The sequence below is a fragment of the Typopeltis vanoorti genome, chromosome 23 (assembly GCF_054136105.1).
Source record: "Typopeltis vanoorti isolate ZY-2024b chromosome 23, IOZ_Tvanoo_1.0, whole genome shotgun sequence".
NCBI lineage: Eukaryota > Metazoa > Arthropoda > Arachnida > Uropygi > Thelyphonidae > Typopeltis > Typopeltis vanoorti.
Window position 1 is genome coordinate 65598937 of NC_143571.1, and position 288358 is coordinate 65887294.

At 35.5% G+C, this 288358-nt stretch overlaps 2 pseudogenes; both read right to left on the reverse strand.

Moving 5' to 3' along the window:
- Positions 1-201765: 201765 nt before the first annotated feature.
- On the reverse strand, positions 201766-201887 carry LOC150093921 (U2 spliceosomal RNA; annotated as a pseudogene).
- A 26458-nt stretch (positions 201888-228345) lies between these two features.
- LOC150093922 (U2 spliceosomal RNA) lies at positions 228346-228501 on the reverse strand (annotated as a pseudogene).
- Between the last annotated feature and the right edge of the window lie 59857 nt (positions 228502-288358).

The window sequence follows — 288358 nt, forward strand, 5'->3', positions numbered from 1 at the left end:
CCAGTAGGTGACGGTTGTTTCGTGGACGACAATACTAATATTCATTGCTCAAGAGTAGTGGTTCAGTGAGCATGCAGAGAATTCCACCATCTTCTCTGGCCACCAAATAGCTTGGACCTGAGCCCCATTGAGAATACGTGGACATATCAGGAAGACATCTCAGGTAAAGAAACCGGAGAAGACCAAAGTCCTCTCCGTTCAAATCTACTGAAGTTAGAACTTAGAACTTCATTAGCTACAGCATTGCCATCCATTTCCCTCCAAGGGTATTGGATCACTGAAGTTAGAACTTGAACTTGAACTTGAACTTAATTGGTTGATGGACTGAGTCCTTGACTCTTTATCCCTTCATCTGGATTTTAGATTGTGGGTGATGAGATTATTGTGGGTAATTTACCCGCTCATTGTGAGCATTGAGGCTGTATCAGCTTTCTCTTGCTATGGAGGATTTAGGTTTTTTATGTTTGAAACGATCTGAGGGCTTGTAGTCCGCTGCCTGTCGAACTAGCTGATTTGGGTGATTATCCGTGATTGTGAAGAATTTCTCTGCAATGCTTGTCATGTAGGTCTTAATATCTGGAAGATTGGCTTCTTGATGTAACTGGATGTTTTTGATGAACCATTTGGCATTAAATGCCATTCTTAGGCATTTATTCTGTATTATCTGAAGTCTGTTGATGTTGCTTTTAGTCGTGTGACCCCAGGTTGGAGAGGTATAAGTTAGTTGCGGTCTGATTACCGATTTGAAAAGTAGGATTTTGTTGCTTATGCTTAGGAAGCTGTTCCTGTTCAAAAGTGGATATAGCTGTGCTATAGTCTGACTTGCCTTAGCGGCAACACTATCCATATGTGACTTGAAGTTTAGACGTCTATCAAGATGAATTCCCAGATATGTGGTAGAATTGCGCCAAGGGATGATTTTACCAAATATTTGTATGTTTGTATTCGGTTCTGCTTTACGTCTGGTGAAAAGTACTGCAGAGCTTTTGTTTGGATTAATTGCGATACGCCACTTGGTGTACCAATCCTCCAATTCATTGACTGCTCTCTGCAGTTTGATTCTGGCCAGGTGTGGACGGAGGGATCTGGCTATAATGATTGTATCGTCGGCATACAGAGCGGCGATAGCTGGAGGCAGTTTGGGGAGATCTGCCATGTATATGGAGAAGAGTAGGGGAGACAGTAGAGAGCCTTGAGGTACTCCGGCCGTGATTCTCCTCTCTGTGGATCTGATACCGTTGAGTTTTATTTTAAAATTTCTGTTGTGTAGATATGATTTGATAAGTAGCACTAGTGGCAATGGAATACCAACTTCATGTAGTTTAAAAATTAGTCCATGATGCCATACTCTATCAAATACCTGAGTGATGTCTAGAAAAACTGCGCCAGTGTATTGGTGCCATTCATACCCTTGGGTTATATGTTCGATAACTCTGTAAATTTGTAGCGTTGTGGAGTGATATTTCCTAAAGCCGAATTGTTCATCTTGAATTATATGGTTGATATCTGTTGCCTCTTGACCGTGTGAGAATAGCACGTTCGGCTATCTTACCTATGCGTGAAAGAAGGCTGATTGGTCTGTAATTTTCAGGAAACTGTGTATTTTTCCCAGGTTTGGGAATTTGGAAAACGTCGGCAATTTTCCATCGTTGTGGGAAATAATTTAGCCGGAGGATGGCATTAATGATGGCTACTAGATGCATAACCCCTTTGCGAGGAAGTAACTTGAGTACCTTATTTGTCATTCCATCTGGACCTGGAGCCTTTTTGTTATTTAGTTTTCTTAAAATCTCATATACTTCTGTTGGTGACACGGATTTATTATTGGATTGGAATGAGGCATTTTGAGTTATTTTACGCACTTGGGTGTGAATTTTACTTATGAAATTTATATCTGTATTGATATAATTGGGGCTGCATTGTTTTTCTAAACTGTCAGCAAATGTTTCAGCTTTTTCCTCGTCGTTGTAGACAACATTAGATTCACCTTGGATTGGAGGAAATGTAAAACGCTTTGAACGGAGTGATTTCATCATTTTCCATATTGATTGATCCTCTGTGTTTAATTGGAGAATTTTGTTATTCCAGAGTTGGTGACTGTGGTCCTTTAGGGCATATCGAACCTGGTTTGTTGCTCTATTGACTGCTTGTTTATCCGCTGGGTCCATTGTTCTCTGATATTGTCTTCTTAATATATTTCTCTCTTGGATAAGACGTTTTATATCCTGTGGAAGTTTATTTGATGGTGTACATTTGGTTATATTTGTTACCTGCGTTATAGCTGTCAGCAGTTGTTTTTCAAGAGTCTTCACTGCTTTTTCTACATCTTCAGCAGATGTTATATGCGGTATTGGACCAAGGTTTTCCTGGAAGGCTGAGGGAAGTTGTTTCCAATTTATAAATGTGGTGGTGTTTTCTGTTATATCTTGTATGGTGCCTAGTTGTAATATGATGGGGTTATGATCAGAACTTAAGCCGTTGATTGCTTGTATCTGATAGCTGTGCGCTATGTTTTTTAATATAGCTATATCTAGTACATCAGGACGACCAGTAGCTCCATAATGTGTGGGTTCAGTGGGTCCTATTACTGTTACATTTCTTGAAGTGGTGTAAGAGTTGAGTATTCTTCCATTAATATTTGAGTTTCTGCTGTTCCAGACTGAGTGTTTGGCATTAAGATCTCCGGCTATAATCACTGCTCTGCCTGTATTTAGTATCACCTCTAAGTCAGATTTAAGGAGTTTTTTATTTGGGGGGTTGTAGGCTGCATATATCGTAATGCTGCTTGTGTTTTCCATATGTATTTCTATTCCTGTAGTTTCCATGTGTTCTGTTTGGGGTTCTGCTATTGAATTATGTTTTATGTTACTTTTCACAGAGATGGCAGTGCCTCCACCTCTAGCAAAGTATCTGTCTGTACGGTAAGTGCTATAACTATTGATTCTGATTTTGTCACTTGGACGAAGATGTGTTTCATTTATGAGGATGATGTCTGCTTGAGTTTCTGCTGCAAACTCCTGCAGCTCCTGTAATTTGATAGATAAACCATTTGCATTCCACGAAACAATTTGTAATGATTTCGGTTTTCTTTTAGATTTATCCATTAAGAATTTCCATAAAGAGTGATTGTGTATGCCTTAAGATGATATCTTTGGCTTCTTGAGTTGGGTTGGTTTGTTGGAGTTCAGCAAGTATTTCACCTAAGTTGCTTGTTATGTTCAGTAGAATAGGTTTGTTGTGATTGCTTTGGTTTTGGGTCTTTTTGGAAGGTTGATCTTGTAACTTCAGCATACGATCTTCCATCCGTTGTGGAGACTATGGTTTGATGGGAAGATGCTTGTTCTTGAAGAGGTTTACTGGTTTTGAGTTGTAATTTTTGGTTTTGAGGAAATGCTATACAGCCCCTATAGTTTGCAGGGTGTGGTCCTCCGCAGTTTGCACACTTTGCTGGAAGTGTACGAGGTTTATGGCATTCATTTGATGCATGTTTGCCACCACATTTCACGCAACGAAATTCAGCCTTGCAGCATCGTTGGGCATGCCCAATCTTCTGGCATCTATGGCACTGGGTTGTAGTTGATTTATGTTTCAATGCCTCAACTTTTATGACTAGATCAGAGATGGTTTGGAGATTGTATATATGTTTTTGGTCTTTGCTTATTTCCACTAGAATTAGGGGATAGGGTGTTTTATCAGTTCTCCGCATTCGGATGACTTTAATTGGGCTAAATCCCTTAAGTTGGAGGTCTGCAGTGAGGTCTTCTATTTGTAATGTTTCAGTTACTCCCCTTAACACTACTTTTAAATTTTTTTCACTGTTGAGTGCAAAAGTGTGATATGGCAAATTGTTGTTGTCTAGAAGTTTGGTCATTTTTCTGTAATCTGATGATGTTTTAGGTTGTATGCGAATCCCTTCTTCTGTGTTTGTGGCTTTAATGAAGGTGATATCTGAAGATTTCAGTGTGGATGCAACGGACGTCCAGTGCTCCTTGCCCCTTAGGACGACTGGGGGTACCCTTTCTTTAATTACATTATCTGGTTCTATCTCCACTGTTTTGGGTGTATCTGCAGTAGAGGAGATTTTCCTTTTCTTTCTGACTGTTTGAAATTCTGTGTTGGTTTCCAAAAACTGCGGAGTATTATCCTGAGATGCAGCATTCTCTGTATTCGTGGAGTGACTTGATTCTGGTTCAGTCAACATACTTCCTTCATTAGAATCATCCATCCTATCTTCTGTGACTGCTGTAGGGGGGGAATGTATCTAACAGCTTTACTTTCGCTGGCCAGTTGTGGCTCAAAAGTTTTCCTAATCTTAGGAATTCTCTGTAAACTTCTTCAAATATGCCTTCATTGAGAGGTTTTGTCATGATTGATAGAAGACAACAACTCTATTAGAATAAAGTTTGAGAAGTGGGACCTAGAGCCCAATGTAAATATCCCGTAGATCAAATCGATCTACCAGCAAAGGTAGTAAATGTTTCACAGAATGAAGAACACTTACCTCTATATATAAATATATAAATATCCCGTAGATCAAATCGATCTACCAGCATCAGTAGCAAATATTTTACAAAATAAATTTTTCTTCAGAAAATCATAACAACTATTTAAATCACTGATCACATATATATATATAAATATAAACACTTGGCAACCGCCGTTTTAAACCGCTCCTGACATGTTCCAAGAATACTTTCACACTGAAGATAGAAAAAATTTGCACCAGAATATCAAGGAATAGTTTTCTTACTTTCTTATGGTGTATGGAAAGATATAATAGAATATTACAAAAATATCTAATTTAATTGACTAAATTTTAGGAAATTGTATTTAAAAATTAATTTCCATGGATTTTTTATACTAGAAATATATTTCATTAATGTTTGTAATACTTGCTAACATATTGGTATATAACTATTTATTTCGTTTGCTCTTAATACCTTTAAGACCTTTTTTATTACATATAATTTCATATTTAATATTTTATACGCCATGTGTTGTTTGGTTGGAAAATCCTGAATTCAAATCTGAACCTGAGGAATCTTTATAAAATTTTTCTAGCGCAAGGGAGTTGGCTGATTTCATACAGCACCGTCAGGTTTTTATTTGTAAAACAGAAAAACTTGCCGGTGAGTACTCAATGAATAGGCGTAATGCAATGGCCTCATGATCTTAGTTATTTATATTTTATTTCAATCGTGTCAAACCAGATTATATCATATTAGATTACATTATATTATATTATATTAAAGTATAATTGCCTTATCTGCATGAGACTTTCGATTAAAGCTAACCCACCTTCAACTGAAAAGTCGTTATAAGATTCTTCGCGTCATAGATGGGACTTGAACTCAGATCTTTTGAAATGAATTGCAAATATCATATTTATATCTTGATTGAGCTATGGAGGATGAAAAGAAAGAAAAATATAGTCACACACACACACACACACGGAGAGAGAGAGAGAGAGAGAGAGAGAGAGAGAGAGAGAGAGAGAGAGAGAGAGAGAGAGCTATTATCAATAATTTTACCCTATCGCTCTTTACAATGGAAGTATCCGTTTTGTATTTAATGGATAGAAAGAATGAACAAATGATAGTTCATAGACAGTTGAAATAATATTGACAGAATGTGTAATCCAGTGGCTTTCATAATTGGAGGGTTACTGCTTAGTTTGTGTGTGTGTGTGTGTGTGTGTGTGTGTGTGTGTGTGTGTGTGTGTGTGTGTGTGTGTGTGTGTGTGTGTGTGTGTGTGTGTGTGTGTGTGTGTGTGTGTGTGAATCTTTGATTTACGGCCGCTGCATGCTATTGTTAATAGAACTACTTAATGGTGTATGGTTTCGCTCTTCAAGAAGCCTAATTAATGGACTGCCGATTCTTCAAAGCGTGGTAATATGTCTTCTAAGTAGAAAATCTGCATTTGCGTCATATTTAATTTACGAATGCAGTTTATTCTCAAGGCTTTCGTAATCTGAGCTCATTTAAATGCGGATTTATAATATCTCATTAATTACATACATCCATTGCTTTTGGAACCAATGGGTGGACAAATTTTCAATGTGGGGGGGGGGGGGGGGGTTGTGTTGTTTGTTTCTATTGCCACTTGCATTTGTTATTCTTAATGTTCAATTATAACTTAATTGTGCTGCTCAAACTATATTTTACTTTAATGCTTCAAATTCTTTACTTTCTTTGTTCAATACCAAAGAACGCATTATTATTTCAAAGTACAGGAGAAACTGAAAATAAAAATATGGCATTTTTACATACTAGATGGCGCCTCTGTTTTGGTCGATATGGTAATATCAGAAATGACAGCTGTACTTAACAAAAGGGCAGTGAACTTTTTAAAAGGAGAATATCGCAGCAAACTAGTAAGACTAGTTTACTGGAATCGTTTTAGAACAACTATTTGGACAGAACCGGTTGCAAGTTTCTGAAAGTTTTAGTGAATATTTTATCCCTTACTAAATTATTCACAATGATGACCGAGGTCATTGATTGAAACAATATATATATATATATATATATATATATATATATATATATATATATATATATATATATATATATATATATATATATATATATATATATATATATATATAGAGAGAGAGAGAGAGAGAGAGAGAGAGAGAGAGAGAGAGAGAGAGAGAGGGAGAGAGAGAGAGAGAGAGAGAGAGAGTTTAATGGTTTATAACACGTGATACCTAACCACATTACACAGAGTTAATGCATGAACATGTTTACTAGAAGATGAACTGAAGTAGTTGGAGTAAAGACTGCCATTTGTTGAGGACCTATGTGTAGCAAAATTTATCCATACATTAACGTTTTTCTAGAATAATGCATAGCAATGAGAAACAGGAAGGTATAAAAATAACGGAAATGTATAGTCGTTGTACACGACTATGGATATTGAATTAACCAACTTACAGTGAGGCTGTTAGAGTTTCTGTAGCGCAGTTGGTATAAACGACTCATTGGTTGGAAAGATCCTGTCTATGACGAGAGTAAGTTTATCAGGTGTTTTGAATGAAATGGTGAGTTAGCCGGTCTCATGCGGATGCGAAGAATTTTTTTCTTCCGGAAACTCAGGTTTTTCGTGCCTTAAAACAGACAAACCCACACCTTGCACACGTATATCTACAGATAGAGGATACTACCTGCGAGATGGAAGAGTTTAGAGTCTCACCAGTGTCACCATCTTATCATTCTACTGCACATTCTGAATCTGAGGTAGAGATCCATAATGTCAACCTCCTGGATGGAGATTACACTTGACAGGACAGTGAGGATGTTGTATTTCGACTGCGATATTAATTACCAATGATTTCAGGTAACTATATCCCAATTATAATATCCGTGAAAAGATTGCTGCATAAAAGCCTTTATCGCCCCTAAACAATGCTCTGGTCGGATTTGTGCACTGCAGAGTTCACTGTGATCGGACACTAGTCTCTTGGAAAGCTGTGGTACGAAATACAAATCATGAAGCATCTTCTTCAAATCAGATGGACGTGTTTGGGCATCGTGACTGCTTGAAGAACGTTATTTATAGGGTATACTCTTACATCAGTTAAGTTGGCTCTGCATTAGGATGCTTCTCTTTGGACTATAACAGTTTAATGAATATCTGTCAATGCTTAAGCAAAAGCACACCATCATTAGAAACAATCAGCAGCAACAACATTAAGTAAGAATATAAAGTTTTGTATTTAATTAGGTTAATCAGCAAATGCAGCAAAGGAACCACAGTACTCGGAGTATACGGAATGTCAACATATCAATCGGCCTGGGTAGCCAAGTGGACAGCTTATCTGATCTTTAATTACCAGAATATCGGTTCGAATTCCATCGTATTATGAATGTTCGTAAATATCTTTAGGCAGTTGTTTTTGTTTAGAAACTGTAGCTAAATGAACTGAAATTATGATGTCAGTGTCCTTACGTATGCTAACTAACGTAGCAAACTTAACGTAGCAAACTAACAAACATGCAAATTAAGCTGAATGAAAATCCCGAGTTTCCGGGAGGAGAAAGAAATGAAAATATCTTTTTTTTTTTTTTTTTTTTCTGTGTGTGGAGTTTTACCGATATTAAAGGTTAGGTTAATTCACTGAGGACCCGAAGGTCAGAGGCATATCGAGGATCGCAGGCTTGAGAAATATTTTTAATATTTCCTTTACTTTGTCAAAGCGTTTTAACTGCCTGTTTCCTCACTTAACGAACGTTTGTTCAGTGTTGTTGTTTCTGATGGACAACAATACGATTTACTAGTTTTACTGGATGGAAGTATCGCCTGGTTGTAGAATGAATCAATCACCAGATGTTTTTTTGATGACTGAAGCATCTTTGGTTTCCTGGAAAGTATAACTAGATTGATATTTGTATTAAACGTGTCTGCTGAAAGTTGTTCATATTTATCTTTAAATATATATAATTTATTATTCATAGCAATACATTATTAAAAAAAAAAAGGAATGTCGAGCATTTCTTTGTTGCAGAGGGAACAGAACACTTTTTCAATATAAAAAATCAAATTTTCCCTTTCTCAAAAATAAAATAAAATAGTTTAGCCTTCTGGTTTTAACTCAACAGTTCGTATCAGATAAAGAGCTTAATTCTGCAATGTCCCTTCATGCTTGAATTTGTCGAGTTCCATGTTCCAACGTATGGTTGTTAGAATATCTTATTAAGTCCAGACAGTACTGATGTGCGATAAGCTTACAACCATTCGTGAGTGGAATTCATGTATATAAAAAACTCATAGACCATTTAATATTCGAGACTTTTCATGGTTTGTTAGCCAGTCTCATATGGAGATATCAAGGTTTTTGTCCTCTTTTCAACCCACAAAACAGGAAAATCGGTCAGAGAACACACGTAATAGACATAATGGCATTGGCCTTACGTTTTATTAATCCTGGCTATGTTGTCTCCAGTTTACAAAATTATTAATATAATTTGAGTAATGAAATATAAAGTCCAACGAACTCTTCCTGGTTGAGGAATATCCACAAGATACGTCCAGAGTTAGCTCCAGTTCCATGAGTCTCGAGAAATATTTTGGCAAACGACATTGCACATTAAAACTATCCATCATTAGTCCCGACTTAAAAATTTTCACCAAAAAAAAAATCTTCGGATATTTAATCCCATTAAAGGCGCCTAAGAATGTGCAAATTAATGGGCAATTCTCCACTCTAGTTTAGTCACGTAATTCATCACTGAAGACATCTTAAAGAAGGGATTTAATCTTATTAATTATATATGGAAATATGTAGATTAACCGAACGCGTAAGAATGTACTGGGGATTGTAGTTAATAATCGATTTATCACCTAAGTAATTAACTTACGTCTAAATGCATGTAGCTAATAGAGGTTTAAGATCTTTGAATGAGCGATACGTACACATCTCTTACTGGAAAGCCAAAAAGGGGAGGAAAAAAAACCTGCACCTCCAAGGACATAAAAGAACCGGCTTCAAAGAGTCTCGCTAATTTCTTACGCCGATGCGGGTTTTTTTTTTTTTTTTTTTTTTGTTTTGTTTGCTTTTCTTTCTTCTCCTCCAGAAAACGAACAACTTCTTATCTGTACCAAAGATCACCAGCCAAAGATAAATTTCATCCTTCAACTAGCTTTGGAAGAGGTGGTTTTGTGTAGTATGTCAAAGAAGAGAATTAATTTAAAAAAAAAAAAAGAATAGATTTTTCGTTCAATCTTGGAACACTACAGAGCAAAGAAAAAAAAATAATTTTGATCTGGTCGTAATTTTCATAATTAAAACATCGCAATCGATAGATTTCATCGTTATCCTACTTCACCGATACTTTTTGGGACTTTAGTTTCGTTGATTACCTTATCTATTACTGCAACTTATATTTGAAAAAAATTATATTCTATAATACATTATTAAATTCAATAAGAAAATATATATTATTTCGGAAATTCAGAGATATTTCGAGACTATATGAATACACCATTTATTTTTTATTTAATTAAAATTATATATTATTTATAAATTTATTATTACAGTATGGGTTGGTGGTCAAGGAATCAATCGACCGTGAGATGCGGTGATTGATTTATTAATGCCCTTGGGGGTGATGGATAGCAACGCAAAGCTGTACCAATGAAGTTTAACTGAGGTTCGGCTGTTGCTCTTACCCCCTTGGGCGATGAGTTTTTGAGTTCGCTCTCTTAAGGTTTTTGCCTTAAGGGAGCACTTTGAGTCTCCGGGGAGGGTGTTCTCCGGCACGGCCCGCTGAGGGGCTTTGTCGGTGAATTATTTTCCTCGGAATTTGAGCGGTTCTGCTCAGTGGTCGGGGAGCCCGTCACTGAGCAGAACTGAGCCAGTGGAACCAACGCTGAGATTAGGACGGTCTTTCGCCCACTATAGAGTGGCCTAGAGATCGTCCGTATTTTTGAGATTTCACCTTTACTTACATAGTCGGTGATTGATTCATTAATCCAATACCCTTGGAGGGTAATGGATGGCAATGCTGTAGCTAATGATGTTCTAACTGAAGCTCAGCTATTGCTGTTACCCTCTTGCCATGATCAGAGCTTTAATTGCTCAATAACACCTTATTCCAACACTGTCCTCTAGAGATAACGGGGAATATGAAAAGCATTCTTGCTTCGCCCCTTTAAGCCAGTCTTTATATTATATAAGGATTACAGTATGGAATGAATCAATCGACCGTGAGATGCGGTGATTGATTGATTCAATCCAATACCCTTGGAGGATATTGGATGGCAATGCTGTAGCCAATGAAGTTCTAACTGAGGCTCGGTTATTGCTGTTACCCTCCTGCCATGATCAGAGCTTTAATTACAGTATGGAAGAGATTAGAACAGAGATGCGGTGATTAATACCCTTGGAGGGTAATGGATGGCAATGCTGTAGCCAATGAAGCTCTAACTGAGGTACGGCTATTGCTGTTACCCTCCTACCATGATCAGAGCTTTATTACAGTATGTTATTACCATAGTGTCAACGATAAAATATACGATTATGCGAATAAAATAATTTATAAATTATAAATTTTTTATTACAGTATGTTATATGCTATATACCACAGTACACTAAGTGATGCTCTATACGATTATGCGAATAAAATAATTTACGAGACTATTCTCATAATTGTGAGAATAAATATGCTATATGCCATAGATTACAGTATGTTATGTTATATGCTATATACCATAGTACATTATACGATTATCCGAATAAAATTATTTACGAGATTATTCTCATAATTGTGAGAATAAATATAGGGGATCATTCAGATAGTACTGAATCATGTGGGTGTGATTTACAAAAATAAAAAATAATAATAGATAAAGGCTTATTAAAATATCTTTAGCATTTTAAAATATTTTTGGCAAGTTTTAAATTAAATAAAGTTTTAACTTTACATATAAGCATTTCCTTGAATATTCTTAAATACCTCAGCATGTACAGAACAATTTGACACATTTTAGCCATAATCTGAGGACTAAGGCCAACTTCTTTGCTGAGTGATTAAAACCAATGGATATGTTTAGCTTGGAAGACAAGTATATTTTCAATGCATGAAATACCTCAGATGTTCGCATGATTATTTTAAATGTTTACAGTGCGTAGTTTTTCATTTTAAATATTTATATATTTTTTATTATTTTAAATTATAAATGTTTTAAAATGATTAATTTACTTTTTAATTTAATTATTAAATTTTAAAATGTTTTAATTTTTTTATCATTCTATATATTAAATGTTTAAGGTATTTAATTTTTACCCAATTAAATTCGTATTAAATGTTAAATATTAAGGTTGAAGAATAACTTTGCATTTTGAATTGAAACTAAATGGGACGTCTTAGAAAATATTTTAGCATATTTTTAATATTTTAAAGGCTAATCGGAGGTCGACATTTTAGTAGAGATTGGAAATATTTCGATAGTCTTCAGCTTTAATATCTAGAAATACTCCAACTTTTTTTTGGCAAGATTTAAATTCAATAAAGTTTTAACTTTACATTTAAGCAGTGTTTTAATATCCTTAAATACTTGAACATATCCTGAACAATTCGAAATATTTTAGCCATAATCTGAGGACTAAGGTCATCAACTTCTTTGCTAAACTATTTCATTCTAAGACTGAAAAACAAGTTGCATTCTATACTACTGTTTTCTGAGCTAGAAAGGAGAAAAGAAAGAACGATTAAGGATTAGGATTATTAATATTCGGACATATATTAGCATCAGATGATCAGAGAGAGAGGAAGAAATGTGAAGACTGAAAAGAAGAGAGTGAGGATGATGTGAATGAAACGATAAAAGTTTGTGAATTTTTTTTTTCTTTCGTGAAGCACATTTGAAAGTGATATTATTCGCAAATCCATCAGCGACATAAATCCCAGCCTCCCGTAACTAGGGATGAAGCGTACAACAACGCATTTCCGAACGAGGAAATCTCTGGATCAACAGACACTGCCTTGAACACGTCGGTGGCTAAATGACTTCTCAGTCCGATTTTGCCGTAGTACACCTCTCCCCGTAACACGACCTACACGTCTCCAATTTATTGCACGTACAGCGACTAAATCCCGTCAGCAGCTTCCCCTTTTGCGCGAGAGTTTAAGTGTACTCACTTGAGCCGGAATCAAGAAGTTGAACTGTTGGACTAAACGCGACGTAGGATTAAAGGGAACGCCGCTCAGGAGAAAACCAATTTGCTGCTCCTTACAGCGCAACATCTTCGTGCACCTGCACAGATAAAGAAGCTGCAAGGCATTTACAAGTAGCCTTAAAGTGTTGCTTATGTTAAAGCAATGCCATCCACCGGTCTTTCTATTCTAACACTTGCTCTGAACAAACGCCAGCCCCGAAATTCATTTCTCTTTCCCCATCCTCTCCCCTGTGTATCTCGGGTAGAAAGCCACTCTCTTAAAACACATACACGCTTTTTTTCTCCCCTTCCCTTTACTTGAGCACGTTCTACGTCTCTGATTGTAATTTAGAACTTTCTTGTCTAGCTTGAAAAGTAGAGTGCATTTTCTATGGACAATTACCAGAGAACGACACGCTATTTGCATGCTTACCTTTCGTTCTCCAGTCTAAAAGCACTTTTATTAGGAATTTTATCTGGCTATGGCGAATCGTTTGCGCCCATGAGAAGCAAAAGAGAACAAGCACAAGCATGAGAGAGAGAGAGAGAGAGAGAGAGAGAGAGAGATGAAATATTTATCAAGTAAAAAGAGAAAACAGTGGATGAGCGAATATGGGAAAGGAATATAGATAGAAAAATAAAAGGAGATAAGAAAGAAAGAAGAGAAAAGAATGAAGCAAAGAAAGAAAAAGTAAGAAAATGCAAACAAGCAAAAGAAATGAGAGCAAGAATACGACAAAGTTGGAAAGAAAATAACAAGGATAAGCAAGTTTTGTTTATTTATTATCACTAAGATAAAGGAATCAGTATGTTCTCCATCAATTTATATTCCTTCGCAGGCTAACAGTAAGACAAATATAAGGATACATTCTTTTAAGTGACCAGAATGACTATTATAAAGCAGAAACATAGAAAAATTACAACGATACCTTTCCATTGAAATGTTGAAAAACATAATCATACGATCTATATACATCATCTCCTTTCATTAAATAAAGGATTGCATAAACACTGGACATGAAATGTTTGATGTTGTATTAATTAAGCATAACAACGATATTGTAAGCTTCTAGTGATCTGCCTTTTCTGCTATACAACACAACGCAAAAGGCATGCTGAGCTGAAATCTACGTGATGCACGTGACCATGTTGTTCAATGCTCGAATGTTCATTGCACCTGAAGCTCGCGCTATTGGCTCATTGAGCAATAACTCATATAACTAGTGCATTACTAACACGTTCGCATATTTCCATTTAATCAGATGCACGAGCCTAGTACACTTCCTATATATTTCTAATTGTACACACATAAACGTTACGTGTTCTATTGCCTAATAACAGTATTTTTTTTTTGGTCTATTTTCCAGTAACTTTGATACCAGAGACGAAAATTATTGGCATTTATCTTCTTGCCGACAACAGGACATTATTCGCTTGCTGACAAAAGAAACCTAATCGTGCTGCTGACTTAGCGTCTTGGTGTGTGCAAGCAGTTTTGCACGCGTAACCTTCGATTCATCACTGCCTCTACAAAGTCGTCGACACACACGTCCTTATTCGTTCGTATTCCATTTCGCGGAGAGCAAGCATGCTAAGGGGGGGGGGGGCAAGTGGGGGAGAAAGAACCGAAGTGGAGCCGGTAATTACATAGCTTAAAGAAACTGCGGAAAGACAGCAGTTTCTCTCTCTCTCTCTCTCTCTCAAATGAAATCTTAGAAATCTCTCAGCTGCCTTTGCGAAATCGTGTTCCTAAATATAACACACTACTCGAAGCTAACAAAAAAAAGTACGCATCAACAAGTCATTAAAAAAGTATAAGAGATACTTCGAGCTATGATTTCTTCGTCGTCTGTCTGATTATGACAAAAAAAAAAAAACTAAATAATAATCAAGGAAAGGCTACCAAACACCACCTATTTCATTTTTATTGTGCTTATAGTATATAAGCTAGCCATCATAACATTTGTAACAATCATTTCAATGGAATAAAAAACGATAGTTTGCACAGCCAATTTTCCTTTTTTCGATATTTTCTATAACACTGGAAATAAGAAAGTTTCATTTGCAGAACAGATTCTTAATATCTATAATCTATGTGTGAACGCCACTTATACGAATTCCACGTTTTGTAATAAGGTCAAAATCTCAAGTGCTAATGCCAGAGAAGTAGCCATGATGATACAACACAATACAATGAATAGCGTGCACCAGATATTTCTGTGACGAAGTTTCACTCACCGATTTTGGTGAGCAATAATACTCGGCATTGGCCATTTAATCCTGTAGAATAGAATGTCCAGGAAGAAGAAGAACCAGCGACTCATAGGCAAAAACATCATCATCCTGATTACCTCGATGTCTATGTCTCAGGGGTGATAACTGTAATCTTGTTTCAATAGGTTTTTCTAGTTTTATGAACATGTTTTAGACCATTGAATTGCTACGATGTACTGTGCTAACAGAAATTCGTCGTTGTTTCCGTATCTTAGATCATGTCTTCATTTTTATCTCTATTTTTCATTGTTGGACTCATTGCTAGTATTTCTATCTTATTGTTTCTTTATTCTTTCTGACTCTTCATCATTATTGAAGTGAACGAATAGGAGAAGAACAAACAGAAACTAATAACCTAGTGATAAAATGTTTCTAAACGAACAGAACAATGCACTATTAGTATTAAACAATTACAGAATAAATTAGACATTATAAACTATAGAAATTCAAAAGTTAAAATACGAAAAAAAAAAGAAATGATTATTTGTAAACAGGAAAAAGCACAACAGATTTAGAAATCAGTAATGAATCAAATAAGATACGCTGTTTAAAGAATTCGCTTATAAGGATTGAATTGAAAAGAATGTTCAACTCCGTATTATGTTGTTTAACATTCTTAAAGATTGAAATAAGTATTGAACACTGAATGAACAAATAAACAAGAAAATAGAGACAATTAAATAAATCTAAAAATAAACCAGAAACTTTAAATTCGAAGACATGGCCCAACAATTAAGTTCCATGTTTTAATGCAACACATTTGTTTTTTTATTCTTTGTTTCATATTTTTTTAAAATAAAACTTGCAACTAAATCGATCGCAATTTAGTTTTACAGTAATTTCATCTTGCGCAACAAATAATTTAAATATGGAAAACTAAACCAAATAACCAATGAATATGAAAATAAACAGCTCACAATATAAGCAATAAAGACGTCATGAAATATCCTGTCGATTTGTAGTTTACTGAAGCAATTTATAGGAAGATACATCTTATAAATTCTTACTTGTTTGTATTAAATATTCTCGCACGTAACAAAAAATCTTGATGACAGGGAGAGAATCCAAACACATATTTTTGTAACCAGTAAATTTAAGAGCATTAATATTTTTTTCTGATGTAAAAAGTAAAACCAATAGATAAGATTCATGCCAACATTTCGGACATGTTGACTGAAGGCTTCACCGCACATAGATTAATATTAGCATTTATTGCTACAACTTGGGAAAGTTTATTGATTTGCATTTCCTGGAGTTACAATTCCCTAATATCCTGGCGCTTTGAGCAAACATCGACCAGTATGTACGTTAGGTGTATACACGAGTTGTGTTGACAAATCTTGACCACTATCGTTAGCTTAGATGGAAACTGTGTGCGTAATGAGTTTTATGATGAATGTGTGTGTAGGAACCGGAGCACGCGGTTGATGGTCACCCTAAAATCGACTGCCCGTAGCGCTTTGAACAACGCCGTGTGTCTATTAAATTCTACCAGATAGTACGTTACACTGACAACACTAAATGGAATACTTCACGTGGTTTCCTACTTTAGGAGTTTTGGAACCACCTTAACTTTTTCTTAGGTAGTGTATACATTTATCTTAAGTATACTCATGTACGTATGGAGTTGTGAATTGAAGACAAATTTAGTTTCTCTACATTTTGCTTGTTGGAAACACGATGCAAGATAATCACCTACGGGATTCTTCCTCCTCCCCCAAACTCACCCCTTGTACAAACACCACAAACAGCTTGTAATCTCCTTCGTCATTCAGTGTGTTGGAGAATGCCGCACACTTCTAAGCTGAGGTAATTTCAACAGGCGAGACCTTACTACCGATGAGACGTCATTAGTGGCTTCGTCATATGACTTAGTTCCGCTAGGCCCGGTCGCCGCTGTGTTGTGTGCTAAAAGAGGAAAAGACTTCGTTGGTTTGTTTTTTTACTCTTCGGAGCATCTGCCCAGAGGAAGTTCATCATTTGATGGCTGATCCAGGTGATAGTAATTTCCCAATTTATTTCTTCACTCTATTTACTCCCTGTCTCTTAAAACATTTACAAAAATGCTATTTATTTGCACATTTTTCCCATTAATTCTCAATCCGTTACTGGAAACTATGGGAATCATGTATTAGGATTTATATCAGAGAAGCAAGAAGCGAGTTTCGTTTCTTATAACAATATTTGAGTCGCATTTAGAATATAAAGAAGAAAGATTTTAAAACAAATGTACTTTCATATAGAGGTAGAAAATATATTTATATATAGTTCAACTTTCTAGTGATAATATGCTACATACATTGTCGATATGCAATGATAAAAACAAATTCACACTGCCCCTGTAAATCCTACTCCCCAGCACGACGCACACAGCTACAAATAAAAGAAATTCGAAAAAGACAACCTGCTTTCTTATATCATATCCTACAAAATACAGCCATAAACTTCCACATTTTTTGTCGTAAAGCTAATTAGCAATATTTACTAGTATGTTCACTGATATTTAATATACGAACAGGAATGTTTATCTGCTATTTTGTATACATTCATTCCTGTCGTGCGCAAGGTAGAGAACTGTGCATGCTGCCCTATTTCAGGAAATAAATAGAGGTAAGATGTTTGGATTAAAACCTATGACGCTTTTCCTTTTCTTCATCCCTTCCGATGTCTGGAAAAATTACTATTCTTCAGCGTTGGAGAGTAGTTGAAATCTTTTTCTTATCGGATGTATTTCATCATTCAGTTTTCAATTTGTTTAACGTATTTATTAATATTTGATATATACTTACATACACACATTATATATCACGATTTTTAACGAAGGTATTTTCATTGGGATATTGATTAACATAACAACAAAATAAACATTTTAATTTATCAGAAGTATTTAAACTAATACTTCACGTATTACAGCTAATTAAGATTAATTCACAGTTGAAATATATAGGTAATATTTCATATTTTGAATTCGAATACTGTCGAGAAAAGTACTCTAAAATGTACTTCAAGTAATTTTAGAGTACTTTTCACGACTCTTTTTTTTATTAAATTTTCTCACAAATAACCCAGAATTCAGGCTTTTCATTTTTTTCTATAGATGACGCTATTCTGTTTGAAACACGAAGAAAGTATTTATATATATTGCATATTATTTATCGATTTCTTCTTTATATCTACCACTGGATGATTTTACATCCGCAAGAAACATATTCGTTCTTCTAAAAATCTGAGAGATTCTCCGAGATTGTTCTTGCTGATAAATTTGTTCCTTGCCGATATATATATATATATATATATATATATATATATATATATATATATATATATATATAATTTTTTGCAATAACCAAATCTTTAAGATTAGTTCCCATTCTTACGTTTAGGTGGCGCTGATGTCATCGACAAGGACTCGTTGTTTATTATTCCACATTTTTTATCTCCATTAAGATGATGGTGATTATCAAAAATGCCCAAAAGATTCAAAGGTCTTCCGAAAACCATGCACCAGACCATCTGCTCATACGCATTGTGTTGTTTACGTTTTCGGCTGGAACTCGTCTCTTCCCCCCCCCCTCCCACTCCGTACTCTTTCCCAGGCATGCGTGCTCGCATACACAGACAGATAATATAAATCACATTGACTACTACATCCTAGTTTCTTATCTATACCGTATAACACGCGAAAAAGAAAGTTTGTGAGAAATTTCGGCTGTTCCCATATTTCTTCCACACCTGGGAAGAGAGGCTTCAAAAGTTTCGGGAAGTTTACAGATAGATTTTCTTTTTATGCTTCTGGTAATGAACACTACGTTTTTGTTACTCTCTTCAATATATATTACAGTCGTTGTTAGGCTTGATTGGTTGCTCCTAGCAACGGTTAAAAAAAACAAACAAGTAAAGCATTTCGATGCGCTTGCAGAACATCAACCGATGCTACGCTTATGGCAATCACATTGGAAGAGATCTCGCAAAATTTAAATAATTTTTATTCTTTGAGAATTCTTGAGAGGGATGCAGAATAGGTTTTGCGATGATGAATTTGGGAAACGAATTCTGTTTTAAGTTACTAACATGTGATGCTTAGAAATAAAGGATGGATATTTACAAATGTATGAAACGGTAAATTTGTTTCTAGAGTATTGGATTGGATCTCCTATATGAAAGACACCATTGAGATGAAACAGGTTTTCAAATAATATTTGACTAAAACAAAACTATAATTTTATGTTTGGTATGTGTGGTAGATCGAAGAATTTCAAGTTCTCTAGTTTCACTTGCACTACCCTGCTAAAAGTTATTGAATGTACACATTACTGATAGAAACTAACCAGATTGTTTCGCCTATGAGTGTATACATGTTTCAGCACCCGACTTGTACTTCACTTCTTTCAAACATGAATAACTTACAGTTCTAAACAAGGCCATCGTTCAATGATCTTATTGTCTACGCAGTTAACCTAGTGGCTGTGCGCTTCGCAGGCATATGACTAGGAAGGGAGTGTCCTAGGTTCGAATCCCGTCGACGACGTGAGGAGCTTAAGGATATTCTTCAGCCATAGCCAAGTTAGCCGGTCTTGGGAGTGGATAGTAGGGTTTTTCCGCAGGTTTATCTGGCGTTTTTCATCCCGCAAGCAGGCAAACCGTGAACACACACACACACGGATCTACAGCCATAGGTACTAAACCCCCTCATGAGGGGGCTCAACTCGCCCCAATAGGGACGGGGGAGAAAAAGGGAGGAAACTCCATACGAATAAATAAATAAATGCTCTTATTTGTGTTCTAGTCCATACCATGGATGTCCTACTGCATTCAGGTCGAGTCTCTACGAAGGTCAGTGTAACATTCCGATGTTATTCTCAAGAAGCGTCGTCAATCCTTGTGAGAGTCAGTATTATAAGCCTAGCTGATCGTATCTTGGTTTTATTGTCATTTGTGGTCTTCCATTCTCAGAACGTTTGTCAAATATGGACGTGATCAAAATCACTTTCGAGGACGGACCATAAATTTGCCCAGCCTGTATGCAGAAGTCTATCTGATGCAGAAATCCATTTCCTGCAGTCGAAACGAGATTGTTCCCGACTGCTTGACGAAAGTTGTGGACATTAATTTACTCTCTCTCTCTCTCTCTCTCTCTCTCTCTCTCTCTCTCTCTCTATATATATATATATATATATATATATATATATATATATATATATATATATATATATATATATATATATATATATCCTTACCCACCTTTACAACTCATTGTACTCTGATCACTATTCTTAGTATTTCCCATAATGTAAAGCACATCTCACTAAAAGATGTATACTGCAATACATTATGGGTGGGGTCACTACCCAGACCAGTTTCAACCGTTTTTGAGGTCTCCTCAGTGAGTAGCTAGACCCTAAATACCAAGGTTATAGTAATACAGAGCCTTATCAACTTTACCTATACAAGTTGCAACAAGGTGTTTTTATTTCTAATAAAAATCTTGGGTTTAGGAGTTAAATAACCAAGCTTATAAAATTACTTGGTAACCCTAATATACAGTATCCCCAAGCTAAAAATTAAACACACACACACACACACACACACACACACACACACACACACACACACACACACACACACACACACACACACACACACACACACACACACACACACACACACACACACACACACACACACACATATATATGTTACGGTTAAAGTGATAAATCCCGTTATTATGAATAATTACCGGATAAAGTGAATAATTCCTAGGGGAGTCTGGTAAATATAATAAAAACATGTTTATAGGCTTTCATTCTCAATAGAAATTATAACAGCTTAGGTTTGGTTAGGTTAGGTTAGTTTATAATGAAAAAAGTAAGGAAAGTACTTCTTTTGCACTCAATGAAATCAGAAATCAGAAATCATTATAACCTAATCTAACCTAAACTAACCTGGATGTCGCATGCCGAACCAGAGTGTAGCCGGAGTTTGTCGTGGACAGATTAATGTGGATAAAAGATAAACATTGTTGCGGGCCGAACTTAATGATTGCGGGCAGATAAATGGGGATAATAAATAAACGTTTTTAGGCAGATGAATGGGGATTATAGATAAACGTCGTTGCTGTACCTCTTTCTTCATCAATGGAGAAAAACATTGATCAGTTCTTTCTCTGATTTATCTAATATCCCCATTCATTTACCCACAACAACCTTTAATTGTTATCCCCATTTATCTGCCCTCAATTATTAAGCTCGGCCCACAACAACGTTTATCTTTCATCCACATTAATCTGCCAACGACAAACTACGACTACACTCTGGTTCGACATCCAGGTTAGCTTAGGTTAGGTTAGTTTATAATGATTTATGATTTTTATTTCATTGAGTGCAAAAGAAGTACTTTCCTTACTCTTTTCATTATAAACTAACCTAACCTAACCTAAGCTGTTATCATTTCTGTTGAGAATGAAAACCTATAAACATGTTTTTATTACATTTACCAGACTCCTCCAGGAATTATTCACTTTAATCGGTAATTATTAATAATAACCGGATTTATCACTTTAACCGTTACATATATATCTACTCTATAATATAAAATGATAAGCCTTTTTTTTGCAACGTTTTTGCGTCATGTTTTCGTGTCACGTTTTTTGTCAAGTTATTTGAAACTCAGGGGCTACCCAGAGTGTCGAGTCATCAGAATTGAAGGAGAACTGGCCTTCCAGTCCGCAACTCGGGGGGGGGGGGTTGGGCGCCATAGGCGCCAGGGGGGGAGGAGCCCCCTTTCGAGTTTTCGAAATCATCAGAATTCAAGGAGAACCGGCCTACCAGTCCGGAACTCAGGGAGGATGGGCGCCGTAGGCGTCAGGGGGGGGGGGAGGATCCCCCTAGTATATATATATATATATATAATTTGAAACGTTTCACGTCCAACAATGTGTTTGCCTTCATGAGACAACAGTTTGTTGGACGTTTCAAAACAATGGAGAACCGGCTTACCAGCTCAGAACTCGCGGGTTTGGCCGCCGTAGGCGCCAGAGGAAATGTATGCTGTTATTATATTCTAGTGGGAGGTCACTACCCAGATCGGTTTCAGCCTTATGTATAGGTGAAGCGGGCGCTAAAAATAAGACGATCCACAAAGATCGCCAAACTCAGCGTTGTTCCACTCAATGACAGGCTCACCCCGTCATCGAGAAGAACTTCTCAGTATTGGCTCCACCGAGTGGCAGGCCCACCCCACCACCAAGCAGAGCTATAATCTCAGCGGTGGCCCTACTTAGAGACAGGCAAAAACCTATCCCGAAGCAGAGCCACACGGAGCCCCCACCGGTTTCAGCCTTATGAATAAGTAAAGCCATCTCTAAAAATTCGGACGATCCCTAGGCCACTCAATTGTGGGCGAAAGACCGTCCATCTCAGCGTTGGCTCCACTCAGTGATGGCCTGCCACCAACCACCATCACCGAGCAGAACCGCTCATATTCCGAAGAAAAGCATTCACCGACAAAGCCCCTCACCGGGCCGGGCCGGAAAACACTTTCTCCGGAGACTCAAATTGCTCCCTTAAGGCAAAAACTTAAGAAAGCGAACTCATAATATAGCACCCCACCGGTTTCAGCCTTTATTGAGGCTTCATCAGTGAGTAGCTAGACCAAAATAATACCAAAGGGTATAGCAAAAAGAACTTATATACTCTGTTATACGAGTTATCAAAAAAAAAAAAAAAAAAAGGTGCACCTATTAAGTTACTTAAATATAAAGAGCCTATCACTGATGAAGCCTCAATAAAGGTTGAAACCGGTCTGGGTAGTGACCTCCCACCATAATGTAATAACAGCATACAATTCCTAGGAATGTTTTATATTATAGAAAATACCAAGAATAGCGATCAGAACTTTATCACCTTTGCTGCGAGTTTCAGAGTTTGTACTACGTACTTGGACTAGTTGCATTAGCTCACGCTAGTAGTCGCCGATACTTTTATAGTTTATTATACTATATTCGGCACGAAACTCTCTGATTCCAATCTTTGAGTTTCTTATTCGATTTTAAAACAATGTGGGATTTAATATCCCCTTAATTTAAATAATGTTTATATCGTCGAAATGAAGCCTAATTGGTCTTTATATTTAAGTATATATATGACATTTATGAACCTCATGCGGATCGTGCCCGATATATGTTTCATGCCCCGAGGTCGCCCAAATTTTTGGTCTAATTGTTTTGCCTTTGGGCTGGATATCGCACAGTATTTTTAGCAGGTAAGACCCGAGTTTGAATCCTGTCTAGGACACGAAGAATCTTTTTACGGTGATAACAGGGATTTTCATTCCAAAAAACAGCCAAATACACCAGAAGAGTAGGCGTATTTTACACGCATAATATGCTGCTCTACAGATTTAGTTGCTTCGGTCGTAATTCCAAAACGACAACAATCTCTTCGAAAAGCATTCATTACCCACGTGACTTGTTTCGTATGACAATGCTTCTAGAAACACTGCTACCTAAATCTTCATTCACGTTCTGGTTTTGTAAGTGTCTTAGACTATTAAAGAGTCACTTATGTAAAGGTTGGTGTACCATCACGTAATTGATGCACGCCGCGCCATTGCTACCATCTACTCGCCACACACGCATTTTCACCCTGGGAAAATTGGTGATTTGCGATGATTTTAAAAGAGACGCATGTTCAAAAATGCTCTTACCTTTGCCAGGAGAAGACGCAAACTCGAAATGTTAAATGGTTGATCATCTCACATGCAGAGAGTGCAATTTACACTGATTTATTCTACTCTTCGCAGTGCTACATGACTCTTATGTAGCTCTTTAATCCTAAATGGGGCGTCCTAATTTATTTTGTGACATATAATATGGCTAGTTGTCTCTTTAGGCCGTTATGCGTCTTCACACCCCACTCGATAGTCTTCCATTGTTATCGGAGTTCATCTTAATTGGCCCACAGAACTCCCTTCATAAAGTATAACATTCGCACGGAGTACACTTGCAACACACAGCGCTTAGGTTCACGTTGTTTTGGGATAGCAAATCACAAAAGGACAATTTCTAAACACGAAGGTAGCACTTTGGTGGATTAAATTTCGTTGGCTGGAGGATGCTAGTTGATCTCCTATTCTTAGCCTTGCCTCGGATGTTAGGAGAGTGCAACTAATTGTTATCTCCCTTGACAAAACGAACGTTCAGAGTAATGCAAATGTGTTGGACATTGGAATTGCTATGTAGTCAATCGTCAAATGCTTGTGTTATTAAAATTCCGAATATAGCTGCAACAAAATTCCTATCTTTCAACATCCCTAAAATGAGGAGGAAAATAATTAATTTGAAAGAATATTTATAGACTAGTTTGGTTACCTAATTACTGTTTTCTAGCATATGCTGATAGAAAACAGTAATTAACCCGAGTGGGAAGTTTATGACTCTACGCCAGTAGAAGAAAGGATTTGATTCTAGTTGCTCCAAGAGAAACTTTTTATTTTTTTTTTTCAGCGAATTTTCAAGCTAGTTGAGCTTTGTTGTAGGTAAATATAATTGCTGATAGCTCCAAAAAATCGACTTCCAAATCCACACCATTTCGGACAATGATACCAGTTGGGATTAGGAACAGGAGATGGTGGCTATTGTGTGCCATACTTTCAAGTCTACAATTTGTCTTTGGAGAATGAAAACACAGTAGAATATTTATTTATTGTTATCTTCAGATGAAGAGATGAACAATATTTGAAACTGATCCTTTATATCATAGGTGGCCAACAGCAGGGCCGCATGCGGCCCGTAACGTGATTTTGTGCGGCCCGCGACAGGATAAAAACTATATTAAATTATATGTATTATCAACTTAGCTATTAGTTTCGACCGCAGATTTTCTGATTGATATACTAGTTATATTCATTATTTCTGATGACGGAAACAATTTCTATTCTCAACACGGAATCAAAATTGCTTTCAAAAGATTACTCAATTTATAAAATCTACTACTTCTCTGTGCGAGTTGTAGTAGTGAGAGTGGTAGATTTCTATGCGCTCCATTGTAACGCATCATTGAAAGTCACTTGCTTTTCTCTGGTTACACTGATCAGTTTCAGAGACTCAGTTTCACAGTTAACAGTATTATTGTTGCAGTTCGTGTCCCCTGGTCAGTTACTTCAGCTTTTGTTTACTATGAGTAAGAAACGTAAGATCTGTGAAGAAAACAGGTCATTTGAGGAGAAATGGGAAAATGAATTTCTGTTTATAAACAATAACGACAACAAACCACAGTGCCTTGTGTGTTTGCAAGTATTGTCTGTGCACAAGGAATATAACCTCAAACGCCACTACATACAGCACCATGCATCTAAATACCAAGAATACGTTGGACAAGTACGTACTAAAATTGTACGTAAGTTCTGTCTAAAAGTGTGCAGCCCGTGATGCTACCACTCATCATATATTGGTCCTCTTATGAAGTTGGTCACGCCTACTTTATATTATTACAGAATCATTCATTCTTGGGATGATAATAAAGATAGAAAGGTTACAATGAATAAGAGCATATACATTGAATATAAAACGAAAAATAAAACAAATAAATCGATGTCTTAAAATATAAAAACTTGTTTCGAAAATTAACTTAATTGTTTTAATTATAAAAAAAAAACATATGTTTCAGTACAATTCTCATTGGAGCTCCTAGAAACCTTGTCATATTTTGAATACCACATTTGCGGTATAAAAGTTGCGTTTAGCTATACACAAGAGCTAATTATTACACGCAACATGATTGAACATAGCCCTTAGATTATGTGATCATTTTAATTTGCACGTGTGACCAAACCTGAATGACTACTCTAATAGATGCCAGTTGGTATCGAGTGAACGTTAGCCTTTAAATTTGTGAAGCAGCTCTATTAGCAACCTTATTAACTACCACAGCGACATCACGAATAAAACGTGATACAATACTCCTTATAAGGATAAGGACTGGCTTAAAGGGGCGAAGCAAGAATGCTTTTCATCTTCCCCGTTACCTGTAGGGATCAGGTGTTATTGAGCTATTAAAGCTCTGACCATGGCAGGAGAGTAACAGCAATAGCCGAGCCTCAGTTAGAACTTCATTGGCTACAGCATTGCCATAATTACCCACCAAGGGTATTAATCACCACATTTCACCCCAATAATCCTTATAGTTCTTAAAAGAACTGGGCGATGGACTGAGTCCTTGACTCTTTATCCCGTCATCTAAATGAAGAAAATCTGTGTGGATGGAGTGTTATTGAGCTAAAAAGCTCTAGTTCATGGCTGGGTAACGGCAATAGCCGAGCCTCAGTTAAAACTTCATTACCATTTGTTACCCTGGAAGTCCTAAAAAGGACTTATTCGGTCGAAATTCAATAATCCTTATAAGGACTGGCTTGAAGGGGCGAAGCAAGGATGCTTTTCATATTCCCCGTAATCTGTAGAGGACAGTGTAGGGATAAGGTGTTATTGAGCTATTAAAGCTCTGATCATGGTAGGAGGGTAACAGCAATAGCCGAGCCTCAGTTAGAACTTCATTAGCTACAACATTGCCATCCATTACCCTTCGAGGGTATTGGATTGGATGAATCAATCACCGCATCTCACGGTCGATTGATTCCATAATCTTTATATCCTTATAGTCCTTATAAGGACTGGCTTAAAGGGGCGAGCATGAAAGCTTTTCATATTCCCCGTTATCTGTAGAGGACTGTGTAGGGATAAGGTGTTATTGAGCAATTAAAGCTCTGATCATGGCAGGAGGGTAACAGCAATAGCCGAGCCTCAGTTAGAACTTCATTGGCTACAGCATTGCGACCCATTACCCTCCAACGGTATTGGATTGAATGAATCAATCACCGTGATCATAATCTTTATAGTCCTTATATCCTTATAAGGACTGGCTTAAAGGGGCGAAGCAAGAATGCTTTTCATCTTCCCCGTTATCTGTAGAGGACAGTGTATGGATAAGGTGTTATTAAGCAATTAAAGCTCTGATCATGGAAGGAGAGTAACAGCAATAGCCGAGCCTCAGTTAGAACTTCATTAGCTACAGCATTGCCATCCATTACCCTCCAAGGATATTGGATTCAATGAATCAATCCCTTCTTCAAGCCATTCGTTTTGTAGAACGACATATATTACTATTCCTTATGTAAAAATCTAATTGGTGTATAATTACATTCTAACAAAACTTTCATTTTAGAAATTTAATTAAATAATTTTTTAATAATATCGTAGACTTTTTTTAGTATGCAAAAACTTTTCTTTCTTATTTTTATCAACCTTTACGTTATTTGGTCTAGATGTGATATTTCACTTTGCTTTTTTTGAGATGTCGTTCATCAGGTTGGTTTAAAGACAGACAGAATCACGAAAAAAATTGAACTACATTTTAAACAGTACGCCTTTAGGATTTATTCCACAACAGAAATAGCATATAAAAGATCTTTTAGAGGAGAAAGTAGAACACATCAGTTGGAGAGAGAGAGAAAGAGAGAGAGAGAGAGAGAGAGAGAGAGAGAGAGAGAGAGAGAGAGAGAGAGAGAGAGAGAGAGAGAGAGAGTATCATAAGGGAAAGAAAGCATAAGCGAATGACATGACGAGAGAAAACATCAAAGATTGATGGGAAATTAATGAACATACAGAGAAAAAAAAAGTTTGTTAAATAACACAAAAACACATGTAGGGTAACCACGGACTGATGTTCGTACAACATCGGGCGTGTGAACATTCTGGCATTTAACAGAGTTGGTATAAACACAGAGCCATTTTACAGCAGAAAGACAAGAAAATTGCTAACTATGTACAGTAGTTGTATAATTATTATTTTTTGCATTCTTTCTTCGGTTGGTTAGTTTGTTAGTTGTAAAAATCGAAGGAAATTCTAGTATAATGATGTAGTAAGTTGCATAAGATTAGCACGGGAAAAAACAGATTGTATGCTGAAGGTAGCTGAAGTGTAAGATGTATTATTGACTTGCTGGTGGTGGAGTGTTTACGTTTCGCTACAAGGAAAGATAAGTGGGGTCATTTGTTTGCATCGTATATGTAAATTGAACACACACACACACACACACACACACACACACACACACACACACACACACACACACACACACACACACACACACACACACACACACACACACACACACACACACACACACACACACACACACACACACACACACACACACACAGAGAGAGAGATAGAGAGAGAGAGCAAAGTTAATAAAATTGTAAATTATATTTGCAGTTTTATTAACTATTTAATCCGGGCCAAAATGCACTCATTAACCAAAACATTATGATCACCATTTTCTTAGCGTGTTGCGTGTCACATGATCTCACAAATGTTCGATGGTATTCAAACCAGGAGGCTAGGAAAGCATTCGAATGATTGGATATGCTCTTCGAATCATGCTTACACAATGCGAGCCTTGTAACACCAAGCATTGTCTTGCTGGAAGAGTTCAGATCATCGGGCCACATTATCACCATGTAGGACAATATCTGGTTCGAAACAATTTTCAGCTAAGAAAATTGTACCCACTGATGTCCTGAGAGCAATCCTCATATTACGATATCGCTACTACCAGTCCGGCCACCCGTACAGTCTAGTTGACATGAAACAGGCTGGGCGGTCGTAATGTTTTGGCTCACGAGTGCATGTATATTGTACAGTAGTGGCGTTAAAAAGTTACCAACATTTAAAATAAAATCCTCACTCCTTTCCTAAACAGGAAAATGCATTCCAAATTCACCAACTGACTCAAAGGCGATTCTAGATTCTTATCCACTATGAGTACTTCACTTCTTTGTTAATATAGAAAATCGAAGCAATTCTCATGTTTCTTCTTCTTCTTCTTTTTCTCTTAGCTTTCTGAACCTCTAATATTCTTCTTTGCTACAGGAACTATTCTCTTCTACTCTTTTCAGTCTTTAGTTCTTCCAGTTCACTTCAGCATTCCCATTTAAGTTATCTTCCTAAAGTCACCGTAGTCTTCTTCTTGGTCACTTTTCATTAGGCTCATCCTAGAAGCTTGTTTATTCACTCTATCTTTATCCAGTCGTTACACATGTTCAATTCATCTCATTCTTCAAGCTCTGATATCATCTGCTCTTAATGAGGATTTATAGAATTCGTATAGCTGTTGATTATGTCTTTTTCTTCTTTTCATTCACTTGTGTTTTCTCTTATAAGATCCAAACACTTTTATAAGGATTTTATTTTCAAAGATCCGCAAGAGTTTTGCATCTCGATCTGCTATGCTCCAGATTTCTTTTCCATATAAAACAACTGATCTGATTATTGTTTACATTTCCATTTTAACTCTGCTTGACAGAGTTTTGGAAGATTATAAATTATGTAGCAAATTATGAGATCTATTGGAGGCATGTATTCTAGTTTGTATATCATGAAACTAATTTTATTATCTAGAGTAATTAATGTCCCAAGAAGGAAGTAACATCAACATTTATGATCTATCGAGTCGAAAACGACTCGATAGATCATAACAACTTGTGTTACCCATTTAAAAGGAAACGATTTAGATCTACCGCATTGATTAATACTTGTGACATTTTGACTTTAAAATCACAGATCTTTTTCGGTTTGTAAGGCACCTTAAAGTCCTTAAAAGGGCGAAGGGCGAAGAAAGGGCGAAGCAAAAATGCTTTTCATCTTCCCCGTTATCTGTAGAGGACAGTGTAAGGATAAGGTGTTATTGAGCTATAAAGCTCTGATCATGGCAGGAGGATAACAGCAATACCCGAGTCTCAGAATTTCATTGGTTACAACATTGCCATCCATTATCTTCCCTGGATACCCATTTTAGTCGCCTTGTACGACATGCATGTGCTACATTGGTGCTTATATTTAAGTAAAGCCGTCTCTAAAAATTAAGACGACCTCTAGACCACTCAATAGTGGCCGAAAGACCGTCTAATTCAACGTTGGCTCAGCGTTGTATCCTCCGGTGTGGCCCGTGAGGATCCACGCCGGAGGATACCGTCCCCAGAGACTCAAAATGCTCTCCCAGGGCAAGCCCCCCCTCACCTTGAGCAAAATTCCGGAAGAAACCTGAGAAAGCGAACTCTCGAAACTCAGCGTCCATTTAAGTCGCCTTTTACGACACGCATAGATTACGTCAGCGTATTCTTATCCCGGCCACCACACGGGGATTTGTAAGGCACGCAGAACGCAGAACGTTACTGTCTATAAGGGTGAAAATGCTTTTAATCCCTGCTATCTGATAGGTTACTGTGTAGGGAAAAATTTATGAGCTACGTGCTCAGCCCGAGTCGGGCAAGTTATAGATCTTGAAAGGGAACTAGGATGGCCTGAGGTCGTCTATATTTGCATAATTCCGATTCATCATAATTTGCTGCTTGTTGGACTAATTCATTTGGATGTGAGGACGATTTTGAGAAGTACTTTACTGCGAGAGATTGCAGGAAAGAATAGATATCAGGGACATTTGTGTCTCGATGAAGTTGAACATTTCTAATGTACCATGGTGCATTTAAGATCATGCGAAAGCATTTGTTTTGCGGTCTTTGCAGTTTAAGGATATTTGAGCTTGAAATATGGCTCCAGGCGGGGGACGCACAAGTGATAATGGGAAGAATCATCAACTGGTAGAGGAGCAATTTGATTTTAATATCTAGTTTGCTGTTCCTATTGATAAGAGGATAGAGCTGAGTGATAACTTTTGATGCCTTTTCACATAAGGATTTTGTATGAGGGCTGAAGATTGGTTTTCTATCTAGCAGTATGCCTAGATATTTGGCTTCCGTTTTCCAGGGAATCCTGATGTTAAATAGAAAGATGTCTTCTTTGGGAGATGTTGAATTTTTTGTGAACAGAAGAGCACTGCTTTTTTGAGGGTTTATTTGCAGTCTCCAAATTGAGAACCAGTGTTCCAGTTTCAGCAGGTTATCTTGTAGTTTCTTTGTAACAAGATGCGGTTTAAGAGATCTGGCCAGTATTGCTGTATCGTCGGCATAGAGAGCAATGATAGATGACATCGGGTTATGCGGGATGTCCGCCATGTAAATCGAGAAAAGTATCGGCGCCAGGAGGGATATCTGACGTGGCGGTGGATTTTATAAACGTGATTGAAGTTCAGGTTATCATAAGATGGACTGCACTGCTTTTCTAAGTTTTTGACAATAGTTTCGGCTTTTTCAGCATCTGAGTGAACTATGCCTAAATCCGATTTGAGACGAGGAAGAGTTTTATTTTTATTTTTGATATTTCTTAACAGTTTCCAAACGGTTTGATCACCCGGTGAAATGGAAGCTAATTTATCTTCCCATAGTTTCTTTCTGTGGGCCTTCAGTGTATTTCTCACTGCACTATTCAACCGGTTGAGTAACTTTTTGTCCTGGGGAGCCCTGGTATTAAGTAGGCGTATTTGAGGTGATAGATGATAAGACTGCATTGATTTGTTGAGTAAATTTATTGACTGCAGAATCAATTTCTTCTTCAGAGTTAATATGAGGAACAGGACCAAAGTAGTTTGGGAGCACACTAGATAATTTTTCCCAAGGTATGAAGGTGTGAGGCGGGGCGAACAGTCCCTTCTGATTGCCTAATTGGAGAGAATAGTGTTGTGGTCAAAGGTTGTAGATGGTTGAAGGACCAGCCACAGCTATGCAATTGGAACTTGAGTAATTAAACAGGATGCGGCCATTTTTGTTGGTAGATTTACTGTTCCAGGCAGGATGTTTTGCATTGAAGTCTCCAGCGATGATGACCGGTCCTTTTACTCCAAAGATGGCATCCAGATCTGAGGTCAACAATGTTTTTGATGGAGGGTTGTAAGCAGAAAACACTTTTAGGTTCCCAATTGAGTTTGTGAGGACATTAATACCTGTGATTTAGAGGTTGGTGGTTGTAGGGTTGGTTATTGAATGATTTTGATATAGTTTTTGATAAGGAGAGCTCCACCTCCACCTCTATACCCAAGTCTGCCGTTTTTGTAAATCTGATACCCTTTGATTTTTAGGTGAGTTTCATTGATTAGAAATATATCTGGGTTATATCTATTATTGAATTCCTGGATTTCCAACACTTTATTTTTTTTTTTTGATACCGTTGGCGTTCCAGGCGATAATCCTAAGCGAATCTGGGGTGATTTTTTTCGTATGCATCAGAGAGTGCAGATAATATGGATTGGGTTTGCTGTAAGAATCTTTTTGTAACACTTAATGATGGATTTGAGTTGATGAAATCCTGCGGCATATTTACAAGAGAAGAGGTGATAATACCTGATAGATTTGAATGTGGATTAGCCAGATTCTGGGTTTGTACTATCTGTTTGGGGCGGGCCACACCAGCATGTTTTCTCGCTTGATGGTGAAGATTCATTTTCTTAAGGAGCTCAGTTAATGGTGGGCGAGCACCTGTTGTCATGTTCTCACTCTTGGAGGACTGAGGAGCTTGAATTTCAGGAACTCTCGCACTAGATGACGAGGTAGGTTGATTATTTGAATCGTTCCATCTGTTTTTGGGATGGTGTATACACTCTCTATAATTAGCGGGGGTGAGGACCGCCACAATTAGCGCACTTTGCCGGGGTGGATTTTGGCTTGGTGCAGGTGTTTGTGGGGTGATTCTAGCCACATTTTAAGCATCTGTACTGGGTTTTGCATAGCTTCTAGGCATGGCCAAAGTTTTGGCATCTGTGGCACTACCCAGAAGATGGTCTCTTCCTCAAGTTCTGGGGTGATTTTAAGTCCACAAATTGATTTTAGATTGTATATATCTTTGTAAAATATTATGAATCTCTACTACGACTAGAGGCATAGGTGTCTTATTTGATCTGAACATTCTATTGACCTTTATGGGAGGTAGATCCTGTAAGTTGAGGTCAGTGACTATTCCAACCGTGTCAATATCCTCGGAGACGCCTCGTAGGACCACTTTCAGATTTTTTTCGGAAGCAAGTGAAAATGTGTGATATTGTGTTCCTCTTGTGTCCAGCTCCTTTGTAAGATTTCTATAATCAGCCACCGTGGCGGGCTGAATTTTTATGCCCTCATCAACATTTTTAGCCGATCTATAACCTATTTGTAAGTTAGCCATGGTGGTTCTTAGTGTTGTCCATCTCTGCTTTTCCCTTAGGATAATCGGTGGCACCTTTTCATCGGGGGAGGCAGAGGGGTCTGAAATGGGAGCGTCTTCGTCCATACCAACATCATTTGTTGGCACAGCAGCGAGAATTTTTCGCTTCTTACGAACGTGGATCTCTCCTTGATCAGAAGGATTAGAGGCAGAGACAACTAGATTGAGTTTTTCCTCCATTTGTGGAGAGTCTTCATTTTCCTCATCATCAACCTCGGGTGAAGAATATAAGTTTAAGTAGCCGGACCATTCTCGTTCAAATTTTTTGAGAAGCTTTTTAACAAAAGTTAGTACTAGCCCTTTGTCGAGTGACTCGATAATGATGTCGGGGTCGATCATGCTAGTAGGCCATTTCAGCTTGAACTTCTTTTGAAGTTTATTAATGAGTATAAGAGCCGGCTCTTCATCGAGCAAATCAGTGACGGCGTCTAGGTTAGGCACGCTCATATCGATTTAATTGCGTGTGAGCGCAAATAGAAATCCCACAGGTCTAGAGACCTGCTAGCAGAAATTCTGTAGAAAATCCAGCAGTCGCAGAGGACTGTCAGCAATACCAAACGTTGACTAAATACGCGAAGCAATAGCAATTAAATTGTCAAAAATCAAGGTCGTACCTTGTGCTCCACTGTCAGTGATCAGATGAGTCTTTTCATCTTCAATCAATCACTAATTTACAACACCAGTCACTCTGATAATCCTGAAGAAAACATCGTAATCCACTCAAAATTGAAGTTCGCGCCTTTTTTTCCAATCGTAATCCAGTCATTTCCAATCACTGGATTTATAAGGCACAATTCATAAAAGAACTGGGAGATGGAGTGAGTCCTTGACTCTTTATCTCGTCATCTTAATGAAGAAAATCTGTGTGGATGGGGTGTTATTGAGCCGAAAGCTCTAGTTATGGCTTGGTAACGGCAATAGCCGAGCCTCAGTTAAAGCTTTATTGGCTACAGCATTGCCATTCATTACCCTGGAGGTCCTAAAAAGGGCTTTTTTCTCCTTGTCTGAATCTTTTTGCCCCGTTCGCATCCTGTATTTATCAGGCACAAATTCAGTTGTACTATAAACTACGAATTACATATTAATAGATAAATGGTGTATTATTAATAAATCTTATGAAATATTTAATAATTTTTAAATTACTTATATATTAAAAAAATAAATTTATTATATAATTTATTTAAAGATTTTTTATATAAATATTTAATCTTAAATTAAAAGCTGAAACATCTTTGCAAGTTATTTCCTGTGTGCCCACTTCAGAACATGAAAAGTCAGTAAAATATCTGTTTTCAGTAGAATCCGTTACATATTAATAAATAAATAGCTATTACATATTAATAGATAAATGGTGTATTAATAAATCTTATGAAATATTTAATAATTTTTAAATAATTTAAATATTAAAAAATTATTATACAATTTATTTAAAGATTTTTTTATATAAATATTTATTCTTAAATTAAAAGCAGAAATATCTTTGCAAGTTATTTCCTGTGTGCCCTACTTCAGAAAGATACATAAAAGTCAATAAAATGTCTGTTTTCAGTAGAATCCGTTATGCATAGATCGATATCTGTGCAAAAAAGGCTCGTAAACACAAAATCGATTATTTTAATTATTAGAAGACAAGAATATGAGCAATCCCTAAGTATATTTCGGTTCTCGTATACATAAAATTTTTGATTTTATTTTGCTTTATTCCTATATAGAAGACAAATCTGCTATTACCGAGCAAGGGAAGTGTTTGTCGCAATGTAAGGTCATTATGTGGCTTCAGAAGAAAAAAAAAGGAAATCATACAGGAACGAAAAAAGAAAGCAGTGATAAATGACAAGAAAGTCTTCAAGAAATAAATAGTATTAAAAAAAAAAAAAAAAAAAAAAACGGAACCTCAGTGGACGTTTATAGCAATGGCGGACAAAGTGCCGCATGCATTCCACTTGTGGCACTGTTTCTGATTTTTATTTTCGCATTTCATATCTATAATTTATCTATTTATATTTTTTATTACTCTGTTTTCTTAGATATGAAAAGAGGGTTTCACAAATATAACACTTTTTCTATGACTATTTATTTATAATGCACGCGTGAATATTTAAGTACTATGAAATAGGATGTTATCGTTAAGAAATGTTATTTTTTAATTTGTGTCACATTCAATTAAACATTCGTTTTATATTTCGCAGTTAATTATGTTGTAGTGTTGATTGTTAACAAAATATTTCGTCCAAATATCAGCAGCAAAACCAAGACATCAAACTAAATATTGCATCAAAAAAGAAATTGATTTGAAAATAAAAATAATCGCAAATGTTAAGCAGCAACCTCATTTTGTGAATAAAAATAGGACCAACTTCAAGTCATTTGAAGTTCTGTTTTTCATCCCTAGCATCAGTTCTGAATAAGCTATTGGTTTCTAACTAATTTTCTACTAGATCCGCCTGAATGAGTGTAGAATGTGGTCGTATCTTATGAAGAAGAAAAACGAAATGGTGCTCCTATACCATCTCAACTCGTCTTTCATTAACATATCAGGGACCATGGTCAGTCACCGTCGAGTTATTTGGCTTCATATAAACCTAATTAATTCTATGATGGGGCGGTTAATATTGTCATCATTGTCTGCTATGTTATTCAGGAATGTCAATTGCGTTTGTTTTTTGAAAAAGTCTACCTGAGTTTTTCACCTCGTAAAGGCCAGAAGAACACAATTAATACACAAATTTAGCTGTTTTGACAACAATTCCCAAACAACAACAATCATCCCTTTTTCTAGTAATTTTTTGAAATCTTCAATATTTATTATTGCAACTTTTCAACGTTCTCTAGTAAAATAGAGCTAATGGTGTTTACAGTTTTAAATATCAGTATGCTTTTTTTAATATATAACTAATGTATATATTTAGCTTGTGGCAAGCACTTGCCTTTGTCACGTCTACTTCGGTATGTCTACAGTTATCATTTGTATTTGATGCTTTGATAATTAATTGGTAGGGAAAACTCACTGTGTTCACTTTATTTCGTTAGTAATATTCTATTTTCCATTCAGTCAATCCTATAAATACGTTATCCATCATCTGCACTCTGTATTGCAACACAGACATAAGGATTTACCATGGATTTTCTCCTCTTCATCCTCTAACACCTCTTTATTCCCCAAATACTGAACTGCTTTAGTTCTAACTAACGTTCAGAAATATGATAGAATCAATCGAATGTGAGATGCGGTGATTGATTCATTCAATCCAATGCCCTTGGAGGGTAATGAATGGGAATGCTGTAGTCAATGAAGTTCTAACTGAGGCTCGGCTATTGCTGTTACCCTCCTGCCATGATCAGAGCTTTAATTGCTCAATAATACCTTATCCCTACACTGTCCTCCAGATAACGGGGAAGATGAAAAGCATTCTTGCTTCGTCCCTTTAAGCCAGTCCTTATAAGGACTTAAGAAATATGATAAGCTTCCTATCTACATCCGCAATCATCACTAGCAGCTTCCTATCTACATCCGCAATCATCACTAGCACTTTCAATTCACGAGCACTAGCGATTTTAGAAGACTTTTTATTATCTTAAATAGTTTCCCGAAGGATAAAGAATGTATTTCATGGTTTTCTGTTATTTCGCTTAAAAATCGCCAATTTTGAAAAATTATTTGTGGATATGTAATTTTTGATTGTGAAAGCTCAAAATATGTTCAAGAAAAGCTATTTTATTATGTAGAGAGAGAGAATTGAAAGTATTGCGGATGTAATGTACTAGCTTGGTAGATGGAAATGAAAAACAATAGATGTTTGTCATCAACCATTTTTCTTACTACTCAGCTCATAATTTTATAAATAAAAAAAAATGATGAAACTGAAATCAAAAAGTTAAATCATCAGTTTCTAACTTTTAAACAGGAAATGAAAACTGCAACCCATTGTTTATCCCTGCAATTAACTTCTTTGTAAATGTATCTTAAAGACAAAGAGTAACAAAGAAAATTAATTCAACTAAACCCCATCCATAGCTTCCATAATTTGACTGCTATAGTTTTTCATTGTCATCACACAATGTGCTAATGTCAGCATTTTGTAACGAAGCCGTACATTATTTCTTCAGATGTATAAACCACGGAAGATTGCAGAGAAATTAATGCATCCAATTCAGATTTCCCCTACAGGAGATGAGTAGAGTTTAAATCACTTTCAAGACAGTGACAAGTGAAAATTATCATCGCCGAAATAACTGTAGATATTTAGACAAAATAATTGAAAATAAAATGAGAAAATTCAATTTGTATAATGGGTGGAGTTGATAATAAAAATTTTCTTTTAAATTAGCATCTTAATCATTTGGAGAAAATTGTACGCGTCCGTAATGAAGCCCAAAGTACATTTATGGAGTTGAATAAGTGCATCGTTTGGAGTAGAGCCAGAGAATTATCTCTTGGCTCGCCCACTAACACTACGTGTAAATGTAAATGCTGGAAATAAATGGACTGTTGTAGGTGATAGATGAAGAGACGGTGAAAAATGGTGTTGGAGTAAAAGGGGAAGATATTACAATAGGGCAAGCTATGATAATGAGAAGAAGGAATAGGACTCAAGCAATACACCGCATCTTTCCATGAATCATCTGTCGTTTGGGCCTGATGAAACTAAGGGGATGGGGATAATGTCTGTGTGTATGGGGGGGGATACAAACATCATCAACATTTTGAAAACGAGAGAGAGAGAGAGAGAGAGAGAGAGAGAGAGATGGGAGGAAAAATAAGAAAAGTAAGAAGAACGCACAGAGATAGAGAGAGATTAGCAAGGATTGCAAAGAGAAGGAATGGGAAGAAAGAGAGAGATTTACTCACGCACACACACACATACACGCCCAAGGTTCTCGTATTTATAATGACAAGTTTTTATGTCGATCTTATTTAGGATAGCGAGTCGTTATAGCACAGTTACGCTCACTACGCCCTTTTGGCATGCACTCTTTCTCTTCCTACCTCTAGCATCCACGATAATTATCACTGGTAACACAATTTAATAGGAGATTGGTGTTAAGTCAGAATTATTCATCTGCTTAGTCGAACTTGAACTTGTAATATATTGGGTGGCAGTAAATAATGCATATTTGATGTAATGTACAGCAAGTGAAAATGAACGTATTATATTGACATTAGATGTAAGTAGCAGAGGTATTCTGTGATTAATCCGACAATTGTGTTTTGGATTAGCTGTCGTCTTGGGACAATTTGTCAGAATGACACTGGAGCATCAAGCTTCTTAAGGTATGATAATAGATCACCTTCCCTGAGCAGAGATTGTCAAGGTAGAGAGAGAAGGAAAAGGAAACGAATACATAGAAATTAGAAAGGAAGAAATAGAAAAAAACGATTGAATTATAAAAAGTAAATAATATAGAACGAGAAAAATAAACAATGACTAAAGCAAATGATCAATAGAAGAAATGTTGCAGAGACGAACATGCAATTGAATCGATAAATAAGGATGAAGGGATAGAAAAAGAACAGTGAGCAGATAATATGGAGATAATAATAGTTTGATGATGATTATTATAAGGGGGATAAATATATAAGAAAGGGCAACAGACAGATAGATAGACAGAATAAGAGAAAAGGGTATAATTAGATTAAAAGATGAGGGAAGAACAGACAGAAGAATAGAAAAAGAATAGTTCGAAGGAATAACAGACAGAAGAATAGAAAAAGAATAGTTCGAAGGAATAACAGAAAAACCAAAATAATACATTGGATAAACACAGAGAGAGAGAGAGAGAGAGAGAGAGAGAATCGGAAGGGGACATAATTTGAGAAGAACGGCTGCAAAAGTAATGGGCATCATGTGAGAGGGCGAGGAGTAGTCTGGCAACAGACCTTCCACCAAGAGAGCTTCTGCGAAAAACTATTATGGGTAAACGCTACTTATCTGTGGGTTGATAACTGGCACGAGCCTCCTCATAAAGTACTATCCGTAGGAAATATCGCACACTTTCCGTCCGCCATTCACTTAATGCGATTTCGGCACCTTATAGCCCACTGTAGGTTCGGTCATTTGTAGACGTTCAGTGTAGCTACCAATTTCTATCTTCCGATGCCATCTGTGAGTGTGATGGAGCGAAGAAATTTGAAATGACCGTGCATAGGGACCGACAAATATCAGCAACCACACAGCGATAATGGAGGAATAAAAAAAAAAAAGCATTTCGATCAACTATCACTATACATTTGGTGTAATTTAACTTAAACCGGCAGCAAAAAAAAAAAAAAAAAAAGACAAGTTAAGAAAACACAGGCTCTTATATTCCGATCAATATATAAGGACCATATCTCGTATTGATATTTATAGATAAGCATTTAGTCCTTATACGGAGATCTTTATCTGGGTATAAAGATTAGCTCTTATACCTAGATCGAAAAAATTTTAAACTTATGCAGCAGTGAGGGAGGCTCATTCCTAAGATGATATCTTATAAAACGCTTCATAGATATCCATATTTGCTTTTAGTTATTTCTAGAGAAAACGTTTCTATCAAAGTAAAGAAAATGCGCTTACCAAGCTTCAACATCATTACGTGGTTTCTTAAATCGTGCAATTAAACCCATTTTTTTCCTGAGAATGAACCCTAAATCTTCTTATTCTCTTAAACGAATAAAAAGTATCATTGGATCAACTAAATGTCTGATTTTAGTGTCCAGAATCTGGGATCTTTTAGACTTTCTGCCTAAGTAATTTATTCATTCTTTCTATTTTCTTAAATGACTGTTTTAAAAGCTTTTCAGTTCCTTTTGATGGCGGACGAATTTTTGCTTGGAGCTAATTAAATGGCTAGTAATCGCTTAAGTTTGATGTAGTCGACTAAATGGGACAAATTAAAAGTGGCAGATTTGAAAATAAGTAATGCAATTAAAGTACAATTAGCTTCGTTTTAAAACTGGAATAGTATAATGGATGTCGGCTAAACAATTTCGTTTTTATCATAATCGACATCTCGAAGAAATGGGATGTCATTAGGAGCTGATTTAATTAAGGGGAGATTTAGCCAAGAAATTTAGTACAAAATTCTGATACTCTCACGAAAATTATTTTGGCAGATGTTTAGGGGATATGAAGGGGAAGAAAAGAAAATCGTAATTGACTCTACAAGGACAAATAATTTCACCACTAGAACAAAATTTTGATTGGAATTTCGTTTTCTAATTACTCTATTAACTCGATATCTCTTTAATATCTTAAAATCTGCACATTGTATTATAATTCCCAGACTACGTTTCGCTATCCCTTATTTATTATAACAAACTCGAGGCGATTCCTTTGAGCCCGACGTTCATTTCAAAAGACAGCAATCAGAATTAAAATAAATTTTGTTTGCCGTTTGCGTTTTCAATTGTGGGTTGATTTCGGTTAGTTTTCAATAACGCGAAATTTGTTGCCTAGCAACAATAATTCAGACTTCATAGCAAACGTTCGGGTAAAAATAATGAAATACACAAAAATATTTAGGAATGTAAAGCAAAGTTAAGTTCGGGTAAAAACTATGAAATACACAAGATTATTCTGGAATGTACAGCAAAGTTAAGTTCAGGTAAGAATAAGTGAAATATACAAGATTATTGTGGAATGTACAGCAAAGTTAAAGTCGGATAAAAATGTTGAAATGCACAAGAATATTCAGGAATGTAAAGCAAAATTTAATAGATCAAAATCACCTGCTTCGGACTAGGTGGATTGCATTTCCGCTCCCCAACCAAATAGTCTGTACATCCGAATCTACTGTGTGCATGGGTGTCCTTATCCTTCCTTATAAGGACTGGCTTAAAGGGGCGAAGCAAAAATGCTTTTTATCTTCCCCGTTATCTGTAGAGGACAGTGTGGGGATAAGATGTTATTGAGCTATTAAAGCTCTGATCATGGCAGGAGGGTAACAGCAATAGCCAAGCCTCAGTTAGAACTTCATTGGCTACAGCATTGCCATCCATTACCCTCCAAGGGTATTGGATTGAATGAATCAATCACCGCATCTCACGATCGATTGATTCCAACCACCCGGGCATGGGTGTGTGTGTGTTTGTGTGAATATTCTTTGGTTATAGATGAATTTCACCACTTGATGTGAGACAATCCGGCTTAATGAAAGACTGAACGTTGAAGGTAAAATATATATTAAAAATGGCACATTTTTAGCCTATTAAGTTTTTAGTTATTTACATAGTAAATAAGAATAAAAATCAAACTATTGACCGCATTATTATTTTTTCTTGAATTTTTCCGAATGCTCCTGACGTCATACTTCGCGTACGTTAAAAGCTACCTCTACAGACAGTACGATTTACAAATGACTCGCTATATTATATATTATTAACTCCGAACGATGCTATAAATAAATTAATTCCGTATGCAAAACGTAATTATTACCTAGCTAAGAAGGTTAACAACTATCTAAAATGGTATTTGAATGTTATAAGGTACTGGTAACGAGATTAAACAATTTGCTTTGCCTGGAAGTTTTGGCAAGCATTAACTTTCTCGGACCGGGTGAATAATTTATCTGCCAGTGCCACCTTCCAGAGAAAACCTTTTCGTTCTGATAGCTTTTCCTCCATTGTAGCTTATACTAAAATGAAAGAATTAAATTTGCATATTATATGCATCTACGTCAGCATATTTCGTACAATTCTCTATGGAAATTGCATCCATGCAGATTGTTTATTTCTACTACTTCCTTTTCCTCCCCCCTTTTCCTTCTTACTTTTATCCCCCCCATTCTCTACGACCTTTATCCGGCACATCGTCAACATCAGAAATAAATAATTCACCCCCTTTAAAAATATCTTTTGGGATTCATCTTTAACTGGAGAATTTCTCAAGATGTTCGTTCGAATAGTAAAAAGAATTCTGTTTGTATTTGCTTAATGTATGTTAACTGCATTAAACTAGCAGGTGTTAGAGTATAGCTAGAGATGACTTGAATAGTTGCACTTCAATGGAAAGCCATGCTAAGTGAAACTTTTGCTTGTCCTACTAGGACAGTTACATGCGCGTTGCAAGAGAGGCATTTATTGTTTACAAAGTCACAATTTTTTTTCTTTCTTTCTATCCTCGAACTGTTTAGTGATTTGAGATAAGAGACAGAGAGAGAGAGAGAGAGAGAGAGAGCGAGACGAATGCATATATTTATTCAAATATAATCAGCTAACCGTATGCTACTAAAATGAAATTAGCTCGTACATAGTTCAAAATGCGTCTATTGTATGGTTTTTGGTTTGTGTAATCAAAAGATGGGCGTTAATGTTAAAACAAACAAAGGAAGAAATGAAGTGCGCCGTAAAAGATAAACAGAAACACGAATTAAAACCACATATCGCGCAATTTTAAAAGAAATTGAATACAAATTGATTAGGGATATTAAAGAATAAATGGAAAGGTGAAAAATTCAAATCTCCTGTGGTTTGATCAAAGTCCTGAACTGGAGTTTGCCGATAACAAGTTGAATGCAATGAAACTGAAATAGTGCTAAATATAACAGCACAGTTGGTCATTTTATCTCTCTGATTTTAATTATATATATATAATATATATATATATATATATATATAATGCTATATGTGTGATGCGAGTATAGCATTAATATATATATATATATTAATGCTATACTCGCATCACACTAATGCTAAAAACTATGAGATCTGAGCATATTTTTGTATTTAAGATATTCTTATCGTACAAGAAGGTGATTAAATAGCTCGTGGTAACGTCCTTGATGCTAGTATTCAGAAAAAGACCTTCTACATCTTCTGAATTAACAACTAAAGGATTTTTTTTTAAATTCCTTTTCGCTAATAGTCTAGAATTAGTCAATCTTTGGTAATGAGTGTTTTTTACTAGCAAATGTTGAGATTAAAGCCTACTCCTTAACAAAGTCAGCACTACCTTTGGTTAAGAAAGATAGCCTTTCTTCTAACAGTTCAAAGAAATGCACTCAATTGCAGTGATGATGAAAAGTGGAGATCGGTTACCTACTAGTACCATCTGCTCGATTGGGAAATAAAAAGGAATTAAAAGATTTGTTTTTAATTAATAAGGATCTTCTGGACCGACTGGAAAATCGAGTCTACGTTACTTGGATTTTATGGCCGCTGATTCTGTATCGCAAAGAGATCAATAAAATTTTGAATTGTATAAATATATATAGCTCTTCATTCAACTGTTGCTATGGTTTCCTTTGTTCTTTCATCTTCTCCATTTCTTGTACTCTAGCCTTCGTTATGTATTGGGACACAATAATTCTCAATTTTGTAGCCAACCCCTAGTGTGAAACTTGATAGAAAATTACTTATTTATCAAATTCAAAAGACTATTTATGGGATAAGCTAAACTATAAACGAACGTTTTGAATCCAAAATATAAGCATGCATATTATCACGGAGTTGCTTATCCATCTTGTTACCATGGAAGCAATACGTCATATTTGTTTGTTACAAATATGACAAACTAGAGTTTGGCAAATGCATATTGCAAAAAAAATCACTCAAAATATTGAGTGATTTTGACGACTTAACATGCCCTCCGGCTACTGCGAGCAGAAATATGCACTAATCATCTTCGTGCCACTTGGTATCCGATACGCCAAGTAAAATCTAGTTACCATGGAAACGTAACGTCACTTCCATCTTAGTACTACTGAAATAAGGAAACTATTTCATTATATATAAACCAGTGTGTAACCACCAGTACTGGATGTGGTGGTGGTTTTTACGGGCTATAAAAACCACCTAAGACATTCACTGACGTCCATGCTCTCAGTAGAATTCAAACCAATCCTCCTTAAATAATGTTTTTTTTTTTTTTGTTTTTTTTTATGAGTGAGGAAGAGGCTTGATAGAAAATTTGTCACTTATAATAATAATTTAATTATTATTATTAATAAATAATTTAATAGTTACTAACTTAATAACAATTATAATAATCATCGATGTTAGGACAATAGAAATAAACGTATGGATAAAATCTTTATAATACTGTATTTTAAAAAATAATTTTAAGCTAGAACTACACACTAAAAGGCGACAGGTGATTCTGTAAATAACAAACTACTAAATTAAAAAAAAAAAAAATTATAATGATATTTTTTGGAAGCCAGCGTAAAGATGCATTGATTACCGTGCGCAAGCAGAATCCATTGTCGCCATGGGAACATGGTTGAATGACGTCACATCTGTCTTAGTCGACAAGTAAACGAATCCTTTTGTTGTTGTTATGTAAAGAAATCTGTAATATTATATAATAGAAGGAGGGATGGAGCCCTGATGCTTTGTGACCGAAGTACAGGGATGCAAAAAGTTATGAAAAAAAAAAAAAGAGTGACTTTATTTAGGAATGTCTGTGACTTAGTTTAAATAAAAACACTGGTATTCACTAGTGATAACAGGCATCTAGCGAACTCTCATGTAGTGATTTTCTTCTCTTAAGTTATTTTGATGTTAATCTTCATAAAAATAAGAGTTATATAAATAACTTATGTTAACGGGGGAGGGATGCTTCTATGGATGCACTAGTAGGTAGTAGCATCAGATGGTATCAAATTAATCCTTAAAAACTAAACTATTACGTAAAACAAGGCTTAGTTTGATTAAAGTCATCCATTCTTTGCATGTGCAACTGTCTTTTAGTGTTTAATAATGCAGAAGGTAACATAGTACTTGAGGGTATTCTGGAGCACCTCGAGATATTCGTCATGGCCTTATTATGTTTTCCAACCACTGAACGCAGGTTTATATTTAAATTAATGACAAAACGAATAACCGATGCCAATGCCATTCAGCGTTGTGGTTGAAGTTTGACTAAATAGCCTATAGATTCATCTTTTGCAAATAACATTAAAAAACTTTTTTTTTTTTCTACTAGTAAATTGCGTGCCATCTGTTTGCATTGCCCTTCAAATGACCTTTGCTAGCTTGGCACATAAACCAATCTCATTTTACTCTCGAAAACTATCATTTCGGCCACCTGTTAGGTAGTCATGGCAACACACAATTAGAAAACTCTATTAATGGCTTGCTGGCTAGCGTTGGGAGAGTATCAGGTACCATGTAGCAAAGGGTTTTCCGTGACACTTTTGCGTTCATGTCTCAAACACCGTAAGGATTATAAATTGCGATCTCGCTGATTATATATTAAGACATTTCCAGCTCAGTGATCCTCTTGATTAAAGATCCAGGACTCCATGAAGTATGAAAGCTGTAGTGACTAAAACTCATCGTATAAAAGGCACCTCCACTAACTACTGTACACTACGCCATCTGTCACAAACAGTTGGAACTACTCTAACATATCAGTATAATCATTTTGTTAAAAAACCCCACTGCTTAAAATTTCCCAATATTTTGAATTCATTTTCTGCAGTTATTTTAATTCTATTTGTCTTCTCTGTTTGGACATTTTCTCCCGGACTTATTTACAGATGACAATTAGCTAACTGTTTTGATTCTTTTATCACACAGGGCCAGCATGTGTCTTTTTTAAAAAATGTTATTCAATTAGAAGTTCTCCCAAACGCATCCCATTATGTTCATTTAATTAGGAGAGCTCCGATCTTCGTCCGGTGGCAATGAGGAAAATCAATGAAGCTCGTGTCTGAAAGGATCCCAGGATTTCTTTTTACTGCCATCGGAGAATAAGATTAACCTTAAATACTAAGTGATTCACTTGCTTAAGAAAGTTGCTGTGTTTAACAATTAACGGCCTGAAATTAAGAGCTGTCTTCTGATTTTCAAGAAAATGCATTTAGTGACCAAGAAAGAAATTGGGCACACTAAAGTGAAAAATTGACGCTTACTGCTTTCTGGACCAATCAACACTCAGGTCGTTTTCACATCAACAAAACAGGTTATCGAACACAATATAACGTTATTTAAACGACTCTCACGCCCCCTAGCGATATAGAAATTATAACCTGTAAATTTCCTTTTTTTTTTCTTTTTTTTTTTTTGTAATTGTACATTCTGAGTAGCAGATAGCATAGCATGATTAATTCGGTGTTTAAACGCCTCGATTGAAAAAGTAGTAAGTTTTAAAATAAAAAAAAAAACGTGAGCTATATTTAGATTACAAATATATTTAATGGATTCGTCACATATGATTAATATTACTACATGAAAAAATTACCAAATTTCGAAAAATCGATACCAAATTTCAGCAGAATTCGTCAAAAGCGAACGGACAGACAGACAGACAAAGAGATCCAAATGTATTGCCAAACCTCGTTAGAAACGAATGAATGAAGCAAGTGGATAACATAAATAGTTATACTAAGGTATAAGTTTATTTTTAACGTATTCTAACAACTATTACCTGCTTTTTTAAAAGTTTAAAAAACTTTTAATTATTCTTTTAAAATTTTGACAAAGTTAAAAGATATATACTGTTTGATATATTACAAAGAATAAATATACGTAATATTTTACTATATTCAATGTTGAATATATACAAAGATAATGAAATAAAAATAAAAATAAATGAAAAATGTCTGAAAAACAATCTATTAACCAAGGAGTAAGACAGGGATGTCCTCTGTTTCCAACACTTTTCAATATTTATATTAATGAAATATTAATACAGTGGAGCACCTTAAACAATCATGGTATAGAAATTTCTCGGAATAATAAAATAAATACGCTATTATTTGCAGATGATCAGCTAATAATATTGGATAAGGAAGACAATTTACAAAGAGCAATATATAGTTTTAACATTATAATAGAACAGTTTGGAATGAAACTTTCCATGGATAAAACTAAAACAATGGCATTTTGTGGACAACTCCAGTTAGAAGTAAAATAGTTATTAATAATAAAATAATAGAACAGATAAATACTTTCAGTTATCTTGAATGTGAACTATACTATCAAATGAAGGAGAAAAAGACAAAAATTAAACACTTCAAAATGTTTACAGATTATAGGCCTGATAAATTGAACACACTTGAAAATATACAATACTTTAGCATTGCCTACGTTATTATATGGCAGCGAAATTTGGGCGATAAACAAACAAAGTAAACAAAGAATAAAAACAAGTGAAATGAGATTCGTGAGATGAACTGCAAAATGTACGTTGTTAGACCAAAAAATGAACGAATATATTTTAAAAGAACTAAAAATAAAATCAAGAGAAGAAAAAGTAAACAAATGCGAACAAAATTGGATAGAGCATGTAAACCGAATGGACAACACTCGATATCCCAAACAATTAATAAAATATAAACCACTTGGAAAGAGAAGGTTGGGTAGACCACGAAAGAGGATATTAGATGGATAATGAGACCGGAATAGACCAGTATGGTCTACATCCATATTTATGATGATGATTTAAAATTTTAATAATATTTCAATTAAAGAGTAAAACATCACTTGCCTATGTATTATATACGATGTAAATTACGAGTCTCAGAACAAAGAAATCAATGTAAAAAGGAGAAAAAAACTGCTTCATTTGGAAATATTTCAGCCAGCATAAGATAATATTGACTACAGTACATCCTTGTATCCAAGAGATAAATCTTAAATAATCATAATTCTTTAGAATCGTTATAGGATAATGGTTATTTCGAAATATAACAAAGACAGGTAGAGGATCTCCAAAGAAATTTATTATTATTATTGGCCTTCCGCCAGGAGACTTAAATTCGATCTAGAGTGGCAATAAACTCACGAATTAGCCATATTCATACTTTATACCTTTAGAGTGCATGCAACTCTGCTAGATGCGTTTGAAGTTGGCTTTAAGTTTTGGAAAAAAAAGTGGGAGGAAGCCAATTCACAGTCAAAGTCTGAGGCAGTTCTTAAAAAAAAAAAAAAAAAAGAAAGCGAATTACCATATTACTAAATGATTAATGCAGTTTGTTTCTCCCCCCCCTCTTCATTTCCTCGCATTCTGTTTTTATACTTTTATTAATTTTTACATCCATCTTTATGCTATTATACTAACACGTAATAACAATATATTCCATAGTGATGAATTAAAAGCGATTTTTTTTTAAAAAAAGAAACAATTTAAACTTATTAAGAATGGATGAGAGCAAAAATATAATTCTTACTTAAAGTTACAGAAATTTACTGCTCCATAACTGACTGCTAAGATTATTCCATTTATTCTTGTATTCTTTTATGCCATCCAATAAATCCTGGTGCAACAAATTACCGCAAACGATTTTATATATGTGGCCTTGTTCAGTTGAATGCAGCAAACTCCTGCATCTGTTTTATATATTCCTTGAACCAATTTATAAACTTTATTTGATGTCTTTTGTAAGATGATTTCAGTTCAGATTACAACTGACCAGCCGATTCTCACTATTATGTGACAATCTTTCCACTTGCCTAAGGAGCCTCCTTAGCACATTCGGTATCAACGATTGGGATGCTAAGATCTTTAGTAAGGTTTTTTTACCTTCAACTGAGTCAGCGGTCTAATATTGAGGATGAAAGGTCGAATTTTTTATCCCGAATACACTCAGTTAATGAACATAAATACACTGGCTTCATAGCCTTAGTTGTTTCAGCCCTAATTTCAAAGACCATTCAAGTAAATCTTCTTTAAATATTTTCAATCTGTTTTAACATGAGTAGAAGGGGAACTAATATTGGCAGACCAATAACTTGTACAACTCAGAAACTTTGTGCATGAGCTCATCAAATTAATTAAATATCTATTAATATGTTTTCCGAACTTAAATTTCTTATCAACCAAAAACGTCCAAATCCTTAAATTTAACTTATAACCTATCAATACTACCTTCTTATCATAAAGTATATACTTGCATTTATTCACATTAAATTTTAAATTCGATTTTTCTGTCCACTATTCTAAATATTTAAAGATCATCGGAACAATTGACGACTCTATCCAGTTTCACGTCATCAGAAAATATATTTCAATTGAGTAAGAATTACGGTTAAAGCAAGTAAGGCTGTGCACGAAGCCAGCATACAATGTTTGTTAATGGCGTATATTCTACGGGAAACTTATCGGTTTTACGGGATAAAATATCTGGGTTTCTTTGAGGATAAAGCTGTGCGATTTTTGTATGAGATGAATTTAGTACTCTTCAATTAAAATACTGCTATAAAAAGTTCTTGCCTAGACAGGAATTTAACCGAACTGAGGTGAGTTTTCAGTCAACAGAGAAAGAGAGAGAGAGAGAGAGAGTGAGAGAGAGAGAGAGAGAGGAGGTATATTAAAAAAGAGGCCCAAACATCAAATTCTTCTCCCAGCCATCTGGATCATCACAGAAGACTCCTCCACGAATACCAATTTCTATCATCTCTCTTTCAATGAATTTTCAATTCATCTAACCATTAATACCTATTTGGCACATGTTAATCATTCCTTCAGTGGAATGCTATCAAAGGTTTCGTTGAAATGCAAATTGACCATACCATAGCCGTTATGGTGGTCCTTTCCCTTTTAACTTATAAAAGGTAAGCAATTTGTTAGAATGGATCTCCTTTTAATGAAAACAAGCTTCGATCACTATTGATAATATCTTTGAGACGATTCCTAATTCATTTTTTCTTTACTTTGTTCTATAATACTAATAAGATGACAGGTCTTTAGTTCTCCTCTCGATACGATGAACCAATCTTATTATCTTCAGCAACGGTTGCAAATCTTCAATCAGAATACGCCATTCTCCAATTTCAAGATGATTAAAAGTGGACTGATTGATCCTGGCATTCTTCTGCTTACCTAGAAAGAAGAAATATGTTTGCCTCCAACCTTATCGATTGGCAATCGATATGAAATGCGATACTTTCTTTCTCCTATTAAGTTGTTAAATAATCCTTGCCTTTCAAGCAGTATTTCGTCTTCTAATTACCAATTTTCACATATCCACATTCCAACTGCTTATTAAATTCTTCCGCAACTGCAATTGGGTCATTCAAAATTATCCTCGAGGAGGTCGTTTTGCTTAATTCGTTTATTTTATCTTCATTCCTTTTTACATCTCTATAAAAGCGCTTATGATTAATCTTAGCATTCGTGGCTGGCTTTAACTGAAAGTTTGCTTTGCTTTGCGATGTTTAATTAACAATTTAATTAATGTTAAGTTGTTGCTTATATTTATCACGCTTAATAATCGATTTTTCGGATCTATATTCTTTCCATATTACCGCGTATTTCTTTACGAACTTAATTACACATCTAGTCGACTTCGGATTTGTTTATTAAGAAATGTTCTCCTCAGAAAAAAACTTCGACATTATATTATGTAAGATATCCTTTGCTTGTAAGATTGCTTTAACGTCACTTCCGTTAAATATTGCCACACATTAACTAGGAAATGTTACTTTTTTTACTATACGTGACATGGTATTAGTTTTTTTAATAGACATTATATACTTCAAAAAATCTCTAATACATGCTGTTTATTTTCTTCAATTAACAATTCAAATCGTATCGATATGTAAGCATTTAATACGATTCACAAATTGTACTTTAGTTTCAATTTTCCACTTCCGTTAATGTGAACACTCTTCTACATATGGTCTACATGTAGGACCAGAAGAGGTCTAAGCCCCAACAATATTCTGCGCTATCCAACTCCAGACCTGGGAATCGAAAACTCATTCTCCAGTAACTTATCCACACCACCAGAGTGTTCTGCAAGGCAAGCAAAGTGAGTATACATGCAAAGGTATCTATAACCCTCACTCTTGCTTCTCCATGAGTGCGATAACAACATTAAGTAACATGAGCCACCAAACTTTCTATACCTTGAGAGACTGCTGTATGGTTCCTATCATCATTTCTTCCCAGAGTTGTAGAAGCTCGAATCACAAATTGACTACTGTCTTAATTAATTCTATATATTCAAATCCGGGCAGGAAGCGAGTCTTATCTCTGATTCATTGTTGTTGCGAGGGAACATGTTTAGCACGTTAGTATCAGTACCATTAGTAGTTGAAGGGTTAAATAATCCAGAAATCTTGTTCTGGAGAGACCAAGCATGGAACTTTTTAAAGCCACTCCAAACCTTTAAAAAAAAGGAGGTGTGATCTCACAGTGGGAGAAAAAGTTATCTAACACCTAAAGATATTTGAAACATCCATGCCTGCGATGGTATTCTTAAAAGATCATTCTTTTAAGAATGATCACGGTTCATGAATGTTTTAACATATGTCAGTAAGCAACCATTACCCGGCTTCCATTAAGTTCGACGGTTTTGTTTTGAAAGATTAAGATTCTGGAACCATCTTCAGGAGTTTCTTGACCACTTGATCATTGCACTACGAAAGTTCTGAAAATAGCATGATATGATATCTTGATAGTCACAGAATAATAGATTTTTCTTATAGTCAGTCCATAAATTACGCATTGTTCTTAGGTAATTTATGGACAGGCTATTGGAGTGACTTGGATTGGAATTGCAAACTAAAGGAACTGTGAGGCAGTGTATGATATCTGCTAATTGCGTGCGTTCTTCTAGCAGGAAAAGTATGAGACAGGCTCGCTTTCAGTTGAAAAACCTCACGTGACTAAGGGAAAATATCGTAATATCCTTGCGGCAGTGATACTAATTTCTAAATGCTGAGGTTATGGCTTGCGACAGTCTGACAGTGGTGGTGGGGGGACATAAAAAATCGATTTTTGACACTTAACAACACTGCCTTGATTGGCGCTTCTATTCTGGTGCTTATGCACAGACAGGGTATCCTACCATGAGGACTTTCCAGACTCCATCTGGTAGATGGGTTTCGAAAGTCAGCACAGTATGGTGCGAGCGGTTCGTCCATAGGAGGGGTGTTAATCCATATACCCGTGGAATATCATGTCTGTATGTTATTCTGGACGGTTTACCTGTTTGCAGGATGGGGAGGGGAAAACTCTGCCACCTCTTTATGAGACTGACTAACTCACTTTCAGTTGAAAAGTCCTGCTAAATGGTCTTTGAGTTCCTAAATTGGATTCGAAACCAGCTTTCGATCCAAAGGACATTGTCGAAACCGACTGAGCTACGGTCGCTCCGATTCCAGTTTAATTAATCGTAAATTTTCAATTTTAGGTTTTCAGATCCTTATCCGATTGCTGGTTTAAAGATTTTAGCAACGATGATATCAGTCTTAAAAGGCGTACTCGAATTTCAAATAAAATTGGAACAGAAGCTTGCTAAACATGCAAAAGATACTTCCAACAACAAAACTACGTAACTACTTGCATCCAATTAACAACGTCTAAGATTCAATAAACACGGGAAACATACTTCGTTCCCTACTTAAACACGGCCCCATATATTTTTTCTAAAATCCAAAATGAAACGGAGCAGTATTCTTACGAAGAGAGTAGCAGATTGACTACGTAAAATTTCGGAATGGGGATGGGGAGATGTTTGTTTTGTATAACACTTTGCGACAAAGTCGAAGTAATTAAAAGTAGCGTTATAATTTGTAGAAGAGCCCTTACCAAAAAAAAAAAAAAATAAGAGTAATTTATTAGTCTAAGGCTTACTTGAAAGGGGAAAAAAAACCTGTTTTAGAGAGTCCTTTGCACAGTTAAGAGAATTTCAGCTTTTTTTCCCACCTTTTTCCCCGGATCTTATAAGTTTACTTAAGATTATATCTGCAAAGAAAAGTATTCATGGCTCAAAAATTCACTTGCTATCTCAAGACTGTCGATTTTTTTTTACCTAATATCTTGAATAAGTAGATAGTTTACCTGATAAATTTTAGAAAAGTACATTCATTTTTCTCATTGATTTTAATTTGCGAGAACTCGTTCATCTTAAATCGCTCTATGTACCCATTAGCCGGTTAATTAGAAATTCCAAGAAAAATATTAGCTATTCAAACTCTGCATTAGCTATCTCAAGGTAGCGTGTACCCAAAATTACTAACGTCGCTTTGTATCAAAAGCAGAATTTATTCAGAATGGATCAATTATCGAATCTACAAGTTTCTTACATCGAATATGGCAGCCAAGTTTAAAACCACGTACAAAGTTCTGCAGTAAATGAAGTGGATAACACTTTGAATGGACGGGACTGACACATTCATTAGTTTGTCTAATTAGTAATCGAATTCATTATTCTTTCATTAATTCATCTTAGACTCAGCGTTTATTTTAAAAAGACTCATAGAAAAACATAGAGAATAAAATATTGAAACACACATAGCTTTTATTGATTATATAAAAGCATTTGACAAAATTCTGAGAAATAAACTATGGGAAATTCTAAAGGAATATCACATTCCAAACCAACTATATAATGCTCCATTGAACATATACAATAATAATGAAATAGCAATAAAGCAAAATGATACCATACCTACTTGGAAACCAATAAATAGAGGAGTCCGCCAAGGCTGTCCTTTATCACCCATTGTATTTAACATACATTATATATATATATATATATATATATATATGGATATTATCAAAAATGTGGCTTTCAAATTAATCGACATACAAAAATAGACACGCTACTCTTTGCTGATGATCAGATCATCTTTGGAAAGACTGAAGACGAATTGCAGAAAGCAATCTATAATTAAATAATATTATACAACAATATGGTCTGGAAATATCAACGGAGAAAATTAAAATCATGACTTTTCATGGAGATAACCCTGTCAGAAGTAAAATAGTAATAAATAATAAAATAATTGAGCAAGTTAATAATTTCAAATACCTAGGCTGTAAATTAGACTGCAACTTACATAAATGAAATAGATATTGATTTTAAGATGACAAACTTTATAAAAATCGTTGGAGTAATTAACAGAACCTTTAAACTTAATTATGTACAGAAACACACACGACTTAAAGTTTGCAAAACAATAGCCAAACCTACGTTATTACATGGAAGTGAGATCTGAACCTTAGGAGAAAGGGGCATACAGAGAATTCAGGCAGCAGAAATGAAATTCATCAGGAAAACAGAAAAACTAACCCTATTAGATAAAAAAAAAAAGAAACAGCAAACAAATTAAAAATCGTAAAATCAATTCCATAACAGATTCAATGATTAAATATAGGAAAAACTGGCTAGACCATATAGCAAGAATGCAGAGAGAAAGATTACCAAAAAAAAAGATTTTAACATATAACTCTAGAGGAACAAGGAAATAGGGGACTCCTAAGAAGAAGATGGACTGAGCCCGGAACAGGCCACTTTGCCTAAAACCTGTATAGGAAGACGACGACGATATTAGAACAATTTTAAAAAAATCTAATGATAATGAAAATGGAATGATTTCTATAAACACAAAGAATAAGAAGAATTGTCAAAAAAGACGAAATAGATGAAAGGAATGAAAATTAAGAAAATAAAAATAAGTATGGAACTGATGCGAGCACATCATAATAAAGGTTCGTTTCGCAATGACAGGCTACAGCGACAGCATTCATTCTAACAATAATTGAACATAAACTGTTTTTGGTTTATGTACTATAGATAGTTTATTGTTAGCTATTTGTAACGCTCATTTACAAGCCAAAGCATTATGACTGCCCACATCGAACATTTGTGGGATCACGTGGAACGCAGCATTAGCGGTGGACACTGTTTGAAGTGACCTAACACATCAAATATTTGCAAGAATTCCAAACACAAAAGTTGAATATAATTCCGCCTCGAGTCTTTGTATTAGCTATGCATTAAAACACGTACTTAATGAGAATTACAGGTTTAAAAAAAAAACAATAAAGGACCATAGCAGCAAATTGGTTTTGTTATCATTTGAAAATAACCAAATACGATGGACAGAAATAAAGAGCATAAATGAATTATAAGAAAGGAAGAAAGGGATAGAACTACAAGAAACATCTTGTTTATTAGAAATCCGATATCCTTGTTATGATGATGGCTAAAATAGGAAACATTGAAAACAGGAAAGAAAAAGAATTGTAACTTAGTAATTAGATCTAACGAAGTCGTTTAGAAGTCAAGTATAAGCAGTTAATTCTGAGTTTCCAAATTGGAGACAAAACTTGTCTCCTCTGTCTCTCGAGGCATGCAGAGACAGAAGCAAACCCACGTTATTTGAAAGTAAATTAATGTGCAATATTAATAGCAGAGCTAATTAATTTCCCACAAGTCGAGATGGTGCAGCGGAAATTTAGGAAGAAGATAATTTCACAATACATATTAAATTTTGTTTTCATTTGCTGTTTCCTGTGTTTGTTCTCTTAGAACAGGATTATTGTACTTTAGTAAATAATTAATGAAAACAGAAGTCTTTTAGAGGATTTGTTGTGCAATTAATCACTTGCTCCGAAATTTCACCTAGAAAGTTTAGATTAATTAAATAAAAATCATTCCTTACATTCTTCACAGTCAGAAAATTGACCTTTAACCTTGCTTTCGTGTAAACAGGACATTATATTAAGTTTCCTAATTTATAGCTTCGAATTTTCAATTTTCCGTACACGTTAAACTATTGCTTACGAGAGTATTCGTTATAGCGCCCTCTTGTGTCCACACCAGAAATTAAGTTTCATGTTTGTAATACGCGGTGAAAAATTGTCGCCTGTTTAATAGTTAATGGCAGAACTTCAGTCATTTACAATAAAGAATGTTTTAAAATGCCTACTCAGCAAATTACAGTTATGCTTATCAAGCTTAATGATTAATAATAAATAATCAGCAGCATGACGATAGATATAAACCAAAGGTAAACAAAAGTAAACTACGAAAATACAATACGGAACTGCCGAAAAAAAAGTTGATTAATTTGCATGGAGTTTGAGATTCATTAAAATTTTAATAGATTGCAGGATAGTGCTAATAATGAGATTAAGGGGATTACTGTTTTTTTCAGGTATTTCTCGATTAAAGAAAACAGGAAATGAGTGCATTCCTGGGTAGAGACATTTTTAATTCATCGTATTTCATTTGTAGATTCCAATGCCTGCAATACCATTTAATAGGCTCTAGCTATCGTTATTTTGTGCCGTTCAAGGAAGTTACTATCTTTCAAACAAGATCTCTTTTTTTTTTCAACTTTTAATATAAATAAAATAATAAATTAATCTTATTTGTTTAAAAATTTAGTAGTACAATATAAATGAAATAAAATTAAAAAACTTTACAATTTTCTTTAGATTATAATAATACACCATTTTATTTTTAACATAATTTTATTGAAGTAAAGGATTTCATGGGAAAATTTAAACAATTCATTGTAAGAACTTCCTTGCTAGGATTTTTAGATTTTTTTTCGATTGTGAATCGGATGAGAGGAGAATGATTAACCCGCCAAAATTTGTATTGGATCGTGATGGAGAATGAATTGTCTGCTTTCAGAATGGTAGTCATTGTGTTGTGAATTGAATCGAGTTTTTGATGATTTTGTAAGTGATACTTGTTGAAGGTGAGTTCTGAAGATCTCGCCATTTTATATCAGTGCTCTTACCCAAAAAATTACGAGTTTTGCAGAAGTGCCGGTCAGGCTATACCTGCACGGTAAGCGTTTCTTTTTCTTTTCTTTTTTTTTTCAGCTTCAGACATTTCACATTGAAAATTCATGGAAAAACAGTTAAACGACACAATATTTGAGGAAGTATATCGTGAATTCATCAGACTAGGCGAGCTACTTAATAACAATTGGCCGGGAAAGGTGAAACTTTATTATACGTTTCCCCCGCAAGTGTCAAAGACGTTGGCCCCGAGAAAATGGAGGATCGGTTAGAATCAGTGATCTCTACTCCCTCAGATTTTGAAGAGGTCCGCGCACGCAAGAAGCGCAGAATAACAGTAGACCACTCAAAGAGAGTGAAACGGAACAAGACGGTCAAGTTTCGGACTCCACTGCTTCCCCCAAAGAAAAGGTACCTCCAATCATACTAAGAGAAAAGGCAGCTCTAAGATCTACAATGTCCAGTTCACACATTGGCTATATAAAGGCCAAAAATGTGGATGAGGGTATAAAAATACAACCTGCAACGGTGATAGATTACAGAAGGTTGACTAAAGAAATGGACGACAGAGGTTGTTGTTGTTGTTGTCTTGTCCTTTGAAGAGTCTTAGATGTTTCCGTGCGCTCTTTGTACTGCTTTGGCTATGTCTGTGATTTTGTTTGTATAGAGCTGTTGTTCAGGATTAGGATCTATTTCTTGCAAGGCTGCTGTAATTGCTGGACAGGTAAAGATGTGAGTGGGTGTCAGTTCCGTATTGGGGCAGTTGTTGCAGTTTCTATATGTTCTCGTATCATCTGTATTGATCTTCATTCCTCTATAATGTCCTGTTCGTAGTCTTGCTATCGTAGTGGAGGTCCTTCTGTCAGCATTGATCTCGGGAATTTGATGTTGTATCACTGATTTCAATGGAATTAGTTTAGCTTTTGCTAGTGCATTGGCATCAGCAAGAGTTATCATATGAGTTTCTTGGTTGAGTTCTCTGGCCTCTTTTGCTAATTTATCAGCTGCTTCGTTGTGATCAATGCCTACATGAGCAGGAATCCATTGTAGAATGCAACTTTTACCTAAACACTTTAGATGATTTAAGAGTTTATGGATGTCTTGTGTGAGCTTGGTATTGCCATTTTTGATTGCCTCCATAGCTATCTTGAGTCACTGTAAATTATAATTCCTTCAGATTGTTGAGATGATGATAGATTTAAGTAGGCTTCTAGTGCTTTAATTATTGCGTAGAGTTCGCTGGTAAAATTGGAAGCGATTCTCCCAGATCCAACTTTTATTGAAAGTTTTTCACCTTTCGGGAGTAGAAGGAGAACACCAGCGCCTCCATTAATCATATTGGTGTCTGATGATCCATCGGTATAACAAATAACCTGTTTGGAGGATGAAAGAAGGTTGATGGTATTTAGGCCTTTTTCTTTAAGCATTTCTTTTGGTTCTTTTTTTGTACAGAGTTTGGTAAGGTTTAGATTTATGAAGGTATTTGAAGGTAAAGGACTGGAAAATAGAGGTTCTTTGTTTATGTGGACATTTAGCTGATCAAGACCTATTTCTTTCCTGATAGTGTCATCATATTGTAAAGTCGATGATCTGTGAAGTCTGCAAATTTGGTTCCAATGTTCATAGGTTTTTAGGGAGACATGATCACTTTGGTAGCTTCTGATATTATTTATGAATTTTATGGTGGCAAATTTTCGTCTGTCCTCCAGCAGGTCAAGCCCACATTCCTGTTGGGCTCTGATGTTGTTAGTGGATGAGACTGCACCAATGATAATCTTGGATGCTTTTGCTTGTATTTTGTCTAGGTTTTTCTTTACCGATGAAGCCGAAGGTGACCAGATAGGTGCTGCATATTCCATTATTGGCCTTATTAGTGTAGTGTAAGTAGTTTTGAGGATTTTTGGCTTTGCACCCCAATTTGTTCCACAAAGCCTTTTCAGTATATTTAATTTTTTTAGAGCTCTGTTGGAAGTGTTAGAGATGTGTTGTGCAAAACGTAATTCCTGATCAAGCGTAATACCAAGGTATTTTGGATTTGTGACTTTTTCAATTAGCTTGTTATTGATCATGACTTTGGGATTGTAGGAATGTCTATTTTTCCTGTCTGTACTAAATGTACTTAGTTTTGTTTTGTCTGGGTTGATTTTAAGTTTGAGTTCGTTTGACCATTTTTCTAATCCTCTCATGGATTTGTTTAGAATTTCCTCTGATTCTTTGATTTTAGCACTAGTGTGCCAGATGGCTATATCATCTGCATAGCAAGTTACTTTTGTGTCTTCTGTAAGGTAGGGATGAATATTATTGACATATAGAAGGAATAGTAAGGGACTGAGTACTGAGCCCTGGGGAACACCAGCCCAGGTTCTCCGCTCTTTTGATATTGCTGTATTGATTCTGACTTTGATCTTTCTTCCTCTGATGAAATCAGCAATCCAGATTAAAGCGTTTCCTCTAATTCCAATATCATGTATTGTTTGTATTAATTTTTTGATCCAAACACGATCAAAAGCAGCAGTCATATCAAGGAATATGGCAGTTGTCTTTTTTGTTGGTTTTTCCTGAAATGAGTCTATTATTGTTTGGCAGAAATGGAATAATTGATCTGTTGTCGAATGACGAGTTCTATAAGCAGTTTGGTAGTAGTTGATTTTCTTATTTTTTGTCAGCCAGTGCATAAGCCTGGAGTGTATGATTCTTTCAGTAATTTTACAAAGTATGCTAGTTAATGCGATAGGTCTGTAACTTTGACATTCTGCAGCATTTTTGTCAGGTTTCAGGATGGGTACAATAACTGATTTTTTCCATTCTTTTGGAAGTTTGCCCGTTCGCCAAGAGGTATTGAGAATGTCCAGAAGTTGTTCTTTGGCATTTTTGCCAAGGTGTTTGACCATATGACCAAAGATAAGATCATTACCAGGGGATTTATTAGGTGCAGTTTTCTCGATTGATGAATTTAGTTCACTTAGTGTAAATTCTTAGTATCATACCTTCTCGCTCAGCTCGAAAAAAAAAAAATTAAAATTGGTCCTCCGTGGCGTCTGCGAAGACATTGATACAGAAGAAATAGCTGCTGATCTTAACTTGTAGGATCTGCCTACTGTTAAGGTCAGCAGAATGTACAGATCCGACAAGTCTCGCATGCTGTTAGTCCTTGTAGAGATCCATAACATTTACAAAAATATCTACAACTTAAAAACAATCTGCGGGCTCATCGTCACACCACAACCACTCCGGAAAAGGGCATCTTCTGGGCAAACGTTTGGCACCATAGGTGCCAAAAGTTTGGCCATGCCCAGAAACTATGTAAAGCTGAGTTTAAATGTCTGAAATGTGGGGATAACCACCCAACCAATATCTGCACAAAGCAAAAACCACCTCGGCTAAATGTGCCAACTGCGATGGCTCTCATCCTGACAACTATAAGGGATGTATTCAGCATCCGAAGAGCAGATGGATGGAGACAGCTAAACAGTCCTCCTCCTCTAGTACAAGAACACCAGAGGCCCCTGCACCACAGTCGGAGGCTCGGCGGCCTTCAAAGATAGGGGGAGCCAAAAATTAAGAAGAAGTTATGCTGATGTGGCCCGCACAAACAAGTCAACACCAAAAAAGAATCAGCCAATAGCACCTACAAACCTGACAGCTGTTATTACGGCCTCTCTAGCAAACATGCTACAAGGCTTCAGTCTGTCAAATCCTTCAGCAACCACCAATAAAATATTCCTACGCGAAACACAGGCCATCCTCACAGCACTTATAAATGAATAGACACAAACTTATTCCAGCTTCTCTTCAGATCGTTGCATGGAATGCAAATGGCTTCAAAAACAAAATTCTGGAGCTCCAAGATTTCACCTATAGATATCAACCAGATGTTATACTAATTAGCAAGACCCTCAGACAACCCCAAAATAAGGGGTTATCTCCTATATAGAAACGACAGATTAAACTACAGAGGCGGCGGCACTGCCATCTTCATTAAAAATTATATCAAACACCATTCTGTAAACAACTCTCCAACCACTAATCTTGAGATCACAGGCGTGGAAATATTCACTAGCTCGGCTTGGCAGACTGAAAATCTACTCAGCTTACAATCTACCCTTAAAAACTCTGCTGCACTCTGATCTAAATGCCGTCTTAGGCGTCAGAGAGTCCATCATTATTGCCGTGGATTTAAACTCCAAGCACCCTGCCTGGAATTGCAGAACCACCAAAAAGAATGACTGCATCCTTTCCAACTACATAGGATCAAACTATGTTGTTGTGGCAGGTCCCACCGAACCAACTCATCTTAGTACGTTTGGCACTGCTGACATCCTGGATATAGCTATCCTGCAAGATATTAAACTTCAGTACAGCCTAAAATCATTGGACGAGTTGTCATCTGATCACAACCCAATTCTACTACAGCTGGGAAAACAAGAATACCTGTCTGCTCCCTCTCACCACTCATGCATGTCGTGGGAAAGATTGTCAAAAGTACTCAGGGAATACATTGGACCTGTTCCTCACCTGTATACAAAAGAAGAAGTAGAATCTGCAGTTACAAACCTCACCCAACAAATTAACTCCACTATAACGGTAGCCACCTCCTACAAATCTGTCCCCAAGCCTGGTCGTTTGCCCGAAGACATTATGAACTTGATCAGAGAAAAAAAACAGAGCTAGGAAAAGATTTCGTAACACTCGTCCGCCACAAGACAAACACAGTTCTTAATAGACTAAATGGGGTTGTGAGAGATGCACTCAAAGCTCACAAAGACCAAGTATGGGAAGAAAAGAGTCTCTATCTCACCTACTGATCACTCTATCTGGGGACTACTGAGAAATATCAGAAACAAAGGCAGATCCCTTTGTCCTATGTTTTCTGACCAGGGCTGTGTTCACACAGACGTAGACAAGACAGAAGCCATAGTAAAAAATTTAGAAGAGCAGTGCAAACCTTCATATGAAAACCTAGACTTCGATCACTTGTATAAAATCCACAGACAGGTCAGACACTCATTAAAACTTCCTGGTACCAGTGCTGACTATATTGCACCCACATCACCTGCTGTGATATGGGTGCAATATGATGATAAAATGATATGATATATATAAGCAATGATATATACAATCATTACTTATATATTATTGTAATTATTAATTATGCATGATGATTATTACATGTAATTATTAAAATGACAAAAACAGAAATATTATTTATGAAATTCTAAATGCCAAATTCATGTATTTCCGTTTATTAATTAATTAATTTTTTTCATTTATCATGTGACATAGAACAAAGAATTTAAAACTGAAAAGATAAAATTATACACATCCATAAACTTGTGGCATTAGTTAAAGCTCATCCTTTATACAGGCAGTCAATATTTAAGTGATTTTTTTTTAAAATATTAGCTAATATTTGGAACAACTTGGAAGAAACAGCTCCGGCAATTTCATTGGCCAGAACGTATTGCACAATAGGATCTGATCATCGGAAAACAACTAATTTCTATGTTCTGCATGCGAAAGGAACATGGTGAGTCATATTGATTCGGGTTTACTGTAATGTATTATTTTTTTTCACCGCTGCCACTATTAGATGTCTGTCAGCATCTTTTACTGCCTGTATCTCTCTCTCTCTCTCTCTCTACCTTAGAATTTTCTTTGCCTCCCCCCCCATATTTTTTTCTTATCTTCTTTCAATCCAGCACTTTTCTGGGAGAAGGTAATCGTATCCTGATGTGTTCAGAAGGCTGTGTTATCCGCCCCCCCTGTTTCGATTATCCCTTTTCCCCATCTGACAGGGATGTTACACCTCTGGCTACGGCCGACAACATGAATCATGTATGACTGAGATGCAGTAAGCAGACGATAGTAAAAGACATGAGCGTCAAAATGAAACCAGACAGCATTCGGCAGTGTGTCTGTGGATTTTGTTTTGTTCACTCCGATAAACCTTGGGTGAACGTTTGGTGATGAGAAAAAAAAATTGTTGAGATGCAGCGGACCTACCGTTTGACGGGCATGCCTTGGTCTGCCATTTGATGTTTAATTCATGGCTTTGTAAACTGGGATAAGTTCGGTTCAGTAAACTGTGGGAGATAGAGAGGGTGGGGAGTAGGGGGGGGGTTTGATTCCACATATTGCGTTTTCGAATTCTTCTAAAGAACTGAATGAAACTAGGATAGGTTTTGTTCTCTTTGTTTGTTCCAATAAAATCATTAATGTGAACCGGAATTTAATTTTGTGCCGAGCCAGTGGAATGAGAAAGACAGACGTTTCAAATAATCAGCCAGAATACAACAAAAAATAGAAATGCTCCTTTCATTTATGCTGCATGCATGGATATCTTTTCGTTGAGATGGCCTATTACTGCTTTGAAAAGTAGAGCATAGATTAGGATTAAAATAAATACATATATTTCTTGATGAACGTTTTCTAGGCTGCGAGGCATAAACTAGCTAAATAGAATATTCTATTTTTGTGACCTCATTTGGCTTAAATGTCAAATATATATCCTTATTATAAAAATATACATATAATTATAAAAACATCTGAGTACAAAATGAATACAATTTACGATCTAATCCTTGTCATATTAGAACAAATTCAACTACCACGTAATAAGATGCAAATTTATTTCTTCCGAAAAACATTATGGTAATTACACGGATCATACCAATAACTCAACATTTATAGTCCTTATAAGGACTGGCTTATAGGGGCGAAGCAAGAATGCTTTTCATCTTCCCCCTTATCTGTATCTGTAGAGGACATTGGAGGGATAAGGTGTTATTGAGCTATTAAAGCTCTGATCATGGGAGGGTAACAGCAATACCCGAGCCTCAGTTAGGAATTCATTGACTACAGCATTGCCATTCATTACCTCCAAGGGTATTAATCACCGCATCTCACGGTCGATCCGTAATCGTAATCCATATTTTCACTCATATTCTGTATCCTTATATAAGGACTGGCTTAAAGGGGCGAAACAAGAATGCTTTTCTTCTTCCCCGTTATCTATGGAGGACAGTGTAAGGATAAGGTGTTATTGAGCTAATAAATTAAAGCTCTGATCATGGCATGAGGGTAACAGCAATAGCCGAGTCTCAGTTAGAACTTCATTGGCTACAGCATTGCTGTATATATTATCTCATCCTCAAACATCTCCAAATGCTATAGTTCTTATAAGATAAGAACTGGGCGATGGACTGAGTCCTTGACTCTTTATCCCGTCATCTGAATGAAAAAAATCTGTGTGGATGGGGTGTCATTGAGCTAAAAAGCTCCAGTCATGACTGGGTAACGGCAATAGCTGAGCCTCAGTTAAAGCTTCATTGACTACAGCATTGCCATTTGTTACCCTGGAAATCCTAAAAAGGGCTTTTTGCTGTACTGCCCATTTGATTTCTTATAAACTAAAGAATAGCATATATATTATGGTGTCTGAAGAGTTTATCTCTTCTAGAAAAAAATTTGACACTTTTTTTTTCAGAAATTCACTACTTTCTAAAAACAAATAAAGAATTCAAGTGTTCTAGATAATATATAATCAAAATTTTTCAATTAATACTGATTGAACTTCGAAGGCGTCTTGGCTTACTATATTTATATATTTCTTATTTCAAAGAATTTAAATAAGTCGTTTTAGGAAAAAACTTTGCATTTCGATTTCAATCTGTTGTAACATCTTACCTATTTCTCATTACAATTATTCTAATTTTTATAGTAGAAAGAAAATTTATTTTTATATAGCATTTTATAACGTACAAATTAACTATTAAATTCTATTAGTATTTCATATAATAATAATATGCTATAAAAATTTTGTTAATCTATTAGCACCAAAATCTGTCCTACTTGAAAATAGCACTGTTATTCTCGGTTGTCATTTGCTGCGGTTATATTAAATAAAAATATTACACAAAATTAAATTTAAAAAAATAATCAATTAAATTATATTAATTTAAAAATAAAAATAAATAAATAATTTTAGAAATATTAAATTAAATATTCAAGTTAATATTTAAAAATAATTTATGTAAAAAATGAATACTGAACTATAAACCTTAATAATAATTTAATGATTAGATTACATATAAGAAACGTTTGTACATGGATATGGGTGTTTTAATATTTTAAAATATCTAATTCAATATCTCATCTTTCATCTGATGTAATATTTCGGTTAAATTAATAAATTGTTATCTAAATTTCGGTTAAATTAATAAATTGTTATCTAAAGTGGTTTGTAGGTATTGGAGATTAGCTTCGCCTTACAAATGTGCGATCTTAGCAGAATGAAGCAGTTTTGAACTAGCTAAACAACCCGTTTATATTTTTCAAGAACATATTATTACTCCTGGAATCAACAGAAATGTTAATAAACAATTTAAATATTTTGAAACAGCAACAAAAATTAAAATGTACAAATGCAATTTAAGCATTTTCAGTTCAAAATGCAATTCAAGCATTTTGTACAATTTACAAAGGTATACAAAACGGATGAATTAAATAATAAGTCTAATTATGAAGTTTATGGAAAAATAGTCCTTTAGGATTTTCTAGAAATCAATGAAATAAAAATCATTAATACAAGATAATAAGAAAATGCATTAACTTAAAAAATAGCATTTGGCACCTTAATTTGAAAAAAAAAAATCATTTTAGAAATAACTGAAGAACATTAATTAACTGAACAGTATAAATAACTTCAACATTCCAATTATAATCAATACATTAATTAATAGTTTTAAATTTTTTATCCCCCTGCGAAAGATCGTAAACCTTTAGTGTATTAATAAATGGGTGAGTTAATATTTTAACATTATTTTTATTTTAATTTTTATTTATCCGCCTTTTCCTCATACAAAATAATTTTAATGTTTTCTCTCCTACTTGGCTATGTTTGATAAAAGCCGCTCGTTTCCATTAATCCCATAAATTCTCGAATTCAGGTAGTACTGTATCTGTATTCCATAAAAAACAAGAAAATAAATAATATTAACGATTCAAAATAAAAAATAACAAAAATTTAAAATAAAAAAATAATAAAAAATACAAAATAATAAACATTTAAAATAATAAATTTTAAAATAAAAAATAACAAACATTTAAAATAAAAAATAATAAACATGTAAAATAAATAATAATAATAATTTAAAATAATAAATTTTGATTTATTATAATATATTATAATAAAACATAATAAATTATATACACAGCCATGTTAAATTTGAACTAAAAATTCCGATTTAAATTTATCTTTGAATTTTTTTTTTTTCATGAACCCATTATTATTCCTTGCTGATGTTGGTATAATTCACTTCTGACCACTCTCTTAGCTCTTCCTATCTTAGAAATGCAACTTATTTACATCTGATGATAAATATTTTTAGGAGTAAAATCAAAAATTAATAGGTTCGTTGCATATCATCATCAGCGGACATTATGAGTGCCTGTTCGGTGAATATTTTCAATGAGAAACATGACAGGTACCAAGGCATTTTACGACTTTTAAGGGCCCTTCCTCGATGTGCCCTTGACTCATTGGAAATGCCTGCATAATAGCAATAATAAAACTGTCAAACATAAAATAGTTTGCTTAGAACAATTCCATTTATTCTTAAGCTGGAAATGATCTTCATTTCCTAGTTGAAATCGCCACATTGAAATTTTTTTAAATACATCAGAGCAATTAACTGTGAGAACCACTACCACCATTACGTTGTATATTGGAGGCTTAAAATATTTGTCCTGTAGAACAGAGCTCCCGGATTTTATTACTGATTCCTCCATATCGAGGATTAGAATAGTAATTTTCATAAAATTCATTTTTGAAGTTTGTATGAACAACGGAAACATCGTTATTAATCAAAATGCGGCATTTTTAAATAAATATTTTAGATAAATCACGATAGAATTCCATGAGCAATAGAATCTTTAATTCAACAAAAGTACCACACTGAAATAAATTTTAAATACAACTGATCAATTAATTCTGAGTTTTGCGAAAAAACAAAAAAGTATCGTTTTTATTGTTTACTCCCCTCCCCCAAAAAAACCTCCAAATAGAACCAATCACTATTATTACTTGAAGTACATTGAATTATTTCCCATTTCTTACCCACTGAATAAGATTGTCAACTTTCAAACTACGCTGACCTTCAAATCATTCTGTCCTAAAATATCGGAGGTTAAAAAAATCAAGGCCATCCTTCACTTCAACGGTTCAACTAATAAATGTTGACCTGAATGATGTATAGATATCGGAAATACATCTAGGTTTAGAATCTCTAGAAGCATCCCGAAAAGCTCATGAAAGAAAATAAACAAATAAAATAAAAACACCATTTACAGGTAATGTTTATCTTCAAAGCCTGGAGGTTTCTGATACGTTCATTTATCGTTTGTTCCAGTTTCCAGAAAATTGCTTAAACTTTTGAAAAGAAATCGTGTCGTAGTTTTATCTCCCCCCCCCACTTTTTTTCTTCAATTTCCAAGGTCTTGTTGGGTAGCAGACATGATGTAAAATGCAACATAGATGAGAAAATGATTGGGTTAAGCTCCTATATTTTGTACTCTGATATTTTTCATTCTTGTTGCTTTAGAAAGATGAATAAATTTTTTTTGTTTGGGGGGGGGATATTTAAACGACTTTAACACTATCTATGCCAAAGATGAGAATGAAAAAACATGTACAAAATCCAAAAGAAATTGAAGAATTAAAAAAAGAGAGAGAGAGAGAGAGAGAGAGAGAGAAAAGCTGATATCAAAATAATAAATTTCCAATAGAAGTTTAAAATCAGGACTTGAAATCAAAGCCGTACATTAAAAAGGCTTAGCGCAAAACACTTTGTGTGATTGATTACAACAAAATCTGCTCAGAAGAAACCAGCACGTGTTGTTTAGGAAACTGACATGTGTTACAGCCGGGGATTTATGCCACGATGTTAGACGGATAACGACTAGTGGCAGGTTTCAGAACTAGAGATAATACTAATAGGAAGGATTTCAGAAGAAAATTGCTTTTTTTTTTAATTTTTATTTATTTTTTGTTTGTTTTGTTTTATTTAAGCGGCTGACAACAGTTAACAAAAAATGCAACTTTCAAGCTATTCACTATGCATATTTAATAAAAAAAAGATCAAGAAAAGAATAAATATTGTAAAAATATTTATTTATGATTGGTGTGAATTTGCAATGAGTTAAAAAGATTTTAAACTTGCAAATATGTAATTCAGAAATTTTTTCTAATATTTCCCTAGTTTTAAAACTTAGCTTTGATGGAATTTTTTCTTAAAATAAAAGGACTCCACAAAGATTGTTATGAAGATTTATTTTTTAATTTTTGGTTTATTTTCTTGTTTGGATATCTTTGTTCATTATAATTTATTTCATTGTTTTATAATAATCTTTGAATTATTTTATTATTATTTATAAAAATAATTATATTTTGAAAAATCTCACATTTTTGAATTCAATTTCATTCTTTTAATATTAATAAAGGGAGAATTGAATAAGTCAATCCAATGAAAAGCTCAAATTCCCCGAGAATATTTGTCATGGAATTAGGTCCATTCTAATTAGATATAAATTCACTTGAGGTTTGTTCAGTATTTTCTTTCAGATCGAAATTTCGTAGACTCTTTTTGGCAAATATTTGTGTTGTTCTCTGTAAAGACATGCATGGATGCTTAAGGCTTATTTCGTGTCCGCTAGGGAATGATATTTTAACTTCCACTTTATTTTCCAATTTCAATAGATTCGTTCCACCATTTACACCATGACAACAATGGAATGGTGATCTTGTTACGTGGATCTCGTGCTAAAGCTGGTGCACATAAAATGAACAGGTATTTTGTGAATGGTATTTCATTCACAAAATAGGACTTCAATTTCATTGTATATGTTAAAAAAAAAACCCTCAGCCAAAGTATTAGATCCCATTCAGACAAGCGTACACATGTTTGCTATTCTTATTCTCTTGAAGCATGTAGTTTTATATTCTGGCAAATCGTACAATAGGAAACAATGTATATGTTAATCATGTCATGCTACACGTCTGTTAATCATATTTCCTTTTGTTCTATTTTTTAATCATCACTTGCATTTATTTTCCCATTCGTTTGCTTTCATATATTCTCTCTCTCTCTCTCTCTCTCTCTCTCTCTCTCTCTCTCTCTCTCTTACTCTCTTCCCATAAATCCAGCAGAAACTGAAGAAGTAACATTTTGTTTAGCATCAAGACCTGGGTTCGATTCCCGTCAGCGTGAGGAACCTTTATCTGGTCTTTTTCGACTAAAGGTGAGTTAACCGGTCTCATATGGAGGTGGAGAGTTTTTACTCCCGGTAATTCGGGTTTTTCATCCCTCAAAACAGGCAAACCAGTCCCGTGAACATACACGGCTACAGTCATAAGATAGTACGGCAAGGAAGCAACGGGAAACCACCTTGCTCATAATCATCTCCCTAGTATGGTAGCATACAGCTACCCCCACCAGCCGTATGGCTGTGGGTTTAGGGTAATAAGGTTCTAGTAAAAATAACTTTAACAAGAGAGTTATAAATAATAATAATAAATAATTAAAATAAAACTAAAATTAATTCTGGAACTTGTGATGAAGAGCTATTTCCCATGAGAAGGAATAACTGTGGTCCTTCACTTCTATTTAGATTCGTTCGATGCAGCAAGATTTCACAACTTTCTTTGTATTTCCAATCGCATTTTTATTATTGAATCCACCAGTTTCTGTTTTTGTTGTTTAATTTGAAATTCATACTGAAGATGCCTGTGATACTAGGGCGAAATGGCAATAAAATATTTACGTAAGTTAAATCCATGTTATGTTTTACTGATTATCATGTCTTGCGTGCCTGCCTGTTCGTCAAGTTAGACGGCTGCTTCAAAGCTATTTGGACTTTGTTAGGTACATACGAAGTAAACAATGGTTAAGAAAACGTTAACAGGAGATGCCAGTCTTTCAGTGCAACAATGATGCACGTACATAGCTATCACTTTACCGAAACTTTGGCTTTATAATTTGAAACCATATTTGATTACTTGACATTTCTAAAGACGGTTTTACATTCATAATGAATGAATCAAATAGAAGACAATATTTTATTGAATTCATGCATTATTCTTCTATTTTTTCTCCTTTTCTTATTCACTCACTCACTCCTTATCTATCAATCGATCCATACGTCTTCTAATTGTCTATCGTGGTTCGTGTTTGTAGCTTTGCGTTAGCTGTAATTGCAATCACTCGCGCGGAAGTGGTCCCAGTGAGCCGCAATCAATTCTTTTGTTCTGAAAGCGTGTGGTGTTTGTTTTAAATGCACGAATCTTCCTAAGTACTGCGAAAATGATGTTCAGAACTCCATTCTTTATCATCTTATAAAAGATATTTATTAGAAAATAAATGCGACAAGCAAAGGAACACACTCCTCTACCAATTGGGTGTAGCGTAGCAATTATCTTCAAGGTATATAGGCTTTTCTGGGTCACAAATGAGACATTTGAAATTGTACACACATAATTACGATTGATAGAACAATTATAGTGTACGGTGACACTAACTAAAGAGCATTGAAATCAAGGGATTATCTAAGAATAGAAAGGAAGATCTTTTATGTTAGTTGCGTGTAATGAGAACTGAGAAAGGATATGCTAACTGAGGACAAATGATAAGAGAATCGGTCAGGATAATAGGAATAATCGGGACAGATTTAATGGGGGGGGGAATGAACAGGGTGCTCAGTATCTGAATAATGAGTGAATAAAATACATACTTTTCATGGTTCTTTGCTATATTTATCAATCTAACTGACTATATACCTTTCCCTCCACACAAAATCATACTTGGATAGCGAAATGCAATAGAGACCCCCCCCCCCTCTCTCTCTCTCTCTTGTATACTGAAGAATTCTCCAGTATACTAAGTCCATGAGGTTAGTATATAACGTTTGGCTGCGTTGTTAGTTTATAAAAATACGAGTTTCTTGCAAGGAAACCCTTTTTATGACATTAGCTAACTTACTTGTAGTTATAAAGTCATTATAACTGTTCCATACGTCGAACAAATAGATTCGAACTAAGGTTTTGCTGATTTGCATTGTAGTAGAAGTTTCTTCCTCACCCCCACAAATTCGTTCCCTCAAATTATACTTCACCAGAAATCATATTCCTGTTTAATCCTTTAGCCGAACATGAGCAAACAGAAGTTGTGCGTGAAGAATCTACGACTAAGGTATTTTTATAGAGATTATTGATCTCGTATAAAATTGTCTCGGTATCCTACAATCCATAGCATATTCCATTTTGGATGTATATATTGCCATGCATTATAAGACGGGCCGCTATCAGACCAGTTTCGAACCCTATTGAGGTAATAAGTTTGTTCAAACATAACTTCGGATATAAAAATTGTTAAAGTTCAACAGAAGCCTTTTTGTATAATCTACAAGATATTCTTTTTCATGACTCGACCGCCAGGTAGCACGAAGAACAAAGCTAAGAACTAAGTGGTAGGCAGAACAACACCACTGCTCGAAACATCAGCTGTAGTAAGTGGCTGGAAAAAAATTACCACCTTTTGAAAACTACCATTTCGTAACCCATCACCATTCCACACCTCAGTCGTGCTAAGTAACGAGCAAGAACGAACTGCCGTTCGATACGTCAGCTGTACTAAGTGGTAGATAAAAACAAACTCTGCATCATTTCCAACGTTGGGGTCGCACAGTGAGGAGTCGGGGGTTTCTTCTATTCCCCACCTCTTAAATGAGTGTTATTGATATTTCATCAACTAAACCCCTTGTAGATACTGAGAGCACAACGCACAACGCTACTGTTATGATGGGTGAAGCATGTGCTTTTCATATTTCCCTTTGTCTATGAGGAGAGTTGGTTGATTATGAATAGTTTGTGAGCTTTAAGTTCGCCCTTTGCGGGCTGTAAGATCAGTGGATAGTAAAATAACATTAGATCTGTTATGCTTGTAGTGAACACTTTTGTTATAATCTGTAGCTTGTTTGATAAGTTGATTTGAGTGAGTGGCAGCATTTGAGAAGTACTTTACTGGTAGTGAATGTGTTCGTTTCTGATGAACCATGGAGCCTCTAATATCATACACAAACATTTGTTTTGTGCTCTCTAATCTTTGGATGTTGGATTTTGATGTATGGCTCCAAGCCGGCGAGGCGTAAATAATTATAAATCTTATTACCATCTGGTAGAGAAATAGTTTATTTCTTACATTTAGTTTGCTACGTCGGTTAATCAAAAGGTATAGTTGAGCGGTAACTTTGGACTTTATAATACGTTTATAAAGTGGACAGTGGCACACTCAGGATTTAATCTTGGGGGTGCCCGAGTTGAGTAGACGATTTGAGAATACACACTACGCATCGCATACGACCTATGACTGAGCATCGGCAATGATCGTTAGTTCATAAGTAGTATAGAAATAGAAGACACAACACAACATAAATAATAATAAGAAAAGAGTTTTGAAAAAATGTCTAGTGTTTTTTTTTCTTTTTCTTTGGGGGAAGGGCCCTTGGTCCCCCGCCCCTCTGGGAGCGCCACTGGCTTTGGATACTTTCGTACAGAAAGTTTGACGTGGCTCGTAGCCCTTTGTCCAATTGTATACCTATAGGTATTTTGTTTCTGTTTGCAATGAGATTTTAGTGTTGAAAAACTGAAAATCTCCTTTGGGGATGCTAGCTTTCTGGTGAAGAGTATGGCTGAACTTTGTTGTAGGTTCACTTGAAATCTTCATTCGGAGAACTATTTTTTTCAAAGTGGAGATGCTATCTAGGAGTGTGTTACCAGTCAAAGATGAAGAGATCTTGTGAGTATAGCTGTGTCATCTGCGCATAAATCTGAGATGGTCGTCGTAGGATTTTGAGCAGTGGCGGCCGGTGAAAATTTTAAGTTGGGGTGCTGCATATTAAGAAAAAAAAAATCTAATTAGTAACGAATTTATTAATAAATAAATTTACATATTAAAAAATTGCTTTATTAAAAATATTTCATCCTCACCACGAACAAACACCAATAATAAAAGTTTCGTATCAATAGCAATGACAAGCGCAAACGAATATCGGCGTTAGATCGCAGTGCATTTGTTTCGCGTAACGATAATTGAAAAAATATAATTCTTTTCATATTTTCAACAGTGACACTCGTCATAATTCAGCATTGAATCTATAATAAATAAATAATTATATGTTATTTTAACAAAATAAAATAATATTGACAAAAAATAGTTCACCACGCACACGCACCAATAATAAACGTTTTATATCTCACAGAAATAACGTGAGTAAGGATACTAAAAATACACTGCCGTTTGGGCAGTGTCTGAATGACGTAACGTGCAATGACAAGCGCAAACGAATATCGGCGTTAGATCGCAGTGCATCTGTTTCTTAATCTAAAGCGTTAATCGAACAATTCCAATTATTAACTATTCAATCAATGTCAAAACATAAGCTGTAACCTTTAACATGGTGTATTGCATTTATATAATGTTGTGATTATTTATAAACACAAACAAAATTTAAATTTTTCATTTTTTCCTTGGGGGTGCTGCAGGTGTCGCAGTGCTTATGTATGAACCGCCACTGATTTTGAGGGATAGCCTCCATATAAATAGAGAATAAAAGCGGCTCCAATAGGGTGTCCTGTGGAACTCCAGATGTAATTTTGTGCTGGGTGATTTAATTTATAGCGTTAATGTTAATCTACATTTTCCTATCACTGGATATGATTTGAAAATAATCGTATCATGTTAATTGGGATATTTGCTTTAATAAGCTTATAAAGAAGTCCTTGATGCCAAATTTTGTCAAAAGCCTTTACAAAGTCCAGGAATACAGCACCTGTGTGTTGTTTCCATTTGTATATGTAGCAATAGGATAGACTATTCATATTCAACAAGATTATGAATTTGCTGAATTCTGCTGTGATTGCGTCGGAAACCAAATTGTTTATTTGTTGTGATATTTAATTTATCTGTTGTTTCTTGCAATCTGGATAGGATAATCCTTTCTGCAATTTTCCCTAAATTGGATAGTAAAGTGAACGAACCGGTAGTTTTAAGGGAACTGTGGATCTTTTCTTGGCTCATGTATCGGAATAATATCTGTAATCTTCCAAGGTGGGGGAAACTGTTGTAATCTTAGCATTGCATTTATGATGTTGACAAGGTGCATTACAGCTTTGCGCGGAAGAAGTTTGATGATTTTCTTAGTGACTCCATCTTGACCTGGTACTGTTATTAAGACGTTTAGTGATAAGTTATTTCCGTTGGAGAAGTAGAACTAGTCGCTTCCAGATTGATTGTGAACTGACCTAAGTTGCGTCTGATACATTAGTGAATGTTGTAAACAAGGTTGATATTTATGTTTTCATATATTGAACTACACGGCTTGTCAAGATTGCTGACAAGAACTTCAGCTTTATCTGCATCTGTAAATACGATGTCCTGTTTAGACTGCATTGAGGGGAGACTTTGTGCTTGATACGAAGAATTTTAAGGAATTTTCACATTGAGTGGTCTTCAGGACTGAGAGAGGTGAGCTTGGTGTATATACACACACACGCGCACAAGCATAATTTTTCTGGATGAGCGACATTAATTTAGACCGATAGTAATTTACGAAAAAAACAGCATCAAATAATAAAAAAAATGCACATCACTAAGATATGGCGATAGAATTACTGTTATCATATAACCCTATGATAGAAAATATAATTATTTTGTCCGCACCCCTTCTCTTAACTATTATTTAAATGAGGAATTCATCCAACAGCTATTCCACCATTGTTGGACACACCGGAATACAACGTAAATGCAGCGAACAAAATTACCATAAACACACTTTCATATCAGGACAGTCAAAATGATGCAGAAAAATCTTTTAAGTTCTATTCATTTTCGATAACTTTTCATTCTCGACACCTCTCGCATGATAAAGCTGCCGGCGTGCATCCTTTTGACCAAACTTGCGGAAATAGGGAACGGGGATGCGGTAATTGTGCGGTTTTGATAACTACACCATAATGCTTCTCAAATACCAGAGATAGTGGTAATGATCTCGAACATATCTGCACTATTGGAGAATTGGATTTCACAAATGACCCTTTAATGTCTAAGTATATATGGTCGATAAGACAAGCCAAGATTTGGTAAGAGGTAAAAAAAAAAAAAGCTCTTTGAAATAGACAGTAATGACCTTTAAAGTCTTTTAGCAGACATCACTACCAGCCAGACTTGTAATTACGTTTCCATCATAACAATTATTCTTTAAACCATTCTCATTGGCTGCCCATTGTTACCTCACGAATTTTTTTTTTTTTTTTTTAGTTTTAGCGTACTAAAAAGTACCTGAAAGGTTAGAAATGTTTTCACAAAAGCAGAGGTAACTTGAAAATGTATTTTTAATGATGACCGGAGGGAGATTATATCGCCGGATCAATATTAATGGCGCAACAATATATATTTCGGTATTCTGTTCTCGACGTAGGAAGTCAAATTATGTTGTTTTGTATGGCATTTTGCAAAAATAATAATACCTGTATTAGGCAGGGTGGTAATAACAGGAAATTGAATACATCTAGGCAGAAAATGTGCTTATCAGAAACAAAATGCAGTTTAGTAATGCACTTGGTTGCGTTGCTATAGCAACAATAAGTGGTAACGGTAAGATGGAAATAGTTTCATACCTGGCGCGATTTATGGATTACGTTACGAAGCTGATCCCTGTTGTAACTCCACACGACACCGTAGATATGTTTAGTAGCAGCCGTATGAAGGTATTCCTCCCTATATCGCATGTTGCTAAAAATGTCAATATACATACATATAATTTTTATGTAAATTTCATCAACAAAACTGTGTGTGTACAGTACTTTTTTTTTTTTTTTACTGTAAAAACTTACCTTCCGCTGAAGGTACATGCAAGAACTTCGCCATGTCTCCAAAATACTGTTGGATTAATTTAATTAAGTAAGCACTATACATTATAGACCTGTAGATATATTGGATTATCAAACATCGATTGACAATTGTCATTTATGTCTTTAAGGGGCGAAGCAAAATGCTTTTCATATTCTCCGCTATCTGTTGTGGTTACAGTGAGGGTAAAATTTACGAGCAGTTTTAATATATCTTTTGGTCTTCTATATTTGAATATGTCTGTTGGCTCCTATGCTGCAGCTTGTTGAACCAAATCGTTGGGATGTGTGGACGTCTTTATAAAAAAAATTGGATTCTACGGATTGTAGAAAAGAGAGAATATAGGGAATATTTGTGTCTCTGTGGAGTTGGTTGTTTCTAACATACCACTGGGCGTTCAGAATCATTCTCAAGCACTTGTTCTGCACTCGCTGTATTTTGATAATGTTAGTATTTGAGGTATAGGACGAATCATCATCTGGTATAGTTGTAATTTGATTCTGTCGCTGAGCTTGCTATTTCTATTAATTAGAGGATAGATCTGAGCTATGGCTTTAGATGCTTTTGCGCACGCAGACTGGATGTGTTGGTTGAAAGATAGCTTTTTGTCGAGAATCACACCCAGGTAATTTGTTTCTGTCTGCCAGGGGATTCTAGTATTGAATAGTAACACATCTCCTGCAGGAGACATTGGCCTTTTTGAGAAAAGAACGGCTGAGCTTTTCAGGGGGTTGACTTCCAATCTCCACTTGGAGAACCAACCCTCCAACTTTAGAAGGTTTTCTTGAAAAAACATCGAGTTCTTAAAAGAACTGGGAGATGGACTGAGTCCTTGACTCCTTATCCCGTCATCTGAATGAAGAAAATCTATGTGGATTGGGTGTTATTGAGGTAAAAAGTTTTTGTCATGGCTGGGTAACGGCAATAGCCGAGCCTTAGTTAAAACTTCATTGGCTATAGCATTGCCATTTGTTACCCTGGAAGCCCGGATTAGTAAGTAAATAAAGGGTAAAATCTCAAAAAATCGGACGATCTCTAGGCCACTCCATAGTGGGCGAAAGACCGTCCATATCTCAGCGTTGGTTCCACTCAGTGACGGGCTCCCCGACCACTGAGCAGAACCGCTCAAATTCCGAGGAAAATAATTCACCGGCAAGAACCCCTCAGCGGGCCGTGCCGGAGAACACCTTCCCCGGAGACTCAAAGTGCTACCTTAAGGCAAAAACCCTAAGGGAGCGAACTCAAAAACTCAGACCCAGGATAACAGCAACAGCCGAACCTCAGTTTACTTCCTCGGTTCAGCATTGCTAATTGTTACCCTGGAAGCCCTAGAAAGGACTTTTCCGGAATCAGGTGTTCATTCCCACTTATTTTTCTCCCATAGTTAATTATAATAGCATTATTTATAAAAATGGAAGGTGGATTTATAAGTATCTTACTATATTACTTTTTTTTATTGTAAATTCATAAAATAAAATAGTATATTAAACTAAAATAAACTAACTTTAATATTCTATATGCATATAAAACAAAATTATAAATAAAATTATATATACATATAATTTAATTTAGATAATGCATTGTTCTAATAGTTTTCTTTTTAAAAATCGATCATGACATTCTTAGCAACATGAAGTGTTGCATTATTAGTGGGAAAGCCTAAACATATTTTCTTAATGGGTCGTCCGCGACCTCTGCAGGCAAACAAGGTGGCCGACAATTCTGAAAAAAAAACAAAAAAAAAAGGTTGAAATCATGCTTGCGTTTATTCATTCACGCTTGTTAGGTTACACACAGATGACCAAACGATATCTATGTGTAGATGAGCTCTTGTCCAATTATCCTAATATGCGACCAACAATCGTTTCCTTTTCAAAGTCCAGAATGAAGCTTACCGTTGATTTTTCAAAATAACAAACGAAACGAAACTCACTAACTATTTTATGCAAATTCACACGCCACGTGATAAATGAATTCATGCTAACGTAAGCAAATGAACAACTTAGGTCTACCAGTTACCAAACAGCTGTAACGAATCTCTTATTCTGTAAATGAAGGCCAATTTGGACAAAATTAGCATTCCGCTAGAGTACACGTGATGATGTCAACATTAAGAGCTATATCGTGCACCGATTGTACTGTAAACAGGAATTTAATTGTGGGTGATGAGCAATTTGAACTGTCGTAGTCTGGTAATACGCACAAGGTTCAAGTAATGTGTACAACTATGTTAAAGCCAACTATCTGCTGTCTAAAATGTCACAACATAGCAACACATACATCGATTCCTTCAGGTTATTAATGATATAAGTTTGTACTTAGAGAAACAGCCTTAAACTCCCCCCCACTAATAGTAATGCTTGCCGTACTGTTTATTGAATGCTAGGAGCATTTTATTGTAAATAAAATTAATCATGCTTATCCTAATACGATGATTGCTTAGTTTCGGTCAATCATGATGCAACTCTGAGTTGATTAAATCTATACTTCAAGGAATTGATTTAATTATTTTAAAGTTTAACTACAATTCGTATTGTAATTCATCACGAACCACAATAAAATGCACATCATTCATTTTTTTTTTTTTTTTTGTAAATTAAAGAATTGTTTTTATCCGATTTGTAGGTTAAAGAATTGTAGGTTAAGATAAAAACTCCTAAAAATCCCATAACAATTATCTTGTATAATAATTGTTTTCTGGATATTATCAACTATTCCACAACTTATTATTATTATTCGTCATATTTTCTTTTATAAATGATAATTAAATATGTAAATATTTTTATTCATAATATATGTATATTATAAAAAAAACTTAAAATACTTGGAAATATTTTTATTTCTCAAAATTTTAATAACAGCTTTAAAAGTAATTTATATACCTAATTTTTTAAATAATAAATTAGGTACAAAAAATGGAACTTCAGGCTTGTTATTTTTACATGGTTCCATTTACCTCAGGTTCTTTTGTTCGGATATTATTGTTTTACATCTCACTAATGAAGACAGAATCTACCATCGAATTAGAAACTGCTTCTCCGCCTATTTTCCTCGATTCCTGGAACATCCAGCATGAAAGATTATCCAGCAGGAAAGATTATCTTTTGTGCGAAGAACGGTTCCTAAGGAGATGGTGTTGACCAGGGCTGTCCAAAACACAGCCCTCTGTGCGATTTTGTGCGGCCTGCGTATGGGTTTGATTTTCACGAGCAAAAAATAAATAAAATAACAATTTGAACCGAATGCATATTAGATCACTAATCGATTATCTCCATTTGGTTATTTTACATCATTATTAGCCAAAGCCTCATTGAGGGAGGGGACCTACTCTACAACTCTCCGTCTCCACCAACAGCAACTATCTTCATCATCGACACGAAGGCCATCTACCGCCGACCATACTAGGGATGGTCGGCGGTAGTGGTATTTGTTTGTTCAGCTATCGAGGGTGTGTCACTGCTGCTCACTAAATTACTAGATACGCATTGGATGCGGCTCTCGGATAAATCTTTTTTTTTTTTTTTTTTTTTTTTAATGCGGCCCTCGAATTACCTAAGTTTGGACAGCCTTGGTGTAGACCACCAATCATATGTAAAATTACTCAGGGGAGAATTAAAGTGTGCATATATTTGTAACGTCGTTGTTTTTATGACCTTTTAAACTAAGATTTTATTAGTTTTGTCATTTTAGTCTAATTTCATTTTTATTCCAATGTTTTTCAGATATTAGATGTGTCAAAGAAGCGTACTTACACTGTTTTGTTCTAACGCGCATGCTCCGGGAGCTCACGGGGAACGTGGATTGGGCCTGAACAAACCCGGGCTGTGAAGGCCAACATCGAGGCGGGCATGTGTTCATTTAGGATGGAATCTCCCGGACCAGGTCTCCACAATTTGTTTACTAGTTTTTATTGTTAGCGGTTTATTAGGTTCTACAGGCTTTTATACTTCGTATACTGGTTTTTATAGTATATAGTAATATTTTTAATATTATATTATCTGATTTTAAGGGGAACCTGTGACATAAAAACTTTCTTTGGCTGGCGTTTACCAAATACCTTGCGAATGCGATGTCGCTTATTTTGGACAAACTGGCCGTTCTTTGGAAAAAAGAATAAAAGAACATCAATATTATATTGAATATAACAAACCTCAGAAGTCTGGTATGGCGCAGCACAGTATTGACTCTACTCATAGTGTCCAGTGGGATAAAGCAGTTCTCCTCCATAGATGCAGATTCAAATATGAACGCTTATTTAAAGAAAGTTGTGAAACTATCTTACACCGACCGAATTTAAATAGAAATGACTGTCTTTCTCTCTCAAAGATCTGGAAGACTTTTATCTTATGTAAAAAACCATTTATCTTAATAGATTAATTTGTTATTTTCTATTATTTCCTAGCACGCGGTAACAATTGTATTTTAATAGGTGATCCATCGAACGTTTTGCTTATATTCCATTCCTATTACTGTAACTGACACTGAAGATGTACTATTAATTTTACTACGAAATATTTGTCCTTTTACTAATTAAAGCTATCACTGTGGTTTTTACGTGTTTCTTTATTAATTAATTATTTTATCTGTTTACTTTTATTAGGGTTTTTGTTTATTTTTTCCCTTTTTTGGGATTTTTCCTTTAATGAGTGAAAAGTTAAACGTCTGAGAAGTACTCGGTGTGCCAAAAGCTAAAACTGGTCAACTGAGGCCTCTTTCTCTCTCTATCACTATTTAACTCTACCTAATTCTTCACTACATTTTGAATGCACGTTAGCAGATGATATCGGTATGATTCTTTTACGATTAATGACACCGATAGCGTCTTTTGTTATCAAACTTAAGCCCAGGAATCAAGACGTAATTGCAAATGGAGTATGACGATTTGCATAACGTGCTCTGTGACACAAGAAGAGAAAGATAAAAATCAGCTTTAATGTTTAAATTATGAAATTTCCTATCCTCATTATACATTAGGAGGCTATATGACGACTAATTAAATCAGGTAAGACATTCACAAAAGTTTATTCTTGCAATAAGTATCAAGAAATGGCTAATAAGATCACCATACATTTACCACGTGGGAATTTTTTTGATTCTTCCAAAATGTCCAAATCAATTCACTCAATTATTCATTACCATCAAACAGTGCTTCGGTAAAAACTGGTTATGCGAAGGATTTTTACATTCAATGTTGCACAAATCAAATACTGTTTATTAAATAATCATATATATAAATTGAAAATGTCCACTAAAAACAAAAAAAAAAGTGTGAAACGGAATCAGACTGTTTTTTAAAAAAATGTTCTCGTTTATCTTTTATGTTCTCGTTTTTTATGTGATAGAGGCAAGTACTGGATATTACAGTTTATGAAGACTACCATTTTTATATTCATGAAAAGTGTTATACTAATATAAATGATCTTTTTTAAGAGGGTGGGGGATATACGGTGTTTGATATGTTAAAGAAAATTTCCTTTATCATAAATTCGCTTTTTAACAATAATCAAGCTATTCCAACGCCACGTACAATTAAACGTCAGCTTATGTAGCACATTATGTATCGCTACAGGTATAATAATAAAATAATTTGTGAGTTCAACAAATCTTCATCATCGGCCTGTAGAGTAAGATAGGCTGAGTCAGCAGATAGTAGGAGAGGAAATAAAGATATAAAGATAGAGTGCATAGTGGTAGGGTAGGTTAAAAAGGCCTCAGTTGACCTGTTTGCTCCCCAGGAGCGTTTCTAAAACGGTCGTTGATTTTTCACTTTACAAAAAAGGAAAAATCCTAAAAAGGAAACATGTAACAAAACAAAAACGTACACAGAAAAGCAAAAATTGAAAGTTAAACTTAGAGGTGGAGGAAGGATCTGGCCCACAACAAAAGAAAGACACAGTAACCACAAGGTTACTGTGTCTTTCTTTTGTTGTGGGCAGTTATTATTCTTTTGGCCACCTCACTTCCCTTGGCCATGGCCATGTCTAGTTTGCAGAGAGCTATGGAGAGCTATGAAGAACGCCGAAGCTGCCTCCTCATCTAAATCTTGGGTTACCTCTACTTATCAAGGTCGTTTCCCCTTTCCCCGTCCGACAGGTATGCACATTCCAAAAATAATTTAATATTAAAAAAGGCTACAAAATATGAGATGGTGTTCTATTAATATTTTATTAATAATTTCAAATAATTTAACATTTTCATATTTAAATTTTAATTATTCTAGATTATTTTATTTTATATATTATTTAAATAAATTTTATAAATTCAAACATAGGCTAATTTTAAGTTTTAATAATATATATATTTAAAATTTTATTTAACCTATTTATTGAAAACTAACTTTGTGGCAGCAAGAAAAAAAGCATAAACTTAAGGACTGTACCTTTATTTAAAAAGCTTTTGCATGAAATATATGTATAAGTATTTAGTTTAAAGCTAATTCTAAATAAGAAAATATTTCGGATGGATTTTCAGTCAATTTTACTTTGTGTGAAGTATAGAAGCTAACAGTTCTTTCTGACATTTTGTGTGCAGTGTTATTATTCGCTTAGAAGTTCATAATTGGTGGGTTAATGTACCATTCCGCGTATGGTTGTTGGTTGTGGTGTTCCATGGGTAGTAAATAGTTCCATCTAGTAAGAAAGGTTCGATTAGGAATTAACGGATCGTAGCAATATCTGATAAGTATGTTTGTGTTATTGGGTCAGTTTGTCTGTTTGCTAAAGGAAATAATAGAGATTTCAGGAAGGGAAACATTTCCATTTAAGACTAACTCAGAGTCAGATAAAAAGTCCTTGGAAATGTTCCTCTCTCGTCCTGAATGGGTATTCTAACCCAGATCTTTATAACTAAAGGGACAGTCGTTGTTTGGAATGTTATGCAGAGGCGATTTAATTGCATTACATGTTCTACTTCGTAACTATGACAACGTACGTACACAGGTAGTATAACAAGAAATTATCACAATTATTATCACATATTAAGAACCGCTGTACAACTTTTGATAAGTGATCAATAATTATCCCCTTTTCTTGACTAATTATATTCAACAAGTTATATTCAATGAATCATCAATCACCGCATCTCACGGTCGATTGTTCCAATCCCCGTTTAATTTTTGAATGTGTTCATTTAATTTATATATAGTTTCGTAAGATAAGAATAGGGGGTGGGAATCTATATTTTCTTAAAAGAAGCAATAATTGTTTAATTAATATATTTTCTGCTATTATCTAATAATACATTATTAGTCCGTGACAAAACTATAAGGGGATTGTGCGAATGAAAATTATGTCACATTCGAGACGGAATCGAACTCAGGTCTTTCCAGGCGATGAATAAATTCTCGTACTCTGAAGACAACCGTAGAGTTCCTAACGAAATATAAATCCTATGTGTATTTCTATCGTATATTGCTGCACAGACCACCATTTACCATACCCTAAAAATTTTTATGCACTTTATTGGTTAAATATTAAAAATGTAGCTCTCGATGAACAGAAGTAAAAGTACACAGGTAGTATAACAAGAAATTATCACAATTATTATCACATATTAAGAACCGCTGTACAACTTTTGATAAGTGATCAATAATTATCCCCTTTTCTTGACTAATTATATTCAACAACATTTTATAATTATCGTAGAACAAGCTAGTTTATATCAGTTAAAATATGCAAATATATACTTTTACTTCTGTTCATCGAGAGCTACATTTTTAATATTTAACCAATAAAGTGCATAAAAATTTTTAGGGTATGGTAAATGGTGGTCTGTGCAGCAATATACGATAGAAATACACATAGGATTTATATTTCGTTAGGAACTCTACGGTTGTCTTCAGAGTACGAGAATTTATTCATCGCCTGGAAAGACCTGAGTTCGATTCCGTCTCGAATGTGACATAATTTTCATTCGCACAATCCCCTTATAGTTTTGTCACGGACTAATAATGTATTATTAGATAATAGCAGAAAATATATTAATTAAACAATTATTGCTTCTTTTAAGAAAATATAGATTCCCACCCCCTATTCTTATCTTACGAAACTATATATAAATTAAATGAACACATTCAAAAATTAAACGGGGATTGGAACAATCGACCGTGAGATGCGGTGATTGATGATTCATTCAATCCAATACCCTTGGAGGGTAATGGATGGCAATGCTGTAACCAATGAAGTTTAACTGAGGTTCGGCTGTTGCTGTTACCCTCCTGCCATGATCAGAGCTTTAATTTAATAGCTCAATAACACCTTATCCCTACACTGTCCGCTACAGATAACGGGGAAGATGGAAAGCATTCTTGCTTCGCCCCTTTAAGCCAGTCCTTATAAGGATAAGGAAAAAATTAAATGGTAAGATGCAGTGATTGATTCATTCAATCCAATACCCTTGGAGGGTAATGGATGGCAATGCTGTAGCCAATGAAGTTCTAACTGAGGCTCGGCTATTGCTCTCCTGCCATGATCAGAGTTTTAATTGCTCAATAATACCTTATTCCTACACTGTCCTCTACAGATAACGGTGAAGATGAAAAGCATTCTTGCTTCTCCCCTTTAAGCCCGTCCTTATAAGGATAAGGAGTATCTGAACAGGGCGGATATGAATTAATACCCTTGGAGGGTAATGGATGGCAATGCTGTAGCCAATGAAGTTCTAACTGAGGCTCTGCTATTGCTGTTACCTTCCTGCCATGATCAGAGTTTTAATTTAATAGCTCAATAACACCTTATCCCTACACTGTCCTCTACAGATAACGGGGAAGATGAAAAGCATTCTTGTTTCGCCCCTTTAAGCCAGTCTTTATAATAAGGACTATAATTTCTGAACACGGAGGAGACCATATCTTTGGAGAGCAATGCTGTACCAATGAAGTTTAACTGAGGCTCTGCTGTTGCTTTATCCCCTGGGGCGCAGAGATTCGAGAGTTTGAGTTCGCTCTCTTAAGGTTTTTGCTTTAAGGGAGCAATTTGAGTCTCCGGAGAAAGTGTTCTTCGGCACGGCCCGCTGAGGGGCTTTGTCGGTGAATGGTTTTCTTCGGAATATGAGCGGTTCTGCTCGGTGGTGGTGTGTGGGTGGAAGGCCATCGTTGAGTGGAGTCAACGCTGAGATGGAAGGTCTTTTGCCCACGATTGAGTGGCCTAGGGATCGTCCGAATTTTTAGAGATGGCTTTACCTTTAAATATGGCAATGCTGTAACCAATGAAGTTTTAACTGAGGTTCGGCTATTGCTGTTACCCTCCTGCCATGATCAGAGCTTTAACAGCTCAATAACACCTTATCCCTACACTGTCCTTTACAGATAACGGGGAAGATGAAAGCATTCTTGCCTCGCCCCTTTAAGTCAGTCCTTATAAGGACTATAAGAATTTCTGAACAATTTAAAGGATTATTTAAATTGGTCATTCATGAGCTGACAGATACATGCAAAATGTTGAATTTAATATAAATATAAATATTCTTGCATGCAATATTTTTAATTTAATATAAATACAGGTAACCCTCGTATAACGCGAATGTTAGGTTCCGCAGAAATGCCGAGTTATATATAAATCGCGTTATGGGAGCCTCAGATCACATAGAAAAAGTAGGGTTATGTTCCGAAATCATTTTATTATTATTATTATACAAACAACAAAGACATATCCAACAAAAAAATATTTTTATTTAATTCATGTAAGTTAAGAAAACAAACTATGAAACAAATACATAGTATGAAAATTACAAATTGTACTTAAACTTCATTGCACATAATGCATAAATGTTTTAGGCAAAATAAAATAGTGCATATTTTAAGCTTTCATAGCACGAGGATTTGAGGATTGGTTAATAAACACAAGTTTTGTCATGTAATCACCCGATGCATTACTACAAAACTTTGAATCCAGGAGTTGATCTTTCATATTTCGAAATATAGGTGCTTTTTTGCATTTTTTCCAATATAACCCGGATTCATCCTCATTGAACACTTGGTCTGCACTATAAATGTTTATAAACTTTGAGAGCTTTTTGTTTAATAAGATTCCCATCCATAGGAATTTGCTTTTGAGGTGCAATCTTCTATCGAAATCATTGGAGATTTCTCCATTTTTCCATTGGAATATCGCGTACACGAGCAACGCGCTTTGCACTTATCGTTGATCCAGCAATAAACACTTTCTCGGATTTTATGTTCATTTTGTTTGATTTCGAATAGTTGATTCATTTAAATTCAAAAATCCTAGTTTTTCTCCATTTTTCAACCGAGCCAAGATTTTGAATTTTTTTCTTCGAGAGAAATTAATTTTGTTTTCAATGTTGGTTTTTCCCTTTCGTTGCAGTTTGTGGTCATTACTATAAAAATATTTTTTTACACAAAAAAGCAAGAATTACATATTGTATGTAACTCACCAGAAAATAAAGTGCTCAGCTTGAGATTAACACATTTATGATTTTTAATGCACTTTTATGGCAGATACGAGGACAATTTTCAACGATAAACGTTTTATACGGTTAACAATTGAGGTACATGCATACTAAAGGGTATTTCCCCTAATATAAATTCGCTACTTATAATTACATGCGGGATACAGGCAGACACAAATTTAACGAAGATCGCGCGGTGAAAAACATAATAAAAGATAAAGAGCTACTACAATTTGTAGACCGCGTTATATCGAAACCACGTTGTATAAGTACCGCGTTCAACAAGGGTTACTACAATTTTGGACCGCGTTATATCGAAACCGCGTTGTATAAGTACCGCGTTATACGAGGGTTACCTGTATTCATGTCATGAGTAGCTGACTGTGCATTCACATGTTACGAGTGATATTCCGCACTGTTTTTTGCTCAGTTTGGTTTAACACGTCATGTAAAGTTTGTGATATTTGACAGTAAATTGTATCTGAGAGATACCGCGACCTCCAATGTCAGTATATAGTATGGTTTAGTTTTTTTTTTTTTTTTTATTCTTTGTTCAATGTTTTCTAGATTGTAACTGAAAATAAATAAACCATCATGTATTACTGAAATAGAGAGTCAAAGGCTTATTTATCATACATGTCCTCTAGGTGTTTTACATTATGGAAAATACTAAGGAAAGTGATCTGGAGCTTACTCCACCTTTACTACGAGTTGCTCATAAGGTTGCTTATGCTTGCATCCGCCGAAACTTTTAGTTTCTATATATTCGGCACGAAACTCTTGTAGTTTCAAGATTCGGCTATGAAATAATGTTAGATTTAACATCCATTTAATTTTTACAATCATGTATTATATTATATTTGCAGTGTTTTTTCTGTATGTTTTTTTTTTTTTTTTTTTGCATTTTAGCAGATACTAGTAATGAATGTATCTCTCAGATATACGGCGACCTACGCTGCAAAATTACCGCTGCGAGCTCCCGAGGGTTAAATGAATTGATCAAGATTATCAAAATGACTTTTGCTTTTTTTTTTTCTCGGAGCACAAAGTAAAGCACCTAACCTTCGTGATTTACCGGCACACACGAACATAAATCGTTCTAAACGCCAGATGCCGTTCAAAGCGACGGCAGAAATCTTTGCCTGCACTTTCTTTCTAGGTACATTTTCCATCAACTTTTTTTTTTAGGTATTTTTCCTTTTTTTTTTTTCTCTTCTCTCTCTCCTTTTTTTGACGCATTACCTAGCAAACGTTTCATAGCAAAACGTCAAAGAGATTTTCTACGAGAGCTGATAAGGGTCTCGTGGTAGCTGAAATCTCAAACGACGTTTCTGCCCAAATTAAGGCATTCACTGGGGCGACTTATCTGTAAACGTTTCTACAGCTATTTGCCTGTCGGACGCGTTATCGTGTGGGAAATAGATAGATCCGCGGACTCGTTGTGGTAATATCTACAATTCACTCAGCAACAGAGCGGGGAATGGCGTTTATCTAATGGCATTCTTGCTTGGCTCGATTCAATAAGCATTCTTTGCTGACGAATACAAGCGATAGTGTCAACGGGCTCCCCCCCTGTTTGCGTAGGAAACATATTCATGCTAATAATTTACACACTCTTCATTCGCCTTTTTGGTTCTTCGCCTCGTTCTTTGCTAAATCGAAAAGTTGAACGAACACCCTCGGCTAACGCTTTTAATCATAATGGGTGGGCCTTAGAATATTGAATTTCGAGAAGTAATGCGAAGAAACAAGAAGGAAAGCTGTCAAGCTCGTGCACAAATTATAGCAGAGAGAGAGAGAGGGGGAATGTTTATTATAATGCCATGAGTAATTCAGATTATTAAGAGTTTATTATGTCTTTTAGCGGTGGGTTTGTTTATTTTGTGGAGAAGAGGAATCCCCTTTGTATGAGTGGGAACATTCTCGAAGTTTCGTGCAACAGGGTTCGGTTCACTTTCAGTTCATGGACGTCCTTAGAATTATTGTTCCTCCTCTCCTAAACCGAATTCTAATCAAAGTCTCGTCAAATAAAAGGGCCCATAACTGGTTTATAAGGCTGATGAAAAAAGAAAAGGAAAGAGAGAGAGAGAGAGAGAGATCCACCTGTTCGCTTTGCTGACTGAATGGCTAATCCCTGTTTTCTATTGATAGAGCTAGGATTTCAATAATATTGCGGTACAGACTGAAAAATAAGGCCTTTCCGAATTTTAATTTTACTTCAGTTATAAATGTGTAGGTGATTCACACGAGTGATTTTGTTTAATTCAAGTCAGAGTATTAACTTTTTTCGGTGTCCTGAATGCGGTTATCGTATTCTTGATCCACTCTTGAAGTTATTTGCACGAAAAGTGAGAGTTTGAATGAGAAAATAAAGTGTGGTTCATACTAAGAGATTGACTTTATACTTTTCTTTTTTCGAGTCCTAATTTTGAGAGACTTATTTGACACCCCGCGCGATTAGCCTAGTGGTTATGCGCTTCGCAACCATATGCCTGGGGAAGGAGTATCCTAGGTTCGATTCCCGTCGGAGACGTGAGGAGCTCAAGGATCTTTCTCAGCCATAGCCAAGTTAGCCGGTCTTCGGTGCGGGCAGCTGGGTTTTCCCCCCAGTTTAGCTGGTTTTTTTTCATCCCGCAAGCAGGCAAATCAGCCCCGTGAACACACACGGACTACAGTCATGAATACCTCCAATACAGACGCAGCAGAGGAGTGGCGTGCCGGTTGCATTATTTCGCCGTGACTCCTTATTAGGAGGAGACCCAGTCCGTCTGAATCAGATGGAAGGGAGAGATACATAGATATTTGACACCCGTAAATCCAATCGTAAATGTCAAATCCAATATTGCTACTTTTGTTAAGTTAACAGAACTCGCAATTAGGTACACGTACCTAATTAATGTACTTCGTTTTAGTATCTAAACCAGTTTCAGCTCCTCTCGGAGGCTTGAACTCCACCAGATGTCGAAGGCATTCCATTGGGATGCTAGCCCATGAAGATTAAGGTAACTGGAATTTGGGGTACAATCTTCATGGGCTAGCGAACTGGATTGTAGCGGATTACTGTGACGAACCACTGAAATGCGGTGAGTAAGCACACCAAGGAAGTATGGAAAAATTACCTTCGTATTTGGAACCATTCCTATTCGGTTTCCGCTTATTGACATGGCGCATATTGCCCTGACGGCAAGTAGCAATTTAATTCCCAGACGGTTACCTTCGACAGTAAGCATAAAGGAGATGCGCCTAATCGAGAATGATGTCCAAGTAAGCTGCAGCATTATAGCCCTCACTCTATCCCTATCGGGGAAAGGGAATCCAACATGTGCGAAAAAAATACTTCCTACACAGTCGCACACCACAATTACCATATCAGCACGAACATGTTTAATAGTAATCAATCAATACCACCGGAAGAGATATTTTTCGACTCCACAGTTGTCTATTGTAGGTGTACTTATCACGTGCTATTTTGATTAACAGGAGTGTCAACTAAAACGGATGATGAGGTCGCTAAGGTTGACTTCTATACTATATACGTCAAAGGTCGGTCACATCGTAAGTGTGCGATCCTATATTCTCTATTGAAAATCACTATTGTATTGCGCTGCCATCTGTCAGATGACGTTGATGTGACGGAGGTTGCACGAATCGTCCAGTTACGCGAATCACGTTGTTGGGAGGCAGTGAATTTCATGGCTAATGAGAACGTAGCGATTAATTTGCTTTATCGGCATATCTTTAAGTTATTTTTAACATACCATAAGAATTGTAGATTCTTTATTGACCCACTAGGGGGATTCAGAGGGGAAAAGCATTTTGAGCACAAGAATGAATACATCAGGTCAGAAAGTGCTTTCAAGGTCATCCATGCGTATCACGTAGCGCAGTGTTTCTCAAAGTTCAGATATCTGCGGACCCCTTCTTAAATTTTCATTATTACCAAGTACTCTCTAATTAATTAATTAAAAATTAAACCAATTAATTAAAAATAAATTTATTTAATTAAAACGAATAAATTAATTAAAATTAATAAATTAATTTAAAGTATTAAACAATTAAATATCTATTTTATTTGAATTTATATGTTTATGTAAACAAAAAATATGATTTATTTTTAATAGAACAAACGTTATAAAGATACTATAAAGTTTTACTTACTTGAAATAATTTATCATCAGTGAGAGGAGTGAAATTGCTTATGGTGAGATAAAATTTCAGCAAAATGTGGCTCTATAGTTGTTAATTTCAATCTCAGCTGCGGTTCGACATCTATAATGCGATTCCTCTTCTTCGTCTTAATATCTACAAGGGCCGAAAATCCGACTTTGCACAGATATGAACTTGGAAATAGAAAAATGAACCTTAGAGCTTTATTTGTTAATTCAGGAAATTCATTCTGTATTTGTAGCAAAAATGATAATAACGTATTCTCGCTGTATTTATTTTTTAGGAAACCATCAGAAGCTAGTTCTAAAAGTTGTTCTTCTTCTATTGACGATAGACCCTTTGGCATAAATTTGTTTTTATTGAAAGGGTATCTTATCCACTCAATATTAATGTCCAATTCAGGGAAATACTTTTCTAGATTCATTTGTAAGCTTTTTAAATGCTGCATGATAGTAATTTTCACATCATCATCAATTTGTTCATTTGAACTTGCGAGCAATTCATGAAGCGATGGAAACGCGTCAAATTCTCCATTACCAACTCGCTTTTGCCATAACTTCATTTTTGCCAACGTGGCGTTCACTTTATCTTGGACATGAAATATAGAAATTTCCTTGCCTTGTAAAGATAAATTAAGACTATTTAATACAGGAAATATATCTGCCAGGTATGCTAATTGATTGAGCCATTTCCAATTATCTAAATGCTTTTTCAATTCAAACTTTTCATCAAGAAAAACTTGTAGTTCATTCCGAAGTTCAAATAAACTAGTAAGGACTTTTCCACGAGAAAGCCAACGAACATCAGTATGGAAACGAAGTTGTGTATACTTGCTTCCCATTTCTTTACAAAGTTGAGAGAAAAGTCTGGCGTTTAGAGGACGGCCTTTAATATAATTTATGATTTTTACAGCTTCATCAAGAACTTTTCTTAGGTCTGTAGATATCATATGTGTAGCCAAAGCCTCCCTGTGTATTCAGCAGTGTGTGTGTCGACTTTGCATTTGATGCAACAGCTAGGATCTTGAAACAAGCCCTTTTTTAGATCCGACCATGGATTTCGCTACGTCCGTGCTTATTCCAACACAACTATTCCAATCAAGCTTGTTTTGATGCATAAAGGTATTTATACTGTTGAATATTTCTTCTCCTGTTGTATGCTCTGGCAAGGGTTGGCAATATAAAAGGTCGTCATGAATTTGTTGATTTTTTTCGTACCTAACGAACACTAGAAGATTTGCAAAATTTGTAATGTCGGTGGATTCATCTACCTGCAACGCATAATAACGACTCTTACGTATATCGGATAACAATGTTTTTTTATATTTTCAGCCATTTCAGTGATTCTTCGATGAACGGTACTATTTGAAAGGCAAATCCGATCAAAAGATCTTTTTGCATTATCTCCGATCATAATTTCCGCTATTATTTTTGCTGCAGGCTTGACCAAAGTTTCACCAATTGTTTCCGCTGCACCGCTTTTTGCTATTAATAGCGACACACGATATGAAGCTTCTAAAGACTTCATGTTTTCACCTCCTGACACGATCGACATCACGTTTTGAGATTCTTTTAAATTTTTTAGTTTATTTTGAAAAAATTCGACAGGATTGTCCTTGCATTCATTATGTTTCGATTCAAATTGACGATTTAAATCGTCAATTTGAATCGAAAATCCACATTTCAAGTAATTTATATCGTACTTACGAAGTTTTCTCGTCTTCTTCCTAGTTGGTTCTTTAGAGATGTCAGACGACACACACTGTCAATTTCACTTGATCCAGATACAATATCAACATTTTCTTGTTGCTGACAGCTACTTGTATCTACTATGTTCCTCTCTTTTGCGCATTTTAAAAATCCAGTCTTTAACCAGTGATCCATACTTAAGAATTTGAAAGCTAAAAAAAAAATTATCGTATTTAACGAACAGTCCTTCAACAAATGACTAGTGAAAGTAGAACTCGAAACAGACAGCAATGGTAGGCCAGTAGAAATAAAGCAGCTATGAAGACGTTCATATGATTGGTGCGGTATTAACAAAAGATCGCGCTACTAATTGACAAAGGCAAGCCGACAGTTCAGTTGAAATGCTAATTCTATTCAACCAAATTCCTTATATAATATCTGAAACACATTCACTATATATTTCACCGGCAACATATAAAACCATATGTTGCCGGTGCACCATATGGTTTTGATTGTCTACTATACAGCATTTTATGTGGGAGGGGTCATGCGATTCATTAGTGTCGTTTTTATCCCAGTTGTCTCTAATTGCACTGTTTGTTGAGAAACATATTACGCAGCCTGCAGAAGTCTCTGTACCTTATTCAGTGATACATTAGGAACGTTTTACGATCTCAAACTTAAATTTTATTCCATGCGTTAATGATGCATAGCCGAAAATTGCCACGGACCCGCCGAAGACCTTTCGCGGACCCCTGGGGGTCTGCGTAACACACTTTGAGAAACACTGACGTGGCGGAACAAGTTGAAATTGCGATTCGTACAGTCAAGGGGTAAACACCGCTGTACTTTCCGTCAGAGAACAACGTACTCTCATTTGATTCTTGTGATGTGAGAAGAGGTCAGACCCTCCAGATTTAACACTCGGGAGGTCGCGGTGGTAATTTTGTAGCGTAGGACGCGGTATATCTGAGAGATAATATTCATTACAGGTATGTCTAAAATGCCAAAAAAAAAATAATAAATAAAAACACTGCAAATATAATACATGATGGTAGAAATTAAGTTAATATTAAATCCAACATTATTTCATAGCCGAATATAGAAACTACAAGAGTTTCGTGCCGAATATAGAAACTACAAGTTTCGTGCCGAATATAGAAACTAAAAGTTTCGGTGGTAACAAGCATAAGTAGTGCAACTTTGGGCAACTCGTAGTAAAGGTGGAGCAAGCTCCAGACCACGTTCCTAGTATTTTCCATACATGTAAAGACATCTCCTAGAGGATATGTATGATCGAAATATGTATGATAAATATTGAATCCAACATTATTATAATATATTATTTCAAGAGTTTCGCCCCGAAAATATAGAAACTAAAAGCTTCGGCGGACGCAAGCATAAGTAGTGTTATACTGGGCAACTCGGAGTAAAGGTGAGGCAAGCTCCAGAGGACTGTCCTCAGTATTTCCCATAAATGTAAAGCACATCTCCTAGAGGATATGTATGATAAAAAATCTTTGGCTCTCTATTTCAGTAATACATGACAGTTTATTTATTTTCAGTTACAATCTAGAAATTATTGAACAAAGAATAAAAAAAACCAACTAAACTATTATATTCACATCGGAGGTCGCGGTATCTCTCAGATACCATTTACTGTCAAACATCATAAACCTTTACATGAGATGTGTTAAACCAAACTGACTTCGATTGATTCATTCAATCCTTGGAGGATAATGCATGGCAATGCTGTAGCCAATGAAGTTCTAGGCTCGGCTATTGCTGTTACCCTCCTGCCATGATCAGAGTTTTAATCGCTCAATAAATATATAAATAAAAAAAAAATGGAGGAAATCCATACCCTTGGAGGGTAATGTATAGCAATCTGTAGCCAATGAAGTTCTAACTGAGGCTCGGCTATTGCTGTTACCCTCCTGCCATGATCAGAGCTTTAATAGCTCATAACACCGTATCCCTACACCGTCCTCTACAGATAACGGGGAAGATGAAAAGCATTCTTGCTTCGCCCCTTTAAGCCAGTCCTTATATTATATATAAGGACTATAAGAAACTGACAGCAAAAAAAAAGTGCGGAATATCACTCGTAACATATGAATGCACAGGTGCTCATGACCTCCAACCTATACAATAGATAGGTTAAAGAATATTCGTGTTAACAAGTAGCATTTATCTGTCAGATCAGATGCGACCTCCCTAGTGTTAAGAGAAGAATGCCACAGTACGGCGAAAAATATATATAATATTCGCAAGAAAGGAGAGGGTTACCCCATTCGACTTGAGGATTCATCAAATAAGAAAAAACGAAAAGAAAAGAAAAAGTAATAGAATCCTTCTCAGACAAAAATCTGAAATTTCTATTTTAGAAAAAAAAAATAATAATAAAAATACTTTTGTAATATTTTATTCTTTTCGAAGTGTTCATAAAACTGAATAATTTTATTTTATTTTTAGGAAAGAACAAAGCGGAGATAAAAAATAAATAAATGAATTTGGCTAATAGTAATCGCAGATGGCACCTGAGCTCTATTTAATGAAATGAGATTTTCTACTAGTTATCAATAACAAGCTGCTTCCTTTCCAGTGTCTCCATACATCATTGCGATGTATAGAATTCAGAAATATTGTCTGGTTCTCATTTAAACTAGAAAAATCATTCATACTAGTCCCATTACTTTAGCTGCTTCAACCAAACAAGCACCATTTGTATTGTTTCCATTATCGACGATATGTTGCAATATTTGTCTCGTTTTTATACTTACTATCAACGATAGAATTAATTTTATTAAAGAACTTATAAAAATTAGTTATTTTTTATATAATAATTATTAGTAATAGTTTTAAGCATTTATTTTCTTTTTAAAATAGTAATAATCGTTTAAATTTATGTTATTATTTCTACTAAGTTTTTAAGACACCCTTCAAATATTTGTATGAAAATGGTTGGTAAGAAATCCTATTTTGTTAACAATTTTTTTTTTTTTTGAGATTCTTACATGAATATGGATCATCAGATAAACAGAATATTGTATTTAAAATGGATTACGATTGTTAGATTGCCATTTAATGTAAACGGTAATGTTCCAGTTTATTCCTTCCAGTGTCGTGGAGAAGGGTTGAGTTTAGGCTAGCTTGCCATTTCTCCGTTGCATCCCTATAAGTATTTATGTGTGTAAATATTTATGTAAATAAACATGTCCGGAACCATTGAAATTGGTACTCACTTTTGGAAGAGGATACCATAGAAGAATTAAAGTGTTATATTCCAGTAATAACAAGAATCTAAGAAAACCAGCTATAATGGTATATCGTCACGTGTACAGAATGTCTACAAGAAAGTTAAAATTCTTTAAAAAAAGAGGAGTAAAAGAAAATATACCACCAGAAAGCCCGAGAAGGAAACAGAAACATCAATAGTATACTGCGCAAAGCAATTAGGGGATATTTTGGTTTTCTTATAAATTATAAAGTTATAAAAATAATTTACAAATGTAACACATTTATTTAAAAATATTCTTAATATACAACTGTGTAGAACATGCAACTGCGTACAAAATCATGTTAAGACTTGTCGAAAACGTGTCTTAGCCGTATTAGCATGTGGAGAGTATAAACGTGTGGCTTGTTGCACTCACTTCCACAGAGCTATACCCCTAATTAACAGAAACAGTAAATTACACACCAGAATCAAACTGCTCCTCTACAAACTGATGATTCGTCCTATAATCACATATGCTTCGCCAGCCTGGAGTCATACCCGGATACTAATATCCTCAAATTGCGGCGAGTGCAAAACACGTGCCTATGTATGATTCTGAACTTTCCATGGCTTGTCAGAAATGTTCAACATCATTGGGACCAGTAGCGGCCGGTAAAAATTTTAAGTGGGGGTACTGCATATATACAAAAAAAAAAAAAAAAAAAAAAAAAATTCTAATTAGTGAGGAATTTATTAATAAATAAATTTACATATTAAAAATTGCTTTATTAAAAATATTTCATCCTCACCACGAACAAACACCAATAATAAAAGTTTCGTATCAATAGCAATGACAAGCGCAAATGAATATCGGCGTTAGATCGCAGTGCATTTGTTTCGTGTAACGATAATTGAAAAAATATAATTCTTTTCATATTTTCGAAAGTGATTCTCGTCATAATTCAGCCTTGTATCTATAATAAATAAAATAATTATATGTTATTTTAACAAAATAAAATGATATTGACAAAAAATAGTTCACCACGCACACGCACCAATAATAAACGTTTTATATCTCACAGAAATAACGTGAGTAAGGATACTAAAAATACACTGCCGTTTGGGCAGTGTCTGAATGACGTAACGTGCAATGACAAGCTCCAGCGAATATCGGCGTTAGATCGCAGTTTATCTGTTTCGTAATCTAAAGCGTTAATCGAGCAATTCCAATTATTAACTATTCAATCAATGTCAAAACATAAGCTGTAACCTTTAACATGTTGTATTGCATTTATATAATGTTGTTATTATTTATAAACACAAACAAAATTTACATTTTTCATTTTTTCTTTCGGGGTGCTGCAGTGTCGCAGTGCTTATGTATGGGCCGCCACTGATCGAGACACCGACTTCCCTTATATCTACTCTTTTCTTCAGTCTCTTGCAGCAAAGTATTTCCTAAAAACATGTACATATTCCAATTTACTGGTGCAACAAGCTGCTGACTATGATGAAACGGATCTCTACAAACACAAAAGACCTAAAGCCATCCCGATTTCAAGAAATGATCTATAATCCCCTTGCCCTCTCAGGGCGAGCATATTGCTCATAAACGTTTTCCTTCACTGTGTCCATTTCAGACAACGGGGAATATGAAAAGCATCTTGCTTCACCATTGGAGTCAATAAAGTTATAATTGAAGTCGCTTCCACAGTGCATAATTATCACTTCAATTGTAAACTTGTTCACCTACCACCCATTTCTTTGTTAAAAATGGCAGAGCAACATGATATCCCGGAATCCATGGCTTGGAGAGCCATTGGTCGATTAGAAGCTGGACAAACGCAACAAGTTGTCGCTCAAGCGTGTCGTGTATCTCAAAGCGTAATTTCACGACTTTGGAATCGCTTTCTGGTGACGCGAAATGTTTGAAATCGTCTTCATGCGATAGGTTTATATGCTGGAAGATCAATGGTTTGCATTCCACTTACTGCAAATCACAAAAAAAACCCGAAAAATTTGGGCACTGGAACATTGCAATTGGACAAATGAGAATTCGAATTGTATACTTTTTAGTGACGAGTCCAGGTTCAGTCTGCAACCAGATAACCGACGTATCTTGATATGACGTGAAAGTGGAAAAAGAAATAATCCACAGTTTGTTCGTGAAAGACCCCAACATCAAGGTGGGAGTTTGATGGTATCGGCTGGAATAAGTAGAGTTGTCCATACTGATCTCTATTTTATTAGAAACGGTTCCTTAACAGCCCAAAGGTATCGCAATGAGATTTCGGAAGTTCGTCCTTATGTTGCTGCAATTGGCCAAGAATTATTTTTTTATAGATGACAATGCTCGTCCACACTGTGCAAATGTGGTACAAGAGTGGGTTGAGGAAGAAGATGTTGAACGAATGGATTGGCCTGCCTGTTCACCGGATTGTAATCCAATCGAACATGCCTGGGATGCTTTAGGTAGGCATGTTTCTGCTCGACTGGTGCCGCCACGATCGCTTCAAGAGCTCGAAAGTGCTCTTGAAGAACTGTTTGATCATCTTATCAGGTCCATGCAATCAAGATGTATTGCTGTTTTGAGTGTTAATGGAGACCATACGCCCTACTAAAAATTAACAAAAGTTTTTGGCTATTCTCGTTAATATTATTTCACGATAAAATGTATAATTTGTTAAATTTGTAATAAATATTGATTATTTAAACAATATCTCATCAATTACACCCTATACATAAGTAAGAAATATTAATTCATGTATAAAGTACCCAATAGTTATAATTATTTGCAGAAATTTATAATTATCCGACAGAAACTAAAATATCTTCTAATTGTTTTGAGCAGTGTATTAGTGAACACCTACAATCCACATAACTTGGCTGAAGATGTTTGTTGATAGAGTGTATCCGGGAATGATCTAAAGCATAGGTGGCCAACAGCAGACCCGCGGGCCGCATGCGGCCGCTGCAGGATAAAAACTATATTAAATTATATGTATTATCAACTTAGCTATTAGTTTCGACTGCAGATTTTCTAATTGCTATACTAGTTATATTCATTATTTCTGATGACGGAAACAATTCATATTCTCAACACGGAATGACCAGCTTTAGGATTTGTTACCAATATCGTCATCATCGTTGAAAATCGACTTTGATGAACTTGTTGCCGCACATGAACGCCCACAGTGTTCTCATTAAGTTGTGTTACATTTAAAAAAAAAAACAGAAATTTTTTTCTAATGTTTGTGTAAGTGATTTTTTCCACTATTTCTAACTGAATTTCTTTGTTTTCTGCAATAATTTCAAAGACAAGAAATTATGTTTATAATTTGCCTCTTACAAGAAACCAAACTCACTTTCGTAATGATTTTGAAGTACGTTACCAAAGCAAGGTTCGTGTTACGTATTACCTCGAAATTGTTGCTGTTATATATATATATATGTGTGTGTGTGTGTGTGTGTGTGTGTGTGTGCGTGCGTGTGCGCGTGTGTTTTCGCGGCAGTTTGTAATTGTTTACACAGTAATTTAGCAAAAGGATTCGTTTTGTTCCGGAGAATTAATTTCTCCACACAATGCCAAACAAAGACGTTCAACTAAACGCAATTTTACGAGCATTAAATATTATATCAGCGAACCTTCATTTTCATTTTTATAACAAAAATCTGTAACACTCGGCTTATGATTTATTACCACAGTCCTTTTTCATAATAGTTTTCTCTGCTTACCGTCAGCAGATACTGAAGTGGAGTTCATTTTTAGTGACAATAAACAAGTGGAAGTCCCGGAACTTTACGACAGAGTACTTTAGATTATGGCAATACACTCCCTAGCGATGTTCAAAATAGCTCAAAATATTGCAGGGTTATTTTCTAAAATAGTTTTACTCCTCAGACAGGTATTTGCAATCTGATTAACTACTCGGGCGAAAGAAGATGTGCATGCAAACTTCATTAAAAAAAATGGAAATACTCTATTTGAAATATCGTCTACGCTATTTAAAAACTAATCATGTAGATTTTCGCCATTGTGTGAGATCTTATTTTAAAATCGATGAAAACAATGGCCTGTGTAGCTCAGTGGAAGTGGCGCTTGCGTCCTATGAGCTTGGTCGCTTGAAGTCAGACTTCAGTTCAAGTCTAGTCGCCGACTGGAAAAACTTTTTCTAAGCCTTTCTTCGACCGATTCCCGAGTTAGTCGATCTCTGGCACAGACAAGCGGGTTTTTCCTCCCGGAAATTCGAGTTTTTTATCCCGTAAATTCAAGAAAACGACCGTAGTACCCACATTATTTCAGACAGTAACCTATCATGTTAGGGTTAGGTACCAAGAAATGGCAGCACTTGTTTGCCAGCCTCTTCATCGGTGGCTGCTATAATTAGTGATAGACATAGGCCAGCTATCTCTGATTGGCTACCGGTGGAGATTGAATTGCCCACTCAGTCTCCAAAAGCTAGATAGGGTATAAAGGCCTCGCCTACTTCCTATTAGGGAATAAAAGGCGTTAGCTGATTTTTTTTTGTTTTGAAAATAAAGAAATTTGCAGTTAGAAGTAGAGGGGGGGAAAAGAAATCACTTACCAATATACAAAGATTAGAAAAAAGTAAATGACCCAAGTATGTATATTTATTAAAATGGAAAAGCTATGGTAGGAATAATATTACCTATATTACAATTAAAAACAGTTATTATACAAAAAGTTGCAACTCACAATTATTTCCCACTTATTATTGGAAATATTCTTCTCAACTTTTTAGTCAATATTTGATTCTTTAGATCATTCCCGGAAATATCCTATCAACAATCATCTTCAGCCAAGTTATGTGGATTGTTGGTGTTCAGTTCACTAATGCTATTCATGTTTTCTATTTCCTTCTCAGTCTTTCTCGTGGTATATTTTCTTTTATTCCTTTATTTTTTTTTTTTTAAAGAATTTCGACTTTCTTATAGACATTCTGTACACGTGACGATACCATCGTAGCTGGTTTTCTTATATTCCTGGAATATAATACTTCAATTCTTTTCTGACATCTTTCTCCAAAAGTGAGTACAAATTTTAATGGTTACGGACATGTTTACACGCATAAATACTTATGCTTAAAGCTATGTAACAGAGAAATAGCAAGCTGGCTGCATTCAATTGCTTAAATTTCCTAATTGTGTCATCAACTCTTCTCCATGACATTGGAAGGAACAAACTGTAACGTTACCGTTTTTTTTTTTAAATGACGATCTAACAATCGTAATACCATTCCTGTATACATAGCATAGTATTGGTAAATATAGATCTGTGTTAATTTAAGATCAGAATAATTTTCTAATAGGATTTCTTACCAACCATTTTCATACAAATATTTGAAGGGTGTTTTAAAAATTTAGTAGAAATAATAATATAAATTTAAACTATTATTATTACTTTAAAAATAATATAAATGCATAAAACTATTACTAATAATTATTATAGAAAAAATAACTAATTTTTTAAATTATTTAATAAAATTAATTTTATCGGTGATAGTAAGTATAAAAACGAGACAATTATTGCAACATATAGAAACAATACAAATGGTGCTTGTTTGGTTGAAGCAACTAAAACTACGGGACTAGTGTATTATGTACTATTAACTTCTTGTATTATCTGACTGTTTTTCTAGTTTAAATGAAAACTAGTAGAAAACCTCATTTCATTAAATAAGCTCAGGTGCTATCTACGATTACTATTAGCCAACTTCATTTTTTTTTATCTCCTCTTTGTTCTTTCCTAAAAATAAAATTATTCATTTTTATGAACACTTCGAAAAGAATAAAATATTGCAGAAGTATTTTTATTCCATTCTCTCTCTCTCTCTCTCTCTCTCTCTCTCTCTTTTTTTTTTTTTTTTGTAAAATAGAAATTTCAGATGTTCCAAATGAAATTTCAGACTTTTATCTAAGAAGAATTCTATCACTTTTTTCTTTTTCTTATTCGATCAGTCGTGAAGTCGAATGGGGGGACGACCTAAGACAGAGTTTTGAATGTACTTCCACAAGGATCTCCGTTATCCTTTTCTTTTGTTGCAGAAGAATAGAAAGAAAAAGATACGGGAGGACTCTGTAAAGATTCATTGCTGTTACAAGAAATCTGCCGATCTCTTACAGACGGGAAAGATCTCGAGCTGTGAAATACTTACCTAGAGATAGTGGCGTGGAAAGAACAGGAAGAGCTGAATGGATCAGAGAGGCAGGGAAACAGAGAAGCAGATTCGTTACTGGTGTTAGGTAGGGCTACGACATGCGATGAGAATGATATCGGTAGAGAGAGAGTTGTTTATCTAGAAAGGATAAGATGGTTCACTTTGATACTTTCTTAAGATAAATAGACGTGTTGGAAGATATTTATTTTTCATTTCTTGCTCCTTAAATTTAATGTAGTTTTACACTTTTTTTCCCAGACTACCACATGTGCAATTAACAGATGGTGCTGAAATCGCAATTTTAGATCATTAATATTAGTCAGAATTCCGTTATTAAATTTAGGTCAGGGATGAATGCTTATTTTAAATTAGGAATCAACAATCACCAGCTTAACTACATGTTTTTATCTATGTAAATGTTTAATAATGTATAAGTGTTTTAGTGTCATCTGGTGGTACTACGGATAAAATATATTACCATGTCCCAAACCTAGAACTCATTTAAATATAGATTTATTTATTTAAATATAAATTATATTCATTTATTTAAATATAAATGTTTAATAATGTATAAGTGTTTTAGTGTCATCTGGTGGTACTACGGATAAAATATATTACCAAGTCCCAAACCTAGAACTCATTTAAATATAGAGTTCTACACTTTAGAATTCCATATTTAATTTTTAATTATTAATCTGTATTTCCCTACATTGAGAAAGGTATTTTTAAGCTTTTCTGTAGCTGCTATTGTAATTTATGTGAGCACGGGCTAAGAAAACAGAACATAAACAGTTAAGTCACATGCCTCGAACTATTATTGTCTATATGTCATATATGAAAAATAAAATGGTATATAAATAAATTTTGAATGATTTTTAATTTTTTTTAAAATAAAATTAATTATTTAATAATGTAATACACTATAATTTAGAAAATAATTTGTATATTATTTTGTATATAAATAACAATCAAATAAATTTATGTATAAATAACTCCCATTCTTTTCATGCATAAATAAGTGAAAAGGATAGGATGCTGTGGTAGTAAGAAATATTAAAATATTTAAAGGAACAAAAAATGCACTATATAATGCGTAAATTGTGAGGACTGAATAATTTCGCTTACTTGATATTATTATTACGTGACACCTCCAGGGAGGGCAAAGACTGATCGAGGGAGGGTACCTACTCTTCAACTCTGTTTCCACCACTCAATCCACCGACGCCAACCACTAGTATTTCCACAGAGACAATCACAAACATCCATACCCAAGGGGGATTCGAACCTGTAGTCTTTTGGCTGAAGAGCGAATACGCTAACCACTCAGCTAACCGGGCCAGCAATATCTTACAAGCTGTTATTTATTTATTTATTTTATTTTTTATGTTGCTGCTGTCCACGAAAGCTAAATTTTTATTAATTAGTTTGTGGGTGGACTATTTTTTATAAATACAAACACACAAACACACACAAAAAAAATCCGCTAACGCCTTTTATTTCCGAGAGTAGCCAATGCTATTTATTTATTTACATAACCTGGAAATGCGCCCTCTAGGACCCAAATATCTTCCATCTAAAGATAATAGCAAACATAAATGCTTGTGGTCACTAGATTCGCTCCAGCATTTTTTCTCACTCCTGATTTGCGTTGATCAAGCTTATCAAGCTTATGGCTAACTAATCTTCTTCTTCTTGAGCTTCACGAACCCTTAAGGTTCTTAGCTGCAAACACCACAGTTCTCCATTTTTTCCTATCTTTAGCCAACTCCTAGTTTTGCAGCTTCAGCTCTTTCATGCCCATTTCAATGTTATCCATCCATCTTCCGCGGGGTCTTCCTCTAGGGCGACTTCCATTTGGGTGACATAGAAAGTTCTCCTCACTAGCCTGTTATCCTCCATTCTTGCCAGGTGACCTAACCATCTCATGCGACTAACTCTGATTTCATTTATTATTAGTGGCTTCTTAAAAAATTCACAGATTTCTTTATTCGTTGCCTTCTCCATTCATCTGTCACAGGATCTTTCACCGGACCAAATATTTTTCTTAAGATTTTGTTTTCGAAGCGTTGTAATTGATCTTCATCAGCTTTTGTTATATTCCATGTCTCTGCATATAATACGACTGGTCTAATTAGCATTCTGTAGGTATTTATTTTAAATTCATATGACAGATTTTTAGATGAGAGGAGGTGCTGAAGTGAAAAATATGATTTATTACCCGCTTGGATTCTCATCTTTATTTCTGTTTGGATCTTATTATCGTTAGTTATTATAGAGCCTAGATATTTAAATTGTATTGAGTTTTTCAATATCATGTCCGCAAATTGAATAGTTGATGGCTTATTGAGATCATTATGTCTAGATACTTTTAAATATTCTGTTTTATTTTGGTTAATATTAAGACCTATTTTTTCGGAAGAGGTTTTAAGGTTTATAAAAGTTTCAGTTATTGATATATAATATCAATATCGTCTGCATACCCCAGGAATGATGCAGAGCATGACACAGTACTTTTCGTTGTTTCTCGAATTACTTTTTCTAAGGCTATGTTGAATAGTATGGGTGATATTTCATCTCCTTGTTATAAGCCTGTGGAGACATTAAATGGCTCTGACAATATGTTGATGGCTAACTAATCAGATTATGAAAATATTTAATTTGATTATTCTAATGTATTTTATTTATTTAATTAAATAAATAGATTCATTTACGTATGATCTCGAGTTATAGAAGTCAAAGCTCTTCCTCAGATTTTTTAAAAATTTTTTAAAAAAAGTTTTGTATGCTATAGAGGTAGCAGGTGAACAGACACATTTTAAAAATCTAAAATTTCTTTAATAAAATAGGAATAAACATAATCCAATTATAGTAATGTATAGATAATATTGTAATTTATTGAAGATACAAAACAGAAATGAATTTATCTAAACCTTTTACTTTTAAATGCAAAATTTCCTTTATTTACATACGTTCCCTTCGTTTTTATTTTTAATATGAAACCTGTAATAAAGGAAAGAGTGAAAAAAAAACTCTTTGACACTTTGTGAAGAAAAAAGAGGAGGGAACAGTTCGAAAAAAAGTTCCCCCAAAGTATGGCTTCATTTAAGGATGATCCCTTAGTCAGTGAGAAAATAACATTTTCAACGGACGCATAATTTTCGCCAATCATTTCGTTAAAAGAAAACGGACCCTTAAGTCACTTTCTGTCAGCCAATTTCTGTAGGTGGTTGCGATACTTATGTCACACTGGAAGACTTTTAGTGCCATCTTGTAACCACTTAACCCACTTAACGAACGCCATTAGAGGTGATAATTTCCCTCTATCGATCCCGAGTGACGTCATGGAAGGTTAGTTTTTCTTAACTGTTTCTGTACTTGATGATTCATTCATGTTCTTATTTTTATCGCCGTTCACTTTGGGTAGAAGCGTCCAAGATACGCCAGTTTATCAATTGACGAAGCATGTTCGTGGCGTAAGATAAGAAATTGGCGATATGGATTCTAGATTAACATAAAATGAAACTGCTGAGATAATAGGGAACGAATAAACAATCCCATTTGCAAAGGTGTCATTTCTTTTTTTTTTTTTATCAACATACAAAACTCACTGAAAATTTTAAGAACTAATAAAATTTAATATTTTTTAACATTTTTTCTTAAAAGTTCTGTTTTTATTAGGAAAAACAAGAGTTTGTTTCATATAAAATGAATTAAGAGAATGGATTTGAGCCAACGTTGAAACTAATTTTTTTTCGAAAAAAAAAATAAGACAGATAAATAAATTTTATTATTGTTATTAAAAATAGCAACGTTATGTAAAAAATGTACGCCCCCCCTCAGAAATAAAAATCCAAGAAATAGTCCATCCTTTCATATAGACTTAATCTTTAAGAAAGAATTAAAATTTCTTGGAGCCGTAAATGATACATTGCTCACTTTTACCTAGACAATAATGCACTTGAACGTAATTTTCCACCAGTATTCAATATATAATATTTATTTATAATGTATAGTAATTTTTTTCTAACATACAACACTTATAACAGTCTAGAACACGTCACTGTGTAAGTCGGTTTTCATAGCTACAATATTATGCGTGTATAAATACATACAGTACTGAGTTTTGTATTAAAATATCTCACTGCTTGTATTTTATATACACATGTAATGTTACTGAATGATAATAAACTATTCAAAAGTGTTGATTCTTGACCACAAGGATTAATGAGAATAAACTATTATTTAGTGTAGGTAAATAACTATTTTAATTACCAACTAGTTTCGTCGGCTTCATCAGGGTACAATCCTTTCGACAGACATGCAGGAGTTTATAACATCCCTTGTTCCTGTGGTCTAAGTTACATTAGTCGGACGTTATTGAATGGAATAAAAGTCTTATGTCATATATGGAAGAAAACTACCATTCCAGAATCTTCAAAAATAAAGCTGCTACAGTTGCCTGTTCCACAAATAACCTCAACAGGAACCAAGGTTTAATCCTACCAGACATATGGAAGACTTTAATTAGAACAATAAACACACAAGAAATGAACTTCAGTGCAAACTACAAAATGCATCTCAACAAGTAACTCATCATTACTTTGAATCTGCACTCTGATTTTTAATTTTATGGATAGTCAGACGACCACAACTGTTTAGTATGAACTATTCCTAATAATTTCTCTTTTCTTTGTGTTTTAACTTTAAATTATCTCTTTCCCCGGAAGGTGTAAGTCAAAGGACTTACGAAACTTGTCGGGTCTTTTATCAATTCATTGCGTTTTATATAGCTTATTATATATAAAAAAAATCCAATTACCGGCAATCCAAACACTATTTTGTTATTGAAATAGATTGCCAGTTAACGTTTAATTTGTAATTTTCGTTTTCTTTGCTTTCCTGATTGTACCCTGAGGAAGCCACCGAAACTAGTTGGTAATTAAAATAGTTATTCACCTACACTTGACCAATATCTAAATAATAGTTTATTCTCATTGATAATAAACTATTGTTGGTTGGGGAAAAAATTAAAGGGGATTAATAGGGATTTCGTTGCATGGCGGAGAGTTTAGAGGTCTAGTGATTGCTTGCTATAACAGGTGCTAAAAGAATTAACGGGGGATTGGAAGAGAAAAAAAATGAGAGGAAAAAACTAAAAAGAGGGAAAGAACTAGAAGAAATTTAGACAAGGTTAATGAACGAGGAGAAAAATGTGAAAGAAGAGAAAGAGAGAAGAACACGATAAAGTTAATGAAAGCAATATTAGACTAAGTGGGAGTTGTGAAACTGGCTACAATCAGAAGGGAAAAAAAGTTATTTATTTATATATTTTTTTAAAAAAGAATGTATAAGGCAGGAGGAGCCAAGATCAATAAAATACATGTAAATATTTATAATTCCTAATATTTCTAATAATTTTTATTCTCACTTATATTAGAGAGACATAACAGAGAGAAAATTACTTATTTGAAAAAATATTAATTAGTAGTAAACTTTCTTTTATTCCATCAGTTTCTAAACTATTGCTCAATTTGGCTCGCTCTTCAACTGCCACACATCACAGAGAACCAACCATTCGGTGGACTACAGCAAGAGAAAGAGGAGGCCACATACATATTTATTTGATTCAATAGAGCAGGGATATTTACTAGATAGATTACACGGATTCTACAATTTATGACCAGTATAAAATCCTTTTAAAAAGATTATGGTTTTCAATGTAATCATTTGTTAACATAAAAAAATTACCATACTTTTGTTTCGCCGGTCGGATACACAAGTAATAGAATTTATGTACACAGCTGACCATATTTCTGTATCATTAAGTCGTTAGGGCTATAAATCAGGGGCCCTTACTGGAATAATAGGAAAGAAATGTGAAGAATTTATATATAATGCGCTTAGTTTCCGATTGGGACATTATCTATTTGCATAATAGAAAACTTCTGAGGATTGAAATTTATTGCTAGCACAAATCTCGACTATACACACATACACACACACACACACGTACTATTGTTCTGTGGTCATAAGGGTATGTTTTGAAAAATCCCTTATTTCATCAGACGGAAGAATAGGTTCATTTTTCCAGTGAAACATGGCCGACTATTGCCTGAAATGAAACAGCAGAATTTTCTACCTAAATAAGGATGTGTCGCAATTCACCCGTAATATTTATGTCGAGGAAGTGGTTACACACACACACACACACACACACACACACACACACACACACACACACACACACACACACACACACACACACACACACACACACACACACACACACGTTAAATTTAAATTTAATTAATTTTAAATCATTATATTCTCATTTAGCGTCAGACTAATTTAAGTTGAATCCATACGTACCTATCCCGATGAAATAGAATTGAATTGCCCTTCCGAAACTCGACAGGTCACTCGCAAAAATACGACAAACCTAAAATAATAATAAGTGTTTGCTGTTGAACGGAAAAGATTATATAAAAAAAAAAAAGGGCAAAGAGGGATGGGAAAAAAAAAAGAAAGCAAAGTGTGAACACGATGGCTGATTAAAAGGTGCAACGTAAAATTTCCACTTGGTTGCCAGCAATTAAGGGAACGCAGTGAGACAGTTAAAAGCCGTGAAATCGCATTAAATCACCCTTCACACACCCACTCCCTCCGCTACTGGAAAAAGTCTATAAACGATGGCATTAGAAGAAATGTTAACGGATCTTGGCAGCAAGAGAGAGAGAAGAGTGAAAGAAAAAATCCCCTCAACACAAATCAGCAGCTACTTTCATGAATCTCCTGGAAAAAAGAAAGAAAGAGAGAGAGAAGTACAAAAAAAAAGCAAGCAGTACTTTAAATATTCCTTCTTCTTTTTATTATTTTGCAATATTTCAACTTTTCCACGTTGTGTTTTGCGTTAGCATGTCTTTCCTTTCTACTGAGTGTATGACATTTTCATTTGCTTATTTTCTGTATATTATTGTATACATTCATATATTCTGTACATCTTTCCACTACTATCTATATGGTTTTTATTCTTCTTTATATATACACTCACGACCCAAAATATTATGACCACTCAGTCTGTTTCCGAACAACCAGAGACTGCAAAAAACACCAAACAGTTATTTGGTGTTCTATTACTGCCTTGCAAGACAACGATGTTGTCCAATGGATCTGGACTTTTCAACAAGAACAACATCCAATGTCCCAAGGCTCGCATTGTGTAAACATGGTTCGAAGAGCATATCCAACCGTTCCATGTGCTCCTCTGGCTGTTTCATACTCCTGATTTGAATCCCATTAAACGAGTGTAGGATCGGTCGATGGTATTCCGATCGCTGACCTTCATAAGTTGTTTTGTCTAGTTGGTCCAGAATACTTTCAGGACACTTTCCGTGGTCTTGTGGAGTCAATACCAAGACGGGTGTAAGTGGTTATCTCGGACAAAAGAAACTTAACTCCAATAGGTTAGTGGTCATAATGTTTTGGCTCATGAGTATAAGTATTGCTTCCATTCTTTTGTTTATGCAAGAATAGTGTACATTGTTTATGCTGTGCATTGTATACGAGGTGACCAAAAATGAATTCACACACGAAAAAACTTAATTCACATAATAGAAAGTGAACATAAATATATGCAATAATTTTGTGGGTATTATTAGTTTTTGTTTTAGAAGTAATTTCTCTTTTTACGTTAAACTGAGAAGACCTCCTCAAGAGGTCTTCTACAAGTGAGCGTGCGGATGGTCTGAAAAATTGTAGATGAAAGTTTGTGCTGAATAAATAAAGGCCAAGTGAAATACACGCTTTAGAAAAGATGATGCAACCAGAGCGAATGTTTTTCAAGAATTGGAATAAAAAATAAGTTATTTTTAAGCGTTAATTCCCCACACGAAAGAATGCAGAAACTATAGAGCATAATAGGAAATTAATATCTCATTACCATGGGCAGGTTATAGGTTGAAGATATAGAAGGAACTTATTGACGTTCTTGTTGAACAGGTCTACATTAATTCATTAGAACTAAATGAGGAAGGCTGTTGCAGAGAACAAAAAGGAAAGAGAAAACTGCTGAGATTTAGATTTGTAGATATGGATACTGACTAGTTGCGGTTTGCAGTTTTCTAGTCTTAAAAGAAATGAGAGGAATGTGAATTTTATAACGAGCGGTTATAAAAAGACACAAAGCAGAAATAGATCATCGGTGTTATAGAAGTTACAGTGAACACATGAGAGAGAGAGAGAGAGAGAGGAAGGTCGTTATCCAAATATTATTCCCATTTGGTTAACGGATATGAATGTTTTGGTGCGCTCTTCCAAATGTGTAATCACTGTTCTAAAGTTGGATGGATTTCGGATTTGTATAGAGTTAGCAGCTACACAAATAACAAGAATGTTTTCAGCAGAAAAAAGACATCAAGTTTTTATTTATTTATTTATGAGACTATGAAGATGGTCTGTTTGCGCCGAGGGAATGCTCCAAGTATAAGTCAACTCGTGAAGAAAAATATGATATTGTATGGAGAGTTGGGAATTATCAAAGATAAGATGGATTGAGTTTTGGTAATATTGAAAATCGTTTTCACTTCGCAGGAAAACATTAAAGCGATCAGTCATTAAAACGTAAGATAGTAAACGAGGTTTACTATCTTACGTTTTTCGTACGAGGTTGAAATTAGTAAACGAAGATCAAGGAGGAAGAATGGATAAATGTACAAAGTAATGGAGATACGTCAGCGCCGTCCTGAAAATCAGAAAGAAGAAGCACTCCTCCCTCACAGGCATAGAGTGAACGATTAGCAAAGGGGGGGGGAGAGAAACTGGTGATTTAGTTGCAAAGGGCTTAAATCACCGATAAGATGATATTTTGTTGTTAATTAGACCTCTGCACAGAATTAAATGTCATAATTGGTAGCAAACTCACTTAAACACAAGACGAAAAATACGAGGTGTAAGCTATGCACAAAATTTCGAATTAAATTGCCAAAAAGAAGTAGAAGTGGACATTGGGATGCAGGATGACCTGAAAATCATCCCTTGATAGTATAATTATCTTAGGTTTTCAAAAGTTATTAAGCAAGTTTGTTTTCATGAAACGTCTTGGCTAGTAACTTATTGCCAGCCTCTGGTACAGGCGCTATTTTGTGTTCATAAGAGTGAAACAGGACCTTTATGGAAAACATGCAGTTTAAAAATCATTTATTTGTCAAATTTTACTATACGATAGGATACAATGTTGAAAATAGGTTAGATTTATCATACCGTCTCTCTTTATTGCACACATTCAGTTCATTTTGTTTGTTGAAGGGAAAAAAGAATATAATAAGATTGTTTAACATAGACTCGAATGAAAAAAAAAAAAGCTTAGAAAAGTCATGGACTTTAAACCCAGGTATCGTTGCAAATCAGAGTGTTCTCATTCTATGAGAAAAAAAACTGGATAAAAAATGCAATGCAAAAGATAAAGCCATCCAAAAGAAGAAGAAATGGAATAAGAAATCGCACTTTTAACTTCGCTTTACAACTTTAGCCTGCATTCTTCTCAAATCTTTACTAATAAAAAAAAACGTAACATTATACCTTAGTTTACAGTTGCCAAATTAATCCACCCTGGTTGTCATCATCCAGATCAAGACTTTTTTAAAGCATAACGCCTATTTGAACATGATTGTAACAAGGAATGAGAGATAAGAACGGGAAAAATTACACTTAAAAAATCGTCCCCACTCTACTAACTGCATCAGATATTCTTTGAATAGTGAAAAAAGAAAAGAAAAAAAAAGTATCGATACTCATTTCGCTGCTACAAAATCACCCATTATCGGTGGTAGCACGGCTGGACGACAGAGGCAGTTTAGAGGGGCCTCTTTCCCTAACGGGGCACTCCGTGTTATTACAAAAGTAAATGCGTTCTCCAGTGACAACAAATTTATGACGAGATCAATTTCGTGCAGTTCGTTTTGTATAAGCACCCCTTTGTTTCCCTATTTGCAGCACAGTTCATTGTTAAGATCGTCATTTTATGGCGAAACATTCCTGTCGTAAAGGGAACGAGCCCTTAAAGCTGACCATTAAGATTTAGTACTTTGTTCATCATACATTACCGAAATAAGGAAAATATCGTCTTATGATGGCCGTTAAATGAACAATTCAACGAGGTAGGACGTTCTTTCTCACCCCCTCCTTTCCTTCAAGAGCAAAAATTCTGGAAAAAAAATCTTTTAAAGTGTAGCATTTCAGTCTGTTTCTCCCTCTTTAAGCACTAAATTTATGAGAATTTTATGTTCTCCAGTGCTACTCCATTCTGTTAAAAGCAACGGAATTGTAGTCATTATAACACTTCTAAAACGTATTTGAAGAGTATTCGTGTTCGGTAATTGGTTTTATGGAAATAAAAAAGGATATTTAAACACCATTTGAGAATTATTTCTTTTAGGCAGCGCTTCCCAAACACAGAGAACAAGATGAAAAGAAAAGTAGAAAACACACAATTCTTTTAATTGTGACATGATCTCTTTCACATGACGCAACAATGAATTAAACGCTTCAGACAACAATTATTGAATTAATGCTCAAAACAGTTAATAAAATATAAAATATAAATTGTAATAAACTGAAATGTGCAGAAAAATATACAATAATATGTCACATGATTGCGAAGCTAATGAAATGTGCAGAAAAATATACAATAATATGTCACATGATTGCGAAGCTAATGAAATGTGCTCAATAAAATACACGTGCAAACTGTAACGTACACGTAAACAAATAAACGAAATATACAACTCACATATGTAACAATGAATGTATTTTTGCATAATCCAGTTATTCAGCAATGTTAAGCACCGGCTATGAAAATATAAAGTCTTAACCTTTTACTTCTATGTGTAAACACTAAACGCAGCTTCGTCATGTTTGCAATTTAAACTATTCATACATGAAGGTCTCCTAACTTTTGAATGCTGCCAGCAGGAGGCAATGATCTCGTATTTTGAAGTTCCTTTATTAAAATGGTGACCGGTAGCTGGGAGCGACAGGATTGATGGTTAAGATATGGCTTGATAAGCAGGGAGACATGATTGATGATTCTCCTGCGCCTATTGCCCTGCACTATCATAATATATAATCGCCATATTGGGCGCATTTCTACCAGTGGCATACTTAATGGTTCACTGAGAATTAAGCCAATTCATTAGCCGTAGTAAAATTTCGGTGATCTTGATGTCTGGAAGAATTCTTTAAGTGCCACTTCCATTAATTATAGAGATTTTCTCTTCTGATGTGTACCATTTAGACCACGAAAGAGATTTCCTATTAGAGGAGTGTAGATATTAATGATTGGATGGATTTTTGGAAGCCGGTGAAAGATGGATGTAGGCTCAGGTGGAAGGACAATCATTCCGGTTTCATAAAAAAAAATCAGCAAAATAACCGCTCTGATAATAAGCATTTCAATAAGTATTCTCTCTCTTGTTTATCTGTGATTTCATCCGTCTGTTCTATTAATTTTTTTCTTTTGTTTTTTCTAGTTGATATTTTGTGGTATTCATGCTTTCATGAAGAGATTCATATATACATTTTTGAATGTTTTTTTTTAAATTAAAATATTTTTCATATAACCGTTCATTGTTATAATTTCCTTTCCGATAATTTTATGAAAATTTTAATAATTTCATAACGGATAAAGAGAAATAGTTTCCTATTCATAATTCCCAGCCTCAAAAATGTTTTAAGAAACTGCTATAAATATTGCATTGTTTCAATATTTCTAATTGTGTAATAGTTATTTCTAATTATTATAAAATTTTTCTTAGAAATAATAATGTAAGTTATATTTTATTTAAAATATAAATTTTTTATTGATTAATTTTTAAAATTATTTTGTTAAATTTCTAAAATATTAAAAATCCTCTAAATATTTTATATCATAATTTTATATATATTTCAAAACGAAGAAGCAAATAACGAAATGCGTTATGATGGTTAAATCGTGGCACTGCTGCTTTGTGAACTGAGATAGAAACAGTTGTACAAAAATTATGGAACCATAATTTGAAATATGTCTCACGGAACAAACTGAAATGTTTTTGAAGAAGATGAATTTAATGTCAGATACATAAAGTGTTGTCACACATTGACAAACCAGTGTGTATACGATGAACATCTTCAGACCACAGCCTCCTGCTGATACCCTTCAAAAATCTGACATGGTACTAGCACGAGGTATACTTCATTTGAAAAAAAAAAAAGTTTTGCAGGTCCATAAGCAGCTATTTCATCTCCTTTTTTTACAAATACATTTTGAGCATTATAAGTGCATTTTTTAAATGATTTGCGTATTTTTAAAGCATCTAATTTTACATCATTTTATAAGAAATATAAGCGATGCAAGTATTTCAGCAAAAGAGAAAAACAGAGTTGGAAAAATGCTTATGTATAAGAGATATATTCATGTGCATATGTGGGGAAAAAGGATACTTAATTGGTCATAGAACATCTGGGGGAGGGGGAAAGATAACAATCTTTGGGTATCTTATTATAATAAATTACAAAAAAGAAGTAAAAACTTCAAAGGAGAGAAACCAAGGATTGAATGGATCAGTAAGCAGTATATATATTGTCTTTTCTTTTAAGGGCACACGTAGACTGACTTAGAATAGAGATGGTTAGTGACCATTTCTTTGTTAAGATATAAATATAAAAACTACCTGCTTTACTATTTGTTAGAATCTCGTATGAAGCATGGATGCTTGATGCGGACGATCTTGTAAAGTTTCTTGAAATCATAAGATTTGTCTTTAGAAATATGAAGTATTCTTAAGATCTCAAGTTATCTTTGAGTTCTTTCAAAGATTATTGAAAGGATTATTTGTATTTCACACAAATGGTGAAGCTCTTGCATGGATTCCGGAGAATGCAAACATTGCTAGCGATGCGAACAACGTAGCGACAGAGGTATAAGAATAACTGCCGATAGAAAACAACTACAGCGTCCACGAAGCTTTTACCGAGTTTGTACTTACACTAACAAATTAATTATTTAGTTCATTTTGGATATAATCTTATTAGTAAAATATGAATATTTGGAAAAGGTGGAGGTACTTAGTATCACACACTTGTTTCAGAATAATAGGATCTGATATTTAAAGATTTCGTTCCCAAGAGGAGATCTTAAGTCTCTTAGCAGAACTAACGACAAGCCAAACGTAAAAACAGCGAAACAAAAAATATAAACATGTTGGTACTTATTCGATCGTTTTTTTTTTATTCATTACAAACAGTCATTATTTCAAATAAAGAAATACATTTTGCCATTTTATACAGAAATAAGAGCACGCGTGAAAACACACACACACACACACACATTGGTATACGTGCTGCTACTATCAAAACATCTATTATATTGCTGTAACAAATTGCTATCGGTGCAAATCCCTTGCCAAGTATTGGTCTAACGCAAAGGTGAACTAGTTCCTAGCAATTTCCTTGCCTTATTTCCACAGATTAAACTAAATTCCCGCTATTGTAAATGTCTTCGAAGCATGCATGGGAACGACGTATGATACAAGCGATTGTAATATTTCTCGAATTGTTCGCAGTTTTGCGAATACGCTTAAGATTATTCGATCTTCAGGAATTTTCATTCCTTGAGGCTCGGAGCGTGGCCGATAAGCTTATAAGATAACCGAATAATCTGACGAGCGCGTAAATCAGCCGCATTCAGGTGGACATCAAATGGGTGCACAATCCAAACAGCTCGTTAGCATCTCCACTGATTTCTGTTTCCAGTCTGATGCAATTATACGCCTCTCTCTCTCTCCATCGCAGAAGTATTGATGTGGGGATACATAAATTGGATAGTAAGAAAGAGAAGTAGAGAAGATGAAGCGACAGAGTGAGAAAGAGAGAGAGAAGGAATTTGAGATAAAAGGTAAAAGAAAGAATAAATGAGTGATTAAAGCGTGTGGGAAGAGAAGAGAGAAAAGAAAGATGAGATAAAAAGGACAACGTGAAAGAAAACCAGAATAAATTAGTCAATAAAGTCCGCAGGGTATATATATATATATATATATATATATATTATACAAGAAATTTTATAAATTTCTAAGGTTTTAATCTTTTTTCCCAAGTAATCAAACAGGCAAGTACGCTAAGTTTGCTCCTGAAGTATTTTCAGGTCTGAGGCAACTCGTGGTAAAGGTGGCATAAGCTTTGATCACTTGCCTAAGTATCCCCTAATACAAAGCACATCTCCTTACGGACATGTATAATGCTATGTATTATGGGAAGGGTCACTACCCAGACCGGTTTTGACCTTTATTGAGGTGCTGTTTTAAGTAAAGACCTCTCTAAAAATTAGGCGGTCCCCCAGACCACTCCCTACGAGTGACCGAAGGATCCTCCAACTCAGCGGTGGCTCCACTCAGTGAGAGGCTCACTCCACCAAGCAAAACCATAATCTCAGCGGTGGCCCCACTCAAGGACTGGCAAAAATCTAACCCCAACGGAGCCTCTCACATCTCAGGGAACGCAACCATTTCTGCGCATGTTTTATGTGCGGGGTTACCTCTCCTGAGATCACCCAACAATGAGCGACCCGCAGGATCAAAAACTTAGCGTTGTTCCCCTCAGTAACAGGCTCACCCTGTCACCGAGAAAAACTCTCAGCATTGGCTCTACCCCACCACCGAGCAGAGCCCCTCATATTTCATCTGAGGGGTAACAGCAACAGCTGTGCCTCAGTTGGCTTCATGGGCTACCAGCATTGCCATCCACCACCCAGGCGTCAAGGAAAGCAACCACTTCAACACTAAACGTGCTGTTTAAGTAAAGATCACTCTAAAAATTAGGCAGTACCTCAAACCACTCATTGCGATTGACCAAAGGATCGTCCAAATCAGCGTTGTTCCACTCAGTGACAGGCTCACCCCGTCACCGAGAAGAAATCCTCAGCGTTGGCTCTACCCAGTGGTAGGCTCACCCCTACCACCAGACAGAGCCATAATCTCAACGGTGGCTCCACTCAGAGACAAGCAAAAACCTACCCCAAGCAGAGCCTCTCATACCTCAAGGAAAGACACATCATTGGCAAATGTAAAGGTTGAAGTAATGCAGAACTTATATTTACCTATACGAGTTGCCACAAGGTGCTTAAACTTTATTAAATAAAAATCTCCGGATGAGAGAAAGATATAGACAGTTTTTTTACTTTGGGTGTACTATCCGTTAAAGATACCAAGAAATTTTATAAACTTGGTTTTAATCCCTTTTTCCCAATTAAGGTAGAAACCGGTCTGGGTAGTGACCCTTCCCATAATACATAGCATTATACATGTCCGTAAGGATATGTGCTTTGTATTATGGGATACTCAGGCAAGTGACGAGAGCTTAATACCACCTTTACCACGAGTTGCCTCAGTCCTGAAAATATTTCAGGCGCAAACTTAGCTTACTTGGGAAAAATATTAAATTAAGACCAAGTTTATAAAATTTCTTGGCATCTTTAACATATATTATACCCATCGTAAAAAAAAAAAAAACTGATATGTATATGTAGAACGTTTTTTAACTTGGGTATATTTATGTAGTCAAAGATACCAAGTAATTTTATATAAACTTGCTTTTAATCCTTTTTCCCAAGTAAGCAAACAGGCAAGAAATCAAGTTTGCGCCTGCAAATAGTGCAAGTCCAAGGCACCTCATGGTAAAGGTGGATAAAGAACTGATCACTTTTCTTAGTATTTTCCCCTTAATGTAAAGCATTTCCCCTTGGGGAGATGTATGATGCAACATTAAAGGCAATGGTCACTACCCATACCGGTTTCGACCTTTATTGTGCTTTAATTAAGGGAATACTAAGAAAAGTGATCAGAGCTTTACCCGCCTTTACCACGAGTTGCCTTGGACTTGCACTATTTGCAGGCGCAAACTTGACTTTCTTAATTGTTTGCTTACTTGGGAAATAGGATTAAAACCAAGTTTAATATAAATTTACTTGGTATCTTGAATATATATATATATATATATATATATATATATATATATATATATATATATATATATATATATATATATATAGAGAGAGAGAGAGAGAGAGAGAGAGAGAGAGAGAGAGAGAGAATGCGAATAAGAAAAAGACGTGTGTTGTGATGTGTGATAGAGGAAGAGAGAGAGTGAGTGAGTGAATGAGAAACAGGAAATAGGTATGTGTGTGTGTGTGTGTGCGTGTGTGTGTGTGCGTGTGTGTGTGTGTGTGAGAGAGAGAGAGAGAGAGAGAGAGAGAGAGAGAGAAAGAGAGAGAGAGAAAGTAGGAATGAAAATATGCAATGCGATATGAGAAAAAAAAACAACTAACCAGCAAAATAAAAGAGAGAAAAAATGATATTGGAAGATGAAATGAACGAAAGAGAGAGAGAGAGAGAGAGAGAGAGAGAGAGAACAACACAGGCTTTTATGGAAATGAATAGACCTGAGAAATTGCATACTTATGAACTCTCACTCGTAGAGATATTCCACACGCAGTTTGCAGATTCGGTGAATTTTGTTTGCGACCAGTCTTGAAATTGCTTACAGAAATATCCATCTTCAAATATATGCACGACGTGGAATCAGACAGATGTTGTTACCGAAGAAAATCCCACGAACGGTAAGAAAGAGAGAAAGAAAAATATAGAGAAATGATAAACATAAAAAAACCTAGAAAAATGTAGTGAATGATGAAAGTGATGAATCTCACTTCTCTGTGTGAGACTATCGCCTTACTTATTGAACTTCTGCGCGACTTTTTACAACCTTTCTTGGGGTAAGGGGGGGGGGAGGATCACAAAAAATATTCATCGAGTAGACCAGTTGAAATTAAAAACCTCTACATCATTAAATCATATTGGAATCTCCTCCTTCGTTCTCCTATGAAAGTATCGACAGGTATTCTAAGCTTTGAGAGTAAATACTGGCTATTGGCCGGCGTTCGTAGACGATTTTTTAAAAAAATTTAATTGTATAAAATAAAATATAAATAAATCCTATAGACAAAGACATTGATAAATTTTAATCTCAATGAAATAACGGCGTATAAAATATGCGTCCATGAGGAAATCTGGAAGGGAAAAAAAAACTTACATTTAATACAGACTATATTAAGCCAAAATAGGAAAAGAATCTTCAAAAAACTAGAAAAATAATTGATGTCTAACGGGATCAGGCCATAATCCCCATTCCTTGGATTAATCAATATGCTTTCTGTGTATTTGACTGAAGAATTTAAAACAAGCAACTTCAAATTGAACTCGTAAAGATAAAGCCCTCTGTTTTTCTTCCTAGAGATTTATGTAGCACACTGAATTTATAAATATTATAGTTTCTGATTTCCAGTATTGGTAAACGTGTTGTATTACAGCACCTCCTGGTAGTAGTAATCATTTAAGTTTAGTTCAGAACTAAACTTAAATTTCGAGTAACATTAAAATTTATATCTGTTACGTTTCATGCGCGAAGATGGTTCGGGTGATATAAAAACAATCCTCCACATCTACATGTAATAGTCATTACTGAAAAATATTCACATTGATTTATAACCAGCAGGCTACTTGAGTAACAACAGAACACACAAAAAAGCCATAATAATGAGAATAATGTTGAGAAACAAGATTTTATATTGCGAAATCACAAAAAAAATACTAAATTGATTTCAAGACGTTACAATTTTATCTTTTTTCTATCTGTATGTGTGCCAATATTGCACTTTTGAAGTGATTTTCAATTTCGTATTTTGCAATTCAGTTTAGTAATCTGAAACAACCTAATATCTTTTCGTTCTTATTGATAAAATCGCTACAAACAAATTGCATACACGCAAGCGCACAAAAATGATTAAATATTAAATGCATTGTTGATTTCCTCCACTACTAGTTACCATGGTAACGAAACACATTGTTTACTTGAAATAGATTAGCACTTTCGACACGCCATTGTTAAGAAATTGATTTCAATTGTTATTAGGAATAAATAATTCATAGAATTATAAGAGTTAATAAATTATATTTTTTTTACGTATGCTAACCGTTAATTTATAATAATGCCTATTACACATGTTTCTGTTAAACATCTGGTTTCTATCAATTCTATTATTGCATTTCAGAACTATTTTTATTAAATGCTTGAAGGCAAACATAAAATTCTATTGTTGTGCTTAAATAAATGCTGTTTATTTTAATTAAACAGCTGAATATGACATAGAAAGCTGCATTGTGCTTCACATCTTTTATTAAATAACATATTGATGTATTCACGCTGTATCTACAAAGCTCTTTGTTCACTCCAATATATTATTCGGAGTAAAAATAAGATTTTTTTAAAAACTCCATAATGGTACAAACGTAAGGCAAAAGGATCGGAATATCATTCTATTTATACCTTTCTTTGGTAGTTTTTTTTTTTTTTTTTTTTTTTTCGTGTATAACATGCGTTCATTTTTAGCGCTTCTAACGCCAAAAACCGAACACATTACAATTTGTAAACTGAAAAAGATAAGACACTGGTACGTGAGCCGAATATGGAAGTTAAAAATGCGATGGAAAACCCGGCAGATGTACACAGAAATGAAGAAAAGGTATATGATCGGATCTGTACTTCTTAGACTTGCTTCTGACGGGGGGAAAAAATAAAAGAAAACAGACAAGAACAATGGACTGCTCCAGATATGAAAAAAAGAAAAAAAAAACCTTGAATTTCCTACCATTACTTAAGACTGGTGGTAGAGGGGAAATACACACACACACAAACACACGAGAGAGAGAGAGAGAGAGAGAGAGAGAGAGAGAGAGAGAGGTCGTAAGAAAGATATGACGTTGATGTTTGAGAGTCAAATAAATGCAATTACTAGCCGTGTAGCTGCAGGCAGTATGGTAGAGAATGAATAAAAGAACGTTTTTATCGGTGGCATAGCCGGCAAGGAATGTATTGCACTCGAGACCAGAATACCCAACAAGACAAGGTAATGGGAAATGGTTGTTCCCTAATATTCGTTACCTATGGAAATTAAGCCAGTAACCAGTGTCCACAGTGAGACCGACTGTCTGCCATACGCATTAGGGAACTCTGTTTGTTTTGCACATTACAAACTAACTTTGTGAAACTTTAGTACGCTCTGTTGTTTTTTCCAACTCTACTTGCATCTTGTACTCTGCTGTCATGTATACACTACTTTATCAGAAATATTAGAATACTTCAATATGTTAGTGGGATTTTTCTTGAGTTTCATATTCAATGTTTTGCCAAAGTCTATCAAAAGCTTCACAGCTTTTTTTTTTTTTTTTTTTTTAATGTTTTTGAATTTAATTTCTAGTACTCAGTGGCACACCCCTGGAATGCTTTTCTTCGCAGTATTCTCTCTCTCTCTCTCTCTCTCTCTCTCTCTCGAACAAAAAAGTATTAGACACTCAGATTTGTGACAAATAGGGATAACAGAGAGATGGATAAAAACTGAAAGGATTTTTCAATTCTAGTTGGATCTAAGCAGCAGTAATTTGCTAATAATACAGAATAAGCAATTGCTATATCATGAAATTCTGCTGAGTCATGCGTTATAGTTTCCTGGATTCGTTTACTTGAATTTTTAATCATTGATCGTCATTGAATGTCTTTTCACCGTCTGTTGCTTAGTTGAGTGGAAAATAATTTGAAAATATATAACATATTTACGTAAGTGTTATCCGTATTTATTAACTATTATTATTATTATATCTGTTGCTTATTGACCAACAATAAAGGAAATAATGAAGTGCCACTGTTATTTAGTTATAGTCATGAAGGATAGCAGAACACAAGATAGATCAAAATGTTTTTAGACCGATTTCGTATCATCCATTAGTGATTTCCTAAATTTAACAGAAATTTATTTTTTCACTTAATTTGACATCTTTCTTTGTGAGCAGACGATTCAAGACTATGATGATTTCGTGATTTTAAGAGTTGCAAACAAACAGAAAAAAAGTTAGAAGTTTAACGTTTACCGAAACAAACAAACAAACAAACAAACAAACAAACAAACAAACAAACAAACAAACACACAGCGCTTCCGTACCTTAACTGGTATAGACGAACCCTTTTGGCTGGAAAGACCCGAGTTCGGATCCCATCTACAATTTGAGAAATCTGGCCTTTTTCAAATGGTGAGTTAGCCGGTCTCATTTGGAAGTAGAGGGGTTTTCGAATCTCAGAACAGGCAAACCGATCCCGCGAACACACACACACACACACACACACACACACAAATCTTTCTAGGTAATGTACTACTGCTGAAAGTTCATTTATTGTCATTTGTAACATTTTTTTGTTTAAATTCGAACCGTTTTGTGAAATTTTCCCAATGAAAAGCTCCAATTTAAACTAAAATAGATGGGATCCTCACTAAAAATTTATAAAGTAAGTTTCAGTAATAGATGAGTTTCACGTTTGATGTGAGTCCACTACCATACTTAATGGAAACCGAAATGGCTTGAAAAAGATCCGTGTCTTTCCTTTAGAGTAATTTTTTCCCTTCAGAATTATCTAACCTTTAGACTACCCATAATACTGATGTACAGCCTTTTACGACCCTTACCTGGATGAGATTCACATAAGCATGCTAAATTTCATCAAAATTCATCTAACAGATTTTTTTTCTTTGAAAACACGTAAAAATCGCATTAAAAAAAAAATAGGTTCTCGAGGAGAACAGATTTCCTCATGTGAGGGGGAGAATCACTTAACAAAATATCATTACGTGACATCCGTACAGTCCTTTTAGAGACAAACTTCAGTTAAAATATCATACTCGTTCCATTTGTACCAATTTATTGCATATTAACTGCTAGGCTTAATATATCCCAAGTGCATTTAGTTCTTTACATACTAAATAAATACAGTAGGAATCATATTAATTCAGTTTATTATTTGATGCTAACAAAATTAATTGTTTCATCTCCATTGTTGTGTTCTTATTAAAAATACCGCAATTTGTATCTGCAGGTTTTTATTACTTTTGGATTAATTTCTTTTCTGTGTTTGTGTTCTACTCTCCCCCCCCCCCCCAGTTCATTCTCTCGTTAAACTCTCAGAAATTATCTGTATTCTCAAAACACTATAAACTGAGATGTTTTTTTTGTATTGTTAGTAGAAAATCTGCATTTTAATGAAATTTTCTTCGCAAATTAGATGATTTAATAGAATTATTTTTCATCAAGTCTTTCGTTCTTTTGGAATAATAATAATAAAAAAAAAAAACCTAAGACAGGGTTGTTAATATTGATTTTTTTAAATTTTTTTATTATTAACCCAATTAATTACAGCGACCTACATTCCAAAGTATGAAAAACAAGAAAATGTTTATTTTCTTCAAGAAGTTATAAAAAAATCTGCCGGAAGACTGAGGTTAATTACTTAAACTATTAAGAGGACTGAATTGGACCAAGTTTTTGGAACTCTAATTGTTCCTTGATACTTGCCTACCCAGACACACGTGCGGCGAGTAAGGAAAAATGTTTAAGTAACAAAAAAAGCAAATAATAAAAAAATGGTGGTTAAAAAATTGCAAATAATAAAAAAAAATGGTGTTCACAAATATTCTACATCGCCTGCAGGGTTAATTTCCATATTACCGAACACTGAGCAATTATCCACTAGAGGGCGATGCAACACCAAAAATGAAGGTTCGATAAAATTTTGTTTGCATTTTTATCTAAATGACCTTATGCGTTTGTCCTTTTAAATGTCTTCCTTAAAGCATCGTAATCATTTGATTCCTCACAGTTGTTCTAATTATTATGGTACATTTCATTTGCAGAAACAAAGGACGTGATTCGGAGCAATTAAAGAGTGCAGATAATATTTATATCGATCATTATGTTCATACTAAGAGGAACAACATTCTCCTATTTGCTAGCAGTCGCCAACATCTCAGTTGAGTTGTTGGTTCGTTCCCTCTTTCAGGTTAGCAGAGAAATAGAGTACACGGTATTCGAAAGTTGAAATGGAATACATTCCACAAATAATTTTAGAATACAAAACAATTCATTTGAAAGAAGCAAAACTACGTAGTGATGAGATTGCGAACAACATGCAGAACATCCTTAAAAAATAATATGTCAACAAACAAATTACAGCATTATATTATTATGCATTATATGAATGCACATATTCACCTTCCTTTATAAATTTATTGTACTTTCTTGATATTAAATATATAAAGGAGTATAATATATTTTTAAAATTTTTAACAAACATTTTAATAAATTTTAAATATTTACCAAATATTAATAGTAAAATATTAATTAATGACTATTTCTAAGAAAAAATGAATTTATTCTATGATTAAATAGTATTAATGTAGTAAATATGATCAGACTGGTCAAAACACAGAATTATCAAGAGATAGCATTATTTATAAGCTATAATATATTGATTAGAAATAAATGCTGAAAAATCATTCGTGATTATAATTGAATATGATATTTTTCTCTGAGAATATTTCATTGTTATCGAAAAACACAATTATATTTAAGATTCGGAATAAACCAGGTGTATAAAATTACGATAAACGAAAGTTATTTTCGGATAGATTTTTTTTTAAATTTTTTTTTTATCATTATTACAAAAGGAGGTTCGACAAGTGTCTGTACCCCAAGTTAAGAAACTAAGAAATTGGCCCACATAAAATATGTTAGGGAAGGCGCCAGTGGTTGCGAACACCCATACAATTCTACCACGTACTTGCCTCGGGAAATTTTCAATAGGGTCGAAGCGGAGACTTGGAAAGTTTATACATTTTGCCTTTCCGACTCTCTTTCAGTACCGGATATTTTCGAAGATGGATCGTCGTCTCGTAAAACATGAATTTAGCGATTCAGAGCGAAAATGCACAGAAAACGTCACTTGACGGAACTTTTTCCGCTTTAGAAGCGAGCGAACGGAGATCTGTAGACTCCAGATAGGGAGATGAGGGCCAACCCTTCAAGTGGAGGTCTGTATTTTAAACACTTCCTTCCCGTGAAGAGCTCACCAGGTCCCAGTAAATGTAAATAGGATTGGCACGACTAAAAGAACAGTCTTGCTCTAAGACTAAAGATATTTGTCAAGGTTTTAAGTCTGCTCTTTCCTTTCGATATCTAGCTCAGTTTTTTAGTGTTCATTTCCTCCTCTCGAGCTGAGGTATCTATTATACACAGAAAAAATATCGATTGATATATAGTACCCTGGCAAATGTTTAGGGACAACGGTATTCATGACCAGTATAACTAATCAGTCGAACCACAAGGCACATTTAACTTTAATGGCGGACATTTCCTTACTGACAGGACTTACTGATAAGTTATTTAGATATAGCAATGTTCAACAAAAATGATTATTTCGGCCTTCTTATATATATCAATTTTAAAAATATACTTTTATAAATTTGAAATAATTTTTAAAAAAACTATCCTTATTAAAATTAATATTAAATTAAAGTAAATTAAAAGTGCCAAGAAACTATAATCTTGTTTACTCCTTTATCCGAGTGTACGCAAATTTTCTCGTAAAGTATCTTCACAACTAGGCTAGACCCTCCATAGCTCAGTCGGTATAGTCGAAGCACTTTGCTCGGAGAACTGGGTTCCATTCCCGTCCAGAACGTGAGGAACCATTATCTGGTCTCTTTCGATAAAGGTGAGTTAGCCGGTCTCATACGGTGGTGAAGGTTTTTTCTCCCGGAAACTCGGGTTTTTTGTGCTCAGAAAAGGCAAACTGGACCGTGAACACACACGGATGTAATTACAGTCATAAAATAAATATTTAATCATCCTTCACTAGGAAGGCTCAGCCAGTCTTAAGGGACGATCGAGGAACGGGGTGGAAACTCCACATGAATAAAATAAATAGAACAACTAGTCTAATTGTATAGAGTGGTTGGTGACTTCATATTAATTGCCTTATCATCCCATAATGCAATGCACACATCTTTTCGAGTGTGTACAATGGTATTCATTATGAGAGAGGCCAATACCTAGACTGGTTTCTACACAGACCCAGAAAAGATGGCGAAGTCCTTATTGTCCTTATAAGGACTGGCTTAAAGGGCGAAGCAAGAATGCTTTTCGTCTTCCCCGTTATCTGTAGAGGACAGTATAGGGATAAGGTGCTATTGAGCTATTAAAGCTCTGATCATGGCAGGAGGATAACAACAATAGCCGAACCTCAGTTAAAACTTCATTGGCTACAGCATTGCCATCCATTACCCTCCAAGGGTATTAATCCCCGCATCTCACGGTCGATTGCTCAGAAGTATATTTCATCTTTATAGTCCTTATACGGACTGGCTTAAAGGGGCGAAGCAAGAATGCTTTTCATCTTCCTCGTTATCTGTAGAGGACAGTGTAGCGATAAGGTTATTGAGCTATTATAGCTCTGATCATGGCAGGAGGGTAACAGCAATAGCCGAGCCTCAGTTAGAACTTCATTGGCTACAGCATTGCCATCCATTACCCTTCAAGGGTATTATTAATCACCGCATCTCACGGTCGATTGATGACCAACAAATGGTGTGTTTAATAAAATCTAAATTATTTTCAAATATTTAAAAATTATTTATAACTTTTAATTAATTTATATAGCCAGAAGTAGTTCTGTATTTCATGAATAATTAAATATTTATTTTATCTAAAAATAAAATTACTCAAATAAGTTATTTAACTGAAATATCCAAATAGCTGTTGTTTAAATAAGCATGGGATGTTATTTGATATTCATGTTCTTTTCGACTTTCTTTCTCTCGCTGATGTCTGTCAGTGGAGTAAATGCATTTACTTTTGTCTGTTCAGCTGTGTAGAATGGTTTGTTGATCTTCGAGTTCTCTTTAATAAATCGTAAAGAACTCGCATTTCTTTCATTATATTGTCACGGGTTATTTCCTTGTCATAAAAAGTACCATTAAAAAGAGCGACTTATTTCAAAACACAAATTTATATTTTCATTTCGTAATTGCGCCCTTTATTCAATGTAGTTTTTATTTATCCAGTTAAGCCGAAGTCTGTTTTGGGCCCACGGAGTTACAGAGAATGTTTTTATAACCATTAATGGGATTTATTTTTGTTTCCAATTTTTATATGCTTCCATTCTCTATAAACAAAATCACATAAGAAAATTTGAGGACTTCATTGCTAATCGGTTGCAGGTTTTTTTTCTTAAGGTGTGTTCATTCAGGGATATACAAATACGAAGATGTTTTTTTTTTCTTTTTTTCCCTATATTTTATAAAGTTTGGGGAACAGCGCACAAACTAATTAAATGTTCAATTTTGGGCGAAGGAAAAACATCAAAATAACTAAAGCTGGAAAAACTAGTGAACAGAAATTGTATGAAATTTCTGTTTTCTACTCCTTAACGTGTTTTATTTCTTTCCTATCAACGCTGAATAAATAAACGCTACTTTTCCGAAAGTATCTCAAGTACTTTAATGCCATTTTCCCCCCTAATAGAATGGATCGGCTTTCAGAAGGTGGTGGAAAGTTGGTCTGAAAAGGTTTTTTTTTTTTTTTTTTGTTTCTCAAAACAGGCAAACCGGTCCCATTTATATACATGTACAGATAGAATCTATTGCACAAGAAAGGTAACGAGAAATCACTTTTTTTTTTTTTTTGAACCAAAAGTGATTTATTAGGAAATGCCAATATTTTCCCCTTCCCTCCTAAAACATTTAAAACAGAAGAAGAAGAAGACTGTCAATCATTACAGAAACTATAGAGAATACAAAGATGTTGATTATTTCAAAGGACTAAGTAAATGCAGACTTTGTAGTTGGGGGGGGGGAACAAAACAGAACAACAGTTCCTTCTCATTCCATCAAAATATATCACAGACAATTAACATAGACTACACTGTGGAGTCTTCTAGTCAAATTCATCTATATACATTCTTATTAACAACAAAGATCACTAAAACAATGCCAATATGTTAACTCTAATCACGCCATTAAACACAATCCAAACAAAGGTTCCATCATATATTCTGATTTATGGGTCTGCTAGACGTTAGTATATAGCATTAACCTAGGAAAGACTAAATAAACCATTCTCAGACTACCTAAGTTTCCACGTCGTTTATAACCTGATCAAAAATCGTTTCAAAATGTGTTTTTATATTTGTTTCTCCAATAAAGTGTACTGTTCTGTATGTTAGTGTACTTATACGCATGGGCATAGAATTGAAATCAGCGGATTTTATTTCTAGGTCCAAGAAAACTTCAGGTCCTGGGATGGAAACCACAAATCCAACCCAGTACTGCAATTGTTGGCCAGCACAGCATTCCGATGTAAACACATTATATACTCACCGGATATGATTCTGACTCCCTCCCCTCCCCTCCCCTTAAGAGGTAAAAGGGAAAATTATCAATGCCGAAATTGGGTTTTACATGGAGTATTTTCAGTATCCTATCCTATTCTATCCTAATACGCTCACGAGTCGACCTACACTTTTTACCATGTAGGTATTCGCAACCGAAATCCTACGGAAGAGGTTGGTTACTCCTTATTCCTGAAGGTGTCCTATGTCTGTAGAAGCGTGTGTTCACGGGGCGGGTTTGTCTGTTCTGGGGGACGAAAATCCCGAGTTTCCTCCGGTGAAAAAACCCCCTACCCCTTCGTATGAGACCAGCTAACTCACCTTTAGTCGAAAGAGACTAGATAAAGGTTTCTCACGTCACTAACACGAATCGAGGAATCGAACCCAGGTCTTTCCGACCAAAGGGCTTCGTCTATACTGACTGAGTTACAGAGGCTATTTGCAGTATACGGCAGGAATAAAACAAGTACACACACACACACGCACGCACGCACGCACGCACGCACACACACACGTCTGCTCTGAAGAACTTTTGCCACCAAATCCTGTAATAAGTTTTAATTTTCTTCGCTTCAGTCTTAATATGTTTGATCTCGTATAAGAATCTTCAGATTCTTTGGGCAGCAGTTATATTAATTTAATATAACATTATTTCCTGTATTATTTATAATGAACTTTGTTGAATACGACTTCGTTTAACCCCTTTAATTGTATTACATTCTTCCCTGTCTGTCTGTCTTAGTACATATACATAAGAAGCAAGCAAACTGTATTTAAAAAAAAAATAAGAAAGAATGCAAAGAATTTGCTGAGTGGATAATATGCAAACAATTTGAAAATTGAATTTTTAAGTTATCTAACCGCATTGTTTATTTTACTTACAAAAATAACGAAACACGATCATTTACTATTCATATTTCCTTTCAGAATTGAACAGCATTTTGATGGCAAAGTAAACACTTGAAAAAGTTTACTCGTTCTTTCTTTTAACTGCAGCTTTTGTAGTTTTTCATTACCGACGTTATAGTGAACATCGGGTGAAAGATACCAAGAAGAATTACATGCTCGGCTTAATTGTTTTCATTGCTCTAATAGCTGGCATTTATTTCTCTAAACTGAATTATTAGAAAGGTATGAATCCTTCCTTTGCATCTCTGAGGCTCAGCTAATTACAAATTTAATTACACTGTCACGGTGGATCAGTGTAGCCTTATGAGTTTTACAGAACTGCCTACCTCTGCCTACAACGATATCCTGCTTTAATTAAGCACAACAGTACGCAACGAATTATGATTTTGTAAAGTGTTTCTTTTATACGTCAGTTTTTTTTTTTTTTTTTTAATCTTTATTAAATCATGATGTAAAATTTCTACTCTACCAATATGCTACATGAAAGAAACTTTTAATTAACTGGAAAACTAGAAGTCACTGTTAATAGCGGAAACAATAATTACCTCCCTTTATTTTTCTTATTTTTTCCCCTAACATAATTAATAAAAAAAAAACCTTTGAAATTTTATATTGATGTAATTTACTGTTTCAAAAAACTCCATATTGCACGCTTTTTTAAACATTTCACGTTCAGATAACAGCGCACTTTCTAAAATGTTTGTTAAAACAATAGAGAAACTCCTGGTTAATGACGTCATATCTGAAATTGACACAAAATACGTATGCAGAAATGAACTATTAATTTGCTAGTCACGTGACCAACAGTCGATTGCAGTAATTTTCAGATTAATCGCATGTGGTGCTACTGTACTTTATTGTCAGAAAACTGAGATAAATTGCCATTTGTTAAAGTTAAACCTCCGATTATTCGTGATGTGGATGTTCATCACCAAAATGCAAATACTAAAAAATAATTAGATCAACTTTCCATCAAAGTACGTTATGCAACAATGTCTAGTAGTCATGATAGTAAAATAGTCGATATATCTAGTAAATCATATGTTTTTATTCCATTTTTAATTATGATTCAATTTGTAACAAGTTAAGTGATACGAGCATATTACTCTGAAGTAAATAACTTGCTTTCTACGTGCATTTTGTAACAATGCATAAGTCAATCCTTTCATCTGTATACGTAAATATAAATACACAAACAAAATAGATTTGACACAGATTTCGATGAAATTTGGAATTTATTAGGAATCAATGGTTCCCTGTAAGCAATAAAATTGAATTGTATGAAGTGTGGCCCCATTTTTTGAAAAGGCAACATATATCTGTATCCTTGTATAATTATGCTGAAATTTTGTATTGTTTTATCCTTTTTTTTTTTTAAATTCATTGTGAAGGCTTATTCTAAATCTTTCCTCGATATACAAAATGAAATGATTCACCTTATGTTGATTTCTGATTACACCAGAATACCAATGTCACATCTTTATAGTCCTTATAAGGACTGGCTTGAAGGGGCAAAGCAAGAATGCTTTTCATCTTTCCCGTTATCTGTAGAGGACAGTGTAGGGATAAGGTGTTATTGAGCTATTAAAGCTCTCATCATGGCAGGAGGGTAACAGCAATAGCCGAGCCTCAGTTAGAACTTCATTGGCTACAACATTGCCATCCATTACCCTCCAAGGGTATTTTGGATTGAATGAATCAATCACCGACTATGTAAGTAAAGGTGAAATCTCAAAAAATCGGACGACCTCTAGGCCACTCCATAGTGGGCGAAAGACCGTCCTTATCTCAGCGTTGGTTCCACTCAGTGACGGGCTCCCCGACCACCGAGCAGAACCGCTCAAATTCCGAAGAAAATAATTCACCGACAAAGTCAGCGGGCCATGCCGGAGAACACCTTTCCCGGAGACTCAAAGTGCTCCCTTAAGGCAAAAACCTTAAGAGAGCGAACTCAAAAAATCTCGAAACTAATCACCAAAGGGGGTAACAGCAACAGCCGAACCTCAGTTAAACTTCACCGGTACAGCATTATACCGTTACCATGATAAATCATTTTAATATAATAAATAAAAGGTGTTCTTCAAAAGTTTAACTTATTATTCAAATTTTGAAAATTTATTGAATTTTTAATTAATATCTTAAAGTATATATAGAATTCATTTGAATTGTATATAAATATTTAATTATATTTCAGGAATTAAATTTTATTTTGCCTTATTTACATTATTTTATCGACGAGTTAGTGCGATTGGGTCATATGAACGGAAAAGTTGGTCAATGTTCTACGCCTAGTCTGAAAAATCAAACTCAAGGAAATAGAACAATGATAATGAGGAGTTTACGGATGTGTAATGCCTTTGAATATATTGGATACTGATTTATTTCACAGATAAAAATGGTGGATCTTCAGGTGAGACTACAACCCTGGGAGTCATCTATTCTAAGTTTAAGCACCAAATTTTAAACTGATACGTAATTTAATATTTGTCATCAATGATATAATAACAAAACTGCATGTAGGAAGGTTCAATAAAAATATAAAACGATATTCGATGACAACGAAGGAAATGAGCAAAGTTACAAAAAGATCTTCGTATGAACTTTTCAATAGTATTATTTACAATTGTTTGTAGTATAGACAAGAATACCATTATTTTAATGTGTTGGTGATTTCATATTTTTTATGATTTAACCCTCATGTTCATGAAAACAAAACAAGCCAGTTTTCAAATATTTTTAATATACGTATTTCTATTTAGCCTGTATTTTTCAAACATTTTGTTTCATATTTATATAAATACTAGGGGGGGTCCAGTCTCCCTGGCCCCCGAGTTCTTCCGGGCTGGCAAGACAAAAAATGTTTCAAATTCGGCTTATCTTTTTATATATATAGAGTAGATAAATAAATAAATATTCACCAACTATAATCTCCGAAAAACCAACTGCAAACGTCAAATGCCAATAATTGTAATAATATAATATGAAAGATTAAAAAAGGTGTATTTTCTTTTTTTACAAATTCAGAAAACTACTAAAAGATTTTCAAAATTACTTAAATATTTAAAGTATATTATAATTATATCCAAGAGATAAAATAAATTAAAATATAAAATGAATAAAAATAGTACGCATAACCTTACTTCTATCTTTAACGATGAAACAACTTTATTTCTTTTAAATAGATAGACCTTCCCACTTTATTTGTACATACTGTGGACTATATTGGGAAGCTAACGTGCATTCGAGTTTGTTGGTTCCGTCGCAATTCTGCGTTCTCTCTCTCTCTCTCTCTCTCTCTCTCTCTCGAGCGCGTTGGAGTATTAATTATGCACAATGATGTGCTGATAATTAGTCTAATTCTATTTGAATAATTAACACTCACGTTCGGGTTTAGTCAGGTAGTCTACAATAGTGGACTAGTGTGTGTGTGTGTGTGTGTGTGTTCAAACTTCCTGTTGATTGACCTCAATGCAGAAAATCTATTTCCACCTGAACTGCGATGGTATATATATATATATATATATATATATATATCTGCGCCAACTATGTATGTATATGTATATGCATGTGTGTGTGTGTGTGTGTGTGTGTGTGTGTGTGTGCGTGTGCAGAGAGCTTTGTTTTGGGGCGATGTCAAGGTTCTTAACAGCCCTCAACGACTAATGACTGTCAGAATATAGCGATTAATATATGCATAATGACTCTCTATCGGTATATGTCGCACTGATATATCTGCTTTACTTTCTTTATTTTATCACCTTCTGTTCCTCTTTTTGTTCAATTCAGTTGTTTATTTTGGCCATCATGATAATCTCTTATGATCACACTTACTTTATCAGTCTGTCACGTCTTTCATCTCTTGAGCAACTGAAATTGAAGTTCGCTTAATTCAGATAATGAAATTCCCCCCCCCCACACACATTAGCAACCAAATACAGAAACTACGTTTGAAGTGAAATGCGTTTAAAATTAAAAAAAAATGCCAAAACCTTATCCTAGTTTCATAACAATTTGTATATTTTATATTCCTTAGACCATAACGCTTGATATCCGGCGACAGTAATGTACTATTTGTTGAGATCTTTGAAATTGCAGTATTGTAATTTTGAAAGTTTTGCTTCACTGACTTGTAAAGAATTACGGTGACCATACGTCCTTTATTTTACTGCTCTGTCCTTTATATATATATTTTTTTTTTTTTTATAAAATGGCTATTTTGTTTTTTATTTTGTGAATTGAAATAGTAAATTGAATATTGGCGCCCAGCACACATTCCATAGAAACATGAAACTGTCATTTCACCAGTACTCGCTAGTGGCGCGGCATATATGGCTGTGTGGTTGATGTGCCTGTGTACATATTGTACTTGACTATGTGTGTAGTGTAGAAGCTGTGGTAGGAGTGAGTGGGATGTCTTGAAGTTGCGATGTTGCGTTGAACTGGTGTACTTTCATCATCATCACGAACCATTAGCTCACTGCTCGCTGGTGTCCAATGCCTCCTTCGTTATCTTCTTCCACCTTTCTTTATCCAGTGCACATGGTCGCAGTTTCTGTACACCCATTCAACACCAGTAATTTATGTCGTCTATCCATTCTCTGTATGGTCTACCTCTTCTGTTTACACTATCCATAATACCAAACATGAATGTCTTCATCTTCCGGTCCTCACTCATTCTGCAAAGGTGTTCAAATAATTGCTGCTTCCGTTTTATAATCTTCTACATTAGATTCTTCTTTGGTTGTATCTTCCGATGGAGCTCTTCATTTGTGATTTTCAGTACCCATCATATTCTCAGAATCTTCCTGTAACAAGTTCTTTCAAATGCCAAAATTCTTTTTCTTGATTCATTATTTATTACCCACATTTCAGATCCATACACTGCTAAAGATGCATATTTCCAATATTCTTAGTTTTGTTTGCAGGATGATCACTTTACTTTTCTAGATGTTATCCATGGCCTTCAGATTTGTTCTTCCCTTTGTAATCCTGATCTTTATTTCTTTTTTACAGTCCAAATCATATGTCGTTTTACTTCCCAAATATGTGAATTGTTCTACATTTTCTATATCAGTTCCATCCACTTGTATCTTTTGTTTCATGTTCTCACAAAATACTTGTCTTTGTTTTTTCCAAGTTCATAACAAGTCCAAATCTCTTCCCTTCCTCATTTAACAGTTTCAGTTTTTTTTTTGTAGTTCTCTTTCGTCTTCTTCAATAATAACAATGTCATCTGCAAATCTCAGATTGTTAATTCTCATCTCATGTACTGACATTCCTTTTACTTCTTCCTTCATTTTATCCATTACTCTTTCTAAAGGTGCGATGAAAATGTTTGGTGATATTGGGTTTCCCTGTCTAGTACCTCTGCTTGTTCTAAACCATTTCCCCAAAGCATCACCTATTTTAACAACTGCAACTGTTGCAGTTGTTAGAATAGGTGATGCTTTGGGATGATGCATCTTTTAATATGGCTATTAGTTTTCTATCAATTCCATAGGATTCTAGCACTGCTAATGTCACTTTCTGGTCGATACTGTCAGATGCCTTCTGAAAATCAACAAAGCAGATATATATGTTTTTGTTTTTTCTACTAGCTTTCTCTGCTATTAACTGCAATGTCAAAATCTGTTGAACTGTACTTCTGTCTTTCGTAAATCCTGCTTGCTCGTCTCCAAGGTATGCTTCCAATTGTGTTCTCAATCCTTCTGTCAGTATCTTCATCATCGCCTTACCAAGATGACTTGTCAAAGCAATTGTTCTATAATTTTTACATTCCAGCTTATTTCCTTTCTTATATAATGTCATTAATATCGGTTTCACCCACTCCTTTGGCATTTTCCCTTCTTTCCATACCATATTACATAGTTGGTGCATTTCTGTAACTTGGTGTACTTTGGCTCAACATTAATTCTTTACATAGGAAGTTCGTTCAAAAGTTCGAAGAATGGCGACAAAATGACGAGTCCTGCCAACGTAGATGGGTTCAAATTTTTAAATATTTCCCAGATAAACACGTATCTTTTAAAAACATTTTAAAAATCGTTGAATTTTGCTTATGTCTCCCTGGATCTAATGCCCCCACTGAACGAGTATTTTCATTTGTGAACAATATGTGGACCAGCGAAAAAAAAATTAAAAATCGAAATATTGAAAGCAATGCATTTATACCAAATGCAACTTTGACACGAATTGTATACAGTTTTATGAATTTTTAAAACCTTGATTATCTTGATTACCTTGATGGACCCGTGTTTCACTCAAGATTTCTCCATGCCTTCAATGATCTCTATCTTGAGTCTCTCTCTCTTCCATGTTATACCCATAGATTTCATTAGTGGATCTTCCCATCTTGTAGGTGGTCTTCATGGTTTTCGCTTTATTCTTGGTTGTCAGTTGATTATTCTATATGTCCATCTGTTATCCTTGAGTCTGGCTATGTGACTGCCCATCTCATCTTGCTTTCATATACTGCAGTTACCACATCTTTTATGCCTGATCTCTTTCTTAGTTCCGTGTTTTTAACATGTTCCTTTCTGCCGATGTTAGAAATCCTGCGTTCTATTACACGCTGAGTTAGTCTGAGAGTCTCTTCTTCTTTTCTTGTCGTGTTCCATGTTTCTGATCCATATGTGAGTGATGGTAAAATATCCCTATTAAATAGTTTTGCCTTCGGAGAGATGTCAAGATTTGGATCAGTAAGTGTTTCTTTTAGTCTGTTGAATGATAGCCATGCAGCTTTCTTTCTTTTTGCTAGTTCTTCAGATAAATCGTTATTGATTTTTATTGTTTGTGCTAAGTACTTGTATGAGTCAACTTGTTCTATAGGGATGTTATCGATACATACGTGACTGTCACTTGTGTAGATGTTTTTGATCCATTTTGTTTTTTCTAGATTCATTTCTAAGCCTATCTTACTGCTGTTTGTGTATACTTTTTCACCCATTTCTTCTAGGTCTTTTGGGTTGTGGGATATGAGTACCAGATCATCGGCAAACATAAGAATTTGTAGCTTTTCATCATCTATGCTTATTCCTCCGTTTAGATCTATTTTTTTTCAGAATGTATTCTAAAGTGCTGGTAAATAGATTTCGGGAGATCACATCGCCATGACGGACCCCTCTCTTTATATCTCTATTTATAGGTTGATCAAATAGGATTATTTGTGTGGTCTGACTTTTGTTAATTTCTTTTATCATGTGGATATAAGTAGGGTCCACATTTATTTCCAGTAAGGCACTGATGACTGCATTGTGTGTTCTATGGTATCAAATGCTTTTTTTTAAATCAATAAACAGGAAACATAGAGGGATTCAGTATTCTCTGCATTTTTCTGTTAGTTGTGAAATGACCCGGATATGATCTATTGTGGAGAAGCCTCTTCTGAATCCTGCCTGCTCTTTGCTGGAGTTGTCTTCTAGAGTGTTTTGGATTCTGTTCAGTATTACTCTGTTCATGATCTTATATATGTGAGAGAGTAGACAGATTGGACGGTAGTTTTTTTTTATTTTTCCTTGTTCCCTTTTTTGAATAGAAGTATAGTTTTTGAGGTTTTCCGTTTCCTCTGGAATCTTTCTTTGAAGTACTACATGAATCTGGCAGCCAAGGCTTTGAAAATAGTTGGTCCATCCACCTTGTTGGATTTCTTCAGCCTTAACATGATCAAGTCCTGAGTCTTTACCTTTACTCATTTTCTTAAGGGCATGTTCTATTTCTTCTGGAAGTACATCTGGTATATTGCTTGGTTTTGGAATGATAGGTTCTGAAACTTGGCACTTAGTTGCATAGAGATCATTATAAAAATTCTGCACAATTTCTTCTATCCTTTTTCTATTAGTATGTTTTTCTCCATTTTGATCCAGTAAATCAGATGGAATTGACTGTTTAAAATTTAAGTCTTTCTCTATTTTTTCAGGCTGGTTTTTGCCTGCACTGCTTATCTTAATTTTTGTATCCTGAAAACTTTGTAGTCTTCTGGAATTCTTTTCCTTAGTAACTTACAGATAATTTTGTATTCTAGAAAATTTTCTTCAGATTTCTTCAGTTCTTTTCTCTTTTTCAGTAGTTCTATAGTTTCAGGTGAGAGTCGTTCTCTTTTCTTTTGTTTCACAGGAATTTCTGATTTTTCTTGCACTCGTTGAATTTATTAATAAAGTCAATAAAGTCATCATTTATGTACAGTTTTTAATAGTCCATTCGGTCTTTTCTATGGACTTCCTGAACTTGTGGTAGTCTATTTGTTTAGGTTTTCTTTTATGGTTTGATGTTGTCCTGATATGTTGTTCTTTTTTGTGGTCTATTCTAATAATGGCTCTGAGAAGTCTGTGGTCAGAATCTATGTTGAAGTATGTTTCGTCTATTGTACCAACATTTTGTACCAGTCTTTTACAGTCTGTTAAAATGTAGTCAATTTCGTTTTTTGTGTCTCCATTCGGTGATTGCCAAGTCCATCTTCTTCCCAGGCGTTTGTTGAAAAAAGTGTTCATGATAAAGAGTTGTTCAGCTGCAGCAAATTCAGCTAATCTCTCTCCTCTTCTGTTTCTTTCTCCTAGGCCATGTGGTCCTATAGACTTTTCATCTTCTCTTCCACGTCCTATTTTGGCATTAAAGTCACCACCAACGAATGTGTATGTTGACTTGTACTTTAATGCCTGTTCAAGATTCGTGTAAAAATTTTCTATTTCTTGATTATCAGCTACAGATGTTGGAGCATAACAGGATATTAATTTTATTGTTATATTGTTCTCTATTCCAATTACGAGTACACCTATTCTTTCAGATATGATGTTACAAGAAAGTATCGACTTGGTGAGCTTAGATTTAATAATGAAGCCCACTCCGCCTTTTTGCCATTGTTTGAGGATGCTCCGAGGAGTATCTGTGAGCCATTGTACCATCTTGCTGTCAGTTCTTTCAATCTTTTTGTTTCATTCACTAGCAGGATATCCAAGTTGATATTGGTTGGTTCTTTGATTAATAAATCTATTCTGTAGTCTCTTGCCAAAGTTCGAGTATTGAGGGTACCGATTGCCATTTTCATAGATTTAAGAGACGGCCTGTTTTCATCTGCGAGATTCTTAGCATCCCTGGCCACACTCGGTGCCTTACCGCCGCTGTAGAAAGGTGAGTATGGGCCGCGCAGGACTCGGGGCCGTTTCTGTTGTTGTAGTGGCATCTTTGCTGTGGTCGCATATACACTTCTCCTGACCAGGGTTCTGAAGTGTTTGCCAGAGCTCTGTTAGTGATGTTGGGTCCAGGTCCAACAGTGGTTAGGATTTCCAACACCCCAGGGTGCACCACGGGGAGGTAGAGTTGGACTTTGCACCCCATTTTTAAAACACGGACCTGAATTATTTAAAAAAGTTCATTCTTGTGAAAAGTATCAAAATAAAATTTTTTAAGTAATAATATGATTGTTTAAAACTCTATGTATATGCTTATATTTTATAATAAACGTTATATAGCTTTTTAGTTTTAGTGAAACAAATAAACGCAACCTGTTTTTTTTATTTATTATGAAACAATTTCTGATTTGTCCTTTATTTTCTCCAAAAATATATATGGTCATGTAGTCACCGCATTTATTTTCTCGAAAAAAAAAATTTTTTTTATTATGAAACAATTGCTCATTTGTGTTTTATTTTCTCCAAAAAAAAAAAAAAAATATATATATATATATATATATATATATATTTAACTTATGGATCTGAGAGCTGGGTCAGAAGTAAAACACTTGACCAAAGACTAGAGACCGCAGATATGAGAGTCCTGAGAAAGATTAGGGGTGGGAACAGATGGTATCAATGGCAATATCATATTAAAAACGAGGATATTAGGAAAGAACTTGACATTGTCTGCATCCAGGAATGCGTTAGCAGAGCTAATTTAAGGTAGTATGGTCACTTAAACAGAATGGAAGAGGAAAGATTAGCAAAACAAGTGTTCTCTGCCAGGTTGGCAGCAAAACGACCCAGAGGAAGACCAAGATATAGGTGGATTGATACGGTACAAAGTGCCTTAGACGATAGAAATATAAGATCTGATAATGTTGGAGTCTTGACAAGTAACAGACTGATTTGGAGGAAAATTGTAAATAGGAAGTTAGTAATGATGTAAATTTTTCATGTAGTACTGTCATATCCTGTACACCCCTTGAGGGTACATAGCAGGAATTTGATGATGATGATGATGATGATATATATATATATATGGTCACCGCATTTTATTTTCTCCAAAAATATATATATTTTTTATTATGAAACAATTTCTGATTTGTGTTTTATTTCCTCCAAAAATATTCTCAAAAAAAAAAAAGAAATATATATATATATATATATATATGGATGTATATTCTCCAAAAATATATATCCAAAAATGATCATATATATATATATATATGACCATTTCTAATAATAATATTAGAAAGTATTTAATCTTTACCCAAGATTAAATACTTTCTACATATATCTCTCCTCCTGAGATTTTTATTTAATAAGATAAAAACACCTTATGGTAACTTGCTCTGGTAAAATACTTATAAGCTCTGTATTACTAAAATACCAAGATTTTAGTATTTCTATTTCTAGCCTGGCTCCCACTGATGAGACCTCAATAAAGGTCGAAACCGGTCTGGGTAGTGGTCCCCTTGCCTTTAATACAAAGCATCGTACACCTCCTCCAGGAGATGTGCTTTGCATTAAGGGTAAATATTAAGATTAGCGATCAGAGCTTATTCTACTTTTACCATGAATCGCCTTGGTCTTGCACTACGTGCGGGGTCAGCTAGACTTGCAATACTTGCAGGCGCAAACTTGACTTGTTTGTCTGTTTGCTTACTTGGGAAATGGAGTAAAACCAGGTTTAACATGTCCATTGCCAAACACGCGATATCGCGGGATGAGAGTTCTCACCAAACGGCCGATCACGCGTTATCGCGTGGACGTCGCTAACTACATAAAAAAATAAAAAAAATTTGGCTACCACACGAAATTCCAATTTTCAGCTTGGCAATGAAAGTGTTAAAATAGCTTGGTATCTTTAACATATATATATATATATATGGTTATGGTCATGTACAACTTTAATAATAATAATAATAATAATAATAATAATAATAATAATAATAATAATAATAATAATAATAATAATAATAATAATAATAATAATAATATTATTATTATTATTATTATTATTATTATTATTGTTATTATTATTATTATTATTATTATTACTCAAATATTTGTAAATGATGAATTTGCTTTGTACTGTATGATTGTACGAAATAGTAGGAAATATAACATTTTAATTATAAATGTAAATACAGTATATAATCACACTTTCTCAAATTTTGAAGAAAAAAAGCCAACTGCAACGTATATTATTAATAAACTTATGTAACTGTCAATCATATATGGTAAATTGTCACTAGGATTATTATTAATAATATCAATAAATGGTTATACCAATTGGATGACGTTATGCAAATTATAATGAAATTATTTAAATTTTGTACTGAACCACAAGTAGTAAAATGTAGTATTGTTGTTGTCTAAAAAAAGTATTAATTCTACCTACTGTAACAGGAAAGTACTCAGAAATGAAACTTCTTTTTATCAACGTATTTACAAAAGTGTAACTACTCTGGAAGACCAATAAGATTATTATTGATATTTTTATTAAAAATTATTATTATTTTACATATATGAATTATGCGTATTGTAAAAAAATTGTATTATTGCGTTAATTTTGTTTATATACGTGTGTACATGTAATTTCCTTGAAGGAGAATAAAATATTTATTTTTTAAAAAAATATATTATTTGATAATCTGTGATACCCGCGAAAAATTGACAACATATTGACTCCTATTGACAACAAGACATAAACACAGAATTCTTTTTTTAAGCGAATTTTCTCGAAAATGCAATACATACAAGAAAGCTCGTAATTATTCGCATAATTTTATTAATCTTTAGTTACTTGCGGTATGAGGACAAGTTTCTGAAACTGCATCAGGTGCGATGGGAAAGAAAAGTAAAAAAATAACATTTCTAATTTGATTATATTTTAAGAATTATTATACTTGTTTGATTCACAATATCCTTAAGTGTCTCAGTAATTTTTTCATGCATCCCTAGGCTTAAAGAAATGCTTAACAATTCCGTTTATTAAATACTTAAGTTTAAACTACTTATTAAGCGTTGTCTCTTGTAACATCAGTAGCTCAGTCGGTATAGACGAAGGCCTTTGGTCGGAAAGACCTGGATTCGATTCCCATCCATGAGGAAAACCTTTATCTGGTCTTGAAAGTTTATTTTTCACTTGGTTAGACTATAATAAATTTAGTTTAATCCTTTATCCAAGTGTGAGCAAACAAAGTTTACGCTTGAAAATATCTTGAGGACTGGGGTAAGGTGGTACAACACAGGGCAACTCGTTGCAAAGGTGGAGCAAGCTAACATCACTCCTATCTCAGTATCTCCCATAATGCAAAACACATCTCCTTACGGATATGTATGATGTTTAATGTATAATTAAGAGAAGGGCTACTACCCAGACTAGTTTCGACCTTTATTGAGGTCTCTTCAGTGGGAGCCAGGCTCAAGTGGAGATATCAGTCCTTATAAGGACTGGCTTAAAGGGGCGAAGCAAGAATGCTTTTCATCTTCCCCGTTATCTGTAGAGGACAGTGTAGGAATAAGGTGTTATTGAGCTATTAAAGCTCTGATCATGGCAGGAGGGTAACAGCAATAGCCAAGCCTCAGTTAGAACTTCATTGGCTACAGCATTGCCATATTTAAAGGTAAAGCCGTCTCTAAAAATTTGGACGATCCCTAGGCCACTCAGTCGTGGACGAAAGACCGTCCATCTCAGCGTTGGCTCCCCTCAGTGATGGCCTTCCACCCACACGCCACCACCGAGTAGAATCGCTCAAGTTCCGAAGAAAATCATTCACCGACAAAGCCCCTCAGCGGGCCGTGCCGGAGAACACTTTCCCGGAGACTCAAATTGCTCCCTTAAGGCAAAAACCTTAAGAGAGCGAACTCAAAAACTCTCGAATCTCATCGCCGAAGGGGGTAACAGCAACAGCCGAACCTCAGTTAAACTTCATTGGTACAGCATTACCCTCCAAGAGTATTAATCCAGCGCTCTACCAGGCAAAAGAATTAGCAGGGTCATCATATCTACCTATAGGAGTTGCCAAACGGTGTGCCACCTTTTTATTAAATTGCTCTGGATTTACAGAAAGATGTTGAAAGTTTAGTTTTCACTTGGTTAGAGTATAATAAATTTAGTTTAATCCTTTATCCGAGTGTAAGCAAACAAAGTTTGCGCCTGAAAGTATCTTCAGGACTGGGGTAAAGTGGTACAACACTGGGCAACTCGTTGCAAATGAGTCACATCATGATAGTCAACCTCCTAGATAGGAGACGACACACGAATGAATGGATGGACGGTGCCGTTTGTGAAAAAATAATACATAATAATAATAGTTCGCTGTAGCGCCACGGGTACACACTTTGAGAATCACTGATTTAAACCATTAATTGCATTCGTGACTAACCAAAATCAATTACAGTTTACTAATGTTCTTTTGAATGTTATAATATTCTTTTGATTTTTATCTTTGTATTTGTTCATCCTGCACTACCACAGTGAACGTAATTCAGAGAATGTATATGTGGATGGGTGGGTTGGTGCGCTGAATAATCTACGAAAATTCAACCGGGAAGTTTTTTAAAAAAAAAAAAAAACTGTACGAAAAAGAATTACAGAACTTAATTTATATACAACATTTATTTCTACCTTTTCGGTTTATTAAATTTTTCTCTCCTTCATATTATTTTCTTTCATCTTTCTTTCTTTTTTCTCCCATTCTCTCTCTCTCTCTCTCTCTCTCTCTGTCCGTAATAAGCCATCGCAAGTTTCCTTACAAGAAGCCAGCAATTAACTCCTCTGGTGAACGGATTGGGAAATGTTGTGTTAAATAGCCGGGTTGGTTAAAGAACGCTGCACGAAATTATCTACCGGAACCTTCTGATACGTACATGGGTATGAGTTGGTCACGTGACGTTTTGTCATCACCGTAGCACGCTGCTAATTTCGATGTCATTTGACCCACAGCCATTACTCTCGTAAAAGGCGGAGTGAGAGAAGATAAAGTCCAAACTAAGTTTGCCTCGTGGGAGGCAGATTAGTAGCCGTGGACGGAAGGACATTGGACACTAAAGTAACACGTCCAGATGTGGTCCTCACGTTTCTTTTATGGCCGAAGCGAGGCAATAAGTCGAAAGAAAGCGTTTAAAATAACACGAAAAGTTCGCCAATCCCAACGAAGGTACGAAGGTAAAATCCATTCTCCTTGCTTGTAACTCACACACGGGCTCGACTTTAAAACATCGCTCAATAAAACTACTACACATCGTCGCTTTTAGAACTAACGTGTGCAGCATCCCATTCCCTTTATTGGGTGATTCTATTTTCAGATGCATTTAGCAGTTAACTGATTGGTTGATTATCATACAATTTTTTGCACTGTTTATGTATTATAATTCCTTCAAATAAAGTCCTTCAAAATGACTACTGATGTCATTTGCGTATGTTCTTTAGGCCGGTTTGTCTGTTTTGCTGGCTGAAAAACTTCAGGAGTGAAAAGGTATCCGGGAGTAAAATTCATGCTACCGCTATATGAGACGGGCCAAGTCACCTTCAATAGAAATTTCCTGATAAAGATTTATCGCGTCCTAGATGAGATTCGAACCCAGGTCTTTCCAACCAAGGCTCTCGAAAATGGTCGAACTACTCGAACGCTTAGTAGCTCTACCAGAATCGAATTTTCATGAAAGTCATACGTTTCTGTCATGACAGTGATCTTGATTAGCAAACAACGACGAATACTCCCAGTTGATGAGAACACACACCTCTCTAAGGACGATTGAAGCAACAGAATAATCTTGTCTACACAAGCAGTAACTTGTGCAGACAAGTCGATGCACACAACCCTTCCCAGAACTGCAAGGTTTACTGGATAATAAAGTTAGTTTGGTACATCATATCTTAAGTAATACTTTACGAGGTACGAAAAAAAAAACTGTAATCTAAAGAAGATATGGAAATCAGATTTTTAATCATCTGCTGATTTCAGGGAATCAATGTGTGCATTGACATGTCTGTCATGCGTAGAGTAGATTATTCTATTAATCCAGCAGACAGAGTTTAAATTGATAGGCCATTCACTGTTTATATACTTTATTTCTTTATGTCTCCCACCCATGAAACGTTTTGATCAACCTATAGTATATTACTACTATGGGTGGGCAAAAGATTTTGTCGATTATTTTAGTAATTTTATATAATTTTTTTAAATTAATTAATTCATTTTTTTAATTGTTCGGAAACTCTGATTTTTAGAGAGAAAACGTGGAACTTTTTCAAGTCATTTTAGGCCTTTAATAAGCGGTCTAGTCATCTCACACTGGGCAATGAAGTTCGTCTCGGGATTCGAACCCGCGACTACTCGATTAGAGAGCGGATACGCTAAACCATTTGGTCAACCGGGTCGACAAATTCAATGTTCACTTGCGTTATTGAGAAGTAGTATCTTTGTAAAGTACGAAATACTTTGCGATTTCCCATCAAAAGAGGAGACTTTTGAAGACTTTTTTTTTTAATTGAGAAAGAACTGCCACAAAAATACCTTTCAACTGTTAAACGTTTTTTCTTTAGAAGAGGGAAGTCATCTCTAAAGAATGCAAGAGATTCATTCCATCCTGAGTTTTATTTTTTTATTATTGGGTTTCATAAAATTTTCATTACAAATTTATTTTTGAGGGTCAGGTCATGAATTAGTATTTCTGTTTCGATGCTCTGCGATATGCAAGGGAAGATATACTAAGGAAACTACCGAAGGCTTGATGCAATACCACGACAATGCTACCGCTCATTGTAAGTTGTCTTTGTCGTTGCAGAAATATCTTGTCAAAAACGTATTGTACCTCATCCGCCTTATTGCTCAAATTTACCTTAATATTTTTTTTTTGAATGCTCTCTCTCTCTCTCTCCCCTGTACCAAGACTATAGGGATTACGTCACTCACACTCTTTCATTACTCTTGCCTGTGCATAAAAAGTACTCTTTCTTAACAAGTCCAGTTTCATCTCGAAATGTGGAATCCAGCTTCATTAAAGAGAGAAAAAAATATTTAAATATTTCTAAATTATTCTGTATACAAGAAAGATTTTCTTCTCTAACTGTTCAGGCTTTTCAGCACCGAATCCAAGATATTTTATCACACTTGCAGGCCAGAAAAGTAACAAGCATTGTTAAAAATGAAAAAGTATGATGGTCAGCTGGGGTCTTATCATTAAATACGAAAGCAACTGCACTTCATATAAATGTAACATTTAGTGATGATGAAGTCAAAGAAAAAAAAAGCGAAATGTAGATATCTGATTTGTTTTATTATTCGTAAAAAATCCCACCTGAAAACTATAGCCTTACTCTTAAAGTAAATAGAATATAAGCATATAAGCATACGGAGATTTTTATTATTATTTTTATTTTTTTATTTTTTAATTACTATCACGAAGGATATACGCAAGTGGCATTCTCAGTACACCACGTGACTAACTAACAGCCAAAATTGTTAAAACAGGTACAAAACATAGAGATCGAAATTCCTTTAAAAAGTGTTCACGACGGTGAAAAGATTGCGGAATACTCTTCTAGAATGAAGAATTTAGAATAAGAATGGCCAATTTAAATGCTTTAAGTGGCGATCCTTAATCTTCCTTTTGCTATTGAAAAGTAAATATAATTTAAAAAAGTAAATCGTTGATGTCAAAATTATTCGGTAGCCCAACATTAATAAAAAATGAAATTAATAAATAAAAATGGGACAGTTTGATGTATTTCTTTATTAATAAAAAACTGGCACTTCTTGTGGGCAATATTTATTTTAAATTTAGTATTACCCCTCCCCTTTCTCTGAGGTTGACTTCTTTTTCATAAAATCTTTTTGCGAAAGTGTAAATTCATATTACTAAGTGCAATTTCTTTTTCTTAATTTTGATGTGAGTACCGGCACGTTCTTTCCGCGATCCGAATTTTTCCTGATGACTTGAAACGCACGTTCGCTCATTGACATACTCAAGACGTGTTATCGAACTTCAAATGTCATCTGCTAATTCCGATACAACCACGTGCGATAGAATTCCGAAACCTTCAAAATTCATAATGAAACGAATTGCCTATCTATCACCTATTAAACATGTCTAGCAGATTTTAAACTCGTGTTCATTGCCAGATTCCCACTCCATAATACTACTTATTAGCTAAAAACAGGAATCATTCTAATTATTAATGCAGTACAGTGTTGAGTTATTCTTTATTCAAAGAATAAGTTTTGTACAGGAAGCACAACGTTAATGAATTCGTTAATGAAGTAATATTCTCATAACTTGGGGAGGGTACCTCAATTAATCATTCGTAACAGGCTTATAGGCCATAAGATGAAATTAGTCTTTTAATGATGGCGGCAATTGTCTGCTGTACGCTCACTCTCGTAAAAGTTTTGATTCATTGATAGCTTAAGTTCATTATAAGTGAAGCTTAAGGATCGAGATTGTCTGCCCAACCATCTTCAAAAGTTGGAGCTAAACGAGTTCTGCCTTTGGAGAAAAAGTCGCTAGAGGATTTTTTAAAGTATATATCCTGTAGTTAGTAGCATATGATTATTTATTGAATCAATTGTTATATTATAAAATGTACCCTTCATTGTTTATAACTGATTATCTGTAACGCCGATGTATATATTTTCACTACGAAGTGTCAACTCCAGTGATCTGCACTTAGCGAATAGTTTCAGTGACATTCACCGCCTTTAAGGTTAAAAAGGATCCAAAAATGATGTAAATAAATCTGTTCTTATTAAAAAAATATATATGTCGGTTTCAAAGTCCGCGGTACTCTAAATCTAACATTGATCAAATGCCCAAATAGGAGGATGTGCAAAAATGTAACTACATGTCTAAATTGTTGAGCTAAGCCTACAATCAATTGCGGTCCCTGGAGACTCAGATATGGCAGATTCGTTTTTGGTGACCCCTTCTGAATCGTTGAACAATCACTACGTTTATGTAACCATGCCAGTGCTGCCATCTATATGCCACACAAAAGCAATATGTACTATTTTCCTCTGACCACTTACAAATACCTACACATGATTAAAAAATAGAGAGACATTCAATATGAATTTTCAATATTTAACTAAACTAGTGATGCAGCACCTATTTAATTGACATTTTATTATGATGGTTAGTCAAAGGGAGAAAATCGATTTTGTAAATATTTAAATGTCTGCAGTGTTCAGATGCAGCCAAGTTACTTGTACAATTCCAATTAGATCACGGATGAAATATTATATTATATATTGGATTGTAAGCTCTACTGCTCGCCTCGCACTGTTCTTAATTAGTTCTGTCTGTCAGCTTATCTTAGGCGAAAGATACTAATTGGAATATATACAATACGACAATATCACTAGAAATGAATGCAGATTATTATAAAGTGACTGCAGACTAAATGTGTTCAATGAAGGAAGGAAGGCGGAAAAAAAAAGAAAATTATACAAAAAATTTAATTATACATTTATGAGTAGTTGAAATTTTTATTTAAATCGAAATTGAAATGCAGTCTGGAAAGCAAAACTAACCTCAGGTGATATGCTTTACGAAAAAACTGTCCCATTGTTCGTAGATTGTATTTTTGGCAATAAAATTAAGCTTCATTGGATCACACGCCGTGGAATAGCTCTGGAATCCTTTTTATTGCATTCTACACAATAAAAGTGGGAAGGAAATTTGATGAGTATGTGATTAGTTTTTAACGATTGCAAAATATCCAGTTATCAACAAATCAACAAATTTGGACGATGAATTTTGTCGCGAGACCCTTGGCAGGATCTAAAAATAAGTGGCATTCCGTATACTCATATGTCTAGCAAACAAAGTAAAATAAATAATGCAAACTCAGAAATTGGATGGGTCACATACGGTCCATGAATTAGAAATTCCCTCTATAGGCTATACGGTTGGATTTGTGAAACTCTGCCGCAATGTATAATAGGAAAAAAAGGACTGACTTCGTAATTTATATGTATATACAGCAATCCCTCGATTAATGTGCATGCGTTTTCGATTAATGCGCTTGTTTTAAAGAATGCATTAATCGAAAACGCACTAATTGAATATAATAACTTAAAGGAAAAAGGTATAATTCGTTCCTCAAATTTGTTTTTTGACCCGTGATTTTTTTTTTTTTTTTATAAAAGAATTAGGGTATGTCTCAAAGCCTAGTTAGAGGAAAACAATGAAGCTGAAAACAATAAAACATATTCAGAATATAAATTTATTATTCTGCTTCTTAACAAAGAATTGAGCTAACGTAGTTTGGCGGGCATTCTGTTTCTTTTTTTCCATACAACTAACGGTAGGGCCCTATTGCCTCTTCTGCAAATTTTACTGCTTCTCTCTTCATCACGGTCAGCCTCTAAGCATGTCTTGAAAACTTCGGTTGCACGAAAAATATTTTCAAATTGTTTCTGTGAAATCTCTTTGGGCTTGTCAGCAATTAAATTTTCTTCATATTCTATTCTTCAGGATCTCCGCGCTATGCATCTAAATTTAGCAGGTCGGAATAATCACTGAATTTCTCAGAATGAGGTTAATCAACTTAGATTCATTCGAAAAGCCTCTAAAATCATTTGCACAATGTGGAAGAATATGTTTCCAGTTGGCTCGCATATTGCTAGCAGTAATTTCATTCGACTTTGTGACTTTATAACCAGGCTGAGATTTCTCTGATCTGGCCAGAAAAAGTCTTGGAAGATATTCGGTTCAAAAAAAAAATTTGTTGGTCATAACAGCCTCCTTCTTACACAATTTTCTTCAAAATCACTGGATAATTTGCGACCATCTCTTTATCTGCACTCGCAGCTTCGCCTGTGATTAGAACATTATGTAGGCTATTTCTCAAACCACCCAGCACTAATGTGGAATTCTTTTCCATCATTGATAGCCCTTTCAAAATTACAGAGATATAGTTGACCATTAAGAATGTATAGATAGAAAAATTTTAAAAATCTCTAACATTTATTTTAAAGATTTATGTAAGCGCACTAATCGAATTTGGGTATTGAAAACGCACTAATCCGGGGCGCATTAATTGAGGGATTGCTATATTTTATTATTCCGAAATTCTTTAGTTGAATTTTTTTTATTGATATTCCTTACTTATAGATCAGTTATCAGTTTTCTCATTACTGTCAATACTATTTTAAGGTTTCCTTGTGATTCTCTAAAAGCATGCATATATATATATATTTCTTAAAGTTCTTAAAAGAACTGGGCGATGGACTGAGTCCTTGACTCTTTATCCCGTCATCGGAATGAAGAAAATCTGTGTGGATGGAGTATTATTGAGCTAAAAAGCTCTAGTCATGGCTGGATAACGGCAATAGCCGAGCCTCAGTTAAAACTTCATTGGCTACAGCATTGCCATTTGTTACCCTGGAAGTCCTGAAAAGGACTTTTTTTTCAGTATCCCATATATATATATATATATATATCCCGTCATCGGAATGAAGAAAATCTGTGTGGATGGAGTATTATTGAGCTAAAAAGCTCTAGTCATGGCTGGATAACGGCAATAGCCGAGCCTCAGTTAAAACTTCATTGGCTACAGCATTGCCATTTGTTACCCTGGAAGTCCTGAAAAGGACTTTTTTTTCAGTATCCCATATATATATATATATATATATATATATATATATATATATATATATATATATACATATATATATACATATACATATATACATATACATACAAAGTTTTCAATTCAGTTTTAATCAAATCTAAATTTTGAATAAGGAAGAAAGAGATTATTTCTATTAATGATGGGCACATATCTCAATACCAACGTGTGCATCTTTCACCTAGGTGAATAGATAGTTCAAAGATAGATTTTATGAACAGGTGTGAAACCGCTACTCAGTTTGTTGGAGTCTTAAAATAAAATATAAAAGTTTCATTTTTGATTTCCAAAGCAATATTATATATAATTAATAAAAATATAAAAAATATTGAATAATAAAAATATGACCCAGCCCATCTACAATTTTTATATACAGTCTGTTTACAACTTTTCGTGGCGGAGTCACAAAAATTTGAGAGTTGATTCATTTTATTCATTCCTTATTATAAGCATTTCTTTCTCTTCCTAAGGAAAAGAAAGGAAAAAAAAAAACTAAAGGAGTTCTAAACATCGCAATTCAGAGATGAAATCTAGATGTTACACTAAGCCGGTTTTATCCACTTGTAAACAACCCTGTTCCCTGGTGGGAACTTCATGATAAGCCGTACCATTATTGCCAGTCCATTCTTTGACATTGTTTGTCCCTATCAGCTGTGCAACTAGATCAAGAGTAGTTATTGTCAATCGACAAATAAAGTTAATAGATTTTCATCTTATTATTCCGTAATTATTATTGCTAATTAGTAATAAAATAATACTTATACTGCTAATTACTATCACACCTCTAGGCTTCTTGATACATTCCGGGAATGAATAGGGGGGAATAAAGGCAATATCACCGATGTAATTAAGATAAAAGCATTGAGTCTCGCTTGTAGCGAACGCTAATTAGCTACTACATTCATTTCAGCAATTTATTTCTTAATTCTTTTTTTTAAAACGAATCTCACAAAAATTGAATAAAATTTGTTTTTATACTGTTTGAAGCTATGATTTTAAATATTGATTTCGAAAGCATTCTTCATTGGAGATCTGATAATCGCAAACGCAATTGGTAGCAAAAATTTAAGCGCGTTATTTTTCGTCAAATAATATTAAGAATAATATTTCTTTCTTTTCGTTCTTTCCTTCAAAATTATATTCAAGCCTTTCGGCAAAGCGAGGTTTTTATTCTTGGCATGGTTTTAACACTAATCAACTTCTTACACTATTAAAATATTCAGATAGTTAAATAATATCAGATTATGAATTATAGGTTTCACGAATGGATGGATTAATAATACCCTTGGAGGGTAATGGATGGCAATGCTGTAGCCAATGAAGTTCTAACTGAGGCTTGGCTATTGCTGTTACCCTCTTGCCATGATCAGAGCTTTAATAGCTCAATAACACCTTATCCCTACACTGTCCTCTACAGAGATAACGGGGAAGATGAAAAGCATTCTTGCTTCGCCCCTTTAAGCCAGTCCTTATAAAGACTATAAGGTTTCATGGAGAGGAAAAAAGATGGCGGCTCGTGTGTTAGTGTTTCGTTTCATGTATTATTGATGATGAATTGTGAATTTGATTGATATGTTTTTAGCAATTTATTTATGCTTATTTATTAGTAATAGTAGTTAATTGCTTGCTACCATAAGCAGGCACTTTACTTTCCATAGTGCTTTATCGAGGTAAGTCATTTGTAATTACAAGGCCGATACGCTAGGCCTACTGCCGCTAGTATCGTCTTTGTTTTCTTATAGTGACATTTTATTGCTGGTAGACACCTAAGAGTGTCTACGGGATTTGCTAGTGGACCCTCAAACGTCCACAGGATTATCTTTACCTGCTCGAGACACCTGAGAAATCTCTACTCTTTCTCCATCTGTGTCTTAACACATTTTAAATTATTGAAATGGCAAAACTTCTGAATGAGACCAAATTCGAGGAAGTATACATGGAATTCCTCAGACTAGGAAAGATGCTGAGTGATAATTGGCCGGGAAAAGTGAAATTGTATGACACGTTTCCCCCCGAATGTGTCTCAGACGTTGTCGCTGAAGATCGTTTAGAATCGGTGCCTTCTACACCTTCAGACTTTGTAGAAGTGTGCGCACGCAAAAAGCGAAGAACAACAGATGAACCGCACAACGACAATACTGAAATGGAACAGGATTCTCAGGGTTCGGACGCCGCTATTTCTCCCAAAGAAAAGTTGCCTCCGATCATCCTTAGAGAAAAGCATAAGTGGGCAGCTTTAAGTTCCACAATGTCCAATCTGCATATTGGCTTCATTAAGGCCAAAAACATCGATGAAGGAATAAAGATCCAGCCAGCAACAGTGACAGACTATAGACGGCTGACTAAAGAACTGGACGACAGAGGCATCCAGTATCATACATTTGCGCTCGGCTCTGAAAAAAACTTAAAAGTGGTCTTTCGTGGTGTCTGTGAAGACACTGACACAGCAGAAATAGCTGCTGACCTAAATTCTCAGGATATGCCTCCAGTCAAGGTCAGCAGAATGTACAAAGCAGAAAAGACTCCCATGCCATTGGTCCTTGTTGAGATTCATAAAATATACAAGGATATCTACAACTTAAAAACAGTGTGTGGTCTCATCGTCACACCGGACCCACTCCGTAAAAGATCATCTTCTGGGCAGTATCACAGGTGCCAGAAGTTTGGCCATGCCCAGAATCTATGCAGAGCGGAATATAGATGTTTAAAATGTGGAGACAGCCACCCAACCAATACCTGCACAAAGCCGAGGACTAGCTCGGCCAAATGTGCCATCTGCAGTGACCCTCATCCTGCGAACTACAAAGGATGTACTCAGCACTCAAACAACAGACGGATGGAGGCAGTCAATCAGCCCTCCTCCTACAGTACAACAACACCAGAGGCCCAGGCATCAAAACTGGAGACTCAGCGGCCGCAGTCGGAGACCTCCAATAATACAGACACCCAAAAGCAAACAAGAAGTTATGCCGATGCGACCCGTACAACTAGACCAAATCCAGAACAAAATCAACCAACAGCACCTAAAAACCTAACAGCTATTATTACGGCCTCACTAGCAAACATGCTACAAAATTTCAGCCTATCAAACCCTACTGAAACCTCCACTAAAAGATTTCTTTGTGAAACGCAGGTCATCCTCACAGCTCTCATAAATGAATAGTAACAAACTCATTCCAGCATCTCTTCAGATAGTTACGTGGAACGCAAATGGCCTTAAAAACAAAATTCTGGAACTCCGACACTTCATATCTAGGTATCAACCAGATGTTATTTTAATCAGTGAAACTCATTTAAGACCCTTAGACAATCCTACAATAAAGGGCTATCACCTATACAGAAATGACAGACTATTCTACAGAGGCGGTGGCACTGCGAGCTTCATTAAAAACTACATTAAGCACCACTCTGTGAGCAATCCTTCAACCACTAACCTTGAGATCACAGGAATAGAAGTAGTCACCAGCTGCGCTAGCAAACTGAAAATCTATTCAGCTTACAACCCTCCCCAAAAATCTCTACTTCACTCTGATCTAAATGCCATCTTATGCATCAGAGAGCCCACCATTATTGCCGGAGATCTGAATTCCAAGCATCCTGCGTGGAATTGTACAACCACAAACAAGAATGTTTGCATCCTTTCCAATTATGTAGGATCAAGCAACGCTGTTGTGGCAGGCCCCACCGAACCAACTCATCTCAGTACGTTCGACACTGCTGATATCCTCGATATAGCTATCCTGCAGGATATTAAACTTCAATACAGCATCATATCTATCATCCGATCACAATCCAATTCTACTACAGCTGGGAAATCAAGAATACCTGTGTCCGCCTTCTCACTCCTACATTGCATGGGAAAGACTGTCAGCAGCACTCAGGGATTATATTGGACCTGTTCCTCACATACGCACAAAAGAAGAAGTAGAAACTGCAGTTACAAATCTCACACAATAAATTAATTATGCTATAAAGGTAGCTACCTGCTACAAATCTGCCCGCAAACCAGATCGTTTGCCTGAAGACATCATGAACTAGATCAGAGACAAAAACAGAGCTAGGAAAAGATACCATAACACGTGTGCACCACAAGATAAAATACATCTAAACAGATTAAATGGGGCAGTAAGAGATGCACTCAAAGCTCATAGAGACCAAGTATGGGATGAAAAGTTATCCTCCATTTCACCTACTGATCACTCCATCTGGGGACTACTGAAACATATCAAAAACAAAGACAGATCCCTTCCCCCAATATTCTCTGACCAGGGCCTTGCTGACACAGATGTAGACAAAGCAGAAGTTATAGCATACAACTTAGAGGAGCAATGCAGGCCTTCGTATGGAAACCTTGACTTTGACCACATATATAAGATTCAAACTTCCTATTACCAGCACTGACCATATTGCACCAACATCATCTGCTGAGATATATGACATTATTAAAAAAAATTAAAGAACAAAAAAGCTCCTGGGCCAGACGGCATTACTAATCGGGTGATTAAACTTCTGCCCCGAAAAGCAGTAGTGCACCTGACCAGTATAATAAATGCAATTTTAAGATTTTACTATTTTCCTTCCACCTGGAAACTGGCTGATGTAATTCCTATACATAAGCCAGGCAAAGGCCCACACCTACCGCAAAATTATCGTCCAATCAGTCTCATCTGAAATCTGGGTAATGTTGCAGAGAAGCTCATCCTCTCATTACTCCAAACCTCAGTAAATGACCTAAACATCCTCCCTAAAGAACAGTTTGATTTTAGGCAACGCCATAGTACTACCCAGCAAATCTACAGAATTGTCGAATACATCACCACCAGCTACAATTGGCACCAGTGCACAAGCGCTGTTTTCCTAGACTTATCTAGACAAAGCATTTGACAAAATCTGGCATTTTGGACTCCTGCACAAACTTATCTCAGCCGGTACCTCATTAAAAATGGTCCATTTAATCCATTCCTATCTTCAGAATAGATCAGTGCAAGTAAAAATCAACGGTTCTACATCCTCCCAGCGCCACATCTTTGCTGGAATGCTGCAGGGATCTCTACTGGCTCCATTGCTGTTCTCTATATACATGTCAGACATCCCGCACAATCCGATGACTTCCATTTTGGCCCTGTATGCGGACGATACGGCAATACTAATCAGATTTCTCAGACCCCATTTCATTACCAGAAAGCTTCAAGAAAACATTCTAAAGCTGGAGGGTTGGTTCTCTAAGTGGAGATTTGAAGTCAACTCCCAGAAAAGCTCAGCCGTTCTTTTCTCAAAAAGGCCAATGTCTCCCGCAGGAGATGTGTTTCTATTCAATACTAAAATTCCCTGGCAGACAGAAATAAAATACCTGGGTGTAATTATCGACAGAAAGCTATCTTTCAACCAACACATGAAGTATACATGCGCAAAGGCATCTAAAGCTATAGCTCAGCTCTATCCTCTAATTAATAGAAATAGCGAGCTCAGCAACAGAATCAAATTGCAGCTATACCAGATGACGATTCGTCCCATAATCGCCTATGCCTCTCCAGCCTGGAGCCACGCCTCTAATACTAACATTATTAAGATACAACGAGTGCAAAACAAGTGCTTGAGAATGATTCTGGACGCCCCGTGGTATGTTAGAAACAATCAACTCCACAGAGACACAAATATTCCCTATATTCTCTCTTTTCTACAATCCTTAGCATCCAAGTTTTTCCTAAAGACGTCCACACATCCCAACGATTTGGTTCAGCAAGCTGCAGCATACGATCCAACGGACATATTCAAATATAGAAGACCAAAAGCTATATTAGCATCCCACAGCGATGCATAATCTCTATGCCCAATCAGGGCGAGCAAACTGCTCATAAATTTTACCCTCACTGTAACCACAACAGATAGCGGGGAATATGAAAAGCATCTTGCTTCACCCCTAAAGACATAAATGTCAATTGTCAATTGTCAATTTCATACGAATAGAGTGTATACGTTCACGCAGTGATGATAGATTACCACATGATAAGTTGGTATACAAGCTGTAGAGGATGGGAATAGATAGTATACTGGTTAGCTGGATCAGAGATTGGCTTTCTGAATGATACCAGCAGGTTGTGTATGATGAAGCAGTGTCTCAAGTACCAAAACTAAAAAGAGAAATCACCACGTTTTTTTTTTTTTTTTTTCTCCCCTTCATTTATTTTACAAAAATGTCGTTCTGGATTCTAGGCAGTTGGATTATATTGCACAATCTCTTTATCCTAATATTTTGTTATGCTTCGTCAGTTATTATATTGTACTGCATTTTTTTATAGGTTTCACTTGTAATTAAATATTGTGTTTTGTTTTATTCTGTTATACTTTAATTTTACGTCCTGTTTTTCCTATCGTTTCGTTTTATCATGGAGTTGTTATCAATGTTTAATCCAATTAAGTACAAAAACGTTTAAAACATTTACTGATTGTAATGAAGTGTAATACCAGCCATATTTCACATATAATTTCTTTGAAATATATTATTAGTATATAATGATAATTGTTTTTAATTTCTAAATGAAATTTAATTTTGCGAAGGATTTTCACTGTGCAGTTCTAGAAAAATTGAACTGTAATAGTATTATTTATTTATTAAATTTTGTTGAATAACATTTCCGTGGCTTTTTTTTTAATGTGAATCCTATATGTAGTACCATGAGTGAACTAAATGTTAGAATAACTTGCGAATTCTATTCTGTCTAGACTAAAGAAGGAAATTTTTTTCCCAAGCCACTTCAGACCTGCAGTCAGTGTCTTCTTTCATTTGAACTAAAAATGCTAATTTTAGACCAGAAATATAAAATCATATGTAGGAATTCTCAAGATGGCGTAAGTTCAGAAGCCAAACAAGAACGTCTGTTTATTTTTTATTTATTTTTTAATAACATTGGGAAGGCTGTATTCTGTTATTACAATGGGTTCTCTTCAGAAACAGACAATAAAGTTGCAGCATCATTATTATTCTATTGTTACGACAACAATGACAATTTTTGTTCCTTATAGCCCACTGCTGTGCTTATAATAATTATTAAATAATTTATTCTAATTAAAAACAAATGTACTTTAAAAATGATGTAGGACTGAATGGTGTTACGCTGTCTGCACTCAGTATCCCGTATATTTACACCCTCGTAGCTACTTTATTTTAGCTGAGAGGAGTGAAATTCGATGAGATCCATGATAAGATCAGCGGCAGTGTGTGTGTGTGTGTGTGTGTTTAGAAATTCTGCTTTGCAGACCACTGTTACACTTTGATCGATTGCGACTCTCCTGTTAGACTTGCTCGATCCTCGTAACCTTCTGTCGGCCACTCACATCGCACAAGCTATCTTCAGCCACAGGACTGCTGTTGGCTGGATGTTTTCTGGTTGGGCTATTTTCGGTACACTAGTACGTTGTGCGTGAACACCCCGGCGGACGACGCTATCCTGATAGTTCCTCGTTCACGTTTACTATCGACTATCGTTCCTTCAAAGTCATTCACGGTATGTTGTAATAGGTCCATGTTGAATTCCCCCCCCCCCTCCCCACATAAGTAGAGATTTTCCCTTCATTAAAAAAAAACCGGGTTATGATGATTCTGAAAATGGTGAAACCAAAATATATGCTTTGACTATTACTTTTTAAGGTTGTGTGTGTGTGTGTCCTGGCTTGAAGATTACCATCCAAGATAGCCGCATGAATATGTTTATGTTATTTATGCCCTACCAATATGAAACATTCTAGACAACAAATTAATCATGAATCATAGGAACCGTTCCCTATAGCTTTGTGAGGGCAGTCTTTATTCGCTACGTAAGTATGATTTATGTCATTTGAAGGGGTTGGTAATGACATTACACAAGAGTAACTGTACAATGGGCTGTTGAAATGCATGTACAGCAACGCAAGAATAACGGTGAGAAGTTTTTGACATTGGTAAGCTCGACTTGCCCCAAAATTATAGACATCAGCGAGACTCATTTGACTGAAACTTATATAGTTACAGGGATAGAATGCAAAGGGTATTGTGTTTTTAGAGAGGGTAGAAGGAACAGGACAGGAGGTGGAGATGATAATATCTTGATGATAGCTGCAGAATTACAGCCAACAAAATTTGAAGTTAAAGAGAGAATTTTAGGTCTGAGGAAGATGGTTCATTTGAGACTATCTGGTGTGAGATAGAGGCAAATTGGACAAAGTACGTTGTCAAGTGTTGCTATAGACCAGGGAGTACACAGGAAGATGCCATGTATCGGCAGATCAGCACAATGAGTGTTCGCCGAACAATTATTATGGGAGACTTCAACTATGGGGACATAGATTGGAAGGAGGAAAGGGGGCATGGTTGGTAACTACAGTTGTTGATTAAGAGATAATTACACGAAACAATATGTTACAGAGGCGACAAGGGGTTTGAGAATGTTGGATCTGATAATAGCATCAGAAAATGTATCTATAACCAAGGTAGACACTCTTCCTCTAATTGGGGACAGTGACCATGCAGTCTTGTTCTGCGGAGTTGCCGTACATGTGGAGTTCTCTGTCGAGAGAGTTTACGTTCAGCTATAAGGCTGGTGATTATGAGAGACGCACGAGTAATCTTGGAACAGTGCAATGACTTGAGAAGCTATATAGAAAGGATGTCAGCAGTGCATGGCAAGTGGTCAGAGATTGCTCTAGAAACCGAAATTTCAGGAAATTTCAACTGAAAGCGAGTTATCTTGCTTCTTACGGAAGTGGAAGGTTTTTTCTCCCTTAACCTCAGGTTTTTCATCTTCTAAAACTGGAAAGACCCCAAAACACACTTAGGTTATATGCGCAGCAGATAGGATTAACTGTCTTATCATAAGTAGGACCTGCCTGCTGGTAACCGCACTTCAGCCTATATATATATATATATCACGGGCATGTATTCAGGATGGGCGGTGCACATCCATGGAATAGCAATATCACTGATATTATATTTTTGCATTTATTCCTATTAAAGATTCCCCTAATTGTGTTCTTCCTCCACGTAATTCCTAAAATTAAACACAATATACTAATGTTCGTGAAGAGGACACTTTTCGACGTGTAAATATTGCATCACGTTCGCGTTAATAGCCCGGGTGTGTGCTGTCACAAATACGGTCACCTTTGAGCCCTTTGGACAGACGTACAGATGGTGCAGCAGGTCAAATTCTTAGCATCCCAGTGGGTTTAAACCACCCAGAAGTCGAGGTAGGGTGTGCGCTGAGACAACAGCACCCAGAAATCAGTGGCTGTTATTGGTTATTGTGTCAACCAATCCAAATGAACGTTGTCATTTGTCATGAGTTCCTGTTTTTGTTTTATGAGTTTCGCCTGCTTGAAGTGTGAACTGACGTGTTTTGGACAATGATATAGATAAGTTTTAATATATATATATTTTTTTCTATAAATAATTTATAACTCTTTTGCCCATATTTACTTGGGTGGTCTGAAAAGTTCTCGGCCTAAGAATGAAAAATCGAATTTATAATTTCAAAATTTTTATTTTTCAACATAATCTCCCTTAACACTAATACATTTATTCCAGCGCCATCATCCTGTCCCTGTAGTGGTTCGCAGTAAGATCTGCAAAATACTCCTCTACGGCTGCAATCACATCTTGATTCGAAGAAAAATGCTGCTGATTACCACCAGGAAGAGTTTTAGTTTTGGGAAGAGACAGAAGTCAGAGCGAGCCAAATATGGGGAATAGGGTGGATGTTTCAACAATTCATAGTGCAGATCCCTTAATTTTCCCATTGCCAAAACACCTTTGTGGGCAGGTGCATTGTCCGGATGAAAGAAGATTTTTTTCTTCTGCAAACAGGGTATTTTCTCACGAATTTTATTGTCTAGTCTGGTTAAAGGATCGGAATAATATTACCCCGTTATTGCTTTACCCTTTTCAAGATAATTAATAAACAAAATGCCTTTAGCATCCCAAAACACCGATGCCACGACTTTCCTGCTGATGGAACCGACTTTGTCTTCTTCTGTCCACTGTTATGACTGCTGTTCGGATTCTGGTGTGTAATGGTGAATCCAAGTCTCATCCACAGTAATAAATGGACGCACAAAATCAGTTTTATTCTTATGTATATTATTTCTGGGAAAACTCCCATGTTACTCCTCTTAATAAACTATTATAATTACGGCTATTTTGCCTGCTTCAGTTTAGGAGTGCCCCTGTTTAAATTTCATTGGCTATTTACTCACGGATTCTTAGGGCATTGTAGATGTAAGTTTACCAAAAAGTATATGTAGCATAAGGAAGAGAAATTTACACATACCCTTTTCTGGGTTGCGGCTTTTCTTCTTTATGCGATGTCCGAAAACTACTGAGTGTGTGGAGGGGGGGGGGTAGGCAATTTGGGAGAATTAAGTTAGAAAAACCCGGGTTTTTTTCGTAATATATATATAAACATATATATTATATTACTATATTATATAGGATGGGGTAAAGGTGAAAGGGTTGATTATTTATATAGGGGGGAAGGGGAAAGGGGGTTGACAGGGTGCGGTCCGTTTCGACTATTCTCGGTCGTCATCTGAACACATTGGGAAAGTGGATGCTATGTCAGGTCGGGTAGGTGCGTCAGTTTTTGAAGTGTTTGTGTTATCGCCTATTAGTCGAGGTTGTGACCTCAATTTTATGTTGTGAAGCTTCCAAACCTCGGAGATTATGTAGGGCCTGTGTGCGTTGATAGAGTTCGCGTCACATTTTATGGCTATTGTTTCCGATATTCTTAGCATTGTTTCATTGTCTTGTCTGTCTACTATGATGGCCTTGTCGATCTGCGGGGTATGTTTTTGTTCAAGGGCGTGAACAGCTATTTCCGTTTTTCCTATGCTTTGTATTCGATTTTTCTTTTTGATGTTACGTTTTTTAGTGTTTAGATGTTCTGGAATAGGGATGTTACAATCACGGTAGTGTTCTTGTAGTCTTGCCCATAAAGACCTGATGGTGGAACCTGTCTACGTAATATCACAGTCTTTTTGCCAGGGAAATTTATAGACTACATTGTGATGTTCAAATATTTCTTTCTGTGTGTGAGGTTTGGTGGATTTTAGGAGATTTGCCAGTTTTTGGTTTGTGGTGAATACCAATTTGTAGTCAGTATGTTTGAAGATGTATTTATAAGCTTTGTATGTGTTTTGGGTGTATGGTAGTTTGATAATTTTTTGCGTTGGAAAGTTCGTTTTGGTACTTGGGTTGGTTTGGCGGTTTTTTGCCGTCTTGTTTGTAGTTAATCAGTTGTGTAGGATAGTTGCGATTTATGAAGATCTGTGTTAGTTTTTTTATTTCTGCGTTTAGATTATTCTGATTGGTTGAAAATTTGTAGGCATTTATGAATTGTGATGACAACCGAGAATAGTCGAAACGGACCGCACCCCTGTCAACCCCCTTTCCCCTTCTCCCTATATAAATAATCAACCCTTTCACCTTTCCCCCCACCCTTTATAATATAGTAATATAATATATATGTTTATATATATATATTACGAAAAAAACCCGGGTTTTTCTAACTTAATTCTCCCAAATTGCCTACCCCCCCCCCCCCTCCACACACACTCAGTAGTTTTAGGACATCGCATAAAGAAGAAAAGCCGCAACACCCGGAAAAGGGTATGTGTAAATTTCTCTTCCTTATGCTACATATACTTTTTGGTAAACTTACATCTACAATGCCCTAAGAATCCGTGAGCCAATGACATTTAAACAGGGGCATTCCTAAACTGAAGCAGGCAAAATAGCCGTAATTATACGGAACATGTTTTAACAAGAATAGTTTTATTCTTGTTAAAACGGCCCAAGCACTGTTCAGAGATTTTCATGCGAGTGCGTTTTTGAACTGCGCGGCACCCATCTTACGCAAAACGTTTTCATTTGCAATTCTTCATGCAAAATGTATTCAACATGTTCTTTTGAAATGCCTATAGTCTCAGCAATTTCACGCACTTTATCAGTGGTTTCTGGTGTTGTTACACTTTTTGGATGTCCTTAGAGAGAAAAGATCCGGTTTGCAGAAGAAAAAAATCATCTTTCACCAGGACAATGCACCTGCCCACAAAGGTGTTTTGGCAATAGGAAAATTAAGGAATCTGCACTATGAATTGTTGGAACATCCACCCTATTCCCCGGATTTGCCTCTCCAAACACCGATGCCGTGACCTTTCCTGCCGATGGAACCGATGGCGCTGAACAACCGGATTCTGTCCACTGTTTTGACTGCTGTTTGGATTCTGGTGTGTAATGGTGAATCCAATTCTCATCCACAGTAATGAATCGACGCACAAAATCAGTTTGATTCTTGTTAAAACGCTCCGAGCACTGTTCAGAGATTTTCATGCGAGTGCGTTTTTGATCTGCGCGGCACTCATCTTAAGCAAAACTTTTCCATTTGCAATTCTTCGTGCAAAATGTACCCAACACGTTCTTTTGAAATGCCTATAGTCTCAGCAATTTCACGCACTTTGACTGACCGGTCATCCAATAGCATATCATGCACTTGATCAATAGTTTCTGGTGTTACACTTTTTGGATGTCCTTCACGTGGATCATCTTCGAGGCTGGTACGGCCACGTTTAAACTCAACAGCCCGTTTCTTAATTGTCGAAAACGAAGGAGAAGAGTACCCATAAACTTTGATGATTTTCAAATGAATTTCTTTTGGGGTTAAACTTTCTTTTACAAAGAATTTTATAACCTCGTGATACTCAATTTTATCCATTTCAAGGGATGCAGACAACACTTTGGCTTCCGAAAGCTGTATAAAAAACCCACTTGATAGAATGACTTGCAATTTCACATCGATGCTTACGACAGATGTACCAACTTAGAAAAAAAAAATCTGGCCGATAGTGTTGCCATCTATGGTTGAGGCTGAGAACATTTCCGACCACACAAGTACAATGGGAAACAATGTTGACGATCTATTGATGTCCCGTTTTCTTCTAGAGCTTTAGCGGATCATATGTTATAATCGAAGGAGGTTGGAACTTGTGTATAAATAAGTAAAACAAGTTATTTCAGCCTTTCTTTAGTTCAATCCGTAAAATAATAATTTCTCAAATGATTACTTTTTCCGATTTCTGTGCGTATTATTTGGCTACATTTGAAAGTCGTATCAAAATTCAAATTATTCTTGTATCATAGTAGTATTTGCCAACAATAATCTAATCTCACAACGAAGCGTAAACTCTTTGTGCTTCTCACTTAAACGGCGCGCGTGAAGTATAGCTATTGTTCATTTGACCTTGCCATATTTAAAACTATATTAATTGACAACTTAAAGTATTCAAAGTTATCCTACAGTTAATTGCATTGGATCAATTAAGATGAGCGCTGATGCACTCTTAAAACTTTCATACATCGATAAAAATGCAATCATACAGTCAAGCTGACGTGAATTTTTTTGGGCGGGCTGCATAAGCCACACGACAGCACACCCATCCTAATTATATCAAAGCAAAGAACTGTATTTGAAATTGCCAATATTACACAGATGCAAAATAACCTCCCTCCAACTCCACACAACGTTTACACCTGTCGTACAGGTGTTCGAAGGCACGATGGAAGTCCGGAAAGGGAACCTCCTCCAGTCTCTGGATCACACCGCGTTGGATATCCTCAATGTCGCCCAAGCGCATCCCTTTCAACGCACACTTCATCTTTGGGAAGAGTAGAATCTCACTTCAACGGTTGCCACATGAGAACTGCTGCATCACCCCACTGGAAAGTTGCACCTGCGATTACAATACACCAATATATATATAACTTGGAAAATTACTTGGAAAATGGAGTAAAACACCAGGTTTATGTTTAAAATAGCTTGGTATCTTTAACATATATTATACCCAAGGTAAAACACGTTCTACACACACACACACACACACACACACACACACACACACACACACACATACATATATATATATATATATATATACTCTTTCTCAGTATGGAATGGGTCGCTGCCATGAAAGATATAAAGCTTCATTCATTTGAATGAAGTTTTATTTGAATGAATACAATTAAAATCACGCCCACTAAATGCAGGACCCCAAAACTTCATTCCGCTCTATTTACACAGGAGATGAATGTAGTTTTTATTGAGATTGTATATATATATATATCTACTCTATACTATAAAATGATGAGCTAAACGGATGTGACGTCGGCTTGAAACGGAAATAGGCTGTAACGTTTTTGTGAAGTTATTTGAAACATTTTGAAACTCAGGGGCTACCCTGAGTGTCGAGTCTTCAAAATTCGAGTCATCGGAATTCAAGGAGAATCTGCCTACTAGTCCGGAACACGGGGGTTTGGGCGCCGTAGGTGCCAGGGGGGGGCGGAGCTCCCTTTTGAAGACTCGACACTCAGGGTAGCCCCTGAGTGTCAAGTCTTCAAGGAGAATTCAAGGAGAACCGGCCTACCAGTCCGGAACACGGGGGATTGGGCGCCATAGGCGTCAGGGGGAGGAACCTCCTAGTATATACATATATATATATATATATATATATATATCTCCTAGTATATACATATATATATATATATATATATATATATATATATCTACTCTATACTATAAAATCATAAGCTAAAATTGGCAGCGGATGTGACGTTGGCTTGAAACGGATATAGGCTTAACGTTTTTGTGTAACTTTTTTGTAACGTTTTTTGTAACTTTTTTTGTAACGTTTTTATGTAACGTTTTTGTGTAATGTTTTTTATCAAGTTATTTGAAACGTTTTGAAACGCAGGGGCTACCCTGAGTGTCGAGTCTTCAAAATTCCAGTCGTCGGAATTCAAGGAGAACCGGCCTACCAGTCCGGAACACGGGGGGTGGGAGCCGTAGGCATCAGGGGAGGATTCCCCCCCCTAGTATGTATATATAAAAGCATGAAATTTCCTGATTATTTTCGTAACATGCCAAGGTGTCCGTTGACAGATTATAGTGTCAAAAATAAAGGAAAGTTGAGGTGACGAATGACCTAAGTGATGAACGCAGAAGAATAATGTTTTGGTACAGAGCTTTTGATGATCTTTTAATGTTAATGAAGTTAGAGAAACGAGGAGTTGACTTGTTTTCTTTAGGAAAAATGTCTAAGAAGATTTATTCACATCACTATTCTATTATATGTGCTAAAAATAGAGTACTAAACTGATGAACGAAAATTTAGTTTCTTCATTTGCATAATGAAAGAAAACTTTACCAGTCCTCAACTGCTAGATTTGAGTGACCTCGGTTACAAACTAATATATACATATATATCATTCTCTCACGCTTTCACATACTAAAACGGGTTAAATATTTTAAACTTTTTACGAATCAGTAACAGGTTTACAGTATGGCGTACAAATATGCATGCACACCACAACAATCAATAGGACTGTACACAAACTCACTCAAATCTTCGAATTCAAAAGAAATTGAAGAGTTTTAAGTCTAATTGATTTACACGATATGATATTTATTTTCATGACTAATATAATATAATACTACATACCGCATAATCAGCTACATAATCACCTTATTATCATAGATGAACGCAATGTAAAACCGCTCAATTAAGACATGTGCAACGATATAAAAAAAAGTCAAAACTCACCTCACTGTAGTCATCTATGAGTCCAAGAGCTGCAGTTATCAATCATCATAACAGAAGTCCCAATTGTAACTCTAGCTCTTAACATTTTTGTTGCAATTGTAACTCTTAATTTTTGTCGCATTTCAGTGTTTAAAATAATGTAACATTAAATTTTCAGTTATTTAATATGCTATTTACATATATAAGGGTTTTTTTCACTCACAAGAAAAACACTGGAAGTATTTATTCATTATTTTTAACAGATTTTGCTAAATTAATTAACTCTTCAGAAATAGTAAAATCTGTAATAACTGATGAATGTTTCAATTTATTTTTTGTCAAAAGGAGTCCATTCATCAAGGGAGTTTGTAGTTGATTTTGTATTTTATTCTTATTTATTTTTTCTGTTGAAAATATTCTTTCAGTTGCTGCTGATGAATGAGGGAGGCACAGTACAGCTTTAACTAATGTTGTTAAATTAGGAAACATTTGTCCTCCTGCAGAATTTTTCATTTCAAAAACATTATTCCAAAAAACCATGAATTCTTGACCTTTTTTCAATGCTTTTACAGTCTTCATAGTTGCCATTCTTTATATACATTTTCTTTGTCTAAAAACTGACCATTCTCGGCTGGATTTCCCTTTTGAATGCGGTTCCAAATTAAGCTCTGCATCAATAAAAAGTGGTTATTCATATTAAAATATTTAATTTTTTCACTTGTTTTCATTGCTGTAATGATCTCATAACGCCGAGAAGTATTCGAATAACAAAGAATATATTTTCATCGGCTAATACCCGGATTGCGTGAGTTAGCGAACAGTGAGAAAAAAAAGAAAAAGAGAAATCATGCTTGTGTTACTGAATGTGCCATGTGGGAGAAGAGAAAAATATTAAACTCACATGTCTAACTCTCATTGTTATTTTAATTATTATTATTCGGAAGGAAGAAAGTACTAGATCGGTTGGTGAACGTACTAGAACGCTCAATATTTATAAAAAGTACTAGTGGTGGTCATCCTGATCTGTTACTTTAAAAGGACTGGCTTTAAAGGGCGAAGCAAGAATGCTTCGCCCTTTATAGCCAGTATCCGATAATTAAAATTATCGGATACATTTTACTTATTATTTATTTACTTGTAAAATAAATTTATGCTTAATAAACGGCACTTTATATACTTAATTTGTTCTTCTTATTCCAAAAAACATTATCATACTATGAATACAAATATTAATTTTTTTTAGTTTTATTTTCATAGCCTTAATTTTCAATTTTTCCTGCTATCGTTTTATAAAAGTAAAATAAAAACCACCGTTTATTTGTAATAGTTGAATGTATATTTTTTTAATAATTTTTTTATATCTATTATAAAATTATTTATGCAGAGGGAAACGAATGTATGTATCAAAGTATACCACAATTAATTTTAAATATTCACTGTTGAAATATCAGTGCTATTTCAAGAAAATACTGAATATTGCTTAAAGGTGGTGAGAATCACTAATCTCATTCCCCAATTAGTTTATTGAGAATTTATGTAATTAAAGGGATACTTAATGCGTATTCTTAACTTACTATTCTTTATCAGAAATTAAGGAAAGTTGATAAAAATTAAATTCTTTATCAGAAATTAAGGAAAGTTGATAATGATTAAAGGGATAATTGATGAGATTAATTTACTATTCTTTATCGGCAATTAAGGAAAGTTGATAATTAGATGACTGATTACAGATAATATTGTCTATCAGACTGCTTTTTCCCTCTACCGATTAGTGTTCCATCACGACGATTTTAGTGACGCCATATTTTTCCTTGTACGTAGAGGACCTTGAATGCCATCCATTGCAATCACCTTCACTTATTTTACTAATTATTATTATTAAAAAAGACCTCCAGGGAATCAAGGACTCATCTAGGGAGGCCACATGCTATCCAAGAACAAGTATAGCATCCAAGAACAAGCATATGACTGCTTGCATTCACAACATCCAATGGCAATCCATTCCAATCAAACACCACTCTATGACAGAAAAATCTAATCCACATCCCTTCTTAACAGCATTCATTCTCAGCTTCCAAGTATGCCCTCTTTTCCTTTCCCCACCCTCCATAAATTGAAAAAGTCCATCAATTGAAATCCTGTAATGACCCTATCGGAAGTTTATAAGTCTCAATCATATCGTCCCTCTTTTTCCTGTTTGCTGGTGTCTGCAGTCTACAAATTCTCAATCTGCATTCATAATCAGTATTCCACAATCCTGATTTAATTTTTAACACTCTTCTTTGTACTCTCTCTCTCTCGCTCTCTCTTTCTTTCTCCAATATATCAGAATCACAACGAAAACCAGGAGACCAAACCTGCGCACAACAGTCCAAGTGAGATCTTATCAAGACTTTGTAAAGTGCCAACATGACATCCTTATCTTTATATGTGAACGTTCATTTCAGCATTGCAATTCAATAATTCTGTTGCAATTCAACGGTTGCTTGCAGATTATAGACGAATCCAAAACTGATATTGAAAAAAAAAAAAAAAGAATTTCATCCTTAAATATGTTGTTTTGTTCTTTCTACAATAAAAAGTTATTGTAGGTGTTTTTTAAACAGATCTAAGCTCATTTTAGCTACGAAAGAGTTCCTCTATTCTGCAAACAGACCCAAGAACACACTTGCGTTTTCAGATATAATCCCTCAATGACCGTTAGCTGGAGGACAGAATCGCAACATTAATAGTCTGCAAGTCCCATAGCTCGTTGCAAAAGTGGAAAAAAAACGACAGATCTTCTACCAGTCCACCGTCTGATTCATCCTATAGGCTGAATAACCTCTCTTGTATGGGATTACCATAAAAAATTCTTCAGTGGGAAAACAGCCAAGTTCAAGAGCAGTCACAGTAGTTGTGTTACATCGACTTTCTAGCTGTCTTATCTGAGCTAAGAAATCAACAAGTGGTGAATATATCAAGGAAACGTTTTCAAGTTCCTGGAGGTTATCAATGTCTTATCAACTGTGTTTCCTTCCTACCTTATTATTATTATTTTGTTTTTTATTATTATGGTATTTGTTACTTGGAAACATTATTTTGAAGATGTTTCGAACTTTCTGCCGATTGTGATACTCAGAATTCGGGGACACCAATAATAAAGCGGTCATATACCACTATTTGGTCATTCAGCGTATAATTTGAAATCAGTACACTAAGAAAAACCCATTGCAGGCTGTTGGTCGAATGATTAGTGCTTCTCGTCTTCAACCAGTTGGTTGTGGACTCGAAATTTCGAGAAAACGGAGATTCTTTCAGTTATATACGAAGGTAATTTTACTAGTTCTGCACACCGCGCATGCTAGAGGATTGATGTATTAGTTTACTGTTTTACATCATTCGTAAACCAGACTCTGACTAAAAACACGTGGTGCTAGTTTTTTTTTTGTGTGTGTGTGTGTGCTCTAGTTTCGCGAAATCAGAGTTCAAAATGGAGGAGGAATTTGACTCAATCTGAATCAATGTTAGTACATCAAAATGGAAATCTTCGTGAAAAAGCAACAACAATGCTTTATGTGAAGTTTGTGGATATAGTGCAGTAGATCGCAGCACAGCGTCGGTGGCCATCTTGCATCGTATGGGTCGGACAAGCATTAAATATGATCCGGGGCTTGACATACCTTTGGCAGGTACGGATGAAATATCGATGGTTATTATCAACCGGTGGCGAAATGACATTTGACTTTGACATCTCAACCACATCTGTTTTCGGAATTCTTACTGAAAGATCCAACCAGAAGATGGACAATCAGTTTGCAAGAGGATTGCAGAAGAACTTCTGCATCGCTATGAGAATGACGGCGAACAGTTATCGAATAGAATTATTGCCATAGATGAAACATGGATACGAGATTTTGAACCAGAACTGAAAAGTCCATCTCACAGGAGGGATTGAATGTCAATCCTCACACGGACATTCGAAGGTTAAGTTTACAATCGATAGTGGCTGAGGATAAGAATAAACTGATAACAACAGGACACCTACAGGATTAACTGTGACAGCAGCATACTACAGGAAGTTTCTGCAAAAAAAAAATTGTCTGAAGATTCGCAGCACGAGTCGTTACGAGTTTGCCACAGGATCTCCATTTTGGTTGGTTGACTACTCACCAGTGAGTTAACTGGTGAGTCAACCGCTGCTTGGGAAATTGTACTACCATTGACAAGGTTCCTACCGAAAGGACTTCGCTTATCAAACACATCAACAAAAAATGGTTTGTTCACAGAAATGCAATAGATATTCAAAGGTTGAACAGCAGTGACAAGGAAGAATGTTGATTATGTTGAAAGTTATAAATGTATTTTGATAAATTAATATTAGTTTCAATAACATGATTACAGTGCGCAGAAATGAACCTCACAATACAATGATTAAAATGCATGCATTGACAATAATTCTTTATAGAAATGGGCGAGAGTTAGATCGAACTTGCTGGCAGGTACTTGAGCTATTTAAATGAGCTCTTTCCTTCGGTTTATGTATACAAATTTGAACGTACGAGGTGTGGCTATTAAATAACGAGACTGGTTGCGAAAATGGGGTTTATTATTACAATTGTACAACTTAATTGTTATCCCCTTCAACATACTTCCCTCCTCTATCTATTCACGGTTGCATATGAATTTTCCATTGTTGGAAGCAGTGCTGCAAGTCATCAGGTGTTACTGCTTCAGTAGCTCTGCCGTTTTCTCCTTTACGGCAGCGGTCTTGCAGGAGAAGATCATGATATGTGATAAGACGTGGATTTTCCAGTACGATCCAGAAACAAAGAGACAATCGATGCACTGGAAAACTCCCACGTCACCCAGAATGAAAAAAGCAAGAATGAGCAAGTCAAAACTGAAGGCTATGCTGGTAGTTTTTTGTTTTTTTAAATAAATAAATAAATATATATATATATATATATATATATATATATATATATATTTTTTTTTTTTTAATTATTTTTTTATTGTAAACATAACAATCTTATATACAAGATTAACCGGTTTTTGGTTCTCTGCAGTCAGACAGAGAGGTTACATGCTCATACTCTTGTTGAGGTATGTTACATCGAAGTCACTTATAAGGCTAATTACATTTTTTTTAAAAATAAATTAAAGCCATTAAGAGTTATTATAGATAGATAGACAGATAGATTTTTTTTTTTCAAGGAATGTGAAATCGAAAAAAAAAAATCACACAGTTAACTAACATTATTGGCTTGAGGTTCTGGCCAAGCTGAGAGAATGAGTGAGGAAGAAGAGACCCGATCTGTGGAAGAACATCGCTTGGATCCTCCATCAGGACAATGCTCCAGTCCACAATGCACTGTCTGTAAAGCAGTATCCGGCTAATAAGAAGATCCTGGTGCTGGACCATCCACTTCACTCGTCGGACTTAGCTCCATGCGACTTTTACCTTTTTCCAAAGTTGGAATACGCATTAAAGGACACCCATTTTCAGTTAGTGGATGAGGTAAAGGAGAAAACGGCAGCGCTAGTGAAGCAGATAAGTAGCATGGGTGGCACATGTGACCAGATCAAGATAAGATAAGGAATCGTGGCTTGGATGTGTATTATTATGAGTTGTAGATAAGTAAATGATTTGCGTTATAGTTCACACATTATGGGTGATGGATAGTGATTAGGTAAATTTTGGAATGTTTGGCATTTTGGTTGGGACCCCCCCTTCTGTTAGGTACATCACGTGGTGTGTGTTGGGTTCGCATATAGCTTGTGGGTGTTTTTAGAGATAACCAATCGTGACGTTATGTGTTTGGAAATTTCTGGGGAACATATGTCTCTCTGTGATATCACATGGTGTTTTGGTTTGCCTATGGAATTGTGAGCGATATTTTTGAGATAAGATATCTTGGAATTTTCCCAGGGTGACACACATCCGTCATTGTCATCATGTTTTGTCTTTGGTTGTCTATAGATGGCTGTACTAATTTTCCATATAGAAATACATTTTGGGGTATTTCTTTCCTGTTAAAGGGTGGCAGTGATTAGGCTTTTCTGAATAATTTAATTATATGCTAGTGTCACACACACACACACACACACACACACACACACACACACACACACACACACACACACACACACACACACACACACACACACACACATTAGACATGAAAAGTCGCTAATGTATCCATGTTGATACTCTAATATGTACCCTATGATTATTCTTATGAAAAAAAAACTGTTCAGTATTAGAATTATGTTTACCAAAACATATGAGCAGTGATTATTGAAATTACAATTATCAATTCTTATGTTTAAGTTAAAAAAAATTAAATTACATTTCTTTCCAGAATGGGAACATCTTGGTACTATCTAGGTTTTCTGAATATTCCAAATTGTTGATTTTTGACATATATTCACAGCACAGAACACAAGCAGTTGACTGTTTCATTTTGGGTTACTGGGGCTAACATATATCCACAGCACAAAAACACACAAAACACAGGAGTTGAAAGATATTTCTGTACATAACCAGAAACTATAGTTGACACATCGTTTGGATTACCACCAGTTTGGTTCTGTTCGTTTTCTTGGAGATGACTCATTAATTTCTGGTCTTAGTTTTCGGTTCTCCTTTCAGACTATGGAACTATAGTTACTCATTTTGTATACAACTAATCACATCCTGTATTAGATGACTTTCAAAAAGTATAATCTGCCACGTTTTTTTCTGCACGCTTCTGACACCGCGCTTCTGACATCATGGAAGAAAAGTATACTCAGTGCTTGCCTTTGTGTTAATCTCATTTAATTCCAGTATTAGTCTGTAGTTTAGTCTGTTTGTATTAATCACATCCTGTAATATATGAGTTGTGGTATTGTTCAAAAGGTAACATTTTCCCACGGTTGGATGTTTCTCAAACACTTACATATGACTAAGTGATTACATTCACATGATTGTGATGACACATATCCTAAAATTATCCATTCCTGATTAAGGATTTTATACATTTATTGTTTTCAAGTAGATGGCTTGTTTGTTTGTTTACATTTTGTGTAGTTAGGAAACTGGAATTTATTTCAAATGAATATATTAGCTCTGTAATATATATACTTTGTTAATTTCTATGTTACCTTTTATTTGACTGTAATATTATTAACAAATTATGTTTACTGAATCTAACATACAGAAATTAAATAAAGTGAAAAACACAGTATTTTTTGCTTATTATTCTTCTGATTTAACATTTGCGCTGATGTTCATAGTGTATGATTTCCCACTGGTGCCTACGTATAATTCAAGTGATTTTTCTACATGTGACATTTCAAAACAAGTTGAACTAATGTTTTTACATAGTTCAAATATGTAAAACTCATATCTGTTAGTTCCTATTGACTGTTGTCCTCTCAGCCCGACATTTATATCACAGTAGGGATATTTATATATATATATATTTTAACACAATTATTATATTAAATATTCTTTCCAATACAAATAAATATTATTTATTCTTATTTCAAATGAAAATTATCTCAGAAAGAAAGAAAGAAAGAAAGAAAATGTTTACCCTCAAATAAATATTTATGATCACAGCAAACAAGAAATTCATCATGTTTTTCAAAGTTTTGAAATTCATGCAAATATTGTTTTCATCATTTGGTATCATTTAAATGAAGAACGGGTCTGGCTATTAAGTTCGTTATATGTTTTTTTCTCTTCCAATGATGTGTATTATTTGATATATGCATGTTGATTCACTTGATTTTATCTGCACACTACGATACCATTTTTTATCTAGCAATCTTTTAAAGAGATTTACTAACGTGTTGGTTTAAAATATCTAATGTCTCTCTGTAAAATAACCAAATTCTAACAGTATTGTGACTTTTCAGGTAAACTCTTCTCCACTAAAATTCTGGCTATTAATTTAATACCCAATTCCTTTTGCTTCCAAGAGTTGACAGTTTTTAAAAATATTTCTTAAAGACTTTTAATTAACTGATTAAAAAAATTATCTGGTTAGTTTGTGGCATTAAATTTCACAATGAAAAAAAAATGTTATGGTCTTACTTAAATTTGTATAACACAACAACGACACCCAAATTGTTCATTTAAATTTACACATTTTATTTGAGTGAATATGGTTCTTCCTCATTTGTGCACAACATAGAATTGTAAAATACTATTGCAGATCAAACTTACTCTGGTAGAATTTGCGTGTGGAATAATTTTAAAAATGCAGAATCAGGTAGAATGATCATTTAGAAAACTATGTTCGATAAATTGATTTTATAACATTTCGAAATATCTCCAAATTAATATTTGTTTTGTTTTTAGTTAATTAACTTAGATATTGTCCTTGTTTGATTCAGGATTATTCTGAATTTCTCCAGGTACCATTAATTACTCAGTTCTAAATTCGGGATTGGTATTATTCAGCAAACAGGTGCAATGTGATTCGGTGCTGTCCACCAAGCATCGTTCCTATTAGCGACTACAGAGTACTTGTAATTACAAGCATTTCATTTCACTGAAGCCGCTAGTGGTTCAGGTCAGACTTGAAATTATGGGTTTGTATATGAGGACCTAGTGGTCGTATAAAATCAATGGCATAGGACAGATTGTTCCAACTAAGGCCTAATGAACACTACTCAAAATTATTAACGTTATTAATTATGATAGTAACTACTAAAAATAATTAACATTAGTTAAAACAAACACCATACATATTAATTTTCATTATTAATTTTATTTACTGTTTTATTACTATTATTGAATTAAAGTAGTTTTTTAAATACTTATCTAATTCTATTTTTTATTAATTAATAATCTTACACAGATACATAGAGTTATACGTATTATAAGTATTATGATTCCTATCCTATCCTCATCCATCTAGGACGGGTTGAGTTCCATCCTAATGAGGGATTACTGGCGTATTAATGCAGCCGGTTCGGAACTCCTCTGCTGCGTCCCCTAAAGGCGATATTAATGACTGAATCCGTTGTGTGTGTGTTCACGGGGCCGGTTTGCCTGCTTGCGGAAAAACACCACATAAACTGAGGAAAAACCCTGCTGTCCACTCCCAAGACCGGCTAACTTGGCTATGGCTGAGGAAAATAATTAAGCTCCTCACGTCGTCGACGGGAATTGAACCTAGGACATTTCTTCCAAAGGCATATGGTTGTGAAGTGCATAGCTACTAGGCTAACCGCGCGGACATTATGATTCACTGCACAAAAATGAATAATCACAATATTTTAAATATTAATTACGTTGATAAGCAATATGATGTTAATGTACAAAAACAACGAATTAAAACGATGATAATAATCATTAAATAATGATTATTATCACATATGATAATAATCATTTCAAATAAAACAATATTATGAGTGATTTTTATTTATTTTATTTTTTGGCTAGATGGGAGAAACAAGAATGCTCTTCTTATTCTCCGTCCTTAGTCCTTATAAGGACTGGCTTAAAGGGCGAAGCAATAATGCTTTTCATCTTCCCCGTTATCTGTAGAGGACAGTGTAGGGATAAAGTGTTATTGAGCTCTGATCATGGCAGGAGCGTAACAGCAATAGCCGAACCTCAGTTAGAACTTCATTGGCTACAGCATTGCCATCCATTACCCTCCATGGGTATTGGATTGAATGAATCAATCACTCGATCCAAGTCTTGTGAGTGTTCTTATAGTTCTTATAAGAACTGGGCGATGGACTGAGTCCTTGACTCTTTATCCCGTCATCTGAATGAAGAAAATCTGTGTGGATGGAGTGTTATTGAACTAAAAAGCTCTAATCTTGGCTGGATAATGGCAATAACCGAGCCTCAGTTAAAACTTCATTGGCTACAGCATTGCCATTTATTACCCTGGAAGTCCTAAAAAGGACTTTTCAACCCCTGTGAGTGTTTTTTAGCTATTAAAGCTCTGATCATGGCAGGAGGGTAACAGCAATAGCCGAGCCTCAGTTAGAACTTCATTGGCTACAGCACTGCCATCCATTACCCTCCAAGGGTATTGGATTGAATGAATCAATCACCGCATCCCCTGTGAGTGTTAATGCTATATCTTCTCTAATGATTATCTATTATCTAAAACTCTAATTGGTGTATAATTTTATTTTAATTAATATTTAAAAATAAAAATATTTGGAAATGTTTTAAACTTTTTAAAATAGTATATGAAGATCTATAATAAATTATATTTTAATTTTTAAAATTACTTAGTTTTAGAATACGATACGAATAATGTTCGAAGCGTATAACTTTTTTTAGTTACATGTCTCTAAAAAAAAGCTGATAATTCCCAAAATTGATGTAATATTAGTCAGGACGGCTTTTGTTCGCTAATATTTTACAATCTTGTGTGTGGTTGGCAAGTTATACGCATGAGTGATGTAACAATATGGTGATAAAAGCAAATGGTTGTGTTTCATGGCTGCTATTTATGATTGTCATAGATGCCATGGCCACTAACAATGTCCCAACCGAGAGAAGATCAGCATTCAACTTCTAGGATTCCTTTATGCCTGCAGTTTATTCGCCTCATACAGAGTTATACTGCAAGTTAAACCTGATACAGAAAACGGCCCTGAATGTCTCAGCGGATAAAGGATGGTGCTAAATTACCTGGAATGGGACTACAGGGACAGTAATTGCATCCGGAGAGGTCACGGACCTTGGCAAGATCATTTTTCACGCGACATTTTAAAATGTATTCATTTTCGTGTTTGCCCCCTCGGTGCACAACAGCGATTGGGTTGTCAAGGCCGACATTAAGACACAAATACTGCAACGCAGCGTAACAAACTGCTCTACGAAACTCATCAGGCCGCTTTATTCGGATCGTCTCTGGGGAGGGTGTAGAGGAAAAAGGAGTCATAAATTCGACACACACACAAAAAAAGTCGCATATTTGAAGAAAAGCAGATGATAATTGAATAATGTTCGCCGTGGATGCCGTAAATGGGCCTCCAACGAAACGAAATTCTTCGAACTGTCTGATGTTCTGCACACCTAATCAAGATCTATTTCTGGCTCCAGTAATGGCTCGCTCAATTTTTAGTGGTATAAAGTGCACTAGGTCTTTTTATTTTCTTTGTTTCTCGAGTCGATTCCATTCTGAGAACTATATTTTTTGTTATGATCATTATATCCTCCCCCCCTCTCTCTCTTTCTCTCTTCTGCTTTTGTTACTATTTCATCGACTTCTAATTTTTCCAAATGGTACTTTTTGTTATAATCTGAGTTTTTATAAACTGAAGTTTAAAAAAAAAACACTACAGACAGTCATTATCATGATGGGCAGATAAGGCCAAGAGCAATGTAAATGATGCATGTTTAATGCATTTGTTCTAAGGCCGATTTGTCTCTCTGTCTCTTTCCTGTAATGATGCTCCGACTCCACGGAAGCAAGAACTCTGTCATGGATTCGATCCCAAAACAGTGAAGAACAATGAAAGATTGAGACAATTCTGTATTTTCATCTTATTTTTCTCGTAGTTCTGTTTTCACTTTCTTTTTCGCATTCATCTATCTATTTTTTTTTTTTGATTATACGAGGGTGGTCTGAAAAGTTCTCGACCTCGACCATAGATGACAGCACTATCCGCACAATTTTTTTTTTCTGAGTTGGTTCATCTGTCATTTAAGCATCCATGTGAAATTGCAAGTCATTCTATCAAGTAGATTGTTTTAAACAACTGTCTAAAGCAAAAGTGTTGCTATATCCCTTGAAATGGATAAAATTGAGTATCGTGCGTTTATAAAATTCTTTGTAAAAGAAGGTTTAACGCCAAACGAAATTCATTCGAAGTTCATAAAAGTTTATGGGCACTCTTCTCCTTCGTTTTCGACAATTAAAAAATGGGCTGCCGAGTTTAAACGTGGCCGTATCTTCGCAATGCAAATATCTCGGAGAGAACACAGCTGCAGTTTCGAAAACAATACTGTATAGTTTGGCAGTCGTTGATGATTCTACAATAATTAGCTATTTTTGTGTTATTTGTAATGGAAAAGAAAATATATTCTTTTCCCTGTTTATTCCTCTCAAACTTTCTTTCCTTTTTCCTAGAAATGTTCTCTCTCTCTCTCTCTCTCTCTATCTATCTATCTGTCTATCTCTCCACTCCCTTTAATCCCTTCCTTACTCTCTTTCTCCTTATTCCTTTGCGCGCGCGCGCCTACATACAATTTTATTTTTGTCTTCTTTTTCTTTACGCCTTCTTCTTTAGATGTTTGGAAAAAGGTTAAGCCAAGACGCAGCTGCTACCAGGTCGAATGTCGAAATTGGCTGCAAAAATTAGCAGAAATAAAAGAGACACTTACTTCGTTGTGAGACTACACTTTTGATGATGTCATTTTGCTCGGAGTTTTATTTATTTATTTATTATTTATTGCAATCGTATAGTGGCGAAGAAAAGGTATCCTGAAATTGCGTGTTCCGAACGTTTTCTTTAAAATAAAAAAAATAAATAAATAAAAAAAGAAAAGAAAAGCAAACAGGAATCGAAAAAAAAAAAAAATCATATATTTTAGCCAAAATTGCTTTCAAATGGAAATCGGGTTTCCCCTCTATCGGAAATCAACGTTTTCTTGAACAATCCTTTTCGCGCGTGACACCCGAAGTAAACAATAAACACGAATTCATACACGTTCGTGTTCCGCTAGCAAATGAACTGCTAGACGGCTCACTGCCCATGGGAAGGTAAGCGCTCACAAAACGACATCACAGAGTGGAGAAAGATTGCTTTAGAAGAATAAAGTTAGACTTACAATGTAGCAAAACTCACGTTATTTAGAAACATCCCCCCAAGAGTCTACGTTGTATATACGTGAAAGCTAAAACGACAATTTTAGTACTTTGAATTCCCGCTAGATGGCGCTGACAACTTTAATTATCGTTAATTTTTTTCGCTCCATTACGTTTATTATAACCATTAACATAAATGGGAAATTTACATACATCTAAAAACCGTAATAAAGTAATTATCTTAGTTCCAGCGATTATCGTGCTTGCTTCTAGCTAACAAGGGAGATTTCATCGAATCGTGTTCTGCGAAAATGCGCAATTGGAACTGTGTGATTTTTTATTTTATTATTTTTTTTAAAAATTTTACCTCATGAGCAGTTTGATGGTTATTACTAGTCCCAAGAACTCTTGTGTGTTACCAAAGTTTGCTCAAGTGCTATTACTCATAGATTTGTGAATTTAATTAATCACCTTTAATTTGTTTCCTTCTCAAATTATTATTTGTTTAATATACTCGTTGCTTTGCTGTTATCTAATTACGTTATTTAAATTAACTGGTCAATGCTTCAATTTTCTGTTTTTTTAAAAGTAGTACTAATGTTTACCGAGAGGGGAGCCACCTGTCACTTTTTATTTCCGAGATGATGATTTGCTTGTACAAAGTTTTGATTTGATTAGTTCTTAAAATTACAACTTGTTAATTCTTACTGACGGAAAAGTTAGCGTCTTCCGTCCTAAGATCCGTATTTTTCCACTTGTAATCGGATAATTATTATCCTCCAACTTCTCATAATTTTTGGAGAACTTCAATAAAGTGTTCATTTTATTAGCGACACTCACCCCGAACGTGGTAGATTTGCATCCCTACTTGATTACACCAATATAAAAGGCTGTAGACTAACACCGAGCTTAGATCTGTTCCTAAGTTGAAAGAACCGCTCTTTGGGACAGGCTTCATTACACTGACGAAGTTTCTGTTGAAGTGATTCGACGTATGAAGCAAATCAACAAAAATGGTATTGCTGTCAGCAAACGTTACGCCTCTTAGACCAGCAATTGGGTTATTTTTCTACTGATTAAACAGGATATCTCGTCTTTTGAGAAACTAGTGAGCTCTGCTGATTTCAAAATCGTCGCTTCCACTAACGGGTATCCACAATGAGCCCCTTATCGAACTTGGTCACGTGATGATGCACGTGATCAAGTATTCTGCATACACGCGGCGTAAGTGACGTTTACGTACATCTGCATAAAGGTTTCTAATTCAGTGGCCGGCATGTGTGCATGACTTTATTCTCGACCCAGAACCGAAAGTGCCGTTTCAACCAAGTTGATTTATTGATTCTGTATGTTTAGGTTGTTGAGAAGACCCACTTTTCACTGATTCCTGATGAGATGTTCATCCTGTGGATTTACAAGCAATTCTCTGCAGACAGTGCAACACGAGAAGCTTGTTCCGGTATCATATTGTACCAAATGCTTTGATGGCTTCTGTTCACCTGGCAAGATGGTGAAGAGTTCGGCAAACAATATACGAGAGCATGTGGTCACATCAGGTATCATCGCTTGACGCGTTGTTACTGGATCGATTGAACGTAGCCATTAGGAACTGCGTTGGTTTTCGAGAGTAATATCGTCGTCCTTGACCTTTTATAACCTTTCAAATGCAGTGCTCTTCTTTGAAGCACTTTGGTCTTCGGCTTTGAAGGTGTTTCGCACCAATTCTGATGCAGTATACCCAAGTTCGGTTAACCTATTTTGGTCACTTATTCTAGACAAACAAATAAACAACAATAATAAACACTGAAGCTTTAAAGCAGTGGTCGCCAAAGTGGTCGATATAACATTGTTAGGGGTCGATAGAAAAATATAAGACATCATTGTACGGGTAATATTTAATTCGGTTAACTTGGATTACCTCCATCCTGAACGAGAACGCAATTAAGAATGAATCGTGGGAACAGCGACATGAATAGGACCTGTAAGTGGAGCAAGGTCATGAAAATAGTTACGGAGGCCAATCAAATAGGCCAAAATGACGTATTTACAAATAAAGGGATGTTGATGGTTTTATATAAATATATTTTATATATTATTTATCCCTCCTATCAAATAGGTAATGTTAAGAAGGACGTCAAAAACAAAAACGTATCCCTGTGACGTTAAGCCAATATAATAATATATACTATATTATGCATACAATAAACACTGTAACTATAAAATAAACAATCTAAAAACTCACATAAGCGTCTTTTTTGCTTCCTATTATAATTACGTAATAGTAAAATAGAGGGGGTCGATAAAAAGTCAAGAAACTCCCGAAGGGGTCGACGGTCAAAGAAGTTTGGCGACCCCTGCTTTAAAGGTAAGTCACTCATATATTGATTTGCTTGCGAGTATATATTTGATATGCAGAATAGATCACTGTTTGTTATAAACACATTAAAATTTAAAATACCATATAAATAAAAAAAAAGTTGTTCTAAATAAAAAAAAGATGTTTGGTTACAGTATTATATAAATACGGTCTATAAAACATTAATGAAAATTATATATACATATTTTAAAAAAATCTTTCTTAAAATATAAATATTATTAAAGTTTCTAATAATTTTTTTCGGATGTTTGAATATACCTTTTATATATTCCATGAATCTTCTATTATAAAATACAAAGAAAATAGGTGTTTTATTTATTAATGTTAATATTCAATAAATTCATCTTGTCTATTAGTGTGGAGTTTTGTGTGAGATTTAGAGTGATGTTGTGGATCATCGAGAGTTTTTGAAGTGGTAATCCAACCCTTAACCTCGATCAGGAGGTCAAAAATATGGAATATACCATTTAATTAAAGTATCAGTATGTACTCTCAAGGGATTTGCAAGCTACTAAGAAGCATTACATGATTATATCCACAGGGTGGCCATAAAATAACTTTCCCTCTTTGGAGGCATCTGTAGTTAAAACCAATAAACGGAATGAGACCAAATTTTATATTGAGAGTTTTGAAGGCATGGGGAGATGATTTCCGCAAAAAAAGATTTAGTACCAAAAGTCACCGATAGGGGGAATTTTGGGGCTGGTGGAGCCGAAAGCAGTCAAATATTTGCAGTAAACGCAGGTAAAAAGGATTATGCAAATTTTACTGTGCGTACGTGACAGCAGCGCCACCTGAATAACTCAGGTGGCGCTTCTGTCATGTAACAAAGTCATTCGAATAACTGTCTGAACGTTCCCAATCCCCTTAAAAAGGGATTGGGAACGTTCAGACAGTTATTCGAATGACTGACGAATTGTGCTCAATATGCATTCTACGTTGCCTCAGCGTGCTTTACTTGTTAAGTTGTTTTACCTTAAACAGTGCAATACCGTAGCGGCCCTTCGGGAATTTAGAAGGCTTCATTACCTGCGTACAGGTCCTATGTCAGCTGTAGCACTGAGAGCTATGATTAAGAAGGTTGAAGAAACTGAATCACTAGGAGTTAGACCTGGAAGAGGACGGAAAGCAGTGCAAGAAGAGACAGTAGAGCAGACGTTGCTACTGCGGTGTTCGATGACACAGGGACCAGTACTGGTCCAAGCGCTTGTGCCATGGCTCGCAAACGTGATATGGCTTATGGTGCAGTCTGGAAAATCTTACGGAAAATTCTTCACTTCTATCCGTATAAGTTCAGTCGTATGCAAGCACTAACTACCGCAGATTATGATAAGATTATGATATGGAATAAGTGATGCGGCTGTCGCTTACACCGTCGAAATGTTATTATTCCATTTTATCTGCCTTTAATGTAATTATCCGCTTGTTTTCGGCTCCGCCAGCGCAAAAATTTCACCTATCGGCGACTTTTGGTACTAAATCTTTTTTTCATGGAAATCATCTTCCCGTACCTTCAAAAGTCTCAATATAAAATTTGGTCTCATTCCGTTTATCGGTTTTAGCTACAGATGCCTCCAAAGAGGGAAAGTTATTTTATGGCCACCCTGAACATTATTATTAATCTCCTATCAACAATTTTCCTACAAATTAGCCTGTTACTTGTGGGCGTTCCAATCCAACACGGTCGTATCTAATATTTCGTAAGGCACTTCTAACTGAATCAATCCACCTAGACCTTGGTCTTGGTCTTCCTCTGGATATCTTTCCTGCCATCTTAGCATCAAACACCAGTTTTGCTAACCTTTCTTCACCCATTCTATTTAAGTGGCCATACCACCTTAGATTAGCTCTGCTGACACATTCTTGAATGCAAATAATGTCAAGTTCCTTTCTAATATCTTCATTTTTAATAAGATTCTGCCACTCCCCTAATTTTTCTTATAAGCCTCAAATCTGTGGTCTCTAGTCTTTGATCAAGTCCTTTACTTCTAACCCAACTCTCAGATTCATAACTAAAAAAAACACTATCTTGTACACTGTTAATTTAGTGTTTTGACTAATTTCTCTCTTATTCCATATAAATTTATTCAGCTGACTTCCTACTATATCAGCTTTAAAAATTATGTTGTCTATTTTTATATTTAATTTGCCATCTTGCCTAAATAATTGAAATATTTTACTCGTTCTGTAGGTTCTCCACTGAAAATACAGCTGAAGTTTTCTATGCTCCTGCCTATTTTCAGAGTTTTGGTCTTTTTATTGCTAATTTTCATGCCTAATTTATTACAACAGTTATTAAATTCAGTCAGAGAATCTTGCAGACTTGTACGGGATTTATTTAAAAGTATAACATCATCCGCAGTAAAGAGCTGAAATTAACATAACCAATTTTGATATAGGTTTAATACCACTTTCCTTCATAATGTGATCCATTAAGATGATGTATAAAAGTGGAGATAATGTGCACCCTTGTTGCACACCTGATTTTATATTGAACCATCCTGTATTTCATTCAATTCGAACTGCTGAATGACAACTTAAATATAGACTAGTGTTGCTCTGTATAATGTTCCATTCACTCCATATAATTATAACATTTTGAAAAGCTTTTCTCTGGGCACCTTGTCGTAAGTCTTTTCCAGATCTACAAAACTTAAGTACGATCTTTGTCATATTTCCACGATTTCTCAACTATTTGTCTTAAAGTGAAAATCTGATCCTGACAACCTCTAATTGTCCTGAACCCAACTTATTTTTCTTCAAATTTCAGTTCCACTATCTTTTTCGACCTCTTTTCAAGTATGCTTGCATAAATCTTAGGTGGAACACTTAGGAGAGAAATTCCTATGTAATTCTTACATTCAGCTTTATTCCCTTTTTTTATAGAAGGGTTCTATAAGAGCCCTTCTCCAATCATCTTGATTTCGACCATTCAATCAATGTTTTCTTCAGAGTTTGCCACTGAGACTCCAGAGTTTTCCTAACTGTTTAATTTTTTTTACTGAATATTTTTTGTATATTTGAGTCTACAGTTTACGTGTAAAAGCTTCTCGACTTTGTTTTTAAAACTTTCTTAATATTGGTCTTTTCAATGTAAGATTAATTTTTATCCTACTTGAAACTAAATGATCACTTCCAATTTCAAATTCTCTGTATGCTCTTGTATCCCGAACCAGCCTGAATATCATTGTTAACAATAACACAGTCAATCAGCCTTTTCTTATTTCTTGTGTCTTCTCTCTACTTGAAACTTGTACACATCTTTATGTTGGAACATGGTGTTAGATGACTCGTCCGAATCATGAGCAGAAATCCAGCAGGTATTTACCTTTATTAGCCTTGTCTTTCTCTCAATTTTTCCAAAACATTTCTACTGTATATGCCTGGTGGGATTCATCGCTACTCTTCTGTTTAGATATTCAACAAGGGCCTCCTTTTCCATTTTTTTTGTCAGCAGCCTGTTCTAATGACTCAAAAAATTCCTCCACTTCTTCCTTAGGAGAACATTGCGGATGATGGGCACAAATGAAATGGGCAGAAGTATATTTGTATTTGTATAACCATTTGTGTTTTTAACATTAACATTAACATTTCTGGCTAGATGGGTGAAGCAAAATTGCTTTTCATATTCCCTTTATCTTGTAATGGAAGAACTTTGAATGGAGTGTTTGTGAGCTATATGCTCGCCCATTGAGGGCAGTGAAATTAGTTGTGTTCAGCTGAACTTAAAATAGATTTTGGTCTTTTATATTTGTTGATTTCTTCTTCATTATATTCCAAGGCTTCCTTTATTAACGGGTTTGGATGGTTACTTGTCTTGGTAAAGAACTTCTCAGCTAGATTTATGAGAAAGGAAGAGATATAAGGGATATTAACTTCTCTATGGATCTGGGTGTTTCTTATGAACCAAGGGGCATCCAGAATCATCCTCAGGCACTTATTTTGTAATCTCTGAAGTTTTAGAATGTTTAAATTCGCGGTGTGGCTCCAAGCTGGGGATGCGTAAGTGATAACCGGTCGAATTACCATCTTGTAAATTGTTAATTTTGTTTGCGTGTCCAGTTTACTTTGTCTGTTGATCATAGGGTAGAGCTGTGCTAAGACGTTGGATATCTTTGAAGTAATGTAAATAATATCTTTGCTGAATAGGAGTTTACTATCAAGAATCACTCCAAGATATTTAACTTCAGTCTGCCATGGAATCTTTACTCCCAATAAATAAATATCCTCCATGGCATGGATTTTATTTCTAGTAAACAATATAGCTGAGCTTTTCTGGGGGTTAACTTGGATCCTCCAGTCTGCCATCCACTTTTCTAAAGTGTGTATGCTAGTTTGTAGTCTTTTAGTTGCCAGTTGGGCTCAGTGATCTTGCCATCAGTGCAGTATCATCTGCATATAATGCAGTGAATGTTGTTCTTGGGTTCAGAGGGATGTCTGCTACATAGATTGAAAACAGGAGAGGTGCCAGAAGAGATCCTTGAGGTACGCCTGGCGAGATCCTACGTCTGGTCGAAACCGTTTCTCCTACCCTGACCTGCATATATCTGTCTTTCAGGTAAGAATGTATTACTCTTATTAACCTGACTGGAAAATTAAATTTTATCAATTTGTAGAGAAGACCTTGATGCCATACTTTATCAAACGTCTTCTCTGCGTCGATGAAGATGGCAGCTGTATTGAGTTTCCAGTTGAAACCTTTAGTAATGATTTCTACCAACCGGCGCACTTGTTGAGCTGTACTATGGGCCCTACGGAAGCCGAACTGTTCATTAGGCAAAATTCCTAACTTATCTGTTTCTGCTTGGAATCTTGAGAGGATCACTTTCTCTGTCATCTTTCCGAGGCTGGATAATAGGCTTATGGGTCTGTAGCTTTCGGGAAGGTGAGCATTTTTTCCTGGCTTCTTCAGTGGTATGATTGTGGCTGTTTTCCATGCAGTAGGGAAATGCTGGAATCTAAAGATGGCATTTGTAATGTTGACGAGATGGACTATTGCCTTTCTTGGAAGTAGTTTTACTATTCTGTTAGTTATGCCATCCGGTCCTGGAGCTTTTTTATTGTTTAGGTGGGAGATGATATTTATCATTTCTGTTGGATTTGTAGGAGTGATATGTTCAGAGTTAACTATGTTCTGTCTTAAGGTTGTCCTAACATGACGATGAATCTTGTACATAAGGTTGATATTTAAATTTGTATACGATAGGTTGCACTGAGATTCTAGGTTATCTACTAGTGCTTCGGCTTTCTCTTCATCTTTGTGAATTGTCCCTTTCTTGGTTTGTATAGGGGGTATGAGTTGCTTTTTGGTGCAGATTGCTCTTAAGAATTTCCATACAGAATCATCTTCAATATTGATGTTAGCCAATTTGGTTTCCCATTGATGGTTTCTGTGCTTTTGAAGAGTTTCTCGGACCTGTCTGTTTAGATTGTTCAATACTTTTTTTATCTTGTGGGGCTCTTGTATTGTGGTATCTCTCTTCCTGGCTCTATTTTTTGCTCTGATTAGATCCATGATTTCTTCAGGGATACGGTTGGTTGGGTTGAAGACAATGGATTGTCTGACTGATTCAATTGCTTTCTGAATTTGTATAGTTAAGTTATTTATTGCTGTGTCAATCTCTTCCTTTTTACTGATATTGGGCACCTGACCAATATGATCGGGAAGAACCTTAACTAACTTGTTCCATCGTATGAATGTGTGCAGAGGAGAGAATTGATCTGATGAACCTAGATTAAGCACTATGGGACTGTGGTCAGAAGATAATTCGTTGACTGATTCCAATTTGAATTGGTATCTTAAATTTTTAAAGATGATAATGTCCAGCACATCCGAGCCACCCGAAGGGCTGAAATGGGTGGGATCGGTAGGGCCGGCCAATACAACAGAGTTGAGCATTGCATAGTTGAAAAGTATGTGGCCTTTGGTGTTAGTTGATGAGCTGTACCAAGATGTGTGTTTTGAGTTGAAATCTCCTGCTATTATTATGGAGTCATTTGGACCAAGTATGGAGTCCAGATCTGTTGTCAGCAGAGGAATGCTTGGAGGGTTATAAGCAGCATAGATCTTGAGACTCCCAGCATTGAAGGTATGTACCTCCACACCGGTCACCTCCAGGTTTACTGTTTTGGGCTTGTCTATTGTATTATGATTCAAATAACTCTTTATATATATGGCTCTGCCTCCACCTCTTGTGCCAATTCTGTCGTTTCTGTGCATAGTGTATCCACGGATTTTTGGGTTATTAGCTGGTCTTAGGTGTGTTTCACCAATCAAGATGATATCAGCACTGAGACGAGTTGAAAATTCTTGAAGTTCCAAAATCTTGTTCATCAATCCATTTGCATTCCATGCTATTATCTTAAGAGCTTTTGGTTTGAATTTATTATTCATGACAGATGGCTGTTATAATGTTTTGAGTGCTTTGCAGAATCTCTTTCTGGAAGATATTGAGGGGCATGTCTTGCTGAATTCTTGCAGCATATGGCAAGTGAGGCTGTTAAAACGGATGTTATGTTGGAGCTTTCTAGCTCGAGAGATGTAGGAGGCTTAGTTCTTGCAGCCTCAGCATATGCTTTGGTCATGGTTGTTCCTTTTTGTGAGGTAGAAGGTAAGGTAAGGTGTTTCGGACTGGAAGACGATTTGTTTGGTTGCTTAAAATTGTTACGTGGCGGAGCAAGATTGACTTTTGTTGGTCCTCGGTTTTTTGGATTGGAAAGGCATCCCTTGTAGTTGGCGGGGTGAGGTCCTCTGCAGTTTGCACAGCATGCTGGAGTTGTGCGAGGTTTGGTGAAAGAGATGGTCTGGTGTCCCTCGCCTCACTTCAAGCACCTGAAGGCTGCCTTACATAATTTTTGGGCATTTCCAAACCTTTGGCATCTATGACACTGACCTGCAGATGCTCTTTTCCTAAGAGGCTCAGATGAAATTCTGAGACCTCATACTACAGTCAGTTCATAGATCTGCTTTTGTGTGTTGTTTATTTCCATCAGCACCAAAGGCATTGGTCTTTTATCTTATCTGAGCATTCTGCTCACTTTAACTGGGGACAGGCCCTGTCTGGAGAGATCAGTGGACACATCTTCAGGAGTGATACCTTCAGCTATCCTACGTAGAACAACCTTCAGGTTCTTTTCGCTGGGTATGGGACGTTAGCATTGTCCATAAATCTGGTCATCTCTCTGTAATCGGAAACAGTAGTGGGTTGTATTTTAACTCCCTCATTTGAGTTTTTAGCCCATGAAAATGAGATGTTTTGCTTTCTTAGGGCTGATGAGACAGGGATCCATTTTTCCTTATCCCTTAATATTACTGGTGGTATCTTTTCTTTATGACTATTCCCCATTGTTTTGGGTTCTTCTTCTTTATGGCTATTCCCTGTTGTTTTGGGTTCTTCCACATTGGTGGAGATTTTCCTCTTCTTTTTCACCAATTGGAAATTCTGTATCTGTTTCCAAGGTATGATACCTGCTGTCTTGTGATGTAGCAACTTCCATACTTGGGGAGTGTGCTAAATCTGATTGCGTCAGAGTTATGGGCTCTTCATTCATGTCAACCATATTATCCTCTGTGACTGCTGTGGGTGCGGGGGATGTGTCAAAGAGCTTGACTTTTCTTGGCCAATTATCACTCAGCAGCTTTCCTAGTCTGAGGAATTCAAAGTATACTTCCTCGAATTTGGCCTCATTCAGAAGTTTTTCCATAACAATATGGAAATGTGTTAAGACACGGATGGAGAAAGAGTAGAGATTGCTCAGGTGTTCCGAGCAGGTAAAGATAATCCTGTGGACTTTTGAGGGTCCACTAGCAAATCCCGTAGACACACTAAGGTGTCTACCAGCAATAAGATGTCACGATCTAAAATACAACAATGGCGATAGTAGCGGCAGTAGGCCTAGCGTATCGTCCTTGTAAATTCAATTGACTTACCTGGATGAACCAGTATGTAAAATAAAGTGCCTGTTTATGGCAGCAAGCAATTAACTGATATTACAAATGAATAAGCATAATTCTCTAAAAACATATCAGTCAAATTCACAATGCACCATCAATAATACATACACGACACGAAACACTAACACGCGAGCCGCCATCTTCCCTCAGAAAAAAAACTGCTCGTTGTCTATCTAAAGTGAAACGGTGAACAGTCACCATTTGTTTTCAGCATGCTAATTAATCAAATAATTAATTTATATAATAAAAGATTAGGTGTAAGGATGATTCCATTTTTACTTCATAGTAAACCTTATATGCTTATGCAAATAACAAATATATTAATATGTACTATGGTTAGAAATATTGGAAATAAATTTAAGCTTGAAATTGTTTGATTTTTCATTAAATAATATTTATTTATTTACTTATTTTAGTCAGCTATTTTTACTGAATACTGAAAACCACTCCTAGGCGGCGACACCTGTCTTTCTCTATTTTTAATGTTTTCTTATTTATATTGTAAAGATTGATTGTGTGTTTGTAGGCAATGAACATGTGGTCTGTAGAGAGAGACAAAGTTTCTCGGAGCATGTTTCGCATAATAAATATTAAAATTCCAAGGAAATGTTAATCAAAACTTTCATGCAGAAAAAAAAAAAAAGATTTTTGCGAATTCATTTAGTAAACAAACCCCAAACAAATGAATGTAGAAATGGAGAAAATTGATTGAAATATCGAATTTCATAAGGTTGGTACTTTGCCAACTTTGAGCACCATCCGTTTACTATTTCTTTTCGTTCAAATACAAGAAACGTCTTATTGGATAAGGATGGACGTCTGCCGAAATGATTTTTCAGAAATCGAAAGCAAATCTAACAACAAAAGAATCTATCGCATTGGGACTACATGCAAAACAAGGCCGGTTCAAGCTGTTTCTATGACAATCTGTTAAAGGTTTTTATTTATTTATTTTAATGATCGATTAAACCAAATATAAACTACGCATGCGCAGCAATTAATGTTTTATAGTAAAATAATAGCTCGTAATATGTGTATTAAGACGTCTTAATAATTTAAAAGGAGAATATCACTAGTCCAAATTTTCTCTGGGTTGACCCTTCAGTAAACCTCAGTAAAAGATACCTTAACCAGAGATTCGAATTTCCCAACTTTTTCTTTAAGACTTCTCATAGGAAATCGCGTCTTTAGAATCAGTCTTAATTGCTTCGGCGTGTGGGGAAGTAAAAGAAAGTTTTGTTCCTTCAAATTAAGAGAACGTTGAAAGAAACAAGGATTTGATGATCACAAGCTAACAAAACACGCTGGTGGAGTTTTTTAATGAGTCCAAAAACTGCAGCTGAAAAGTGAATGCTTTTAGCAGTCGCATTAAGTAGAACCAACGAGTGCATACAGAGGGAAGGGACCCTACTGAGAGGAAGATTAACGGTCAGACTTTTGAGTTCAACATTTTAGTTTTAATAGCTTCATTCTCTATCTTTTTTTTTTTTTTTTTTTTTGAGAATTCTTACTTTAGAAAATATCAAGGTGTTTTTTTTAGGCAAGAGAAAAAACAAATGAAAAGAAATAAATGAGTATAGACTCAGCCAGTTCGTTCAATACAACTTACACAGAGAACTCTGTGTGATGGGTTTGATTGCAGAGAGTTTACACTGAGACATATTTTGCGCTCACCATGAAGTGGACATATCCCTAAGGGAAAAATCGTTCCAATTTTGTTGAAAACGCCTAAATTATGACTATAATTATAACCCCAGTTGTTAACTAAAGGTAACCGAGTAGGCTAGGCCAGTGTCAGACAAAAGTCCTAAATTTATTCACTCGAAAAAAAAAAATCAGACAAAGTAGCCTATGAACACACGAGAATTGAATGCTCATCATAGTCGTCGCTACATTGGCGCATTTCCCTCTATAAAGTTGAATGTTCGTTTCTGTTGAAATTTGTCGGATGTCTTCAGTACTCTTTTGCTCTTTTGTATAGAAGAGATGACCCTTTCTAGATATTTTCAAAGTTTTATCGTACTGCTTAAAATCTTAGACTTTGAATGCATTGGCCATCGCGGGAGTGTGACATCTTCGTGCATTTCGCAAAATGGGTAGACATCTCTTGGAGTAGTTTGTCGGTCAGTACATATATGAGTTCCACTGGAAGAATTTTAATGAAACAATGCTATTGGGAATCACTGTACTCTCTTCAGAATTCAGCCACATCTGAGCAGAGTAATCCAGATGTAGTCAACTGAGACTTTGTAAAAATGTAAAAATACATAATGGCTTCTTTATTCTTACAAGTCAGTACTCCCTCTCAGTATTGCTATTATTCTCTGTATCATTTTAACTCTTATTGCAACGTGGTCCCTGATTGCTTTTTGATACCTAGCCTGATTTGTTTTTGGAGAAAAATCCCATTAATAAAATATCTTTCAAAATATGTCTTCAACATAAAATATACAACTTTACCATTAGCATCATTGACTAGGCCTTTATCATCATTTGCCTATACTACAGGTTATTCATATCCTCTTGCAGGACCACCATATTGGAATCTATCCTCATGCTAAAGTTATCATACGCAGCAAACAACTAGATATCCTCCCCCCAAACTTCAAAACTCTTCCATTGTCATTAATATACTAGTTGAAAGAGCACTTGTCTGAGGACAAGTCTCCTGTGGTATACTGCTAATGATCTAAAATTTGGTTGTTGAATCATCTTTATTGACAGTCTTAATAAAGTATTCGAAATGGTAGAAAATTATGTCACGAGGTCTTGGTTAATTTTTTTTTTTTTTTTGCTAATCTCACCCCCAAAAAAGGATAAGTGTCGCAGTAGGGAATGAGCTAGAAATAAGTGTGAGATCACCACCCTTCAATAAGCAGGGTGGGGACTCACACATGGGTTGATGAAATTCGTTATTTTTTTAAAGTGATTTTTTTCATGTGATATTTTACTAAGCATTGTCGAAAGACCAGTTATCAAAACAAAATAAACAACAAAGAAACCTTTAAGTAGCGTATGTTTACTAAAAAAAACAAAAAAAAAACGGGTCTACGAACTTTTTGATCGATGTCGTATAGTACGATAAAATGTTAATATTTGTGTATGCTGAAGAGAATTGAAAGCGGTTGTAAACAGCGAAATCCCCAAGAGAGCTTGTCAGATTGTGGAAGGTGTGTAGAGCAATGCAACAGAAATGTATTTGCACGAGGCGAAGGTGGGATATTTTTAGTTCTTAAAGAAAACTTTGTAAACATCTGCAAGACTGTCGGAGGGCTCCAACTAGAATTTTAATGAAGCAATAAGGAAACAAATATTTTTTGCGTTTTCTTTTTTTCCCCCCAGTCTCCTTTTCTATTTTTCATAGCTTAAACTATCGTACGTTTTTCAGTTATCTCTAGAGGATGCTACTGTAAAATATTTATCGAATATCTGGGGTTTGGTTGCCTGATTTGAATGTGACAAGAATTTCGATATCTGTCCGCCCATCACCTTAGCAGAAAGATTTGCGTGTCGCACCTTCGGAAATTTTCTTTCAACAAAAAAATCGATATTTCTTTTTTCATTTTTTTTTTCTTCAGTTTTATTTCGATATTTGCAAGACGGTCGATAATGTTTCTCTAATGTTATGTACCAGCGGGTGTTGCACGATCGCTTCGCATATAAAATATGCATAGCAGCCTGTATGTTGGTGGGGCGGGGGGGGGTGCAAATGGGTTATCTTCATAATTTACATCAAACTGCTTCTTGGGTTCCATTTGGGGAAAAGAGCGAAAACTATCTTTGCCTTAACTTCAGATGCCTCTTAGATAATTCTTAGACTTGAGAACATTACGACAAGACTTCCCCTTATTTCAACAGTAGCAATGAACTCTAGCCGATTCCAAGGAAACATTCGCATCATTGAATCGTTTTTCTTCCAAAAATACGAAGGAATTTCCTTGTTCTCGTGTAGTCCTTTTAGACTACTTTTCAATAAGTTCACACAGTGTTTCTATTATTATACAGGAAGAAAAACATTAATAGCTAAAATTTAAATAAAAAAATGAAATACATAATAATAAATTAATTAAATATTTAAATTAATATTTTGTTAATTCAAATTATGATTATATACATATTTAAAAACAAACACACCTTTAAATAAATCCGATATAATCTAATAAATAAGTTTTAAGTGTAGTATAGCATTTAAAAAAAGTCCTTTTTAGGACTTCCAGGGTAACAAATGGCAATGCTGTAGCCAATGAAGCTTTAACTGAGGCTCGGCTATTGCCGTTACCCAGCCATGACTAGAGCTTTTAGCTCAATATCACCCCATCCATACAGATTGTCTTCGTTCAGATGACGGGATAAAGAGTCAAGGACTCAGTCCATCGCCCAGTTCTTATTAGAACTATAGTATTTAATTGAGAGCCACGACGGGCGTGACTCTCAATTAAACATTAAACATACTAGTTGTGGCAGAATGATTGGATCGACAGTGAGATGTGGTGATTAATACCCTTGGAGGATAAGATAATGGATGGCAATGCTGTACCAGTGAAGTTTAACTGAGGTTCGGCTGTTGCTGTTACTCTCTTGGGCGCAAAGATTCGAGAGTTTGAGTTCGCTCACTTAAGGTTTTTTTTGCCTTAAGGGAGCAATTTGAGTCTCCGGAGAAAGTGTTTTCCGGCACGGCCCGGTGAGGGGCTTTGTCGGTGAATGCTGTTCTTCGGAATAAGAGCGGTTCTGCTCTGTGGTGGGGGAGCCCGTCACTGAGTGGAACCAACGCTGAGATATGGACGGTCTTTCGCCCACTATGGAGTGGCATAGAGATCGTCCGAATTTTTTGAGTTCACCTTTACTTAAACATCGGCAGAGTGTTTCAAGGTTGCAACTTTTTCTTCAAATTTAGCCAGAAGACAGCAAATGTCCATCCGTATTTTGATTCTTTCCATACATAAATTGTACTACATATAAATGTTGATTCAATGCTATATTTAGTTAATTATAAGTAATTTCAGTTAAGATTTAACTTCCTTTAATTTAGAAGTTCAGGTATTATTAAGCATATGCAATCTTACATTGATAAAAAACGTGTGCTGCTGATATAAAAAGCAAGAGAGAGAGATAGAGAATAGAAAAGGGAAAATAAAAACTGAATAAAATATACAGGAAATAAAGAAGGAAGAGGTAAGAGGACAATAAATTAGCATATCTTATTTTAGAAATACATTAATTCATCAGATTGAATCATCGTGAAAACCATTCTTGAAAGCCGCTCAAACCATGCTGCGATTTTAAAGGTTTGAGGGGCTTCCAAGAGTGGTTTTTAGAATGATTCAATCTGATGATTAATGTATTTCTAAAATAAGATATGCTAATTTACTGTCCTCTTATCTTATCTCTTCCTTCTTTATTTCCTGTTTTTCTGTATATTTTTATTCAGTTTTTATTTTCCCTTTTCTATTCTGTCTCTCTCTCTCTTCCTCTCCCTCTCTCTCTCTCTCTCTCTCTCTCTCTCTCTCTTGCTTTTTATATCAGCAGCACGCGTTTTTTTTTTTTTAATCAATCTAAGATTGCATATCTTTAATAATACCTGAACTTCTAAATGTTGCATTCAAAATTAAAGGAAGTTAAATCTTAACTGAAATTACTTATAATTAACTAAATACAGCATTGAATCAACATTTATGTAGTACAATTTACGTATGGAAAGAATCAAAATACGGATGGACATTTGCTGTGTTCTGGCTAAATTTGAAGAAAAACGATAAAAAATAAAGTCCTTCTGGCACGGGCAAGTAGGAGTTTTTTGCCGTTTTGTTCTGAACATATTATATTTCAGACAATAATATAAAGTGTTAGAGTCAGGGATTAGAAGATGGTGGTTTGCCGTACTCTCTTCCCTAGATACCTATTAAAATCATTGATAGCCATGGATCAGCTGTTAGTGATTGGCTAACAATGGAAATTAGCTTTAGTCAGGGCTAAATGGCCTCGCGTATTCCGTCTAGGGAATAAAAGCTGTTAGTTGATTTATTTCATTTATTTATTTTAGTCTTTCTTTTTCTTTAAAAATCCAAATTAAAGTTGCAAATTATCAAGTTTCCTAAATTATTAGAACTGCATTGTCAAAACTCGGGGCACTCGAAGAGTCAGATAGTTCGTCTTTTCACCTGTTTAGATAAAAGATATTCTTCTTCTTCTTCTCCTCCTCCTTCTGCTAGAAATAATTGAGCACTTTGCCAAATTTCTTTTTCCTTCTTTTCTTTTTAAATGTTCAGTAATATTTACTATTTCGGAATACCGTCTGAATCAGTGACCATTTACTTTTTTTTAAGTAGTGTATACGTACCCTTAATGAGCAATAGTGCAATAATGACAACTGGACAAACAATATTGACACAGCTGCAACAAGATGTTTATATTTGGCCAGGTTTGTCTTTCTGTTATTCCTTAAGGAGTGTACTCGAGAAAGAGAGTTGACGAGATGTCTTGAAGAGTTACCGAACGGTTGATTGCAAGCATCAGCGTTCCTAGCACGTTAGTTAGATCTAATGAAAGCATATCTATAAATTTATCATTATGGGAAGGCGACTACGTTAATTTAATTTTGGAACGAAAAGAGAATAAAATTAACTACGTCGGTGCCATCATCAGTATTCTTTATGATGTAATTTCTCTCTAAGAGCCCGAATAAATGCAATTAATGAAGGCTTTCCCAAGTTAATAGTGGAGGGAACCACACGTTGCTAACCTGTTAAGCAGAGCGTTGTAATTTTAATGCAATTACATCCACCTAGAAAAGAGGCTACCTTTATCGAAACCTATTAATTCGTCAAAATCCAGCTAAGAGTGACTAATGCGAATGTGCTAGAAGTTAGAGGGGATCTTGCAGGCAATGAAAAGTCAACAGATAATCATTCATAGTAAAGGACTTATCAGCTACATCTGAAGCCATCTATCTTCGTGGGGGATTACGGATGTCCAGTCACCGGCCAAGCGCTACTCTATTAATAAAGACAGACAAGATGAGACTCCCTCCTGGCCGGAAGTGCACATAAGCAGTAATGGCTAAATAGCACGAGATGGGAAGCTCTTCTGTTATAATTGTGACTATGATTTCTCGATAAATCACATCTCTCTAATGCTCACCCAGAGGACCTAAGAGTTGGGGGGGGAGGGGGGGGAGAAGAAATGATTCTGTGGAACTCGTCGAAAACTGTAGTATATTTCCAGTCTTTAGAGAGTTAGGAAAAACAATGCATCATCAAATATCGAATACTGTCAGTGATTATTAGGTATAATTAATATAAGCATGAACCGAAAGGTGCCGATTTTAAATGGTTCATTAAATAAATGAATTTTTTTGGTGTAGAAATGTACCAAAGGAGTCAGTTTACAATTAAAACTAAAAATAATTTTTTAATTATTTTTAATTTAAATTTTCGAACGCATTTTATTCCAAAAAGGACAGGAAGAATTCTTTTATTTCTAACTAAATTTTGGAAATTGGTAATATTGTTTGAAACAATATCAGTTTCAAACAATATTATTTTTCTTTATTTTCGATTTTTCTGAGTTTCAAAGTTAATAATGCTACTCATCTGTGTCAAAATAATAATGTGAAATTCTAATCCAAACATAATGAATACGTGAGAGAGAACATGAAGGGGAAATAATCGATCATTCGACAAATGTTTCAACAAATAAGGAAAAAGTTTCTTCTTCTTCTTCTTCTCCCTTCTACGTGTTATTCTACGTGTTAGGTCTACTGACCTGTTACAGAGCTATGTTAAGCCTTTCTAAGTCGTACCCGTTCCTAGGATAAGGTGACTAACCCTATGCCTCCCGGCATGTCCTATGGCTGTAGCTGCGTGTGTTCACGGGGCCGATTTGCCTGCTTGTGGGAGGAAAAATCCCAGATAAACTACGGAGAAAAACCTTGCTGTCCACACCCAAGAATGGGTAACTTGGCTATGGCTGAGAAAGATCCTTAAGCTCTTCAGGTTGGCGACGGGAATCGAACCCAGGACAATCCTTTCCGAGATATATGGTTGCGAAGCGTATGGACACTCGGCTAACCGCGCGGGCTGGAAAAAAAGCACATTGTAAAAAAACAAAAAAGTTATTGTTTGCAAGGTCGGATTTTCAATGAGCGAACAGAGAGTATGTATTGTATGTTGCCTCTTATAACCACTAGATAGCATCATATATACTTTGTATATCAGACATAAAGGTATCAATAATTCGATTTCTGTATGTTAAACAGAACCACACTAGCACAAACTTGTCAATTAGTAGAAGGGCAAGGAGCAAATGATATTTCCCTAAAACAGGTTTTGGGGTTTGTAATTCTTTTGCTAATTGATAGGATAGATGGGCTTGTGGTATATCCACTAGGGATGACAATGTTTATTGCGTGTATGCCTTGAACATACCGCTTATTTGGGCTGTTTAGAATCACGTCCAAAGCAACGAAGACTTCAAATTCAATGTATTATGTCTTTCAATTGTATGTGGTATTCCGGCTGGCTTGTATGTTTTGGAGGATGAAGCATCTGCGTTTCCAGGAGGAAAAACTTAGCCACTTCCGTATGACACCAGCTAATATTTCTTCAAATAAAAAGCCATTAAAATTCTTTGCATCCTATAAGGTATGACTCAAATATCAAGGTCTTGCCAAACAAACAAACTGAACTACGGAGACGCCCTTAATCAGGGTTTGTGAAAGAGCACAACATCTTTCTGCTTGGTGCTTTAGCATCGTTCATGACCATCCAGTCTAGATTCGGCGCGCAAATATGCTTTGATAAGAGAAGTGGAGTCCTACGTTCACATTATTACAGGGATGAAACTTTTGGGTAATCGTTATTTTGGGATTATAGGAGTGTGCTTTTCTTTGGGTTTCTTAACCGCGATGACAGCATGAATGCCGAAATGTAACATGCTGGATTTTTACGGCCTGAGTTGCTACATAAGGAGGATAATCACGCTAAAAAGACAACGCTATATTGTATATGTATGGCATTTATATAATAAATGTCTGAGAATAATACACTATTGTAGCAAGCAACCTGAGATTAATTACATAATTTCGATAATTAAAAGTTGTCTAACTGAAATAACCTGACAAAGTATAATAAATACCCCTAAATTTCATAAAAATTTGTCTTTCTAGCGAAGTGCTCTATTATGTAAACACAGATCGACTTAAGGAAGGACAAAAAAAAATTAAAGTTATTCTAATTGATTCCTATGCATTGTCATATGCACCTAAAACGATTTATTCGTTTGCGGTTTTTATGACCGTAACGAAATTTATGCCAGGATATTATTTCTACATACAAAATATGTAAAATGAAAAGAATTAGTTCCTTTCTTAGAATACATGAAAATGCTGAAGGGAGTGGTGTTTTGGATGATGAAACGACTTCCTGTTTTGTTCTGCTATTCACTAAAGCAGGCAAAGATTTTCTTGTTGCTTTGTGGATTTCGGGTGGGATTCAGGTTTTTAGCTTCGTGCTCAAAGACCACACGAGGCTTTGTTTTCAATTCATGATGGATGGAGGATTCTCCTTTTCATGATTTTCCAGTTTATCCGCAATAAATTTTAGATATTATAGTTTTCAGAGGCTGGGAGAGGGGAAAGACAGTCACAGATGTCTTCTCACAGATAAACGAACAAAAACTTCACTTTTGTTCAGCTCATAATTGTGTTTGTACATATGTACAAACATATGTACAAACAGTTATGTTTGTACATATATTCAACAAAAATATATTCTTCAGGAGTAGCATACTTTTATAAATAATAGATGTAGCCGTCTATCTGAATGAATTCTTGCAAACTTGCAGAAATTGTTTATATGAAATTTTCGTTCATACCAAGTTCAGCACGCATAACCATGCTAAATATCGTATGTTTTTTTCTTGACTAAGTGCGATCATTTATTTACAATATCTGCTGAAAACGGAAACATAGTTTTCTAATACATGCAAGCAGAACCCATTGTTGCAATGGAAACATTGAAAAGAATGCTACATCGTCTCAATTAAACAAAATCATTTTATTATAGAGTGCGATAAGTCGATATTAATATTAATAGAAAAATCTTTATCAATTAATCGCACTTAGTTTCACTCGAGAATTCAGACGTTACATCTTTCTGTGTGATGGTACAATGGCCGTGAATCCCCTTTTACGGGAAAGCACGGCACCATCTAGTCTCCCCAAATTTTATCCGGGCTCCGGAACCGGATAAAATTTGATACCGGATAAAATAGCTGACGAATCACGCCTATGGCTGGGTCAGTATTCCTGATTGTATCCGTGTGTGTTCACGGGATCGGTTTGCCTGTTTGTGGGATGAAAAACCCAGATAAACTAGCTGAAAAACCCTGCTGTCCACGCCCAAGACCGGTTAACTTGGCTATGGCTGAGAAAGACCCTTAAGCTCCTCGCGTCGTCGACGGGAATCGAACCTAGGACACTCCTTCCCCAGGCCTATGGTTGCGAAGCGCAAAGCCACTAAGTTAACCACGGGGGCAGACGTTACATGAACTCCATTTAATTTTTCAAAAATGCTTGAAAACGTCCTTAAAAGAATTGGCTAGATGGGCGAAGCAAGAATGTTTTTCATATTCCCCGTTATATGAAGAGGACAGTGTAAGGATAGGGTGTTATTGAGCTATATAAATAAATAAAGCTCTGATCATGGCAGGAGGGCAACAGCAATAGCTGAGCCTCAGAACTTCATTGGCTACAGCATTGCCATCCGTTACTCTCCCTGGATACCCATTTTAGTCGCCTCGTATGACATGCATGAGCTATATTGGGACTTATATGCAAGTAAAGCCGTCTCTAAACATTAGAACGATCCCTAGACCACTCCATAGTGGCCGAAAGACCGTCCAACTAAGCATTGGCACTACTCAGTGAGGCCCCCGCACCCAGCAGAACAGCTCATATTCTAGGGAAAAGCGTCCATGGACGAGGCCCCTCACGGGCCACGCTGGAGAACACTCTCCCAGGGCAAACTCCCGAAATCAATTCCCCCCCCCCCTCACCGGGAGCAAAATTCCGGAAGAAACCTGAGATAGCGAAACTCTCGAAACTCAGCGAGTTTCGCTATCTCAGGTTTCTTCCGGAATTTTGCTATTTCAGTCGCCTCATACAGCATTGCCATCCATTACCCTCCAAGGATATTAATTACCCTCTCCTTCCGCCGCTTAAAAACGTTATTCTTATCTTATAAGAACTGGGCGATGGACTGAGTCCTTGACTCTCTATCCCGTCATCTGAATGAAGTAAATCTGTGTGGATGGAGTGTTATTGAGCTAAGAAGCTCTAGTCATGGCTGGGTAACGGCAATAGCCGAGCATAGTTCAATGCTATCTATCAAACTGCGCTAATAAGAACTTAATCGGGTGATATGCAAATTTTTAAAAAATTCAACATTAGTTCGATAACAGCGTCCTCTAACGACATAATGTTGGAACAAGGTATAATGCACTATACTCTGTATTGCTGGTTTCTTTAACAACCTCTGCGTTAAATTATGTGCCATATAACGAAATATACTTAAATACACTCCAGTAGCTTTATTTGATGGCGTTTGTGTGTGTAAAAGACGAAAATAACGTTTCCGTGAAATTTTGCAAAAAGTGAATTTTTTCGTGTTTTTAGCCTGAGTTAAAACTTCATTGACTACAGCATTGCCATTTGTTACCCTGGAAGTCCTAAAAAGGACTATTTGTTCCCCTTCAATCTCATTATTGCTTAAAAACGTCCTTATAAGGACTGGCTTAAAGGGTCGAAGCAAGATTGCTTTTCATATTCCCCGTTATCTGTAGAGGACGGTGTAGGGATAAGGTGTTATTGAGTTATTAAAGCTCTGATCATGGCAGGAGGGTAACAGCAATAGCCGAGCCTCAGTTAGAACTTCATTGGCTACAGCATTGCCATCTGTTACCCTCCAAGGGTATTGAATTGAATGAATCAATCACCGCATCTCACGGTCGATTGATAATAATAATTTGTGAGTTCAACAAATCTTCATCATCGGCCTGTAGAGTAAGATAGGCTGAGAGTCATCAGATAGTAGGAGAGGAAATAAAGATAGAGTGCATAGTGGTAGAGTAGGTTAAAGAGGCCTCAGTTGACCTGTTTTAGCTGTTTGCCCCCCAGGGGCGTTTCTAAAACGGTCGTTGATTTTTCACTTTACAAAAAGGAAAAATCCTAAAAAGGAAACATGTAACAAAACAAACAAAAAAAAGTACAGAGAAAAGCAAAAATTGAAAGGTAAACTTAGAGGTGGAGGAAGGATCTGGCCCGAGTGATGCAGCTCACAAGGAACTGCACCGCCTCGCTGTAAGCCTTCGCCGCTCGGGTTCTCAGGTCCTCCCCCACCTGTGGGAGCTAAAAACCAGTGAAACTGAGTACAGAAATCCACAAGGTGATTACGGTTCCTTTCTTTTGTTGTGGGCTGTTATGATTCTTTTGGCCACCTCACTTCCCTTGGCCATGTCTAGTTTGCAGAGAGCAATGTAGAACGCCGAAGCTGCCTCCTCGTCTATATCCAGGGCTACCTCTACTTGCTCAGGAGTAATTTTGCTGATGTCATCAACGAAGAGGTCACCCCATTTTGCACTGACGATGTCGGGTCCATATTTCCCTGTGAGGAGGAGTTCAGGTTCTCCTACTTTATCTATTGCCTCTTTAAACTTTTCTGCCACCCCGGGCATACCTCTAAGGAGATGTTTTAGAGTCTCTCCTGCTTTTGCATGAGGGACTTCTGGGTGTTCGGTTTCAGATACTTTTGCTGTTTTGAGATTTGTCAGCTCTTCTTCCTGCGGACTTAATGGCAGTTTGGAAGTTTTGGTGTTCGTCTCCATCTCTCCTACAGCTTCTTCTACTGTATCTGAATTGGCGATGTCTATATTGGCAGTGGTAGCTTCGCTTTCGTCCATGGGAGTTACCATGATGGTTTCTGCATTGTCAGTCTCTTCTGTTGGGATCGCATTGCTCGTCTCTGCAATTCTGGTTGGTTTCCCTCCCTTACGGGACCTTCTCGTTGTCTTAGACATGGCGGCATGATCAGGAGTGGCCTCAAGAGGCGGAAACTCTTCCTGTATTGTGACCTTTTCATTAGTTGGTTTTGTTGCTGATGTGACTGCACCACCCATCCTCTCTGCGAGGGTTCTGGATGGGCAGGTGTCGACTTTGTGGTCAGTGACCCCACATTTCAAACAAGCTGCCTCACATTTTTCTTGGTTGTGGCCAATTTTTAGGCAGTTCTTGCATTTTATGCGAGGGCAGTCTGCCCCAAGATGATTGAAGGCACTACATCTAAAGCACTGTTTTTTGACGCCTGGGTAATTTACCATTACCCGGGCAGATCCTATGAGGACAAAGTTAGGAACTTCGGTCCTCATTTCAAGAGAGATAGTTACCTCCCCTGACTTCAACTCAGGATTGTCTGAGTCATTGTGAACCTGGATTTCCCGTACAACTCCCCACTTAGAGAATACGCTGTGAATTATATCGTTGTTCTCTGCGTATTCTAGGGGAAATCGTGGTATCTTAAGGGTTCTCAGGATGCTCCCAACCATGAAGGGAGATACTTTTACTTTGCCACAGTCAAACCCTTTGAGAAGCTTTTCTCTGGTCTCGATATTTTTGGTCACTACCCGGTATCTTCCCCCCCCCCCCATAAGGGGTAAATCCAAAAATGTTCTCTGCGCCGACGCAGTCTATGATAGCTTTCGCCATCGCCCTCCGGTATTGTGGCGTCAACCTCAATTCCGAGAGTACGCACACGCGGCAGAATGGAGGGCATGATCAGATCGGGGAGCCTAACTATTCCCACCACCAAGTGTTTGATATTTCCCCAGTCTGGGGTTTAGGAAGTTCTGCAAATTTCCCGTTAAATATCGTGAAACCCGATGGGACTCGTATCGATATTAACGGTTAAGAACAGAAACTATACTACACACTTGATCTAAGCCAAAAGGCCGAAAAGCGACATACTTTCGAAATATCTCGACTAAAACAAATTATTAGATTATTAGACCGTCGATTGATTCATCGAATCTGTTGAATTCTTCACCGAATCCGCTTAAAAACGTCCTTATAAGGACTGGCTTAAAGGGGCGAAGCAAGAATGCTTTTCATATTCCCCGTTATCTGTAGAGGACAGTGTAGGGATAAGGTGTTATTGAACTATTAAAGCTCTGATCATGGCAGGAGGGTAACAGCAATAGCCGAGCCTCAGTTAGAACTTCATTGGCTACAGCATTGCTATCCATTACCCTCCAAGGGTATATATTGGATTGAAAATCCAATTTTGAGATCTCGTTCTCGCTTAAAAACGTATCTAGACTGTTTGAACTTTCAGTTTCGAAGATATTCGTTTATAAAAGGTGTTGAAGAAAGTTTCAGAAATAATTTAAAATATTTCAACAAATTCATACTTTTTAGTTAAAACTTATTTATTTATAACATTTACATATTTTTTATTTACCAAAGATTTTTAACTTTTATATAATTAACATCAATTAGAGTTTGTTTCTAATTTACTTATTTCTACTGACTTAAAATGACCCTAAAATGTTTTTGAATATTCTTAAAACATTTTCGGTGTTTATCATTTTTTTCCAGATTCTGTTGTCCATTGACGGCGAGCTCTGAACCAGGTAAGTTTAATCCGATGCTGTCTGGAGTGAGCAAATATCCTTGGAAAATTATGCTTTTCAGTTTAATAAACAATATTCCGGCAAAGGACTCTGAACGTGTGTGTGCTTCAAAGAATCCACTGAAGCAATACAGAAGGAATGTGCAATCCTTGTCATCGCTCTACTTATTCCTCTATTCGGTCTGTCAATTTTCTGAGTTCTTTTAACCATGGCATTTCCATATTATAATGACGTTATCCGCAGCTAATTTTGAATACTTTAATTGAGTTGAGAAGGCACTAACTAGCTGATCACTAACATGAAAGCCTATGATAACATGAGTAGGCCTATAACTCTAGATCACCTTACATTTCTAGTATTGTATGCAACTACAATTGTTCAGCGTGCATTTCTATTTTGCGATGCCATTGGCTAGCTATATGTACGTAGTATTTTATACATGTATATATTTCATATACTGAAATTAAGGGTCACGAGTTCCCCCCCCCCCCGTCCCGGAGTATTTGGTAGGAAAAACGTAACATCTTTGGATCCGGACTCCTTAATATATTATTGCTTAATATAATTCGGATTCCTTAATATAATAATTAATAAAATCGCTTAGTATAAGATTTAAGCAAATATTTGATTACCATTTATTAACTATTAAGGAATAATTACAGACAATATTTAAATTGTATTTTAAATATAAACATTAATTAATGAGAAAATACTTTTTTGCGGTAACTTTCAAAATATAAAAGCCAAATTTCTACTTTATATGTGTATTTAAGATTTTTTTTTTTAATTGCACTTAAATGTTGATTTTTACTGTGTACAACCATATAATTTTATTACTGTTATTATTATTTAAAAAAAGCGCTTCACCTGATTGGTTTAATTAAATCTGACTAGGCTTTTAAAGATCATATTAAAAATAGAGACATTGGAAAAAATGTAAATCTCAGTAATTTGTATGTACAGTAAAGTGTTAATTTTAACTTTACATTTTTAATAAATATAAACGGGAAAATATTTTAAAATAAAATATATAATATAATATCAATAAATATTTTCACGTATATGCACTTATGTAATATAATAATGTTAGAAATTATATATAAATTAATTAGATAAAAATATATACAAAAATACAATTTTCCAATTATTAAATTACTAAATTATAAAAGGTGTCAAATTAATTTTTGTATAAATTAAATAAAATATAAATAGTACAAAAAAATAAATAAAAGTGGTACATTTTTTCAATTATTAACTTACTAGAATTTAAAAGGCGTCATATATATATATATATATTCATCTTCTCATTTTTCTTTCTCCGTTAAAATTTTTTCGACTGCCCTCTGCAACAAGAAATTTTTGCTCAGTCCATTCGAAACGTTATTAGATTTAGAAAAATTCGTCTTTTTTTCCCTTTCGTTTTTTCATACAGAAACAAAAAGTAGAAGCCGAAAGGCCTGGTATGTTATCTGCGACCATATCTGCCCGTTCCAAACGACTAGCACATAATCTCGTTGCCAGTGATGTCAGCAGATAGCCATTAAGGTCATCTAGAAATTTTAATGGACATCAAAACCGTTAACGAATTTTTATTTTATTTTTTTATATCCCTTAACGGCATTCCAGGTTTGGATATATTTTATATTTCGTTCGATGCGTCAAGAAATCAATGCAAGATCACAGCAATAGGTTTTCACAAACCAACTGTGAGTTTCACAAAAGAAATTGACGGAATCTTTAGACGCTATTTACTCCATAGTCAGACAACACAATTTGTTATATTGTCTATTCACCGTCAGTTATTTTATAAGATTATTTTCACTTCATTTATCCAGGCGACGTCGCGGGACGGAAGTGATAATGATGCTGAGCAAAGCAATCCGTAACAGTTTAATTTCTCTCTCTGAATAACACAATAGTCAGTTAGATGGAGAACAGAATGCGATAATCCTTCTGGGATATGGTATTAGGTGACAATGATTGCAAATTTAGCAAATAAAGGAGACTACAATATTGTTATAATAAGCAACAATCGGTCTATTACACAAAGACCGCACGCGGTGATGTCATTGTTAGGAGTTAAAGCTATTGCGTAACCTTGGCAACAGCACTTCTCAATATGCGATAACTGCTTATCAGTACGCTGGACTGATTCGAATTACTGCAATTGTATGAGCGAAAGGGGGGGGGGGGAGATAGGGGATGTTAGATGACACACTTGATTTGAATGCGCGAAACCTGACTTGTGCTGTGAAGGAAACTGTTATTTAACACGATGTTATCTTTCTGAAATTCAGTGGGTAGTTTTCTTTACGTTTACACTCATTAGTAATTGCTTACTACTGGAACAATTCATTCCTTCTTCCGGTGATCATTAAATAAATTAATTAGATAAAATAAATATAATTCATTTATATTAACTGGTCTTAGACTACGTACCATTTGTCAGGAATAACTACCTGGCATCAAAACGAAAATTTTAAATGTTCTAGACTACATGTTCAGTAGTGTAGAACATGTTCACAAAACTAGAACAACACTCGTGGATGAAAACTTTCAGGCGACTGCTGAAATGACTGTGTAGAAATACTAACACATCTATCCTTCCTCTCTGCCATATTCAGAAACATTTAATTACCGATATATTTTCTAGGACGATTGTTCATTTATGCTCTAATGAATACTAATAGGAGCCGATTGCATGAAAATTCAAAACGTTGTGATTATGTTCCTCTCTGTGTTCGTGTTAGCAAATACCATAGCAACTTTTGCATTAAAAAGTGCTTCTTTTCTCCAATCTCCACTTTACGTTTTGCTACCTCTAGCAAATGCTAAAGAAATGTTCTCTTGGAGTAGTTTTAGATGTTTTTTTTTTTTTTTTTTTCAAAATAACAAGGACTCATCAGATCGTTTTGTTTATCCGTACGCAAGTTTACCAGCTGCTATAACAGTGTAAATTTTCGTTATATTTGGAGTTTATTTTCTATTAAAATATTTCATTTCAGTTTTGGTTTCAACTGTACTCGTCCATTTTATTGGCAAAATTAGGCAAAAAAAAAAAAAAAAAGTTTCCAAGTCCGCTTTTGTCGGCGATTAGTCATGCAGGCATTAAAAAGTCTAGAAAAAACTTCTAAATATCCTTAAAGGTATATGAACTCAAATCTTTCCAGCTTGGAAAAAATCTCTCTCTCTCTCTCTCTCTCTCTGTGTGTGTGTGTGTGGTGTGTGTGTGTGTGTCGTACTGATCTCTCTCTCTCTCTACGGAGAGGGTTAATAAGAGCATGCGCATCTTGATAACCTGTTTGTAAATAATAAATTCCTTCTTTTCAAAATCATAACAAAGCGTTGTCGATTTGATCGAAGCGACTGCATTCATAATTTTCCCGAGAAATCCTTCCTCACTAAAAAAAGAGATCTCACTTCAGCGTTTATTTTGATAGATTTACGTATGCAAAAGAAATTGTTTGCCGAGAAACTCATCATGTTTTAACATCATAAAATATTCATGAAAAGCCTCTTTTCTGCAAAAAAAGAGAAAAAAATATTATTGCGTGATCTTTTAGTTATTGCGAACAACACGGTTTTTTTTTTTTAAATATTGCCAAGTTAAAAAAAAAATCACATCGTCTTAATAAACAATATTGCTACGAAAAGAAGGCAGCAGTTTTTATTCTGCATAATTTGATTAATTCATGCAAATGTGGTAAAAAGTTTATTTAGTTAGACTCTGAGCGGATTTAGCAGATGCGAGATCTCAAAGTATAGCGAATACATTGAGTTCCCAAAGAGATTCTAAGAGAACTTCACGTGTAGGGAATACTTCACTTCGAATCCTTCAAGCTGCTCCAATGCATAATTCAATTCCAAGGGGGTGATTACCCGCAAATCAAAAATACCATAGACAATGTAGTTACTTTACCGCTACGAGTACAACAAACACACGGTAGTGCTTAATACTTAACGTGAAGCTATTGATGTAATTATAACTCATATAGCAAAGGAAAGCATCGGGAATTTTACTGTTTTGTTCAACCGTATTAGCTTTATAAATCTACATGGGTTTGTACAGTAATAATATCTGAAAAAAATTAAATCTATGACGCCCGGTTTGAGGATGAAGCCTTCCGTATAGGACCCACTAACTTACACCAATCTGTCGAAAGCCGTTATAAAGGTTCCTCGCGTCGCTATAAGTTAGGAAAATCTTTGTTGTTTCTGTACGACTTCTTCTTCAGCGCACTCCACAGAATTAAACAAAATCAGCAGTGACAAACTGGCAACTGTGAGAACCAAAACTCTGTTAGTAAGTCATAATTGTGCGGACAGGTGGCGCGCACTCAGTCCTATTGGACTGCTGCCATTCGTCTTCGTCAAAAGGGAACTACTGAATAATACTTTGATATACTGCTGGCTGAGTTTCTTAGTGGAAGAAAATCATTCTTACTATACGGTGATATGAAAGTATTCATTATACGCCTGCACACCTTTCTTAAATATTTCATTTGATACTTCTGTTAATAAAATTTGCTAAGTAGAATAATGCATGGACTGAAGAAAACGGGTTTATGACTTCGGTTCCATGAACCTAGTATACAGGGTGGTTCAAAATTCCACATACAAACTTTGAGGGAAGGTAGAGAACATCAAAATCAACCATATTCACATAGGAGCATGACCGGAAACTCCACCGGAAGGTGCTAACAGGGATACAAAGATACAGAAAATAACACAAGGCAGTAATGCGGTACACGTCTGTTTGGGTACCTTTCGCGAAACATTCGTACAGTAGCTCGTCCATTTCCGTCAGCTAACTCGTAAACGAGGTGCATGTCTGCCATCTCAGCGTTCGTAAAACGACTCATGTTCTTCGTACGACGTCGAAAGCTTGAATGAGGAAGCCCCAATTGCTCACCTGGAGCGCTGGCAAACAGCGCCACCTATCACTTTCGGGTAGTTTTTTCGGTCATGCTTTCCTATGTGAATATGGTTGATTTTGATGTTCTCTACCTCCCCTCAAAGTTTGAACGTGGAATTTTGAACCACCCTGTAGATAAAGTTTTCACTGCGTGCATGTGTGTACATCATTCTTCGTTACCGTTAGTATAGCTATGCTTGCGACCCTTTATTGTTGCTACTCATCTATGTTACTTAAGTGTATTTCGTCAATAACACGAGTTTGATCGAACTGGCGACATATTGATAATTATTATATATATGTAACCGACGATGTACTTCAGCTAGGTTGCTATACAAAGTTTCTATACAAAGCTCATATTCTCAGAAGGACAATTCTGGATAGAGAATTTGAAACTCAAGAAAGCAGGAAAAGCCTGGCACTTAATACATCATTTGGCACACTTAATCATACTTCTTTCCGGGTAATCTTAATCATCTTTCTCCATTAAAGATCTGTCTTTCAGTAATCAATTTCTCAAAGTAAATTTCGACAGTTTACATTGCCCTGAAAGAGTGAAGGGTCGGGGGTGGGGGAGGGAGAAATGACTTAGAACTGAGTGAAATAACTACATTAATAAAGCTGTTAAAAGATGGTAAAAGCACATAGCAGAATGCCAATAATTGCACCAATTACTAATAAAACCACGTTAGGAGGAGATTATCTGTTATCTGTGTAAGAGTGGCCGAAACATGCCACCTCGTTCTACACATGCGATCAGGCGAGCGGACGAAATCTGTTAGATAGCGAAAGGCAACAGGCCATCAATCACGAGTGACTGCTTATCAGCACCGATCTCCTCCATCACTCTTCCCGCTGCATCCCTTATGTATAACTTGAAGGGTGGGTGGTCGGGATATTAATAACGGCCAATCAGATAAGGAATTCAGTCCGTCACAGAGCAGCCACCCATTACTAGCATGCTACACGGCAAAATAGCCACAAGTGAGGGAAGTTCCTGTCATAAAATACCTCTCTTTTAATTTCGTTCGTCCCCCTGCCCCCAACTATTAAGGAGAAATGAAGAGAGAATGCGTTCGTATGACAGTCAACCGCTAATAGGATATTGTTTAAATTAATAACGCAATAAGAGCTTTTACAATAGTTTATCCAACAGATATCCAACATAATCTCTTTTCTCTCTTTTTCATGAGATTCATGGTCGGTTTCTTTCAGATTTATCTGTCTTAATCCACCGATTCAGCTTTTCCCTAGCTCTACCTTTTCTGTCATTCTTTTCCAAGTTAATTTAGGCCTTCCCCTATTCCTTTTTCCTTCTGGGATCCATATCAAAGCAAGTATTGAAATCCACTGCTGTCTATTCTTAATATGTGTTCAATCCATTTCTATCTGCATTCATTTTTTTAAAACATTTCATCGGTGATACTTTTTTTGTTAAGTCAGCTTATATAAATTCGTTTGTTATACGTTGGGACCAAAATATGTTTAATATACGCATACATTTTGTTTGTAACCAATTAATTTATCGCTAGTTTCGATATCCCTGATCCATAATACAATAATACGGCCTTAACATTACAATTGAAGAATTTTATTTTAGTTTTATTAATATTTTGATGATATTTCCATACTTTATGCAATTTTCTGAAAGAAACATTTGCTTTTTTTTCACTCTTTGCATTATATCCCTGTCAATACCACTTTCAGTATCCACATTTGCTCTCAACTTTTCTCTCTGTAGCAAGTTGAAAATCTTTTCGTATGTCATTCACAATCAAGAAGGGAGTTAACTGGAAAGAAGCAAAAGAACAAGCCTTGGATAGGACGGCATGGAAATCTCATTGGCAAAATCTTGATGCTTAAAAACATAAGAGACGAAGAAGAAGAATAAGTACCCAAACCAAGCATTAACAGCTATTTACATTATACATTTTACCGAACGATAACAATATTCATATCGCCATGCATGAATTATTAATAGCAGTATTTGCTTATATAATTAACAATTGTAAAGGGATTTCTTGAATCTTAAAAGATTTCTTGAATTTTTTGATTATGAGTTTTTTTATATTCTTATATCAGAAATATTTCTGCTATTAAATAAATAATGACACAAAAAAGGATGAAATATCCATATTTCTTACAAACTAATTTTTTGCATTTTCATTTTTGTACAATATTTTCCAATATCGTAACACAAAGGCAACTCGTTTCGAAGATGATACTTTTATTTTTCTTCCTTAAATATTTAGCAATATTCTCAATTTTACCGAACATTTAGGGAAGGGACATTTGTTCCCTCGAAATGAAATAGTATAATGAATACCAAATGTAATAAAAAATCAATTATAGTGAATTTTTTATAGTTTTAAACTTCTAAAATCGATGTAAATTTCCATGTGATACTATCATATCCTATACACCCCTTGAGGGAACATGGCAGGAATTTGATCCTAATGATGATCAACTTCTAAAATCTCTTACCTAATGTATTTTAGAAAATGCATTTTTTGAATCCAGAATTCTTTATAAAATAAGAACTGTATTTTTTTTCTAATTGGATTTTGTTTTGTAAATCGTGTATTCTTTGATTCCAGGAAGGTCAAAACTACTAACCCAATATGAAACCATGAAGTCTTTTAGCTCATTTTGACTGAGAATCGCTAGGTAGCTTCGTCTCTACCCTCCGTCCTCATTCATAATTGACAGTCGAATTCATTTTTATTAATAATGTGGGAATCTACGAATAATGAGATAGCTATATCCAACTACCGCCACATCGTGTTCCTAACCCTAAATGGTATCACTGTTTAAAATACTGAGTCTACAGTTGATTTTTCTGAGATGAAGATTAACAACCTGGGTTTCCCTGAGTAAAAATCTTACTTCCTTCCGACAAAAATCGACTAACTATGTGGACACTTGGTGGAAAAAAAAATCTATAGGGAAAAAGTTCTTTTATTCAGCCAATAGAACCGAACTTATAATGATCTTACATTTAGTATTATGATTATTATTATGAGACTACATAGGCATTCCGTGCAGCGTTTTTTATTTTAAATATTTATATTGAAATATAATGCTTATATTTAGTACAGATGCATCTGTGACTCGCTAAAATTATTTTAAATAAAAACTTGAACTTGTTCTTAAACTTTTTGTGGGATAGTCTAGATACGTATATGCATGAACAAATAACGAAACAAATAGATGAAGAATACTCTCTCTCTCTCTCTCTGTGTGTGTGTGTGTGTGTGTGTGTGTGTGTGTGTGTGTGTGTGTGTGTGTGTGTGTGTGTGTGTGTGTGTGTGTGTGTGTGTGTGTGTGTGTGTGGAGAAGCCAGCACTTAAAAGGAAACCTGAGAATTGTGAAAAACTGATCGATCCGGCTGCTCTGTTTGAAGAGAAGTAACACAAATGAAGAAGTAGAGTTACCCCCATTCAACAAACAGCGCTGTCAGCGCACGTCACATGAGCTGATAGATTGCTTCTAGCAACCCACCGAGTCGCACACGAAAGAAACCTCTCAGTTCCACTAATGTCTCGGAAATGCTAAATGCAGGTTGGATGAAGTGAACGACAAACTGCGTTTGAGATGGGAGACTTCGCCAAACTACTTCCTTCGTGTTCAACGACACGAGAAATGTTTAGAGGAATTCGAAGACAATTTCCCCGAATTTTTAGCGAAACAGGTCTTCGTTAAACTTTATTGTTTAAGTTCGTACGTTAATCATTCCCTTCTTCAAAGGATTTCTGAACTATAAAGATAGGAATATATTTTTTAAACTAGGAAAATATTGTAATATAACAAAGAGCGAGAATATGTCCTTATCGTTTAATGTGTCAGTAGTAACAATGTTGATGTTACTATGGTTACCTGCAAATGTTGAAATGGACAAGAATGAACTATTGGCAACAGATCAAGCGCTACTGTTCGGGAATGAAATTGTTGTTAATTTTCAGTAAAAAATTAACAAATGAATAAGATAATCGTTATTATATGTTGCTATGGTTACCTTCAAATGTTGAAATGGACAAGAATGAACTATACTATTGGCAACAGATCAAGCGCTACTGTTCAGGAATGAAATTGTTGTTAATTTTCAGTAAAAAATTAACAAGGGTTGAAATTGACAAGAATGAACTACTGGCAGTTTCGAGTGCTATTCTTCAGGAATGAAATTGTGGTTAATTTTATTGAACTTTCATGGTTAATTTTCAGTAAAAAAATTAACAAATCAATAAGATAATTGTTATTATGTGCTGCTATGGTTACCTTCAAAGGTTGAAATGGACAAGAATGAACTATTGGCAGCATTTCAAGCGCTACTCTTTAGGAAATCAATTATTGTTGATTTTAATGAACTTTTATGATTAATTTTAGCAAAAAAATTATTAACAACTGAATAAGATAATTGTTATCATATTTTAAGCTTGACCATTGTTATCATTGTTACTGCTTAGCTGTTTTTAGCAATGGGATTACATTTAATTTTCCAAAGGGTTATTGTCAGGAAAGGGGAATCAATATTATTAATTGACAGTTGTTAGTAATGATCAAAGACGTCAACCGATAATTCACTGTTGATAAAGCAATGAAATTATTGTTTGCCATCCATTATCAAACAATTAGGAATTCCATCAACTATTTCTATTCTGAAATGAATTCTTCAATAACTCGTAAAGGAAAGAAACTGTGCAAATTAAAACACGTTTAATTGTGCAAACAAGTTTCGATCACGGTTGCACGCTCGAGAAAGAAAAGTTTTGATGCGTTCCCAAGTAACTCTTAATTAATTGAAAGTTTAAAACTATGACTAAAAATATTTACTTAACCTTCAACTCCCTTCTTGATTACCCATAACGAAAGGCGCCATCAAAATTAAAACCGGTTGATACGCATGTTAATTTAGAACTTCTTCCATACATTCTGAAGGGATGCGATCGAATGTGTGTTTGTGTGTGTGTGGGAAGGCGAGGAAGTGACACTAAGTTATTAAATCTCGGGGCTTCCTTGAGATAGCACATGGCTTGAAACTCAGGACGTAGAACATTAATAAAGCTGCTCTTTGTATAAATCGTTAGCTTCTTAGCTGCGGTACAATAAATGTATCGCATTTATTGAATTATTCATACGGCCCGGCCACCACTTTTAAAGTAAATATAGCTTGGCTTAATGGAAAAAAGCTCCGGCAACTAATTCTCTCAATAGGAATGTTGAGACATTAATGGTGCTAGCTTTTATGGGTGACTGCTTGTCAATTTTGTCTTCTGATCCAGTCATTTCTATACTTAAGCTACTTACAAAACCAGCCAGTCAAACACGTGGCTTCCATTAAGCTAATGTATTTAACGATTCTATTTTGCTAGTAAGGACAGTCCGTTTCCAGTTACCTATTGACACACAAATCGAAATGAAATTGACTTCGACACTAACCGTCAGGGAAATTCAATTTTCATTACTGCAAGTAATCGGAGAATGATGGCATTTAGGGAATTTGCTTTCCAATATATGGATTGTAACTAAAAAGAAAGGAAGAATTTGATCTGATTAAGTTTACTGTTATGGTAAGTCAATTTATTACTGTCACTTAATGCATTTCGGGTCGAAATGTGAATCTGTTGTTGAATATAAATAATTATTCAAAAGACCAGAACTACCCCTACGTGTGCTAACGATTGATAGGACCAAGATGAATTGAGCCTTCGTATTTGAGAGATAACAGCATAGGAAATATATTGAGCAGCTGTAAGCAAATAAAAATAGAAAAAAAAACCTATAATTACTCTATTCTAATGAAAATTACAGTAATACAACAAAATTTGGTTAATATAAAATTTTATAAGCGTTAATCTCCTTTTATTTCATCTATCATCATTTTATTTTTTTTGGCTACATGGATGAAGCAAGAATGCCTTTCATATTACCCGTTTTATCTCTAGAAGAAAATATGAATGAGATAATATAGAGCTATAATCTCTGGTTATGGCAGGGTAGCGGCAATAGCAGCCTCAGTTAAAGCTTCATTAAAATTTTGTTTTGGGGGGGTAAATGGGTGAAGCAAGAATGCCTTTCATATTTCTCTTTATCTGTAGAAGAAAGTGTATGTATGAGGTGTTATTGAGCTATAGGCTCTGGTCATTGAGGGGTGGTGGCAATAGCCGAGCTTCAGTTAAAACTTCGTTGGCTACAGCATTGCCATCTGTTACCCACTGGAATTCAAATTCTCGGTCATCTTTTTTTTTGGGGGGGGGAGGGAGAGATGGACCGAGTCCTTGACTCTTCATCGCTTCATCTGATTGAAGAAAATGTGTGGATGGGGTATTGTTTAGCTATAGACTATGATCATGGCTGGGTAGTGGAAATAGCCGAGCCTCGGTTAAAGCTTCATTGGCTACAGCATTGCCATCCGTTATCCTGGGTTTCTAGTTCCACTTTAACCCCTCGATCATCATATATTTTTTTTTTTTTTTGGCTAGATGGGCGAAGCAAGAATGCTTTTGCTATTCCCCGTTATCTGTAGAGGACAATGTAAGGATATGGTGTAACCGAGCCTCAGTTAAAATTTCACTGGCTACAACATTGCCATCCATTACCCTCCCGGGGTACCCATTTTAGTCGCCTCGTACGACATGCATGGGCTGATATGTAAGTAAAGCCCTCTCTAAAAATTAAGACGATCCCCCGACCACTCCCTACGAGCTGCCGAAAGATCGTCCAACTCAGTTGGACGATCTTTCTTGTTCGAAAGTTGCTGAGTGACAACTGGCTGGGAAAAGTTGAGCAGTTTAACTTTTCGAGACCAGTTGTCACTCAGCAGCTTTCCCAATCTGAGAGATTCCTTATAAAGACTTGTTTAAAGGTGCGAAGCAAGAATGCTTTTCATCTTCCGCGTTATCTGTAGAGGAGAGTGTAGGGATAAGGTGTTATTGAGCTATTAAAACTCTGATCATGGTAAGAGGGTGACAGCAATAAGCCGAGCCTCGATTAGAACTTCTTTGACTACAGCATTGGCATCCATTACCATTCCAAGGTTTCTATGTTTTCTGTATTTCTGTATTGGGATTCCTTATATATGTATCCTTATAAGGACTGGCTTAAAGGGGCGAAGCAAGAATGCTTTTCATCTTCCCCGTTATCTGTAGAGGACAGCGTAGGGATAAGGTGTTATTGAGCAATTAGAGCTCTGATCATGGCAGGAGGGTAACAGCAATAGCCGAGCCTCAGTTAAAACTTCATTGGCTACAGCATTGCCATCCATTACCCTCCAAGGGTATTGGATTCAAGTTCTTAAGCAGAATCGTTGTTTTCCACCCTTATATATGTATATGTACTAATGTGAAAATCATGCTTTCTATATAGAAATAAAAAAAGGTGTACTTATCTATTATTAAATATTTCAGAAATATAGAAGTATGTAATTTTTTTATTCATTTAGTTACAAGGTATGTTATACTTCAAAAAAAATTATATATTTAATTTAATTCAGTCCTAAGAATAATCGTGAAGTAACTATACGAATATTCTCTTTATATAGAGGCTATTCATATTCAGTTAGTATTATCAATAATACAATGCAGTATAAAAATACAGTAAAAAGCAAAGTGAATTATACAAACAATACCATATACAATACAACAAACAAAATACACTAATATTGCAAAGCAAGCAAGCAAATGACAAATTCAGTATCAGATACAATATAAAAAATGCATTGCAGTGCTTCAAAACAAATTTCCATTGCAACGTTATATACAATACAGTTAGCCTTTAAAGTCATTTGAACTTTTATTGCAAATCAACGGGTATGGGTATCGCCCAGGGGTTTCAAGATAGTATGTCAATTTATTATTCAGTGGTAGTATTTTTATATAAGATCTTTTATTATCTTGAGCTGTTGTGTTTGTTTATATATATATATATATATAAATGACACCCCATCCACGCATTTTCTTCTACAGATAACGAGGAATATGAAAAGCATTCTTGATTCACTCATCTAGTCAATTAAAAAAAAAGGCTTCGGTCGCTGCCCTAAATACTGTCAATCCATCTGAGATTTTCACTGTCGCCCCCTCCCAGTGATTTCTCCTATATTAATCCATTTTCGCCGTGGTATGTTTATTATTATTTTTTTTTCGCACCAGGAAATTCTAGTTTCTAATTACACAACTTTGGAAAATCGCCTGTAGAACTCAAACAATATTACTACTTATCATTAAGAACACGAGATGGTATCAGTTTTTCGCTGTCTCCTATTTCTCTTTTGTCTGTCTATGCACTTCAGATAGACATGAATCCGACTCTCGTCCAGCGTTGAAGAAAGAAAATGAACAAAAACAAAGCAAGGGCTACAGAATACTACAAGAGGAGTAAGCATCTTTTGTGGAATTAAATGGCATACGAGATTTATTTCTTGATCTTAATTCTCTTAATTTTTGCCCGTATTTTGAAAAATGGAGGCACGTGGAATGAGGCGTCAGTAACCTTTGGGCCACCAGTTGACTTGTTCATCGGACATTTGGATTACAAATTTAACTTAAAATATGCAATATTTATATTACATATTTTACATATGTTTTTCAATGAAAATAAATTAATATCTCTGTAAGAATTACATAATGCGTGTAGACATGCATATAGAGGCAACCACTATGAAAAATATACAGGTTTTTAATTTTTATTTAACATAAATAATAAATCAAAAAGACGTAAGTGAATCATGAAAATTCATTTCACTATAGACTTTTTGATTTATTCGATTTCTAAACGTCTCACCTGATTTGTTTTCCTGAATAGGTGCTCTTCACAGATATCAAAAACAGCTGGAGGCAGCACCGGAATTTGGCTTGTAGGATCACTTACGGCTGACTCCCTGTGAAACTGATGAAATCACGATATCGCCTCCGACCTTGTGATTCATTTTGTGAGGTGTTTGTAAGGCATCTATTCTACCAGTTCATCTATGCAGCGCATTTGCTGGAGATTGACTGAAGTATTTAGGATCATTTTTATTCTAATAAATGTCTTAAAATACTACATTTGGAAGCCCTCGATTCTTAGAACAGGAAAGATACCAAGAAGGTGAAGAATGATTCCTAAGAAGATGACGTAGTCCACCAAAAATTTGTCAAGTAACACAAGGGAAAATTCAAGTTGGCATTAATCTCTAGTGGTTTTATGACTTTTAAATTCAGATTTGAACCCAGACTGGAAAGGTCAACATCGTGGTGGTCCTCAGTCTTTTTTAGGACTGGATTTCCCGGACCAGGTGTCCAATAATTTACTATTATTATTATACACTATCAGATCGTTGCCAGCAGTAGTTCTATGTGTACTGTAATAAATAAATCATTGCACATAGTAGCATACGTACTCGTAGATGACCTTCCCCCCCCCCTCAGCCTACATCTTCCCCACTGTTGGGTAAAAGCGAACGGGTTGAGTCTACTTCTCTCATGGTGACTCACCATCTTGGGAGAGTGTTTAAACACTTGTATAAATGAATGTATGAAGGTGAAAGACAATCACAATCATCCATGCCCACAGCGGGATTCGAACCCGCAGTCTCTTGGCTGGAGAGCGGATACGCTAACCAGGCCGGCGTGGATGACCTTAGCATCGTGTAAAGAACTAAACGGGAGGAAGCATATTTCGAATCGAATTAAATTACGTAACAAACGTGATTGGGCTAAAATCCAGAATTATGTTAACTGATCAAAGTGTGAATCTAATAAAAAAAAGTTAATGTCTTTTTGTAAATCCTGTCTTTCTCTCTCACACACACCTATGTTCAGAAAAAAAAATGTATTGCTTGGTAAACTAAAATACAAACCAGTAATTCGTCCAATTGTTACCTACGGATATCAATGTTGAATATTTCCAGCGACGGTAAAACATTTGATTTCTGCTTTTAACAGGAGGCCTTAGACAACCATTTGTTCCAGTGAATTATAACGGACTTCGGAGGACGAAATGTAACCCTGAGTTATACGAATACATATAGGCTTTACAACCTTTTGTGGGTAGGATTTTTGTAATCTTTGTATATTGGAAATACAGGCAACAAGTGAGTCACGAGAATTCTCAATATCTAGAAAACATACATTTCTCAAAAAACATAATAGTATTTTTAGAAAGGGGATGGTAACATTTTTCGCGGAGACTTCAAACCACTTGAAGTCTCCAATGTGGGGGGGCAGTGGTTTCCAACTGAGTGAAAATTTATCTCTTACCCAAAGGCATTCAGAGATCAACTGATCAGATCATTAGACACTGAACAAGGCCATTAAAAAGATATCTTCGTATATCTTCATTTTTAATATGCTTCTACCAATGAAATTTGTAGAAAAGGGCAAAGCTAATAATATCGTTAAGTATCTGCTGGATTTCTGCTTAGGATATGGACTGGTCATTACTAACACTGTCTTCCAACATAAAGAAGTGTTCATATAGAGAGAAGATGCAACAAATAAGAAACGCATCACTGACTCTGTCATTATTGATAGTGATATCTTCCAGTTTCAAGATACAAAATCATTTGGAGAATTTCAAATTGGAAGTAACCATCATTTAGTTCTAAATAGGTTAAAAATGAATATCACATTGAAAACAGACGTATGTAAGAACGTTTTAAAAAGAGTGAAACAATTTGAAAACAAGACCCAAGTCTTGTAGTCCCAGTGGCAAATTCTGAAGAAATCATTGACAGACTCAGCTAGGGAGGTATGTGGTGAAATTGTCTGCAAAGATGGAAAAATGAGAACACCACAGTGGATGTAAATTGTTAAAGAAGCAGTCCTGCAACCAAACGTTCCTAGCAAATAAGTCAGCAGTTCCTAAAAGAACACAGAAAAATATAAGAGAGGTGAACTATGTAGATCTGGAGATCAGAGTACTGGGAAATGAATCAAAGATGACAAAGAGGATGTGAAAACTGAAGATAAAGCTATCCTAGAAGTCAGAAGTAATTACTTTGAAAGACTGTTAAACGAAAAGTAGCAGAAAATGTTCAAGAAAAATGCAAACAGGAGTACATATCAATACTAGGTAGAAAAAGCTATCAAAAACTTGAAATGTGGAAAGGCAGCTGGAGTAGATGATATTCGACCAAAAATGCTCAAATATGGAGACAAAGGTTTTGTAGTGGCTACACTGCATAACTTTTGTCTCCATATTTGAGTATTTGAGCATCAAAAGGACGAATTTCAGATGATTGGAGTAGAGTTCTCATACTACCTACGAGTATATATAAAAAAGAGAATAAAGTTGCATGTGATAATTACAGAGGAATTTCTCTAAGTGTTCTAGGTAAAATTTATGCGAGCATACTTGAATAGAGGCTGAGAAAAATTGTGGAAGAGGAACTGGGAGAAGAACAAGCTGAATTCAGGCCAGAGGTTGTCAGGATCAGATTTTCACTTTACAAAACAAAATAGTTGAGAAATCATCTAGGGAAAGGCATAAGACAAAGTGCTTAGAGAAAAGCTTTTAAAACACTGCAATTATGAATACAACTCCATAAAATAACCTGAGTGTAATCATGTTCAAAAATGCAGTGGATAGGACATGTTTTTCGAATAGGAACTATCTCTTGTCTTAAGAAGACTATACATAGTGAACTTTTGGTAAAAGACCGAAAGCAAAACAAAAAATAAGATACAATTAACGTTAGACGTCGCAATGTCCAAACTTGTGATGGAATGTTTTGGTAGGTAGGTAGGGATGGAGTAGACGAATCCAGGGCATAGGGTTTCTGAGCAGTAATGTAATGACATAGGAGAAAGAAGAAGATTTCTATAAAAAAACAATAATTGTGAAATATTCACGTTAAATCCGTTAATAATGCCAATCATATATTAAAATGAGGATATTTAAAGTACATGTAAACGTTGAGAATATAGCAAAGGACACATTTAGATATAAACAAGGTTTCCTTTTCATACCGTAGCTACAAGTTTAAAGTGAACAATAATCCATTATGTCCGGCTCAAATCTGACGTCTAGCGGAAGAACTTGGTACTAACTTGGTACCAACTCAGTAGAATGATGTGAGGTCACAGCCTCTATATACAATGAGCCTAATCATAATAACACTTCATATATATTTTTATATTTTATATTTTTACATTTTTTATTATTTATATTTCAATAACGAATTATGAATTTTCTATACTTTTAAAAATTTATAAATCTAGAAAATGTTATGATTTTTATAGCTTTAATAATACACCTTTAATTTTTTTCAATAAAATATATCTAATAATTCCTTACCTAATATATAATGTATATAGATATATAGATATAGAGGGAAAGGCCAGGACACCATACTCTTGGAGGGTAATGGATGGCAATGCTTTAGCCAATGAAGTTCTAACTGAGACTGGGCTATTGCTGTTACCCTCCTGCCATGATCAGAGCTTTAATAGCTCAATAACACCTTATCCCTACACTGTCCTCTACAGATAACGGGGAAGATGAAAAGCATTCTTGCTTCGCCCCTTTAAGCCAGTCCTTATAAGGATAAGGATAATGTATATATGTACATATATATATAAAGATGGTGAAGTAGGAGGGTGGAGTGGAGTTAATATATATATATATAAAGATGATGAAGTGGAGTTAATCGACCGTGAGATGCGGTGATTAAGATTAATACCCTTGGAGGGTAATGGATAGCAATTCAGTAGCCAATGAAGTTCTAACTGAGGCTTGGCTATTGCTGTTACCCTCCTTCCATGATCAGAGCTTTAATAGTTCAATAACACCTTATCCCTGCACTGTCCTCTACAGATAACGGGGAAGATGAAAAGCATTCTTGCTTCTCCCCTTTAAGCCAGTCCTTATAAGGACTAATAATGTATAAATATAAATGGGAGAAGCAATCGACGATGAGATACGGTGATTAATACCTTGGAGGGTAATGGATGGCAATGCTGTAGCCAATGAAGTTCTAACTGAGGCTCGGCTATTGATGTTACCCTCTTGCCATGATCAGAGCTTTAATAGCTCAATAACACCTTATCCCTACACTGTCCTCTACAGATAACGGGGAAGATGAAAAGTATTCTTGCTTCGCCCCTTTAAGCCAGTCCTTATAAGGATAATGCAAATGAATTTGTGATGGATTCATAGTGGATGCTAGTGTCGACAATTTCTTACAAGCAATATTCAACTACAATTAAGTAGGTTTGAGGCAAAGATGATAGAGGAGCAGACAGGTTTCAAGAAAGACAAGAGCAGCAGAAATTAGATTGTTTGTCTTAGGCAGACAACGGGGACTACACAATCTGAGGTATATTGATGATATAGTTTGTTTATTTTGGTTTACGGCCAAAGCAACTATTACTACGAGACCAGTATATTATGTCCGTAAATTGCATCTATTGTTCTGGTCAGTTTGTTTGTTTTAAGGAATAAAAAACAGTTTCCAGGAGGAAAAACTCTGACATCCCAGTATGAAACCGGTTAACTCACCTTTGATTGAAAAGTCCTGATAAAGGTTCTTCATGTCATGCACGGGACTAATCTTTGTGCTATTTGTACCATTTTATAAGATATTAAGTAATGAAATAGGTTTTCTTGATATGTTATAGAATAGTACAAATAACACAAAAAGAGAGCAACTTCAAGCCTCAATTCTGAATCGAGAGTTTTTTTCTTCATTTTGTTGCTCCGTCAAGTTGCTTTTTTGAACAACTATTAAGACTGAATGATTGAGCGCCAAATGTTCCAACTTTTTAAAAGGTTAAGAGAAAAATATAATTTAGGTCATTAAAGATTTGTACAAATAAGCAAACGAACCTTTGTTTTCATTTAAACCTAAACCATTGATTGTAGTAACCGTGTGGTATCTTGTTATTATCGTTAGACAAGATTTTGATTTATATTCTGTCTTCTTTATTTTTAAAGCTACATGGATTGCATTTCAATTGATTAAAAATTGTTTGTATTCTTTTTTTAACACCCTTCTTTTTGAGAACGTCTGCATTTCCCTTTTCTATTCTTCCAAAAAATGACGTAGATACAGATAAGCCTTAGACATTTAAATATTATATTCTTGTTTTTAGACATCTTTCTTAAGTCAGAAAATTGATTCAAAATATACATCCATGAAATATTTTCTCCGCATGAAATATGTGGAAAAATCCTATAGCTAAATGTCATATATAGTTCTAAATTCAATTATTAAGACTTAAACAAATAAAAATAATTCAAAAATCGAATATTGTTACATAAAAATCTCTTTCTGTTGACTTCTCTACGTAGAAATACTGATAAATATTATAAGATTCAATAATGAAGTCACAAATGAAGGGTATCTAGTAACAGAAAGCAGAAAAAACTTACCTGACATGTCTATTTATCCATAGACATGTCAGAACAAAACTATATGCAAGATCATAAAATGCAAGATCTTGCCGGATGCATGTTGGGAAACAAATGGGATAGAAGACTGAAAACGAAAAATAGTCTAAAATAATTTAAAATGAATAAAAAAAGATATTTGCGAATGTAGTTGGAATTAAGGCAGAAGCAAGTAGGGTAAAAGGCCAGTATATCATGTGATATAGTGTTTGCGTTCTCCAGCCTGTTTGCCTATTTCGTGGGAGGGAAACAAAACCTACTGTATGAGTCCTGCTAATTCGCTTTTAGCTGAAAAGTCTCTATAAAGATTCCTCGGATCCTTGGGGAGGGGGATTCAAACTCATGTCTTTCTATTCGAAAATCAAATGGCACAGTTGCTCTAGCTCTACGGATGCGCTAATCCTACCAATTAAGACAAAGATATTTACACCAAATACAACATCTGATGTTAATCGTAGCAAAATACCCGCAATATTAATGGCATTAGATCAAAAAAAGGCTTTTGATGACTTGAAAACCAAGAGCTCCTACTTAAACACAATTGCGCAACATGGGACTATCAAAAGAGCAATAGAAGCAGTGTGTTTTACAATTAAAAAGTCAGGGATGTCCACCTTAAACATGCCTCTAAACTTTTTAATCTATTGAAATCCTAACCACCATTATTAAAAGCAACAAAATATCCAAATTTTACACATAAGAATAAAGTGAAATGCATCCTGATAGGCAAAAAGAAACAAAATAACATATCATGAAAAAAAAGAAGAGAGAAATAAGAATAGACATGCGAGAAGAACGATAAGAAAGTAGTTACCAGAAGAGAGAAAAATGGCGTTAACAAAAACAGAATGAACAGTCAGCTTAACAGAGAAGATCGAAACGAAAACCTGATGCGTATAAAAAATAATAGCAGACAAACTACAAATAAACAGGATATGCAACAGCCAACCAACAATAGAGTGAAGAAAGATAGCTTTAAGAAGCCAAAATATTAGAAAAATGCTAGATATCATATCCTAACTAAAAAACAAAAAATTGAAAGACACAACTTTAGTTTCAGATTGTGCTTTATCACGAATAGAAGAGACCTCATCTGTTCTATCTGGACTGAACTACACAAATGTAGCAAAGACTAAAGAGCACCAATGGGATATAAATCCAATCAAACCAAAGTGGCATCGAATATAAAGGCAAAAAAAAAATACAATGATGTTACAATTAGTAGTTACTCAGTGCTCAAAAAAAAAGGTACTTAGTGCTAATGAAAATGGAGTAAGTGGGATAAAAGCTTCCCCAAGAAAATGGAGAAGTACAACTATATTTTATTGATAGGAAAGACTATCGCCTTTCAATCTGTAAGGACCTCTGATGCATTTGTTAATGTATTGACTAGGCTGGGTTAGGAAAAACCACACGTACTCCGGAGAGATAGGGAAAATAAAGGCAAATTAAGATGATATCTTCAAAATATTGCAATTAGAAGTATGGGACACTAAAATATAAATCAGTTGTAAAATTATATACTTCTCACTTCGTAATAGTAACGATACTTCCTTATATATATATATATGGGACAAATGTTTACAGATGGAGGAAATTCCCTTAGAGAAATTAAAAGAAGAATAAATATAGCAAGAAAAGTCATTATTGATATGAAGATTGTTCTAACATCCTGAGACATTAACATTGACACAAGAAAAAGATTAATAAAATGCTATATCTGGTCACGCCTTCTCTACAACAGTGAAACTTGGACTCTAAATAAAGAAGCAGAGAAAAAATGAGAAGCTTTCGAAATATGGACCATCAGAAGAATGTTGAAAATATCATGGACAGAGAAAATGAAAAACGAAGATGTTTTAAAGAAAGCAAAAAATGAAAAGAACATTAATGAAAATCATTAAAGAACAGAAACTTAAACATTTTGGACATCTAATTAGGCAAGAAGGCATTCAGAAATCAATATTAGAAGGAAAACTGAATGAAAAAAGTGGGAGACCCAGGAGAATGTGGTTTGAAGACATTAAGGATTGGACTGGCTTGAATTACCATAAATGTTCCAGAGCAGCAAAAGAAAGAAAAACGTTCCGTGACATGATTGCGAACCTCCTAGGGATGACACTTGAAGAAGAAGTTGTTCATCTAATTGGATTCCCTAGCTAGGAGACGAAGAATCTTTATCAGGGGTTTTCAACTGAAGGTGAGTTAGCTGGTCTCGTAAGGATGCGTAAAGGTTTTTCTACCCTAAAACTCGAATTTTTCAGCCTGTAAACCGGTCCGGTGAACATAAATATCTGCATACATCAAATACGTATTGTTGGACAAGAAAGACAACGGGAAACAGCTTTTTTCTGTTATTATTTCATCATAGTAAGGTAGCACCGCCATCCCACCAACCATTAGGTTGATGAGAGAAGAAGAAGAAGAAGAAGAAGATACACACACACACACACACACACACACACACACACACACACACACACACACACACACACACACACACACACACACACACACACACACACACACACACACACACACACACACACACACACACACACACACACACACACACTCAAGACAGAATATAAACTCTGTTGCTCTCACAACAAGCAGCAAAATCGAGGATGACAGCCAAAATTAGATAAAGACTACCTTTTGGCTTAACCAACTTAAAGAATGTTTTAGAAATCCAGTTAAAATGGCAGAACTTTCAAAAAAGTTAAGAGGATTGAATAATGCGTTTTTTCCTCTTTTTTTTCCCAGCTAACTGATTAACAGCTAACCTCTGAGCCGTCATCATCATCATCATCATCATCATCATCATTTGATGCATCTAACTTTAAACTCCTCTCAAATATATATTATAAGCGTACGAGAAGTCCACATATTCACAGTGCATACACAAACACGTTAGAAACATCACGTGCGATACGACACTGGATAATGGACTACCACAAGGGTAAGTTCTGGCTCCCCTCCTTTTTAACTTATACATCGCAGATTTGCCTAATATGGCCTCCAAGAAGTTTTGCTACGCTGATGACACTGCTCTAGCCACCAGACACACCAATTTTACTACAATGGAATGTACACTAACAAACGATCTTGCAGTCCTAGATGAATACTTCAGCAAATAGAGATTAGGCCCGAATCCTAGCAAAACAGAAGTTTCATGCTTCCACCTGAACAATAACCAGGCTAACAAAGCACTCATAGTCTACTTCAACCACAAACTGCTACACGGCAACAGATTCCCCAAAATATCTGGGCGTCACTCTAGATAGAACACTATCTTTTAAACCACATCTCATTAACACAGCATCCAAGCTAAAAACAAGAAACAATATACTGCAAAACTATGTGGAACAACTTGGGGTGCCTCAGCAACAACGCTTCGCTGCACTGCTCTTGGCCTCGTTTACTCTACAGCTGAATACTGCTCGTCCGTATGGCTGAACAGCGCCCTTGTGTATCTGGTTGAGCCCAGCTTAACACCACTATGCGCCTTATTTCTGGAACTGTAAAATCAACCCCAACCTACTGGCTCCCAGTGCTAAGCAACATCCCGCCTCCACACATCCAACTTTCTTCTACATGAATACAGCAAAATCATGGAAATCCAAAATCTTCCAATCCATGAAGACATCCCATCCCTAGAAATAAACAGGCTAAAGTTAAGGCACCCTCCAATCTTAACAGCAAAAAATCTCGCAGAGAAAACTTTCAAAATGAAGGAGAAGTGGCAAGAGTCCTGATGTAACACTTCAACAGGGGTTTTCCATGAATTAGTGGACCCAACACAGATACCTTCGGGTTTTGACCTACCTCGGAAAACTTGATCTGCCCTTAACCGAATCCGCACCAACCATGGCAAATGTGCAGACTACCTTTACAAATGGGATATGATTGCCTCACCCAGGTGCGACTGTGGATCACCCCGCCAGACAATTAATCATATTACAGCAGAATGTGTCCAACGTGCATACAGTGGAAACCTGTCAGACTTCATCCATGCTAAACCAAGTGCAGTCGACTGGATAATCAACCTAGACATTCAGTTGTAGAATATTCTTGATTCTTGAGTGTCTCTTTTATGGCTGTATTTATTATTTCTTATTATGGTACATATGTCTATTACTATGTCTATATATATTAAGGATTAATGTAATGTAACTTTTCATGTGTGAGCCATACGCTAAATAAATTAGTTGATTTTTATATAGTTCGCTGCAATATCTTGTCCATCTGTGTATGATTTCTGTCTTGTCCATCAATGCTTTACCATTTTCATCTTTGACTACTGATCTTGTTTGCCACTTCCTATTGACATTTCTTATAAGATTATAGACCTCTGTAGTTTATAACTTGATATTATTTTAATGTACATTCAACCACGAAGGTTGCAAACTTATATAGCATACTAATACCATAGTTCCCAGATAAATGTGGGGCTTATCCACACTACCGGCCAAGACGTCTATAGACGTCAAGGTTATCATGGATGCGAAGTGCATATTAAAATTGCAATACCATTGATATTACATTGAAATATATGATGGATACGAAGTGCATGAGGATGCATATTTGACCTTACCGGCCATTATGGGCCGGTAAGGTGGATAATTTTCATAAATGAAAAACGGCTTTAGAAATCAAACATAGTTCAACTTTTTTCAAATTATTCCAAAGATAAATAACACAGTTCTCATAGGAAGTAGTGTACGCAGAGAGTTCTCCGAAAACAGATAATCGAAAAATGATTCATCCAACTAACCAGAAAAAAAAAATTGTGTAATAATTTATGAGTTCAACAAATCTTCATCATCGGTCTGTAGAGTAAGATAGGCTGAGAGTCAGCAGATAGTAGGAGAGGAAATAAAGATAGAGTGTATAGTAGTAGAGTAGGTAAAAGAGGCCTCAGCTGACCTGTTTAAAGCTGTTTACCCCCCAGGGGTGTGTTTCTAAAACGGTCGTTGATTTTTCACTTTAGAAAAAAAGGAAACATGTAACAAAAAACATGAAATATAGAGAAAACAAAACTATAGATAGGTCTGGAAAACGAATGGAAAGGTGAACTTAGAGGTGGGGGAAGGGTCTGGACCGAGTGTGCAGCTCACAAGGAGCTGCACCGCCTCGCTGTAAGCATTCGCCACTCGGGTTCTCAGGCCCTCCCACGCCTGTGGAAACTAAAGACCAGTGAAGCTATGCACAGAAACCCGCGAGATGGTTAGTGTGCCTTGCGTTTGTTACAGAGAGCTATGTAGAACGCCGATGCCGCCACATCTATGTCCAGAGCTCCCTGTACCTGCTCAGGGGTGACTTCACTGATGTCTTCAATGAAGAGGTCAGCCCATTTAGCACTGACGATGTTAGGACCATATTTCCCTGTGAGGAGGAGTTCAGGTTCTCCTATTTTCCCCATCGCTTCTTAAAATTTTTCCGCCACATCGGAGACATCTTTAAGGAGATGCCTTAGAGTCTCCCCTGCTTTTGCTTGAGGAGCGGTCTCTGATTCTTCTGGTTTTGGTTTTTTCGTCTCCATTTCCTTTTTAAAGGGGTGTTGTTTGTCTCCATACTTTCTATTTCATTTTCTTTCTCTTCTTCTGCAGTGGTTTCATCATTTGTGGCAGCTTGTTTTTTGGCTGTTTCTTTTTCGTGCGTGCGTCGCTTCTTCTCTTCCTTAAGTTTGGATGCTGAGATTTCTATGGAGGCTGCCTTCTCTTCTACGGCCGTTGTTTCGCGGTATGCCTCGTTTAGAGTTGGAAAGTCTGGGTTTCCTAACTCTTGTTCTGTCGTAACTGTTGTCGGCCTTATTATACCTTCCATCCTTTCTGCGTGGGTTCTGGATGGGTAGGTATCCACTTTGTGGTCTAAGGCACCACATTTGAGGCAAGCTGCTGTGCATTTATCTAGTTTATGGCCCGTTTTTAGACAATTTTTACATTTTATTCGAGGGCAGTCTGCCCCAAGATGATTGAAGGCACCACACCTGAAACATTGCTTTTTCACCCCAGGGTAGTTTACCATTACCCTGGCAGATCCTATAAGAATGAAATTGGGGACTTCTGGGTTGTCAGCATCATTAAGAATTTGAATTCCCTTCACCTCTCCCCACTTTGAGAACACGCTTCGAATGATGTCTTCGTTTTCCACATATTCTAGAGGGAATCTCGGTATTTTGAGCTTTTTTTGGATGCTCCCTACCATGAATGGAGAAATCTTTTTTCCTCCGCATTCGAGGCCGCCAAGCAGCTTATTTCTGGTTGCTATGTTCTTGACAACTACTTGGTATCTTCCACCCCCATAGGGGTAACCCAAATATGTTTTCTGCTCCTGCATAGTCCATGATTGCTCTCGCTATCGTCCTTGCCGGTGTTGAAGCATCCACCACAAAGCCGAGGGTTCGGACGCGAGGACTGACAGATGACATCGTTGGAAGATTGCCTGGAGGGGGGGGGGCTATAAAGTCCTTGCCCCTATCTCGTGTGTTACTTTTACCCCAGTTTGGGGTTTAAAATGTCTGTACTTAGATATCTCGTGCCCCTATGGGACCCATATATATATCTGATATCAACTAGAAAGAACAGACGCTACACTCTCACTTAGCTTTGTAAGAACTGATACTACACTTTGATCTTAGCCAAAAGGCCGAGAAAATCAGACTCAGACTAATTGTCATATGTAAAGGTAAAGCCGTCTCTAAAAATTCGGACGATCCCTAGGCCACTCAACCCAGCAACAGCCGAACCTCAGTTAAACTTCATTGGTACAGTATTGCCATCCATTACCCCCCAAGGGTATTAATCACCGCCTAACCCTCAGACTAGTTGCCATATGTAAAGGTAAAGCTGTCTCTAAAAATTCGGACGATCCCTAGGCCACTCAATCGTGGGCGAAAGACCGTCCATCTCAGTTTTGGCTCCACTCAGTGATGGCCTTCCACTCACACACCACCACCGAGCAGAACCGCTCAAATTCCGAAAAAAAGCATTCACCGACAAAGCCCCTCAGCGGGTCGTGCCGGAAAACACTTTCCCCGGAGACTCAAATTGCTCCCTTAGGGCAAAAACCTTAAGAGAGCGAACTCAAACTCTTGAATCTCTGCGCCCGAGGGAGTAACAGCAACAATGAGTTAAACTTCATTGGTACAGGATTGCCATCCATTACCCTCCAAGGGTATTAATCACCGCCTGAACCTCAGACTAATTGACGAAAGGAATGAGAGAAGATTCCATTCTGGATCTCACCAGGAAACTGTACTTATGCCTTATATAAATTATTAATATAAAATAGAAATGGTGTTCTCGTTAAAAGGATAATTAATAAATCTTTCTTTTCCTAGGACTAAAGATATGTGTTTTTTACTTACAAAATAAATATTACATATTACATACATGTCTTATAAATATCATTACCCTTCAAGGGTATTAATCACCGCCTAAACCTCAAACTACATGACGAAGGATAGAAGATAATGATAGAAGATCCCATGCCGGATTTCACCAGGAAACTCTACACTTATACCTTATATAAATTTTTAATATAAAATAGAAATGGTGTTCTTATTAAAAGTATAATTAATAAATATTTTTTTCTCTATAACTAAAGATTTGTATTTTTTACTTACAAAATAAATATTACATACATGTTTTATAAATATTATTTGTTTTTCTTGAAGATATTTTTTAAATCTGAAAAGTAATTTACTTTCCTTATTTAAAATACTTAATTCTGATCTGATTTTTACCTTTCAGTCGTTTCCGACCGTAGATGACGTGTAGGCATTTCCCACAAAGTACTCCTGGTGAGATGATTACAGGGTAGTTCACCATTGCTTTCCCCAACCCCTAATTTTATCCGGGCTCAGGACCGGCATATGACTGGAGCGTATTCGTGACTGTAGTCCATGTGTGTTCACGGGGACGGTTTGCCTGTTCTAAGCAACGAAATCCCGAGTTTTCGGGTGATTCATTAGTAAACAGTTGATGATGCTACATCAGAATGAGTTTGAAAATATTGGGTTGCAAATTTCTAAAGAAATGAATATGACCCTGAATCAAACGTTTTGTGAAGGTCAAAGGGAAAAAAAGGCTGAAATCTTACTATGAATGATAAGAGTAATCGACATGAATCCATAATAATTTGTTTCTCTGTTAAGAAGAATAAATACTTTCAATTCTCTCTCTCTCTCTCTCTCCGTAATGGAAGATGTTCGATTCGATTGTACTGTTCATTATTTTTGTATTCGTATAATGTGAATTTAATGTGGGGTTTTGTCTCCAATTGGTTACGTTTGTATTACCATTTTGGGATGAATCTTGCATATTGCATATGCACGTGCACATTTACTGTTAGAACTCTCGATATTTTTCATTATCTGTTCCAATATCGCTGTTCTTATTATTCGTGAATAGCCACCCTATCCCGAGGACTGCCCTTCATAAGTTTAGTCCTTAGGACTTGCACCTATGTCTGTTATCAACACAAGTATCTTGGCCTTGCTCATCGTCATTGTCATTAATAATAATTAAAAAAAAAACACCCACGTTATCCTTTCTGTTTATTGTTTATATTTTATTTTTAAATACGTATTGGAAGAATTCAACATCATATAAGTTTCTTAAGGACACGTATTTTGTCTTACTTGCAACTAATTTAAAATAAAAATAATTCTATCAACTTTAATTTTTTTTAAAATTTTATAGACGTTCAGTCCAAGTGTATTACTAGTCTAATAAAAAAAAAACAGTCTTGAAAATTAAGATTGTTTGATTTGTCGGCATTGGGGAAAGTGGGGAATTTTATATCGCCGTCTTAGAATGATTTTCTTTGCAAGTTAAGATAACCTTTTCGATTTTAGGGTTGTGATGACATGGAATGATAGTTCACTAGTACAAAGATCTGTTGATGCTTTTGTATTTTTGCTTAGTGATTTGATGCAAATAGTCTTGTATAGGAATGTTGTAATTATGTCAACGTTCAATTAAATGTAATTTTAAAGATGAATAGTAGATTCGAAATAGGAGGTATTGCACCCAGATTGGAAATTAAATCTGCAACCACGTGTTGACGTAGCAATACATCGGATGGCCACTTCTGTGATCTGATGGCCATCATGTATACTACGGGAGTTTTAAGTCTTTTTTTTTTAATTAGTAGTATTTTTATTTCATTTTATTTGTATTTTATTCTTGGTATTTTATATTCTTATGCCCATTTATTGGTTCTTCACCTCCCTTTTGTTCAGTATTCTTTCAATCAGTATTAATATATATTTTAATTGATATTAGTATTATGGATTTAGTTTATACGGGTATTTCCATTTTCCCTAAGCTTGATGATAAACATTGGTATCGAATAATTTGATTCGTTAAGTTAGCAGATGAATTTCAAGACCTCGAGTGAGACAACTTCTCCGCTTACTGGAAGCCTAAAGTATTCCATATTTGGTCTCTAGAACAGGATTTCCGAATTTCTTAAGAAATCAATAAAAATAAAAATAAATAATAATTGGCCCTAATACGTCTAATATACTATAAGTTTACGACTTATCGTGGGTGGGAGTCACATAAAAATGTATTAAAAACATATACCTAATTGTATTCCTGAAATTATAAACGTTGAAATTGTATATTCAGAATTATTTCAACTTCTATCAGAAATACTATATACATATAATGCAATGATACAATCAAATAATACTTTTCATATTTTCAGTTTCAAATATAATTATAAAAATCAAATTAATAATACCCATAAAGCTTGTTGTATTATTCCAAATGTCAAATTTCTTAAAATATTTGATCAAATTTTAATTTATAACTACTTTATATAACTATAACTACGGTACTTTATATTGTATTGTACGTAAATATTAAAAATTTTAATATAATTATTTCACTGGTACCATAAAACGTAAAATACATTTACAATTTACAAGTGATCCAACTTATGCAAGTTTTTTTCAACTCGAGATAAATTGCAAAAACAAATGCACATTTCTCAACTTCAGATATAATTATAAAAATCATATTAATAAATAAAAGGTGTATTAATAAAACTTCCAATATTTTTCAAAATTTTAAATTTATTAAAATTTTTTTCAACTTTTGCTTTACTCATAACTGTTTCTTATATTATGTATAAAATTTTTATATATTATTCACTTTATTGTGTCATTATCAAAATAGGTTTACCGTTGTCAAACATAAAATATTCTTACTCTGCCTTTGAAGAGTATAGAAAAAAATGACCTAGGATTCAGGTTTTGAAAATTTCTACTGTAGTTAATAGGTGAATGGTTTGTTGAATGTTTTGATAATTAAAGTTTCTGAATGGTTGCTATTCTGCTAGACCGGTGGAGAAAACTTGATAACACTGGTAATATATACTAGTTAATATTACCAGTATTACAAGTTAAAAACTCCTCTGATATTGTAAAATAAAACGAATGTAGAATTTTCGATTCCTAAAATCGAAATTATATGGTTACTTTAATTAAATTAAAAAAACATTATAATTAAAAAAACATTATAAAAACGATTTTTTTATGATTTTAATTTATGCGATAATCTCTATATTTTAATATAATTTCCATATAAAATGCATATCAGTTGAGTGATAGTGTAGTAGTATATCTTTGAAAATTTTTAGTGAAATTAAAATTGTGAAATTGATATTAAATCAAGGATCCCCACTTTGTTCTATAACATGCATTGGAACCATATACTCCGAAAAATCCCAGAGTGCTATGTAATAACTGAAGTTTTTTTTTCTCATTCCAAGGAAACGCCTTTATCGAGGTAAAATTCTACGTCATACGGATTATATATATTTTAACAATTCTAGACAGTCAGAAAGCATAAAAGAATTTTCGAATATTGTCCTCATTCGGTAAATAATCCAGAGTGTTGATATGATTTACACTGATTTAAAACTATCACAAAGAGACTGAATTATGGTTCACATTGTTCTTACAAGGATCCATATAAAATGACTACAGATATTATGGATCAGCAACAAGATATATGAGGATACAATGTAACAATACTGAATGAAAGAAGTTGAGGCAATAAATGACGCACAGCAGACGCTAATAGGTGTACAATAGATCCACAAATCAATGCGGAAAATTTGAAAAATACTTGCCTGAACAAAAAAAAAACAACAACAAAAAAAACAAACTTAAGTTCTTGTTTGGAATTACGTTATGATCGTAGCAGCTAGGGCTAAGGTGTAGTCTATTAAATATTAAATATATATTATCGGAATGGTTTGCCCGATGAAAATAGGATTTTCTACCCTGCCAAGACGAGACTTTAGCGCATTTATTCTATCCACATTTTCTATGCTACTTACTACTTCTTTTCCTACAGCCTAAGAAAAAAATGGATGACCAATTATCTTACTGGAAACTCTAGACAACATGATAGACATAAAATTGCACTGGCAAACCACTTCACACCTCGATTAACAACCAATAAAAATTGATTTAGCTATAACTAAAATAAGGGGATCTATTAAGCATATATCATGTGTCGCTGTCATGTCAAAACTATTGGGAACTACGGGCAGTAATGGACAGTAATCTTCATGTGTTTATATTTGGTGAATTCTAGAAATCACAAGAAAATTATGTCAAAGAATAAGAAGAGACAAACTATTATGTATCCTCTACCCATCACAAGAAAAATGAATCGATTTCAAGTATTAAAAACATTCCAGCTAATTAATTCATTGCACATTATGTATTAAATAAAATGGTGTAAATGAAAAGACCTATAATGGATAAAAATATTTAGAGAATTATTTAAATTAAGGGGATATTAATCCCGCATTGTTTTAAAACCGAATAAGAAACTCAAAGATTGGAATCAGAGAGTTTCTGAAAATATTAATTTTTTCTAAAATAAATTTAGAGAATAATTATAAATAAAAATAGAATAAATTTATTAGAATTAAAATTATAAATTTTAATAAATTTAATAAATTAAATTTATTAAAATTTATTATAAATTTATTTAAATGTATATAATTGTTAATAACCAGGACTACCATTTAAGATATAGTCTGTGCATAATGAGTAAACATACTATAGACATTTCTTTAAGACTTTTTTTAAGAATCAATGATTTTTTCCTCACCTCTGATTTAGTTCCTTTATTAATTCGATGAAAGTAACAATGAATTAAAGATATTTTATGGAAATTATCCAATAATAATAATTTTACAAAAGTCATATAAAGAAATCTTTATTAAAAACATTTTAATGTAAATCTTGATGATAATTTTATGTTCATGTGACAAAATGAAATTTCATTTGTCACATTGATTTCATTTTGTCACATGAGTCATGTGACAAAATGACATAAGCATTTTGTTTTCTACTATTCACAATGGTGTGGTAATATAAAGATCAATTTATTAATAATTTGCCATTTAGAACTAATTATTATTATATTACTATAGAGGATATTATAGATCCAGATATATTTTATAGTTAAATATAGAAAATATCATTTTAAAAAATTTGAAAAGTTACCAGAAAGCTTATTGTACTAGAGCCATTCAGATTATATTCTTATATACGAGGGTGTGCTGAAAAGTTGTGATAATCACCACGACCGAATTGAGGTTGTGGTGATTATCACAACCATGTAATTGAACCATGTAATGAATTGAACGAATTGAACCATGTAATGTACACATTATTCTACATATTCCTCACGAAGTATTATACACTTGTTACAACACTTCTGTATCATTTGCAATCCTCTGGAAAAAAAAAGAGTGTTTCCCTTGTTGCCAAACTGGTCTGTTTTTGTTCTAGGTGTTTATCAGAACTTTTTATCTCCCCAATCCCCCTCGTAAGCGCTCTATTAAATTTCTATTTTAGTTATAAAATATGGCTGGATCCATAATATCTATTATTGTGTAATATCTTCCCTTTGCAAAGTTCGTCTCTATACTTAAGAATCTAATTGTATTAATTGTTCATATTCTTTCAGAGAAAGAGCTACTGTCCTATGCTAGAAAATAATAATAATAATAATAATAATAATAATAATAATAATAATAATAATAATAATAATAATAATAATAATCTCCCCGAGGAGCACGGGCTTGGGGTGGCGGTGGGGCTTGCGTACTTTAATGATGTTGAGCGATATGCTGGCCGTAGCGTAGCTACCAGCAGGGCCACCCTTGTCAGACAGGTCTCAACTAAGGAGCCAGACTAATAATGTTCCATCCCCTATCTTAATGGTGAAAAGCAAGAAGAAATCCATACCGAATCAATCGACAACCCGGTCATTAATGACTGCGTCAGATATTGCGAATCCTGGGCATCAGGCAACAAGGCTACCCGACCCAACTCTCCTTGCTGGACAACCAGGGAAGGAAGTTGAAAAGCGACTTGAAGGAACCAAACGTAAAAAATGGACTGAAGAAGAAAACAGGAAAGTTATGAAATGTTTTTATAGATCAACACCAGAAAAACGGGGCTTTAGAAAGTGTATGCATTTAATTTGGAAACAAAAGTTCCCAGAATCTACAATAACAGAACAAAGACTTATGGACCAAAAGAATTTCATTTTCCGCAACAAAATATTTACTGAACTTAAGCTGCACGAGTTACGTACAATAACAACTCCAGTAACAACAAATCTTCAGGAGAGCATCAAGCTGACGACATACCTCAGAATGTTTTGACAGAAGTACAGTGTAAAATGAAGTCAGGGATATTGGGAAAAGCTTCACATAAATCTAAGCTAAAACAGCTCCTCTTAGACGCAAATGCTGGGATAAAAACCATCACTACCAACATCATAAAGAAAACAAATCAGCTCTCATACGGCACAATCTTATCGTTACAGTGAAGACTGGTTGCAAACCGCAAGAGCAAAAGCCGAGGATGAAGCAATCTGCACGATGGAAAATCTGGTTGGAACGAAAAGTCAACAAACTTCGAGCTGATCGGAGCAACTTAAAGAGTCTTAAAGAAGGACGGATGAAAAATAATAGTATTAAAAACAAACTTATAAATACATATAATTTGGACAACAAAACAATTTGCTGAAGTTACCGAAGAGCTAAAGCAAAGCATTATAGCGACTGCACAGAAAATTAAAAGAAATGAATCAAGCATAAACCAATGCCTACAAAATATGCAATTTCCACAGAACCAACGTCAATTTTTTCAGTCTCTCCAGAGAAATACAAATGCAAACAATCATTCACTAGAAAAAGAAAAAAGCACACTCAGATTTCGGAGTCAACCTGGGATAATCCTATAGAACATCATAAAGATGCCTCATGGATTAAGGAAATAGAATCAGAAATGAAAAATATGCAAAATGCCATTATCACCAAAGAAATGGTCAGTACACAAGTTAGAAAAAAAAAAAAAACTGAAGCGCATCTGGCAATGACGAACTTCGTGGATTTTGGTTAAAACATCTACCCAGTCTACATGATCGAATGGCAAAACAATTTAATTATTTGTTGCAGTCAGGCTCAGTGGAAGACTGGGTAATATCTGGGCGTACTTTTCTCTTCATGAAAGATAAGGGTTCAGACCCAAGTAATTATTGTCTAGTAACATGTCTACCAACTATGCTCAAGCTATTCACTGCAATCATAGCAGATTCCATATACCACTACTTATCAGATAATCAGATTTATCCGATTGAACAAAAATTGAACAATTTTCAAAAATCTAGAGGAACAAAAGATCAAATCCTTATTAATAAAATGATTCTCAGAAATTCAAAAAGGCGAAAAACCAACTTAAACATGGCATGGATAGATTATAAGAAAGCATTCAATTCCCTCCCCTACTCCTGGATCCAAAAATCACTACAAATATTTGGAATTAGCAAAAACATATGTTCCTTTCTGGCTATGAAATCATGGAAAACAACTTTAATAATCAATAATGAACGATTCGGAGATATTAGCATCAAACGTGGAATTTTCCAAGGTGATTCTTTGTCACCATTGCTCTTCAACATTTCTTTGACACCTTTGTCAATGATTTTGAAGAAAACAAAGCTTGGATATGAAATTCCTAAATATAATATTAATATTTCCTATCTGTTGTATATGGATGACTTGAAGTTATGTGGAAAAGCCCAGCAAATAGACTTTATTGAACACAGTTCGTATTTTCAGTCAGGATATCAACATGGAATTTAGTTTAGATAAATGCGCAATTTTATCTATTAATTCAAAAATTAATCAGGAAAAATTAGTGACACTAGCAATTTTAATTTTGATCAAGAAAATATATATAAGTAATTTCGGCTAACGAAATTGCTTATATATAAATACCTAGGAATATTAGAAGCCAGTGATATTCTCCACTCGAAAATTAAACAACAGCCTGCAGCAGAATACAGCAAAAGAATTTAGAAATATTCTGAAAACAAAATTCGATGAATAAAATACAATTAGAGCAACGAATTGTTGGGCTATACCGGTGATCCGATACACAGTTGGCATAAAAGATTGGACAAAAGAAGACCTGGACAAACTGCACCGCAAAAGTAGAAAAATATTACATTACGACGACTGGAAGTTGATCTTATTGACAAAATTAAATAATTCTGAGTAATACTTTTGGATAGGCCTCTGTTATCTACTTTAGATAAGTTCTGTTTTGACACTGCCTACTCGTCTCCCGAACTGAAGCTGTGTTGCATTAGGGGCATCCAGATGGAGTCCAGTAGATGGTAGTCATACAGTAAGTGATCGATAGCCTGTTTAAGATGCGGACAACAAAATAATGGTGTGATTCCAGGATATGGAATCTGTGTAGGTAGTACCTTAATTTTCCATGTCCTGTTAGTATTGGTTAAACCTGAAGAGATGGCGTGTTTTTCAGCAGGAGTGTGCTTCCGATACTAGGCAAGAATCATTTTGTTGTTCATCAGTTTTAGATGGTTTCCATTTTCCTATGCGTCCTCACCCAGAAGAACTTGATTTCCCATCCTTCTAGAGTGAGATTCAAAACCAGATTTCTTATTTATTAAAATTTATTAAAGCTATATGGTTGTTCTGGTTTTTTTTTTTATGCTTCTACTGTCATTGTAAATTGTCGCTGTCTTTTGATGAGAGGTGTTGAATTCTAATTTCCGGACATATGTAAGTGAATGAACTATAGCAAGTTGTTCTGCTTGTTTTGGAACAGAGGGGATGCAGTCTAGAGCAGCGTTCTTGCATAACAGATTGTCAGCGTAACAGAATAATTACCCATTGGACAAACCCCCCGCGGACATTAAACAACGTCAATAACCCCCGGACAATAACTCCCCTGTTTAAAAAAAACAAAAAACAAATAAACACTCCCGTGTAAATCCCCTCCGGATATTACCCCCCGTATAAAAAATAAAAACTCTTTAAATAAAATTTCCTTGACACAACAAACGCTACAAAAAAAATATTTGACAAAATAAATCTTTTAAAATAAATTCGACAAAATAAAAATTTTAACAAAAATTTATTTGACAACAAAATATGGAGTTTAACAAAAATTTATTTGACACAACAAAATATGGATATAAATTTAAAATTATGCTAACACCTAATATGCACATTTTAAGATATACAGGCAGAGAAAAATTAATTCATTTAAAATGTTGAATCTCTTATAGGAAATGTAGTTTAATGGTATTAAACCATTAATACTTAGAAAGAAAGGTTGTGTGCTATCCCACGTAGATAGTCCATAATGCTGCGATCACTGTAGCTACGAACTACGGTAAGAATCCAGGCATTTGATTCAGCTTACTTCTTTCTCGGAGTTTGTGATGGATGACCGGCCAACATTTGAGCCCAGTAAACTTGTTTAATGCTTGTTCTCTGTGGAGAAATTCAATAAATTTCCAAATGGTGGGATGGAAACTTCTGTGCCATCCTTTTACTGAATTATTTGTTTTGGGTAATTCATCTTCGGATCGTTGATACACATTCCACATGTTGATGACATAAGTTGGTTGCCTCGTCCATGGCGTTGTGGTCTTCCAATGTAAGAATCTTCGAAATAATCTGCGACTGCTAAGCTTTCTGGAGGTCTGTTTTTTTTTTTTTTCATTTCTTTTTTTTATCATATTTAATTTCATCTACCGATATTTAAAATCGGAGGGTCATTGTCTGGGTTTTTGCACGGGGGTTAATATCTTGGTTTTTTTACACGAGGGTTTTTATATGGTTTTCTTCTGTTTTGTTTCTCAGTGTATGCATGGAATTCGTCATTTCAGAGCTTTTATTCTCCTTAATATATGTTTTCCTTGCCGAGTGAGGCCTCCTACTGTAGTGAAGCAGACGTTCGTAGCAATTTGGATCAATGTTGGCATTTCCGTTATATCTTCATACATAAGAGAGAATTCTTGCCTTTTCAGGCAGACCGGTGTTAGACTAGCAATAATGCAAGCTGCCTCGAAAATATTGTCCTGTATCCTTTAATTATTATTAAGATGGCTAATTATTTGTTGAGCTCTGTTTAACGAACAATTAGCCATATGAATAGTTGGGATTAGGCCTAATCCCCACTTTATGAAATGTGCTTGTTAAAGGTAAGTTTTTCATCTATTACTCCTCCTAGGTGTTTTAGCTCACTGGCTACCTATAGAACCTCCCCTTTAGGAAGGCCGTTACAGGTTGTTTTGGTTTTTTATGTGAGATGTGGAGCACTTTAGACTTGGTGCTATTGAAGGTAACTTTCTTCTCCCGTGCCCACTCTGCAATTTTAAAGAGTTCTTCGTTGGCCGCTACTTCTAACTGTAAGCTGTCGTGTTCCCGAATCATTATCATCGCATCATCGGCGAAAGCTATGACTTTTGTTTCAGTATTGAGAGGAAGTCTTAATAGGTCCACAGCAGGAACCTTTGCGAACAGCCTCGTTTGACTTCTTTCGTTACTGATGTGGTTTTTAATGTCATAGTTGCTCTTCTGTCTGTAAAATAATTTTTCGTGAGATAGAATAAGTTTTTTGGACATTTTAAATCTCTTAATTGATTGATTATGGCTGGCCATCACTCAGCATCGAAGGCTTCTTGTACATCGAATGAGATCAGAAGTACGTCTCTTTTTTTTTTTTTTGCTGTAGACTGTCTTTTGTGAATTCTTTAACCTCCATAATTGGGTCTACTATGCTTGATTGAAGTCTAAATGCATATTGATTGATGTTTACTAGGTTTCTTGAGTAGACATAGTGCATTATTCGGTTTATCAGAAGTTTTTCTAGCACCCTACCAGCAATGTTTATGAGACTGATTGGCCTGTATTTGCTAATTTCGTTGGCTGTTTCTTTTCCTGGTTTAATTATTGGAATACTTTTAGAGCGTTCCCATAAACCGTTGTTATGAATTCGGAGAATTAGACAAACGTTCTTAGAATTTTGTCGCTGGTTATTCCATCTTCTCCAGGGATTTTGATCTTAATATTGATTCGATTTCATTAGATGCAATTTCATCGTCGTTAGGAGTGTCTATGCCCGTTTCTCTGTTTTCGTTCTTTGTAAGTTATGTGAATTTTTTTCATCTGTTGATTTGTCGTCATCAGAAATAAACTTGTTCATCATTATTGCTGCAATTTCTGCTAAGATGTAAGTGCAAGAGCGGCCTGTTTTCTTAATAGTTGATAATATACCTGGCCGGCCTTGTTGGCCGGGTGGTTAGCGTATCCGCTATCCAGCCAAAAGATTGTAGGCTTGAATCCCGCCATGGGCATGTGGTTCTTAATCTTGGGTGGTAGCTTCCACCTGGGGACGCTGTGAACGCTGAGGGAGGGGACAGTAAGCGGTAGGAAGAGGTGTAATAATCTTATTGAGTCATTAACCTAGTGTAAAATTGAGCAGGGGGACACTAGGCCATACAAATAGTTGAAAGGGGACGCAAGGCAAAAAAAAAAGGTTACGAACCACAAAATGATGATGATGTGGTTGCCGTTCGCTGGTGGAATGTGAGTGGTGGAGATAGAGTTGTAGAATAGGTGTACTCCCTCGATGAGTCCTTGGACTCCCTAGAGGTGTCATGTAATAATAATACTATAGGTGTTGCTTTATTCTTGATTGCTGCTAATTTATATATGCAATTCCAAGATTCGATACGGTTGAAAGCGTACAGAATTTTTTCCATGATTCTGTTTTCGCGTTTGGAATTTGGGACTGATAGCTGTATTTGGCTTTATAGTAGTTGTGCCTTCTACGTTTTAAATATTGATTATTGTATTTTGTTTTATATAGTCGTCTGAGTGCGTTTACACGTTTTCTTAGGACTGTTAGTTCGTCGTTACACCAAGGAACTGATTTTCTGCCATCGATGTTTAGCTTCTTGGGTATTTTGAGTGTTTGGTCGCAGGATTTTTTCAGACCTGATGAAAGCGCCGAAGCAAGGAAGTCTATATCAGCTTGTGCTGATACCCGGATAGCTAAGTTCCTGTGTAAGATAAGTTGTTGTTCGCTGATCTTAGTGAAGTTGTGCTCTGAGATGCAGCGTGAAAATTCTCATATCAATGCTTTTGCACATGTATCTAGATTGGCTCTGTTAGTGAAGTATTTAAAGTTGCTGCAGTAGTTTGTCTCGTGTATTCCATTTAACTTTTTTTGTTACTGATGATGAAACCTAATATGCGATGATCAGAACAACTTTCCCCTTCCTGGCATCTGATCAATGAAGCTGCTTCCTCTGGTATTTCCAAATGATGGAGTATTACTGTCATCGTTTAGTATGTGTAGGGAATTTGATGCTAAAAATTCTTCTAGATCTATAGCTCTACTGTTTGTACTCTCGTTAAAACATAAAACTGAATGGGCGTTGCTATCTATTCCAAGAATTAAGTCGTGATTGATGGTAAAATTCACGATATTGCGCATTTTTTCCAAGTCGTATTTTATGTCACTGTGATAGTCTAGACATATACAGCAAAAAGTTTTAATTCTGTGGTACGTAATTTCAATAAGTACCGAGTCCTCGTTGCTGTACTGAGAAATTAACGTCCTCTTCAAGGTTGACCACGTGTAATTACAGCTCATTCTTTCTGATCCTTTAGCAAATATATTATAATTAGTTGGAAAACCACATGCTTGTCGTTGATGTTGTAAGGTTCGTGTATTAATTCTAGTCTTATATTTCTTCTGTGTATGAATTCTGTTAAGTTATTTACAGATTTGATAGAGCGTTGAAGATTTATTTGAAGGCATTCCAGGGAAGTAGTACTGTTTCTGCTAGCTTTACTATTGCTTTCCATAATCTATGTTTTTAATTTTGAGCTGTCTGCAGTAATTGTATGTCGGCCAGTGTTTGCAGTCATTTTTGGTTTTGGCATGCTTGTTGTGATTTTGTTCAGTTTATACAGTTCATCTCGTACTCATTTCGTGGGCACTCGCTGATTCGGTGTTCTTCTAGTCTCGTGTATGATGGTGGTGGAACTTATTGCAGTTAAAGCACCCTCTGAACGCTTACGTAATCTGCGCAATGGCAAATTCTCCACAGCATTTTTAAGTCGTATTCTTTTTAATACCGGGTTTAATCAGTTTTTTCCTCACCGTTGGATCGACTTCAATAATTAAGTTTCTCCTGTTCGTTGTTTTTTTATTTGTCATGAATTTCTGTATCATCTTTGTATCCCCCACTGAAGAGTTCTTCGTTCTCTGCAAGCGTATTGAGTCGATTGCATTTATAAACATAAAACCCTTTCATTGCATTAGTTGCTTAGATAAAATTAAGTTAAATTTGTGACTTGTGTGATCTTTTATTTATGGGAATTAGATATAAATAAAAGATCACACAACTCACAGAGAGGAAAGGGGAAATGATTACAAAGAAAATGTAATAGCGAGATTTTTTTTTTTTTTTTTTAAAAAGTAAATTGTTAAGAGATGAACATGAAAAGAAAAGAAGTTAAATTTATAACATGATGACAAATGTAATTTAAAAAATTATCACAGATAGGGACGTGGAACAAAAAAAAAACAACAACAACAACAGAGAAACAGTTCATGAGAGATCTCTATAGAGAAAACATCACAAAAGCAAGAAGCGAAACATGACAAAACGTTAAAAATGAAGAATAGATAGAAGAAAAAGATAGAAGAAAAGTAGTAGAAAGAAAGAAGAACTATGGGAGATGAACATTTTCCTGCGAATATAAAGAAAGGACTCCAATCTGGAGATTCTTTTACAAAGATGAGGAACGAAGCTTAAAAGGAAGACACGATTATTTCGTAGCTCCTAAATAGACCAGAATTAGTAACAGAGAATGGGAATACTGAATGATAGATAGAAAGTAAGAGGAAGGATGAAGAAATATTGTAGCTGAAACATCGGGAGAAAATAAAGGGTTGAGAGAGCGAAACGTATTATCTAAAGCCTTATTTAAGTTGACCTTACAAAACGGCAATCAGACAGCTGGGTATGAATCCAAGAAATACCATTTTCAATAGAACAGTAAGATATCGGATGTAAGCGGATGATATAAAATAATTGGCTAGAAAGATTTAAAGCTTCATTATTTCGGGAAAAAAAAACAACTAAGAAAATTGTCGAATTTTCTTAGCTGTGGCTGTGAAACTTTCTAGTGGCGAATGCTGAAAAGAAAAAGTATTATATTGACTTCAAGAAGAAGGAGTAAAAAGGATACATATTTAACATTAGGTAATAGAGAGTTTGAATACCGACAGATAGTTAAATACCTCAGATCTCTCTCTCTATCTCCCTCGCTCTGAATTTTTAAAGAAATTCGAGTAAGAACCATAGTAAATAACTGAAGTTACACTCACTAAAGAATTATTCTGTTCAGAATGTCAGTAGAAACACGAAATGATCCATTTACAGTCCAACCATTATTGCATGCGGATCAGAAGGTTAGAGTTCGATAGTGGTGGGTGAAGAATTATTAAGAAAATAGGAACACGTATGATGGATTAAATATCGAGAGTACAGAGGATAAATATTATTTATTTATTCGTATGGAGTTCCTACCTTTTCCCCCAGTCCCTATTGGGGAAAGTTGAGCCCCCTCATGGGGGTTAAGTATTTATGACTGTAGATCCGGTGTGTGTTCACGGGGCCGGTTTACCTGTTCTGGGGACGAAAAACCTGCGTTTCCGGGTGAAAAAAACCATACCTCCGTATAAGACCGGCTAACTCCTTTCGTCGAAAGAGACCAGATAAAGGTTTCTCATGTTACTGACGGGAATCGCACCCAGGTCTTTCCCACCAAAGTCTATACCGACTGAGCTACGGAGGATCTAGAGCATAGGTTGCCAAACTTTTTCAGGCCACCGCCCACTTTGCAAGACATAAATTTTGTAACGCCCCCTCATTATAATAGCTTGAATAAAACCATATTTCAAATATTTGAAACTGAATAAAACCATATTTCAAATACTCAGTACTGTACTGTCGACATTTCTTCTTATATTCAGACATAATGAAGTAATAAAATTTGCAAAAATATTCACAAAATAAAAGATTTAATTTACACTTTGTATGACTCCGCTTATCTATCCCACTTTCGACTGATGATTGTTGGCAAAGCACACAAAAAATAATGAAACTTATTCCTAAACCACTGGTATTTATAGATTTGAAATCTAGCCTGAATCGACTTGCATGCATTGACTTGTTTGTGATATCATCGTACTCGTGCTTTGAACAAGTCACTGCAAGCACCCATATTCCTGTCAAAACATGCTGAATTGAGTGAATTGCCTACGTAATAGTTGACCGACATACTACTAGTTAACCCTCGTCTGCTGCATGAATAGACTAAAGCCTGCATGGCACGATCAATTTTTACAATAGCAAAAAATGAATAAATTTTTCAAGTATATAAAAAATAGAAGTTACAATATCCTGTATGACACGTTCAATTTTCTCATTGACATAGAAAATTGACATCTATTTCTATCTGACATGGTAAATTTTCAAATGATTAAATAATTGAAATAGAAAATTGATAAAAAAATTGATTGTGCAAGACGAACATAAGATGAATTAAAATCCAATATTTAAATTTTAAATGATTATCTAATCGCAAAATCATGAAAATAATTAATTTTTAAATATATATTATTAATTTCTTCTATAAAGAGCCACCGACCCCTTGACCGCCTGAACGCCCCCAAATGCTTCTGATCCCACTATAGTCCCCCCCCCCCCCCAGAAGGCTTCAGCGCCCACTGCGGGGGGGAGGTACGGCCCACTTTGGGAACATATGGTCTAGAGGATAAAGAGAAGAAATTCGAGTGTTTATGCCAACGACCAGGCATATTACAAAGAAAATTAAGGTATTCTTACTTCGGTGGATTAGACGTAGAGCGGCTGTCGGATAAAAGGATGAAGGGGAAAACCTTTATTGGAAAATCACTTGGAAGATGAAAGTAAACAATGAAAATGCTACTGGATGTTGTAGAGGAGAGTATTTCCTTTTTTTTTCTTCTTCTTCTTCTTTTTTTCGTATTAGGCCTATGGGCCGGTTGCAGAGCTATGCTTAGCCCTTTCAAGCCGTACCCGACACGATGTCCTATGTCTGTAGATGCGGGTGTTCACGGGACCGGTTTGCCTGCATGCGGGAGGAAAATCCCCAGATAAACTGAGGAGTAAAACCCCGCAGCCCACGGCGAAGACCGGCTAACTTGGCTATGTCTGAGAAAGATCCTAAGCTCTTCACGTCAACGACGGGAATCCAACCCAGGACACTCCTTCTCCAGGCATATGGTTGCGAAGCGCATAGCCACTAGGCTAACCGCGTGGACAGGAGAGTATTAGAAGATGGAAGGAAAGAATAGAAGATAAAACATAATGAAGGAACGTTTGAGGAGAACATTGCCCGAAGTGGGCTGTGGCGCCTGGGAGTAAGCAGGTAAGTATAGATATGATAGAGAAAAAAAAATTAAAACTGGCATCGAAGACGGGAAATAATTTATGAGGCCGATATTAGCACAAAACTTTCGTGTGGACTTTGTGCCAAACGTGTACATATCTCTTAATAAACTTTCCCTATTTGTTTTTCAGATTATATATATAATCCTTCTCTTCGATTTCCCCTAAGTTTGCTCTCTACTCCAACTATAATTTCTCCTCATCGCATAGAGGGCGTTAGTGTCAACCGTCAACATTGAAGCAGCCGGATTTATATACGCTGATTAAAAGTGATCCTCCCTCTTGGAGTTCCTCGAAATGATCACCTCCTCATCCTATTTCCCACTATGCAGTCGAGTTGCGATGATTTATTGCTCGTGCATTTAGTTCTCGTTCCGTGACTCGCTTCTTAACTAATTTTCTTCTAAGTAAATTAGCCTTCAGGTAATTAGAAAAAGACGTAATGGATCGTCCCTTCGTAGGATCGAGGCGAAATACATTTGGTTGTTAAACTTCGCAGCTTCACTAATTATTTGCTGACAGGAGTCTGCTCCTGTTTTTCAACCTGAAGTGCCGATTTTTTTTTTTGTGTTTGCTGTCAGACTAATGCTAACCGTGTGAATTATTGCATGCTTGCGATGGCGGTTTTACCGAACGGTGGATGAGCCAAGTCGAATCAAGAACGAATAAGAGAATCTCCCATCCGTTTTCCATTAAAACTGAGATAGGAAACAAAAGAAAAAAAAGTAATATGAATATTTTTCAGATAGTTCCGTTAGAGGGCGTTATAGTGAAGGTATTTTTAATTAAGCAATACCCTTCTTTTTTTTCTTTATTTTTATGGGGAACATTACTTATCAATAGAACCATCATCAAAGAATAAAACTTTCTTTATTCCACTATATATACTTTCTAAATATTCCGCTAGGTGGTAGTCAAGTTGCCATATGTTGAAATGTTTATATTGCTCTTTAAATATGAAAATGTAACTTTCATACTAAGTGAATTTCCGACAAGATATGATCAACAGAGTTTCAGCAGAAACCTCGTTAACAGTAGCCCGTATTTCCCACAGAATAGTTCTTTCCACTTAGGGAACAGATCAAAAGAAAATCTAAAGGATTTATGTCATGACTCTACGGAGGGTGAGCACTTGCCATCCATGGTTTTTCCATTAGACGTACGATATCCTACCTCAGTCAGTTTCTTCCTCAATTTTGAACTTTTCATAGGACAAGATTACCAGACACCGAAAACTGGGGCAAATAAAGTTTTTACTTAGTCTATTTTACAAGTGACGTAAAGATGTGGAAGTAGAGGTCGATAATACCCTTGGAGGGTAATCGATGGCAATGCTGAAGCCAATGAAGTCCTAACTGAGGCTAGGCTATTGCTGTTACCCTCCTGCCATGATCAGAACTTTAATTGCTCAATAACACCTTTTCCCTACACTGTACGATACAGATAAGGGAAGATGAAAAGCATTCTTGCTTCGCCCCTTTAAACCAGTCCTTTTAAGTACTACATTCATTGGAAGGTTCAATTAGGAGGAGGAGAATCGACCGTGAGATGCGGTGATTAATACCCTTGGAGGGTAATGGATGGCAATGCTGAAGCCAATGAAGTCCTAACTGAGGCTAGGATATTGCTGTTACCCTCCTGCCATGATCAGAGCTTTAATTGCTCAATAACACCTTTTCCTTACACTGTCCGATACAGATAACGGGGAAGATGAAAAGCATTCTTGCTTCGCCCCTTTAAGCCAGTCCTTATAAGGACTATAAAGGACGTAAAGATGGAACCTATTACGTCATTTGTTGGAACTTATTACCAGCTATGCATGCGCGATTTGCAAAACGTTTGAATTTTTCATCGTATGTAAGGATAAGGAAGTAATTCTGCCTTTTAATAAGCCCAGCACCTGGATTATTGTGCGCAGATTTGGTCTCCGAGACTCCAAGGCGATAAAAAAGCTGTAAAAAGGGTGCTTACAAAGATTGTATCCAGATTATAGATTTAGATTATGAAGAGAGATTGCGAGTGGATTACAGACTCTGGTTAACAGGAGAAAGAGGGGGGGTGATGTGATAGAGGTCTATAAACTTTTGAATGGGTGTTAATACGATATCCGCTGATGAAATGTTTCGTTATATGGAAGGTGGGGAGGGTACACGAGGACATCCATGAAAGTTAAGTTTGTTCGCAGTCAAGAAAGGAGTAAGAACTAGGTTTTTCCTCTCACAGAGCAATGAGTGAGTGGAATAATTTGCTCTTAGTGGAAGTGAGTGCATCAAGTGTGAATGAATTCAAGAGAAGGTATGACAGCTGGTTTGGGTGATTTATAGCCTCCCTCGATGAGTCCTTGACTCCCTGGAGGTCTCAGATAATAATAATAATAATAATAATAATAATAATAATAATAATAATAATAATAATAATAATAATAATAATAATAATAATAATATTATTATTATTATTATTATTATTATTATTATTATTATTATTATTATTATTTCCTACTTTCTAATACTAATAGCCAGTTGTTCGTTCCTTTACTACAGCATTTCGTGGGGGGCCTCCCCCCCCCAAAAAAGAAAAGAAAAACCATAGCGGACTTTCGATCTCGATATATAATCATGTCTCCTATATTCACACATTCTATAGGAAGATAGAAAGCTTGAGGATAGATTTCCTATAAGCATTAAAAAGCCTAAAATCAGTGTACACCTTTTTCTTTCTCCTCTCAAAATGAGGCCCTAATATTTTAAAAACTAAACTGGATCTCCTTTTTCTCTCTCTCTCTACATCCATTCGTGCTTCCAACTTTGTATGCATGAAAGGTCGAAGGCCGTTTTCGATTAGGGAGCAGAGATTATGGAACATCAGAGAATCCCTGGTCCCTAAATGCCGAAAATTCACAATAGGAAATCCCTCGCAGGGTAAAGTATTATTTTCCACGTTTCTTTACAGTTAAATAACTAACAATGTTCGTATACTAGACTGGGAATCAATGAAGGGCTGACTGATGTTTGCATAAATACTGCTTTTTTTGTTTCATGGAAGGTGAACTATTACAAGTAATACGAAGATTTGTAAATCAAGTACTGTTGGCTGTGTGCACAAGTGCTTCTATTCTCCAACCAATAAATCTTGGGATTGAACCCCTCTGAGGATAGTGATGCTTGAGAATGTCTTTAGGTGGGAGATGAATTTCATTACCCCGTCTGAAGTGGTCGGAAATACAGTAGTTCCATGTTTGCTGTTTTAAATTTATTACCACGAGAGAGAGACAGATTATTTTTTGTGCGCACATCTCCCTCCTCTTATGATACTTAAAAATCCGACATTCGCATATCGGATTTACGTTGGTTTTATGCATATTCGTACACCTTTGGTCAGTCTAAATTTAATTCTAGCTTTTAGGAAAATGAGTATCATAATAAGAATACCATTTTTAAGTACATTTGATTAATATGTAAGCAACTATGATTCGTGTACGCATTCTTCCTGGATTCTGATGGACTCGAAGGATCTTATTCAAATCTAGTATTTAAAATTCCTAAAAAAATTTGTCTAAGTAATTCAATTTTTGTTTTAATCAGTCATTTGCAGGAAAACAACGAGTCACAATTAAACTTACTTCTAATTGGATTGGATTTAATAAAATGTGGCGTTTAAATTGCCTATATGTAATTTAATTTTTGGTTTCAATTAGCTCATTTTAGTGGCAAATCATAGTAGTAATTCTAGGCTAGCTAACAAGATAAAAATTTGCTTTTTCTTAAAGCTCCGCTAGACAAACCATTATTTACAAATATTTGTTTTGAAGTACAGATACTTGAGCAATTTATCTCCAACACAAAATTATGTATTATTATGCTTGTGTAATAAAGTCCTTAAAAGGACTGGCTAGATGGTGGTCGAAGCAATGCTTTTCATATTCCTCGTTATCTGAAGAGGACAGTGAAGAATAGGGTGTTATTGAGCTATATATAAAGCTCTGATCATGGCAGGAGGGTAACAGCAATAGCCGAACTTCAGTTAGAACTTCATTGGCTACAGCATTATCATCCGTTACCCTCCCAGGATACCCATTTTAGTCGCCTCGTACGACATGCATGAGCTACATTGGGGCTATTCTTATCCCGGCCACCACACGGGAATGCGTGTGTAATTATAAGGACTGGCTTAAAGGGGCGAGGCAAGAATGCTTTTCATCTTCCCAGTTGTCTGTAGAGGACAGTGTAGGGATAAGGTGTTATTGAGCTAATAAAGCTCTGATCATGGCAGGAGGGTAACAGCAATAGCCAAGCCTCCGTTAGAACTACATTACCTACAACATTGCCATCCATTACTCTCCAAGGGTATTAATCACCGCATCTCACGGTCGACGCTTGTGTAATCCTTATAGTCCTTATAAGCACAGGCTTAAAAGGGCGAAGCAAGAATGCTTTTCATCTTCCTCGTTATCTGTAGAAGACAGTGTAGGTTAAGGTGTTATTGAGCTATTAAAGCTCTGATAATGGCAGGAGGGTAACAGCAATAGCCGAGCCTCAGTTAGAACTAAATTGGCTACAGCATTGCCATCCATTACCCTCAAGGGTATTAATCACCGCATCTCACGGTTCTCGGAACCTCGATTGCTTGTGTAATCCTTATAAGGACTGGCTTAAAGGGGAGTAGCAAGAATGCTTTTCATCTTCCCCGTTATCTGTAGAGGACAGTGTAGGGATAAGGTGTTATCGAGCTATTAAAGCTCTGATCATAGCAGGAGGGTAACAGCAATAGCCGAGCCTCAGTTAGAACTTCACTGGATACAGCATTGCCATCCATTAACCTCATTGCTTGTGTCCTTATCCTTATAAGGACTGGCTTAAAGGGGCGAAGCAAGGATGCTTTTCATCTTCCCCGTTATCTGTAGAGGACAGTGTAGGGATAAGGTGTTATTGAGCTATTAAAGCTCTGATCATAGCAGGAGGGTAACAGCAATAGCCGAGCCTCAGGTAGAACTTCACTGGATACAGCATTGCCATCCATTAACCTCATTGCTTGTGTCCTTATCCTTATAAGGACTGGCTTAAAGGGGCGAAGCAAGGATGCTTTTCATCTTCCCCGTTATCTGTAGAGGACAGTGTAGGGATAAGGTGTTATTGAGCTATTAAAGCTCTGATCATAGCAGGAGGGTAACAGCAATAGCCGAGCCTCAGGTAGAACTTCACTGGATACAGCATTGCCATCCATTAACCTCATTGCTTGTGTCCTTATCCTTATAAGGACTGGCTTAAAGGGGCGAAGCAAGGATGCTTTTCATCTTCCCCATTATCTGTAGAGGACAGTGTAGGGATAAGGTGTTATTGAGCTATTAAAGCTCTGATCATAGCAGGAGGGTAACAGCAATAGCCGAGCCTCAGGTAGAACTTCACTGGATACAGCATTGCCATCCATTAACCTCATTGCTTGTGTCCTTATCCTTATAAGGACTGGCTTAAAGGGGCGAAGCAAGGATGCTTTTCATCTTCCCCGTTATCTGTAGAGGAGAGTCTAGGGATAAGGTGTTATTGAGCTATTAAAGCTCTGATCATAGCAGGAGGGTAACAGCAATAGCCGAGCCTCAGGTAGAACTTCACTGGATACAGCATTGCCATCCATTAACCTCATTGCTTGTGTCCTTATCCTTATAAGGACTGGCTTAAAGGGGCGAAGCAAGGATGCTTTTCATCTTCCCCGTTATCTGTAGAGGACAGTGTAGGGATAAGGTGTTATTGAGCTATTAAAGCTCTGATCATAGCAGGAGGGTAACAGCAATAGCCGAGCCTCAGGTAGAACTTCACTGGATACAGCATTGCCATCCATTAACCTCATTGCTTGTGTCCTTATCCTTATAAGGACTGGCTTAAAGGGGCGAAGCAAGGATGCTTTTCATCTTCCCCGTTATCTGTAGAGGACAGTGTAGGGATAAGGTGTTATTGAGCTATTAAAGCTCTGATCATAGCAGGAGGGTAACAGCAATAGCCGAGCCTCAGGTAGAACTTCACTGGATACAGCATTGCCATCCATTAACCTCATTGCTTGTGTCCTTATCCTTATAAGGACTGGCTTAAAGGGGCGAAGCAAGGATGCTTTTCATCTTCCCCGTTATCTGTAGAGGACAGTGTAGGGATAAGGTGTTATTGAGCTATTAAAGCTCTGATCATAGCAGGAGGGTAACAGCAATAGCCGAGCCTCAGTTAGAACTTCACTGGATACAGCATTGCCATCCATTAACCTCATTGCTTGTGTCCTTATCCTTATAAGGACTGGCTTAAAGGGGCGAAGCAAGGATGCTTTTCATCTTCCCCGTTATCTGTAGAGGACAGTGTAGGGATAAGGTGTTATTGAGCTATTAAAGCTCTGATCATAGCAGGAGGGTAACAGCAATAGCCGAGCCTCAGGTAGAACTTCACTGGATACAGCATTGCCATCCATTAACCTCATTGCTTGTGTCCTTATCCTTATAAGGACTGGCTTAAAGGGGCGAAGCAAGGATGGTTTTCATCCTTCCCGTTATCTGTAGAGGACAGTGTAGGGATAAGGTGTTATTGAGCTATTAAAGCTCTGATCATGGCAGGAGGGTAACAGCAATAGCCGAGCATCAGTTAGAACTTCATTAGCTACAGCATTGCCATCCATTACCCTCCAAGGGTATTGGATTGAATGAATCAATCACCGCATCTCACGATCGATTGATTATCCAGTTCCCAATTTTTTAATAATGTTGCTTGTGTAATGAGTACATGACTCTCAGTTCAATTATCTTCATTAAATTCTAAAAATGGTGTTTTCATTAACCAAAAAAAAATTAAACAGTTTTCTTTCATAATTAAATATAATCCATTTTGTTTTATGTTTTTAATAAATACTTTAATTTATAATATGTTCTAAACCTTTATCTTAAATATTCAGTAATAATTAACAAAAATAATGTTAATATTAGTTATAAAATGTAAATAATGCTTTGATGTTTTATTATTTTACGGCTAGTTGAATCACAACAAACTACCAGTTTTTTTAGACAGAAAAAATAACATTCAATGGATGCTTTGAAATGAGCACTCACATAAATGGGGAAAAAAAAAAAAAACATCACGCCATAGATATGTTTTTTTGTATTCCAGCCAGCGATCAACGATGATGCAGACAATCGTGTTCTATTAGATTATAGATGGTTGCTGTATTCATGAAAGAGGCTTGTAAAGACAGAAACTAAAAAACATCGGAAGGATAGGGGGGGGGATAGGAAAAAAAGATTCGAACACACAAAAAAAAATTGCAGATTCAAAAAGTTTTTTTTTTTTTTTTTTGTAAAAAGGCATTTAGGAAGGTAAAGATCTCTTCCCAATCATTTCAGATTAGATGAGTTGTGTAACGAGAAACGAAACGCATAGAATTATTTTCCAGTTCATGCAATGATTCAAATGCGTGTTATTTGTATCAGATAGTCACTTGTAATGACTTCCGTTTCAAAAGTATCTTTCTTTACACTTCCTACTTGATAGGCACTCTGGTGTACCTTTAACTGCAGTTTTGTATATGATAAATTCACATGTAATACTTATAGCTGATGATAATATAGGAATACATGCTTAGAGTTTTCAGATTTCAGTTTCTGAAATTGCCAGCAAGTGACGTCACTCAGCATATTTGGCTGGCATATTGGTGATATTTTTCATAATGGCAATATGTAATGATTTTAGTTTTATGGCAATTGGAAGAAGCAATAAGAAGAAATCAGCAAAAGGCTGCATATGAACACAAATAATTTGCATATCGCAAAATTACTAGAGTTTAAATTTTTATCAGCTGATTGGAGGTATTTATCATTGGTAGTATCCGAAGTTAAGTTTGGCTAAGAAACTTGAATTAGCATTACGTGCACAAATGCTTCTGACTTTCTAATTACTTTTCCGTTATATTCGTTTCATACCTTTGCATCTTGACCCCCCCCAATCGTTTTTTTCCCCTAGCACATTAAGAGCATGTTATCGTAAAAAATACATTCTTGTTCTCCTATAAATACTTTACTGACTAGACCTACTTAATGACTTTACATTTTAAACATTTCATGAAGTTAAAAAAAAAAAAAAGAAAAAAAACACCCATAACATTTTCTTTATTTAGTACCACTTAGAGATGGAAAAGTTTTGATATGTTGCAAATAATAATAATAATAATAATAATTTTTAATCCCATAAACTTCATTATTCATACCTTGTCATTTGCATTATAAGCATATGTACATATCTGAAAACAAAAACATAAAACATAAGTACCCCGTGTGGTGACCGGGATAAAAATAGCCCCACTGCAGCCCATGCATGTCGTACGAGACGACGAAAATGGGTACCCAGGGAGGGTAATGGATGGTAATAGTGTAGCCAATGACGTTTTAACTGAGGCTCGGCTATTGCTGTTACCCTCCTGCCATGATCAGAGCTTATAGCCCTACATTACCCCATCCATACATTTGCTTCTACAGATTATGAAAAGCATTCTTGCTTCACCCATCTAGCCAAAAAAAAAAATTTTTTTTAAATAAAATAAAATAAATAAATGTTGTTGTCTTGTCCTTTGAAGAGTCTTAGATGTTTCCGTGTGCTCCTTGTACTGCTTTGGCTATGTCTGTGATTTTGTTTGTATAGAGCTGTTGTTCAGGATTAGGATCTATTTCTTGCAAGGCTGCTGTAATTGCTGGACAGGTAAAGATGTGAGTAGGTGTCAGTTCAGTATTGGGGCAGTTGTAGCAGTTTCTATATGTTCTCGTATCATCTGTATTGATCTTCATTCCTCTATAATGTCCTATTCGTAGTCTTGCTATCGTGGTGGAGGTCCTTCTGTCAGCATTGATCTCGGGAATATGATGTTGTATCACTGATTTCAATGGAATTAGTTTAGCTTTTGCTAGTGCATTGGCATCAGCAAGAGTTATCATATGAGTTTCTTGGTTGAGTTCTCTGGCCTCTTTTGCTAATTTATCAGCTGCTTCGTTGTGATCAATGCCTACATGAGCAGGAATCCATTGTAAAATGCAACTTTTACCTAAACACTTTAGTTGATTTAAGAGTTTATGGATGTCTTGTGTGAGCTTGGTATTGCCATTTTTGATTGCCTCCATAGCTGATCTTGAGTCACTGTAAATTATAATTCCTTCAGATTGTTGAGATGATGATAGATTTAAGTAGGCTTCTAGTGCTTTATTTATTGCGTAGAGTTCGCTGGTAAAATTGGAAGCGATTCTCCCAAATTCAACTTTTATTGAAAGTTTTTCACCTTTTGGGAGTAGAAGGAGAACACCAGCGCCTCCATTAATCATATTGGTGTCTGATGATCCATCGGTATAACAAATAACCTGTTTGGAGGATGAAAGAAGGTTGATGGTACTTAGGCCTTTTTCTTTAAGCATTTCTTTTGGTTCTTTTTTTGTACAGAGTTTGGTAAGGTTTAGATTTATGGAGGTATTTGAAGGTAAAGGACTGGAAAATAGAGGTTCTTTGTTTATGTGAACATTTAGCTGATCAAGACCTATTTCTTTCCTGATAGTGTCATCATATTGTAAAGTTGATGATCTGTGAAGTCTGCAATTTTGGTTCCAATGTTCATAAGTTTTTATATGATCACTTTGGTAGCTTCTGATATTATTTATGAATTTTATGGTGGCAAATTTTCGTCTGTCCTCCAGCAGGTCAAGCCCACATTCCTGTTGGGCTCTGATGTTGTTAGTGGATGAGACTGCACCAATGATAATCTTGGATGCTTTTGCTTGTATTTTGTCTAGTTTTTTCTTTACTGATGAGGCCGAAGGTGACCAGATAGGTGCTGCATATTCCATTATTGGCCTTATTAGTGTAGTGTAAGTAGTTTTGAAGATTTTTGGCTTTGCGCCCCAATTTGTTCCACAAAGCCTTTTCAGTATATTTAATTTTTTTAGAGCTCTGTTGGAAGTGTTAGAGATGTGTTGTGCAAAACGTAATTCCTGATCAAGCGTAATACCAAGATATTTTGGATTTGTGACTTTTTCAATTAGCTAAAATTTTCAAATAAATAAATAATAAATAAATAAAAAAATAAAATATAAGTTATATGCTTATGTTTTATTTTGTGTATACGTCGGCTAAATTCCACAGTTTACAACTTCTGCGCTAAACATGAGTAGTAGGGTGGTCACTTTGAACAAGATCAAGATCAAGATAAGATAAGGAATCGTGACGTGATTGGTTGACGTCATTGTGGGCGTGGCTTCATGGGTTTGGAATGTTAGGAATTTCCCTGTGGGCATATGTGTCAATGCCTTCAGTTGTTGTGTTTTGGTTCGCGTATGAATTGTGGGTGTTTTTTTTTTTGGTTCGCGTATGCATCTTATTATATTAACAACGATGATTACACAGATTTTTTTTACAATGAGTAACTAATATATGTATAGATGATATACGCTGTAGATTAAACTGTAATTGGTAATTTACAGTTGCAGTTGAATACAATACAGTGTACCGTATTTATACAATACAGTAACAGCGTTTACATTTATATTTAAATGCTGTATGATAATGAATTTTTTCTTTGTATTGAGCTCAGTTGAGGTGTAATGTCTCAGCTTTCATCCTCGAAACTTTTATTAAGTTTATCTGAGAATGATACCGGTTAGTTATTGTTTATTGGTTGTTATGTTGGTGATAGATTTGATATTTGCCACAGCAGTAGCATAACAAGATGCGTTAAGTGAGCTCAATATGCAGAAGTGATGGCACAACAGTACATTGTAATAACATCCATCACCTTGAGAACAATCATAAAACACCTGCTTCGTAGCCCGATGTTTTTATCTTTCAAATATTTACATATAATAGAAAAAGAACACAGCTGTTCAGCAATATACCAATGTAGTCCGACAGAAATCCCACTGCGTGTGATTTGCAGAAGATATGGAAGTAGCGGAAGACTGTACATGCGCTAGCAATTCATCCTGTACACCCATAACAACCAAAACTAAAAATATGAAATGAAAATCAATCTAATTACGGCTACATTTACACAGTTCAAATGACAACTATTTAGAGGAAAATACTGCTATAATGCTAACCGTTATAGGGTTAGTTTGGGGCAGTAAAAGACTCAGGTAATATTTTATAAGTTTTGAAAATAAATTAAGTAATTTATATAGAATATAAATACAAATTATATATATTAAAGAAAAATTGAGGTAAATATTTTAGATTTTTTTTGAAATTTTGAATAAACAAAATATTTCCAATACTCCTTTAATTTATTAATAGATACTTACTATATATTAAAATTTTTTCCCTAAGCTATGCTTCTTCTAGTTACTTCTAGGCCTAGATTTGTGCAAGTTTTTTTAGGGATCGTGTGTTAGTGTTTAATGTCGTGTATTACTGATGATGAATTGTGAATTGGATTGATATGTTTTTAGCGATTTATATTTATGCTTATTCATTAGTAATAGTAGTTAATTGCTTGCTACCATAATCAGTCACTTTATTTTCCATAGTGCTTTATCCAGGTAAGTCATTTGTAATTACAAGGGCGATACGCTAGGCCTACAGCCGCTAGTATCGCCTTTGTTTGTTTCTTATAGTGACATTTTATTGCACGTAGACACCTAAGAGTGTCTACGGGATTTGCTAGTGGACCCTCAAAAGTCCACAGGATTATCTTTACCTGCTCGGAACACCTCAGAAATCTCTACTCTTTCTCCATCTGTGTCTTGAAATGGCTAAACTTGTGAATGAAACCAAATTCGAGGAAGTATATAAGGAATTCCTCAGACTGGGAAAGCTGCTGAGTGATAATTGACCGGGAAAAGTGAAATTGTATGACACGTTTCCCCCCGAATGTGTCTCAGACGTTGCCGCTGAAGATCATTTAGAATCGGTGCCTTCTACTTCTTCAGACTTTGTAGAAGTGCGCGCACGCAGAAAGCGAAGAACAACAGATGAACCGCACAATGACAATACTGAAATGGAACAGGATTCTCAGGGTTCGGACGACACTATTTCTCCCAAAGAAAAGGTGCCTCCGATCATCCTTAGAGAAAAGCATAAGTGCGCAGCTTTAAGATCCACAATGTCCAATTTGCATATTGGCTTCATTAAGGCCAAAAACATGGATGAAGGCATAAAGATCCAGCCAGTAACAGTGACAGACTATAGAAGGTTGTCCAAAGAACTGGACGACAGAGGCATCCAGTATCCTACCTTGCGCTCAGCTCCGAAAAATTCTTAAAAGTAGTCCTTCGTGGTGTCTGTGAAGACATTGACACAGCAGAAATAGCTGCTGACTTAAATTCTCAGGATCTGCCCCCAGTCAAAGTGAACAGAATGTACAAAGCTGACAAGACTCCCATTCCATTGGTCCTTGTTGAGATTCATAAAATATACAAGGATATTTACAACTTAAAAATAGTCTGTGGTCTCATCATCACACCGGAACCACTCCGTAAAAGATCATCTTCTGGGCAGTGCCACAGGTGCCAGAAGTTTGGCCATGCCTAGAATCTATGCAGAGCGGAATATAGATATTTAAAATGTGGAGACAGTCACCCAACCAATACCTGCATAAAGCCGAGGACTACCTCGGCCAAATGTGCCAACTGCAGTGGCCCTCATCCCGCGAACTACAAAGGATGTACTCAGCACCTAAAGAACAGATGGATGGAGGCAATCAATTAGCCCTCCTCCTTCAGCACAAGAACACCAGAGGCCCAGACATCAAAACCGGAGACTCAGCGGCCACAGTCGGAGACCTCCAATAATACAGACACTCGAAAGCAAACAAGAAGCTATGCTGATGTGACCCGTACAACTAGACCAAATCCAGAACAAAATCAACCAACAGCACCTAAAAACCTAACAACTGTTATTACGGCCTCACTAGCAAACATGCTACAAAATTCCAGCCTATCAAACCCTACTGAAACCTCCACTAAAAGATTTCTTTGTGAAACGCAGGTCATCCTCACAGCTCTCATAAATGAATAGTAACAAACTCATTCCAGCATCTCTTCAGATAGTTGCGTGGAACGCAAATGGCCTTAAAAACAAAATTCTTGAACTCCGACACTTCACATCTAGGTATCAACCAGATGTTATTTTAATCAGTGAAACTCATTTAAAATCCTCAGACAATCCTACAATAAGGGGTTATCACCTATACAGAAATGACAGACTACTCTACAGAGGTGTCGCACTGCCATCTTTATAAAAAACTACATTAAGCACCACTCTGTGAGCATTCCTTCAACCACTAACCTTGAGATCACAGGAGTGGAAGTAGTCACCAGCTCTACTGGCAAACTGAAAATCTACTCTGCTTACAACCCTCCCAAAAAATCTCTACTTCACTCTAATCTAAATGCCATCTTATGCACCAGAGAGCCCACCATTATTGCCGAGGATCTGAATTCCAAGCATCCTGCGTGGAATTGTACAACCACAAACAAGAATGGTTGCATCCTTTACAATTACGTAGGATCAAGCAACGCTGTTGTGGCAGGCCCCACCGAACCAACTCATCTCAGTACGTTCGGCACTGCTGACATCCTGGATATAGCTATCCTTCAGGATATTAAACTTCAATTCAGCATCATATCTATGGATGAACTATCATCCGATCACAATCCAATTCTACTACAGCTGGGAAATCAAGAATACCTATGTCCTCCTTCTCCCTCCTACATTGCATGGGAAAGACTATCAGCAGCACTGAAGGATTATATTGGACCTGTTCCTCACATACGCACAAAAGAAGAAGTAGAAACTGCAGTTACAAATCTCACACAACAAATTAATTCTGCTATAAAAGTAGATACCTCCTAAAAATCTGCCCGCAAGCCAGATCGTTTGCCTGAAGACATCATGAACTTGATCAGAGACAAAAACAGAGCTAGGAAAAGATACCATAACACGTGTGCACCACAAGATAAAATACATCTAAACAGATTAAATGGGGCAGTAAGAGATGCACTCAAAGCCCATAGAGACCAAGTATGGGATGAAAAGTTATCCTCCATTTCACCTACTGATCACTCCATCTGGGGACTGCTGAAAAATATCAAAAACAAAGACAGATCCCTTCCCCCAATAGTCTCTGACCAGGGCCTTGCTCAAACAGATGTAGACAAAGCAGAAGTTATAGCACACAACTTAGAGGAGCAATGCAGGCCTTCGTATGGAAACCTTGACTTTGACCACATATATAAGATTCACAGCGAGGTCAGACACTCACTCAAACTTCCTATTACCAGCACTGACCATATTGCACCAACATCATCTGCTGAGATATATGACGTTATTTAAAAATTAAAGAACAAAAAAGCTCCTGGGCCAGACGGCATTACTAATCGGGTGATTAAACGTCTGCCCCGAAAAGCAGTAGTGCACCTAACCAGTATAATAAATGCAATTTTAAGATTTCACTATTTTCCTTCCACCTGGAAACTGGCTGAAGTAATTCCTATACATAAGCCAGAAAGACCCACACCTACCGCAAAATTATCGTCCAATCAGTCTTATCTCAAATTTAGGTAAGGTTGCAGAAAAGGTCATCCTCTCACGACTCCAAACCTCAGTAAATGACCTAAACATCCTCCCTAAAGAACAGTTTGGTTTCAGGCAACACCATAGTACTACCCAGCAAATACACAGAATTGTGAAATACATCACCACCAGCTACAACTGGCACCAGTGCACAGGCGCTGTTTTCCTAGACTTATTCAAAGCATTTGACAAAATCTGGCATTTTGAACTCCTGCACAAACTTATCTCAGCCGGTACGTCACTAAAAATGGTTCACTTAATCCATTCATATTTTCAGAATAGATCAATGCAAGTAAAAATCAACGGTTCTACATCCTCCCAGCGCACATCTTTGCTGGAGTGCCGCAGTGATCTCTACTGGCTCCATTGCTGTTCTCTATATACATGTCAGACATCCCACACAATCCGATGACTTCCATTTTGGCCCTGTATGCAGACGATACGGCAATACTAACCAGATCTTGCAAACCCCATTTCATTACCAGAAAGCTTCAAGAAAACATTCTAAAGCTGGAGAGTTGGTTCTCTAAGTGGAGATTGGAAGTCAACCCCCAGAAAAGCTCAGCCGTTCTTTTCTCAAAAAAGGCCAATGTCTCCTGTAGGAGATGTGTTACTATTCAATACTAAAATTCCCTGGCAGACAGAAGCAAATTACCTGGGTGTGATTCTCGACAAAAAGCTATCTTTCAATCAGCACACTAAGTCTGCGTGCACAAAGGCATCTAAAGCCATAGCTCAGATCTATCCGCTAATTAATAGAAATAGCAAGCTCAGCAACAGAATCAAATTGCAACTATACCTGATGACAAATCGTCCTATAATCACCTATGCCTCTCCAGCCTGGAGCCGCACCTCTAATGCTGACATTATCAATATACAGCGAGTGCAGAACAAGTGCTTGAGAATGATTCTGTACGCCCCGTGATATGTTAGAAATAATCCACTCCACAGAGACACAAATATTCCCTATATTTTCTCTTTTCTACAATCCTTAGCATCCAAATTTTTCCTAAAGACGTCCACACATCCCAACGATTTGGTTCAGCAAGCTGCAGCATACGATCTAACGGACATATTCAAATATAGAAGACCAAAAGCTATATTAGCCTCCTTTAATGATGCATAACCTCCATGCCCTTTCAGAGCAAGAAATCTGCTCATAAATGTTACCTTCACTGTAACCACAACAGATAGCGGGGAATATGAAAAGCATCTTGCTTCACCCCTAAAGTCATAAATGTCAATTGTCAAGCTATGCTATAGTTTATGTATTATTTATATATTATATAATAAAATAATATATTATTTATATATTATATAATAAAATAATATATATAATAATACATATACAAGATGCTAACGAACTTGTTCATTTTACCTTTTATTATGCTTAATGCAATTAATTTTATCAGGTGATACGATTCTTTATATTGATTTGAAACCTCACGCATATCCTGTTTATATTTAGCAAAGACCTTATCTCCTTCAACGCACGGATCTACGTTGGAGCAGGTGAGAGATTTCTCCCTCCTTTCTAAGACTAATATAATTAACAAAGAATACACTAAACACAACATAAAAGGCGAGCTTCAGCAAAATTATTTAAACCTTATTAAGCATACAGGTATGTGAATAATGAATAATGATTAATTAGTGTGTTCTTTGTACTTACTTGAAAAATTTGTTTTAGTACTTCCATAAGATTTCTCAGTGTAATCCCACTTTCCCTAGAAAAATAAACCAAGCGTTGGATCCACGACGAATTGACGCTCAAAAAACAAGTTCTGTTTACACACACACATACACTCTCCACGGGTGGAACTTTTATCCAGATTTAATATCTGCATATCCAGTCTGAGAGTTGCTTCCAAATTTTTGTTCGCCTCCCATAATTAAAATAAAAATGTAAACGAAAGTGTAGTCTTAATTGCATAATATTATGTAGACATGAATAAGTCATTACCTTTGTAACAATATATTAATGAACAAGTGCTCATTTGCAAACTCTCATTGCAGGGCATCTTTTTTATACTACCTTAAAAGTTGCTCTTAATATTAATTACTTTTTCTATAATTATCTGGTGATAGGACGCAAGACATATTTGCTTGTACGTTTAATATAATTAAGCCTCACACGATACAAGAAGACTATTCTCCATAAAAATCTCTCTATTAGATAAATTTCATAGAAAAGAAACAATTAACATTTTTCAATTCTAATGTTTACGAAGACGTGGTTAAAATCTGTGGTTGTTAAGACGAAATATTAAGGTTTACGGATTTTAAATACAGGATTTGCTATTCGAGTCTTTTATTAATTAATAATGATAATGAATAGGATGTGAAAAGAAGAATTAATATGAAAGGCATCTTTTTCTTATTCTATTATAGATATAAATGATGTATGGAACATCTTGTTCATATATGTTGTCGCTTTAGGAAGGCGATGTGAATGCGTGTCTTGATTATAGTAGTATGAATAAAATTAAGTTCTAATTTTAGAACTTCTTTGTTAAAAACTAAGGATCATAATCCCTCTACATATATAATTCAAAAGAGGGTTTAACTGAGGTGAATGTGAATCGACTGGAATATCACCATGTTTCCATAGAAACGATAAGTTCTACTTAAATCCATCAGGTGGCAGAGTATCAATGTATGTTTCGCTATTACATGAAAGTGACGTCAATGCATTTTTTAGGTGTAAATATTTATTCATTAATGTGAAACCCACCAACGAAAGCTTGTAAATCTATGAAACATTAGTGCAATGTGGATGGTTATAAGGAATACACAATTCAGAAAATGTAGACCACATGTATTTAAAGTCATTTCAGGTATTCAATAAGCAGAAAGGCGGTGTCAGACCAGGCGATGTGATTCATTCCTTATGTAAACATATTCACAAACATTTATATACACAGTCGGATTACGACCCATATAGGATTCTGGAAATTTTCAAGGAATGCGGAAAACTTACTTTACTTCTGGGTTAATGTAGAATTCTGGATCAGAGATACGTTGATTTTATTTTTGTTATTTTTTTTTTACTTGGTTAAAAATTAAATTAAAATTGTCAAGAAATTATATTCTTGTTTAATCCTTTATCCAAGTGTAAGCAAGCAAAGTTTGCATATCTTCAAGTGCAAAATATTCACGAATTGTATATAGAGGCTAATGACTTCACATCAATTGTCTTAGTATTCTATAATGCAAAGCACACACACATTTTCGGATGTCTATAATGTTATGCATTATGGGAAGGGCAACAACCCAGATCGGTTTCTATCTTTATTGAGGTCTCATGAATGGGATACAGACTCAGAAGAGATACCACGATGGAAGTAAGACAAACGCCATATTTCCCATATACAGTTGGTGAAAAGGTATCAAGTAGTCAACATCTACATCTGATCCAGAGTAATTTGATAATAAGTTAATACACCTTTTTGCAATTTGTATATGGGGAATATATGATTTCTACATTACTTCAAATACTGGTATCCTTCAATCGACCGTGAGATGCGGTGATTGATTCATTCAATCCAATACTCTTGGAGGGTAATGGATGGCAATGCTGTAGCCAATGAAGTTCTAACTGAGGCTCGGCTATTGCTGTTACCCTCCTGCCATGATCAGAGCTTTAATTGCTCAATAATATCTTATCCCTACACTGTCCTCTACAGATAACGGGGAATATGAAAAGCATTCTTACTTCGCCCCTTTAAGCCAGTCCTTATAAGGACTATAAGGATATTGGTATCTACCCCGTGTGGTGGCCGGGATAAGAATAGCGCCACTGTAGCCCATGCATGTCGTACGAGATGACTAAAATGGGTACCCAGGGAAATGGATTGCAATGGAGGTAATGGATCGCAATGCTGTAGCCAATGAAGTAAAACTGAGGCTCGGCTATTGCTGTTAGCTTCCTGCCATGATCAGAGCTTATAGCACTATATTACCCATCCATCCATTTTTGTTCTACAGATAACGGGAAATATGAAAAACATTTTTACTTCACCCATCTAGCCAAAAAAAAAAAAAAAAAGAATCCTTTCTGGGTCTGACTGGCTGTAACTGACGCAGTTTTGCGGGAAGTGGGTCTGCCGAAATGCTCTCGAAGCTGAAATAATTCTTCGCATTTTTTTTTTTTTCGGTTAAAATTGTCCTCCGATTGTTGGTTAAACACTCACATTTCTTTTTCATATTTCCGTTTTATACTCTTATGTTGCTCAGTCATTTTAAACAAGGGTTTTATAACTTTCACTGAAATCAATCTTAATTATTTATTAATCAGAAAAGTACTTATCTACACTAAAATCCACTACTTATGTTCCGCTACCACCACAAACGCGTAACTTGTGTGTTCTTCATGAAGAGATGACGCAGAGGCCAGGCAACAGAGACGGTGGGTAATACAGCGATCTTAGTAGTCACTTTTGGAACTAATTTTGGCGGGAGCGACACAGGCCATAAAATGTCGAAACCCTTTTTACCAACCAAATACGATAATAAAATCCACGTTAACATTTATAATTTATAACAGTTATAATGCGGGTACTATTTAAAAGCTAAAAATGTAAAGTTTCAAAATATATGTTTTTTACTTATCTTTAAAGCATTTACGAAATAAAATATTCTAATATTGGTACATACTATACTACTATAGATTATTAAAATAAAAGTTTAGAAAAAATTACAATGAAAACCAATATTGTCTCGGGAGCCGCATGATACTAGCAAGCCGCAGTTTTCCCATCCCTGATATATATACTGTATACATATATAACTTTTTTTGTAATTATTATGCATAAGATCTTTACATGTGATATAAACATATAGATGTATAATACATATATAAATACATATATGTGATAAATAAAATATATAAATCCATAACACACCATAAAAGCGAAACACGAAGTAGTTTCACACGAGTATGTTATTAGTAGATTAAATTTCATATTTTTTATATAAAATAAAATGGTATTTACATATTTTAATTAAAATTAAAAATAATTCACACAAATAAAATTATTTGAGGTTTTTATTTCTAGTATTACTTTTATGCCATCAGTCTGAATAGGCATAAATATAGATATAGAGGTGTATTTAAGTAAAGACCTCTCTAAAAATTAGACGATCCCGAAAGATCGCCCAACTCAGCGTTGTTCCACTCAGTGACAGGCTGACCCCGTCACCAAGAAAAACTTCTCAGCGTCGGCTCTACCCACCAAAAGACAGAGCCATAATCTCAGCAGTGGCTCTACTCAAAGATGTATATAGATCTAGAGGTAACTAAAAAATCTAGATTTCTTTCCTTTACAGAAAATTTGCGATTATTCGTTCTTAAAAGAACTGGGCGATGGACTGAGTTCTTCACTCTTTATCCCGTCATCTGAATAAAGAAAATCTGTGTGGATGGAGTGTTATTGAGCTAGAAAGCTCTAGTCATGGCTGGGTAACGGCAATAGCCGAGCCTCAGTTAAAACTTCATTGTTCTTAAAGTTCTTAAAAGAACTGGGCGATGGACTGAGTCCTTGACTCTTTATCCCGTCATCTGAATGAAGTAAATCTGTATGGATAGAGTGTTATTGAGCTAAAAAGCTCTAGTCATGGCTGGGTAACGGCAATAGCCGAGCCTCAGTTAAAACTTCATTGGCTATAGCATTTTGCCATTTGTCACCCTGGAAGTCCTAAAAAGGACTTTTCGGGAATCAGGTGTTCATTCCCGCTATATCACTCCTAAAACTTCATTGTTCTTAAAGTTCTTAAAAGAACTGGGCGATGGACTGAGTCCTTGACTCTTTATCCCGTCATCTGAATGAAGTAAATCTGTATGGATAGAGTGTTATTGAGCTAAAAAGCTCTAGTCATGGCTGGGTAACGGCAATAGCCGAGCCTCAGTTAAAACTTCATTGGCTATAGCATAGCATTTTGCCATTTGTCACCCTGGAAGTCCTAAAAAGGACTTTTCGGGACAAAACTTCATTGGCTACAGCATTCGTAAATTAAACTTCATATTATTTTAAAAATAAAATGGTGTATTGATATATTTTAATAAAAATTAAAAATTCTTAAAAAAATTAAAAATTATAAATAAATTGTTTAAATATTTTATTATTAAAATTATTTTTCATAGAAAATCTTTAGAATTTCATGAGTTCAGGCTGTTTAATCATAAATATAGAGGAAACTAAAATATCTATTTCATTTGCTAAACTATATGTAACTGTTGTGTACAACTTATATTTCTTTGAGTTCTAAGTCCCGATAGGTGGCGCTCATTAAGAGTCTACTTTTAACCTCCTCTCTCTCTCTCTCTCTCTCTCTCTCTCTCTCTCTTAAGTTATCCTTTTATGGTATTAGTTTAGATGACCAAAGAAGAAAGTTCCATGGAGAGAATGGAAGGAAAGTGATTCCTAGTGTGAAATTGTGTTTAAGGACGATGGAATCACTTTTATGAAGGCAATTGTGGGTAGACTTCATTCACGAAGCCTTGCGGTGCAGCTTTACGGATCAACAGAGCTCGCTCTGAGAAATTGTTCAAATGGAACTTAAATCACTATTGAATAGCGATAGCGTATTTCAAAGCAAGGTGTTTATCAGGTTATTTATGAGTTTTTTTATTTCTTTTCTTTGACGAAGAAGATTACTTTTAAAAGCTGTAAATAACTTAAAGAATTTTTGTTGCTTTTATCATTCGAAACATTCCTTCGAAATCATCGGTGATAGTGATAGAGTTATAATATTTTAAGTTTTGAAATTCATAATAAAATGTATTCAGCGAAAAAAATTGTTTTTTCAGAAGGCCTAGATGTGTTTTATCTCTTTCAAAACCTCACCACATTTCAATTGGTTAATCAGTTGTCATTATCAATATATTTTGGGAAGTGATATGCATATTCAATTACATACAACGTGGCACTAAAAGAGAAATCTACATTATTTTGCACGTGATAGAGAAATAAACACTTCATTTGAATTGTGAATTGCTCACGTGCAATTGTAACAATGAGCACGAATGTTATCATGCAGATTTCGTATCTTTCTAAATGAGCGCTAAAAAAAAAAGCGTGATGGATTGTTATGGCACATTAAACAATTTATCAGTCATGTGATACGCATGACTTGAGGGAAAAAAAAGAAAACCTCACAAATGCAATGTCGTACAGATATCGCGTTTATTCCGATAACAACATAGAAAGGTTTCGAGGCATCCATTAAACTAGCGAACCGTTCGTATGACTGGAAAAGGGAAAACTTCAAAAACTTCATGTTACCTGAAGAAGTCGCAATTAACAGAGAAAATTCTTTCTTCCCCTTTGAACGAATCGAGAGAGAGAGCAACACGACAACTAAATTAAAGAAATTGGTCTTTAAAATTAGGTTAATGCTTCAACCGAAACTTTTCGAAGTTAGGGAGTTTGCACGTCATATACAATCCTGGCCCTGACTGTCGTTTCTCCGCGTGTGGGAAAAGAACGACTCTGATTGTATTCCGGAACACGCTAATAATTAAATTCTTCGTAATGAAGCTAAAAGTGCAGCCAAAACTCCGTTCCAGTTGCGCGCATCGAGATCTCCCCACTTGAGAGCGTTTGTGCCTTTACAAAGCATTTGGTTTAAAAACTCCTGAAAGTGCAGTTTAATTCAAAACAGTTTCATTTTGTGTGTGTGTGTGTGTGTGTGTGTGTGTGTGTGTGTGTGTGTGTGTGTGTGTGTGTGTGTGTGTGTGTGTGTGTGTGTGTGTGTGTGTGTGTGTGTGTGTGTGTGTGTGTGTGTGTGTGTTCATTCTCATCGGTAATGGGCATTGATAATAAACGAAATAATGTCCGAAGTCTTCGCTAAATCCTTTATATGAGTGAAAGAACTTAGTAATCAACTTCCAGATGGAGTTTACGATAGGACCGACCTTTCGTCTTAATTCTTATAAGTGTTTTTGTTATCTTAACAATTCGCAACGAACATGTCAAAGTGGTGAGCTTGGTTTCGACAGTAAAAAAAAAAAAAGGTCCAAGAAAATGACGTCAGGAATATTTAACAAACCAGAATTAGAAAGAAATTAGTTTATTCAAACGCAATGAACAAAGCAAGGAAAATGACTTAAAGTACTAACGTTATGGAAATTAGAATAAATTTAATTTATTTCAATAAGAAGGAAATTCAATTCGGAGCGAAAAAGAAAGTTGATGGATAGAATAAAATAACCAATTAATCAGTTTCCTTTTCTCTGTTTTTTTCTTTCTTTTCCCTTTTTTTATGTTTTTTCTCACTAGCATTTTGCTATTCATCTTTTACTTTATTTTTTCTTTTTTCTTTGTCTCCCATTCGTTTCTCTTCCCCCCCCCTCTCTTACTTCCTCTTTCTGTTTTTCGTTTCTCTTTCGCGTTCTCTCTCTCCATCTCATAATGCATCCACACTTATTAATCAGCCATGTTTTAGTATCGCACGTGCATCTGGTAGCTTTCGAGCTAACGTAATTAGAAGAAGAAAATATGGCCCCACACAATTGTCTTAACTCTTCGGCTTTACTAGCACAGCCTTCCCTTGGTTGTGAGAGATTTAATTAGATGCACTGCTAAACCTACGCCATCATTGTTCATCTGCAACGAACCATTTGACTTAAACCTACATTAAAACAAAGGATTGCAATGATGGTATATCGTGTTAGATACCGCGAAGAATGAAGCGCCCCCAGGTGGCTTTCGTATTTGTTTCATTGCAGATTTCTAAACAGTCGACAATTTTCTTTGCAGGAGTGTTATGTTTAGTTTGTGTTATGAACAGTAATAAAGGCTCGAATCAGATTAAACTATGCACGCTTACCAGTGGAGAAGTTTGAAAACGATTATGTAACACTACTTTCTTCATGTTCAGAGAGAGAGAGAATAATTGACCTTTTTGATAGTAGATATTATTTTTATTCATTGTGATTATGATTGTGATTGTGATTAACACAAATGACTACTAAACGCGCTGGAGAAAAATTTATATTAATTTAAAATTTAAATTAAAATTTCATCCAAGATCAACTATTTATTTCATAATATAAATGAATTATCTGAAGCCTTTTTTAATCTCGAAAGGATTAAAAAACAAGGAGCTCTTTTAGCCCTCACTAACATATGGAAATTAGTAGGCAACTGGACTCAACGTTTAGCAATCAACGATATTCGAGTTTATGGCTATTTGATGATTTTCAAAGCGCCAGGAAGAGTACGGAAGATACCTTCCCACTTTCCACCATCTTGTGATCCTAAATCCTAATACTTGTATTATTGTCTAAAATAGTGCAAACGATATGTCGATTTACCTTTTAATTTTTTAAAAGAAATATTAACTAAATTTAATATGTTCCGATGATTCAGCTCTGCTTCGTTTTATATTAATTCTTCCAATAACTGGGGCTTTAAATAAAAGGAAGTTATCAACATTAAAACTTATTAGAATTTATTTCTGATTTTAAAGATGTCTCAAAAATTAATCAAACAATTCAAAACTACAAATTACCAAATGTTGTATGTGTGTGTGTGTGTGTGTGTGTGTGTGTGTGTGTGTTGAGATTTCTTCCCAATAGCAACCCTACCAAGAGGTGATTTATTCCTACATGCTCCATTGCATACAATGCATATATAACATGCTTCCAAAGCACTGATTAACATTTATAATTTATATTTCCAAATTTTGTATCAATATTCATATTTATATTTACATTTTACATCTATATGTACATATTCCGACCTTTACACCCATATTTATATTTTTATATATACATATATTTACACTATATAATTCATACAATATCAGTAATTTGTTACATTACAACGACTGGAAGTTGATCTTATTGGTATGACGTGTTGTATTAGGGGCATCCGGATGGAGTCCAGTAGCTGACAGTGGTAAAGTATATAGTCAACAGTCTGTTGAAGATATGGACTACAAATATATGATGGCGATTCCAGGATATGGAATCTGTGTAGGTAGTGTCTTAGTTTTCCATGTCCCGTTAGTAGCGTGGTTAAACCTGGAGAAATGAACTAGTTTTTTCAGCCAGAGTCTGTTTCTGATGCTAAGCAAGGATTCTTTTGTTGTTGATCCGTTTTTTGATGTTTTGCATTCTTCTTCCCACATGTCTAGGCTTTTCTCTTCTGCAAGTGTTTTATAGCAGATTTCGAGTACTTTTGGTAACTTGTTTCTAGCTGCGCGCGCGCGCGCGCGCGTGTGTGTGTGTGTGTTTCCATAATTGAAAAGTATGGAAATGATCTTTATTTACATACTTGTGTTGGATGTTAAACTGTTAGCATGAACGAAGGTTAAGAAATTTAAAAAAATAATAATTTTTGAGCTTCATCCGTATGAATTCCACAAAGCAAATAAAACGTTTGAATCAATCAAGGTTGATAATTTACTGTTTCGGATAGATTTACCGATGCATAGTGAGATAGCACCATATTTACCTTGAGTTCATCAGATGAGATCCACTTGCCACTGAAGTATATTTTATTTCCATTTACTTCTCTTTTAATTCTAAATGAAAGGCACTATGCGGTAATGAATAGTAGCATGCACGAAGAGTTTACGCATCACTTTGTATCATTTTTTTCCCTCAACGGCTGGAAAACGAATTTTTTTTTTTTTTTTTACATTTTCTTGTTTATTCTGTAGAGAATAAAAGTTTTTATTCATTTGTTAGTTTACAAGGGACACTATTTTAATTAATTATTAGATTAATTTATTAATATTTCTTAGAAATAAAAGTGCAACTTATATTTTATTTCTAAAATAGCAAAATAATATGCAATTAATTTTTAAATGTTTTCTAAAATTTCAAAATAAAAAATATACCTTTAAAATTTTCATATCATGGGAAATCTAAGGATGGCAATGCTGTAGACAATGTAGTTTTAACTGACGCTCGGCTATTGCCGTTACCCAGCCATGACCAGAGCTTCTATTAATAAGTTATGATAATCGGTTCCTTTGTTTCTTACTAAGGCTTATGATATGATTAGCCTACAGCAGGAAGAAATGAATGAACAGGAAGACAACTATCTGGTATATGACGAATAATCTAAATGAAATTGGCAATCAACATACTTTTACATATATTGTTGGTACATACACACCGAAAATATTTTTCTGTGTAGCTTATATTTATTCATTACGAATTCTTTCCATTCTTAGTATGCTGGGAAAACTGGAAAGGTGAGGGGGGGGAGTGAAGTTCATTCCCAACTCCCGAACACATACTTGAAATGTTAGTTAAGTGTGGCATACAAGAAACGAAGCGGAACACGGACTTGGCCATACTTTGGCTGTTCGGATGTTACCAGCACACACACATTAATTAACCTGTTCCTTGTGGGCGAACATCGGGGCACACCACAACCGTACAAATTATTGCTGCCGAGGCTTTAATTAATGGAAGGTGTCAGCGATGTTTTTTCTTTGCCGTACCGTCACAATATCATTTATTGGAATAAATTCGCTTTAATTATCTTGGACGCGTTAAATGCGCACTTTTACGCTTCACCAAACGGTGAGTGAATTATAAGCTTGAGATGGTTTTGACTCGGGCCCGTCCTGCTGTGAGCGGACAGCGGAACACCACGGATCATCCATCACTAGGACTACACATATCAGACTGGATCTCGGTCGTTAATCTTCCACTTTCGGCCCCTGTTTGAATTAATAGGACGACTTGAGACAGATTCTTAATAAAGGCCAAACGCTCGACTTCCACAGAAGCTTCCGGTCCGTCGAATAGGTGAAAGGTTAGTGCCAAGATACTTAATATGGAGCTCGGATTTTGTATAAGCCTTAGTTGAAATAACGCATCGATTAGCCGTGTCTAAAAATGCAATAAAAATAATAATTTAGAATGCGTTTTAGTTCTCAGTGCAATACCTCTAATGTTCATTCTTTTTATATGATTTTTCGCCTATTGGTTTCCCCTATCCACTTCCGGTTACAATTAGACAACTTCCGGTTACCATTAATTTACTTCCTGTTTCGATTACCCACTTCCTGTTTAATTTATCCCAATTCTGGTTTTACAAATACTCCAGTTAGGGTTTCAAATATCTCATTTCAATTGGAATATACTTGCATCTTCAGTCTAGCATTTTATTTCTTGGCATTTTCAACTTGTCCACACACTTCAGCCTAACTTTAGTGGCACAGAAAACTCTAGATCTTATTTTCAACATTTCTAAGTTCGCATTTTAAAAATTGCTTAAAAGAACTCCAAGTTAAAAACACCTATAAGCTTTACTAACGTCAATTTAAGAAAACAACAACGACATAAGGGTTTTTGAAATTTTTCACCAATGTGAAAGGTTCTGAGTTATATCACAACTTGGCAGCAACAATTTTTAAATTAAAAAATAAGAGATTATAGAAAAACAAATATCCCAGTGAATGCTGTATCACTCGAAAATATATACAATGATGCAAATTGTCAAATCTATTATTACTGCTGAGAAATATTCACATGAATTTATGCATGACACTTAAAACCATGTCAAGGTTTTTTAATTTCATTTTATAAATTAAATTTTTTAACAATTTTCTACTTAATTCACTTTCATATCTGGTGATTTTAGGACATATCAAATGTTTTTGTCTGATATTTGAATTCATTTTTGTATATTTTCTGAGTATGATTAATACTAACCTCAGGCGGTCTAAAGTCCCCACATTCCACTGAAACGTCTATCGTTTGGTCAAACTCTTCAGTCTTTAAAACTGCAGGTCATCTTATCATCATCATCGTCATCATCATCAGCCACTGATGGATGAAGGCCTTTCTAAGATTACTCCAAAACTGTCTGTCCATGGCTCCCCTTTTCCATGTCACTTCTGCAAATCCACCGTGATTTAGGTCAGCGTCGTGGTCGTTTTTTCTCTCTCGTGGAAGCCAATCCAGTACTTCTTTTGTCCATCGCTGATCTTGTCTTTGAGCAATATGCCCAGCCCATTGCCACGTCAGATGTTTCACTCTTCCTATGACGTCAGAGATTTTGGTTTGATTTCTTATCCATGTATTCCTTTTTGTGATCCAATCTTGTGATACCAAGCATACTTCTTTCCACACTAAATTATGTTGTTCTTAATTTCTGAATTTCCTTTGCATTCAGTGTCGATGTTTCACATCCATATGTTAATATAGGAAGAATATACTGGCTAAAGATTTTTCTCTTCAGGCATAATGGTAGTTGGCTTTTGAATATTGACTGTAATTTTTCAAATGCTTTTCATCCAAGCATCGTGCGCCTTTTAATTTCGTCCATGATATTTTGTTCCATTGATATCTGTTGTCCTAAGTATATGTAATGATCTACTTGTTTAATTTCCTCGTTATTGATTTTTATTATTTCTGGCTGGACATAGCTATTGAACATAACTTGGTTCTTCTTTAGATTTAATGATATATGCACGTAAACAAAAGAAAGATATTTAATTAACCAAATATTTCGGTCTGGAAATAGGAGATCATTCTCAGCGGTATTACAAGAAGAGTTTTAAAAAATACAAGCTAGAATACTAACAGTAGATCGTTAAAAATAGAACACGCCGCGTGATGTTATATCACTAAGTATGAAACGGAATATTTTGAAGTAGAGACATGATTGAAAAAAAAAAATTAATGAGTAATCTTGATTAGACTTTCCCAGATTTTTGATATAGATATACAGTCATTACGATTCAGGCTGGGACGATGAAGCAAGGCCTCTACCCTTTCCTTGAACAAACGTTCAAATCTATAACGGGACTATGCAAGAGGCGACTCACGGACCAAAAGATGCTGTGGTCAGTTTCAATCCCATGTTGAGCCAATCCAGACTTTTCAGGTTTGTTGTGAAGAATGGAGGATTGATGTTCTTGGATTCTTTTTTCTGGAGAACGTCCAGTCTGTCTCTCTTTAGATTTATCTTTAGACCAGCTGTTTTGCTAGCAATTTGGAGTTCATGGATAAGAGTCTGTAATTCACGACAGTTGAAGTAAATTGAAGTAAAGATAACTATATAATCTGCAAAGCGACTCAAATATCTTCCATTTATCATCAGATCTTTCTCTTACCAATCAAGAAGTTTGAATATTTCTTCTAGCTGTGAATAATTTTGGAGATAGTGTGTCACCCTGTCTTTTACCTCTCTGTATTTCCACAGTAGAGATGTTTCCATTGAAATGAATTGCTGCTGTGGCATTGGTGTACGCTGATTTGATGGTCCTGATGTATTTGCTCCTCCACTTGTTAGTTTCGTAATGCTTTAAATATCGCACAAGTTTTAAGTGAATCAAAGGCTTTCTCATAGACAATAAAACGAAGACACAGTGGTAATTTATATTCATTACACAGTTCAATAATCTGCTGTACAACTTAAATATGGTCCATTGTACTAAAGCCCCTTCGAAAGCCTGCCTGCTCTTTTGATTGTGCTAGTGAGTCGCACAAAGCCTACGAGCTAAGACTTTGTAAACAACTTTTGTAAGGTTTTCTTAGTAAGGTTATCCTATATGATCACACACACACACACACATATTACATAGATACCAAGTAATTTTATAAACTTGGTTTTTTTACTCCTTCTCCAAAGTAAGCAAAACAGTTAAGTTTACGCCTGAACGTAGTTCAAGTCTAAAGATAGTGCAACTCGTTGTAAAGGTGGGTAAAGCTCTGATCACTATTCTTAGTATTTCCCATAATGTAAAACATATCTCACTAAGAGATGTAACTACTGTTATACATTATGGGTGGGATACATCTCTTAGTGAGATGTGTTTTACATTATGGAAAATACTAAGAATAGTGATCAGATCTTTACCCACCTTTACAACGAGTTGCCCTGGTGTTGCACTACCTTTAGACTTGAGCTACGTTCAGGCGCAAACTTAACTGTTTTGCTTACTTGGGAGAAGGAGTAAAAAAACCAAGTTTATATATATATATATATATATATATATGAAAAGTTTTAGTTATATATGAAAAGTTTCTCAGGAAATTGATGATGATGATGATGATATATATATATATCATCATCATCATCATCAATTTCCTGAGATGTACCCTCAGGGGGGTGTTCAAGTTATTATGACAGAACTACCTGATTAATCTCTAATTAACAAGTTTCCTCCAAATTAGTCTATTACTTGTAAGCATTCCTATATTGTCATTTCTGACATTTCATGCTTCTAAGGTATTTCTGACTGAATCAATCCTCCTAGACCTTGTTCTTCATCTGGGTCTCTTTGCTGCCACCTTGACATCAAAGACATGTTTCTCTAATCTTTCCTCACCCATTCTGTTTAAGTGGCCATACCACCTTAGATTAGCTCTGCTGACGCATTCTTGAATGCTAACAGTGTCAAGTTCCTTTTAAATATCTTCATTTTTAATACAAATCTGATGCCATCAGTTCACTCCCCTAATTTGTTTCAGAACCCTCATATCTATGGTTCCTAGTCTTTGATCAAGTGCTTTATTTCTAACCCAACTCTCAGATCCATACCTTAAAACTGCTTTAAACGCTGTCTTGTATACTGCTAGTTTGGTGTTTTGGTGTTTAAAATAAATGTATTTATTCACAATTTACTTAAACTGTGCCTAAGTAGATGAAATATTTTACTTGTTCGTATAACTTACAAATGTGGTTCAATATGTCCTCCTTTCAGATGTTCTAAGAACTGCATTTGTCTTAAAGTGAATGTTGAAAGGGAAAATGTTGACTGACATTTTCCACATCGAAATGCAACAGATCTGCAATGATTTGCCTCACATGCTGCGCTACTCTGTCTTTCAAGGTTGTTAAATCAGGAACATGTTCTTCATACACCACACGTTTCAGATGGCCCCACAACCAAAGGTCACAGGGGGTGGAGATCAGGCGAACGAGGTGACATGCTGTGGGAAATGCACGACTAATCGTTCTGTGTTCTGTGAAGTGTTTTGGTAACATTCGCTGCACCGACAATCCAACGTGAAGTGGTGCTCCATCCTGCATGAACACAGTAGAGCCAAGCACCTTCGCTGCTGCAGTTGTAAAACAACAAAGTTGCGCAGCATCTCTCGATACCCAACAGCAGAGACAGTACAAGTCACTGGTCCTGTTAGGCGAAGTTCTTCGAAGAAGTACGAACCGATAATAAACGATGCAGTAAAAAAACTACACCACACTGTGGTATAGTTTTTTCACTTTGACTTTCGGTGGGTGTAAAGGATCCTGATGGAACACATGAGGGTAATTCACAGTCCAAATATTTGAGTTAACACAACCGTTCAGATAAAAATGTGCCAAATCACTCCACAAGATCTTCTACGGCCATGCATCATCACCTCCAATCGAGCTAAGAACGTCAGGGCAAACTGAAATCGAGTTTCCGCATCACCATAAAGCAAAGCTCGAATATGGGAGATCTTGTAGGAGAAAAACTTCAGCATTTTACGCAGGATTTTCCACACCGTTGAGTGTAGCATTTCCAGTTGCATTGATATTAACCTGAGTACTGCTGGACCCTTTGGCGTTATTCATTCCGTGTTCCACGACGGCAGTTGCAACTTCAATTTTTTAAGCAATAATCTGTTTGCAACCTCGTGCTGGCATCGCTGCTAAAGATCCGCTATTTTCAAATCGATAAATCATTTTTCTAAGATTTGTTATTGCCATTGGACATTTTCTCCTATCCTTCAAACGGCGGAATTCTAGAAGCCCGGCATTAGCGTTACCGCGTTATTGATAGTAAAGTTTGACAAGCAATGTTCCGGTAAGGTGAGATCCATAGCACTTCAGTCTTATCAGAATGACACGAATCCGTTTCGGTCTTCCTTATATCCATCAACTCGCATCAACTCGTCAGTAAAAACAGTGAGATTATGCAAATATCACTCGGTTCTAGCGCCAATTGTCTCCTGGTGACAGAATTTTGTACTTTTTTTTTTCTGTAAATCAAAACGCCGTGTTTTAGAGTGTATTTATACCAAGTTTGATTGGTCCAATACATTTTTCATTACAGGACTCTGAACACCTCCAAGTTTCCATAGCAACAATAGTTTCTGCTTGTGTCTTCTTAATTATTTAAAATATCTGGGACCGTATTTTTGTAAGAAGCCTGCTAAGAATTTTATTAACTAACTGACGTAATTTCTAACTACTAACACTATTACTAACGAGTAATTTTAGCAACTCCTAACGCGCCTATAGAAAAAGGAGGTAGATCACAATTTGAAAGGAATGAAGGAGAAGCGTATTTGATTAGAGTTTTTGAAGCAAACTTGGTAAGATACAGGTATCGCCTTCTTAAGATCTAATTTTCTTTCAATTAACTCTTTGGGTTGTTATCGAAGAAAAGCTACTATGTTGTAACAAGCATTCGATATAATAAAGAAGTTCGCAAAATGATGTCTCGCCCTTATTTTTACTAATCTCTCAGCAAAAAAAAGAGTATCTATCTATCTTAAGAGAGAAATGAACCCCATCGTTCTCTCTTCGTCCCTTTCAATGTATTTTTTTCTTCTTACAAGAATATCAAGTAATGTGTAAATAGTCCAATCTCCTAACTTTATTATTTTCCTAAATATGATAAAAGGAAAATTCGTCCAATGCATCCAATGCTCGAGTTCTTCTTCGCAATAGAAATGTGAAACGTCTCCTTTCTAGATGAGCACAACGTAGTAAAATTTGTTAACTTCTTATCCATAAGTTTTCTTCAAACATCCCTTCTCATTTTACAAGTTAATTTCTTAACCCTCTTCTCTCTTTTACTTTTTTTTCCTGAGATACAACATTAACATTTCTGAATAAACAAATCAGGAAATTTCGTGTCTAATCTAGTGGTAGCAACAGTGATACAAGATGATTGCTTCATGGTATTGTAGTTGATCATAATAATTATGACGGTACTGTATATAATACTTAAGGACCATGGCTTATTTTATGATGATCACTATCTTCCTCTATTATTGATATGATTTTTATTTTTTTAAAATATTTCGTTTTCTTATACATTTATCTACTCTTTCACTTCAAATATCCACAAAATACTCATTTATTTATCCTTTTATTTACGGAACAAAATTTATTTATTTTTGTATTCATATATTTTGTTTATGAGAGCCCACAAGAGATTGTATAAGTATAGTACATTTAGCACCACTGATGGGCTAAGTTTTTGTTCTTTTTTATTTTGTTATTTGTTTTCTTTAGTTTTTTCTTTCACGATCCGGAAACTCTGCTTTAGAATTACACCGATGAAATCCATACTCCACCTATAACAATTAATATAGGCAGAAGTGGATAAGTAGGTAATATCAGATGGCAATTCATCGCCTGGTCGATGGGGAAAACCACAGTTCTCATTATGCTTATTATACTTGTCACCCGGGGACTTGGTTTATTTAATTCTCACTCCATCCACTCCCGGGTTCTAAGGAACCCAAAACTCCTATTCTACATAGGTCACAGAATCATTTGTCACATAAAAAAGGTAGCCTAAGGAGATTAGCTTTACATATCTGAATATGTTCCATAGATGAAGTGGAACCTGATTAAATGCTGTTAAATCCATAAACCGGGTGATTTAGAATGTATATATAAAGACTTCTTCCAAAACGTATAAAAATGAGTTGTCAGTTTTTTTATTTTATTTTTGCAATATCTTTAAGACCGAGGAACTCCCAAAACATTTGAAAGAATGATAAAAAAAAATTGTCTTACTGAAGCTTTTAAAGGCTGGTTGGTTGATCAACCTGAAGACATCAAGTGATTGGCTAAATTAATAGGATATTTGTTTCTTTTTGCTTCTCTCTCTCTCTCTCTCTCTCTCTCTCTCTCTCTCTCTCTCAAAGTTGTAATTCATGCAGTGTTCCGATCGAAAGCTTTTGAGTTTTTAATAAAGGATCCATTGATTGTTCTGAATTCTTTTAGGGATTTCGTTCTCTTTTCTTTTGTAGTCGCTTTACAAAGAACATTCGCATATATTTTCCAGTTAAAGTAGCTTTTATTGTGTTACTAATGGAAATAACTTCACTTTAAAAATGCATTTTTATGCTATCTACAAATATGCCATTAACTTCCTACTTAGTACATTTATCGATGAAAACTTTTCCATTTACAAATGAATTTTAAAAATGAACGGATTTGTCATTAAAATGATATTGCATACGAAATGAAAGATTACTATTTATGTACGTTCAAAAACATTGCTTTTAATATCGTTCGGTACACTAAGAAACTCTTTTTTTTCTTTTTTTTTTCATTCGCTAATACTTATTTAATCAATGAGAAAGCTTAGAGATTCAAGTTTTCGTGAAATATTTTTAGCGTACATTTCAAAGATAACTTCTTATTAATTAAAAGCCAATCATCAAAGATTGCTTTTTTCCCTAAGAGTTTAATGATATTTCCATTTATTTCCTTTCGATATAGACTCCTTTTATACCAAAAGCTAAGAGATTCCTAGTTATCTTTAGCTCTGTTGTGTTATTCCGCGCAAGATGTGTATAATTGTGTTCTTCCACGGGTAAGAAATAAGATTCAGTTAGAGCTTAATATAATGGTTAAAACTGGTCCATAAATTAGATCAGCGTTTCCCAAACTTTTCCTACGACGGAACATTCACAAATCCTGAAATTTTAATGGAACACCTTGGTTATTTTGTAATGTATTAATTAATAACTATTAATAATTACTTAATTAGTAACACATTACGATATTAATAATTAATTATTGCATAATAATAAAGAGTATTAGTACACTTATGCATACGGAGTGACATGTTGACAAATATAAAATTACATTTAAATCAGTTATCAATCACTGGACGAACGAAATCTTGTAGCATATTGTAGTTTCCTCAGGCTAGCATCATTAAATTAATTTGTGCTGACTTTCATTGACATATCCCATTCTGATCACTAAAAATTTATAATATTATTATAAGTACTTACGAGTGAATGCAGACTTTTTCTCCGGTGTGTGCTGATAGTTTTCCCCTCCTTTTGTACATCCTGGAGATCGCTTTATAGACTTTATAGAGATGGATGAATCACTATCTGTTGTGTCACAAAAAGAGATTTCTTAATACCAAAATTAAACAAAGTCCTTGTTTCTTATTCATATTAAATTTAAATCTGCAGTCCTATTACTTTTAAAAAATCACGGGACCACGTGATTTTTAAAATCACGTGAGTCGAAACTTTCACCCTACGAAAGTATTTATTCAGTATTACAAGATTTGAGAACCAGATACAGACTACCTTGATCTTCAATTTTAGTGGAAAAATTTTCTTTTTACTTCCTTGCTGATTGGTCACTAACGTTTGCAACAGAGATGTTATTTCTTCCAGTTTTGAGAACAGAGGACACGCCACCCATTGTTGTAATCGGCTTGTAGGCAATTTTTATGATCGGTCATAAACAGTGGTTTTCTCCTTCCTGATTGTTGAAAGATTTCGATGTGTGAAAATTAACGATACACATTATTATTAGGTGTTCTGGGTCTGAGTTTTTCGACATATTCACGAATATTATTCTCCTCAGAATATTTCCACTATAAAATATTTATTCATGAAAAATGCTTACAAAACTAAAATGACAAATTCCAGGAGAACTTCTTGCGGAACACTTATTCACCTTCCGCGGAACACAGTTTGGGAAACACTGCAGTATAAACCACCCCTTGTGATTCTGAACGATAATTAATGTAGCGCGTGTTGTAAGTGATGTGGTGTCTAGCAAATAAGAAACCCAGAAAATGGTTATTGGAATGACCAGTAACATAATTATGAAACGACTTATTCCACTGACACCAAAACAAACGAAACAAGGTTACTGTAATCGATCTTTCACATGATGGTGATAAAAGCTCCTATTTACGACTTTTCTGTTTTCGAGAAATTTAAGTGCGCTTTGTTAAATAAAAAAATAATCTATTTATTGCGAATTTTTTAGTTAAATTTATTTATCATTTAAATATACTGAATTTAAAAAATTAAGTATATTATTTAAATTATCTGCTTTATCGAATATGTGACGTCATTTATTTTAAATAATTCTGCGTAATTTGATTTATCTTATAATAATAGATTTGCCAATTTTATATAAGATAAAATTTAACGTAATAAATAAAATTCATTTAAATATTACGAATAAATAGTTATTTTATTTAAAATTTTAAATCAACTGATATAATTTAAAAAAAAACATTAAAATATGTTTAATATACTAAATAAAATAAATTTAAATATTTTAAAATTTATAACACCATATTTTTTTAAATCATCATATGAACTGTTATAATTTTCATAATTTTGGGTAATAATAATAATGAATCAATCGACCGTGAGATGCGGTGATTGATTCATTCAATCCAATACCTTTGGAGAGTAATGGATAGCAATGCTGTAGCTAATGAAGCTCTAACTGAAGCTCGGCTATTGCTGTTACCCTCCTGCCATGATCAGAGCTTTAATAATAGCTCAATAACCCTATCCCTACACTGTCCGCTACAGATAACGGGGAATATGAAAAGCATTCTTGCTTCGCCCCTTTAAGCCAGTCCTTATAAGGATAAGGTAATAATAATGATTGAATCAAATCGACCGTGAGATGCGGTGATTGATTCATTCAATCCAATACCCTTGGAGGGTAATGGATGGCAATGCTGTAGCCAATGAAGATCTAACTGAGGCTCGGCTATTGCTGTTACTCTCCTGCCATGATCAGAGCTTTAATTGCTCAATAACACCTTATCCACACACTGTCCTCTACAGATAACGGGGAAGATGAAAAGCATTCTTGCTTCGCCCCTTTAAGCCAGTCCTTATAAGGACTAAGGTAATAAAAGGTAATAATAATAATTTATCTAATAAGATATCTAATAATATCTCGTAAAGAAGGTTTTCATAATTTTGGGTAATAATAATAATTTATCTAATTTTTACATAAGGTATTGCCATATTAGTTTTCATAGTAGCCTGATAACATATAATGTAAGCAATCTTTATCAAATCAACTCAATCAAATCTTTAGCAAGTAAGATTAAGGAGACTAGTTCAAACCATTTATGATCTGAGAAAATGAGGACTTCAGTCAAGCCTAATCAAGATAGAACACGTATTGAGAAGTCAAACTATTAGGAATTGACTGTCTTTGAAGTAAAACTTAGATATGAGGAATGATCCAAAATTACATACATGAAGAATTAGTACCTCCCTACGCCATACAACCAATAAACTGGGACCAAGGCAAGCTAACTTGAATATTTTAAGTCAGAGAGGCACTCTGAAAAGATTCTGTTCTTTTCCCCAATGACTAATTAAATACAAGCCATTTTATGAGTGTTTAATGCACTTAAAAGAAGTGAGAGACACAATTAACTGAAACAGATGGAAAGATAAAAGAAAGAAACATGTCTCCACCAAATTCATCAGTAACACTGAACTGTAAAGTATTTGTATCTGATTCAAATTGAAAGTGATACAAGGGCTTACCCCTTAAGCGACGCGCAGCCATATCGCCCTACAGCTGCGAGAAGTGGACGAGGGCTACCGTATTAAGGGCGGGTGCGGTTAAAGAAACGAGCCCAGCAGGTGGAGAGAATGTTGCGAGTGGGAACGTTGAATGTTGGAAGCATGATTGGAAGGGGAAGAGAGGTGGCAGACATGATGAGGAAGAGGAAGTTGGACGTTTCCTCTTCCTCATCATATCATTTATGCGTGCAGGACAAGGTGGAAGGGGGAAAGGCGAAGGAACTAGGAGACGGGTATAAATTGTTCTACTCTGGAGAGAATAAAGAGGGAAGAAATGGTGTCGGAATTGTGGTGTGTGGCAGAATGAAGGGCGAAGTGCTGGAAGTGGGTAGATGGAACGACAAGATCATGCGAATAAAACTGGGTCTTGGAGAAGAGCAACTGGTCGTCTTATGTGTATACGTCCCCAAGTTGGCTGTACAGCAGAAGAGAAAGACGAATTCTGGAACGTGCTAGATGAAGAAATGAGGGAAGAAAACGAGATGGTGATTGGCGGAGGAGACTTGAACGGACACATAGGGAGACAGAATAAGGACTGTGAAAGGGTGCATGGTGGCCATGGAGTGGAAATGATGAACCAGGAAGGAGAGGCGATTTTGGACTTTGCAGTAGCGTTTGATTTGGCAATTGTAAATGCCTTTTTCTGTAAGAGGGAAGAGCATTTGATAACATTTAAAAGTGGCAACAATAGTTCACAGCTTGACTACATTTTGACTAGAAGAAAACATCTTAAGGCAGTAAAAAAATTGTAAGATTATCCCAACAGATCAGGTGGAGCAGCAACACCGGCTGCTGTGCGCAGACTTTAAAATAAAGTCGAAGATAGGAACCTTTGGAAGCCATGAGAGGAAGAAAATTAAGTGGTTTCGCTTAAAAGAAGAGGTTTTAAGGAACCGTTTTAGGGAGAAGGTGTTAGAGAGGATTTCGGATGGACTAGAAAGTGTACAAGACTGGTGGAGACATAATTCCAAAGTAATTCTAAGCTGCAATTGAGGTGCTTGGTGAAACATCCAGAAAGATTAGAGAGGAGAAGGAGGGTTGGTGGTGGAATAATAATGTACAATATGCAGTGGCGGCTAAGAGGAAGGCAAAGCAGAAGTGGGACGAGTCAAGAGGGGAAGAAGACAGAGAGAAAAAGTGAGAGGCCAAAAGAGTTGTTGCACAGGCGAAGGCCATGGCATATCAAGACCTTTATGATCAATTAGAAGCAAAGGAAGGACAGAGAAAGATTTATCGATTGGAAAAATGTAGAAATAAGGTATCAAAGGACATCGTACATGTGAGGCAGATCAAAAACTCTGGAGGAAGGGTATTAAGGGAGGATGTGGATATAAGAAACAGATGGAGAATATACTTTGAAGGGCTTTTGAATGACGAAAATGCAAGGACTCACAGAGAAGATGGGGTGCCTAATGTGGGGATGGTGCAGAACATTAGTAGAGTAGAAGTGAAGGAAGCCGTCTCATATTCCGAGACGGATTCCTTCCTTCCTTCTGCATTCCGAGAGAAGCAACGGGAGCTACATCTGGTTTTTATTGATCTCGAGAAAGCTTATGATAGAGTGCCAAGGTAAGATGTCTGGAGGTGTTTGATGGAGAAGAAGGTACCGGAGAAATATGTCAGGTTGGTGCAGGAGATGTACAGAAATGTGAAGACAGGAGTTCGAACCTGCCTGGAAGAGACAGAAAGTTTTCCAGTGACAGTTGGCTTGCATCAAGGGTCAGCATTAAGTTCGTTTCTGTTTAATATTGTGATGGAGGTGGTGACGGAGAGGGTGAGAGAAGATGCGCCTTGGACTATGTTGTATGCAGATGACATCGTGCTATGTGTAGAATCAAGAGAAGAAGTGACAGCTAAACTGGAAAGTTGGAGGAAAGTACTGGAAGAGAGAGGTATGAGACTAAGCAGAGGTAAGATAGAGTATATGTGTTGCAAAGTGGATGGCAGCCAGGAGACAGATCTAGAGTTGGAAGGATATGTCTTCAGGAAGGTCAGTGACTTTAGATACTTAGTTTCAACAATGAAAGAGGATGGTGAGGCTGAGAAGGAAGTGGGATGCAGGATGGAGGAACTGGAGAGAGAGAGAGAGATGACTGGAGTGCTATGCGATAAGCAAGTACAGATCAATCTTAAAGGCTAAATCTACAGGACAGTAGTGAGACCAGCTATGATGTATGCTATCGAAACTGTGGCCCTGAGAAAAAATAACATCAGCAGGATGGAGGTAGCGGAGATGAGAATGCTTAGGTGGATGTGCAGTGTGAACAGAAAGGATCATCTGAGAAATGATTATGTAAGGGGAACGGTGAAAGTTACGAACTTAGGAGGAAAGATACAAGAGGCAAGGTTCAGATGGTTTGGTCATGTGATGAGCAAGGAGTAAGAGTATGTGAGAAGAAAGGTCATGCAGATGGATGTGTAGGGGAAGAGAAAGCGCGGACGGCCAAAGAAGAGATGGAGGGAGATGGTGGAGGAGGACTTGAGGATGAAGAACTTGGATGTGGCTACAGCCTAAGACAGGAGGTTGTGGAAGAGACTCACCACAAACAGCGACCCTACTTAAGTGGGAAAAGCTGCAGAAGAAGAAGAAGAAGTGTACTAGATTCAACTATGGAAAACATTACCAACTGTAGAAGAACATACTACTCACGCAAATGTAATAGCCACCGTTAGATGTCGCTTGTTGGTCGGCAAACAATGAGTCATATTGAAAGGAAATAAATGTCTCTCAGATTTTAGAACTGTGATGCTGACTTGTCATAGGTCGTATGTAATGCGTAGTGTCTATTCTCAAATCGTCTACTCAACTCCCCCCCCCCCAAGATTAAATTCTGAGTGCGCCACTGCCGCAAATTACCTAGTCTGTGAATACTACTTTTAATTGCGAAAGAACATAACTACTAACACTCACTAAGATCCAAGAACTGTCGCTAGATGTCGCTTCTCAATCGCGATATAAATAGTCATATCTGAAGAACACAAATCTTTCAAATTTCAGAACAAACACAAGAATTAAGTCACTAAAAGTTATTTATTTTCAAAAGTAATCGATATTTATTTTTCAAATTAAATAAAAGAAAAACGTGCTTATTCGAGGAATTAGATAACGTTAAGAATTCGATTTGTCCGAATAACTTCTTTTTTCCTCACAAACGTACATTTTCCATTTCTGATTACATCTTTTTGTATTCTTGCTGAAACAGGCAACTGTCCACTCGTCCATCAATCACTCAAGCAGCAATCAGACCAGAAGACACAATAGTTCAGAGTCAATAAAAAGCTGATGACGTCAGGGAAGAACTTCAAAAAAGACGTTCAACAGTGGGGGGAAATGTCCTTGTAGGGGGCTCTTATAGGCACTCGTTATCTCTAATGACTTACTTAAGAGGCAATTTTAGCTGTAAGTTCCTCAGGAAGACACTAAACCTCCGTGTTTCATTTCTTTCATATTTTTCTCCTTTTTGAAAGACAACCTCCATTTTAAAGAGTTAGAAAAGCGCGTTCTCCATTTCCCCTTCCCCCACAATTTTCTCTTTCCCCCCAAAATCATTGAATTAAGTGATAAAATATAATTTTTTTTCCCCCCCAACGAGTATCAAATGTAATTTTGAAGGAATTTTCTCTTTAACGATCGCATTAAAAATGGGAGAAGAGCTTGGATTCGATATCCCACTTTTTACGTACACTATTTTCGACGCAAGACATTCCAAGAACGTCATCATTATTTTCTTCAAAAATAAGTAACTTAATCCTTAACATTACTATTTTAATGAATGATGTGCACACTCCAGATTGGAATTCCAGTTGACTTTAGACATGCGCAGATGTGGAATGACAGCATGTAGATTCCCGGGTTTGGAAAAAAAAGACTACTGGATGCTACTGTTTAGAGATCGACTCGGAGTTGCATTTAGATAATTGAAGAAAAAAAGTCATGAGATACGTGCAGTTGAAATACGACATCGGGCTGTTATTCTGCTTGAGAAAATCAAAGGGAACGTTTGAAAAAAAAAAGTAAATAAATAAAGACATTTAAACGAAACTGTAAGGATTTGTATAAGGTCAGTATTTTATCTGTTATGTTTTAAAAAGAGACAAAATAAATTTTGGAACGAAATTGATTTTAAAATGTCTTTAAATTGAATTACATTTAAATTAATATTTAATTAATAATTAATTGCAATAAGAATTTAAGTGAAAAATACATTTTTGGTTAACGAATTTCCTCAAAACGAAGAAATAATAAACTAAAGAAAATCAATGGAGATAAGTGAGTGAAAAAATGAAAAGAGAAATAAGATAGAATAAAATTTAAAAAAATTAAAATAAAAACGTATAAAAGAAAAAGAAAAAAAAACAACGTCAAACTTCTGAAGAAATGGTAAAGATAATTAAAAAAAAAGTAAAAAAAATAGACAAAAAAAGAGAAACAGAAAGAAAAAGAGAGAGTAGAAAAACAGATGAAAGCTGATCAATGCATAGTTAGTAATTTTCTCTTTTCATGCAGCTCATTAAATGCAGAAAAAAAAAAAAAAACAGTTACAGCCCTTGACAACACACACACACATTCTTTGCTGCAGTATGGCAGTGAAGCCGTCTAAACACGTGTCACTTTCAGTCTGCCATGCGCTCACGTTTCTTGTGCATGCAAGAACGCAATCAATCAAACTAGAGTTGAACAACATCACGCGTTTTTATGTTTCGCCCGGGAGGGAAAAGAAGTTGGGTGGGTGGGGGGTAGGAGGAGAGAAGAGTGGAATATTTCTAAGCCTTCTACTGTCCTGTAGGTAAAGCCATCATTTGTGTCTTTTCTTTCTGCCCGAATTCGTTTGTGTTTTGACTACTTCGATGTTGTTGTTGTTGTTGTTGAGGCTGAAGAATGCGTTATTTTTACTCAGACAACAATTTTTCATCTTCATCGATCGGGGAGAGGGGGGGCGCCAGTCAATAACTGTGGGAAGTATTCTTGATGTTTTTTTTTTCTTCTTTCTCTCCCAGGGAACCTTGGCGACTTTGTGCACATAGTTATGCTGAACTTTTTTGCTCATCGCGTGTGGGAGGAGCCATCATTGTAGCAGTCCTCAATGTGTCTATCTTGGAGGATCCCAACAGACATTAATGTGTCTGCTGTGAACGTTGTAATAGATTTTATTGACAGAAGCTATTCCCTCCTCCCCTTTTTGTTCAGGATACCAACGAAGTTAGGTTGTCAAGGTCTCAAATCAGTTTAGTTTTAAGGAGTTGCTTACAGGATGTTAATTAACTCTTATCTTTTTTATATGGAAACCAGGAAAACTATATAAGGAAAATAATAAAGTCTTGTTTATCATATTCTTTTTAGCAGTGCAGCTGTACCCCAACCTCATTTCTTCCACCATCGAATGAATCTCCTTTTTATATACTTACTACGACAACTGTCAAAAGTGTAGGACAACATCAGATCTCTAAGAAACATCTAATGCTTTCTACAAATTCAATTGATAGATTTACAATATTCACCAAGGCACACAAGGTGTGAAGAACAGTTTTATTGCATT